The sequence below is a fragment of the Myotis daubentonii genome, chromosome 2 (genome assembly GCF_963259705.1).
Source record: "Myotis daubentonii chromosome 2, mMyoDau2.1, whole genome shotgun sequence".
Lineage (NCBI taxonomy): Eukaryota > Metazoa > Chordata > Mammalia > Chiroptera > Vespertilionidae > Myotis > Myotis daubentonii.
Genome location: NC_081841.1, coordinates 108,605,560 through 108,880,899, shown reverse-complemented (window position 1 = coordinate 108,880,899; position 275,340 = coordinate 108,605,560). Strand labels below are relative to the sequence as shown.

The following is a 275,340-nucleotide window of genomic DNA, read 5'->3' as shown; positions in this document are numbered from 1 at the left end:
CTTTGAATAAAGCACTTTTGATGTTTCTCTTGAAATTATCATGTTTTCTTTGATTACAAAATCTGCATTAGTAACCGGTACACTTGTTAATTTTACAGTATATTGTTTTCCAAAGAGGAATTGGTCAAGATATATAACGACTAAGTATTATCATGACTTTTAAAGAATGAAAAAGGCAAGCTGTTGGCCTCAAAGTAACTCAACTGAAAGGTACACATAAAAATAAAATCAATGACATTGGTTACGAAATCATGCATACGTGCTAGTCACACGCAGTCAGTACAAAGCATTCAATTGCTTTTCCCTCTAATTTCTCTTTTGAATCTTTTTTTTTTTTTTGGTCCTGGGTTATTCTTGCCACTTTAAATCAAGTTCTAAAATGCCACAATCATGCTCCTAACCTTATTACTACCAAAGATTCTTAATGTATACAACAAAGAAAAGCCTAATAATTGAATTGACTTATGCAAATGTCTAGAATTTACTCACATATGTATCATGACTCTTCAATTTTTTTAAATTTTCCATCCCAAATGATTGTTTTTTAGTAAAAAAACATGCCCCAGTTAACTGGGGATTTCAAAGGGATTTCTAATTATTATGTTGAGTTTACCACTTTCTAAGTATAAGCAAAATTTCAGTTTCTATTCTCATCAGTGTTGCCATGAATTTGCAAGCATTTACATAATCTGCATTCAAAGCTGTTCACATGTTGGATCTCATCTGCCATTCTAACTTTATTTTCTTCGGTTAAGGAGAAATAAGACCCTGAGAATAAAGATGAAGCACTGAGCAAAGGTTTACTCTCAAGCCAGGACCCTGATCCAGGTCAGGAATGAGATGCTGGAAACTTGAGTCTCTGTCAGGAAAGCAGAATCTCTGAATTTTGAGAGCTGTTGGGGCCAATGAACTGGCTAGGTGTTGTGTGAGTAAATTTCTGTCTTTTGTCAGAGGGCAGTTTTGTCAGAGGGAAGTGACAGGCTCATTTCAAGATAATGGTATCTCAATTGTCCTTGCTGCCTCCTCCTTCTTGGGGTAACATCATAGTCACTATCATCATCATCATCATCATCATCATCATCATCATCATCATCATATTAATAACATCACTATAAGCCTCTGGAGAAGGCCCATGCCTTATTTTTCTTCCTCCCCGATGGATATATAGAATATATCTTTATCCAGTCCTCTATCACAGGACACTTTGGTTATTTCCATGTCTTGGCCACCATGAATAATGCTGCAGTGAACAAAGGGGTGCATATGTCTTTGGGAACACACGTTTTCGAGTTTTTTGGATATATGCCCAGGAAAGGATTGCTGGGTTCTATGGTAGCTCTAGTCCTAATTTTTTGAGGAATCCCCAGACTATTTTCCATAGTGGCTGTATCAGTATACAGTCCCAGCAGTGAATGAGGCTTCCCTTTTCTCCACAACCTCTCCAACACTTGTTATTAATTGTCTTGTTGATAATAGCCATTCTAGCAGGTGTAAAGTGGTATCTCATTGTAGTTTTTATTTGCATTTCCCTAATTGCTAGTGAGGTTGAACATCTTTTCATATATTTATTGGCTGTTTGTATGTCTTCTTGGGAGAGGTATCTATCTGTTCAGGCCCTATGTCCATTTTTTTTTATTGAGTTGTTTGTTTGTTGTTGAGTTCTATGAATTCTTTATATAGTTTGGATATTAAACCTTTATCAGAGCTATTGTTTGCAAATATCATCTCCCAGCCCTGGCCAATTGCTCAGTGGTTAGAGTGTCAGCTGGCAGACCAAAGATCTTGGGTTTGATTCCTGGTCAAGAGCACATACCTGGGTTGCAGGTTCAATCCCTGGCCTTGGTTCAGGCGCATGCGGGAGGCAACCAATCAATGTTTCTCTTTCTCTCTCTTTCTCCCCTTTCACCTTCCCACTTTCTCTAAAAATCAATAGAAAAAATATCCTTGGGTGAAGATTTTTTTTAAAAAAAAATCTTCCATTTGGTTGGCTGCCTCTTTGTTTTGTTGTCAGTTTCTTTTATTGTGCAGAAGCTTTTTAGTTGATATAGTCCTATTCATTTATTTTTGCCTTTACTTCCCTTGCCTTTGGAGTCAAGCTCATAAAATGTTCTCTATGACCATCGTTCATAAGTTTGGTACCTGTATTTTCTTCTATGTAACTTATTGTTTTGAATCTTATATTTTTACTAGAGGCCCAGTGCATGAAAATTCATGCAGTGGAGGGGGGCGTCCCTCAGCCCGGCCTGCCCCCTCTCACAGTCCAGGAGCCCTCAGGGGCAGGAGGCGACCTGGAGATCAGGGGAAGGCGATGCCCCATCGCACCTCTCCTGCTGCCACTGCCAGCAGTGCAAGCCTCGGCCGGCCCTGGTTACCTGAGCCTCAGGTGGCACTGGGCAGCTGGGCAGCTGCCATCTGAGGCTTGCCTGTGCCTCTGGCCTGCCTCTGGAGTCCCACAGTCTCCTCAGCCCCTAGCCACCCAGGGCCGACATCTGAGGGTTGCCTCCGCCTCAGGCCAGCCCTGGGAGGCTGGGGGCCTGAGGGTACTGGGCGCTACCATCTTGTGGCTATGGGCTCTGCCATCTCTGAGGGAGGAGCAGTCAATTAGCATATTCCCTCATTGTCTGTGGGCGCCGCCATCTTTGTGACAGCATGAGGGTCAATTAGCATATTCCCTCTTTATTAGATAGGATTATACTAAGTGAAATAAGCCAGTCAGAAAAAGCTAAGAACCATATGATTTCACTCATATGTGGGATATAAAACTGAAACTCATGAACACAAACAGCAGAGTGGTGGTTGCCAGAGGGAAGGGGACAGGGGTGTGGGTGGTGAAGGGAACCTAATAAATGGTGACGGAAGATGATTTGACTTTGGGTGATGGGCACACAGTGCAATATATAGATCTTGTAAAATAGAAACCCACACCTGAAACCTATATGATCATATTAACCAATATCACCCCAATAAATTTAAAATAAATTAAGTAAAAATACATCTTTTTCGTGTATTTGCTCTTTCAACTATAAACAGAAAAATTGGAAGTTTTAAAACATATTTAAATTAAAAAATTTACTTATAAGGGAATTGTGGACAGCTTCACTAAGATTTTTGGACCTGTACATTCTTTTATCCAACAAATAAAGCTTACTTATCTGAGTCCAAACTACATTTAATAATTAAAGTTCACTTATGTTGAGTATAATCATTAGCAATAACCATGACATTACTAATTAATAATCATTATATAATAATATTTGACATATATATATACTAGTAGCCCTGTGCACGAATCTATGTGCCAGTAGCTCTCTGTGGGGCCTGGCCACTCCACGCCCACTGCCCAGAGGCTCTCCATGGTCCAGAGGCCCATCTGCAGCCGGGCGCGGAACACTGCCTCGTCGCCGGGGCAATGATGCAAGTGTTCCACGACTGGCCAGAGGCCCATTCGCGGCTGGGAAATGCAAATGACTTCCCTTCCTATTCTCAGGCTTCCTTCCTCTTTCTCAGCCGGCTTTCACCCCTGTGCTTCTGCCACCAGCCCCTCCTGTCACACTGTGGAAAACAATATGTTCGAACTCCCAGTCTCCTGAGGGGACACTTTGTATATTAGCCTTTTATATATATAGATTACATAACCACATAGGATAGTTATATAATTATAACTTTAACTAGAGGCCCAGTGCATGAATTCGTGCACGAGTGGGGTCCCTCAGCCTGGCTGGCGATCAGGGCCAACCGGGGCCGTGGGAGGTTAGCCAGCCAGGAGGAGGGGCCATGGGAGGTTGGCCGGCTGCAGGAGGTTGCCTGTGGGAATGCACTGACCAACAGAGGGCAGCTCCTGCATTGAGTGTCTGCCCCTTGGTGGTCAGTGCATGTCATAGCAATTGGTCGTGCAGTCCTTTGGTCGTTCAGTCACTTAGGCTGTTATGTATATAGACTAGAGGCCTGTGAATGAAAATTCATGCACTGGAAGGGGTGTCCCTCAGCCCGGCCTGCTCCCTCTCACAGTCCGGGAGCTCTCAGGTGTGAGAGGTGACCTGGTGATCAGGGGAAGGTGACACTCCATCACACTTCTGCTGCTGCTACTGCTGGCAGTGCAAGCCTCAGATGGCCCTGGTTACCTGAGCCCTGGGCTGGCCCTGAGAGGCTGGGCAGCCACTATCCAAGACTTGCCTGTGTTTTGGGCCAGTCCTGGGCAGCTGTGCAGCTGCCATCCGAGGCTTGCCGGTGCCTCGGGCCGGCCCTGGGTGGCTGGGATACTGAGGGGACTAGGGGATTCCGGAGGCAGGCACACGGAGCGGCCAGGCCCACCTGGGGGTGGGCCCGGCCTTGCTGCACACCTGCCACCCTGGCGGGGCTGAGGGTACTGGGTGCTACTATCTTGTGGCTATGGGAGCTGCCATCTTTGAGAGCGTGGTAGTCAATTAGCCTGTTCCCTCCTTATTGGCTGTGGGTGCTGCCATCTTTGCGATGATGTGAGGGTCAATTAGAATATTCCCTCTTTATTAGATAGGATGATTATCATATAATTCATTTTTTAAATTGTTGAAAGTACTACATATGTCTCCTTTTTTCCCCCTTGACTTCTCCCAGTCTACCCCCATCCCCCATTGCAACCCTTCACCATCCTATTGTCTGTGTCCATGGGTTATACATATATGCATACAAATTCATTGGTTGATAACTTCCCACCCACCCTCCCCCGCCTTCCCTCTGAGATTTGACAGTCTGTTTTATGCTTATATGTCTCTGGATGTATTTTTGTTCATCAGTTTATTTTGTTCATTAGATTCCATAAATGAGTGTGATCATGTGATACTTATCTTTCTTTCTTTTTTTTCTTTTTTTTTAAATTAAATCTTTATTTTTCAGATTATTACATTTGTTCCTCTTTTTTCCCCCCATAACTCCCCTCCTCCCAGTTCCCGCCCTACCATCTGCCCTCACTCCCCACCCACTGTCCTCATCCATAGGTGCACGATTTTTGTCCAGTCTCTTCCCGCATCTCCCACACCCCTTTCCCCCCCAAGAATAGTCAGTCCATTCCCTTTCTATGTCCCTGATTCTATTATGATCACCAGATTATTTGTTCACTTGATTCTTAGATTCACTTGTTGATAGATGCATGTTTGTTGTTCATAATTTGTATCTTTACCTTTTTCTTCTTCTTCCTCTTCTTAAAGGATACCTTTGAGCATTTCATATAATACTGGTTTGGTGGTGATGAACTCCTTTAGCTTTTCCTTATCTGTGAAGCTCTTTATCTGACCTTCAATTCTGAATGATAGCTTTGCTGGATAAAGTAATCTTGGTTGTAGGTTCTTGGTATTCATCACTTTGAATATTTCTTGCCATTCCCTTCTGGCCTGCAAAGTTTCTGTTGAGAAATCAGCTGACAGTCGTATGGGTATTCCCTTGTAGGTAACTGAGTTTCTTTCTCTTGCTGCTTTTAAGATTCTCTCTTTGTCTTTTGCTCTTGGCATTTTAATTATGATGTGTCTTGGTGTGGTCCTCTTTGGATTCCTTTTGTTTTGGGTTCTCTGTGCTTCCTGGACCTGTAGGTCTATTTCTTTCACCAGGTGGGGGAAGTTTTCTGTCATTATTTTTTCAAATAGGTTTTCAATATCTTGGTCTCTCTCATCTTCTGGCACCCCTATAATTCTGATGTTGGTACGCTTGAAGCTGTCCCAGAGGCTCCTTACACTATCTTCGTATTTTCGGATTCTTTTTTCATTTTGCCTTTCCATTTGGGTGTTTTTTGCTTCTTCGCATTTCGAATCTTTGACTTGATTCTTGCGCTCCTCTGGTCTGCTGTTGGGAGTCTGTATAGTATTCTTTATTTCAGTCAGTGTATGCTTAATTTCTAGTTGGTTCTTTATCATAACATCGAGGGTCTCATTAGATTTCTTGTAGATCTCATTAAGTTTATCGGCAGCTTCTAGGCAGTTCTTGAGAGACCTTAAAAGTGTGGTTCTGAACTCTGTATCTTCCATTGACAATTTTGTCCTGTTTCTTTGTCTCCGCATTTTTTTATGCTTTCTTGGTGCACCCCCTAGTGGTCTTTGTGCGCAGTCTTGTTGTAGTTAAGCCTTGATTGTTGTAGTTTATACTGGGGGGATTTGACCTCCAGGCCAACTGGCTGTGAGAGTCAGCTGTGTCTGCAGTGGGAAAACTTCTGTCCTCTGGGGAGGTGCTAATCTAGCCTTTGCCTGAGGCTATCTGGCAAATGGCTCTGTGCAGGACTTGGGCAGGGCAGGTCGCACGGGATCAAATGGGGGGGGGGCGGAGCGAGCAGTTATGGCTGCTCTCAGTTCTGTCCCTAGGGGCTCTGCCTCTCAGAGTCCCAGCAACCGCTGCAAACCTCAGAGAGAAAGCTGCCTTCGAGTTCCTACCAAAGCCAGACAGTCCAGCTTCTCCTGTTTGAGTCTGGGTCCCTAGAGACTCGCCCGGATCTGGAGCTCAGAGTCTGAAACTCCCTCCCGATTGAAAACAACAACCTCGCCCTCCGCCGCCAGACCACTCGCGCGCACTCCGCACCTCAGTATTTCACTTCAGCACTGCGCCTCCTCTGAGTCTGGGTATGATATTCTCTTTCCTCCTAGTTGTAGAATTTCCACTCAGCCAGCCTTCCTGTGGTTCTGGATGATGTCCGTTCCATCTTTTAGGTGTACCTGTGAATTGGTTGTTCGAGGCAGCAATCTCCGGCGTTAACCTATGCCGTCATCTTGGTTCTCCCTTATCTTTCAACAATTGGCTTATTTCACTTAACATAACACTCTTCAGGTCCATCCATGCTGTTGCAAATGGTAAGAGTTCTTTCTTTTTACAACTGTGTAATATTCCATTGTGTATATTTACCACTGTTTTCAATCCACTCATCTGTTGATGGGCATTTAGGCTGTTTTCAAATCTTAGATACTGTAAATTGTGCTACTATGAACATAGGGGTGCATATATTCTTTCTGACTGGTGTTTTGGGTTTCTTAGGATATATTCCTAGAAGTGGGATCACTAGGTCATATGGGAGTTCCATTTTTAGTTTTTTGAGGAAACTCCATATGGTTTTCCACAGTGGCTGCACCAATCTGCATTCCCACCAGCAGTATACTGGTGTTCCCTTTCTTCCACATCCTTGCCAACACTTAACATTTGTTGATTTGTGCCGGGGTCCAGCCCCAGTGGGCCAGGGGTTCCCAAAGGTGTGGACAGAGTCGGTGAAGAATGAAAGACACGGGGCTTCATTCAGATGGTCAGCATAGCATGGTTCTCTCTTTATTCTAGGTGGATCTTCCCATGCCTGGCTGAGGCCACAGAGAAAGATCCAGAGGCAAGCTGAGCCTTTATTTTATAGTCAGAGGTAAACAAAGTAGTGGTTACCATAGTTACACTGTTCTTGTGAGTTTCACTTGTTTTGGAAGCACTTGCTGTACCTCCCTCAGCCCATTAGCTTCCCAGATAAGATCTACGGAGCCTCATAAGGTCAAGCCTAATTATGCTAAGAGGACTGTGCCCTCTAAGCTGGGACTTGTTTGTGATTTTGCCAACAGGTCAGTCTGAGGCTTAACCCTATAGCCGCGCCCCACATTTCGCCCTTCTTTTATTTTTAAGCTACTATAATGAAAGTTTTTAAGCTACCATAATGAAAGTAAAACTTAAGCATCAAGAACAAAACTCTAGCTATTAAAACAATAACAAAACAATGCCAATGCAAAACCCAAACTACAGACATGTTAATATTTTAAAACTTAAACATAAAGCTCTGGCTATTAAAACAATACCAATGTGTTAACATTTTTAAAACTAGTAAGAATAACAAAAAATGCCAATGCAAAATAACAAGTGAGTTTCTGCTAAATTAAAGTTTCTTTTGCTGATTTATTCAGAGTCCTCGGACTTGGCTGTGCAGGACTTTGCAGAAGACTGGCTGCTAACCAATGCTAGCATAGCCAGAAACATGATTGAGGGAGTAGCTTCCACATCTTGTTTTTCTACCATCTGCTGGGCCTCAGTTGTTAACTTCTTCAGCTGGCCCCATGTTGGCACTTCAGTCCCTTGTGTAGCCTTCGTCATCTTCCTTTTCTGTATTGCTGTCATCGGGGCAACTCTCAGTCTTTTTGAGTGAAGGGACAAGAAGCTTCTCTGGGTCCATTGTGGTGACGCATGTAACGCTCTGGCACCCAAATTGGCTGCACTGCTCCTTCTGGAAAGATACAAACACAACCTCTTCCCCACATCATCACTAGATCTGATAAAACTCCTATCTGGTTTGTGCATCCTTCCATAGGCTAAGTCGGCAGAGGCTATTGCACAGGAGGCCTGATGCCTTTTGGCTGCTGTACAACCCTCTGCATTGTAATTTAAAAAAACTTAACACATAACATTCTTCTCCCCATTTTTTTGTTTTTATAGAAAAGGTTTATATTGATGGAATTCTGACCATTCATAAAAGGGTATACATTTTAGAGTTTGCTACTGCATTCCTCCTCATCCCTGGTAATGCTGTTAAGTGTTCCGAAATGTTAAATCAGAAGATATCACATGAAGCCTCAATAAAACAGCTTATTTCAACTCGGCTAAATGGGGTAAGAACTCATTAGAAGAATAGGCTAGTAAACATGGCATGATAAAACCTGAAGAAATAGCTCTGCTGGCTTCCTAGATACATATAAACATACATGCTCCTCTAGATTTATGACTTCCTACTTTAACTTAAAAAGTTGCAGCTTTACATTTTTATTGTGAATTGGTTCCACTTTTGAGCCTTAGCAGTTCAAAATAAAACCTTAACTTTGAGTCAAACTGTTAGTTTTTCTTTTTGTGTCAAGAGCTAACTTTGATGTGTCAAAACTAAGTAAAATCCATTTACTTAATCCAAAGTAGGCATTAAAAAGAAAAAACCCAAATGCTTTCTTGTATTCATTTTAAGAGTAGGATTGGCGCTTTCCGAAAACCATGTGCAGGTTTTACTTACAAAATCCAACAAATCGAAAAGCTGTTCATACCTCACAGAAAAGCCTGTGCTTAGAGCATAGCATTATGTATAAATTGTTTTCCTATGATCCTGAATATCCTAAATTTTACACCTAGTTATAACACTGAACTTCGCTCCTCATGTCTGACTGGGAGTAACCTTAACTCCTCTGCTAGCAAGCATATGTGTTCAATACAGAGTCTTTTTTTCTTTAGACTCAGTATGGCCCATTTTCTCAATCTAAGTTCTGTACTATCCACCTTTTTACCCTACTTATCCTCTTTAGGGTGGTCTGCAGCACCCTACGGTGGAGTTCTATCCGTTCCTGTTATGCCCAGAGTTCAGGGTCCCCAATAATCCACCACCAGGGAGCCTTTTCTGATGCAAAAGCAAAGAGTCTTTATTATTCAAACCCAGGTTTGGCTCCCAGCCTCTGTCCAATGCAGCGGTGAGACGAGAGACCGTGTCCCAGGAGAACAAAGGTTATATAGGGCAAGTTATTTGGGTGGGCTTTAGGGGTGATGTGAGTTACAGAGATTGGTCATTTAGGTCAGGGTTTTACAGCATAAGGGTCAGGAAGTGACCAACACATTCTGAAGGTTAGAGCTGTCCTCCACTATAGCCTTATTAGGACCTTAGCTACATTTCTGGAGCTTCATTGGTCCACTCAGGTGGTGGTTGGGGGAGTTAGGACAATACCAGCATTCTTGTGGTCACTCTCAGAAAAAGAGGGGGGGCTTGGGCTGAGGGCCAAGCCTTGCAAGACAAGATAGAGGAGAGGGAGGAGAGTGTGTCTCTGCTTTGTCCTTGAAAGGGAGGAGGGTGTGTTTCTGCTTTGTCCTTTCATTCTGAGTGTGTGTGGCGGGGCTTACCTAGGGGAATCCTGTTCGGCCTGTTCGGGCGCCAGTCCAGGGGTTCCCAAAGGTGTGGATGGAGTCGGTGAAGCCTATCCGTCCTGAGTGTGGGGGCTTACCTAGGAGAATCCTGTTTGGCCTGTTCGGGCACCAGTTGCCAGGGTCCAGCCCCAGCGGGCCAGGGGTTCCCAAAGGTGTGGACAGAGTCGGTGAAGAATGAAAGACACGGGGCTTCATTCAGATGGTCAGCATAGCATGGTTCTCTCTTTATTCTAGGTGGATCTTCCTGTGCCTGGCTGAGGCCACAGAGAAAGATCCAGAGGCAAGCTGAGCCTTTATTTTATAGTCAGAGGTAAACAAGGTAGTGGTTACCATAGTTACACTGTTCTTGTGAGTTTCACTTGTTTTGGCAGATTGGTTACCATAGTTACACTGTTCTTGTGAGTTTCACTTGTTTTGGCAGCACTTGCTGTTCCTCCCTCAGCCCATTAGCTTCCCAGATAAGATCTACGGAGCCTCATAAGGTCAAGCCTAATTATGCTAAGAGGACTGTGCCCTCTAAGCTGGGACTTGTTTGTGATTTTGCCAACAGGTCAGTCTGAGGCTTAACCCTATAGCCGCTCCCCACAGATTTTTTGATGATAGCCATTCTGACAGGGGTGAGGTGATTGATAGCTCATTGTCATTTTGATTTGCATCTCTTGGACAATTTGTGACTTTCAGCATTTTTTCATATGTCTTTTGGCCTTCTGTATGTCCACTTTGGAGAAGGATCCACTTAGGTCCTTTGCCCATTTTTAATTGGATTGTTTATATTCCTTTATTAAGTTGTATGACTTCCCTATACATTTTGGAGATTAACCCCTTATCAGATATATCATTAGCAAATATGTTCTTCCATGCAGTGGGCACTCTTGTTATTCTGTTGATGGTTCTTTTGCTGTGCAGAAACTTGTTATTCTGATGTAGTTCCATTTATTTATTTTCTTCTTAGTTTTCTTTGTCCTAGGAGATGTATTGGTAAACATAGTGCTATGAGACATGTCTGAGATTTTCCTGCCTATGATTTCTTCTAAGATTTTTATGGTTTCACGTCATTCATTTAAGTCTTTTATCCTTTTGAGTTTATTTTTGTGTATGGTGTAAATTGGTGGTCTAGATTCATTTTTTTTGCATGTATCTGTCCAATTTTCTCAACACCATTTATTGAAGAGACTATCTTAGCAGTTCAAAAGAACATTGTATGTTCTTGCCTCCTTTGTCAAAATTAATTGAGCATAATGGCTTGGGTCAATTTCTGGGTTTTCTATTCTGTTCCATTGGTCTATATGCCTGTTCTTGGGACAGTACCAAGCCGTTTTAAGTACAGCGGCTTTATAGTATAACTTGATATCTGGTATTGTGATCTCTCCTACTTTGTTATTCTTTCTCAACATTGGTGCAGCTATTCGGGATCTTTTTTAGTTCCATATAAATTTTTGGAGAGTTTGTTCTAAGTCTTTGAAATATGTTGTTGCTATTTTAATAGGGATTGCATTGAATCTATAGATTGCTTTGTGTGGTATGGACATTTTTTTCTTTATTAAGGTATTACATATGTCTCCTTACCCCCCCATTGCTCCCCCCCAACTCATGCCCTTACCCCCCTGGTGTCTGTGTCCATTGGTTAGGCTTATATGCATGCATACAAGTCCTTTGGTTGATCTCTTCCCCTTACCCCCACCCTCCCCTATCTTCCCTCTGAGTTTTGAGCATCTGATAGATGCTTCTCTGTCTCTAGATATGTTTTTGTTCATCGGTTTATGTTGTTCATTATAATCCACAAATGAGTGAGAGCATGTGATATTTATCTTTCTCTGACTGGCTTATTTCTCTAAGCATAATGCTCTCCAGCTCTATCCATGCTGTTGCAAATGGTAAGAATTCCTTTTTTTTTTTTTTTTTTTTTTTTTTACTGCAGGATAGTATTCCATTGTGTATATATACCACAGTTTTTTAATCCATTCATCTGCTGATGGGCACTTTGGATGTTTCCAAATCTTAGCTATAGTAGATTGTGCTGCTATGAACATAGGGGTACATATATTGTTTCTGATTGGTGTTTCATGTTTCTTGGAATATATTTTTTGTGTCTATGTAATTTATTTTCACTCTGATTTTTATTCTTCTCCTTCCTTCTGCTTACTCTGGGCTTTTCTTGTTGCTCTCTTTCTAATTCTTTAAGTTGTAGGATTAGATAATTAGATACCTTATGAAACGTTTTTCTCATTTTTTGAGGTAGGCCTGTAATGCTATGAACTTTCCTCTCAGGATTGCTTGCACTGTGTTCCATATATTTTGGATTGTTGTGTTTTCATTGTCATTTGTTTCCAGGATGTTTTTTTTAAAAATTTCTTCTTTTATGTCTTTGGTAACTCAATCCTTGTTTAATAGCTTGCTATTTAGCCTCCATGTGTTTGATTGTTTTTATTATAGTTAATTTCTAATTCTATGCCATTGTGATCTGAGAAGATGCTTGATATGATTTCAATCTTTTTGAATTTGTAGAGACCTAGCCTGTGTCCTAACATGTGGTCTATCTTTGAAAGTGTTCCACTTGAGAAGCAGGTATATTCTGTAGCTTTGGGGTGAAATGTTCTCAAGATGTCAATTAGTTCCATCTGATCTAGTGAGTCATTTAGGATTACTGTTTTCTTGTTTATTTTTTGTCTAGAAGATTTATCCAGTGATGTCAATGGGGTATTAAAGTCCCCTATTATTTATTATAATTCTCAGTTTTTTATGTATTTGGATGCTCCTGTGTTGGGTGCATATATGTTTACCAGAGTTATATCTTCTTGTTGTATTGCTCCCTTTAGTATTATGAAGTGACCTTCAGTATCTCTTCTTATGACCTTCACTTTGAGGTCTATTTTGTCAGATATAAGTATTTCTACCCCAGTTTTTTTTTCCATTGTCATTTGCCTGAAGAATTTTTTCCCATTGCTTCACTTTCAATCTGTGTGAATCCTTTGTTCTAAGGTGGGTCTCTTGTAGAGCATATATATATATGGGTCATGCTTTCTTATTCATTCAGCTACCCTATGTCTTTTGATGGAACATTTAATCCATTTATGTTTAATGTTATTATATTGATAGGTATTTGTTGCCATTTTATTCTTTATGCCTGTCTTCCTCCATCTCTTTCTATTTCTTCTTCTTACAGCAGTCCCTTTAGAATGTCTTGCATTGCTGGTTTGGTGGTAATCAACTCCTTTAGTCTTATTTTGTCTGTGAAGCTCCTAGTTTTACCATCAATTTTGAATGATAGCCTTGCTGGATAGAGTAGTCTTGGATTCAGTCCCTTGCTTTTCATTACTTTGTACACTTCATGCCACTCCCTTCTGTTCTGATGTGCCTCTGTTGAGAAATTAGCTGATAGTCTAATGGGATCTCCCTTGTAGGTAATTTTCTGCTTCTCTTGCAGCCTTTAAGATTCTCTCTTTGTCTATAACTTTTGCCATTTTAATTATAATGTGTCTTGGTATGGGTCTTTTTGGGTTCATCTTGTTTGGGACTATCTGTGCTTCCTAAACTTGTGTGACTTTTTTCTTCCCCAAGCCAGGGAAGTTTTCTTCAAACAGGTTTTTTATTCCTTGCTCAACCTCTTCTCCTTCTGGAACCCTTATTATCCAGATGCTGCCTTATTTCATGTTGTCCCAAAGCTCCCTTAAACTCTCATCCTGCTTTAAAATCTTTTTCCCAATTGCAGTTCTGATTGGGTGCTTTTTTCTACCCTGTCTTCTAACTAACTTATTCGGTCCACAGCTTCTTCTAGTCTATTGTTGAAACCTTCCAGGGTGTTTTTATTGCATCTATTTCATTCTTCATTTCCTCTTGATTCTTTTTTTTTATTTTATTGATTTTTTTACAGAGAGGAAGGGAGAGGGATAGAGAGTCAGAAACATCGATGAGAGAGAAACATCGATCAGCTGCCTCCTGCACACTCCCCACTGGGGATGCGCCTGCAACCAAGGTACATGCCCTTGACCAGAATCGAACCTGGGACCCCTGAGTCTGCAGGCTGACGCTCTATCCACTGAGCCAAACTGGTTAAGGCTCCTCTTGATTCTTATTCATGTTAGTGTATTTCTCATTCAGTTCCTTATAATTCTCATTGAGTTGCTTATAATTCTGTCAGATGTTTGAGCATCCTTATAACCATTACCCTAAATTCTTTCTCTGACAATTACTTGCCTCCATTTCATTTAGTTGTTTTTCTGGTGATGCTTCCTTTTCTTTCCTTGGGGGATTATTTCTTTGTCTCCCCATTTTTGCTGTCCCATTGTATATGTTCCTGTGTCTTAGATCAAACTGCTACGCCACCCAGATTTTTGGGGGGTGGTCCTATGTGGTAGGTGTTTTGTGGGACCCAGATCTCCTGAGCTGGCTGTTCTAGGAAAGCCCCCTACTTGAGTTATTTGGGTTCTCCTGATGTATTGGGTCTTGAATGTTATTTTCCCATTCACTGATGGAATTTCCTCACAGGTTGTCTTGACTATATGGCTCACCCCGACCTTATTGTGCAAGTTCTTGTGGATGTGCTTGTGGTCCCAGTTCCTGTGGTGAGGGGTCATCTGTGAGTTCCCACTGTTGGGCAGCTCACTGTGCAGTCTTAGAGACCGTAGCTGGGATGGTGTTGTGACTCTGCAACTTAATGCAGGGGTCCCAGAGCCCACTGTGTGGGTCCCTTGTGAAGTCTTGCTGTCATGTGGCTCACTGTGTGGGTCTGGGGTGGTGTATAGGGCCAATCTGGGTGGCAGTGAGGCTGCAGTCCGGCAGTGAGGCTGCAGTCCTACATGCTGCTCCTCCCTAAGGATGGCATGGTTTTTGTGCTAGAGCGGTGCCTGCCTAGGGAGTGCAGTGGTGGTAGCAGGGGCTCTTTGCCTAGGAGAGCTTGATCTGCCAGCCCCTGAGACTCCTACAAGATTTAAGTGTCCCTTACTCACACATACACACCACACACGTGCACATACTCCCTTCTTGCTCCGTTACTCATTCACACTCTTTCCCTCACTCTCATCCTGTAGGCTGTCATGTTGCATCTTCCTACATTCCAGTCAATATCATGTAATTCTTATGAAAATAACCAATTTAACTTAATAAATAAGCATATTTATGCTTAGTGCAAATTACACTTAATAATTCAACTTTTCTCTCCAAGTTCATCTTACCAAATTTACAAATCAAGGAATCTTTATAGAAGCATAGAGTTGTGTCCTCTATGCAAAAGATGACAATAAACAAAGACCATGACTTCATCCCATAAGCAAAATAACTATTTTTAAGTTTAATTTGAAAAGACACTATCAAGAAAAGGCAGTGATACTGCTACATTGTTTTTCAGCCTACTGCCTGATTTCTGCCAAGTTTTGTTGATGGCTGTACTTCTCAGATACACACAGAGGTTTGTGCCATTATGCCAGGAGTATGCAAGAAAATAGTAAATTTTTCTGAAGCACTCATCCCACTGGAATTTGTCTTGAGAGAAAATTTTAGATAATTGAAATTGGTAAATAATGTCAAATATTACTTTATATGAACACATTTTATATGAATATATTACAGAGTAGAATGTAAATTATTACACGTTTTTAATAAAACACTCTAAACTCCAATGCAATGTTGTTTGGAGGATTTAGGTGTCCTCTGTGACCAGAGGAAGGAAATGTGCTCACCCTCTTCTGCCATTGGAGTTTTTGTGGGAAAGAAATGAGACATGAAAAACATGGGTCCTGGAAAGCTGAGCTTCCTAAGAGTTCAGGGTTTAGGGTCCTCCCCGCAACACTACCTCTGAGTCATTGTGTGACTTTGGGAAAATCTCTTCCTTCTCTGGGACTGTGTCTTGTCACCTGTAAAAGGAGGGGTGGCCTGGGCCCCTTCCAGCTTTACCTACTTCTGAGGCTTAAATCTTATCCAAATTCTCATTTGTCAGAGGATGACTCTCCCACAGCTCCCATGGCTTGCCAGTTCTGACATTCACATGAAAGGAATTTTAACTATTGTTAAGTTTAAATTCGTGAGTATTAATGTGTATTAATGTTGAGGTTCCAAAGTAAGTTTCCCCTTTCCACACATCCCTCACTTGAAAAACCAGAAGAGTGCCCTAGATTTTAGGTAATAAATCTGTATTTAGTGTGGAAGGAGGTGGCTGATTAAAACTGGGGAGTGGGACAGAGGAAAGAAAGGAACGTGGAGGAACACTAATATATGTTCAAACGCCTTTTATGGATGGAAACTGGTAAAAAGCAGCCTGTGCTACATCGTAACTGCTGCCCTGGTGCTTGGAGCAGACCAGGACCATGTGAAAGGGTTTCTTGGAGAAACAGCACACTTTTGCCCTTTTATGAGCCTCACACACAGCACTACTGTTCCAGCCACAGCTTTTATGGTGCTCCAAAGCTGACTTTGAAAGGGATGTTTGTGCGGTTTACGTGCAAAGTAAACTTCATTGCTTTGGCTTTTATTTTCCTTGCTTATAAAAAGAGCTTGCTTATAAAAAGCCTTGTTCCCTAGTAAAACATGTCAGTTTTTTCTACTTGCCTGACTCTATAATTAAATCAGCTTCATAATAACAGATGTGAATTTAGCATTTGAACCTGAAAGGAGGATCAGTGAAGGCTGGAATGTGGTTTGGAAATAAACCCAGTAACTCTTTTCCCATCCAAAGTAAATGCCAACTCATGCATCATCTGAAATAAAAACAAACAAACAAAACAAGAATGCTCAAATAACTAAAACATTTAGGCTATTGTTCAAAGATATTTGATAACACAGTAGAATTAAATACACTATACTGTCAGCATTCAATATTTTTATTGATCTGTGTCAGCTATACATAGTGTCTAACAGAAACATATTCATTCATTTGTAGGAGTTTCACAAATAGATACCACATTCCTGGCAGAAAGAAGAGTATACATGTATAAGCTGCACTGTCTAAAGTGGTAACCATTAGCCACAGATAACTATTTGAAATGAAATTTAAATTAATTCAAATAAAAATCCAGTTCCTTAGTCTCATTAGAGACCTTCGAAGTGCTCCATAGCCACATGTGCCTGATAACTACTGTGGTGGAAAGGATACATATAGAACATTTCCATTACCACAGAAAGTTCTACTGGGCAGGGCCAGGAGAGTGGAGAGAATATTGAAATCATTTGACAGCACCATTAAAAACAACTTTGAATAAACTGCATTTGTTTGTAAGCCCCAAAGCATGGGTCAAAGAAACATTAGTGACTTTTTAGTATTTTTTAAAGATATGTGAGGTAAACTTTTCTGAATATCTATCCTATATAATAAAAGGCTAATATGCAAATTGTCCCCTCAGGAGTTTGACTGGAAGACTGGGAGTTCAATCGCTTGCTGTGATGTACGCTGACCACCAGGGGGCGACGTGGAATGAAAAAAAGGCCCCTGCTGGCAGCCAGCAGCTGGGGAAAGGAAGGCCCCAATCAGCCCTGATCGCCGAGCCAGGCCTAGGGGACCCTACCTCTGCATGAATTTCGTGCATCAGGTCTTTAGTGATAATATAATACAGAATGTTGCACCTGTTTCCATGTGCTTGTCAAAATTTTCCTTATGAAGAATCTGATGTCACTTCACTAAAACATTGTTAATCTTCCCTTTCATTTGGCTCCTGATTGGGGAAAGTGGAAGTGGTTTGGGAAGATGGGAGGTTTTTATCTTTTTGTGGTGGTTTGTATATAAAATTGTTGAGCTGTGCCAAAAGTCAAGGAGATTCTTTTTATTCCCCCCATCACAAATGTGTCTCTATCCAGTAATGACTTTGAAAGGCCATCTGAGTACTTCCTCTAAAACCCCAATAAAGTCAAGGGTCACTCAGGGTGAAGGTTTTAATTGACCTGTTTGCTGAAGTAAAAATACATGTCTGTTAATTTAGCCTCTCACTTTCTATCTTGGTTTTATAAATTGAGGCTCTCCAGCCATCACCTATTCTCTTTCTCATCCTCCTGCTACTCCCAGAATACTAAGCCTAGACAAAGATTAAATCCATAAGTGACATCTTCTCTAAATGAATTTAGAAATCACTGCGGAGGAAGCCATAGTAATTACAATGGTTATGAAATTCTAAGTTTCTGACAAGGAGCTACCATCTATCTGGACATAGTTATAGTCAAGCACATGAATTTTCCTAGACAATATTATACTCATCACAGCATCTATCACATATAGTTGAATAGATTGAGCACTGCACAAGGGGGACACATCTAAGGAAATGTTATGCACATGATAGATATCATAGATGTTATAGATCTGTATAATTATTTGAACATTCAAAACCATTGATTTCAAAAAACATCTTCCCCCACCATCATCCTCAATCTCCTTAGCCTGTTATTTCCTACATAGAACTTATCATGACCTGAATTTTCATTTCTTTATATATTGTGCCATTTTTGTCTTTTTGTTTATTTTCTGTCTTTCACTAGAATATAAATTCCATAAGACTAGAAGTCTTTATCTGACTTGTTCACCACTTTGTCCCAAATGTCTAGAACTGAGCTAATACAATAGCCACTAGATACATGTAGCTATCCTATCTAATAATAGATCAACTGAACCCTGCCTCTGTGTCCTTCCTTCTTCGCCGACTCCGTCCACGCCTTTGGGGACCCCTGGACCTGCTGGGGTTGGACCCCGGCATCATTTGCCGGGAGCTGGTCCATCCTTGCTGTTTCAAGGGACCTGGCATATATGGCATACGGTTCTTAATATGTTTGCTCACCTTCTTGGCGCTGTGTTTTAACCAAGGTCACCTCTCTGAGAAAGGTTGAATCCCCAGGTAGGGATTTTCCCCTGAAGTTAGGGAGGGAATAAAACCCCTCAACTAAGTGCCAGGCGGGTAATTAATCACTTTAACTATGAACAATCATGCTTAAGTTACATAATCTTTACTCCCTGGAATTGAGATAAGAAACACCCTAACCTTTGTAATAGAGATTGATAGGATTGAATCAACTGGTATAAATACAGATGTAACCAGACAGATAGACAGAACTTCAGAGACAGAATTCAGAAGACAGAACCTACGCGGAACCTGGAGATGGAGGAGCTTCGCTGGAGAGAACATGGCAAGGGATCCTGGACTGAACCTGACTGCAGAGGTTGGCAAGAGAGCCTGACTAGAACCTGGTGACTGAACCTGACTGGAGTACCTGGACAGAACCTGGCTGGAGAGCCTGGATGGAGCCTGGCTGGAGAGCCTAGCGAGGGAACATGGCTACAGAACCTGGCTGGAGATCCTAAGCAGAACCTCTCTGGAGATCCAGACCAGAACTTGGCTGGAGATCCTGGCTAGAGATCCTGGCTAGGCTGCTGATCAACTGAACGCTATCTCCGTGTCATTCCTTCTTCGCCGACTCCATCCACACCTTTGGGGACCCCTGGACCCGCTGGGGTTGGACCCCGGCATCTGGCGCCCGAACAGGGACATGGTGATTAACCGTAATTTCGCTACCTTTCCCATTGGCTAATCAGCGAGATGTGCAAATTAACTGCCAACCAAGATGGTGGCCGGCAGCCAGGCAGCTGAAGCGAACAGGAGGCTTGCTTGCTCCAGTGAAGGAGGAAGCCAAGGTTCCCTGCCTGCCACCGCCCAGCTCTGAGCTGCACTCTAAGAAACAATGTTGCAATTATAGAAGCTAAACAATCCCCAGAAACCTGCTTTCAGCTGTCATGGCTGGAGTGAGCAGGACAGCAACAGTGTTACAATTATAGAACCCAAACAAACCCAGATACCTGCTTTCAGCAGCCGAGGTCTCAGAGCTGGAGCCGAACCTCAGAGCTAAAGCCGGCTCTCAGCTCCAGTGACAGTCATAGAAGGTAAATAAATCCCAGAATTAAAAAAGAAAAAGAAAAAAAGGAGAGGTTGGGAGCTTCAGTCACCCGCCAGCCTGAAAACGGCCCTCAGCCCCTCACCCAGACTGGCCAGGCACCCCAGTGGGGACCCTCACCCTGAAAGGGGTGTGACCAACTGCAAACAGCCATAATCCCCTCATCCAGGCTGGCCAGGCACCCAAGCGGGACCCCCACCCTGATCCAGAACACCCTTCAGGGCAAGCCAGCCGGCCCCCACCCGTGCACCAGGACTCTATCCTATATAGTAAAAGGGTAATATGCCTCCCAGCACTGGGATCAGCGGAGCCGCGAGGCCTCCCTGCCCAGTGTCAAGTGGAGCCGCAAGGCCTCCCAGCACCAGGATCAGCTGAGCAGCGAGGCCTCCTGGCCCCTGGAGCAGCGTGACAGGGGCAGCACCCAAACCCCCTGATCACCCTGCGGCTCTGTGTGTGACAGGGGGCAGGGCCACAACCTCCCTATCCTCCCTGCTCTGTTCGTGACAGGGGAAGGCGCCCCAATCCCCTGATTGGCCCTGCTCTGTGTGTGAAGGTGCGACACTCCAACCTCCCCATCGGCCCTGCTCTGAGTGTGACAGAAGGGAGTGCCCCAACCCCTGATCGACCCTGCTCTGTGTGTGACAGGGGGTGGCACCGCAACCTCCCGATCCACCCTGCTCTGTGCATGACAGGGGGTGGCGCCCCAACTCCCCAATCGGCCCTGCTCTAAGCCCGACCAGGGGCTGCACCTAGGGATTGGGCCTGACCTCTACCACCAGGGAGCAGTCCTAAGCCAGCAGGTCGTTATCTCCCGAGTGGTCCCAGACTGTGAGAGGGCACAAGTGGGGCTGAGGGACAGCCCCCACCCCCCCGAGTGCACAAGTTTTTGTGCACCGGCCCTCTAGTTTAATATAAGTTAGTAATAACTAAAATGAAATATAATGAAAGTTGGTTTCATCAGCCACATTAGCTGTACTTCCAGTGTCAATAGCTACATGTAACTAGTGACTACCATAGTTGGTGCAGTTGGATGGTACAGATGGTGGTACTTTCTGTACCACCACAGAAAGTTCTGCTAGACAGTGCTGACTCAGAATAGTGGCTGGTGCATAAGCAAGTGCTTAGTAAATATTTAATGAACGAGGTTAAATCAATGTAAGTTGTTGGACTTGCCTCTTTGAGCCTCCTGTTTTCTTACCTGTAAGATGAGGGAAACAACAATTAAAAGATTGTGAGAATTAAATGAGATGACAAAGTGAAATAACCTCATACTAGAAGAATGTGAATGATCATTGTGGTAATTCAACTTACCCGGGCTTCCTGGAACCCTGGGTACAAATGTGATTATGAAAATAGGAAGAACTCACATTTCATGGGCTCTTGCCCTTCTGTAAATAATTCACAAGTTCCTGAGCCAGCAGAGTCCCTTACTGGCCACTTCTGCCAGGGACTAGCCTGATAATGTTCGTAATGGGGTCATGGATCTGTCTCCAGAAGTACTGAGATTCACAATTAAAAAGAAAAGTCTATAAGTGAAAACAAAACAAAACAGATTTGTGGACTAAATTTAACCAACATCAAAGTGTTTATGACTTTCTAGGAGCTGACAGAGACCTAAATCAATGCTTGATTATCCAGTTTTTTAAAAAATATATATTTTTATTGATTTCAGAGAGGAAGGGAGACAGACAGAGAGATAGAAATGTCAATGATGAGAATCATTGATCAGGTGCTTCCTGCGTGCCCACACTGGGGATCAAGCCTGCAACCCAGGCATGTGTGCGTAACTGGAATTGAACCCAGGACCCTTCAGTCCACAGGCCGACACTCTACCCAGTGAGCCAAACCTGCTAGGGCTGATTATCTAGTCTTCATGGAGACTTGCATCTTCCAAACCAACTGGAAGGCTAATCTCTCTTCTGAAGCCCTACTTTTTTCAACTTTGCCATGTAGGCACCAAAGCTTAGTAGTAGGTAACTCTGTGCTCTGTAAATTATTTAAGAGCACACTCTGTCGACTTCTGCCTGTAGCTTTTCTTGCCAAGACTTAGCCATATGGGGTGGGGGTGAGGGGTGGTGGTCATGGAAGGAGATTGGTCACCATGCTGAGTTCTTTGTGCCTCTGTCCTTACTGCAGGGACTGTCATACTAACCTCCTTGATGTCCTCTTTTACCTCTGCAAATTATTCACAGAAATAGATATTTACAGAGTACAGTACAGATCCAGTCAGTTCATCAGACACAGCCAGACCGTAGACTTCACTTATAGTTGATCTCTCCTGGACCTCCTCTGCACTGACTGGCTAGCTAGTCCCTTGGCCAAGGACCCCATCCTTACCTACAAACAGCTTCTTGGAAGGATAGAAGTGGACAGCTGTCCTGTATTCAGATCGTTGTCTTGGGCTCCACTCCCAGGTATATTGATTTATCGAGGTGGAGAGGCAGGCTGGATGCTGGTTCAAAGTTTTCACTTTGTCTACAAGGTCTTGACACTTTGATTTCAACCCTTCTGCCCAGCTCTGCTTCCTTTAGGCTGGCACTCTTTTTTCCTTCAAGCACCTATGAACAAGAAGGTTTGTGGCCATCTGTGTCAAAAGCAAGCCTCAGGACTTGAGGTCTTATCTTCTGCAGGCATTCTAGTTTTCCACCATTCATAGGAATTTTTGTTGATAGGTTGTTTTATTCCATAGAAAAAATAATTCAGGAATTTACATTTTATTTAAATGATTAAAATTCAATGTATTAAACTTACAATATTAGTCCTGGCTGGTGTGGCTCTGTTGTGTCATCCAGTGCACCAAAATGTTGCCAGTTCGATTCCCCATCAAGAGTATATGCCCGCCGAAGCCGGTTTGGCTCGGTGGATAGAGCATCGGCCTGCGGGCTGGGGGGTCCTGGGTTCGATTCCGGTCGGGGGCGTGTACCTGGGTTGCGGGCACATCCCCAGTGGGAGATGTGCAGGAGGCAGCTGAACGATGTTTCTCTTTCATCTATGTTTCTGGCTCTCTGTCTCTCTCCCTTCCTCTCTGTAGAAAATCAATAAAAACTAAAATATATATATATATAAAAAAAGAGCATATGCCTGAATTGTAGGCTCAATCCCTGGTAGGGGTGTGCAGGAGGCAGCCGAGCAATTTTAGCTCTCACGTTGATGTTTCTCTCTCTCTCTCCCTCTCCCTTCTTCTCTTTCTAAAAATCAATTAACTATTCTTTAAAAATATATAAAAAATAAACTTGCAATATTAGAATTCTTCCTTAGATTTTGAAGATCAGATTGCTTTTCTTTAAAAAAAATCACAAATTTTAGCAATCACTTTTAAGAGGCCTTTTATTTTACTAAGTTACTTAAATACCTTCCCTACATTTATACATTTACTGTAAAGCAGTCTTGGAATAATGTTGTTTGGCACTCGCCAGTGTGATTCAGTGGTTAGAGCATCAGCCGGCCTACCGAAGGGTCGCAGGTTCAATTCCCAGTCAAGAGCACTGGCCAGGGGGCTAACTGCGGGCAAACAATCGATGTGTCTCTCTTATATTGATGTTTCTCTCTCTCTCTTTTTTCTTTCTTTTTTATTGATTAAGGTATTACAAATGTGTCTTTATCCCCTCATCCCCCCAGTCCTGCCCTCACCCTCACCATTGTCTGGGTCCATCACTTATGCTTATATGCATGCATACAAGTCCTTTGGTTGATCTCTCCCCTTACCCCCACCCTCCCCTACTTTCCCTTTGAGGTTTGAGCATCTGATCGATGCTTCTCTGTCTCTAGATATGTTTTTGTTCATCGGTTTATGTTGTTCATTATAATCCACAAATGAGTGAGGTCATCTGATATTTATCTTTCTCTGACTGACTTATTTCACTTAGCACAATGCTCTCCAGCTCCATCCATGCTGTTACAAATGGTAGGAGTTCCTTCCTTTTTACAGCAGCATAGTATTCCATTGTGTAGATGTGACAATGTTTTTTGATCCACTCATCTGCTGATGGGCACTTAGGCTGATTGCAAATTGTAGCTATTGTAAATGGTGCTGCTATGAACATGGGGTGCATATATCCTTTCTGAATGGTGTTTCTAGTTTCTTGGAATATATTCCTAGAAGTGGGATCACTGGGTCAAATGGAAGTTCCATTTTTAGTTTTTTGAGGAAACTCCATACTGTTCTCCACAGTGGCTGCAATAGTCTGCATTCCCACCAGCAGTGCACAAGGATTCCTTTTTCTCCCCATCCTCGCCAGCACTTGTCCTTTGTTGATATGTTGATGATAGCCATTCTGACAGTTGTGAGATGGTACCTCATTGTCATTTTGATTTGCATTTCTCAGATGATTAGTGACTTTGAGCATGTTTTCATATGTCTCTTGGCCTTCCTTATGTCTTCTTCCAAAAAGTATCTATTTAAGTCCGTTGCCAATTTTTTTGATTGGGTTGTTTATCTTCCTTTTGTTAAGTTGTATGAGTGCCCTGTAAATGTTGGAGATTAAACCCTTTATCAGAGATTTCGTTGGCAAATATATTCTTCCATGCAGTAGGCTTTCTTGTTGTTTTGTTGATGGTTTCTTTTACTGTGCAGAAGCTTTTTATTTTGATGTAGTCCCATTTTTTTTTTCTCTTTAGTTTCCATACCCTAGGAGCTGTGTTGGTGAAGATATTGCTTCGGCATATATCTGAGATTTTGCTACTTGTGGATTCCTCTAATATTTTTATGGTTTCCGCTCTTACGTTTAAGTCCTTTGTCCATTTTGAGTTTATTTTAGTGTATAGTGTAAGTTGGTGGTCTAGTTTCATTTTTTTGCATGTGTCTGACCAAATTTCCCAGCACCATTTATTGAAGAGACTGTCTTGACTCCATTGTATGTTCTTGCTTCCTTTGTCGAATATTAATTGAGCATAGTGGTTTGGGTTGATTTCTGGGTTCTCTATTCTATTCCATTGGTCTATATGTCTGTTCTTGTGCCAGTACCAGACACTTTTGAGAACAATGGCTTTGTAATACATCTTGATATCTGGTATTGAGATCCCTCCTACTTTGTTCTTCTTTCTGAGGATCACTGCAACTATATGGTTTTTATTTATTTATTTTTTTTTAAGTTCCAGATTAATTTTTGGAGAGTTCTTTCTAGATCTGTGAAATATGGAGAGTGCATTGAATTTATAGATTGCTTTGGGCAGTATGGACATTTTAATGATGTTGATTCTACCAATCCACGGTATGTTCTTCCATCTGTTTATGTCTTCCTCTATCTCTTTTTTCAACGTCCTGTAGTTTTCTGAGTAGAGGTCTTTTAGTTTCTTAGTTAAGTTTATACCTAGGTATCTTAATTTTTTGTGTGCAATGGTAAATGGGATTTTTTAAAAAAATCTCTCTTTCTGTAAGTTCACTATTGGTGTATAAAAATGCCATAGATTTCTTGGCATTATTTTGTATCCTGCTACTTTGCCAAATTAATTTATTAAGCCTAATAATTTTTTGATGGAGTCTTTAGGGTTTTCTATGTACAGTATCATGTCATCTGCAAATAATGACAATTTTACTTCTTTTTTTCCAATTTGGATGCGTTTTATTTCTTCTTCTTGTCTGATCACTTTGACTAGCACTTCCAGTACTGTATTGAACAGGAGTGGTGAAAGCGGGCATCCCTGTCTTGTTCCTGTTCTTAAGGGAAATGGTTTTAGTTTTTGCCCATTGAATATGATGTTGGCTGTAGGTTTGTCATATAAGGTTTTGATTATGTTGAGGTATGATCCTTCTATTCCCACTTTGCTGAGCGTTTTTATCAGAAAAGGGTGTTGAACTTTGTCAATTGCCTTTTCTGCATCAATTGATATGATTATGTGATTTTTATCTCTCAATTTGTTTATGTGATGTATCATGTTTATTGATTTGTGGATATTGTTCCAGCCTTGCATCCCTGGAATAAATCCCACTTGGTCATGGTGTATGATCTTTCTAATGTAATGCTGGATCTGGTTTGCTGGAATTTTGTTGAGGATTTTAGCATCTATGTTCATGAGGGATATTGGCCTGTAATTAGCTTTCTTTGTAGCGCTTTTATCTGGTTTTGGGATTAGGGTAATGCTGGCTTCATAGAAAGAGCTTGGAAGTGTGCCTTCCTCTTGAATCTTTTGAAATAGTCTGAGGAGGATAGGTTTTAGTTCTTCTATGAATGTTCGGTGAAACTGCCCTGTGAAGCCATTATGCCAGGGCCTTTGTTTGCTGGAAGCTTTTTGATTACTGTTTCAATTTCTCAGTAGTTATCAACCTATTCAGGTTTTTTAATTCTTTGTGATTAAGTTTTGGAAGCTTGTATTTTTCTAGGAATGTGTCCATTTCATCGAGGTTATCCAGTTTTTTGGAGTAGAGTTATTTGTAATATATATATATTTTTTTACAATCCTTTGTATATCAGTGGGGTTAGTTGTTACTTCACCTCTTTCATTTCTGATTTTGTTTATCTGAGTCCTCTTTGTTTCTTGAAGAGCCTGGCTAGAGGTTCATCAATCTTGTTTATCCTTTCAAAGAACTAGCTGTTGGTTTCATTGATCTTTTGTATTTTTTTTTTGGTGTCTATGTCATTTATTTCTGCTTTGATCTTTATTATTTCCTTCCTTCTGGATCAGCGGTTCTCAACCTGTGGGTTGCGAACAATGAAAATACATCCTGCATATCAGATATTTACATTATGATTCATAACAGTAGCAAAATTACAGTTATGGAGTAGCAACGAAAATAATTTTATGGTTGGGGGTCACCACAACATAAGGAACTGTATTAAAGGGTTGCGGCATTAGGAAGGTTGAGAACCACTGTTCTGGATACTGTGGGCTTTTCTTGTTGCTCTCTTTCTAATTATTTAAGTTGCAGGGTTACATAATTTATTACCAGTTTTTCTTTCTTTTTTTTTTTTTTTTTTTTTTGAGGTAGGCTTGTAGAGCTATGAATTTCCCTCTCAGGACTGCTTTCATTGTGTCCCATAGATTTTGGATTGTTGTGTTTTCATTGTCATGTGTTTCCAGGATGCTTTTTATTTCTTCTTTGATCTCTTTGGTAACCCTCATTATTTAGTAGCATGCTATTTAGCCTCCAAGTGTTTGATTTTTTTTCATTGTTTTTATTGTAGCTAATTTCTAGTTTTATGCCATTGTGATCTGAGAAGATGCTTGTTATGATTTATATCCTCTTGAATTTGAAGAGACTTTGCCTGTGTCCTAATATGTGGTCTATCTTTGAAAATGTCCCATGTGCACTGGAGAGGAATGTATATTCTGTAGCTCTGTGGTGAAATATTCTGAAGATGTCAATTAAGTCCATCTGATATAATGAACAACATAAACTGATGAACAAAGACAGATCCAGAGACGGAGAGGCATTGATTGGACTGTCAGGCCTTGGAGGGAAGGTAGGGGAGGGTGGGGTTAAGGGAGAGAGGTCAACCAAATGACTTATATGCAAGCATATAGGCCTAACCAATGGACATGGACAACAGGGGGGTGAGGGCATGAGCGGGGGAATAGGGGGTAACATGGGAATAAGGACACATATATAATATCTTAATCAATTTTATATATATATATATATATATATATATATATATATATATATATATATATATATATATATAAAATTAAGTCCATCTGATCTAGTGAGTGATTTAGGATTTCTGTTTCTTTGCTGATTTTCTGTTTAGAGGATTTATCCAGTGGTGTCAGTGGGGTATTAAAGTTCCCTTCTATGACTGTATTGCTATCGACCTCTCCGTTTATATCTTCCAGAAGTTGTTTTTTGTATTTGGGTGCTCCGGTATTGGGTGCATATATGTTTACCAGAGTTATATCTTCTTGTTGAATTGCTCCCTTTAGTGTTATGTAGTGGCCTTCCTTATCTCTTGTTGTGGCCTTTACTTTGATGTCTATTTTGTCAGATATAAGTATCGCCACCCCAGCTTTTTTCTCATTTCCATTTGCCTGAAAATTCTTTTTTTCATCCCTTCACTCTCAGTCTGTGTGAATCCATTGTTCTGAAGTGGGTCTCTTGCAGGTAGCAAATATATGTGTCATGTTTTCTTATCCATTCAGCTACCCTATGTCTTTTGATTGGAGCACTTAATACATTTATGTTTAACGTTATTATTGATAAGTACTTGTTTGTTGTCATTTGTATTCTTAATGTTTGTGTTTCTTCTTGACCTTCTGTTTCTTCTTTTTACAGCAGTCCTTTTAGCATTTCTTGCATTTCTAGCTTGGTGGTAATAAACTCTCTTAGCCCTGTTTTTGTCTGTGAAGCTCCTGATTTGACCTTCAATTTTGAATCATAGCCTTGCTGGGTATAGTATTCTTGGATTCATTCCTTTGCTTTGCATCACTTTGTATAGTTCATTCCATTTCCTTCTTGCCTGGTGTGTTTCTGTTGAGAAATCAGTTGATATTCTAATAGGAGATCCCTTGTAGGTAACTTTCTGTCTCTTTATGGCAGCCTTTAAGATTCTTACTTTGTTGTTGGTGTTTGCCAATTTAATTATGATGTGTCTTGGTGTCGGTCTTTTGGGTTTCATCTTGTTTGGCACTGTTTTGCTTCTTGGACTTGCATAGTTTGTTTCTTGCCAATATCAGGGAAGTTTTCTGTCATTAATTCTTCAAACAGTGCTGGGGTCCAGCCCCAGCGGGTCCAGGGGTCCCCAAAGGTGTGGACGGAGTCGGCGAAGAAGGTACTCCTATTATGTGAATGTTGTTTCATTTTGTGTTGTCCCAAAGCTCCCTTAGGCTCTCCTCTTGCTTTTTAAATTTTCTTTCCAGTTGCTGCTGTGTTTGTGTGTTTTTTCCTACCTTGTCTTCGAATTCACTGATGTGGTCCTCAGCCTCTTTTAGTCTACTTTTTAAGCCTTCCATTGTGTTCTTTATTGCAACTATGTTGTTCTTCATTTCCTCTTGGTTCCTTTTCATGTTGGTGACATTCTCATTCAGCTCCTTATAATTCTCATTGAGTTGTGTGTATTTGTCATCCAGCCATTTGAGTATCCTTATAACCATTACTCTGAATCCTTTCTCTGACATGTTACTAGTCTCAATTTCATTTAACTCCCTTTCTGGTGATTCCTCTTTTTCCTTCCTTTGGGCATTGCTTCCCATGTTTTGCTGTAACATTTTAATTGTAGATCTGACTGCTTTGTCGGATGGTGCAGGTTTGGGGATGGTGCTACTGGTATGATCTCTCAGGTCTCCTGGGCTTGGTAATCTAGCGTAGCTCCCTACTTGAGCTATTTGGGTTTTCTTGATGTAGGCCTGTGAGTTGGAAAGGCGCAACTGAGGAATAACTGTATTTGATTTCCTTTTTGGGTATTTCAACTGTTGGACTTAAAAATTCCCCAAATGCCAAATTATTCTAAAGTCATTCTAATGTTCTCTCAGATGTTCCAAGACCATGCAAAAAGTAGGAAGAATTCATCTTAAAAATTGTTTAAATCAGTCCTAGCCAGTTTGGCTTAGTGGATAGAGTGTTAACGCATGAACTGAAGAGTCCCAGGCTCAATTGATAGTGCTGATCCTAGGCTATTTCAGGGAGCAGAGCTAGAAAAGACCTTTTTTTAAAAAATAAAAGAAACTGCCAAATTCTTTTCCCAAGTGACTCTTCCTTTTGCATTCTTACCAGAAATAATATGAGAATTCAATTGTTCCACATCCTTACCAACACAAGGTGATTTTAATATTAATCCTACCCGGTGTGTAGTGGTATCTCATTGTGATTTTAATTCACATTTTCTGATTACTAGTTATGTTTACCATCATTTCATTGCTTACTGACCATTAATATATCTTCTTTGGTGAACTGTCTCTTCAAATCTTTTGCCCACTTTTTAATCGGTCGTTTCTCCCTTTTTTGAGTTGCAAGACTTCTCTGTATGTCCTGAACACAAGCTTTTAACTACATATGTGTTTTGCCAATATTTTCTCCCAGTGTGTGGTTGGTATTTTTATTTTTCTTAACAGTGTCTTTTGAAGAGCATCTTGGGCACATGCAGAAATCCTCTGTACTATAATCCTCAAAACTGTTTCTTATTGATAGATATTCATCATGTTTTCAATATTTTTCTATTTAAAACTATGCTGAAATGAACAGCTTAGCCTATCTTGGTGTCTACTTGTGAGTATTTCTGTAGGACTGGAATCAGAAAGCCAAAGGGTACATACATTTAAAATTTTGATGTTTCAAGCACTGTGGGAAGGAGAGGATAGTAGGGGGTCACCTTATTGCAGACAAACAAGTTAATGGGTCATAGTTTTGTGGAAGTTGACAGAAGACATGAGACTCATGGGATAGAGGTAAACAACCTTATTACTAGTACTCACAGCAATAGTAATAGCCAGGATGTCTGCATATGTATATACATTTGGTTTTGGAGCCCCCAGTTCCCACAGGGTTAGTTACATAGAGGGCCATTTGCAATGGGCCAAGGACCAGCACGTTTTAAAGCAAAGAGCCACTGGGCCAGAATGGCTCAGTTGAGCATCGACCTATGAACCATGAGGTCACCATTCAATTTAGTCAAGGCACATGCCCTGGTTGTGGGCTCAATCCCCAGTGTGGGGTGTGCAGGAGGCAGCTTATCAATCAGTCTCTCTTATCATTGGTGTTTCTGTCTATCTCTCCTTCCCCCTTCTGCTCTGAAATCAATAAAAATATATTACAACAAATACATCCTATCTAATAAAAGAGAAACATGGTAATTAGCATATGACTGCTACCCTTCCCATTGGCTAATCAGGGCGATATGCAAATTAACTGCCAGCCAAGATGGCCGCTGGCAGCGAGGCAGCTTGAAACTAACATGAGGCTTGCTTGCTTCAGTGACAGAGGAAACCAACGTTCCCCGCCTGCCTTGCCGGCCTCTGAGCCTGCAGTTTGAAACATTGTAACAAATATAGAAGCTAAACAAAACCCCAGAAACCTGCTTACAGCGAGCCGGGATCTCAGAGCTGGAGTTATACATTGTTTCGATTATAGAACCCAAACAAACCAGATACCTGCTTTGAGCAGCAGAGGCCTCAGAGCTGGAGCCAAAGCTAAAGCTGGCCCAGAATAAAAAAAGAAAAAAAAAGAAAAAAAGGAGCAGTTGGGAGCTTCAGTAACCCGCCAGACTGAAAACAGCCCTCAGCCCCTCAGCCAGACTGGCCAGGCACCCCAGTGGGGACCCCCACCCTGAAGGGTGTGTGACCAGCTGCAAACAGCCATCATCCCCTCACCCAGGCTGGCCAGGCACCCCAGTGGGGACCCCCATCCTGATCCAGGACACGCTTCAGGGCAAACCAGCCAGCCCCACCCATGCACCAGGCCTCTATCCTATATAGTAAAAGGGTAATATGCCTCCCAGCACCAGGATCAGCAGAGCCGAGAGGCCTCCCAGGACTGGGATTAGCGTGACAGGGGGCAGCGCCCAAACCCCCTGATTGCCCTGTGGCTCTGTGTGTGACAGGGGGCGGGGCCACAACCTCCCTATCTGCCCTGCTCTGTTCGTGACAGGGGAAGGCACCCCAACCTCCAGATCAGCCCTGCTCTGTGCCTGATATGGGGGACTCCCCAACTCCCTGATCGCCCTGTGGCTCTGTGTGTGACAGGGTGCGGCGCCCCAACCCCCTGATTGGCCCTGCTGTGTGTGTGACAGGGTGAGGAGCCCCACTCCCTCTCCCCCCACAGGTCCTGCTCTGTGTGTGACAGGGTAGAGCCATAACCTCCCCATTGGCCCTGCCCTGAGTGTGACAGTGGCGGCGCCCCAACCCCCTGATCAGCCTTGCTCTGTGTGTGACAGGGTGCGGCGCCCCAACTCCCCCCCCCCCCGCCCCCACGGGCCCTGCTCTGTGTGTGATGGGGTAGAGCCATAATCTCCCCATCGGCCCTGCCCTGAGTGTGACAGTGGCGGCGCCCCAACCCCCTGATCCACCCTGCTCTGTGTGTGACAGGGGGCGGTGCCCCAACTCCCCCATTGGCCCTACTCTGTGAGTGACAGGGGGGAGCTCCCCAACCCCCTGATGGGCCTTGCTCTGTGCATGACAGGGTATGGAGCCCCAACCCCCTTGATGGGCCCTGCTCTGTGCGTGAGAGGGGGCAGCGCCCCAACCCCCCAATCGGCCCTACCCTGAGCGTGACTGAGGGTGGCATTGCAACCTCCCAATCCGCCCTGCTCTGTGCATGATAGGGGGCAGCGCCCCAACTCCCCAATCGGCCCTGCTCTGAGCCCGACCAGGGGCTGCACCTAGGGATTGGGCCTGCCCTCTGCCACCCGGGAGCAGGCCTAAGCCATCAGGGCGTTATCTCCCGAGGGGTCCCAGACTGCAAGAGGCATAGGCCAGGCTGAGGGCCCCCCCTTCCCCCCGAGTGCACAAATTTTTGTGCACTGGGCCTCTAGTTACAAAATAAAACAACAACAACAAAAGAGATTATCACTGATAATCTCTCATAAAAAAATTAAAGAGCCATCACTGTAGTGAGCAGCAAAAAAGCCAGTCTCTTTCCACCCCAAGAGTAGTCATAATCATCCTGCGGGTGCCTTGACCCCTTTAGCTGCCTGTGTGAATAGCTACAGAAATTACTCAGTATCAGTAGATGGATAAATCTTGGCATCTGACACTCAGCAGGAACGTGCAGGGATGCTCAGGCCTCATGGTGACAGCTCTTCCAACAATATACTGTAATATTTCTCTCCAGAAAGCCTATTGAAGTTTATGCCTGCCTTCAAGTGTGTAGAAAAGAGTCTTGGTTGCCAATATGGGAATATCATCAATCTTTGTAATTTTAACCAATTTGATGGGTGAAGGATAACTTACGTTTGTTGTGTACTTTTCGTTTATCTTTTCTTGAGTTGAGCACCTTTTCAAATGTTTATTGATAATTTGTGAAGTGGATCTTCAAAGCTCAGCCTCCCCTCTGACATCCCTCTTTCCATGTTTCTGCCTGGGGAAAACAAATAAAGGAAAAGCTCCATTTGTTATGAGTCTACTGGTGTTGGATGTGTTCCCACTAGAGCAATCGCCTTGAATGGGATGACCGCGGCACTTCCCAGAACTGTGTGCTGTGTAGACATACACTGCTGTCATGTGATGTGTGATGGATGCCCTTTATTTTTGGTCTGTTTGCTCCTGGGTTCCAAAAAGGGTCAGGCATACTGACTTTAGTGTGAGGGTGGAAAACTGAAAAAATAAACAATGAATTAGTGAACTCCGCGTGTCTGGTCCCCGTGCTTCCCACTGGCATTCCCTCCAGTGGGTTTTGGGTGGACAGCTCTGCCCACGCCCCTACGCACGGGACGGGGGGGGGGGGGGGTGGGGAGGAAGGGAGAAAAGGGGGAGAGGGGGCAAGGCTCCGTCCCCGGCCTCGCCCTGCCTCGCCCTTTGCGGGGGGCCTAGGCGCGCGTCAGCCCTGGCCCCGCCCTAGCCAATCCACAGCCAATCGGAACCAATCTGGGCTGCGCGACTCCGAGCGCAGCCAATAGGTGTGGGTCATCGCCCGTCTGGCGTGGGGCCCCGCTTAGCCGCGACCCCGAAGTCAGAGCCGGCTACTCCGACCCTCAGTGCCTCCAGGCCAGCCCGGCTCCGGCATGGCGACCTCGGCGGCCGGTCCCGTGCTCATCGTTGGCAGGTAAGCGGCGCCCGCGGGGCCCGCGGGGAAGTGCGGCGGAGCACGGCGCTGACGCATGGCGGGTCGGAAAGCTGACGGAGCAGGCTGCGCGCAGTAGGGGACTCGCCGGGTGTGCTGCCCGCCAGCGAGCGAGCTCCAGTGAATGTGCCAGTCGTTCCGTGGGGCAACACGAAGTCTGGCTGCAGAACTGAGTGGTTAACCACTCCCATTAACGGAAGAGAAAACCGAGCTTGAGCAGTTTAGGGACCCAGGGCCACAGCCAGTAAGGGACCGAGATGGGACGAGCCCAGTCGGGAGTGTCCAATGCTCGCGGGGCGTGGGAGCGGATTCTGGTCCCCACCGTGCCACTGGGTGGGAACACGTGCTTGGCGAACACATCTGGCATGCCTAATTCTTGGGGGAAATGAGCCCTTTTCAGTTTGCTAAGGTGAGTCAGCCTAACAGCCTAAATTCCATCCAAATTGTTACGGTTGGTGCTCCCATCCCTTTTATATTTCCTGTTACTATTATTTAAAAGTGCATTTATGTGTATCTTACCATTGATAAGCTCTCATAGTAGTCTACCCATATGTGGATACTATCCGCATGTGATACCTGCTATTGATAGTTAGAAGCACCTTTTTTGGGGTGGCTTTGTGAACCTCTATACCACTAAGGAGTTCGCCTACCCTAATCCCCCCCCGCCCTCCCATCAGTTTTACAGCCTATTAAAGGAAGGAGTCAGGATGCCTTTTGTCACCTTTCTTTTGCTCACAGATCAGTGGCATTAACTGTGCCCTTGTCCTTTCCAGGCACATGGGTATGTGTGGCTGCCTAGTAAAGGAATAATAATAATAATAAAAATGTATATAGGTGCACTTTGCACCAGGTAAAGTGACTCTGCTTGCCTTGCATTTTTGATGTCCAGGGCTGGAGTGTTGTATGTTTCCCACTCTGCCTTGGAGTAGTGTTCTGTCTGCACCTAATCAAGGGGGAAGGAGTACAGTTTGGAGTAGGAGCTGCGCTTGGGAAGTCAGAATAGGGGGCGGGGGTGGGGGATGGCAAACTATAATGACCACAGGACATAGCACAGGATAGAAATTCCTATCTATTCACACACTCTCAGCACCTCACAGACACTCATCTCTGCTTCTAGGGTAGCATTGCTTTCCTGCCCTTCATCCTTTTCTCTCCCCTCCCTTTCCTCACTCCCCCTTTCTTTCTCTTTCTCTCCCAGTCCCATAGGTAATTCCAAAAACATCCATTTAAATTCCCTAAAACCTGGTTGAGTTTCATTCTTGGATTTCAACAGACTGAAAACTAACATATTTCAATTTCAGAAACCTGTTGGGCCATTGTTTTTCCGTCAATACCTGACTCCCTCTTAAAAGTACTTGCTAGAAATAGAGTCTCTCTTTAATTCCTCTCCAGTGATCTTTTCATAAAAGCCACTCTTCCTTAGGGCCACTTAGCTTTTCTGTGAACCCCAAGGCAAGTCCCTTCAGAATGATGGGTTTGAGAGAGTAAGTGTGCATTTGAAAAAATAAGAAAGGAGTGTAGGTCTGTGGGAACATAAAAAGGGAAAATCTGATAATGGCAACTTTAAAAAATTGAAGTAGAAATGGATATCCTAAAGACAAATTTGCATTTGGGGGGCGTCCTCAGGCATTCGTTTCTGTTGGCTTATCACATCTACAGAGAAACTTATTCCTGTATATAACTGAATAACTGTGAAGTTTATTAAACAGAAACCTCATGTTGATTGGAGTTAGGAGGGACAGTAGGGGTTAATGGTTGCTTGTGGGTTCCCAGGAGTTGGCATTCTGCTATTGGTGGGCCCTGTAGGGGAATGTGGGCAATACAGGCCATAAAACCTATTACAGTAAAAATAAGTCAACTTTGCCTTTAATGCCTGTTGTATGGACTATAACTAATTTCTCCCCAATTTTTTATTATGAAAATTCTCAAACACACAGAAAAGTTGAAAGTATACAAAAAAGAATACCCGCACACCCATCTGTTTTCAAAAATTGTTAAAATTTTGTTATTTTGTTATATTTGCTTTATCTGTGCCCAATTTACTAACCAATTCTGAATATTAGATGGTTAGTTTTAAATTTTTTGCTAATATAAATTTTTTGCCAACATGAAGCATTGTCAGTCTTTTTAATCTCTGCCATTTTGAGCTATATCTTATTTGCTGTTATTAGACTAAAGCAGTAGAATCTATTTTCAAGTTAGTTTTCGCCTATTCATATAATTTTTTCAGGCTTTCCCCCTCTTGTGTTTGTTACATTTATTTTTTACTTCTGGGTTTTTATATATACACTAGGGGCCCGGTGCACGAAATTCATGCACTGGGACGGGGGGGGGGGAGTGTCCCTCAGCCCAGCCTGCCCCCTCTCACATACTGGGGGCCCTCAGGGGATGTCCTATTGACGGCTTAGGCCCTCTCCCTGCTCCCCTTGGGGAGCGGGCCTAAGCCGCAGTCTGGCCTCCCTTTGTGGGAGGTGACCAGGCTGATCAGGGGAAGGAACCAGCCCCATAACCCCGCTGCTGCAGCTACTGCCAGTCACCGCAGCCAGCAAGGTTTTTTCATCAACATGGACTCCAGTCCCGTCACCATGAAAAAATGACAACTTTTTTAAGGCATTTTCAAGATGTGTCTTTCATATAATAATAATTTCTTTATTATTTTTTTATCCTCATCTGAGGATATGTTTCCATTGAGTTTTAGAGAATGTGAAAGAGAAAGGGAAAGACAGAGAGAAACATCAAAATGAGAGGAACACTTTGATTGGTTGCCACCTGCATGAGCCCTGACCTGGGCCCCGGCCAGGGAGGAGCCTGCAACCTAGGTACATGCCCTTGGTCAGAATTGAACCCAGACCCTGCGGTCGGCAGGCCAAGGCATTATCCACTGAGCTGAACTGGCTAGGGCAGGATATGACATTTCTTAGCCCTCCAGCAGCGGACCTTTGTATTTTTTTGCCAGGAGTGTGGTGAAAAACCCTAGATCACCGTTTTGGATTCTTATTACCCAAGTTACTAAGAATAATACCAGTGGCATACAGGGAGCTTAACCAATGAGCGGTCAGAAAAGGTGCTTCCTCTGTAGTTCACACCAATCTGCGGCTTGGCACCCTACCCACCCCCACCCCAGGCTTGACGCCTCTGGCCCAGGCTTCAGGCCTGGGCAGGGGAATCCCATCTCCCCCGATCACGGGCTCCACCCTTGCCCAGGCCTGACTTGGCCAGAGGCGTCGACCCCCATCACCCTCCGATTGCCAGATTGGCCCCTTGCCCAGGCCTGAAGCCTCCGCCAGAGGTGTCAGGCTTGGACAGGGGACCCCCATCTCCCCCCATCACTGGCTCTGACCCCCGCCCAGGCATGATGCCTCTGGCCCAGGCATCAGGCCTGGTCAGGGGACCCCCAGCCCCCTCCGATTGCTGGCTCTGACCCCCGCCCAGGCCTGATGCCTCGGCCAGAAGAGTTGACCCCCATCACCCTCTGATCGCCTGATCGGCCCCTTGCCCAGGCCTGAGGCCTCCAGCAGAGGTGTCAGGCCTGGACAGAGGACCCCAAGCTCCCACCATCCCCGGCTCCACCCCTGCTACCCAGGATCTCTGGCATCGCCCCTGCCAAGACCTAAGGCCTCTGGTGGAGGCATTAATCCTGGGGAGGAGACCCCCAGCTCCCCGCATCTCCTGCTCTGCCCCTGCCTAGACCTAATGACTCTGACCAAGGGTTAGGCCTGGGCAGGGGACCCCCAGCTGCCCAGGATCGCTGACTCTGCCCTTGCTCCCTGCGATGGCTGGTTCCGCCCCTGCCCAGGCCTAATGCCTGTGGCCAAGGATTTAGGCCTGGGCAAGGGACCCCTAGCTCCCCAGACTGCCGGCTCCGCCCCTGCCCAGCTCCCAGTGCCGGCTCCACCCGTGCTTCCCACTATCACTGGCTGGGCGGCAAAGGCGCTGGGTTCTCTGATCACGGCAGGGCCGCCTTTGCCCTGCCCCCGGCTCTTAGCTCCACCCTGGGTTTCCAATCACCGTCAGTGGCCATGCCCTGCCCCCAGCCATGATCGGAGAATCAGGCGCCTTTGCCACCCTGGCCAGTGATAGCAGGAAGTAGGGGTGGAGCCAGCGATGGGAGCTGGACACGGTCGAAGCTGGCAGTCCCGGGAGCTAGGGGTCCCTTGCCTGGGCCTAAAGTGAAGCCCACAATCGCGGGGCCGCTGCAGCTGCGGGTCCCCGCTGCCCAAGCCGGACACCTCAGCCAGAGGCGTTAGGCCTGGGCAGGGGCGGAGCCTGCAACCGCGGGGAGCTGGGGGTCCCCTGCCCAGGCCTGACACCTCTGCCGGAGGCCTCAGGCCTGGTCAAGGGGCCGATCCGGTGATTGGTGATCGGAGGGTGATGAGGGTCAACTCCTCTGGCCAAGGCATCAGGCCTGGGGGGGGGGGGGGCTGAGCTGGGGATTGGGGGCATATGATGGTCCCCTTGCCCAAACCTGAGGCCTGGGTCAGAGGCGTCAGGCTTGGGTGGGGGGTGGAGCAAGCGATCAGAGGGAGATGGGGGTCCCCTGCCCAGGCATGATTCCTGGGCCAGAGGCCTCAGGCCTGGGCGGGGGCCAGAGCCAGTGATCGGGGGGAGATGGGGGTCCCCTGTCCAAGCCTGACACCTCTGGCGGAGGCGTCAGGCCTGGGCAAGGGGCCGATCAGGCGATCGGAGGGTGATGGGGGTCTACGCCTCTGGCTGAGGCATCAGGCCTGGGCAAGGGGCAGAGCCAGCAATCGGAGGGATCTGGGGGTCCCCTGCCCAGGCCTGATGCCTGGGCCAGAGGCATCAGGCCTGGGCTGGGGGCAGAACCAGTGATGGGGGGAAATGAGGGTTCCCTGCCCAGGCCTGACGCCTCTGTCAGAGGCGTCAGGCCTGGGCAAGGGGCCGATCCTGCGATTGGAGGGTGATGGGGGTCAATGCCTGAGGGCTCCCAGTATGTGAGAGAGGGCAGGCTGGGCTGAGGGACACTCCCCCCCCCCCCCCCCCACACACACCCAGTGCATGAATTTCATGCACCGGGTCCCTAGTATTATAAATATTATTTCCTCTTGGATATTTGTCTCATGTTGATTTTTTTTGCCATAAACAATGTTATTAAGATTAGTTTATTTGACAAACAGTATTCAAACATTAGGATCTTTGTGTCTTGGAGTATTGTAAAAAATATCTTTGATGGAAAGGTTGGAAACTAGTGTTTTAGTGTAAATATCCCCCTCCTCCCACTGCATTTATAGATGACTATAGGTCTCTTGGAGATGTGACTGACTTCTGTATGATTTTAGCATAGTAGAATAGCTGGGGGTGGAACTAGGCTTCCTGATATAAATTAACTATTGATTGAATTATAAGTGATTGAATTATAATACTAGATAATTGTTTAAGTGACCACTGCCCTTTAGAAATATGCAAGCCACATACATAATTAAATTTTCTCTTGTTATCTTAAAAAAGTAAAAAGAAAAGGTGAAATTAATTTTAATAATATATTTAATTAGCATAATATTTCCAAAGTATTATTTCAACATCTAATTTATATAAAATAATACTACTGAAATAGTTTACTTTTTTTCGGTATTGTCTTCAAAATCTAGTGTGTATTTTATACTTACAGTGCATATCACTTCAGACTGGTGTTGACTTTAAACAGACAGCTAAATATTTCTCCAACAAAATGGGTTTATTCAGGAATAACAAAGATTTGCACTTTGGGACCTGTGGTCTTCTGGCAAACCTCAGGCAAATCCTGAGAACAAAGGAGAAGAACCCTGTTTTATAGAGGAAGAGAAGTTTGGAGAGCTGTGATAAAGAGTTCTTCCTGTTGGATTCCACCATCTTGGAGCAAGAGAGCACCCCATCTGGCCTCCTGACTTCATTTTATTTATTTATTTATTTATTTATTTATTTATTTATTTATTTATTTAATTATTATGGTTAATCCTCACCCGAGGATATTTTTCCATTGATTTTCAGGGAGAGTGTGGAAGAGGGGAGGAAGAGAGAGAAACATTGAGTGAGAGAAAAACATTGATTGCCTCCTGCACGAGCCCTGACCAGGGCCTGGGCTGGAAAGGAGGCTGCAACCAAGGTACATGCCCTTGACCAGAATTGAACCTGGGACCCTTAGGCTGACATGCTATCCACTGAGCAAAACTGGCTAGGGACTGACTTCATTTTAAATGGGGTTTTTGTCTATGAATTATTTTATTAGCCACTTTCCAAGTGCTTAATAGCCCCATTTTGCTGGTGGCTACTGTTCTGGACATTCGGGTTTAAATAATGATGAAACCTTTGTTAATCAAGAAAGCAGATTTTGAGAAAGCTGCCTTCTCCTGTTTTTAGTGGCTCCCATTGTAATGCAGACTCATTTGAGAGGTGCTTAGACTTATTTTGAAAAACAAGTCAAGTAGTGGGAGGAGGTTTACCTCGAATCTGTTATGTTCTCCTTTATGGAAAGTCTTTTGTGTAAAAGCAGCTGTAGCACTTTGGGCTTTTATAAAAATACCAATTGAAGCACCTCTCCCTTCTACCATTGTTCAGCCTGCTAGCTCTTCCTGTTCCCCATGCCTGGCATTTGCAGTTCCCTTTTCCTCTACACCAGTTCTCAGTTTCACTGTGTGGTGGACACAGGATATCAGAGGACCCAATCAATTGAGGGTCTGTTGCTAAGGTTGCTTTAGAGCAGTGGTTCTCAACCTGTGGGTCACGACCCCTTTGGGGGTCGAACGACCCTTTCACAGGGGTCGCCTAAGACCATCGGAAAACACATATATAATTACATATTGTTTTTGTGATTAATCACTATGCTTTAATTATGTTCAATTTGTAACAATGAAAATACATCCTGCATATCAGATATTTACATTACGATTCATAACAGTAGCAAAATTACAGTTATGAAGTAGCAACGAAAATAATTTTATGGTTGGGGGTCACCACAACATGAGGAACTGTATTAAAGGGTCGAGGCATTAGGAAGGTGGAGAACCACTGCTTTAGAGGTTAAGTGGAGCTCTCATCCCTGAGGGAGTCAGGGTCAGGTGCCTCATCACTATGTGGGCGAAGGCTTTTACATGTATGGATGAGTCATTTTTTAAGGGTATGATATTTTCTTAAACAACAAAGTGGCAAAGAACGAATTATTTTTTTAAGAAATATGACCTGTCTTAATACAATAAAGTGCAGAAATCATATGCATACAGCTCAATGATTATCACAGAGTAAACACACCACTGTAAACCCCACTTTGAAATAATTCTTCTTTCTAGACTTAGGCTGCAGTAAGGGCTTCTTTTACAATTAAATAAGTCCCTGTATGTTTCAAACATTATGAGAAGGGCAATAGAAGGAATGTTTAAGGTCAATGGCTGGTCAGTTGGGATGACCAGCATGAATGTTAATTGGCCTTCTAACTGACCGCCTTGCAGCTCTAGAGTGAGTGAGCGTGTGTGTTTGAAGAAGGAAAAGCTGTCTCCATGCATGGACTATCTCTTTCAAACTCTGGATTTCTTTTTCTTCAAATGGTCAACCTTCCTAATGCCTTGACCCTTTAATACAGTTCCTCATGTCGTGGTGACCCCCAACCATAAAATTATTTTCGTTGCTACTTCATAACTGTAATTTTGCTACTGTTATGAATCGTAATGTAAATATCTGATATGCAGGATGTATTTTCATTGTTACAAATTGAACATAATTAAAGCATAGTGATTAATCACAAAAACAATATGTAATTATATATGTGTTTTTCCGATGGTCTTAGGCGACCCCTGTGAAAGGGTCGTTCGACCCCCAAAGGGGTCGCGACCCACAGGTTGAGAACCGCTGGTCTAGACAGATCTGTCTAATAGAACCGTCTGCAAAGACTGAGTGCTCTCATATACCCTTGCTGTCCAAGATGGTAGGCACTATCACCTGTGGCTGTTGAGTACTTTAAATGTGCTTAGTATTTTGGATAAATTGAATTTTAAAATGCACTTAATTTTAATTAATTTAAATACCTACATGTGGCTAGAGTCTACCATATTGGACAATGTAGGTCTAGAGCACAGAGCATTTCATAAAAAATTTATAGGAACTGATATATAAATTTTAATTGCAAAATATTTCAATATTGCAGAAGAATATGAAATAAAATCCACGGTATAATCCCGCTCCCTTCTCCAGAAGTTGAGTAGAGATTATTTCAGTTGCTTTCACTTTTTTCCCCTATATGGTTTCACATAAGATACCTTATAAGAAGACAGTAGCCCCTCTCAATGACCCTTTGTATGCATTAAAGGCTTAGCTCAAGTGAGCAATCTGTGAGAGCTTTGAAGCTTGGATAGCACTTCTGTGGCAATTGCAGGATTTTTCCTTAATGGGAGGTGTGCTAAGCTCTTTGCTTCAATCACTTGGGCCCGAAAGCTATGACAGAAGCTATAGGGATTGTAACTATCTTTAGTGTGAAGCCCTTTCTGTGCTCAGAACCTGAACTACAGATTAGCTGAATAAGCAGGAAGTGGGAGGAGATAGAGTGGGGAGAATGCTTCTTGGAGCCCGCCCTGTGACTGCTATTCTAGCCTCCCTTCCCCAAAGTGGCTCGTATAATTACTTCAGTGAAATAACACTATGACTGAGACAAGCTTGCCCTACTGTCTCTTCAGGCTACCTGCATACTAGTAAGTTAGCTGGTTACTGTTTCTTGAAAGCTGGCAAAGGATGTGAGACTGCAGGGTCAGAGACAAAGGACTTTATTAATCACAGCAGAGCAGGCCGCGTGAACATTTATACTTGGGATGGTTCCCTTCTCCCCGAGTCCTGTGGAGGTGAAGTGGAGGGGCTGGTGGACAGCTGCAGATTCTCTACATTTTGGCTGCTTCCCTGTGTTTGTTTCTATGTATTAGGTAGACCTGCTATGTCTCATGGAGTTGGTAGAGTGGCCTCGTGTAGTAGGTGTCCTGTAGGGCCCAGTGGCTCAGCCTCCTCAGTCACCTGAGCTGGGCACTCTAGGTGTACCCCTGTGTGGGCTGTGTGTACGGTCCTGTTGTAGTTGAGCCTTGATTGCTGTTGACATCACTGGGAGGAATCGACTTCCAGGCCAAGTGGCTGTGAGGACCTGCTTCAACTGCAGCAAAAGAATTGCTGTGCCAGAGATACCCCTATGGAGCAGGACTTGCTTCAGTGGGGCTTTGGTGCTCACTGAGTCTGCCCCTGAGTGCGTTGCTCTTGGATGTGGTAAAGTTATAACCTGGTGTTGTCTGAAGTTCTCCACTGGGTGTACTGGCTCTGGGGCCTCCTGGGAGGTACAAAGTCAGTCACTGCCTGTGCTCTGTTGGGGCCACCCAGCATGAGCTCCAGAGTGATCTCCAGATGGGTGCTATTTGTGTTGGGCTTGGAGGTGCTCAGGAGAGGCCAAGCTGTGAACCTTGGCAAACTACTGCTAGTGCCGGGCTGGAGCCACTTATTGAGAGGTACGGGGTACATTGAGTCCAGCTGCTGGTTCTTTGAGAGATCTTAGGAAAGTCTGAAGTTTGAGCAAGAATAGGTTATTCATATGGAAAAGACACTGTGTAGAGTTTGGGTGGGGCAGGATCTCAGGGAATCATCAGGGCAGGGTAAACAGCAGTGGTTCTCAACCTTCCTAATGCCGCGACCCTTTAATACAGTTCCTCATGTTGTGGTGACCCCCAACCATAAAATTATTTTCGTTGCTACTTAATAACTGTAATTTTGCTACTGTTATGAATCGTAATGTAAATATCTGATATGCAGGATGTATTTTCATTGTTACAAATTGAACATAATTAAAGCATAGTGATTAATCACAAAAACAATATGTAATTATATATGTGTTTTCCGATGGTCTTAGGCGACCCCTGTGAAAAGGTCGTTCGACCTCCAAAGGGGTTGCGACCCACAGGTTGAGAACCACTGGTAAACAGTGATAGAGACTCAGATATGGTGCCTGCTAGTCAGCTCTGTGCTGGGGAGGTCCTAGCACTTTTGTCTGTTTTGTCCTCATGACAGATAATTTAGTTCCTCCCATATGTCCCTGGATCCTTTCAAGCTGCTTCCCCAGCGCTGGAGCTCAGAGGGAGTGAGTCCGAGTAAGTTCATGCACAGGCCCTTTAAGAAGAACTGCCTGGGACTCTAGCAGCCTCTGTGTCACTCAGCCACAATCCTCGCTTGTTTTTATAGCCCAAAGTTATGGGCTCTTCTCTTCTTGGCACTGGAACCCTGAGGTGGGGTTCTGGTGTGGGGCTGGAACCCTTTGCTCCTCACAGGAGGCCTCCTTAGCCAAGATATCCCTACTGATTAAAAACAGGCCACATGCCCTAGCCGGTTTGGCTCAGTGGATAGAGTGTGTCAGCCTGTGGACTGAAGGGTCCCAAGTTTGATTCTGATTAAGGGTACATGCCTGGGTTCCGGGCTTGATCCCCAGTAGGGGGCATGCAGGAGGCAGCCAATCAATGATTCTCTCTTATCATTGATGTTTCTATCTCTCTCTCCCTCTCCCTTCCTCTCTGAAATCAATAAAAATATATTAAAAAAAATAAAATAAAAACAGCCACATGTGGGTGTTGGACCTGTTCCATGCTTCCACCCCTCCTACCAGTCAGTGCGCTTTCTTCTTTAATTCTCTAGTTGTAGGGCTTACATTCAGCCAGATTTCAGGCAGTTCTGAATGATGGTTCTGTATTTTAGTTGTAATTTTGATGTGGTTATGGGAGGATGTGAGTACTGGTATTTACCTACTTTAAAATGTGTAATTTCAAGATATTAAATATTTTAAGAATAGGATGCTTATAATTTGAAAAAATTATTCTGGGTTAGGAATAAAAAACTGTTCAATTACAAATTAACTGAGAGCCTCTCCTGATTTTCTATCCCTTTAGTGGCCTCATTGGGCGAAGCTGGGCTATGTTGTTTGCCAGTGGAGGCTTCAGGGTGAAACTGTTTGATATTGAGCAACAGCAGATAACAAACGCCCTGGAAAACATCAGGTGAGTCAGGTGGCACGTTGGTAGGAATATTGACTCTGTTGCTCTCAGTGGGTCTTATTTATCACACTCTTAAGGCTATCATCATCTGTGACTTCACTCTTTCACTTCAGTTATAGTGCCATTGAGCTGGTAAAGCCAGGCCTATAATGGTAGAATCGTCAACTACTAAGAGCAGAGGTCCTCAAACTTTTTAAACAGGGGGCCAGTTCATCGTCCCTCAGACATTCCACACATGTGCACCGCAGGCCCGGGACGAGTCGGCTGCTAAGCAGGACAGGCAGCGGCGGCAAAAACACCCGGCGGGCCGGATAAATGTTTTCGGCAGGCCGCATGCGGCCCGCGGGTCGTAGTTTGAGGACGCCTGAATAAGAGGTTCATATTGTGAGGAAAGGACTCTTAGGGTTGTAAAAATGTTTAATGGGAGTAAGGGAACTCAATGTGGATCTCAGGCTTCCAGCCTGAATAAACCTGTAAACTTTTGCTGTGTCCCACAGGGCTGCAGGCCTGGGTATCCTTCCTTCTCTCTGGGTCAGCGAGCTGGTTTATACCATGTGAGAGCCACAGCTGCATGGGCATTACATCTTAGGAACAGAGGTCCTGAGGTTGGTTTTGACCTATTGATCTAATGACTGCAGGACACAGTTTAACTGTGATAATTCTAGTAGTTAAAGTTGTGAGAGTAGATGAGCTTACCAGATGCTGAGAGGTGAATTTTAGGCATAACCATAGGGGGCAGAAGAAGAATAGGAGCCAACGAGAAAGGACGAGAATTAGGAGGTCCGAAATAGAAGAATCAAGCTAATGCAGTGTGCCAGATGGCAAGGCCCCACCTGAGATGATGGTCACTGAACACAATTCGACATCTCAGATGTTGTTTTATTCAGGTGATTATTATCTGTCTTTGGGGGCTATTAATGGATATGTAACTTGAATTTGCCTTTTTTTTTGGTAACAGAAATATTCTTTATCATTTACTTTCTGAAAAGAATAATATATAGGGTATGCTATTAGGCTATAGGCATCAAGAAAAATATAGGTATTGCCCTAACTGGTTTGGCTCAGTGGATAGAGCATCGGCCTGTGGACTGTAAGATACCAGGTTTGATTCTGGCCAAGGGCACCTGCCTGGATTGCAGGCTTGATCCCCAGTGGGGACCGTGAAGAAGGCAGCCAATCAATGATTATCTCTCATCATTGATGTTTCTATCTCTTCCTCCCTCTTCCTTCCTCTCTTAAATCAATAAAGATATATATTTAAAAAAAAAGAAAAAAAGAAAAAGAAAAATATAGGTATCAGATACAAATATTTGAGCCTAATTCTGTTGTATAACAGATTAAGAACCTGAAATCCAGAGAAGTCAGATTGCTTGTTACATATAGTGACATGTAGCCAATGTCAAGATAAAATGTCAATCTAAAAACCCCCAAAACCCCAAAATGAAACAACTACTATATAGCTACCCCCTGGCACCAGTGCTTTATTCTATACTGCTATGGAAGGAAGAGGAATTGACATAAATACCCACTACATTCCAGGCATGTGCTATTCACTAAGGATACACAGAGGAATAGAACAGATACAGTCTTTTCCACCATGAAGCTTATAGCCTAGTAATCTTACCGTATTAATTCTCATAGTAAACCCTGTGAATCAGATATTATTGCCATTATTTTATGAGAAAAGTTAGGTCTATAAATGGTCAGTAACCTGCTCACAGACCCAGTAAGACACAAGATTCTAGCCCTGGTCTATGTACATGTTAAGGGCGGGTCTGAGCTCTTCAGCATCCATTTATACTATTTGCTTTATAGAGATCCTACAAATACTACTTTTAATATAATATGTAATGTATGCAACCAAGTAGATCATTTATGCTAGTTTATGAAGAATATAATAAATTATCTAACTTGAGATCTAGAATATTATCAATACCCTGTGTGCTAATACCCTTTGTAATACTTTAAGCAATAAATAAAAAATAAAAAAAAAAGAAAGAAAAAGAAAACAGGAGACTCAAAAAAAAAAAATACCCTGTGTGCATCTCATGGGTTTGACTCCCCTGCCTTTTCACCAGAAGCAACAAATATCCTTTATTTTGTATTTACTATTAACTTGCCTTAAAAATAGTTATATATATAACCAAACAATATATGGTTTACTTTTGCTCATTTTTGTGCTTTATAAAAATACTTTTGAGATTCATCCATGTTATTGCTTATAGCTATAGTACATCTGTTTTCATCTTCTATAATAATAAAAGTGTAATATGCCAATTAGACCGAACAGCTGAATGACCTTCCAGACGTCATTCCGGACATCCTTCCGGATGAAGTTGTGGCGGCGGGGGCCGAGACAGAGGCGGTTAGGGGTGATCAGGTAGGCAGGCGAGCAGTTAGGGGCAATAAGGCAGGCAGGAGAGCGGTTAGGGGCAATCAGGCAGTCAGGCAGAGACGGTTAGGGGCAATCAGGCAGGCAGGCAGAGTGGTTAGGGGCGATCAGGCAGGCAGGCGAGCAGTTAGGGGTGATCATGTAGGTAGGTGAGTGGTTAGGGGCGATGACGCAGGCAGGCAGAGGGGTTAGGGGTGATGAGCAGGCAGGTGAGTGGTTAGGGGCGATGAGGCAGGCAAAGGGGTTAGGGGCGATCAGACAGGCAGGCAGGAGAGTGGTTAGTAGCCAGCGGTGCCAAATTGTGAGAGGGATGTCTGAATGCTGGTTTAGGCCTGATCCCTCAAGGGGTCCTGGATTGTGAGAGGGTGTAGGCTGGACCGAGGGACCCTCCTCCCCCCTGCATGAATTTCGTGCACTGGGCCTCTAGTTGCTATATAATACTCTACTGTGTGACTTTGCTATAATTTATTTATCCTTTTCCTTTTGATGAACATTAGAGTTGTTTTCAGTTTGGGGAGTATGTCCAGTGCATAAGTGCTTGAGTGTCTACAGGATACATATTGAAGAGTGAGATTGCTGGGGTATTTTTCCTTCTGGGATTATGATTATATGTATAATGAACCAACTCATTCATATCTTTTAACCTCTCTCTCGCTCTCTTTTTTTGTCTTTGTCTTATACTGACTCCCCCGCCCCTTTTTTATTGAATTTATTGAGGTGACATTAGTTTGGAATATTATACAGGTGCACAATTTCACAACACATGGTTTATACACTGTTTTAACCTCTCTTTTATATATTCTTTCTCCCTATCTCTTTGGAATATATTCTTGTTACACTTTTTTTTAATCTTTATTTTTTTGTTAATCCTTACCTGAGCATATTTTTCCATTGATTTTTAGAGAGAATGGAAGTGATGGGGAGGGACAGAGAGAGAAATATCAATGTGAGAGAGAACATCAATTGGTTGCTTCCCACACATGCCATGACCAGGGCTGGGGATCGAGCCTACCATCGAGGTATGTGCCCTTGACCAGAATCAAACCCAGGGTCCTTCAGTCTGCAGGCTGACACTCTATCCACTGAGCCAGACTGGCTAGGGGCATGGTTACAATTTTTAGATCTTTCTTCTAGTTTACTAATTCTAGTTTTATCTGTGTCTGATCTGCTGTGTAAACCATCAATTGAGTTATTTCAATAATTAACTTTTCATTTTAAAAGTTCTATTTGGTTCTTTTCCAAATATACCTATTCATTTTTAATAGTTTCTCATTGTTTGCTCATTCTTTATGGTGCTACTTTTTATTTTTATTTATTTACTTATTATTTTTTAATTGATTTCAGAGAGGAAGGGAGAGGGAGAGAGAGATGGAAACATCAATGATGAGAGAGAATCATTGATCAGCTGCCTCCTGCACACCCCCTACTGGGGATGGAGTCTGCAACCCAGGCATGTGCCTTGACCAGAATTGAGCCCTGACCTCCTGGTTCATAGGTCGATGCTCAACCACTGAGCCCTCTGGGCATGGTACCACTTGTAAATCTTTGAGTATTTAATATACATTGCTTTATATTATGTTAGCTTAGATCAGGAACCTCAGAATCAGGTCCTGAGATGAGAGTTCTTGGGCCCGGGTTGATTAAGGAAATGCTCCCAGGAGAAGCCAGTTTGGTAGTGAGGGGACATGATAAGGAAGACAAAGAAACCAACTGAGGGCATGATTTCAGAAATGCAGGCTCATCAAGATTCCAGGGAAGTTCTGGAGCATGAAGTTCTCTGTAAAGTCTGTCATCCCTGACAGCAAGAGAGGTTAACTTTCATATTCCCTTATCCATCATTGTCTAACAGCTGTCCTTGGTTGGTGTGAACTCCCAGGCACTTCCACTTCTCTGGTCTGGGTCCAATCTACTGAAAGGTTGCTGGTTTGATCCTGGTCAGGGCACATGCTGGGGTTGTGGGCTCCATCCCTGGCAGGGGGCCTGCAGGAAGTAGCCAATAGATGTTTGCTCTCATGTTGATGTTTTTCTCTCTCTATCCTCTCCTTTCCACTCTCCAAAAATTAATAAAAAAATCTTTAAACAGTCATTGGGGGAATTTTAAATAAAATAATATTTTCCCAATTGACATATTCCTACTTTCTTTTTATTTTATTTTAAAAAATCTTTTTTGTTGAAAGTATTACATATGTCCCTCTTTCCCCTGATTGACCTTTTCCAGCCCACCCCCCAACCTTGCCCCAGGCCTTTACCACCCTATTGTCTGTGTCCAGGGGTTATGCATATATGCATACAAGTTCTTTGGTTGATCTCTTCCCACCAATCCACCCTCCCCCACCTTCCTTCTGAAATTCGTCAATCTGTTCCATGCTTCTATGTCTCGGATCTATTTTGTTCATCAGTTTATTTTGTTTATTAGATTTTACATATGAGTGAGATCATGTGATACTTATCTTTCTCTGACTGGCTTATTTGGCTTAGCACAATATTCTCCAGGTCCATCCATGCTGTTGCAAATGGTAAGAGTTCTTTTTTTTTTTTTTTTTTTTACAGTTGTGTAGTATTCCATTGTGTAAATGTACCATAGCTTTTTTATCCACTCATCTGTTAGTGGGCATTTGGGCTGTTAACAAATCTTAGCTATTGTAAATTGCAGTGGTATGAACATAGGGGTGCATATATTTTTTTTCTGATTGGTGTTTTGGTTTTCTCAGGATATATTCCTAGAAGTGGGATTATTGGGTCAAATGGGAGTGCCATTTTTAATTTTTTTGAGGAAACTCCATACTGTTTTCAACAGTGGCTGCACCAATCTGCATTCCTACCAGCAGTGTACTAGGATTCACTTTTTTTCACATGATCACCAAAACTTGTCTTTTGTTGATTTTTTTATGATAGCCATTCTGACAGGTGTAAGGTGATACCTCATTGTCGTTTTGATTTACATCTCTTGGAAGATAAGTGACTTTGAGCATGTTTTCATATGTCTCTTGGCCTTCTGTATTTCCACTTTGGAGAAGTATCTATTTAGGTTCTTTGCCCTATTTTTAATTGGATTGTTTATCTCCCTTTTGTTAAGTGGTATGAGTTCCCTATAAATTTTGGAAATTAACCCCTTATTGGATGTACCATCATTGGCATGTTCTCCCATGCAATGGGCTCTTTTGTCATTTTGCTAGTGATTTCTTTTGCTGTGCAGAAGCTTTTTATTTTGATGTAGTTCCTTTGGTTTATTTTTTCTTATTTCCTTTGCCCAAGGAGATATATCTTATCTAATAAAGGGGGAATATACAAATTGCCTGTCATACCATAACAGTCAAGATGGCTGTGCCCACAGTGGAGGCAGGGATTCTGTAACATAAGATGGCTGCGCCCACAGCAGAGGCCAAGTTCCCGTAATGAGCTTTAACGAGCAATCAGCTCGGACCTGAGGCTGAGTGGCGCTGGGCTGGGGCAGGGTACCTGAGGCAGCGCACCCCGCCTGGCGGGGCTTGACAGGGGACCTCAGGCCATGTCCCCTGCCCACCGGGGCTTGACGGGGGACCTCAGGGCACACCCTCTGCCTGGCGGAGCTTGACGGAGGACCTCAGTCTGTGCCCCCTGCCTGGCAGGGCTTGACGGGGGACCTGAGGCCACAACCCCTGCTCTGGTGCCAGGCCGGGGGACCTGAGGCCACGCCCCCCCCACCTAGTGGGGCTTGATGGGCATGGGGCCAGCCAAGTCTGGATCTAGCCCAATGGGGATAGGGCTGGCCGGGTCTGGGTCTCGCATGATTTCGAGGCACACGTGGGTGGGCGGGCACTTGACTCTGGTTCCTGTGGCGCACCCCAGACTCTGATAGGAGGAAGATTTTTTATATACATTTTACTAATTTTCTGTCATCTCTGACACTTCTATTATAGAGAAAGGACAAATAGCAATATTAAAATATTTCCTCTAATTAATTCCCTTTTAATGTGCATGAATTTCATGCACTGGGTCACTAGTCTATAACATTGTTATGAGAAGTGTCTGAGATTTTGCTGCCTATGGTTTCTTCTAGGACTTTTATGGTTTAAGTCTTACCCATTTTGAGTTTATTCTTGTGTAAGTTAAGATATGTTCCTTCTATTCTTGTGTATGGTTGTCTAGTTTCATTTTTTTTGTATGTATCTGTCCAATTTTGCCAACACCATTACTAGTATTGAAGAGACTCTTGATTCCATTGTATGCTCTTGCCTCCTTTGTCAAATGTTAATTGATCATAATGGCTTGGGTTGATTTCTGGGTTCTCCGTTCAGTTCCATTGATCTATATGCCTGTTCTTGTGCCAGTACCAGGCTGTTTTGAGTACAGTGGCTTTGTAGTATAATTTGAACTCTGGTATTATGATTCCTCCAACTTTGTTCTTTCTCAGAATTGCTGCAGCTATTTGGGGTCTTTTTTGGTTCCATGTAAATTTTTGGAGTGTTCGTTCTAGATCTGTGAAATATGCTGTTGGTATTTTAATTGGGATTGCATTGAATCTATAAATTATCTTGGGTAGTATGGACATTTTAATGATGTTGATTCTACCAATCCATGAACACAGTATATTCTTCCACTTTATTATATCTTCCTCTCTCTCCTTTTTCAATGTCCGGTAGTTTTCGGAGTAGTAGTCTTTTACCTCCTTGGTTAAGTTTATTCCTAAGTATCTTAACTTTTTTGTTGCAATGGTAAATGGGATTGTTTTTTTAGTTTCTCTTTCTGTGAGTTCATTATTGGTGTATACATATGCCATCGATTTCTGGGTGTTAATTTTGTATCTTGCTACATTGCCAAATTCATTGGTCAGTATCATATCATCTGCGAATAATGAGTTTTATTTCCTTCTTTCCAATTTGAATGCCTTTTATTTCTTCTTGTCTGATCACTCTGGTGAGGGCTTTCTGTATTATTTTGAATAAGAGTGGTGAAAGTGGCCATCCCTGTCTTGTTCCTGTTCTTAAGGGAAATGGTTTTAGTTTTTGCCCATTGAGTATGATGTTGGCTGTAGGTTTGTCATGTATGGTTTTTATTGTTGAGATATCCTCCCTAGAGTTCCACTTTGCTCAGAGTTTTTATCAAAAAAAGGATGTTCTGCCCTAGCTGGTTTGGCTCAGTGGATAGAGCGTTGGCCTGCAGACTAAAGGGTCTCAGGCTCGATTCTGGTCAAGGGCACATGTGTGGGTTGTGGGCTCGATCCCCAGTAGGGGGCGTGCAAGAGGCAGCTGATCAATGATTCTCTCTCATCATTGATGTTTCTATCTTTTCCTCTCCCTCCCTCTCTGAATTCAATAAAATATATATTTTTAAAAAAAGGGTGTTGATTTTGTCAAATGCTTTTTCTGCATCCATTGATATGATGATGTGAATTTTATATTGCAGTCTGTTTATGTGATGTATCATGTTTATTGATTAGTGAATATTATACCAGCCTTGTATCCCTGGAATAAATCCCACTTGGTCATGGTGTATTATCTTTTTAATGTATTGCTGGATCCGATTTGCTAAAATTTTGTTGAGGATTTTAGCATCTATGTTCATCAGGGACATTGGCTTGTAATTCTATTTCTTAGTAGTGTCTTTATCTAGTTTTGGGATGAGGGTAATGCTGGCCTCATAATAAAGAGCTTGGAAGTGTTCCTTCCTCTTGAATTTTTTTGAAATAGTTTGAGGAGGATGGGTGTTAGTTTTATTTTGAATGTTTGGTAAAACTCCCCCGTGAAGCGGTCCAGACCAGGGCTTTTGTTTGCTGGAAGTTTTTTATTTTTTTAAATTATTTAAAATTTTTTTTTATTATTGCTTCAGTTTTATCAGTAGTTATCGGCCTTTTCAGGTTTTCTAATTCTTCCTGATTGAGTTTTGGAAGATTGTATTTTTTCTGGGAATATGTCCATTTCCTCCAGGTTGTCCAGTTTATTGGACTCTACCCATTCATAGTATTTCTTTATGATCCTTTGTATTTATGTTGGGTCAGTTGTTACTTCACCTGTTTCATTTCTGCTTTTGTTTATTTGGGTCCTCACTCTTTGTTTCTTGATGAGTCTGGCTGGAGAATCATCAATCTTGTTTATCCTTCAAAGAACCAGCTCTTGGTTTTATTGGTCTTTCATATATATATTTTTTGTCTTTTATGTAATTTATTTCTGCTCTGCTCTTTATTATTTCCTTCCTTCTACTTACTCTGGGCTTTTCTTGTTGTACTCTTTCTAATTCTTTAAGTGGTAGGGTTAGATACCTTATTAAAAGTTTTTCTTGGTTTTTGAGGTAGGTCTGCAGTACTATGAACTTCCCTCTCGGAATTGCTTTCACTGTGTCCCATAGCTTTTGGATTGTTGTGTGTTCATTGTAATTTGTTTCTAGGATGTTTTTGATTTCTTCTTTGATCTGTTTGGTAACCCAATCATTGTTTAATAGCATGCTAGTTAGCCTTCATGTGTTAGAATGTTTTTTGTTGTTTGTATTGTAGTTGATTTTAATTTCATGCCTTTGTGATCTGAGAAGATGCTTGATATGATTTCAATCTTCTTGAATTTGTAGAGATTTAGCCTGTGTCCTTAGATGTGAAAATGTCCCATATGCACTTGAGAAGAATGTATATTCTGTAGCTTTGGGGTGAAATGTTCTCAAGATGTCAGTTAATTCCATCTGATCTAGCGAGTCGTTTAGGATCACTATTTCCTTGTTGATCTTTTGTGTAGAAGATCTATCCAGTGATGGCAGTAGAGTATTAAATTTCTCTAATGTGATTGTGTCGCTATTGATCTTTCCCATGATATCCTCCAGAAATTTTTTATATATTTGAATGCTCCTGTATTGGATGCATATATGTTCAACAGAGTTATATCCTGTTGTTGTATCAGTCCCTTTAGCATTATGAAATGGCCTTCACTTTGAAGTCTATTTTGTCTTATATGAGTATTGCTACCCTAGCTTTCTTTTCATTTCCATTTGCCTGAAAAATTTTTTTTCCATCCCTTCACTTTCATTCTGTGTGAGTCCTTTGTTCTGAGGTGCATTTTTTTGTTTGTTTTGTTTTTTTGAGGTGGGTTTTTTGTAGACAGCATATATATGCCTCATGTTTTCTTATCCATTCAGCTACCCTATGTCTTTTGATTGGAGTATTTAAGCCATTTACATTTAAGGTACTCACATTGATAGGTACTTACGTGTTGCCATTTTTATTTATTATTTTTATATATTTTTATTGATTTCAAAGAGGAGGGGAGAGGAAGAGAGAGATAGAAACATCAATAATGAGAGAGAATCATTGATTAGCTGCCTACTGCATGCTCCCTACTGGGGATTAAGCCCTCAACCCAGGCATGTGCCCTTGACTGGGATCGAACCTGGGACCCTTCAGTCTGCAGGCTGATGCTCTATCCACTGAGCCAAACTGTCTAGGATGCCATTTTTATTTTTTATGACTGCGTTCTTTTCTTTTTTTCTATTTCTTCTTACAATAGTCCCTTAAGCATTTCTTGCAGTGCTGGTTTGGTGGTAATAAACTCGTTTAGCCATTTTTTACCTTTGATTTTGAATTATAGCCTTGTTGGATAGAGTAGTCTTGGGTTCAGTTCCTTCATTTTCATTACCTTGTGTACTTCAAGCCATTCCCTTCTGGCCTGAAGTGGTTTTATTGAGAAGTCAGCTGACAGTCTAATGGGAGCTCCCTTGTAGGTCTCTCTTGTAGCCTTTAAGATTCTTAAAGGCTCGGTGTGGGTCTTTTGTTGTTCACTTGGCTTGGACTCTCTGTGTTTACTGAACTTGAGTGAATTTTTCCTTCACCAGGTTAGGGAAATGTTCTACCATCATTTCTCCAAACAGGTTCTTTGTTCCTTGTTTGGATTCTTCTCCTTTTGTTACCTCTATGATGTGAATGTTGTTACAGTTCATGTTGTTCCGAAGCCCAATTATATTCTCCTTCTGCTTTTTAATTTTTTTTTTCCATTTGCTGCTCTGAATGGTGTTTTTTTTACCTTGTCTTCTGATTCACTGATTTGGTCCTCAGCTTCTTCCAGTCAACTCTTGAATCCTCCCAGGGTGTTTTGTTGTTGTTGTTTTTTCATTCTCAACTGAGGATATTTTTCCATTGATTTTTAGAGAGTGGAAGAGAGAGGGAACAATAGAAATATCGGCATGAGCGAAACACATCGATTGGTTGCCTCCTGCATGAGTCCCGACCAGGGCCCCTGGCTGGGGAAGAGCCTGCAACAGAGGTATGTGCCCTTGCCTGGAATGGAACCTGGCACCCTTTGGTCTACATGCTGACGCTCTATCTACTGAACAAAACTGGCTAGGGCCCAGGATGTTCTTTATTTCAGCTATATCTTTCCTTATTTCTGACTGATTATTATTTATTCTTTCAACATCTCTTTCCATGTTGGTGTAGCTCTCATTAATTCCCTTAATATTCTCATTAATTTTCTTATAATTGTTATTTAGTTGCTTGTAGTTCTCACTGAATTATTGGAGTACCCTTATTACCAATACTCTGAATTATTTACCTGAAAAATTGCTTGCCTTCATTTGATTTAGTTTCTTTCTGGAGATTCCTCCTTTTCTTTCATTTGGGGGTTGTTTCTCTGTCTGCCTATTTATCTGTCCCTTTGATTTGTTTCTGTGTATTAGCTCAAACTGCTCTGCCTTCCAGACTTTGCAGGGTCTTATATGGTAGGTGTTTTGTGGGTCCCAGTGGTGCATTCTCTTATATCTCCTGAGCTGGCTGCTCTAGGAAAGCCTCTTACTTGTGTTATCTGGGTCCTCCTGTTGTAGTTTGGTGTCTAATGTTATTGTCCCATTCGAAGATGGAGTCTCCTCTCAGCCTGGTTGACTATGTGGCTCATCCCAACCACGTTGTATGAGCTGTTGTGGAGGTACTGACTGAACAGAACAAAATATAAAAACAGGAAACAGAAGAAAATCAAAAACATACACAAGACTCCTGCAGCACCAACAAAAGCAACTACCAGAGAAGAGAGAATTATGAAAGAGAAAAGAGTGCAAGAATGATAGAAAAAAGAAAAGAAAGAGAAAATATGAAGGGAAGAAAAAACACAACACTCTAACAAAAGCACAAACAAAAAAACAAGAAAAGGGGTGGCAGAATATGTAGATGCAGAACTAAAATAAAGAAAATAAGAATGGAGAGTTAGAGGAATAGAGGAAGGAAAGGAGTTTAAAATAAAAGAGGGAGAAGAAAAGTGAAGAGACAAAAATAATTTGTAAAGGGAAATAGAGGAGAAAGCAGATAGATCTAAAATAAAAGAACAAAAAAGATGAAAAAGCAGGAGAAAAACAAAAGAGAAAGAAAAGAAAAAAAATTGAGTAGGAAAAGAGAAGAGGAAAGTTAGATATATGAATAAAACAACAGAGATTAGAATAATAACAAATCAATAAAGCAGTGTTAACGTAAAAACATTCAAACCCGTAAAGAATTTTTGTGAGTTTGAGCCAAACTGTCCACAATTGCCTGGAAGCGGTATCTCAACAGATTGGGATAGTGCTCCAGAGAATGGAGGTTTCTCATCTATTTTTATACATTGCAGTCAAAGGAAGGGATGTAGGTGGGTTCCATGAAACCCACTGGTGATAGATTAGAGAGGTGGGAGAAAGCAAAGTGGGGAAACCCCTGAGATTAGATAAAAAGGAAAATGATAAACACATACTTCAGTGGGTGCAGGATAGTTAACAGTTAACAATTAACATGATAACAATAACAATGAAGGAATTTGTGGTATCTGTCCTGGCACCTAGGCTGTACCCCAAGGGGTCCAGAAAAAGGGAAGTTACAAGTTACCCAGAGATTTCAAGGATATGTTATCATAGATGCAAAAAGACAGATAGGCTCAGTTAACGTAAAGGTTGACTTTGTCAGTGAAGATGCCAACCTAGGAGATAACTCTCCACCATAACTACTTTTATTTGTATTTTTTATTTTTTATTTTTTTTAGTAATATATATTACTTTATTACATTTACATATATATGAATACAATAAAGTATGGTATAACTTAATACATTATAAAATGCCAATATATCATCAGATAATAAAACTAAGGTTATGAAAAGTATGTACATAAATTATAAAAATAATTTAGGTTATTCTAGCTCAAATATGTAGAAAAGGCATTGCTGGGGTCCAACCCCAGCAGGTCCAGGGGTCCCCAAAGGTGTGGACGGAGTCGGCCAAGAAGGAATGACACAGAGACAGCGTTCAGTTGATCAGCAGCCTAGCCAGGATCTCCAGCGAAGTTCTGGTTAGGATCTCCAGCCAGGTTCTGTGTCCATGTTCTCTTGCTAGGTTCTCCAGCCAGGTTCTCTGTCCATGTTCTCTTGCTAGGTTCTCCAGCCAGGTTCTGTGTCCATGTTCTCTTGCTAGGTTCTCCAGCCAGGTTCTGTCCAGGTTCTCCAGCCAGGTTCAGTCACCAGGTTCTAGTCAGGTTCTCTTGCCAATTTCTGTAGTCAGGTTCAGTCCAGGATCTTTTGCCATGTTCTCTCGCTAGGTTCTGTCTCTAGGTTCTGAGGCCAGTTTCTGTCCAGGATCTTTTGCCATGTTCTCTCGCTAGGTTCTGTCTCTAGGTTCTGTGACCAGTTTCTGTCCAGGATCTTTTGCCATGTTCTCTCCAGCGAAGTTCTTCTGTCTCTAGGTTCTGTGTCCACAATAACTACTTTTAGTTAAAGTTTAATTTCAGACCATCCTTAGTGGTTACTTTAGGTCTTTGAGTTTGCAAGACCGCCATGCAGGCCTTCCCTGAGCTTGTTAGGTTAGCATGTGGCCCCTTTGGTCTATAGTAGATAAAGAAGATAAATTTTAAAAGGGGGGAAAAAAAGAAAGAAAAAAAACACCCCAAAAATAAAAGAAGTGCCCGGCTAGTGTGGCTCAGTGTTTGAGTTTCGACCTATACCAGGAGGTCCCGGTTCAATTCCCAGTCAGGGCACATGTCCTGGTTGCTGACTTGATCACCAGTAGGGGGCTTGCAGAAGGCAGCCAATTAATAATTCTCTCTCATCATTGATGTTTCTCCCCCTCTCCCTTCATGTCTGAAATCATTAAAAATATATTTTTTTAAAAAAAGGAGAAAAAAGGGAGGAAAAAAGAGAAAAAAAGAAAAAAAAGGGAGGAAAAAAAGTAACAAAATTGAAGAGCATTTGTTTCCGGCAAGTTTAGTGCCCCCTGGGAGCTCTCTTTGGATCCTGCTCTTCCGTTCTGTCTGCCAGTTCTGGGCTTCCTGTTAGGTACTTGGGTAGTAACCACTTGCAGGTACTATGTTTTGGCTTTCAGTAACCTGCTTGTAGCTACAAGTGATCCATTGATCCACCGTTTGTGTCTGCTTCCACAGGCCTTGGCTGCAAACAGGAGGGGCCAGTCTGCCCTCTAAAGTAGGTTTTTTAGCAGCATGGGGCCCAGGCCTGGGTCAGTAAATTTCCCCTGCTCTGCCTTTGTCCCCCTTTGCTTGCTAGCCAGGTGTCAATCTTAATCACACAAAAGTCTGTTTCTGAAAGGGCTTTAGGTGGGGGTAGATGTTATTTAGCTTTTAGAGAATATGGTGGGTGTGTTTCCCTGCCCCAGAGCTACTTCTCCACAAGTGGCTCAAAATATTACTCTGCCCTTGGCTGGACAGAGATCCTTGTATGGAGACCAACGGGATCCGCTTGAAACCTGGAGTTTTTTGTGTGTTTTTTGCAAGAAAAACAATTTTAAATAGAATATTGTTATATGCAATAAATATTAATATAATATTTCAAGAAAAATGATTTTAGGTATAATAATGTTACATGCAATAAAGGTTACTATTTCAGGAAAAATTATTTTACCCTATATAATAAGCTAATATGCAAATTGACCGATCAGCGGAACAAACGGTCACTATGATGCGCACTGATCACCAGAGGGCAGACTCTCAATGTAGGAGCTGCCCCCTGGTGGTCAATGTGCTCCCATAGTGGGAACACTGCTCAGCCAGAAGCCTGACTTATGGCTGGCAAGTGCAGTGGCGGTGGCAAGAGCCTCTCCTGTCTCCCTGGCAGCGCTAAGGATGTCCGACTGATTGCTTAGGTGGTGAGCAGGCCTAAGCTGTCAGTTGGACATCCCCTGAGGGCTCCCGGACTATAAAAGGGTGCAGGCTGGGCTGAGGGAACCCCCCTGCCCAAGTGCATGAATTTTGTGCACTGGGCCTCTAGTCTATAATAATATTACATACAGTAAAAATTAATATTTCAAGAATAAAGATTTTAAATGTAATATTACCAAAACTGTACTAACATAGTATAATATCACAAAAGTTGTAGGAAATATTAAAAATCTGCAAATACCAGGATTATTTCGATTATAATTAAAGTATTTGTTATCTCTGGTTGTATTTTGTTTCATCAGTTTAGATTGTTCATTATATTTCACAAATGAGTGAGATCATCTGATATTTATCTTTCTCTGACTGGCTTATTTCGCTTAGCATAATGCTTTCCAGGGCTATCCATGCTGTTGCAAATGGTAAGAGTTTCTCCTTTTTTTAAAATATTTTATTGATTTTTTACAGAGAGGAAGGGAGAGGGATAGAGAGTTAGAAACATCGATGAGAGAGAAACATCGATCAGCTGCCTCCTGCACACCCCTAACTGGGGATGTGCCTGCAACCAAGTACATGCCCTTGACCGGAATCGAACCTGGGACCCTTCAGTCCGCAGGCCGACGCTCTATCCACTGAGCCAAACCGGTTAGGGCAGTTTTTCCTTTTTAACAGCAGCATAGTATTCCATTGTATAGATGAACCACAGGTTTTTAATCCACTCATCTGCTGATGGGCACTTAGGCTGTTTCTAAATCTTAGTTATTGTGAATTGTGCTGCTATGAACATTGGGTGCATATATCCTTTCTGATTGGTGTTTCTGATTTCTTGGGATATATTCCTAGAAGTGGATTTACTGGGCCAAATGGGAGCTCCATTTTTAATTTTTTGAAGAAACTCCATACTGTTTTCCACAGTGGCTGCACCAGTCTGCATTCCCACCAGCAGTGCACGAGTGTTCCTTTTTCTCCACATCCTCACCAGCACATGCTGTTTGTTGATTTGTTCATGACAGCCATTCTGACAGGTTTGAGATGGTACCTCATTGTTGTTTTAATTTGCATCTCTCAGATGATTAGTGACTTTCAGCATGTTTTCATATGTCTCTTGGCCTTCTGTAGGTCCTCTTTCGAAAAGTGTGTATTGAGGTCCTTTGCCCATTTTTTGATTGGATTGTTTATCTTCCTTTTGTTAAATTGTATGAGTTCCCTGTAAATGTTGGAGATTAAGCCCTTATCGGAGATGTCGCTGGCAAATATGTTCTCCCATGCAGTGGGCTTTCTTGTTGTTTTGTTGATGGTTTCTTTTACTGTGCAGAAGCTTTTTATTTTGATGTAGTCCCATTTGTTTATTTTCTCTTTAATTTCCACTTCCCTAGGAGCTGTATCGGTAAAGATATTGCTACGACAAATGTCTGCTATTTTGCTGCCTATGGTTTTTTCTAAGGTTTTTATGGTTTCCCATTTTACATTTAAGTCCTTTATCCATTTTGAGTTTATTTTTGTGTATGGTGTATTTTGATGGTCTAGTTTCATTTTTTTGCAAGTATCTGTCCAATTTTCCCAACACCATTTATTGAAGAGACTGTCTTGACTCCACTGTATGCTCTTGCCTCCTTTGTCAAACATTAATTGAGCATAATGGCTTGTGTAGATTTCTAGGTTCTCTGGTCTGTTCCACTGGACTATATGTCTCTTCTTGTGCCAGTACTAGGCAGTTTTGAGAACAGTGGCTTTGTAGTATAGCTTGATATCTAGTATGGTGGTCCCTCTAACATTGTTCTTCTTTCTCAAGATTGCTGAAGCTATTCAGGGTACTTTTTTATTCCAGATTAATTTTTGGAGAGTTTGTTCTAGGTCTTTGAAGTATGCTGTTGGTATTTTAATGGGGATTGCATTGAATTTATAGATTGCTTTGGGTAGTATGGGCATTTTAATAATGTTGATTCTATCAATCCATGAACATGGTATATTCTTCCATTTGTTCATGTCTTCCTCTATCTCTTTTTCACCATCCTGAAATTTTCTGAGGAGAGGTCCTGTATCTCCTTGGTTAAGTTTATTCCTAAGTATCTTATTTTTTTTTGTTGCAATGGTAAATGGGATTTTTTAAAAAAATTTCTCTTTCTTTGAGTTCATTATTGGTGTATAGAAAAGCTATAGGCTTCTGGGTGTTCATTTTTTCTCTTGCTACATTGCTGAATTCATTTATTAAGTCTGGCAGTTTTTTGATGGAGTCTTTTGGGTTTTCTATGTACAATATCATGTCATCTGAGAATAATGACAGTTTTACTTCTTTTACAATTTGAATGCCTTTTATTTCTTCTTTTCTGATCACTATGGCTAGTATTCCCAGTACTTGGGTCATGTTTTCTTATCCATTAAGCCACCCTGTGTCTTTTGATTAGAGCATTTAATCCATTTATGTTTAAGGTTATTATTGATATGTATTTGTTTGTTGCCATTTTAATTCTTTATGCCTGCATTCCTTGTTTCCTTTCTATTTCTTCTTTTTACAACAGTCCTTTTAGCATTTCTTGAATTGCGGCTTGGTGGTAATAAATTCCCTTAGCCTAAGTTTTTGTCTGCGAAGCTTCTGATTTCACCATCAATTTTGAATGATGCCTTGCTGGGTAGAGTATTCTTGGGTTAGGTCCCTTGCTTTGCATCACTTTGTATACTTCATTCCATTCCCTTCTTGCTTGATGTGTTTCTGTTGAGAAATCAGTTGATAATCTAATGGGAGGTCACTTGTTGGTAATTCTCTGTCTCTCTCTTGAAGCCCTTAAGATTCTTTCTTTGTTTTTACCGTTTGCCATAGTAATTATGACATGTCTTGGTGTGGGTCTTTTGGGGTTCGTCGTGTTTGGGACTCTTTGTGCTTGTGTGACTTTTTTCTTCCTCAAGTCAGGGAAGTTTTCTGTCATTATTTCTTCAAATAGGTTTTGTATTTTTTGTTCTTCTTCTTGTCCTTCTGACATCCCTATTATGTATCTGTTGCCTCATTTCATGTTGTCCCAAAGCTCCCTTAAACTCTCCTCCTGCTTTTTAAATTTTTTTTCCAATTGCTGTTCAGGTTGGGGTTTTTTTCCACCCTGTCTTCTAACTCACTCATTTGAGCCTCTGCTTCTTCTAGTCTACTGTTGAAACCTTCTATTGTGTTCTTTATTACATCTATATTATTCTTCATTTCCTCTTGATTCTTACATATGTTGGTGAATTTCTCATCTGGATGGTTGAGCATCTTTATAACCATTACTCTGAATTCTTTCTCTGTCATATTGCTTGCCTCTATTTTGTTTAGTTTATTTTCTGTCAATTCCTCTTTTTCTTTCCTTTGGGGATTGTTTCTTTGTCTCCCCATTTTGCTGTCTCTTTCTGGCCCTGGGCACCCTGCTTGGGGTCTGAGAGGTAGAAGCCCCTAGTGGTCCAGTGATCTGGGACTTGTTAACCAGGAGGATGGGTCTGCATTTGGTCTCAAACATTTATTGACTCTGCTCTGAGTTGTATCCCCTTCTGTTTTCTGATTCACATGTTTGTGGTTGAGGGTGGGCAGGGGGTGAGGGGAGGGTGCATGCACACATCCTCTGATCCTCTGTGTGTGACTCCCTGTGAGTCCCCAGAGCTCTCTGGCCTGCAGTTCAGTTTGTGTCCCTGGATCCTGCAGCAGGGTGGCGCCCCAGAACCCTCTAGCAGTGAACTTGTTGCAGAGTTCTGTGACCCATGGGTGGGTGCACTGGGTTGCACTGACTGCTCTGTCCTAGGGCCAGTATTGGGACAGTCGCCTGGTGGCTCTGTGTCACTGTGGCATTCCTGACCTGAGCCTGGGATTGGTGTGTCACTGGGCAGCTCCTGGTTGCTATGGCACTGCTGACCTGGGGCTGGGTGTTGGGGCATCACTGGGCAGCTCTATGTCACTCTTGCACCACTGACCTGGGTCCAGGATTGGGGCTTCATTGGGCAGCTCTGTGTCACTACAGCAGCGCTGTCCTGGAACTGGGTTTGGATTGGTTGCTGGGCAGCTCTGAGTTGCTAGGGCAGCGCTGACCTGATTCCAGGGTTGGGGTGTCACTGGGGGCCCTGTCGCTACAGCAGCCCTGTTAGCATCGGATCCTAGAGTGCTGGGTCCTGGTGCAGGGGTGAAGAGGCGCATGCGGAGGTCGCTTTGGCAAGCACTCACTGCAGACATCTGGGAGCCTGCGGGGAGGTATTGCGCCACTCACTGCCAGGGCACAGTGGTGGTCCCACTTGGGTCATGGCTGGCAAGCTGCTCCCTGCACCTTCCGGGGTGATGTCTGAGGCCAGTCTGAGTGTTGGTGTGGCTGCACTTCTGGCCTCCACTGCTCCCCTCTATAAGATGGTATGGGTTCCATGACAAAGCCCCACTGGCCTGGGAGTGCCCGTGGCAATAGCAGGGGCTCCCCGTCTAGGAGAGCCCGATCTGCCGAGACTCCTGTGAGATCTAACTGTCCCTCACTCACCGACCCACACACCACACACATCCACATACGCCTCTCTTGCTCCTTTACTCACTCACACTCTTTTCCTCCCTGATGTCCTGCCGGCCACCATTTTGGAATCCTCTCATTTCATCTTTTATTTCATAGAGCCAATTCCAACTCAGTTGTGACCAAGAAAAAAACTGTAAAATATCTAACTGTAAAGTTCTTTGTTCTGTATCTTGGGGGGGTATTTATATTTTAGACCTTCTTTTTTAGGTATATCATTAAAGGTTTTGTGCTGGGGTCCAACCCCAGCGGGTCCAGGGGTCCCCAAAGGTGTGGACGGAGTCGGCGAAGAGGGAATGACACGGAGACAGTGTTCAGTTGATCAGCAGCCTGGCCAGGATCTCCAGCCAGGATCTCCAGCCAAGTTTTGATCAGGATCTCCAGAGAGGTTCTGCTTCGGATCTCCAGCCAGGTTCTGTGGCCATGTTCCCTCGCTAGGTTCTCCAGCCAGGTTCTGTCCAGGTTCTCCAGCCAGGTTCAGTCACCAGGTTCTAGTCAGGTTCTCTTGCCAGTTTCTGTAGTCAGGTTCAGTCCAGGATCTTTTGCCATGTTCTCTCCAGCGAAGTTCTTCTGTCTGTAGGTTCTGTGTAGGTTCTGTCTTCTTGGTTCTCTTCTAAGTTCTGTCTTCTGAATTCTGTGTTCTAAGTTCTGAGTGTTTCTGTCTTGTTACAACTGTATTAATACCAGTTGATTCAATCCTATCAATCTCTATTACAAAGGTTAGGGCGTTTCTTATCTCCATTCCAGGGAGAAAAGATTATGTAGTTTAAGCATGATTGTTCGTAGTTAAAGTGATTAATTACCCTCCTGGCACTTAGTTGAGGGGTTTTATTCCCTCCCTAACTTCAGGGGAAAATCCCTACCTGGGGATTCAACCTTTCTCGGAGAGGTGACCTTGGTTAAAACACAGCGCCAAGAAGGTGAGCAAACATATTAAGAACCGTATGCCATATATGCCAGGTCCCTTGAAACAGCAAGGATGGACCGGCTCCCGGCAGTTTTGGCCACTTTTGAAGTCCTTTCAGGCATTAGGAGTACATGGGGAAATTGTGGGTAGGTTTTTCCCCTCATTTTTTAAAGGCCAGATTAAAGATATTCTTGTTACTCTGCTACTTTGCTTGATGAAAAGCTAGTGTTTCTTTATTTTTTTTAAAATCCTTACCTGTGGATATGTTTTCACTGATTTTTAGAGAGAGAAGAAGGAGAGAGAGAAAAAAAATCGATGTGAGAGAGAAACATCAGTCGGTTGCCTCCCATATGCTCCCTGACCAGGGATTGAACCCGAAACCTAGATATGTGCCCTGACCAGGAATCAAACCCACAGGCTTTTGGTGCACAGGATGACACTCCAACCCATTTAGCCACCCAACCAGGGCTGAATACCTAGTGTTTCTTAATGTTATTGGTGCCAATTAGATTGAACTTTTAGATATCAGTTTGTAAGACTTTTAAACCAAAAATTCCAAAATAATTTTTTTTTAAACAGAGCATATTTAATATACAACTTCAGATAATTTCTTACTATTATCTGACTTATTATAGAAAAAGCAAATGTACTGAATTCTTATGTATCTAAGACTTAGAGTGCACACAGTTCTTTCCTCAATAGCAGAGACTGAATCTTTACAACTCATTCAGATTTAAGTTGAGTTAATGTAAATATGCAGAACTGGTTGTACCTCTTTGGCTGAAAGTAGGGAATCTCAGGGTATCTTATAACTGACTTCCTCTTTCTTCTCACGTTATTGTGTGCAAAGTGCTTCAGGAAAATTAGGTTGAGGAGTGTCATGTTGCCTTCCTAGGGAGTACTAAATTTTTGGTCTTGTGCCACCTGCTTGCTTTCCCTTTTTAAATCAAAAGATTTTCAAAGTGCCTTTCCTGTACAGAGAGACCGTTTAAGAGAATTGAGTTCAAGCCTTATTTTTGTAATTATTTTGATCAGTAAGGTGAAGTCTGAGTTTCAAAATTTTTTCAGCCAGGAAAGAATTATTGCTGCTGCTTTCAGTCAGTAAACTGTGTCAACCTCAGGTTAACAATAACATTAGCTCATGTCAACAGCAACACTGTATTGGCTACAGTCCTTACATGTTCAGGAACCAAAGATTAAAATGTTCCTGACCATATATTTGGCATAAGGTATAAGGAGAACCTTTTGTTAACAAATATAAACAGCCTGTCTTCCTGATTGGGTCCTTTTATGACACTCTTCATTCATTACACTAGGTTGTGAGCTTCATGAGGACTCTCAAGTACCCCTCGTTATTCAGATGTTATGTGATCTCTGTGAGAGCCATATGGGCACAGAGAGCCATGTGGGCACAGAAATAGCAAGGTGCAAGTTTCTTGTCCATAGAGGCTGGAACATCATGGGCACTAGCTCAGTAATTGTTTTAACTGAGTAATCGGAACCTTTTCTTGAATCTCAAAAGGCAGTTCTTCATAGTCTTTTTCCTGCCATCAGTTCCATCCTTGTAGTTTGGTTCACTTCCCATATTCAGATTCTCCTGAACATTCTGTAGTAGAAAATAAAATGTTGAAATTCATTACCTCTGCATGAAAATTCTGTGTAACAACTGTTAAACAAATCTTAAAGGAATAGAAATGGTGCATCTTGATTTTGAACTTGTAAAAATGAACTTAAACTGGATGAGGTTGATTTTTAAAAAATTAATAAAACATTAGAAGATTTAAGAAATTATTATCACAACTCATACCATGCCCAGAGATCTCAGTGAATTAAAAAATTAAAATTAAAAAGCTGTCATCCAAGACTGTTCTTTTCCTACCAGGGCTAGCAAAATGAGTAACTTAAAACTTAACATTTTTATCAATGGGAGAAAAAAAGGGGATATATGTAATACTTTCAACAATAAAGATTAAAAACATACACACACAAAAAAAACAACATATTTAATTTTTAAAAATCTTCACCTGAGGATTTTTTGTTTCTGTTTTTTTTTTTTTTTTTGTTAATCCTAATCTAAGGATATTTTTCCATTGGTTTTTAGAGAGTGGAAGGGATGGGGAGAGACAGAGAGAGAGAACATCAATGTGAAAGAGACACATTGATTGGTTGTCTCCCACATGCTCCCCTACCAACTGGGGCCAGGGATGGAGCCTGCAACTGAGGTACATGCCCTGGACCAGAATCGAACCTGTGACCCTTCAGTCCGAAGGCTGATGCTCTATCCACTGAGGGCAAGGATATGTTTTTTAACTGATTTTTTTTTTTTTTTTTTTTTTTTTTTTTTAGAGAGAGAGAAGAAGGGAGAGAGAGAGAGAGAGAGAGAAACATCTATGTGAGAGAGAAACATTGATAGGCCACCTTCTGTATGTATCCTGAGTGGGAATCAAACTTGCAACTTTTTTGTATATGGAACAAAGCTTCAAGTAACTGAGCCACCTGGCCAGGGCAAACTTAACATATTTAAATCTCAGAACAGAAAGGTAGTTGACCTTGGAAAAGCTCATTGGCAGATGCTTCACTACTTGGTTTTTGTTTTGCATTATGTTTGCTGGGCACATACTAGGTCTTAATTAAGAATTTGAGAGGATTGCCGAAACCGGTTTGGCTCAGTGGATAGAGCGTCGGCCTGCGGACTGAAGGGTCTCAGGTTCGATTCCGGCCAAGGGCGTGTGCCTGGGTTGCAGGCACATCCCCAGTGGGAGATGTGCAGGAGGCGGCTGATCGATGTTTCTCTCTCATCGATGTTTCTAACTCTCTATCTCTCTCCCTTCTTCTCTGTAAAAAATCAATAAAATATATTTAAAAAAAAAAAAAAAGAAGAATTTGAGAGGATGAATATATTTTAAGAAGAAAAAAATCAAGTAAGCAAAGTTTTATATGGACCCATAGATGAGGAGTGTTTTACTTCGTATGATTTAGATTCAGTCTCCTTGCCACATAGGGATGGGGCCACTCTTGCCCTCGAGGGACCAGGACTCCCTGGTGTGGGCCATGAACAAGCTGCCTTGTCTGGCTGGAGTCTGTATCAGAAATCACACTCTTGGTAAACCTACTCTCCTCAGTGTCTTTACTGCCACCTCTCTACCAGCTGAAGATTGTTGTTGTGGTACTCAATCCACCTAAAAATGAATCTGCTTTCTAAATAGATATGGGTTTAATAAATCACCAGAAGTGACCTCTGAAATGAGGTGGCTGCCCTGGACTCCATCTCCTGAGTAACTGAACTGCTTGTCCCTGAACTTGGTGTTCCCAGTAACGGCCTCGGGGCTTGTTTATAACTTGCTACCCTCATCTCTGCACACTTGCCGAAACTTCTTGATCTCAGCTTTGATCTGGATGCCCCTAGACTGATCTGTTCTGGTTTGAAACTGACTTTCAGTTTTCCCACATACCATGGACTGGAATAACTGAGGATAATAGATCACAAATGGCCACACACTGCTCCTATTCCTGTGCGTATCCCCCTTTGCCCTGTGATTTTGTTGCTCCCACTCCCTGACTCCAGGCTTGGCCAGGGACTTCGCTGCTCCCACTCCCGCCCTCCATCCTCCATCCTGTCAGTCAGCTCAGCCTAGCCAGTAGAGATAGGGGACCCAGCTGTCATCCAGCAGTAGCTAACTCCCACTGCTAGACAGATGAGTAAAGACATCTTAGACTACGCATGTCAAACTTGTGGCCCAAGGGCCGCATGTGGCCCACAATGAATATTTTTGCGGCCCAGCCAATATAACGTTATGCAAGAAACATTTTACTAAAAATTTTGTGACTTAATTTTTATATTATTTTGTTATACATAATTATTAATAACGAACTACAACGTTTGCTAATGACTGATTACTATAATCGTGTTGCATTCATTTCCCTTATGCGCCTTATGCACAGGCACATAAATTTCTCTCCACTAATACCAGCAGCAAATATCTTAGCAGCCGATTGTCACGCCATTAGTCTTGGACTGACTTGTTTGATATGCGCAACAGGAAATATTTTGCTTTCGGAGAATAAGAAAAATAAGTTTATTTGCGTTACGCTTATTAATTTGTGCAGTTATTTTTTGCATTATGCTTATTATGTGCAGTTAATCAGTGTCTGGTAAGTTAATGTTCAAGAAAAAATACTAATTTTTATTAAAACGTTCTATTATTTTATGGTAACAATTACTCATTTATTTCAGCCCTTTGTATTCAGCATATCTCTATAGAAATAAACCTACATTTCTATGAAAATTAAAGCTTTTGTTTTTTTTGCGGCCCACATAAACTTAAACCTTGCTTATTTGGCCCGTGTTAGCCTTTGAGTTTGACATGCTTGGCTTAGACCAGTAGCCCCCAACCAACTGACTGCAGCCCTCAACTTACTGCAGCCATGCAAGTGAGCCTATTTGAGCCTTGCCCCAAATTCTTAACCCCTAAGATTGTGATAATAGATGGTAGAGAACTGATATACTGGCCTTGGCCAGATTCCTGTGGTTAGGTTGCTATCTCTACTGACTCTAGGGTCTGGGGGTTTTTGGTTCTGTCTTGCTACAGCTGTCCTGTTACTGTGGGAATTCCACTTCTGTAGGAAGTGAGGCAGAACTGTCCATTCCAATCCTTGGCATGCCATAAATAAAGTTTTATTGGAACATAGCCATGCCCACTGTTTACATATTGTCTGTGGGTTGCTTTCACTCTGCAGGAGTAGTTGTGACAGAGACTGTATGACCCGCAAAACCTAAAATATTTACTATTTACCCCCATGCCCTGGGAGGGAAACAGATATGTGATGTATGAATAATAGGAGATTCCAGGAGAAGTTGAATAGTTCTAGCCAAGTTGACAGTGAACACTTTACTATTAGGTGAAATTTAAAAGGGTAAAATTTGAACATAGACTTTGTTGGTAAAATTTCAAGGCTGGGAATAATACATGTCAGGTGGAAAATAAATTGTTTCTATAAATTGACCATATGTGGTTAGAAAATAATTAAAAATTTGCTACAATTACCAAAAAATGTATGCAATCTAGGTAGAAATATAAGAAAAATGTATAAGACATTCAAGGGGACTTTTTTCAGTTTTATTGAAAGACAAAAAGCAAGACTCATCTAAATGATAACTATACCCTGTTCCTGGGCAGAAAACTTTTATTTTATTTTCACAGAGATAGTGAAAATAAAGTGGTAGAAGAAATGGGTCCAGGAAACAAGTTGCAGAGGCAAAAGGAGGGGCCCTTGGAGCTTAGGAGAGAGAAGGGTAAAGGTAATACCTGAGAGTGGAGGGAAGGAGGGGGAGAGGAAAGCATGAGCATGCTCCCAGGAGAGAGAGTGCAGAAAACTTTTAGTGGGTTAATCGAAGCACTCCTGGAAGTAGGGTGTAGGGAAGTGGCGTTGACTGAACCTACCGGACTGCAAAGTCAAGAAATCCTCTTGTTAAACGTTCACCCCATGGTCCAAGGGTTCAGCTGGGTCATTCAACCTGGCTTATCTGTGTGTTCACAGGTCATGCTGTCACTTGGCTATCATCAGGACAGTTCAAATGATGGCTTCATTTCCGTTATTTATTTTTCTCCAACAGAAATAGCTTTGTTTATCTGATTTGTGAAAGTTATATAGGTTAATTGCACATTAAAAATATTGGCACATCAGGATGCTTTGACTATCTTTGGATGGCAGAATAAAGAGTGACTGTTGAACATTTTGAGGGTACACACTTATATCATGATCCTATGTGCTTGGGCATGTAGACACATACACGTTAACAGTGAAGGTAGGCTGTGAAGCTTACTTGGTGTGAAGGGTGTGGACTCACAGTCATGTGGATTGTCTCCCTTTGAGGTTTCCAACAATGACAGATAGGAAATCAAAGTCCACTTTTATTAATTGGGCTAATGCCTGATTCTCCAGTGAAAACATTGCTGAAGTTGACTGATGTGAGGCCTAAGCAGGCCCTTTTGAGTTATCTCCCCCCCTCCCCAAATCCCAATGGTACCACCAACCTGAAGGGAAGAGAACATCTGAAAACCTCAGAAAGGAGAGGGGAGAAAGCAGGGACAGTGACTGCCTGGGAGTGGGGGTCTCTGGGTCCAGGCAGTCAGAGCCTCAGCCATCCTGGGGGACGAATGGAGGGAATTTTTTTTCTCTATGGCATGTTTAAATTTATATATAGGGTAGGACAAAAGTTGGTTTACAGTTGTAAGTATGAAAAACACAGAGTTTATTCTTATATTATTATATTATTTTTTATTGTATTTCCCTAAAACAACTATAAAACTACTTTTCCCATCCTGTACTTCACTGAGAGGTTTTCAGATTCAGATATTTGAGGGGCTCGGCTGGTAACCATGTGAATAGCCCTTGGGAAACTGGAAGCAGTCATGATTTAAAAAATATTGTGCTGTCATACAGAGTATGGGGCTCTTTTTTAAATAAAATTTTGGTGTTCTTTCCCCCCATTTCAAAAACATTAAAAAATGATAAAAATGAAATGAATGAATGAGAGAAAAGTGTTCACGTGATACTTCACAGCAGGAGGTGCGCTGCACTGTTGGATGTTTTTCTGAATTTTTTCACACTCCAGGGACTTTATTTGGGATTTTGTGGAGCATGAACTTAATCCATGCGTGTGTAGTGAGAGTGTGATTGGAGCTCTGGGGTACTCACACAGTCTGGGTGGGCTGGGTATCAGCGATAGAGCCAGGTCAGGGCACTGGGAACAGCAGTAGCATCACCGGCCAGATAGGTGACACACACGGGTCACCCCACCCACAAGATCCTGGCCTTCTGTTTTCCTAACTGGTTTCTGCTGAAGTGGGAAGAAATACAGGCACAGAGTACCACTCTGTCAGGGACTGGAAGAAGAGAGATTGCAACATTATAGATAGCACATTAATGCCACTCTGAAAAAGCTAAAGGCCTAGATAGTTATATTTTTTAAAATTCTCATTAAAGAAATACATACATAAAGACAATTATTACTACCAAGTTTATAACTCAGACCTTCCGACTCCTGTCCCACATCTTCCTACATGTAGACTTCATACCTGATCTGGAAACGTATCCTGTTTGGGATATATTTTTGTATTATTTCTTTGATTAAGTTCCTCCCTACCCCCCTACCCTACCTCCCCCTTTTTCCCCCATTCTCTCCTAGGCCAAGGGTTCAGCTGGGTCATTCAGCCTGACTTATCTGTGTGTTCACAGATCATGCTGTTACTTAGTTGTCATCAGGACAGTTCAAATGGCTTCACTTCAGTTATTTATTTTTCTTCCTAAGCAGAACTCTTACTAGGCAGATGTTGGACCACATAGAAAAGTCTTAATTTTTCTATCTTCTATTAGCCATCTCAGTCTTTTTGTTCTTCCTCAGATATTTCCACAGATTGACTTTCCAGCCCTTTCATTTAAATTTTCATTTGAACTACCATGTATTTCATTTGCGGTTTCTATCTTTGTATGTTTCTTTCTTTATCTTATTACTGAGTCCTAGATGTAATATATTAATATATTCTCCAATTTTTCTGGGGATATTACAGTTTTGTTTTTTTTTTACTCTCTTTCATTTCTTGCATTGTTATGGTTTCTTCATAGTTCCATACTGAATTTTGTTTTTGTGTTTGTCTCTACCTTTAACATTAGAGGCTGTCTAGTGATGGGTGATGGTATATTGTGCTTAAGAAAGAGACACTGACGAGCTCAATGGGATTTGTGTGCGTGATCAGGCTATCAGCCCCTGGGTATCTTTTCAGAATAGTGGGCAGGGGTCCAGCTTTCTCACGGAGATTCCTGTGTCTCTTCTTGACACACTGTCTCCAGAAGAGGACCTGCTGCTCTCCACCCACATTCTTGTTGCTCATCTAAGGAAAGTGCCTGAAGGGGTATGTATGCTTGTGGGGGTTCTCACCATTCAGTGTGTATACTTGATCTCAACTCCATGTTTCTGTAGGGTGTCATGCCTGCCCCTCATGTGTCTGGTGTGTTCTAGTTGAGTTTCTGCAGGAGTGGGGAGGGGAAGGACTCATGGGCTCCAGGCACCTCACTTGTGTCACATTTGGTGTCTGCAAACCCTCACCTTTGCCAGGTCCTTTGGGAGATACTTTGACTTCCTTCCCACAGGATTTTTCCTTTCTCCATCTACACTAATTAAAGAGAAACATGCAAATTGGTGTCACTCTGCTACACTTACCAGCCAATTGGATGAGTATGCAAATTAACCCAACAAAGATGGCAGTTAATTTGCATACATAGGCGCCCAGTGTCCTGGGTCCCGGGAACATCATCGGCACCCAGGTCACTCCAAGGTAGGCCCCGTGTGGGCCCTGAGCAGCGTAGGAAGGGCCTGAGCCAGGGGGCTCCTGGGCAGGGGCGGAGCCGGCCATCGGAGCTGCAGGGGCCCCTGCCCAAGCCTAAAGCCTTGGACAGAGGTTTCAGGCCTGGGCTGGGGGCGGAGCCTGCGATCAGAAGGAGATGGGGGTCCCCTGCCCAGGCCTGATGCCTGGGCCAGAGGCGTCAGGCCTGGGTGGGGGGCCGAGCCAGCAATCAGTGTGAACTACAGAGGAAACACCTTTTCTGACCACTCATTGGCTAAACTCCCTGTATGCCACTGGTAATATTCTTAGTAACTTGGGTAATAAGAATCCAAAAAGGTGATCTTGCCACACTCCTGGGAAAAAAAAACAAAGGTCCGCTGCTGGAGGGCTAAGAAATGTCATATCCTGCCCTAGCCAGTTCGGCTCAGTGGATAATGCCTTGGCCTGCCGACCACAGGGTCTGGGTTCAATTCTGACCAAGGGCATGTACCTAGGTTGCAGGCTCCTCCCTGGCCGGGGCCCAAGTCAGGGCTCATGCAGGGGGCAACCAAAGTGTTCCTCTCACTTTGGTGTTTCTCTCTGTCTTTCCCTTTCTCTTCCACATTCTCTAAAATTCAATGGGAACACATCCTCAGATGAGGATAAAAAAAATAATAAAGAAATGTCATATCCTATGAAAGACACATCTTGAAAATGCCTAAAGAAAGTTGTAATTTTTTCATGGTGAAGGGACTGGAGTCCGTGTTGATGAAAAAACCTTGCTGGCTGTGGTGACTGGCAGTGGCTGCAGCAGCGGGGTGATGGGGCTGGTGCCTTCCCCTGATCAGCTGGGTCACCTCCCATAAAGGGAGGCCAGACTGCAGCTTAGGCCTGCTCCACAAGGGGAGCAGGGAGCGGGCCTAAGCCGTCAGTAGGACATCCCCTGAGGGCTCCCAGTATGTGAGAGGGGGCAGGCTGGGCTGAGGGACCCCCCCCCCAGTGCACGAATTTCATGCACTGGGCCCCTAGTATGTAAATAATCAGCTTTGTTCACTCCACTGGTCATTCACCTTACCTCTCTTGCATTATTTCCCATCTTCCAAAAAAAAAATCAATCTTTATTTATTACTAGGGGCCCAGTGCATGAATTTGTGCACCTTGAAAGGAACTGTGGGCTGCGAGGCTGCTATGGGCACAGGGGCGGGTCTTGGCCCATCTTACATGACCCCACCTGGCCCCTCCTGCTATGGGGGTCTCCCCCATCCCCTATCTGCCTGCAGCCCCGCTCCTGCCACTGCCGCTCCCACGCGCTGACAGCACTGGCCCCACTTGCACCTGCTGATGGCATGGAGCGATTTGGGCCGGCGCCAGTGCCAGCAACAGGTGCAAGGGAGCCATCGCTGGCAGTGGGTGCGAGAGGCAGCTGTCGGCCTTGATCACCCCTCAGGAGCAGTGGGAGGTGGAGAAGCCCTGAGGGGCGATCGGGGCCGGTAGCCGCCGCTCACAGCTGCTGAGGGGGTCAAATGATCGGAACCAGCACCAGGCGTTGGCAGCAGGTGTGAGCGGCGGGTCTGGTGCCAGCAGCAGGTGCAAGCATCTGACGGGAGCAAAGAATTTTCAGTAACTGCCAGAGGCTTGTCCCAATGACAGCAACCGGCGCCCCACCTTGGTCTGGTGCCTCTGCTCACCTCCACCATCCCACCATGGCTGATGTCCGCCATATTCCGCGCGCACCCTCTGGTGGTCAGCACACATCATAGCAATTGGTTGTTCGGTTGTTCGATTGTTCCCCTGTTTGGTCTATTTGCATATTAGGTTTTTATATATATAGATGTATCTTGATATCTTTCACCTGTGGGCCCATATTTTTATTTTAAAAATTTTATTGAGATGTAATTGACATCTGGCATATTATTTTCAGGTGCACAATATGATGATTTGATATTTGTATATATTGTGAAATAATCACCACAGTAAGTCTAGTTAGGACGATTCCTTTAGTCTGGTTTTACTGAGATTTCTGGAGGGAGAAAAAATAAATATTGTGTTTTATTCACCATTTGTAATTGGAAGTCCAAGGACTATATTGTTACATAAATTAATTAAAACAAATCTAGCTAAAAAGATTTTCCCCCCCAAAAATCTACAAGCTGGTCCCTAAATCAAAATATTTCTGAATTGTAGTTCGTATGGAGTTTTGTCCTTGCTTGACTTCTACCCTCTCTCACCTACTAGAAGATTCAAGTTTAAACAAAATTTAATGCCAGTTGAAGTAGCCACTCCTTTAATAAAGAAAACATAAAAAGAAAAAAATATCTTTTTAATTTTTAATTGTGGTAAACAACATGTGACAAGTTTACCATCCTTGCCATTTTTAAGTGTATAGTTCAGTGATATCAAGTACATTCACATTGTTATGCAACCATCAGCACCATCCATTTCCAAAACTGTTCATTCACAATTAAAATGCCATACCCATAAACAACAAATCCCCATTCTCCCTACAACCTCCATTCTACTTTCTGTCTATGAATTTGACTCCTCTAGGGACCTCATAAAGTGGTATCACACACTACTTGTCTTTTTGTGACGGGCTTATTTCTCAGCATAATGTGTTCAAAGTTCATTCATGTTGTAGCATGTGTTAGGATTTCCGTTTAAAGGCTGAATAATATTCCATTGTATGTTTATACCACATTTTGTTTATCCATTCATCCACTGATGGACATTTAGGCTGCTTGGCTACTGTGAACAATGCTCCTATGAATCTGGATGTACAAATATCTCTTAAAGGCCCTGCTTTCATTTTTTTTATATATATCCCCAAAAGTGGGATTGCTGGATGATATGGTAATTCCATTTCTAATTTTTTGAGGAAGTACCGTACCATTTTCTACAGCAGCTACATCATTTTACAATCGCACTAATAGTGCACAAGGGTTCCACTTTATCTTTTTAACTTACTGAATGCTCCTTTTCAATAAAACTTCAAAAATAGAAATATAAAAAATCACCCATATCCTACCCAACACTAATCATTAACATTTTCTTTTCTCTAATTTTTTAAAAATAATTTTATTGATTTTTTACAGAGAGGAAGGGAGAGAGATAGAGAGTCAGAAACATCGATGAGAGAGAAACATCGATCAGCTGCCTCCTGCACATCCCCCAGTGGGAATGTGCCCGCAACCCAGGTACATGCCCCTGACCGGAATCGAACCTGGGACCTTTCAGTCCGCAGGCCGACGCTCTATCCACTGAGCCAAACCGGTTTTGGCTTTTCTCTAATTTTAAGTAAAAATTTAATTTTGCTGAAGGATGCAAGTACTATTTTGAGTTCTAATGCTAGGCTGACCTCTAGAGGTTGCACTGGTGTGCGACAGCCACTTAGCAACATGCTTTGAACTAGAAGGTTCTTCACTGTTAATAGTGTAGGGGGTTTGAGACAGCAAGGAGGGACCTGGAGAGTATTATGCTAAGTGAAATAAGCCAGTCAGAGAAAGACAAGTATCACATGATCTCACTTATATGTAGAATCTAATGAACAAAATATAAACTGTTGAACAAAAAAGATCCAGAGACATAGAAGCATGGAACAGACTGTCGAACCTCAGGGGGAAGGTGGGAGAAGGTTGGGTGGGTGGGAAGAAATCAACCAAAGAACTTGTATGCTTATATGCATAACCCATGGACACAGACAATACTGTGGTAAAGGACTGGGGCTGGGGACAAGGGTGGGCTAGAAGGGGCCAATGGGGGGAAAGGGGGACATATGTAATACTTTTAACAGTAAAGATTTTTAAAAAATGTTAATTAAACAATAACAACGAAAAACAGTGTAAGGCTGAACACTGTGACATACATGAAGCTACTGAAAGCTGGTTGGGAGTCATATCATTTTTCTAGATTATTCCGTCTTCTGTAAACCTTGAGGCAGAAGTTCTTTCAGAATACTCCAGGAAAAATATTGCAACTAGTCTAACTGGGACAAAACATTGCCAAATGGCTGGGTTTGATTGTGGCATATAGCTTTGCGGAACTTGAAGGGAACTTGAGGAGTTTGTTTGAGTGTGTCTGAAAGCTCTTCCCAGCCTTTATTCCCCTCAGGACCTGGTGTGCAGCCGTCCAGTGGGTTAAAGTACGCCACATCTGTCACCTCTGCCTGTTTCCACCCCGGAGGGAAAAGGGCCTCGAGGTCCAATCACTTAGGTAGATTCTTCAGATGAGTCTAATTTTGGGGAGGCCATTGGTTGTGGCTGTTGCAGTGCTGGCTTTCTGTCCCCACATGGCCTCCTCCTTCTCTGCTGCAAAGGGATGTCCCAAGGAAGGTCTAAAAACAGTAGGTCATCAAAGGAACAAGAGGCTCCTTTGTCCTGGCATTGGTTTGATCTCATGTGACTCAGGACATTTGGAAGAAAGTCCAAAAGTTTGCTTTGGCCTGTTGAAGCTTAAAGAAGTTGCCTTTGAGCACATGAGCTACTCAGGGCAAAATGGTTAATGATTATGTTATTGGGCTTTGGCATTAAAAACCCTATTGAGTTCAGCAGAAAAGTTTTGTGAGGTTGGAGGCCAAAGGAACTTTAATGTTTTTTTATTATTTATTTTTAAAACTTTTACATTTAACAAATGACCAGAAGCAAATATGTCAGGATTGGTTGTTGTTAAATCTTGATTGTAGAAATATGGGGATGTTTATTATTCTTTCTCTAATTTTTTAATTTCTCAAAATAAGTTTTGAAAAGAAAATAGTCCTAGAAAAGAAACAGGGTACTCCGTTAAATTTATTTCCTGTTCCTCTGTGATAGCAAATACTTATCAATTTAATTGAAGTGATTTTTTTTGTGTGTGTGGATGTTTGTTTGGTGGCCACAAACAGTCTGGCCACTTGTATTCTGGTTATATTTATGGGAAATGTAGTTAACTTATACCAATGCCATTGATTTCCAGGCTTAGCCATTGCTTCAGGTCTAATTTACATAAATCATATAGTTCAAAACTGAGCAGTATAGATGTGTTGACATTTCCTTTAGCGCAAAGGTCCATTGACTCTCCAAGCGAAGTAGGTGCTAGGCGCTTTCAGGTTGTCAAGGATGAAAGTACTCAGATTATATCTGTCGATGAGGATCATTTGTGAGACTGAGGGAGTAAGGAATACAGGAAGCCATCACTGCCACAGAAGTGGGACATGGTTCAGGAACACCTGAGCCTCTGATTGCCATATAGCAGCTTTGGTAACTCACAGCAATTCTAGGGCAGGAAAGTTGTTTCATAGTAGGTCCTTGTCTCAGGACTTGCATTTCTAAGGTCCACCATTGTGACTCTACCACTGGCTATTCATCTGTTGCTTATCCTGCCCTTGACCAGTCTACTTTCTAGGTCTTCATTTCAAATTGTCCAAGGATGAACCAATTGGTTGGCCACATGCCATTAGCACAGGATCCCACTGGGCTGCCCTCTGGAGCCAGACTGCAGGTTCACCTGTGCACAGCTGCCTTCGGTTCAGCTTCCCATCTTGGCCCAGTCCAGAAAGTCACAGTATTGGTTCACATGGGACACAGCCTGTTGGTAATGAAATCCTGAAAGGAGATGGCATGTTTGTTAGGTACACTGGGGCTCCCTGAAGGGAACACACGAGCCTGTAGTCTAAGTTCAAGCTCATCAGGTTGGAACTCAGGTGTTAGCAGCATTCATGAGGGAGGAAGCGCATACAAGCTCTTCTCTTTCTAGTCTCTTCAATATTGAGTACCTAGAATCTTCAGATTTTAAGACAATAAATTGTGCCAAATAGTACTATAAATAAATTCTACCAAACAGGATTTTCTTTTTTAAATGAGAGAGCCATCATAGTTTTGGAGGAAGATTCAGGAAGAGGAAGAGGTTCCTATTAATATGTTTAACAGAAAGAGTCTGAAGATGGTTTTCATCCCATCCTGCTTCCTGCAGCTTGATGTCCATGGGCAAATCTGTAACTAACTTGGGCCTTGATTTCTGTGTTACCAAAGTGAACAAGTTAGGCTAAATAAAAAAAGAAACATTATTTGTGTTTTGATGCATTTCATTGAAATATCTATAGCTGTTTTTAAGGCTAAGTTTATTGGATTCAGGTAATATATACATTGAGTGTCCAGATTATTATGACCACCTGACGTTTGTAGGCAAATTAGCTATAATTTCGCGCTGAAGTTGCTAGAGGGCCAGACCATTATAAATAGGGAAACAGGTTGTTTACCACAACAGAAGTGATTTTTTTCTGAATATATAGGTAAACAATGTGATTTAAGCCTTTGAATGTGGGATATATTTGCACGTGAGTGGCCAGATTATTATGACCACCCCATCAGTACTTTGTTGGGCCACCTTTTGCCTTCAATACTGCGGCGATTCTTCTTGGCCTTGACTCCATGAAATGTTGAAAGGTGATGTGAGGAATCTGACACCGTGCCTGATGAATAACACTGTCTAGTTCTGTGAGGTTTGATGGTTGTGGAACCAGCTGCCTGATGGCTCTTTTAACTTCGTCCCACAAATGCTCAATTGGATTGAGATCTGGTGATTGTGGGTGCCACCTAAGCAAGGTAAAGTCTCCCTCATGTTCTTGAAACCACTCCTGCACAATACGAGCACCGTGGCATGGCGCATTGTCTTGTTGGAAGAAGCCATCTCCATTGGGATACACCATCAACATGATAGGATGAACTTGAACAGCAATGATGCTTAGGTATGTTGTGCTATTCAGACGTTGTTCCACATGATTAAAGGGCCCAAATCATGCCAGGAAAACATGCCCCAAACCATAACACTGCCCCCACCAGCTTGAAGGGTTGTACTCATGCATGTGGGGTGCATGCTTTCATGCTGTTTCTGCCAAATTCTCACTCTGCTACTTGCATGATGCAACTGGAAACATGATTCATCGGACCACATGACTTTTTCCCAATGCTCGACTGTCCAATCCTTGTGTTCCCGTGCGAATTGGAGACGTTTTATCTTGGTAACTGTAGACAGCAAAGGTGTTCGAACAGGCCTTCGGCTTCCATATCCCATACGATGCAGTATACGGCTAATCTGCCTACAAACGTCAGGTGGTCATAATAATCTGGCAACTCATAATAATATATATCCCACATTCAAAGGCTGTTAAATCGCATTGTTTACCCATATCTTCAGAAAAAAATCACTTCTACTGTCGTGGTAAACAACCTGTTTCCCTATTTATAATGGTCTGGCCCTCTAGCAACTTCAGTGCGAAATTATAGCTAATTTGCCTACAAACGTTAGGTGGTCATAATAATCTGGCCACTCAGTGTATATATTTCCAAATGGGCAAAACTGGGAAACAAAAGAGCAGGCATTAGCAGTAATAATCCTAATACCAGTAATGTTTTTGTTCCTCTAAATGTGAGTAAGAACTGTAACGAAATCACTTAATAATTATATGAATTTATTTGTATAGTAGAGCTCGTATTCACATTGAATAACATTATCATTACAAAATTGAAGGCAGTGAGTATTTTCCTTTTCTCATGAAATATAAAATATTCCAAGTATCTAGGAATATTATACTTTAAAGAAACAGTCTAGAGATTAGTTTCTGGCAATATGGCAAAGCAAATATCCTGAAAATCCTTTCAGCTTGAAATACTTAAAAATATGGAGTAGATGTATATAGTTCATAGTTTCTTTATAATGCATAGCTGAACTGGTAAGAAAGTAACATAAATTCTGAGAGACCAGTCAGACGGCAGGAGTCCCAAGGGATGTGTGAAAACTACAACTGCTCTAAGAGTATTTTCCTATCTTGCTAATCTAGACCTTTTGTTCTACTAGCAAACCTTAGTCTGTAGATGATGGGGGATCAAATTGGAGATCTTAAATGAAGCTAGTATTCAAAGGGCTACATTGTTAGTGAAATGGAGAACTAGGAAGAATATAACTCACTTATAAGTGGAGGCTCTGACTTTGACTCTGGGTGGAGAGGAGAAAGAGTTTCTCTGAGAGTTTATACATAAACTAGTGGCCTGGTGCATGGATTTGTGCACTGATGAGGTCCCTCGGCCTGGCCTGCGGGGATTGGACTGAAACTGGCTCTCTGACATCCCCTGAGGGATCCTGGATTGCGAGAGGGCTGTTCTTGGGTGACACACTCTGGAATCAGGCTCCCTCCTCTCTGGTTCCAGGTGTGTCACCCGAGAACTGCAGCTGCCCAGTCACTGCAGCTCGGCAGCTCCTGTGTTGAGCATCTGCCCCCTGGTGGTCAGTGCACGTCATAGCTACCAGTTGGCCAGTCACTTGGGCTTTTATATATATAGATCAGCCCTCTTAGAGTTTTGAAACCCAAATTCATACTACCTGTGTGGTCTTAAAAACTCCATGCCAAGAATTCAGATTGGTCCCTTGGTTATTAGTGTCTCCAAGTGCTTGTTAGAAGCAAAATACATTCTGTCTCCAGAATAATGTACCTTTAACCCAAGACTAAAAGAATTCCCACAGATAGAGTTCAGCTCACAATCAAAAATCACAAAACACAGGAGAGACCAGGTATTATGAGCATAGTGAATTGACCTGAAGTCAGATTTGAAGATACTATTTAGCATGTAATTCAGGAGTTGAAGTGATGGAACATGTAAAGTAGCTCACTAGAGGTCTGAAAGATTTAGAGAGACTAGGGAAAGGAGCAATTTATGAGGACATAACGATTGAGAGTTTATGTCAGCTACAGACATGGATCCTCATTTTGGAAGAAACAAGTGTTCCAAGGAGCATAAATACAAAGGGTGTCTATCCCTAGATGAGTCATACTGAAATTATAAAAACACTAAGGAACCCAAGAAAAGTCTGAAAAGCAGCCAGAGAGAGAAAAGACAAACTGCCTATAAAGGAACTACAGATTGACAACAGCCAGTGGAATTCAGAACATGACAGAATAATAACTGCCAAGCACAGAGCCAGTCATATAAGCAGATTCTTTCTGTTCTGTAAGCATAATTTTAGATAGTAATTTTACAGGAAATTTATATATATTTCATATTATATTTCTTTTATACTTTAAAAAAAAACAGGTATGGTAGGCAGAATAATGGCTCCCCAAAGATGTCCAGGTCCTAATCCTGGAACCTGTGAATATGTCACCTTACATGAAAAGAGGCTTTGCAAATATAATAAAATTAAGAATATCAAAATAGGGAGATTATCTGGGTGGCCCAATGTGATCACAAAGATCCTTGTGGGAGAAAGAGGGAGGCAGGAGACTCAAAGAAGGAGGTCTGATGATAGATGTAGAGGTTGGAATGAAGGTAGAAGAGGGCCATGAAGCCAAGGAAAGCAGGTGGCTTGTAGGCTCTGGAAAAGGCAAGGAATAGATGCACCTCCAGAGCCTTCCAGAGGAACACAGCCCCACCAACACTTTGATATTTGTTTACCTGAGATTTCTGACCTCCAAAATGTAAGATGATAAGTGTGTGTTGTTGAAGCCACTGAGTTGTGGTAATTCGTTACAGGAGTGATGGGAAACAAATACAACAGCTTTATTGAGATATCATTTATCAACTTGTTTAAAGTGTACTATTAAACATTTATTTGTTTTAAAATAGACTTTTTATAGAGAGGGAGGGAAAGAGAGAGAGAGAGAGAGAGAGAGAGAGAGAGAGAGAGAGAGAGAGGAAGGAAGGAAAAGAAAAACATTGATGTGAGAGAGACACATGGATCGCACCCCGATCGGGTATTGAACCTGCAACCCAGGTATGTGCCCTGACCAGGAATTGAATCTGCAGCCTTCTGTTGTACCGGACAACTCTCCAACCAACTGAGCCACACCAACTAGGGCTTACATGGTTTTTAGTATATGTATAATTGTAAAAAATTTTGAAAGATGCATCAAAAAACATGAAATTGAAAAGAAATGATCTTTGAATCATATGGAGCTCTCCTCACTGTGGTAATTTGAATAAAAAATGCAGCTGTGTTCTGGGGTTTGCTAGATGATACTGATGTGTGATCCCAGAAACCCTAGGACAGTGATGGCGAACCTATGACACAAGTGTTAGAGGTGACACGCGAACTCATTTTTTTGGTTGATTTTTCTTTGTTAAATGGCATTTAAATATATAAAATAAATATAAAAAATATACATCTTTGTTTTACTATGGTTTCAAATATAAAAAAAATTTCTATATGTGACATGGCACCAGAGTTAAGATAGGGTTTTTCAAAATGCTGACATGCCGAGCTCAAAAGGTTCGCCATCACTGCCCTAGGACTTGGAAACCCGTGCTTTCCCTTTGTATCTCAGTAGGGTAACCTTTTCTTATGACTCTTTTTGCTGCATTTCCCTTGATGGTGTATAAAATATGTATTTGCTGGCACTTAAACCAGTTCTTTTTTGTTGTTGTTAATCCTCACCTGAAGATATTTTGAGAGAGGGAGGGAGAGAAGGGAGAGAGAGAGAGAGAGAGAGAGAGAGAGAGAGAGAGAGAGAGAGAGATGTAAGAGACACATCAATCGACTGGTTGCCCCCTGAATGTAACCTGACCAGGGGTGGGGAATGAACCCACAACCCAGGAATGTGCCCTTGATTGGAAATTGAACCTGAGACCCTTTGGTGCTCGGGCCAACATTCTAATCACTGAGCAACACCGTCCAGGGTGGCTCTTCCTTGATTTTAGGTATCAAACTGATAAATCTTAAATTTTGAATCTGTCACCATGACACCGTACAATACTCTGTACAACTAATACCAGTATAAACTGCTTGAATTGGCTCAATAGCCACAACTGAAAAAATGACAACACACATGCACACAGAGAGCTGATCTGAAGTCAAATCTGAAGACACTATTTTGCATGTAATTCAGGAGATGAAGTGATGTGTTCTTGGGCTGAAGGACTTTGACAGCTTTAAGGTAAAAAGCATGACATGAAATCATGTAAAAATTATTTGACTCACTGCCAGAAAAATTCCCAAGATTCTTTGGAAAGCATGAATGGTGCTCCTTAAGCAACTGTGTGTGTGCGCTTGTGTCTGTGTCTGTTTGTGTATGCACTCTACCTTGTTTATTTAACCCATCATGAATTTTCAGCAGGACTGACTACATAATTTGTGAGGCCAAGTGCAAATGTGGGCCTTTGGCTCAATATTTATTAAGAGTTTTATGGTGCTGACAGCAGAGCATTATATCCAGCACAGGGCCCTTCTGAGCACAGTTCCTACACCAGGAAGACAGATGGTCCTGATAAGAACATACCTTCTTTCAAACCTTCTCCCCAGGGACTGAGGGTAAGGATGAAGAACTCCTGCTTTCCAGTTTCACCTCCTGTCAGCCTTGTTTCATCCTTCCTGAAAAAAATTTTTAATTGTAAAATACTGGAAATTTACTAGCATAATAATTTTAAGTGTGCAGTACAGTGATATTAAATACATTCATATTATTGTGCATCTCCATAACTCTTTTCATCTTGCAAAACTGAAACTCTACCCATTAAACAATAATTCTCCCCCCCCCCAGCACTAGCAACTACCCTTCTACTTTGTGTCTCTATGGGACCTCAAATAAGTGGAATAATACAGTATTTGTCTTTTTGTGACTGGCTTATTTCATTTAACATAATATCCTAGAGGTTCATCCATGTTGTGGCATGTGACAGGATTTCCTTCCTTTTGAAAGTTCAATAATGTTCCATTGTATGGATGCACCACACTTAGTTTATTTATTCATCTGTCTATGGATATTTGGGTTGTTTCTATCTTTTTAAAATTAATTTTTAGAGAGAGGAAAGGGTGGGGGTGAGGAGAGGGGGGAGAGAGAGAGAGAGAAAGAAAGAAAAAGAGAGACATTGATTTGTTGTTCCACTTATTTATACATTCACTGGTTGCTTCTTGTATGTGTCCTGACCAGGAATCAAACCCATAACCTTGGCATATGGGGACAATCCTCTAACCAACTGAGCTACCCGTCCAGGGCCTTGTTTCTAACTTTTTACTATTGCAAACAGTGCCTTTATGAACATGAGTGCACAAATATCTGTTGAGTCCCTGCTTTCAATTTTTTTGGTTATGTACCAAGAAATGGAATGCTGGATCATGTGCTAGCTGTATTTTTAACTTTTTGAATAACCACCAAACTGCTTGCCACATGTTTTACATTCCTACCAATAGTGCACCTGGTTCCAATTTGTCCACATCCTCACTAACGCTTGGTTTATTTTCTCTTCTTTTGTTAGTAGCCATACTAATGGGTGTGAAGTGACCTATCCTTGTGGTTTTGATTGGTATTTCCCTACTGATGAGGGATGTTGACCTTTTTGTTTTAAAATTTGTTTTTGAATACTCACAGTGAATACACTTTCCTTTTTTTTAAGGAAAGACATGAAGTTGCTGGAGCAGTCAAGTTCTCTGAAAGGTTCACTGAGTGCAGAACAGCAGCTGTTCCTCATCACTGGTTGCTCAAATATTCAAGAAGCAGTAGAGGGCGCCATACACATTCAGGTGAGTTAAGGGCCTGTGCTCAATTCCATAAGGGCTTCCTACCTCCTTGGAGGAACAGGGGAGGATACAAGGCAGTTACAAGTATGGACCTCTTGTCCTGGTGGGATGGCTCAGCTGGTTGGAGTGTCATCCCATACACCAAAAGGTTATGGGTTAGATTCCCAGTCAGGGCACAGACCTAAGTTGCCAGTTTGATCCCTGGGAGTCAGCTGATGGATTGTTTTTCTATCTCTGCATTTCTCTCTTTATCAAATTAATTAAAATACCATATCCTTGTGTGAGAATTAAAAAAAAGTGTGGACCTCTTGTAACATGAAGGTCAGAATTATGATGACTTTTTTGTTGTTGTTAATCTTCATCCAAGGATACTTTTTCCATTGAGATTTTAGAGAAAGTGGAAGGGCGGGAGGTGGGGAAGGAGGAGAGAGAGAGAGAGAGAGAGAGAGAGAGAGAGAGAGAGAGAGAGAGAGAGAGAGAGAGAGGTATTGGTTGCCTCCCACACATACCCTGACTGGGGCTGTGGATTGAACCTGCAACCCAGGTATAAGTCCTTGACTGGGAATCGAACCCACGACCCTTGGGTGCGCAGACAGATGCTCTAGCCATCCTCCCATACTGGCCAGGGCAAAATTATGATTTTTGTGATAGGAAATGTTATCATCAGAACATCTTACGGGCTTTAAACTACTGGGATGATGATCTTTCAGAGGTGTTAGGATTTTGAGCAAAAATAGATTTTCTGGACAGTTTTATCTTTCTATTGAATGAGAGAGTATATTCCATTTTTTAAAATAATTTTTTTCAATTACAGTTTACATTCAATATTATATTGTATTCGTTTTAGGTATATAACATAGCTGAGAATTTGGGAACAAACCCAGCAGTTTGAGCACACGTGTTTTATGGTCAGCTGCTGCCTTGAGATTCAGGTCAAATACACGAAATCTTAGAATCTCGACTTTGTGGCTCTAAAATTTCTCTGGTTCATTTAACAAGTGTGTATCAGTCAGAACATAAGCAGGGGCCTATTTTTCAATTCTTTACCTTTTTCTATTATTTTCATCTCTATTTTATGTGGTGAAAGTTGTGTAGCATTGAAGAGGGATCAGATAGATGCTTCTTTAATTAGCCTTCACATGCCACCTGTTTCACCCTTACTGAGGTGGTGGCAGGCCTGTACAAGGATTTGCTTCTAGAGAGAGCATGGAAGCTTTCTAGCATGGTCAGCACAGAGGCTCTTCACACATGCTTAAGGAAGTGTGTGCTTTTTATGCTGATGTTGCTGGAGGAGGAGACACAATTTATGTCCACAATCCTCCCCAAACACAGACATGTGGGAGCTGCCTGCATGGAGGCAGTGGTTGAGAACACACACTTTAAGTCAGGCAACTTTGTACTGAACAGCTGTGTGACTTTGGCAAGTTTCTTAATGAGCCCACTTCCTCACCTGTGAAATGGGCATCATACCCCATGCACTGGGTGATTGTGAAGGAACCACAATGTCTAAGGGGACCCCTATGTAAGGCAAGGTTCTGTTTTTCCAATGAGAAGTTTAAAACAATCCTTTTTGGGGTCCATTTGATATGTAATATTTACATGGTGGAAATAAATACTATAATTACCCATGTATGTGATATGAAATATAAACATGTGAACATGTTTTCCAGAGCACATCTTTGCTTTCCTCTGAGATGCTTTAAAAAATCCATATATGATGATGGCACTGGAAGTTTTATTTTCACTCAACTACGAATTTTCAGACCTATAGGTGTTTTTTTCTCCCTGCGGTAGTATGCTTGAGATTTGTGGTCCCACAACGTAACAACTTGCTGTGTTCCTTTTTTTAAAAAGTGATCTTTATAAAGCTTACTTACAAATTTTGCAGCCCAAGAAATAGTAAAGTCATGTCCCAGGAGTCATTAATACACTGATGTTAAATTTCTTTGTTTTCTGGTCTGATTTTAAAAACTAGATTCTGTCAGATGGTTTCTACACTACCATGTTGAATTAGTTTAGGTTAATGCTTCTTCCCCAAACAGTATATTATTTTTCAAAAAATGGAGAACCTCCACAATATAACTTTAAAATGACTTGAATATAAAGCTGGTACTTTTATGGAAAAGTTTTAAGGAAATATTCCAACTTATGCATGTAAAGTGCTTAGCACAGTACTTGGCACATAGAAAATGCTTAATAAATTTATAAAATAAACTATCTTATAATGTAGCCATTTGTGTACAACTTTGGCAATAAACAAATGATATGGGATAATGTATGTTGCTCTATGTGTAGTAGGTACTGAAAACTGCTCTTCAAGGCCAGTCTGTGTTGTATGGATTAAATGGATGTATTTACATGGCATTTACTTGTTGAGCAGGATCTATTGTGCACAATTCTTGAGTCAGGCAGTGTAGGGAGAGGATACTAGAGAAAGATGATGTAAGCTGTACTAGGTTTAATTCCTGTAAGAGATTGTGTTCTTCATAAATTGTTTAAAATTTTTTTGAAATTATATTTTTAACTTTGTGAAAGAACAAAAGAAATGGTTTGTACTTCTAGTACCACAAAGAATAATGGGAAGGAAGCAGTTTGGACCATGAGGATTGGGAAGGGTTAATGAAGGTGGTGTTGGAGCCCACCTTGGCCTTTGACAGTGGATTTTTGGGGTTGAGGCCAGGACAGAGGTGGGGACAGTGTCTCAGAGAGCGGTGAGGAGAGGACTTGAGGTACCTGTGGGTGTGGTCCAGTACGTGAGTAGAATGGCAGCTGATAAGGTGAGGAAAGGCTAGAGGTTAAGTGTAGCTAGCCTGCTGGGGAATACTAAGTGCCAACCTGAAGAGTTACTGAGATGTTATAAGTTAATATATGTAAAGTGCTTGCCATATAACAGCAGTATTTAAGTGTTCTCTTCAAGAAATGAGGAATTAGTTTTTAAATTTTAATTTTAAATTAAATCTTTATTGTTGAAAGTATTACATATGTCCCCTATTTCCCCCCATTAGCCCATTCTAACCTGCCCCTATTCCCCGTCCTAGGCTTTCACCACCCTATTGTCTGTGTCCATGGGTGATGCAAATATGCATACCAGTTCTTTGGTTGATTACTTCCCACCTTTCCCCACTTTCCCTCTGAGATGCCCCAATCTATTCTATGCTTCTGTGTCTCTGGATCTATTTTTTGTTCATCAGTTTATTTTGTTCGTTAGATTCCACATATGAGTGAGATCATGTGAAACTTGACTGACTTATTTCACTTAGCATATATTCTCCAGGCCCCTCCATGCTGTCTCAAACGGTAAGAGATCCTTCTTTTTTTTTTACAGCTGCATAGTATTCCATGGTATAAATGTACCACAGCTTTTTTATCCACTCGTCTACTGATGGGCACTTAGGCTGTTTCCAAATCTTAGCTATTGTAAATTGTGCTGCTATGAACATAGGGGTGCATACATTCTTTCTGATTGGTGTTTGTGATTTCTTAGGATATATTCCTAGAATTGGGATCACTGGATCAAATGGCAGTTCCATGTTTAATTTTTTCATGAAACTCCTTACTGCTTTTTATAATGGCTGCACCAGTCTGCATTCCCACCAGCAGTGTGCTAGGGTTCCCTTTTCTCCACATCCTCACCAGCACTTGTCATTTGTTGATTTGTTGATGGTAGCCATTATGATAGGTGTGAGGTGATACCTCATTGTCATTTTAATTTCCATCTCTCTGATGATCAGTGACTTTGAGGATTTTTTCATATGTCTCTTGCCCTTCTGTATGTCTGCTTTGAGAAGTGTCTATGTAGGTCCTTTGCCCTTTTTTTAACTGGATTGTTTGTCATCCTTTTGTTAAGTTGTATGAGTTCTGTATGTATTTTGGAAATTAACACCATATTGGATGTATCTTTGGCAACTATGTTCTCCCATACAGTGGGCTTTCTTGTCATTTTGCTGATGATTTCTTTTGCTGTGCAGAAGCTTTTTATTTTTACGTAGTCCCCTTTGTTTATTTTCTCCTTAGTTTCCTTTGCCCTAGGAGATGTATCTGTAGCATGGTTTCTTCTAGGATTCTTATGGTTTCATGACTTACATTTAGGTCTTTTATCCATTTTGAGTTTATTCTTGTGTATGGTGTAAGTTGGTGGGCTAGTTTCATTTTTTTAAATGTATCTGTCCAATTTTCCTAATACTATTTATTGAAGAGACTATCTTGACTTCATTGTATGCTCTTGCCTCCTTTATCAAATAATTGAGCATAATGGCTTGGGTCGATTTCTTGGTTCTCTGTTCTATTCTATTCATCTATATGCCTTTCTTGCACCAGTACCAGGCTGTTTTGATTACAGTGGCATTCTGGTATAACTTGAACTCTGGTATTGTGATTCCTCCAACTTTATTCTTCTTTCTTAAGAGTGCTGTGGCTATTTAGGGTCTTTGTTGGTTCCATATAAATTTTTGGAGTAATTGTTCTAGGTCTGTGAAATATGGCATCGGTATTTTAATAGGAATTGCATTGAATCTATAGATTGCTTTGGGTAGTATGATGTTGATTTTACCAATCCATGAACATGGTATATTCTTCTACTTGATTATATCTTCCTCTATCTCTTTCTTTGATGTCCTGTAGTTTTTGGAGTACTAGTCTTTTACCTCCTTGGTTTATTCATAGGTATCTTAATTTTTTGTTGTAATGGTAAATGAGATTGTTTAGTTTCTTTTTCTGAGAATTCATTATTGGTGTATAAAAAAGCCATTGATTTCTGGGTGTTAATTTTGTATCCTGCTACATTGCCAAATTCATTTATTAAATCTAGTAGTTTTTTGGTGGAATCTTTAGGGTTTTCTATGTACAATATCATGTCATCTGCGAATAATGACAGTTTTACTTCCTCCTTTCCAATTTGGATGCTTTTTATTTCTTCTTCTTGTCTGATCACTATGATAAGACATGGGAAAGCAGACATCCCGGTCTTGTTCCTGTTCTTAGATGAAATGGTTTTAGTTTTTGCCCATTGAGTATGATGTTGGTTGTAGGTTTGTCATATATGGTCCTTATTATGTTGAGATATCAGGGAAGGAGTTTAAAAGGAGAGTGAAAATAATCAGAATAAAAAATGGGTAAGGGAAAAAAAATTGAGATTTCATTTTTGTCTGATGCCTTGACTGATTTTCTTGGGCATGTTTACACATTTCTTTATATGACATGCAGCAAATTTGATTTTCCAAATTTTGCGACTAATGCATATTAATGTCACCTTGCTTACCAAACAAATAAGCAAATAAAATTCCCAAATCAAAGCCTGCTTAATGCTATAGCATGTGTTTGTTAAATTTTATTAGGTTTCTAACAATTCAGGAATGTTAAAAATACATTTTAACGAAAAATAAAGTTTAGGAAAATACTGATTAGGTCCACTATTCAAAAAATGTTTTAATAGTTTTGTGTGTTCGTACTTCTTTCCATTGCTTCTATTTATTTTCTGTTTTTCTCTAACATAGTTGACATTTTACTGTTTAAGTAGTATTTTGTATCAAGGTTTTTATTTAAAACTTAGAATATTTCTGCCCTAACCGGTTTGGCTCAGTGGATAGAGCACCGGCCTGCAGACTCAAGGGTCCCAGGTTCGATTCTGGTCAAGGGCATGTACCTTGGTTGCGAGCACATTCCCAGTAGGGGAGTGTGCAGGAGGCAGCTGATCGATGTTTCTCTCTCATCGATGTTTCTAACTCTCTATCCCTCTCCCTTCCTCTCTGTAAAAAAATCAATAAAATATATTTTAAAAAAATAAATAAAACTTAAAATATTTCTTATAGCATGATTTGCCCAAGACTTTGTCAGATAGAAGAAGTATAATTTTTAGATAAAAAACAATCGTTATGTATATCATGTGATGTTTAACCTAAGAATGATATTAAAGCTGAAGGATCAAAAGGCCATGGTCACCTGTCTTGCATCTACTCACCAGGCCTTGTTAAGCTTCCTCATCTTAGTGTCCAGAGACTTCTTCGTAGCTGTACCTTCTTGTCAACTCTTGGAACTCCTTTTTACGATTTATAAATTAATATAGGCTCTATGGACATATTTTTTAAAGGCAAATAAAAGTATCATTACTTTAGGGAATTGTTCAAAAGCAGGAGGCAGAGCTTGCGAGTTAACAAGTGAATAAAACCACATTGTTGCCACTGTTCTCTAATGACAAACAACCCAATTATAGATGTTGCTGTGTCCCCAAGGGTGAAAGTCCCAGAAATGTGAGTGTAAATCTCTATGGTGGATTTTTTTTCTACCCAAACCCCAGTGGGCAGGAGCATGGGTCAGAGTTTCCTAATTCTGTGCTGAACGGTGGGAGTGTGCAAGAATGAAACCTGAATTGCTAGAACTTAGTGCAATTTAGAGATCAAATCTTGCCTGGCAAGAAAAGCTACTATTCTGGAAAAAATAACTTTATCCTGAAAAGCCTTTCTAAAGCATTGACTCTTAAAGAGCATTAAGGCTCATTAGCTATGGTACAAAGGTTTTATCTAATCTCTGGAATTTAAGACTTGAGACTGAGGTAGCTCGTAGGAACCTTGGAATGAGTTATAGAATTATGAAGTTTAACTGGAATTTCCTAACACAAAAATCAAGACAATAGCTGAACTCTAGGAGTAAAAATTATATTATCCATGCAGATTATCAGAATTTGCATTTGCACTTTATCTTTAAAATTTTGAAAATGCTAGTCATTTTGATAAGGACTTTCAGACTCTGTTAGTAATTACAAGAAACAGTGTTTATTAATATTTATTTATTTATTATTATTTTTATTTCAGAGAGGAAGGGAGAGGGGGAGAGAGAGAGATCAAAACATCAACGATGAGAGAGAATTATTGATTGGCTACCTCCTGCACACACCCCCATTGAGGATCCAGCCCACAACCTAGGCATATGCCCTGACTGGGAATTTTGACCTCCTGGTTCATGGGAATACTAATGTTTTTAGATTTTACGTTTTATTTATTTATTTATTTATTTATTTATTTATTTATTTATTTATTTATTTATTTATTTATTTTTAATCCTCACCTGAGGATATTTTTCATTTATTTTTTTGTTTGTTTTAGAGAGAGTGGAAGGGAGAGGAAGAGACACAGAAAGAGAAACATTGGTGTGAGAGAGACACATTGGTTGCCTCCTGTACAGGCCCGGATAGAGCCTGCAACCGAGGTAGGTATGTGCCCTCGACTGTAATCAAAGCTGTGACCCTTCAGTCCGCAGGCCAAGGCTGAGCAACTGGCTAGGGCTAGACTTTACATTTTAGTCTTTATATTTCCTTGAAGGATGGGAGTTTTGTGGAATTTTGTTTTGGTTCACTGAGGCTCAGAGTAATCCTTTTGGTAGGATGTAGGTATGGGTGGAGTTGAGGGATGTAGTAGCAAAGGGCATGTGGGATGCCAGCCTTGAGAATATATAGGAGTGTGCATTGAAAATTGAATTTCAGTTTTCCTGTTTTATGTGTTTAAAAAAAATTCTAAAATCAAATTTGCTAAGGTATAATTTACATACAATAAAATTCACCAATTTTAGTGTTTAGTTCTAAGTGTTTTGACAAATACATACAATCCAGGCACCACCGTGATCCCTTTCAAGCTTTACAACATTCCCATTATCCTCTGTGTGCCCTCAGTCCCCCTTGCAATTAATGTCCTCTCCTGCTTCCCCAGGCCCTGACTACTCCCAGTCTGTTTTTGTCCCCATAGTTTTTCCTTTTTTGTAATGTTACCTAATATGGAATTATGCCATATGCAGTCTTTGAGTTTGACTTCTTTCACAGAGTAAAATGAATTTTAGGTGCATATATGTTGTGGTTATCAGTAATTTGTTTCTTTTTTAATGAGGAGTATTCCACAGTTTGTCTTATCCATTCACCAGTTGAAGAACATTTGGGTTGTTCCCAATTTTTAGCAATTATGAATAAAGCTGGTGTAAACATTTGTGTTCACATATTTATAAATGAACATTTATTTTTATTTCTTTTGGGTAAATGCCTAGGAGTGGAATTGCTCAGCATATAATAAGCATATGTTTATCTTTGTAAGAAATTAGAGCCACTGTTTTCCAAAGTGGCTCTAGCATTTGCATTCTCGTTTGCAATGTATGAGAGTGTCAGTTGTTGTGCATACTGGTATTATTAGGGTGGTTTTTTCCCCTCATTCTCATATATACTTATCGGCATCTTATTGTGGCTTTCAGTTGCATTTCAATAATGACACTGATATATTTTCCCCTTTTTTTGCCATTCATATAATCTTCGTTGGTGTAGTGTCTGTTTAAAACTTTTGCTTATTAAAAAAAATTGGGTGGTTGTGTTTCTTATTGAATTTTGAGTTTCCTTATGTATATATTCTGGACAAAAACCATTTATCAGTTATGTGTTTTGTAAACATTTTCTCCCAATATTTTTGTTTTCTTCTAAGAATATGTCTATTTTGTCTAGGTTGTCCTTTTTGTTGGAATAGAGTTGTTCATAGTATTTTTTCATAATTGTTTGTATTTCTGTGGGATCGATTGTTATTTCACCTCTTTCATTTCTGATTTTGTTTATTTGAGTCCTCTCTCTTTGCTTTTTGGTGAGCCTGGCTAGAGGTTCATCAATCTTGTTTATTTTTTCCACCACTAGCTTTCCAAAACCAGCTCTTGGTTTTGTTGGTCATTTGTATTGTTTTTTAGTCTCTATTTCGTTTATCTCTGCTCTTATCTTTATTATTCCCTTACTTCTGCTTACACTGGGCTTTTCTTGTTGCTCTCTTTCTAACTCTTTGAGTTGTAGGGTAGGTAATTTGTTACCATTGTTTCTTGTTTTTTTGTGGTAGGCTTGTAGAGCTATGAATTTCCTTCTCAAGACTGCTTTCACTGTGTCCCATAGATTTTGGATTGTTGTATTTTCATTGTCATTTGTTGCCATGATGCTTTTTATTTCTTCTTTGATCTCTCTGGTAACCCAGTCATTGTTTAATAGCATGCTATTTAGCCTCCAGGTGTTTGATTTTTTTTTTTAATTGTAGTTGATTTCCAGTTTTATGCCATTGTGATCTGAGAAGATGCTTGATATGATTTCTATCTTGTTGAATTGAAGAGACTTTGCATGTGACCCAATATATGGTCTATCTTTGAAAATGACCCATGTGCACTTGAGAAGAATGTATATTCTGTTGCTTTGGGGTGAAATGTTCTGAAGATGTCAATTAATTCCATCTGATTTAGTGAGTCATTTAGGATTGATGTTTCTTTGCTGAGTTTTTGTTTAGAGGATTTGTCCAATGGTGATAGTGGGGTATTAAAGTCCCCTACTATGACTGTATTGCTGTCAATCTCTCCCTTGATATCCTCCAGAAGTTTTTTTATGTATTTGGTTGCTCCTGTATTGGGTGCACATATGTTTACCAGAGTCATTTCTTCTTGTTGGATTGCTCCCTTTATTATTATGAAGTGGCCTTCCTTATCTCTTGTTATGTCCTTCACTTTGAGATCTAATTTGTCAGATGTAAGTATCGCTACCCCAGCATTTTTTTTTAATTTCCATTCACCTGAAAAACCTTTTCCCATCCCTTCACCATCAGTCTGTGTGAGTCCTTTTTTCTGAGGTGGGTTTCCTGTAGACAGCAGATATGTGGGTCATGTTTTCTTATCCACTCAGCTACCCTATGTCTTTTGATTGGGGCATTTAATCCATTTACATTTAAAGTTATTATTGATAAGTACTTATTTGTCGCCATTTTTATTCTTTACGCCTGTGTTCCTTCTTCGTTTCCTATTTCTTCTTTTTACAGCAGACCCTTTTAGCATTTCTTGCTTTGCTGGTTTGGTGATAATAAACTCCCTTAGTCCTTTTTTGTCCATGAAGCTCCTGTTTCACCCTCAATTTTGATTGATAGCCTTGCTAGGTACAGTATTCTTGGATTCAGACCCTTGCTTTGCATGACTTTGTATATTTCATTCCATTCCATTCTTGCCTGATGTGTTTCTGTTGAGAAATCAGTTGCCAGTCTGATGGGGGATCCTTTGTAGGTAACTTTCTGTCTCTCTCTGGCCGCTTTTAAGATTCTTACTTTGTCGTTGGTGTTTGCCAACTTAATTATAATGTGCCTTGGCATCGGTCTTTTGGAGTTCATTTTGTTTGGGACTCTGTGAGCTTCTTGGATTTGTGTGAGTTTTTTCTTCCCTATAGCAGGGAAGTTTTCTGTCATTATTTCTTCAAACAGGTTTGCTATTCCTTGCTCAGTTTCCTCTCTTTCTGGCACCCCTATTATGCGGATGTTGTTTCATGTCATGTTGTCTCAAAGTTCCCATAGGCTCTCCTCCTGTTTTTTAAGTTTTTTTTTTCTAGATGCTGCTCTGCTTGGGTATTTTTTCCTACCTTGTCTTCTAGCTCACTGATGCGGTCCTCTGCTTCTTCTAGTCTAATGTTGATGCTTTCTTTTGAGTTCCTTATAGCAGCAATGTCATTTTTCATTTCTTCTTGGTTCTTCCTCATTTCCTCTTGGTTTTTACACATATTGTTGAATTTGTCTTCCATTCTTTTCAGCGACCTTATGACCATTTCTCTGAATTCTTTCTCTGAAAGGTTGCTTGCCTCCATTTTGTTTACTTCCTTTTCTGGTGATGCCTCCTTTTCTTTCATATGTGGGCTGTTTCTTTGTCTCCCCAGGATCTCTCTTCTCTGGCTGTCTGGTTTTGTAGCTCTCTCCAACCTTTTTGTAGCCGAAATCTGACCTTTCCGTGAGGAGTGCAGAGCTCATCCAAGTCTGCGTATTCACGCTGCTAGAGATCCGGTGTTTCTGGGTTCGCAGCTGTTCCCTGGGTGGTGTTGTTGTAGATTCCCAAGATGTATAGTTTTCCAATAATAGCCACTCTCCCCTTCAAGATGGCACGGTTTCCGCGGCAGAGCTGATCTCTCCGGGAGAGATTTCAGCAGCAGTGGATGTTTCCTGGTCAGGGGAGCCCAGTTCGGCAGTCCCCAACAGTCCCTTGGAGTATAGCTGTCCTTCACGCACAAATATACACTCCCCGTATGTCCACATGCTCTCCTTTCGTTCTCTCCTTCTCACACTATCTTGCAGTCTGCCTTCCCGTCGGCAGCCATCTTCCGTCCTATTTTTGTTTTCTTGATAGTGACTTTTGAAAAGCAGCAGTTTTTAATTTTCATAGAGTCCATTTGGATTATGCTTTTTTCTGTTCTGTCTTTGGAATCTTTATTTAACCTAAGGTCACAAAGATTTTTCTAGGGGCTTTCTTTGTTTTATATTTTACATGTATATCTATGATCAATTTTGAATTGCTTTTAGTACAGGGTAAAAGGTCATTCAGTTGTTTTTATGTCAATTTTTGGAAAAGACTATCATTTTTCTATTGAATTGCCTTTGAACTTTGTTTAAAAGTCAGTTGACTATATATATGAGAGATTATTTCTGAACTCTGTTCTATTCCACTGATGTATAGGTATGTGACACTTTGCCAGTGTGAATTCTTCAAATTTGTTCTTTTTCAAATTATTTTGGCTAGTCTTAGTCACTTTGCTTTACATTTTAGAATTAGCTTGTCAATTTCTAAAAAACAATAATCCTGCAGAGATCATAGGATTGTATAAATATATACACCAACTTGGAAGAGAATTGACATCTTGACAAAATTGAATTTTCCAATCCATGAACACAGTGCATCTCTACACTTATTTAGTCTTTAAAAAAATCTGTCTCATTGTGTTTTGTGGTTTTCAGCAAATAGGTCTTACACATGTTTTGTTAGATTTATACATAAATAGACATGGTACTTTAACTAACAATTTTTCAACTTCCAATTATTCATTGCTAGTATGTAGTAATATAGTTAATTTTTGTATAATGATCTTATATCATGTTACCTTGCTAAACTTACTCATTAGTTCTAGTAGCTCTTTTGTAGATTCTTCAGGATTTTCTGTGTAGACAGTTGTATTTGTGAGTAGAGTTTTATTTTTTCTTTATATTTTACTGATATCTGTTGTTAGCCTTATTTCTTTCCTTCTGCTTACAGTGGATTTAATTTATACTTCTCTTTCTAGTTAAGATATAACCTTAGATAACTGGTCTGAAACCTATATTTTCTAATGTAAGCATTTAATGCACTACATTTCTTCTGCTTTAGTTGTATGCCAATTTGTTATTTTCTGTATGACTTAAAGTTATTTGTTTCTGTTCTTCCTTGCTGTCTTCATCTGTGTTTCATTGATTTTTTTGTTTTTGTAGTGACATGCTTTGATTTTTTTTTCTTATTTTCTTATATGCATCTTCTTTATAGGTATTTGCTTTGTGGGATTACATAAAATATCTTATAGAAATCTATTTTAAAGTGCAACAACTTTGCCCTGGCTGGTGTGACTCAGTTGGTTGGGCATCGCCCCATGCACCTGGCAGTTGCTGGTTTGATTCCTGGTCAGGGCACATGCCTGGGTTGTAGGCTGGACCCCCAAAATAGGGGTGTGCAGGAGGCAACTGATCAATGTTATGTTCTCATGTCGATGTTTCTCTTTCTCTTTCCCTTACCCTTCCTCTCTCTCTAAAAGTCAATTTAAAAAACTCTTTAATAAAAAAAGAAAAACAAAAACTATAGCAACAACTTACTTTAACTGCATAGAACAACTTTATTCCTGTACACTTCCCTTTATGTTATCAATGTCCCAAATTATATGAGCAGTTATAATTATATTTTATGCTTTCATCTTATAAATTGTACACCAGAATTAAAAATGATGTAGGCACCCCCAGTTGCAGTAATAGGTTTCTGAATTTGTATATTTACCTTTACCAGAAAGCTATATATTTTTATATGCATTCCAGTTGCTATCTGGCATTTCAACTTGAAGGACTTTCTTTAGCAGTTCTTGTAAGGGAGGTCAATTGGTGATGAAGTCCCTCAGCTTTTGTTTATCTGGAAAGTTCTTTATTTCTCCATTTTTATAGGATAGCTTTTCCAGTTATAGTATTTTTGGTTGGCAGCTTTTTCTTTTAGCACTTTGAATATTTCTTCCCTCTGTTTTCTAGCCGGTATGCTGAGAAATCTGTTCTTTTTTTTTTTTTTTTAAATATATTTTATTGATTCTTCACAGAGAGGAAGGGAGAGAGATAGAGAGTTAGAAACATCGATGAGAGAGAAACATTGATTAGCTGCCTCCTGCACATCTCCCACTGGGGATATGCCCGCAACCCAGGTACATGCCCTTGACCGGAATCGAACCCGGGACCCTTCAGTCCGCAGGCCGACGCTCTATCCACTGAGCCAAACCGGTTTCGGCGAGAAATCTGTTCTTGATCTTATAGAAGCTCCCTTTCACATGATCGGTACTTTTCTCTCGCTGCTTTCAAGTTCTTCCTTTGTCTTTGACTTTTGACAGTTTGATTATAATGTGTGTAGGCCTCTTTGGGTTAATGCTAGTTGTAGTCTTTTAAGCTTCTTGAATTTGAATGTACATTACCAGATTTATGAAGTTTCTGGTCACTCCTTCTTTACATAAGCTTTTTGTCCCATTCTCTCTTCTCCTTCTAAAATATTCCATAATGCATATATTGATTCACATATGGTGTCCCATAATTCCTTTAACTTTCTTTACTTTTATTTGTTCTTTTTTCTTTTTATTCCTCTGACTTAATAATTTCAAATGACTTGTCTTCAAGTTTGCTGACTTTTTCTCCTGCTTGGTCAAGCCTGTTGATCCTCTCTAGTGAATTTTTCAATTCAGTTATTGTATTCATCAGCTCCTGAATTTGTTTCTGTCTCTTCATTGATATTCTCATTTTGTTCATGCATTGTTTCCCTGATTTTGTTCAGTTGTCTGTGTTTTCTTATATCACATTGAGCTTACTGAGATGATAATTTTGAATTCATAGCTTTTCATTTCTTTAAGGGCCAATTTCTGGAAATTAATTTTATTTCTTTAATTGGTCCATGTCTCCTTGTTTTTTTATGTGCCTTGCTATTTTTGATTGTTATTTGTGCATTAAAAATAAAACCAGACTCCTCTCCCAGTCCTTATGGACTGGCTTCAGATAGGGGAAAACTTTCTCTGATCAGCCTAGGTAGTGATTCTTAGGGTTGTTATTGGTAGTATTGGTCCTTTTATGGGGACGTGTCTTCCCTGGTCCTATGCATGTAATTTCACAGTTAGAGAGGTTTGTTGATTTCATTTTCAGGAGACTGTCATCTCTTGTTCATCTAGTGGGTGTCTGTTAGTACTGCAGGTTCTCTGACACCAAGTAAGCTGCTGAACTCCTTTTATTCTCAGTAGTCCCTAAGCATTCAAAATATGCCAGTTCCTCATCAATGCTGAGTCAGGTAAGACAGGAACCAGTTCCTTAGGCAGTCCCCCAAAAGCTGGGATATTGGATATGAATTCTATTTTTCTCTTTCTCTCCTAGGGGAGAAGCCATGAGTTGGATGTGTTTTCCTGATTAACTGAGCTTTACTGGCTTAGGGGAAGGGCTATTGCAGATGAAATACAGTAGCTTTTCTTACTCATTTCGGGGTACTTGTTCTTGGCTTTGTGTTCACCCGGGGTACTTACTCACCTGGGGTTATTGTGAATTCCTCGCTGGTTTCTGGATTTGTCATAAAGGCTTTTTGGACTGTATATTGTTAAGTTTTTGTCTCTGTTGGGGATTAAGGTCTGGGGCTTCCTATTTTATTATCTTGGTGATATCCCTTTATAAGCTTTATAACAAAAGAATCAGATATTGGTATCAGAAGGCACCATATTCTATAGCTCTAAATGAATTCATTTGTCTACATCCAGCTGCCATGCTCTTTCTCTGCAGAGATTCCTGAGCCAGTGGAATGCAGTCAATGAAAATCAAGTATCATTTAGAAAACAATGATCTTTGCTATTAAAAATGAAACTTGGTTGATAAGTCCCTCTATATAAGTGGTTCTCAACCTGTGGGTTGCGACCCCTTTGCGGGTCGAATGACCCTTTCACAGGGGTCGCCTAAGACCATTGGAAAACACACATATAATTACATATTGTTTTTGTGATTAATCACTATGCTTTAATTATGTTCAATTTGTAACAATGAAAATACACCCTGCATATCAGATATTTACATTACGATTCATAACAGTAGCAAAATTACAGTTATGAAGTAGCAATGAAAATAATTTTATGGTTGGGGGTCACCACAACATGAGGAACTGTACTAAAGGGTTGCAGCATTAGGAAGATTGAGAATCACTGCTTTATATCATATTTTGAGTTACCTTTTCAATGGAAGGTTCATTAAAATTGGAATTAAAATTATCAGCCTCTTGGTGATGTATTACTAGGTGACATTGTAAATCCCTATGGCAACCTATGAAGACAATTTGATTCTAAGCCTGCTAGTATTTGGTATATAGATCTTTAAAATGTTTATTAAATTGATAAGTGAAAAAAGATACTTCATTATCCAAATTTGTAACAACAAACATGTCATTGTCCAACATTGACATTCTTAATTTGGTTTCTAAAATCACTGTAAAACTGAATTAGTGACCATACTTTCTCTTAAGCTTAAAGAAAGTAGAAGCTCAAATCTCTGTTTAAAAGGACACTGCACAGCTCTTTGGAAAGATGGGATGATATAATAAAAAATGGAGAATTGACATAATATTTATTATATGTACTATAGATAGAAACAGAAACATAAATATCTGTCTACCTATCTATTCATCTATATCTAAACCTATCTTTTCATAGATAGAAATGTAATTGTCCCTTTGCTTTAGAAGTTGTAGGCTGTTAAATTAATGCCCAAAGTCAAAATAAGCAAATGTCTAATATAAACATTTATATTGTATGGAGTACAATAAATGGAATATAAAATACCAACTAAAGAAATAATTTTTTGATGTTATCATTCCGTTAAAAACATAAGTCCATTTAAAAGTAGCCATGGCATGCATATCTAGTGCTTTGAAAATATTAAATACTTTAGCAATTAAAATACTAGCCTCTAGTTATTTTCCCCAAAGTGTTTTCACTTTTTGCTTTGGTGGTGGGTGGCCATTATTTATTAAGAACATCAGCTACCACATGTGATGCAGAACACGTCATAGAGGCCTCCTTTTGTAAGAGATATAATAAAACACATATGAGGGAATATGTCAGGGAGCTTATATTAATAAAAATAAGGAATACCTGGGGCAGAACTCCATGGGTAAAAGTCCATGGACCCCAGCATTCAGGACTTAGTGCTATGGAAAGCATTCCATGGTTGTTTTTGTCTTGTAGCTCTCGGCCCTCCTACTACTGGCCCAGTGACACAGGCACCCTGGGATTCATATCTGCTGACTCTAAACCTCCATGGTTATGTTTATTTTCATTTGAAAGTCAATATTCAGAGACTTGTTGCCCAGTATATCTGTTTGAACACGGGGGTGGGGAGGAGCAGTGGGAGAAATCAAAAGCTTCTTTGAAGCTGGTGACTTTCACCTTTTAGGAGTTGGGTTGTTTAGGAGTTGCTGTGTCAGTCCCTGTTGCCTGGGGAGAGCTTCCTATCGCTCAGAAGCCCTGGGTATTAGCCAGCATCAGATTGCACATTGTGTGAAGGAATGCATCTTGGACTCTTGAGTGGCTGTTCCTGTTGTTTTGGCCGAGGAGGCAGCTACTGTCTGTTCCTTCTGTCTAATGATAAATGTTGTAAGTGAGGGTGGAAGGAATGATGTGCTCGCTTGTGTTAGCATTTGCAAAGTGTGTGCTTGGACCAGGATGAGGTTCTGATGGCCTTCCTGGACAATGCCTGTTAGCCTTACATCTTTCACACTTACTGAGAAAGTTTACACAAGCCTTTACTTAATAGGGTCTCTTCCTGCTATTTACTAATACCTTACATGGACTTGTCCTGGGCTTTTTACATTTTCTTCCTTTGTTTACAAGTTTAAATGAATAACTACCTACCTGTTGTGCCACATAAGTTGGTAGGTGATGGGTGGGACTCTTACCCCTCCAAGGGTCCTGGGTTTTCCCTCTCGACTCTACGCATTGCCCCGAGCAAGCCCTAGAACACCTGGGGACTCCAAGGCCAGCATGGATCTTCTTTCCTCTTTGCCAGCGATCACTGCTAATGGTAAGTGCTGTGTGCCAACCCCTTACCATTTACTAGATCCTGTGCCCTGTACTTTATCCATAATGGTCCGGTTCATACCCAGAATGACTCTGAGAGGTGGGTACTATTATCTGTTATTTATTCTTACCTTGTTCCTCTCATTCTCCCCCGTACCCCCATCATTGTAATCTCCCCACCTCCAGGTAGTTGGGGTTGTTTTATTTACTGGTGTCCCCAGCACCTAAGCAGTGTCTGGCACATAGCATGAACTTGGTGTTAACATTTGCTGAGGACTGAGTGGAAGATGTGCTTACAGATGAGATATTAATGACCTTGCTGAAGACTCCACAGGCAGTAAGTGGTAAAGATAGCACTTGATTCAGGTCCTTTGTAACCTTCATGCTCTACAACCCTTCCACGGGAAGGAGGGACACAAGGGAGTGCAGGGGGGCTGGCATATGGGGAGAGCCTCTTCCTGGTACCCCATGCCATTCATTTTGGCCTCTGCCTTCTCCTTGTCTGGATCTTTGCCCTTCCCCATTCCCTTAGCCCACTGTAGGCCATTCTGTCAGCTAGACAGAAATTTCTACTTTGCTATATTGGAAGTAGGTGCAGTGAGAGGACTTAGCTGCCTCCTGCCTCTTTTATTGTGGACCTGGGAGAAGGGACACTGAGCTTTGGCCTGAAGGAGGAGGCTTAATATCTGTCTCATTGCACAAAGACCCAGGTTGTGAGAAGCTGGAGAAGACAGGTGTAGTAAGCTGGCTTGGCCCCAATGCAAGGTGGCCTTATCCTTGATCTTTCAGGAGCTGAATAAGAAAACTGCCCCAAAATTGAGAGGATTAAGATTGCCAACCCACCCCTTCCTTTTACTGAGAGTAAAGGAGGTTAGGGCAAGACTAGGCAGGAACCTGCTGGATGAGGGGAAAGGCAGGAGAGGATTCCTCCAGATCTTTTGGGGCTGGGGTGTTGGCTGTGAGGAACTTGGGAGGGGAGAGGAGGGTTTTTGTGTTTCCTGTGGGCACCTCAGAGCAGCAGCTCCTCATGGTCTAAACAAGGGGGTCAAGAATGCTACTTATTTCTTCCCAAGTGTCTCCCTCATTCTTTCCTCTAGATAACCCTTGAAAGTTGGTTTGGCTGTGGGAAAATATTGTGAATGATAATCACTTTACATGCATGGCATTCCATGCAGGGATTTTTTCATACTGTCAAATATGGACAGGGCTAGCTTTGGGTAAGTGTTTTGATTGCAGCGCAAGACTTTTCATGTTTTTAGCTTTATTAATTCGTCACTTGGGGAACATGGCTCTCTCTTCATAACTCAGAAATTAGAAGAAAGATTACATCCCATTTCCTGAGCACAACCTGGGGAGGGAGCAGGGCAGGCTGCCCTGTGAGGCTACTTGCTGTCAAGACCAATGTGGGACTTGAAATATGCTCCAAGATAACTAGTGAGAAACCTTAAAGTTACTATTATGGCTGAAAGTGTAATAATATATGGAAAATATACCTTAAAACTCCCACTGTTGTGTGCACTTCAATGGAGCAGTTTTCAGTACTTGTAGTTGAGGTCTAACTGCTGTTCTTTATAGAATTCCTGACCGTATATCCACACTTCTCTGCTTGTACCTAGGTGTTTTTATTAAATGCCTGCTATCTCTCTAATCATAAGTAGGGAATCCCTGTCTTTAGAGATTAAGAAATGGAAGCTGATGCCCAACGAGTGTGGCTCAGTGGTTGAGTGTCAACGTATGAACCAGGAGGTCATAGTTCGATTTCCGGTCAGGGAACATGCCTGGGTTGTGGGCTCGATCCCCAGTGGGGGGCATGTAAGAGGCAGCCATACAAACCAATGGAACAGAACAGAGAACCCAGGAATCGACCCAAGCCATTATGCTCAATTAATATTTGACAAAGGAGGCAAGAGCATACAATGGAATCAAGACAGTCTCTTCGCCGAAACCGGTTTGGCTCAGTGGATAGAGCGTCGGCTTGCGGACTGAAAGGTCTCGGGTTCAATTCCGGTCAAGGGCATGTACCTGGGTTGCGGGCACATCCCCAGTGGGGAGTGTGCAGGAGGCAGCTGATCGATGTTTCTCTCTCATCGATGTTTCTAACTCTCTATCTCTCTCCCTTCCTCTCTGTAAAAAATCAATAAAATATATTTTAAAAAAAATACAGTCTCTTCAATAAATGGTGCTGGGAAAATTGGACAGACACATGCAAAAAAAAAAAAAAAATGAAAGTAGACCACCAACTTACACCATACACAAAAATAAGCTCAAAATGGGAAAGGACTTAAACATAAGATGGGAAACCATTAACATCTTAGAACAGGGGTCCTCAAACTACGGCCCGTGGGCCACATGCAAATACAAATATTGTATTTGTTCCCGTTTTGTTTTTTTACTTCAAAATAAGATATGTGCAGTGTGCATAGGAATTTGTTCATAGTGTTTTTTTTTTAAACTATAGTCCGGCCCTCCAACGGTCTGAGGGACAGTGAACTGGCCCCCTGTTTAAAAACTTTGAGGACCCCTGTCTTAGAAGAATCCATACGCAGCAAAATATCAGACTTATGTTGCAGCAATATCTTTACCGGTAGAACTCCTAGGGCAATGGAAACTAAGGAGAAAATAAATAAATGCGACTACATCAAAATAAAAAGCTTCTGTACAGCAAAAGAAACCATCAACAAAACAACGAGAAAACCCACTGTGTGGGAAAACATATTTGCCAATGTCATATCTGATAAGGGCCTAATCTCCAAAATTTATAGGGAACTCATACAACTTAACAAAAGGAAGATAAACGTTCCAATCAAAAAATGGGCAAAGGACCTAAATAGACACCTTTCAAAAGAGGACATCCAGAAAGCCAAGAGACATATGAAAACATGCTCAAAGTCACTAATCATCGGAGAGATGCAAATCAAAACAGCAATGAGGTACCATCTCACACCTGTCAGACTGGCTATCATCAACAAATCAACAAACGACAAGTGCTGGAGAGGATGTGGAGAAAAAGGAACACTTGTGCACTGCTGGTGGGAATGCAGACTGGTGCAGCCACTATGGAAGACAGTATGGAGTTTCCTTAAAAAACTGAAAATGGAACTCCCATTTGACCCTGTGATCCCACTTCTAGGAATATATCCCAAGAAACCAGAAACACCAATCAGAAAGGATATATGCACCCCTATGTTCATAGCAGCACAATTCACCATAGCTAAGATCTGGAAACAGCCTAAGTGCCCATCAGTAGATGAATGGATTAGAAAACTCTGGTACATCTACACGATGGAATACTATGCTGCTCTAAAAAGGAAGGAACTCTTACCATTTGCAACGTCATGGATGGAACTGGAGAGCATTATGCTAAGTGAAATAAGCCAGTCAATGAAGGAAAAATACCACATGATCTCACTCATTCATGGACAGTAGAGACCATTATAAACTTTTGAACAATAATAGATACAGAGGCAGAGCTGCCTCAAACAGATTGTCAAACTGCAGCAGGAAGGCCGGGGAGGGTTGGGGGGCAGGAGGTAGGGGGGTAAGAGATCAACTAAAGGACTTGTATGCATGCATATAAGCATAACCAATGGACATAAGACACTGGGGGATAGGGGAGGCTAGGGGACTGTCTAGGGCGGGGGGATAAAATGGACACATATGTAATACCCTTTGTAATACTTTAAGCAATAAATTAAAAAAAAAGAAAATAAGCATGCCTCTTTTTTCCCAAAGATAACTCTATGGCTGTGAACACATTTAACATGTCCCCCCTTTGGTTAGGTCACTTCAATAAAGATTACATTAATCCTTAAAAAAATAAAAAATAAAAAATAAAAGAGAAACATGCAAATTAACTGTCCCTCTGCTATTCTCAAGCCACGCCCACAATCCACACCCACAAGCCAATCAGGAGCAAGTATGCAAATTGACCCAACTAAGATGGCAGCGGCTACGGAGCTGGAGTGAGCAGGAGGCTTGGGTTTCCCCCAGTGATGGAGGAAGCCAAGCTTCCTGCCTGCCCTGGCCAGACCTGGACTCCGCTCAAGGCTACAAAGTTTCAATTATAGGAGATAAATAAATCCCAGGAAAAAAAAAGAGAGAAAAAGGAGAGGCTGGGAGCTTGGGTCGCTGGAGGACGTGGCCAGCCTGAAAACAGCCATTAGCCCCTCACCCAGACTAGCCAGGCACCCGATAGGGACCCCCACCCTGAAGGGGGTGTGGCCAGCCTGAAAACAGCCATCAGCCCCTCACCCAGGCTGGCCAGGCACCCCCACCCTGATCCAGGACACCCTTCAGGGCAAACCAGTCAGCCCCCACCCGTGCACCAGGCCTCTGTTCTATATAATAAAAGGGTAATATGCAAATCGACCCTAACAGCAGAAAGACTGGGAATGACTGGTCACTATGACACACACTGACCACCAGGAGGCAGATGCTCAATGCAGGTGCTGCCCCCTGGTGGTCAGTGCGCTCCCACAGGGGGAGCTCTGCTCAGCTACAAGCCAGGCTGACAGCTGCCAGCACAACGGTGGTGGTGGGAGCCTCTCCCGCTTCCTCAGCAGTGCTAAGGATGTCCGACTGCAGCTTAGGCCTGCTCCCTGCCGGCAAGTGGACATCCCCTGAGGGCTCCCAGGCTGCCAGAGAGATGTTTGACTGCCAGCTTAGGCCCACTCCCCCGGGGAGTGGGCCTAAGCCAGCAGGTGGACATCCCCCGAGGGGTCCCAGACTGCGAGAGGGCACAGGCCGGGCTGAGGGACCCCCTCAAGTGCACAAATTTTTGTGGACTGGGCCTCTAGTGCTGTTATAAAATAGAAGGAACTCTTATCATTCGCAACAGCATGGATATCCCTGGAGAGCATTATGCTAAGTGAAATAAGCCAGCAGGAGAAAGATAAATATCACATGATCTCATTCATATGTGGAATATAATGAACAATGTAAACTGATGAACAAAAACAGATCCAGAGATAGAGAAGCATTGAAAAGACTGTTAAACTTCAGAGGGAAGGGAGAGGGTAAGAAATCAACCAAAGGACTTGTATGCATGCATATAAGCATAACCAATGGACACAGACACTAGGGGGTGAGGGCATGTGCGGGGAGTGGGGGTGGGGATGATGGGGAGAGGTCAATGGGGAAAAAGGAGACATATGTAATACTATATGTAACTCTTGAAACAATAAAGAATTCAAAAAAATTACCCTGTTACTTATATCTAATTAGCTTGATATGTTTTGGGTACTTTCCTGAGATGTTGGAATAAGTGAGAGTCATTGTCTTATTATATAAACCAGGGGTGGGCAAACTTTTTGACTCGAGGGCCACAATGGGTTCTTAAACTGGACCGGAGGGCCGGAACAAAAGCATGGATGGAGTGTTTGTGTGAACTAATATAAATTCAAAGTAAACATCATTACATAAAAGGGTACGGTCTTTTTTTTTTTTTTAGTTTTATTCATTTCACACGGGCCGGATCTGGCCCGCGGGCCGTAGTTTGCCCACGGCTGATATAAACAGTGATAAAAATGAGAAATGCAAAGCGAGTTATCTTGAGTCCTGCTACCCTCACCAATTACACATCTTTATCTTTTCTGTTGTCTTCTGATACTTACAGAATTTTATGTATAATTTTATATTGTGCTTCCCCACCCCCACCTTACTCTCAAGGGTTTTATTCTACATTATGTTTGTATTTCTGTAATAGAAACCCAGGGTACATCCTTGGACTTAGGCTTGGTCCCTATCCTGTGTGGTCTCCCACCCCGCCTTCTCAGGCTGGGTCCTGGGAAGTTCTGCCCACCTGACAGAATGGCCTGCACTGGCTAAGGGAATGGGGAAGGGCAGAGCTCCAGACACGGCCTCCCCAGTGCTCCTCGCGCTTAGGTCAGTTCAGAGGCCTCAGTTTGTGATCCAAGGGCTGAATCTGGCCACATACAGTTTAAAAATTTTTATGTGTGTGTTTGAATGACTCACTGATGTTTTTAAACATTTTTACATAAAATGTAAATTTCTAGCAGCTCTTTAGAATCAGATTTCCCAGCCACAGTGAGCTGGTCTGGCAACGGTGACTCTGCCTGGGTTACCATCACTCCCTTATGTTTTCTTAATATTGAGGCCAAAAAGCTATTGCCTCATGTCATGGTTCTTACATGGTTGGTCTTAGAATGGAGAGGATAGTGAAATATTTCTTGTGTTTGTATCTCAATTAAAAATTGGAAAACAGAAATCAGACTGAAAACTGAATTCTATATCACCTCGCTTATCTCCCTTGTTACTTCAGCCGGGGAAGCCCTTGACTTTGCTCCCCTGCCCCTCCTGTCCAGGCCTACATCTTGACTCCGAAAGTCCTAACATTCTGCCAGCAAGAAGAGGCACAGAAGTGAGTGAGTCCAAAGAAGGGTCTGTCTCCCAGATGCTGAGAGCTCAGCTGGCTTCCACTCCTTGCCCACTTCCCTCTGTCACCTCCTCCGCTCTCTGCCCCACCCCATCAATGTCCCAGATGCCATGGGATGCGTCCTTTCCCCTAGGCAACCCAAGATCCACTCGAGTACTAACTGAGAACTGGGAGCATTGCATAGAGCCCAGCCCCATGGCAGAGCTCAGCTTCTCCTCACCTAGGGCCACCCACGTGACCCTGTGCCTTGCCTTGGAGGCCCCACCCTGTCCCTAGCCTCCTCAGAATTCCCTTTTTAGAGGGGAAGGCAGTGGTAGGAGAAGCTTTGACCCTAACTAGTTACCCCTTGCCCCCACTAATGGCCAGCAGTTTTGGGGATAATGATAGGAACTACCTGATAAGGGTCTACTGAGTAAATGGCTAACGCAGGCAACCAGTGGTGTGATGTTAGCTGTGATTGTCCTTGTTATGGTAGGGCAGTGGGAAGGACTGCTGTAAACTTAGCTTCCTAATATAAGCAAATACTGCCAGTGTTGGGTTTTCTTTCTCTTCTCATGTGTATTTTTTGTTTGTTTGGTGCACGGCTGTCACTAAAAGAAACAATTATTTCATATGTGTTCCATGTGTATTTAAGTGAAAATATCATCGTTCTAGCACTGCTAAACATTTGTTTTGATATTTCTTACTCTTTTTTTTTCTTCTTTTTTGAGAGAGAGAGAGAGAGAGAGAGAAACATCAATGTGAGAGGGAAACATTGACTGGCTGCCTCCTGCACAGCTCCTACAGGGGATGGAGCCCCAACCTGGGCATGTGCCCTGATTGGGGATCGAATCCACTATTGAACCAGCAACCTTTCTGTGCATAGAATGACGCCCAGCCAACTGAGCCACACCTGCAGCGCTGGTTTGATATTTCAACACAAGGACCTCTTTGATACCTGAAACAGCTTCCGTATGGAAGGCAATTTTGTTTAGGATATTTCCTTAAAGAGGGACTGTTGCGCTAGAAGCTATGTACTCTTATTTTTAAAAATGGCTTTAGATCTTGTTGACTTTCCAGAGGGTGTGTATGTAATGGTTTCATGGTCGGTGTTTTGAGACTCTGGAAGAAATGAAGTTTGGGGTTCAGTGTAGCTGTTCTCTTCTTGTCTATTATTATGGGAACAATGAGTTGGTTTTTGGTGTCTCCCTGGAGAAAGAGAAAATCCCCAGCGCCCTGATGATGTCACTGTTCTTGTGTCGAGCACCCTGGAGGCCGGTGCATCCCACCCCAGGCTGAGTGATCCTGGCTGTCCCCTACCTTGGCTCGTCATCGCTCACAGTGGCTGCCTGTGTGCTGTCGGGGGGGACACTGCTGCTCACTTGGAACAGGTTGGTGCTCCAGACTCTGCTCGACTTGCTGCCAGGGCCGAGCCTGTGGTGTTCTGGGCATGGTCAAGTTTTCCAGGGCCAGGAGGGGTCCTCATGTTTCTCCTGAAGCTGCTCTATTCTCGTGTGCTGCTTCTGTGACGTGGAGACATGGGCTGCCTAATGGGAATGCTTGATGCTCTCAAGATATTTGTGAGAGGAGAGATCCTGTTATGTAGGGAAGATAGATTTAGCTCTAACCTTCTCCAGGTACCATGCTGTTGATAGCCTTCTTGAGAACCATTAGGTGTAAAAGATTGAATTCAGTCTTAAACTTCTATAATCTGTACGTATTGTGACTGTCCCCTCAAAACCCATTCCACCTCTGTTATGAGATAGCATTTGGCATAAAGGAGTGGTCTCAGATGTAGGAGTGGCCTTAACTGTCTAATCAACCAGGGGAGTCCCACTACCTTGCCAGCAAGGGAGTCAGGCATCAGGCCCAGCTGACAAGAGCACAGCTCTCCAGCAGGTGATGGTGCCAGATTGAGGGAGTGGCTCCAGTAAGACTGAAAAGTGCCCTGGGATGGGGCTCTTTTTCCTGAGAAACCCACAGGAAGAAGTTAAACACTGTCATACTTGGCTGTGAGGACAAGGGATACACAGCCATCTTGCCACCAGCCTGAGGCTGAAACAGATACGAGAAGGAATGTATAGCTAAGAGGTTTCAGCCATGTTAATTGAACCCTGTTCCTCCTTTGGATTTTCTGTGATGTGAGACAATCTGTTTCTTTATTGTTCAGGGCATTTCAAATTATTATTATCACTATTTTTAATCCTCACCTGAGGATATGTTTATTGATTTTGGAGAGAGGAAAAGAGTGAGAGGGAGGGGTAAGGGGAGGAAAGGGGAGGGGAGGGAAGGGGAGGGGAGAGAAAAACATTGATGTGAGGAGAAATATCAATTGGTTGCTTCCAGTATGCACCCAGACCAGGGATTGAACCCACACCTAGGTATGTGCCCTGACCAGGAATTGAACCTGCAACCTTTTGGTGTATGGGGTGATGCTCCAACTAACTGAGCCACCTGGCTAGGGCTTGAATTATTTTTGATTACTCGTAGCTGAAAGCATTCTGACTGGTAAATATAATAATTACTTGCTGACCCCGACTTGAACTTCTGAAAGGCTTCCTGGTAGTTGTACACTCTTACTGTAGGTTTAGCTGTGAGAAACTGCTTGTTTGTCTGCAGATTCATATACGGAACTTCAGAGTAAATTTGTATTTACAAAGGACTGCAGGGCTCGATTTTGAATTATAGGAATTAAGAAATTGAAAAGAAAGCACCTAAATTTAAACCTTTTTTCCCCCTGGATACCTTTATGCACAGCTAATGTCCTGAAGGAAGTGCATATACATTTTAAGACCCCCACAAGTTATTTTAGGTATGAGACCCGAAAAAGCTTCAGAAAGTAAGTTAGTGTCAGACACTGAACACTTCTTGAGGAAATTCTGACAGGAGTGGAATTACAAAAGTGAAGCTTATAATAAGCACTCTCTCATTTTCTTATTTCATATTCTAGAAACTGGGGGTAGAGTTCTCTGACTCATAGCACTACAGACTATGTAGACTGGAAAATAAGGTAAAAGGAGAAGATAGTGTTCGTGTCTCTAAAAAGAAACCTGATGAGCCAGTTCCTCATTTGTCCAGTTGATCAGCCAGTGGAGTGATTCTTAAAGTGGTCACTGATTTATGCTGGTGACTATTGAAGGCACAACTGCAACACAAGTGTGTTTGGAGGGGATAGCTGAACCAGAGTGTTCACTGCTTAAAAAACTGGAAATTTCCAGACATCTTTAACACCTTTTCAAATTCAAATGTTATATATTCCATTGTAGGAAACTTCAGAATAAAAGAGAGCTCCTGTAAAGGTATTAGTGTTTATCTTTCTAAGTATTTTTAAATGTAGACCTTTAGCATTTTAAGTAAAGTATTGTAGTCATACAAAAAGATATTCAGAATAGTATAATGAAGACCCACTTATACCCATACAGTTTAAGGGCATAACTACAAGTACAGCTCCCTTGTGTAGCTGTCCTTTGCCCACAAGGTATCAGTATATGAAATTTGTCACTTATATTTTCTAAGTGTGTCTTCTACATGTATACGTTAGCTGTACACATATGTAGTATTTGCACTGTCTGGTTTATACCATGTAGTTTTTAACTTTAAAATGTTATCATACTATAAGAGTTCTCTTGCTTTTTTACATTTATGTTTTTGAGGTTAATCTGTTTTGATACATATGTAACTCTAGTTCTTTCATTTTTATTGCCCGTGGTTAATATAAATATTCCACAATTTGTGTAGCCATGCCCCTGCCAGTGGCTGTGTAAATATTGTAAGTAATGTTGAATTATAAAGAATGTTATATTGAATATTCTTGTACCTCTCTTCTTATATTGATATTATAATTAGGGTATGCAGTTAATCATAGATCTTCTGCCTTGTATAGCAGGTGCAACATCAATTTCACACACACATACACACACACACACTTTGCCGAAGTACAGTCATGCACTGCTTAATGATGGGAATATGTTCTGAGAAATGTGTGGTTAGGTGATTTCACCTTTGTGTGAACATCATAGAGTGCACTTACACAAAACCGAATGGTGCAGCCCTACTACACACCTAGGCTGTATGGTACAGCCTATTGCTCCTGTGGTACAAGCCTGTACAGCATGTTACTGTACTGAGTACTGTAGGCAATCGTAACACAATGGTAAGTATTTATATATGTAAACATTTAAACCTAGAAATGGTACAGTAAAATACGACATACTGTACTTTTACATGGCTGGCAGCACAGTAGGTCTGTTTACACCAGCATCATCACAAACATGTGAGTAATGTGTTGTACTACGATGTTAAGATAGTTATGATGTCTCTAGGTCAGTGATTTTCAGCTTCTGTGCTGCAAGAATTTTTAAAACATGCAATACCTGACTGTTTAGTCAGGGGCACTGACCTATTTTCCCTTATATTGTCAAAGAAAAAAATGACAATGGCCAACACAACAATAGCTGTCTAGTGTGAATAAATCAAAATTATACCTTTTTTTGTCATTTTGGCAAAAAATATAATATGTTTTTTGGTATGCCACAGAATTTCAATAATTAGTTTATGTGCACCATAAGATGAAAAAGGTTGAAAATTGCTGCTCTAGGTGATAGGAATTTTTCAGCTCCATTATAATCTTAAGGGACCACTGTTATACATGCGGTCTGTTGTTGATGGGAACATCATTATGTGGAGAACAGTTATATACTAGTTTATTTTCTCATCAGAAATACTTGAGAGATATTTAACTTTTTGCCAGTCTGATTCGTGTGCAGTGTTTTAATTTCCACTTCCCTGATTATTTGAGAGGTTGGATATCTGAGCATCTATCCTTTCCTCCTCTTCCTCATTTTTGTGGGAAGTGCCTGTCATACACTTTTTCCATTTAAACAAAATCCTTTAACTTTACTGATTTGCAGCAATTATTTTAAAATTTTAGGAACCAAATCTTTTGTTTTAATATTTACTCACAATTTGCAACTGTCTTGCTTTGTTTTATGGTGTCTTTTTATGCACTTATATTTTGAAAAATTTTTCAGTGCAAATTTACCATTCTCTCCCTTAAGAAATCTTACGCTTTTTAGGTCTTGTTTAAGAAGCCTCCTTCCACCGACCCCCGCTCCTGTTTGTAGATTGGGGCATCTGGAGGGCTGCTTGGCGATGCCTGTAAGAAGGCATGTCATTTCATTTCTGTCAGCATAGAACTCTTCTCCCAGATCCAAAAGTGATGCTTTCTTCCTTGCTTAGGACTTTTACTTTCATAAGGGAGGAAACAAAGCCTAACTCCACATTTCTCCTGAGAGGTTCTATGCCCAACCCTAGAAAACCTTTGACATCACTGTGTTTTGGTTCATTGCTTGAATAACTCCATGCTTGTTTATTCAGAGAAACATCAAATGACTTGCCCAGAAACATGCAGCTGGTCACTGGGGGGTAGGGAGTAGCTACGGGTTGCAGTGACTCCAGTTTAGTTTTTTGTTTAGTCCTAAGCTGTTTCCTGCTGTAAAACTGTGTTTATCTGGCCTTTAGGTCACTTCTGGATATGCTTAGTGAACAGTTGGGCTATTTAAAAGTTTGATCTCCCTTAAGACATAGGTATTGTCCAGCCTTAAAATGTGCACAAAAGACGGCTAAAGAAATTTTTCTGCTCTGCATGAACTATGTGTTGTTGATGTATCTTTTCAAAAGTAACAGCAAATTGAATGTTTTGTAAACATTTAAAAATTTTTAATTGATTAAGGGTTTTCTATAAAGGGAATTCCTGGTCAGAAAACATGATCAAAGTTGCTTAGAAAAAGGTAAGGAGGTTTTCTTTCAGGGCTACCTTGAAGGCAGCTATGAGGAGGACATTTTGTTCTGAAGAATTGTTTTTATATTCTTGACAGTCATAAAGGCTTTATAAGCCTGAAGTGGAATCTGAAGCCAAAGTGACAAATTAACATTAAATTAAAACACTTCTGTGAGGCCAATAAATGAACAAAACCTGAAAGCACATGGCAGATTGGGAGAACATCCATAGTAGTAAAAACAAAATTTTTTTAAAAAAATATATTTTATTGATTTTTTACAGAGAGGAAGGGAGAGAGATAGAGAGTTAGAAACATCGATGAGAGAGAAACATTGATCAGCTGCCTCCTGCACATCTCCCACTGGGGATGTGCCCGCAACCCAGGTACATGCCCTTGCCTGGAATCGAACCTGGGACCCTTCAGTCCGCAGGCCGACGCTCTATCCACTGAGCCAAACCGGTTTCGGCAACAAAAATGTTTTAAAAAGGTGAATATATAAACTACCAGGAATCAAGAAAGATATAAGAAATCCTGTGTTAAAATGGTCAGATATTATGAATTGCTGAATCACACACAAAAATATATACAAAGCCCAGCCAGTGTATCTCAATGGTTGAGTGTCAACCCATGAACCAGGAGGTCATAGTTTGATTCCCAGTCAGGGCACATGCCTGAGTTGCGGGCTCGATCCCCAGTAGGAGGCGTGCAGGAGGCAGCTGATCCATGATATTTCTCTCTCATTGAAACTTCTCCCTTCCTCTTTTTCTAAAAATCAATAAAAACATTATATATATATATATATATATATGCAAAGGCAAAGTAAAATGTGAAAGTCTAAGTCTCTTTTCCCTATCAAATTGGAAATTCAGATTGATAAAGCAGTATGGTGAGTATATGTTTATTCACTCTGGGTGGATTTGGGGGGTTAGCAATAATTTCTTAGGGCTGTCATAACAATTCACCCCAAACTTAGTGACTTAAAACAACAGATTTATTCACTCACAGTTCTGGAGACTAGAAGTCTGACCTCAGGTGTCAGTAGGGCCACTCTGCCTCTGAAGGCCACCGCACTACCTCTTCCAGCTTCTAGTGGTGGCTGCCACCCTGAGGCTGCATCCCTGCACTCTCTGCCTTCGTCAGCATGTGCCCTTCTTCCCTGTGTGTCTCCTCTGTCTCTGTCCAAATACCCCTTTCCTTTCCATTATAAGAACACTGGCTGTTGGATTTAGAGTCCACACTTATTGTGTCACCTCATCTTAAGTTGGTTACAACTGCAAAGATCCCATTTCCAAATAGGGTCACATCCATAGGTACCAGAGATAAGGATTTCAGCGTATCTTTTTCAGGGGCACAGTTCAACCCACAGCACCCCATTTGTTTTATTTATGCAACCATTGACGTCCTCCACCCTGTTCCCACACCCTCCCCCGGCCTTTATCGCACTATTGTCTGGGTCCATGGGTTATGCATCTTACCTAATAATAGACAAACATGCAAATTGACCGTACTTTTGCTATGCCTTAAGCCACACCCACCAGCCAATCAGAGCAACTATATGCAAATTAACCCAACCAAGATGGCAGCCGGCAGCCACAGAGCTGGAGCAAGCAGGAGGCTTGCTTGCTCCAGTGATGGAGGAAGACAGCCTGCCGCAGCCTGCTCTGAGCTACATTCAAAGAAACCAAGTTTCAATTATAGAAGGTAAATAAACCCCAGATACCTGCTTTCAGCTGGCTGTGGCCATGGAGCTGGAGCTAGCAGGAGGCTTGCTTGCTCCAGTGATGGAGGAAGCCAGCCTGCCGCTGGCTCTGAGCTCCACTCAAAAGCAACAAAGTTTCAATTATAGAAGGTAAATAAACCTCAGATACCTGCTTTCAGCAGGCAATGGCCACGGAGCTGGAGCGAGCAGGAGGCTTGCTTGCCTCTGCGATGGAAGAAGCCAAGCTTTCCTGCGGCTGCTGCCTCCTCTCAAGGCAACAAAGTTTCAATTATAGAAGGTAAATAAACCCCAGATACCTGCTTCCAGTCGCCATGGCCACGGAGCTGGAGCAAATAAAAAAAAAAAAGAAAAGGCTGGGAGCTTCAGATGCCAGGGGGCTTGGTCAGTCTGAAAACAGCCATCAGCCCCTCACCCAGGCTGGCCAGGCACCCCAGTGGGGACCCCCACCATTAAGGGGGATGGGGAGCCTGCAAACAGCCATCAGCCCCTCACCCAGGCTGGCCAGGCACCCCAGCGGGACCCCCACCCTGATCCAGGACACCCTGCAGGGCAAACCAGTCAGCCCCCACCCATGCACCAGGCCTCTATTCTATATAATAAAAAGGGTAATATGCAAATTGACCCTAACAGCAGAAAGACTGGGAATGACTGGTCACTATGACACACACTGACCACCAGGGGGCAGACGCTCAATGCAGGAGCTGCCCCCTGGTGGTCAGTGCGCTCCCACAGTGGGAGCTCTTCTCAGCCACAAGCCAGGCTGATGGCTGCCAGCACAGCAGTGGTGGTGGGAGCCTCCCCCGCCTCCTCAGCAGCACTAAGGATGTCCGACTGCAGCTTAGGTCTGCTCCCTGCTGGCAAGTGGACATTCCCCGAGAGCTGCCGGGCTTCCAGAGGGATATCTGACTGCCAGCTTGTGAACATCCTCTGAGGGTCCCAGACTGCAAGAGGGCATAGGCTAGGCTGAGGGACCCCCCCCAAGTGCACAAATTTTTGTGCACTGGGCCTCTAGTATATGCATATAAGGTAATCTCTTGGTTAATCTCTTCCTAACCTCCCTGCCCCGCCCCCCCCCCCCCCCCCCCGTTTGCTCTGACATTCATGTCTGTTGCATGCTTCAATGTCTCTGGATCTATTTTGTTTGTCAGTTTATTTTGTTTATTAGATTTCGCATATCAGTGAGATCATGTGATACTTGTCTTTCTCTGACTGGCTTATTTCACTTATCATAATACTCTCCAGCTCCCTCTATGCGTGTCTCAAAGGGTAAGAGATCCTTCTTTTTTACAGTTGCATAGTATTCCATTGTGTAAATACCACAGCTTTTTTATCCACTTGTCTACTGATGGGCACTTGGGCTGTTTCCAGATATTTGTTACTATAAACAGCACTGCTATGAACATAGGGGCCCATATATTCTTTCTGATGAGTGTTTCAGCCATCTTAAGATATATTCCTAGAAGTGGGATCACTAGGTCAAATGGGAGTTCCATTTTTAATATTTAGGGAACTCCACACTTTCTATAGTGGTTGTACCATTCTGCATTTCCACAAACTGGGTACAGGGGTACCTTTTTCTCCACATCCTCACCAGCACTTGTTGTTTGATTTATTGATGATAGCCATTCTGACAGGTGTGAGGTGGTATCACATTGTTGTTTTTTAATTTGCACCTCTCTGATGATTAGTGACATTGAGCATTTTTTCATATGTCTCTTAGCCATTTGAATGTTCTCTTTGGAGAAGAGTCTATTCAGGTCTTTTGCCCATTTCTTAATTGGATTGTTTGTCTTCCTGTTGTTGAGTTGTATGAGTACTTTACATATTTTGGAAATCAAACCCTTATTTTATCATTGGCAAATATGTTCTCCCATGCAGTGGGCTCTCTTGTCATTTTGTTGATGGTTTCTTTTGCTGTGCAGAAGCTTTTTATTTTGATGTGGTACCATTTGTTTATTTTCTCCTTAGTTTCCTTTGCCCTAGGACAGTGATGGCAAATCTTTTGAGCTCGGCGTGTCAGCATTTTGAAAAACCCTAACTTAACTCTGGTGCCGTGTCACATATAGAAATTTTTTGATATTTGCAACCATAGTAAAACAAAGACTTATATTTTTGATATTTATTTTATATATTTAAATGCCATTTAACAAAGAAAAATCAACCAAAAAAATGAGTTCGCATGTCACCTCTGACACATGTGTCATAGGTTCGCCATCACTGCCCTAGGAGATGTATCGGTAAACATATTGCTATGAGAGATGTCTGAGATTTTGCTGCCTATGGTTTCTTTGAAGATTTTTATGGTTTCACTACTTACATTTAAATCTTTTATACATTTTGAGTTTATTCTTGTGTATGGTGTAAGTTAGTAGTCTAGTTTCATTTTTTTGCATGAACCTGACCAGTTTTCCCAACACCAGTTTGTGAAGAGACTGTCTTTACTCTATTGTATGCTCTTGCCTCCAATGTCAAGTATTAATTGAGCATAATGGCCTGGGTCAATTTCTGGATTTTCTGTTCTGTTTCATTGATCTATATGCCTGTTCTTATGCCAATACCAGGCTTCTTTGAGTACAGTGGTTTTGTAATATAACTTGTTACCTGGTATTGTAATTCCTCCTGCTTTGTTCCTTCTCAAGATTGTTGCAGCTATTTGTGGTCTTTTTTGGTTCCATATAAATTTTTGGAGTATTTTTTCTAGATCTGTGAAATATGTCATTGGTATTTTAATTGGGATTGCATTGAATCTATAGATTGCTTTGGGTAGTATGGACATTTTAATGATGTTAATTCTACCAATCCATGAACATGGTATATTCTTCCCCTTGTTTATATCTTCCTCTATTCCTTTTTTCAAAATCCTAGTTTTCCAAGTACAGGTGTTTTACCTCCTTGGTTAAGTTTATTCCTAAGTATCTTAATTTTGTTCGTTGCACTGGTAAATGGGATTGGTCTTTTTTGTTGTTGTGGTTAGTTTGTTGGTTTTGATTTTTTTAGTTTCTCTTTCTGAGAGATCATTTTTGGTATATAAAATGCCATTGATGTCTGGGTATTATTTTTGTATCCTGCTATATTGCCAAATTAATTTATTAAATCTAATAGTTTTTTGGTGGGGTCCTTAGGGTTTTCTATATACAATATTATGCCATCTGCAAATAATGATAATTTTACTTCTTCCTTTCCAATTTGGATGTCTTTTATTTTTTCTCTTGTGTGATCGCTGTGGCTAAGTTTTCCAATACTGTGTTGAATAATACTGGTGAAAGTGGACATCCCTATCTTGTTCCTGTTTGTAGGGGGAATGCATTTTGCCATTGAGTATGATGTTGGCTCTAGGTTTGCCATATATTGACTTTATTATAGTTAGGTGTGTTCCCTGTATTCCTACTTTGCTGAGAGTTTTTTATCAAAAATGGGTGTTGGATTTTGTTGAATGCTTTTTTCAGCTTCCATTGATATGATCATGTGATTTTTGTCTTTTCATTCGTTTATGTGATGTATCACATTTATTGATTTGCGGATAATGTACCAGCCTAGCATCCTTGGAATAAATACCCACTTGGTCATGGTGTATGATATTTCTAATATTGCTGGATTTCATTTGCTAATTTTTGTTGAGGATTTTAGCATCTGTGTTCATCAGGGATATTGGTCTGTGATAATCTTTCTTTGTAGTGTCTTTATCTGATTTTGGGGATTAAGTAATGCTGGCTCCATAGCAAGAGCTTAGAAGTGTTCCTTCCTCTTGAATTTTTTGGATAGTCTGAGGAAGATAGATTGTAATTCTTTGAATCTTTGGTAAAACTCCCCTGGGAAGCCATCTGGAACAGGGCTTTTGTTTGCTGGAAGTTTTTTGATTACTTCTTTAATTTCATTGATAATTATAGGCCTATTCAGGTTTTTTGACTCTTCCTGAGTGAGTTTTGGAAGATGGTATTTTTCTAGGAATATGTCCATTTCGTCTAGGTTGTCCGGTTTGTTGGCATAGAGTTGTTCGTAGTATTCTTTTTTTACAATCCTTTGTATGTCTGTGGGGTTGCCTGTTACTTCACCTCTTCCATTTCTGATTTTGTTAATTTGGGTCCTCTGTCTTAGTTTTTTGGTGAGCCTGGCTAGAGGTTCATCAATCTTGTTTATTCTTTCAAAGAACCAGCTCTTGGTTTTATTGAACTTTTGTATTTTTTTTTTTGGACTCTATGTCATTTATTTTTGCTTTAATCTTTATTATTTCCTTCCTTCTACTTACTCTGGGCTTCTCTTGTTGCTCTCTTTCTAATTCTTTAAATTGCAGGGTTAGATAATTTATTACCATTTTTTTCTTGTTTTCTGAGGTAGGCCTGTAGAGCTATGAACTTTCCTCATAACTGCTTTCACTGTGACCCATAGATTTTGGGTTGTTGTGTTTTCATTGTCATGTGTTTCCAGGATGCTTTTTCTTCCTTGATCTCTTTGGTAACCCAATCATTGTTTAATAGCATGCTATTTAGTCTCCAAATGCTTGATTTTTTCCATTGTTTTTATTGTATTTGATTTCTAATTCTATGCCATTGTGATCTGAGAAGAAGCTTGGTATGATTTCTATCTTCTCAAATTTTAAGAGACTTTGTCCCAATATGTGGTCTATCTTTTAAAATATCCCGTGGGCACTTGAGAAGAATATGTAATCTGTTGCTTTCGGATGAAATGTTCTAAAGATGTCAATTAATTCTATCTGATCTAGTGAGTCATTTAGCACTGCTGTTTCTTTGCTGATTATTATATTTTTTTTGTATTATTGCTTAAAGTATTACAAAGAGTAGTACATATGTCTCCTTTTTTCCCCTCCTTGACCTTCCCCCGGCCTCCCTTACCCACCAGTGTCTTGTGTCCATTGGTTATGCTTATATGCATGCACACAAGTCCTTCGGTTGATCTCTTACCCACCCCCCCCAACCCTCCCCAGCCTTCATGCTGTAGTTTGACAGTCTGTTCGATGCTGCTCTGCCTCTGTATCTATTTTTGCTCATCAGTTTATAATGGTCTTTATTATCCATAAATGAGTGAGATCATGTGGTATTTTTCTTTCATTGACTGGCTTAATTCACTTAGCATAATGCTCTCCAGTTCTATCCATGCTGTTGCAAATGGTAAGAATTCCTTCTTTTTTACAGCAGCATAGTATTCCATTGTGTAGATGTACCACAGTTTCCTAACCCATTCATCTGTTGATGGGCAATTAGGCTGTTTCCAAATCTTAGCTATGGTAAATTGTGCTGCTATGAACATAGGGATGCATATATCCTTTCTGATTGGTGTTTCTGGTTTCTTGGGATATATTCCTAGAAGTGGGATCACTGGGTCAAATGGGAGTTCCATTTTTAACGTTTTGAGGAACCTCCATACTGTCTTCCATAGTGGCTGCACCAGTCTGCATTCCCACCAGCAGTGCACGAGTGTTCCTTTTTCTCCACATCCTCTCCAGCACTTATTTGTTGATTTGTTGATGATAGCCATTCTGACAGGTATGAGATGGTACCTCATTGTTGTTTTGATTTGCATCTCTCAGATGATTAGTGACTTTGAGCATGTTTTCATATATCTCTTGGCTTTCTGAATGTCCTCTTTTGAAAAGTGTCTATTTAGGTCCTTTGCCCATTTTTTGATTGGATTGTTTATCTTTTGTTAAGTTGTATGAGTTCCCTATAAGTTTTGGAGATTTAACCCTTATTGGAGATAACATTGGCAAATATGTTCTCCCATGCAGTGGGCTTTCTTGCTGTTTTGTTGATGGTTTCTTTTGCTGTGCAGACGCTTTTTATTTTGATGTAGTCGCATTTGTTTATTTTCTCTTTAGTTTCCAATACCCTAGGAGATGTATCGGTGAAGAAATTGCTACGGCATATGTCGGAGATTTTGTTGCCATTGGTTTCCTCTAGTATTTTTATGGTTTCCCATCTTACATTTAAGTCCTTTATCCATTTTGAGTTTATTTTTGTGTATGGTGTAAGTTGGTGGTCTAGTTGTTTTTTTTTTTGCATCTATCAGTCCAATTTTCCCAACACCATTTATTGAAGAGACTGTTTTGACTCCATTGTATGTTCTTGCCTTCTTTGTCAAATATTAATTGAGCATATTGGTTCGGGTCGATTTCTGGGTTCTCTGTTCTATTCCATTGATCTATATGTCTGTTCTTGTGCCAGTACCAGGCAGTTTTGAGAACAGTGGCTTTGTAATACATCTTGATATCTGGTATTGAGATCCCACCTACTTTGTTCTTCTTTATCAGGATTGCTGCAGCTATTTGGGGTCTCTTTTTATTCCAGATGAATTTTTGGAGAGTTCATTCTAGGTCTGTGAAATATGCCATTGTTATTTTAATGGGGAGTGTGTTGAATTTATAGATTGCTTTGGGTAGTATGGACATTTTAATGATGTTGATTCTACCAATCCATGAACATGGTATGTTCTTCCATCTGTTTATATCTTCCTCTATCTCTTTTTTCAACGTCCTGGAGTTTTCTGAGTAGAGGTCTTTTACCTCTTTAGTTAAGTTCATTCCTAGGTATCTTAATTTTTTTGGTGTGATGGTAAATAGGATTGCTTTTTTAGTCTGTCTTTCTGTAAGTTTAATATTGGTGTTTAGAAATGCCATAGATTTCTTGGCGTTAATTTTGTATCTTGCTACATTGCCAAATTCATTTATTAAGTCTAATAGTTTTTTGATAGAGTCTTTCGGGTTTTTATGTACAATATCGTTTCATCTGCTAATGAGGAGAGTTTTACATCTTCTTTTCCAATTTGGATGCCTTTTATTTCTTCGTCTTGTCTAATCACAATGGCTAATACTTCCAGTACTATGTTGAACAGGAGTGGTGAGAGTGGGCATCCCTGTCTTGTTCCTGTTCTTAGGGGAAATGGTTTTAGTTTTTGCCCATTGCGTATGATGTTGGCTGTGGGTTTGTCGTATATGGCTTTTATGATGTTGAGGTATGATCCTTCTATTCCCACCTTGCTGAGAGTTTTTATCAAAAATGGGTGTTGGATTTTGTCAAATGCTTTTTCTGCATCAATTGATATGACTATGTGGTTTTTATCTCTCAATTTGTTTATGTGATGTATCACGTTTATTGATTTGCAGATATTGCACCATTCTTGCATCCCTGGGATAAATCCTACTTGGTCATGGTGTATGATCTTTCTTATGTACTGCTGGATCTGATTTGCTAGGATTTTGTTGAGGATTGGCATCTATGTTCATGAGGGATATTGGCCTGCAATTCTCTTTCATTGTGTTGTCTTTATCTGGTTTTGGTATTAGGGTGATTCTGGCTTCATAGAATGAACTTGGAAGTGTTGCTTCCTCTTGAATTTTTTGGAATAGTCTGAGGAGGATAGGTTTTAGTTCTTCCTTGAATGTTTGGTAAAACTCCCCTGTGAAGACGTCTAGTCCTGGGCTTTTGTTTGCTGGAAGCTTTTTGATGATTGCTTCAATTTCTTCCATAGTTATTGGCCTATTGAGAGTTTTAGAATCTTCCTGATTGAGTTTTGGAAGGTTGTATTTTTCTAGGAATATGTCCATTTCCTCCAGGTTGTCCAGTTTGTTGGAGTAGAGTTGTTCATAGTATTTTTTAACAATCCTTTGTATTTCTGTGTGGTGTATTGTTATTTCTCCTCTTTCTGATTTTGTTTATTGGGTTCCTTCTTGCTGAGCCTGGCTAGAGGTTCATCAATCTTGTTTATCCTTTCAAAGAACCAGCTCTTGGTTTTGTTGATCATTTGTATTGTTTTTTTGGCCTCTATGTCATTTATCTCTGCTCTGATCAGTATTATTTCCTTCCTTCTGTTTACACTGGGCTTTTCTTATTGCTCTCTTTCTAACTCTTTGAGTTGTAGGGTTAGGTAATTTACTACCATTGTTTCTTTTTTTTTTTTTTTTGCAGTAGGCTTGTAGAGCTATGAACTTCCCTCTCAAGACTGCTTTCTCTGCGTCCCATAGGCTTTGGATTGTTGTGTTTTCATTGTCGTTTGTTGCCATTATATTTTTTATTTCTTCTTTGATCTCTCTGGTAACCCAGTCATTGTTTAATAGCATGCTATTTAGCCTCCAGGTGTTTGATTTTTTTTAAATTGTAGTTGATTTCCAGTTTTATGCCATTGTGATCTGAGAAGATGCTTGATATGATTTCTATCTTGTTGAATTGAAGAGACTTTGTGTGTGACCCAATATATGGTCTGTCTTTGAAAATGACCCATGTGCACTTGAAAAGAATGTATATTCTGTTGCTTTGGGGTGAAATGTTCTGAAGATGTCAATTAGTTCTATTTGATCTAGTGAGTCATTTAGGATTGATGTTTCTTTGCTGAGTTTTTGTTTAGAGGATTTGTCCATTGGTGATAGTGGGATATTAAAGTCCCCTACTATGACTGTATTGCTGTCAATCTCTCCCTTGATATCCTCCAGAAGGTTTTTTTATGTATTTGGTTGCTCCTGTATTGGGTGTATATATGTTTACCAGATTCATTTTTTCTTGTTTGATTGCTCCCTTTATTATTATGAAGTGGCCTTCCTTATCTCTTGTTATGTCCTTCACTTTGAGATCTAATTTGTCAGATGTAAGTATGGCTACCCCAGCTTTTTTTTTTTTTTTTCATTTCCATTCACCTGAAAAACCTTGTTCCATTCCTTCACCATCAGTCTGTGTGCTTCGTTTTTTCTGAGGTGGGTTTCTTGTAGACAGCAGATATACGGTTCATGTTTTCTTATCCACTCAGTTACCCTATGTCTTTTGATTGGGGCATTTAACCCATTTACATTTAAATTATTATTGATAGGTACTTGTTTGTCGCCATTTTTATTCTTTACGCCTGTGTTCCTTCTTCGTTTCCTATTTCTTCTTTTTACAGCAGACCCTTTTAGCATTTCTTGCATTGCTGGTTTGGTGATAATAAACTCACTTAGTCCTTTTTTCTCTGTGAAGCTCCTGTTTCACCCTCAATTTTGATTGATAGCCTTGCTAGGTACAGTATTCTTGGATTCAGACCCTTGCTTTGCATGACTTTGTATATTTCATTCCATTCCATTCTTGCCTGATGTGTTTCTGTTGAGAAATCAGTCGCCAGTCTGATGGGGGATCCTTTGTAGGTAACTTTCTGTCTCTCTCTGGCTGCTTTTAAGATTCTTACTTTGTCGTTGGTGTTTGCCAATTTAATTATAATGTGCCTTGGCATCGGTCTTTTGGGGTTCATTTTGTTTGGGACTCTGTGAGCTTCTTGGATTTGTGTGAGTTTTTTCTTCCCTATAGCAGGGAAGTTTTCTGTCATTATTTCTTCAAACAGGTTTGCTATTCCTTGCTCAGTTTCCTCTCTTTCTGGCACCCCTATTATGTGGATGTTGTTTCATGTCATGTTGTCTCAAAGTTCCCTTAGGCTCTCCTCCTGTTTTTTAAGTTTTTTTTTCTAGATGCTGCTCTGCTTGGGTATTTTTTCCTACCTTGTCTTCTAGCTCACTGATGCGGTCCTCTGCTTCTTCTAGTCTAATGTTGATGCTTTCTATTGAGTTCCTTATAGCAGCAATGTCATTTTTCATTTCTTCTTGGTTCTTCCTCATTTCCTCTTGGTTTTTACACATATTGTTGAATTTGTCTTCCATTCTTTTCAGCGACCTTATGACCATTTCTCTGAATTCTTTCTCTGACAGGTTGCTTGCCTCCATTTTGTTTACTTCCTTTTCTGGTGATGCCCGTTTTTCTTTTACATGTGGGCTGTTTCTTTGTCTCCCCATGATCTCTCTTTTCCGGGTGTCTGGTTATGTAGTTCTCTCTCTCCTTATCCCAGGCAAAATCTGACCTTTCCGTGTGTGAGTGCAAAGCTCCTTCCAATTCGCGTGCTTGCGCTACTTGGGCACTGTTGTTCCTGGGTTCGCAGTTGTTCGCTGGGTGCCGTTGTTGTAGATTCCCGGGATTTTCAGGCTTCCAACAACATCCACTCCCCCCTTCAAGTTTTCTGATTATTTGTTTAGAGGGTTTATCCAGTGGTGTTAAATGGGGTAGTAAGGTCCCCTACTATGATTGTATTACTGTTGATTTCTCCCTTGATATCATCCAAATTTTTTTTTTTATGTATTTGGGCACTCCTGTATTGGATGCATATATGTTTACCAGAGTTATTTCCTCTTGTTGAATTGCTCCCTTTACTGTTATGAAGTGGCCTTCCTTATCTCTTGTTATGGCCTTCACTTTGAGGTCTATTTTGTCAGATATAAGTATTGCTACCCCAGCTTTTTTTTCATTTCCATTTGCCTGAAAAAATTTTTTCCATCCTGTCACTATCAGTCTGTGTGCCTCCTTTGTTCTGAGGTGGGTCTCTTTAGACAGCAAATATATGGTTCATGCTTTCTTATCCATTTAGCTACCTATTGTTTTTGATTGGAGCATTTAGTCCATTTACATATATGGTTATTATTGATAGGCACTAGTTTGTAGCCATTTTTATTCTTTATGCCCATGTTCCTTCTTTTCTTTCTGTTTCTTCTTTTTACAGTAGTCCCTTTAGCATTTCTTGGATTGCTGGCTTGGTGGTAATAAACTCCCTTAGTGTTTTTTTGTCTGTGAAACTCCTGATTTCACCTTCAGTTTTGAATGATAGCCTTGCTGGGTATAGTATTCTTGGATTTAGTCCCTTGCTTTGCATCACTTTGTATATTTCATTCCCTTCCCTTCTGGCCTGATGTGTTTCTGTTGAGAAATCAGTTGATAGTCTAATGGGAGATCCCTTATAGGTAACTTTCTGTCTCTTCTCTGGCAGCCTTTAAGAATCTTACTTTGTTGTTGGTGTTTGCCAATTTAATTATGATGTACTTGATGTGGGTCTTTTTGGGTTCATCTTGTTTGGAACTTTGTGAGCTTCTTCTACTTGTGTGAGTTTTTTCTTCCCAATATCAGGGTAGTTTTCTGTCATTATTTCTTCAAACAGGTTTTCTATTCTTTGCTCATCTTCCTCTCATTCTTACACCTCTATTATGCAGATGTTTTGTTTCCTGTTGTCACATAGCTCCCTTAAGCTCTCCTCCTGTTTTTTAAGTTTATTTTCCAGTTGCTGCTCTCCTGGGGTGTTTCTTCCTACCTTTTCTTCTTGCTCACTGATGTGATCCTCAGCTTCTTCTAGTCTACTATTGATGCTTTCTATTGTGTTCTTTATAGCAGCTATGTCATCCTTCCTTTCTCCTTGATGATATATATATATAATTGATTTTTTACAGAGAGGAAGGGAGAGGGACAGAGAGTTAGAAACATCGATGAGGGAGAAACATCGATCAGCTGCCTCCTGCACACCTCCCACTGGGGATGTGCCAGCAACCAAGGTACATGCCCTCGACTGGAATCAAACCTGGGAACTTTCAGTCCACAAGCCGACGCTCTATCCACTGAGCCAAACCGGTCAGGGCTCTCCTTGGTTCTTCTTTATTTACTCTTGATTCTTACACATGTTGTTGAATTTGTCTTCCATCCTTTTCAGTGTCCTTATGACCATTGTTCTGAATTCTTTCTCTGACAAATTGCTTGCCTCCATTTCATTTACTTTGCATTGCTTCACAGCTGGGCCTCATATGAGCACCTCCAAACCCCAAACAAGGAAGAGTAATCTGCAGATCTCTCCATAGCTCCTGCTGGGTAGCCTCAGGCAGAGGCTAAATTAGCACCTCCTTAGAGATCCAAGAGCCCGGGACTATCCAGATTACAAATCCTCAGGTCCATAAGGGACACACCCAGGGAGCAGACTCTGTGAGCACCAAAGCACCACTGAATTAAGTTTTGCCCCAGAAGGGTGTCTTCAGCACAGAAGTTCTCCCACTGTAAACACAGCTGATTCTCACAGCCAATTGGCCTGGAGGTCAATTCCTCTCAGTGATCCTACAAAAATCAAGGCTTAACTACAACAAGACTGTGTACACAGCCCACAAAGGGGTGCACCAAGAGTGTCCACCTCAGGTAACTGGGGAGGCTGAGCCACTGGGCCCTATAGGACACCTAGCACACAAAGCCACTCTATCAACACAGGGAAGCAGCCAAAATGTGGAGACAAAGAAACAGATCACAAATGACAGCAATAGAGGAAAGCAAATGACTGGATATAGAGTTCAAAACCACGGTTATAAGGTTTTTCAAGAATTTTCTAGAAACTGCCGATAAGTTTAGTGAGACCCTCGAGGATATGAAAAAGGACCAACTAGAAATTAAGCATACACTGACTGAAATAAAGAATAATTTACAGAGATCCAACAGCAGACAAGAGGATCCCAAGAATCAAGTCAAAGATTTGAAATATGAAGAAGCAAAAAACACCCAACCAGAAAAGCAAAAAGAAAAAAGAATCCAAAAATATGAAAGATAGTGTAAGGAGCCTTTGGGACAACTTCATGCATACCAACATCCGAATTATAGGGGTGCCAGAAGAAGAGAGAGAGAGCAAGATATTGAAAACCTATTTGAAGAAATAATGACAGAAAACTTCCCCTACCTGCTGAAAGAAATAGACTTACAAGTCCAGGAAGCACAAAGAACCCCAAACAAAAGAAATCCAAAGAGGACCACACCAAGACACATCATAATTAAAATGCCAAGGGCAAAAGACAAAGAGAGAATCTTAAAAGCAGCGAGAGAAAAAAAGTCAGTTACCTACAAGGGAGTACCCATACGATTGTCAGCTGATTTCTCAACAGAAACTTTGCAGGCCAGAAGGGAGTGGCAAGAAATATTCAAAGTGATGAATGCCAAGAACCTGCGACCAAGATTTCTTTATCCAGCAAAGCTATCATTCAGAATTGAAGGTCAGATAAAGAGCTTCACTGATAAGAAAAAGCTAAAGGAGTTCATCACCACCAAACCAGCATTATATGAAATGCTGAAAGGTATTCTTTAAGAAGAGGAAGAAGAAAAAGGTAAAGAGAAAAATTATGAACAACAGATACATATCTATCAACAAGTGAATCTACAAATCAAGTGAATAAAATATCTGATGAACAGAGTAAACTGGTGAATATAATAGAATCAGGGGCATAGAAAGGGAGTGGACTGACAATTCTAAGGGGGTAAAGGGGTGTGGGGTGTGTGGGAAGAGACTGAACAAAAATTGTACACCTATGGATGAGGACAGTGGGGGGAGGGGTATGGGCAGAGGGTGGGGTGGGAACCGGGTGGAGGGGAGCTATGTTGGGAAAAAAGAGGAACAACTGTAATAATCTGAACAATAAAGATTTATTTTTTTAAAAAAAAGTTGACCACCAGAGAAAAGTGAGTTATGGGAGAGAATAGAGTGCAAAAATAATATTGACAAAAGAAAAAAGGTAAGAGAGAAAGAAACAGAAGAAAAAAGAAGGGGAAAAAATACACGTATTTTGGGAGAAAACTCCACAAAACCAACAACTAAACCAAAAAATGCAAACAACAAACACCCAGAAAAAAACAAGGGGAGCTGAATCAGAAGAGGCAGAGCTTATTTCCATAAGGTAAGGTAAAGGAATTGAATGAATGGGGGAATGGCCACGATTCAGCATAGAGAAGGTAGAAAGAGAATGAGTGTATAAGAAGAAAAGTAAACAAAATACTCAATTAAAAATAATAATTAAAAATATATATGTATTAAGAAATATATATATAACACACACATATATATAAAAGAATAAAAAATTTCCCCCTTTAATCTATCTATATATTCATCTATTTTTGCAAAAGGAGAATAGAGTAGAGAGCAGATAGGCCTGAGTTTGATGAGTGAAACTAATTAAGCTATTAGTAGAAGAACAGAACAAGCAAGGAGAGGAAAAACAGCATAAAATAAAAATCAAAAACACACAAAAAAACTAAAAGACAATCAAACAAAAAAGAACAACAAGAAAAAATATTGGCTGATGAAGAAAAAGAAAAGAGAAAGGTGCATGGACTTAGAGCAGGGAAGAGGAAATTCGATATATGAGTAAGCCAACAGAGACTACTATCATAGTAATGCATCAATAAAGCAGATAAAGATCAATTTTTAATAAGGAGTAAAAGGAACGGAGAGGCAAAACCTAAAAAGGAACAGGAGAAGAGAAACAGGATGAAAAAGGGGGAGGTGAGGAAGAAAGTGTTGGCATAAAGGAAAAAATGAGATAGAGTAATATAATGATAAAAAAAAAAAAAGTAAAACAAGAATGTAGAACACTTTCCGTCCATGGATTGTCTCACCAGCTGTGGTTAATTCTCCAATTCTGGGTGGATGTTATTCAATTCAGCTGTTTCTTTCCTTCTATCTGCTCTGTGGTGAGAAGGCGCCAGACCTGTCCGCCTTTTCAGCCGCCATTTTTTACGTATTGTTTTTTTCTTTTAGGCATTTTCTTTTCTATTTTAGGAGAGGGAAAATAGGAATTACTCACCCAGCATGTAGTCATCTGTTTCTGTTTCTCAGAGTCTCAGTTACAGTGAAAAAGTACATGACAGTTTTTTAAATTGAGGTATAATTGATATATAAGTATTATAGATATTATGTTAGTGTTAGGTGTACAACATAATGATTTGGTATTTGTGTATATTGTGAAATGATCATCACAGAATGTCTAGTTAACATCCATCACCACACATAGTTACAAAATTTTTTTTTGCAATCAGTACTTATGCTTTTTCACACTTAAGGTCAATTTAACCGACCTTGGCTGTATTTCTTATTATGAAGGTTTTGTGAATGCACATTTCCTGCAACTATTAGAAAAACATTATTTGCCTGTTGCTGTAGGAAGGAAGAAACTCAGTACGCTCTCTACCAGAATTAGGTGAATTGCCAAACTTGAGGTTCCGTCTGGCCTTCCCTCGAAACGAGAGACCTGGCTTACAGGCCTACATACGGCCAAGTGGGTGTAACTTGTGGTCTCTTTTTGAAAATATGGTCAAGAGTGAAACAACTACTTAGTTTTTGCTTTAAATGTAGGCTGAAAATGGCTTATATTGGTATGTAATGGCACCCAAGTAATTGAGGCTGCTCAGAAAATATTCATTTTGGCAAGTCAATGAAAATAGCACTCTTCATTAACAGGCCTGGCTGGATTCCAGAACCCTCTTTTGGGCAATGGTCAAACCTGTCATAGTTTATTTTGTTGCTCTGTTTTCATGCAACAGATTTGGCCTTTGCTTTTACTGTACGAGTGCTGAAAGTGTGTCCTAAAATCCACCTACTCAAGAGAATCTGTGTCATGATTCTTGAGAGATTTCCACTGGCACCACCATATACTTGTTTACCCAAGCCAGAAGCCCGGGATCCATTCTCTTATGGACTGCCTACTCCCAGATCCCCCACGTCAAATAAATGATTTCACTTTTTGGAATAGTCATGGAATTCATCTGTTCTTCTTTTTCTCTTTTGCCATTGCTTTAGATTCTTTCTAAATGGCCATTACTGATCAGTATTCCTCCATTTCAAACCCTCATTCATTTCTTACCATCGACAAGATATAATCTTTGCCCCTTGACATGGTCCCCAAGACCTCTGTGTTGTGTCCCCTACTTATCTCTTGCCTCATCTCTTCCACTTACTATCTCACCAAATTGAGCTCTTCGAAGGCCCACAGGCACAACTGTGCTCTGGGAAAGATCCTGTTCTGATTATATGATAGATGTGAAGCCTTTCTCTGAGGTCTTCTTAAATGATTCCTTTCTTTCCTCTCTCTCCTCCCCTGCTCCAAGCAGAATCTATCAGATTTTATCCTATTGCTGAACCACTTACATGATCTTATTATGGAATAAATTATGCTACATTGTGGTGATTTGTTTATTTGGGTATTTCTCTACTTAGTTGTGAGCTGTTTGAAGTCAGGACCATGTCAGCTTGATGTCATGTCAACATTTGCCCTAATGCTCAAACCTATTGTCTAAAGAAGGATTGGTATCTGGAGCCACCATTTTATTAAGAAAGATAATAAAAATTTACTATGTGCTATGTATAAAAATAAACACAAAATAAATATTGGATGAATTAAATAAACATTTTTAAAATTCTAAAATGTTCGAGAAGATAGTATAGGTCCTGTAACATTGAGAAAGGAGGGCCTTCATGGACCCAGAGGAACAAATGCTGGATTTGTAAAAATTAAATCTCTGTAGGACAAGAGAGTCTGTGAACAAAATCAAAAGATAAGTAGCAGACCCGGAAGAAAAATATTTGCAATGTCCAAATCATATTGAAAGAAATGTAACTCAGTAAGAAAGACAAAGAGTCTTGTCTGTGGGCCTCTCATAGTGGACCCATGCCAGAGGAAGTTGCAGCCTCAAACCATTGCCCAGCCTCCTTACCCTTGGGCTGTGAGCACTGAAGGGGGGTACAGTAAAAAAAAAAAAAAAAAAAAAAAAAAGACAAAGAATCAATCAATAAAAAAATGGGCAAAGACAATTCATAGAAGCAAACCAAATAGTCAATACATATATAAAAGATGATAAAGCTTATTAGAATTCAGAGAAATAAAACGATAAAACAATAGCTGACTCTGGAATCAAGGCAGTGACTACCCTTGGGAAGGCACCCTTGCAGTGAGGAGGGGGCTTCTGGACTGCCAGAAAGGATTTGTATGCTGGTTACACAGTGTGTTCACTTTGTGAAAACTCATATGGCTGCACACTTACCATGTGTACAATTTCCTGTACATATGCTACTCTTCAATAGATTACTGAACTCTTGAGAAAAGACCAACTGCTTATTATTTTTGCCTCTGAGATTGGCAGTGATGAAAAAGATAGCATCCAATGCTGCTAAGTTCTACATTGTCTAGCTCCTTTCTTACCCACTCATCTGAGTGTGGTTATGTAATTCAGTTGTCACAGCCTGGAGTTCATTTTAGGCTCCCCCACATCCTGGTTGATTTTTTTTAAAGTTGCATAATATAACATGTAGACTGGTTTCTTTCCTTTAGCAAAAGGTGTTTAAGTTTTATTCTCATTATTATGTGAATCAGCAGCTTGTTTCTTTTTTTTATTATTAATACTCACCTGAGGATATTTTTTTCCATTGATTTTTTAGAGAGAGTAGAAGGAAAGAAAGGAGGTGGGTGGGGGAGGGAAGGAGAAAGGAAGGTGGGGGGAGAGAGAGAAACATGGATGTGAGAGAGACACATCAATTGGTTGCCTCCCGCATTCACCCCGATCAGGCCAGGGATCGAACCTGCAACCCAGATACATGCCCTTGACTAGGAATGGAACCCGTGACCCTTTGGTGCCCGGGATGTCACTCTAACCATTGAGAAACACTGGCCAGGGCTATATTTGGATGACTTTTAATAAAGAGGCTGTAAGCACTGACCATATAGGTTTTTGTATGCACATACATTTTTATTTCTATTAGCTATGGAGTAAGATTTTGCCTATATGTTTAACTTTATAAGAAACTGCAGAACTGTTTCCCAAAGTGACTATGCCACTTTCTATTCCCACCAGCCCTGTCAGAGTTCCTGTTGTTCTGCCTCCTGGTCAGAAGTTGCTGTTGTCTTTTTTCTTTTCCATTCTAATCAGAATGCAGTGGTGTATCATTGAGGTTTTAATTTGCACTTGTCTGATTACTGACAGTGTTGAGGATCTTTTCACATGATTGTCTACCATCCATAACTCTTTTGATGAAGTATCTATTTAAATCTTTAGCGTATTTTTTTAAGAAACAGGGATGTAGGTTGCTTGTCTCATTGTTTGGCATTGAGAGTTCTTTATGTATTCTGGATATGTTCTTTGTCAGAAATATGATTTGCAAATATTTTAGTGGACTGGACACAGCTGAGGAAAGAATCTCTGATCTAGAGGCTATATCAATAGAATCTTTGAAAACTGAACAGCAAAGAGAACAAAGACTAAAAGGAAAAATATAGAACAAAATACCCAAGGACTGTTGGACAACTACAAAGGTGTAACATACATCTAATGGGAACACCAGGACAGGAGAGAAAGTAGAAATCCTTGACTGATAATTCTCCCAAATTAACCTAGACACCAATCCACAGACCCAGGAAGACCAGAGGACACTAAGCAGAATAAATGAGAAAAATAAAAATAAATAAATAAAACCCACAACCCCCCGCCCCCTGCACCTTGGCATACCATTTATAGAAAATCAAAGATAAAGAAACAATCCTGGAAGAAGCCAGCGTGACCCCCCTTGCCGCCCCCCCAATAAAACTTACCCATAGAGCAGCAAAGATAAGAATTATATCTTATCTCTCAGAAGCCATGGAAGCAGGAAGAGAGTGGAGTGAAATATGTAAACAACAACAACAACAACAACACACACATGCACACACACACACACACACACACACACACAACCCCAAACCCCACCAACTTAAAATTCTATACCTTCCAAAACTATCCTTCAAAAAATGAAGGAGGAAAAAAAATGAAGGAGAAATAAACTCAGATAAAAAAAAATTGAGGAACTTTGTTGCTAGTAGACCTGTCTTATAAGAAATGTTAAAAGATATTCTTTAGAGAGAGAGGTCAGAAACTCAGATCTACATAAAGAAAGGCAGCAAGAAAGAAAGCCTAAAGAAAAATGAACCTGTGAAGATAAATAAAAAACTTTATTTTTCTTATTCTTAATTGATATAACAGATGACAGTTCAAAATAATAGCAACAACGTATCTACACTAATAAAAGAGAAAAATGGTAATTGGCGTACGACGATACCCTTTTCATTGGCTAATCAGGGCTATATGCAAATTAACTGCCAACTATGATTGGCAGTTAACTGCCAACAAGATGGCGGTTAATTTGCATATGTAGGCACAATGCAGGGAGGCGAAAGGGAAAGCAGGAAGAAGCCCCCTGCCACTGACAGTGATCGGAAACTCAGGGGGGAGCTAAGAGCTGGGGGGCAGGGCAAAGGCGGCCCTGGGGCCGCCTTTGCCCTGCCCCCCAGCCATGATCGGAGAATCAGGCGCCTTTGCCGCCCTGGCCAGTGAGAGCAGGAAGTAGGGGTGGAGCCAGCGATGGGAGCTGGACACTGTCGAAGCTGGCAGTCCCGGGAGCTAGGGGTCCCTTGCCTGGGCCTAAAGCGGAGCCCACGATCGCGGGGCTGCTGCAGCTGAGGGTCCCCACTGCCCGAGCCAGACGCCTCAGCCAGAGGCGTTAGGCCTGGGCAGGGGCAGAGCCTGCAACCGCGGGGAGCTGGGGGTCCCCTGCCCAGGCCTGACACCTCTGCCGGAGGCCTCAGGCCTGGTCAAGGGGCCGATCCAGTGATTGGTGATCGGAGGGTGATGAGGGTCAACTCCTCTGGCCGAGGCATCAGGCCTGGGCGGGGGGCTGAGCTGGGGATTGGGGGGATATGATGGTCCCGTTGCCCAGGCCTGAAGCCTGGGTCAGAGGCGTCAGGCTTGGGCAGGGGGTGGAGCAAGCGATCAGAGGGAGATGGGGGTCCCCTGCCCAGGCATGATTCCTGGGCCAGAGGCCTCAGGCCTGGGCGGGGGCCAGAGCCAGTGATCAGGGGGAGATGGGGGTCCCCTGTCCAAGCCTGACACCTCTGGCGGAGGCGTCAGGCCTGGGCAATGGGCCGATCAGGTGATCAGAGGGTGATGGAGGTCTACGCCTCTGGCTGAGGCATCATGCCTGGGCAAGGGGCAGAGCCAGCAATCGGAGGGGTCTGGGGGTCCCCTGCCCAGGCCTGATGCCTGGGCCAGAGGCATCAGGCCTGGGCTGGGGGCAGAACCAGTGATGGGGGGAAATGAGGGTTCTCTGCTCAGGCCTGACGCCTCTGTCAGAGACGTCAGGCCTGGGCAAGGGGCCGATCCTGTGATTGGAGGGTGATGGGGGTCAACGCCTAAGGGCTCCCAGTATGTGAGAGGGGGCAGGCTGGGCTGAGGGACACTCCCCGCCCCCCCCCCCACACCCAGTTCACGAATTTCGTGCACCGGGCCCCTAGTTTGATTATATATGCTTATGCATATGTCATATATATTGGGTGTGTATCCTTATATATAAATGAAATTAATGGCTGTAATGATGCAAGGGACAGGAAGAAAGAATTGGGATTATTTTGTTATTATAGGTACTAACACTACCTATAAATTAGTATCCTGTTACTTGAAAGTGGACTTCAAGTAGTTGTAAATTTATATAGCAAACTCTAGGGACAACTATTGAAAAAAATTTAGAAAGTATAACTGATATGCTAAGAAAGGAGAGAAAATGGAATCATATAAAATGCTCAATTAAAATCACAAAGGCAGAAAAAAGGGGAACACAAAAATAGGGACAAGGGCAACAAATAGAAAATAGTAATTAATGTGGGAGATATTAATCCAAATTATATTAATACTTCCTTTTCATGTTAATGATCTAAATGCACCAATTAAAAGACATATTGTCAGAGTGGATCACAAAACAAGATTACAGTATATTGTATATAAGAAACCCACTTTAAATATAAAGGCACATATAGATGAAAAATAAATGGATGTAGGAAAATGCTAACACTAATAAAAGGAAAACAGGAGAGCTATATTTAATTTCAGATAGTAGGCTTCACAGCAAGGAACGTCATCAAGGATAAAGAAGGGCATTACATAATGATAAAGAAGAGATAATGATAAAGAAAACATACCAGCTCTTAGTATGTATACACTTAACAACAGAAAGTCAAACTATATGGGGCAAAAAATGATAGAATTGCAAGGAGAAATAGATGAATCTACAATCATAGTTAGAAACTTCACACCCCTTTATCAGAAATGGAGACATCCAGCAGCCAGAAAATTAATAAAGACACAATTGAATTTAACAGCACTATCAACCAACTGAATATATTTGACAACTGTATAATTCTTCATCCAACAACAGTAGAATATACTTTTTCAAGCTCAGATAGAACACATTTATCAAGGTAGATCATATTCTGGGCCATAAAACACACTTTAACAAATGTAAAAGAATAGAAATTATGCATTGTCTGCTCTCAGATCACAATGAAATTAAACTAGAAATCAGTAACATAAAGCTAACTGGGAAATTCCCACATATGTGAAGAATAAGCAACACTCTTCTGAATAACACATGGATCCAAGAAGAAATCTCAGAGAAATGTAAAAATATTCTGAATTAAATAAAAATGAAGACACAACTTATTGAAATTTATGGGATGCAGTGCTTAGAGCAGCCATGGGCAAACTACGGCCCGTGGGCCGGATCCGGCCCGTTTGAAATGAATAAAACTAAAAAAAAGAAAAGACCGTACCCTTTTATGTAATGATGTTTACTTTGAATTTATATTAGTTCACACAAACACTCCATCCATGCTTTTGTTCTGGCCCTCCAGTCCAGTTTAAGAACCCATTGTGGCCCTCGAGTCAAAAAGTTTGCCCACCCCTGGCTTAGAGGGAAATTCATAGCCTTGAATGCATATATGAGAAAAGAAGAAAGATCTAAAATCAATAATGTAAGTTTCTACTTTAGGAAACTAGCAAAGGAAGACCAAGTTAAATCCAAAGTAAGCAGAAGAAAAGAAGTAATAAGAATTAGTGCATAAATCAATGAAATTGAAAACAGGAAATCCATATGCTAATATGAGAGCTCAGCTATTCATTTAGATGGATGATTTGTTTTATACAGAATTACCCCGTATTTGTGGAGGGAAGACTTTTAAGTTTTCCAGTCCATCATATTTCCACAAGTGTCTATCAGTTTTATGGGAGAAATTTTTATTAGCATACACACCATATTCTTTTAACTGAAAAAAACAAAAAAAGCTGCCCAATCACCTTTTTTTTTTCAGGGTTATATATGTTTACTTTTTAAAAAATAGCTGTTGTGGTACCTATTGGGGAAATCTGATGAGGAGCTATTTTTAGCTGAATTCTATTGAAGGCCAAAGGTCACTTTTTAATAAACAAACACGAGACAAACCGATAAACAAGCAAACAAATATATGTGTGTGTGTGTGTGTGTGTGTTTGTGTGTGTATCTGGTATATATTTATATTAACTACTAGAGGCCCAGTGTACGAAATTTGTGCACTCTGGGGAGGGGGGGGCGCGGTGGTGGTGTCCCTCAGCCAGGCCTGTGCCCTCTCACAATCTGGGAGCCCTTGGGGGATGTCTGACTGATGGCTTAGGCCCGCTCCCCTTGGGGAGAAGGCCTAAGCCGTCAGTCACACATCCTTAGAGCTGCCACAGAGGTGGAAGAGACTCCCTCACTGCTGCTGCACTCTCCAGCCATGAGCCCAGCTTCTGGTTGAGCGGTGCTCCCTTTGTGGGAGTGCACTGACCACCAGGGGGCAGCTCCTGCATTGAGCGTCTGCCCCCTGGCGGTCAGTGCACATCATAGCGACCAGTTATTCCACTGTTCAATCAATTAGCATATTAGCCTTTTATTACATAGGATCTTTCTAAATTTACCCTTTTTTCTGAATGAGAGGTAAAATATCAGAACTGCTATTCAACAGAGCTGTTTCTGAGCATCTCTCTACCAGTTTTACATGGCCTGATAATGCAGGTCACTGAAGTAGGTATCTCACCACACCTTACCTTGACTTTGATACTTCCTAGGAAACTTAATGTTTGTGGGGTGGAGAGGACTCATTTAAGGACCGAGGGGTGACAGAACATGCCTTTTTATATAGTGTCTGGCAAGGAGCACACTGCGTGGTGACTTTTTGAAAGTTTAATAGAATAAGAAGAGGCAGGCATAATACTCCCAATAATTTATATATGACCCCATGAGTGTACTCATATTAGCACAGGCCAGAGTTACATGAGAAGCTGAGGATTAGGTTATTCAAGTGTTTGTATTAAGCAAATATTGATACAGAAAAGATCACATAAGGACCATTATAGAAAAAGCAACTTGATTCTATTTTTAAAAAGAAAACAAATTTAAAATAAAATAAAAATGAATGTTTATTATTATAAACTAGAGGCCCGGTGCACAAAATTTGTGCATTGGGGGGGTGGGGGGGAGGTCCCTCAGCCCGGCCTGTGCCCTCTCGCAGTCTGGGACCCCTCGGGAGATAACGCCCTGCTGGCTTAGGCCTGCTCCCGGGTGGCAGAGGGCAGGCCCAATCCCTAGGTGCAGCCCCTGGTCGGGCTCAGAGCAGGGCCAATTGGGGAGTTGGGGCACCGCCCCCTGTCATGCACAGAGCAGAGCGGATTGGGAGGTTGCGATACCACCCTCAGTCACGCTCAGGGTAGGGCCAATTGGGGGGTTGGGGCACCGCCCCCTGTCACACTCAAGGCAGGGTCTATAGGGAGGTTGTGGCGCCACCCCCTGTCATGCACAGAGCAGGGCCAATCAGGGGGTTGTGGTGCTGCCCCCTGTCATGCACAGAGCAAGGCCCATCAGGGGGTTGGGGAGCTCCCCCCTATCACGCACAGAGCAGGGCCCATCAGGGGGTTGAGGAGTTCCCCCCTGTCACTCACAGAGTAGGGCCGATAGGGGAGTTGGGGCACCGCCCCCTGTCACACACAGAGCAGGGCCGATCAGGGGGTTGGGGCGCTGCCACTCTCACACTCAGGGCAGGGCCAATGGGGAGGTTATGGCTCTATCCCGTCACACACAGAGCAGGGCCCGTGGGGGAGGGGGGTTGGGGCGCTGCACCCTGTCACACACAGAGCAGGGCCGATCAGGGGGTTTGGGCGCTGCCCCCTGTCATGCTGATCCCAGTGCTGGGAGGCATATTACCCTTTTACTATATAGCATAGAGACCTGGTGCACGGGTAGGGGCCGGCTGGTTTGCCCTGAAGGGTGTCCTGGATCAGGGTGGAGGTCCCCACTGGGGTGCCTGGCCAGCCTGGGTGAGGGGATGATGGCTGTTTGCAGCTGGTCACACACCCTTCAGGGTGCGGGTCCCCACTGGGCCTGGCCAGTCTGGGTGAGGGGCTGAGGGCTGTTTTCAGGCTGTCGGGTGACTGAAGCTCCCAACCGCTCCTTTTTTTCTTTTCTTTTTTTTTTTTTATTCTGGGCCAGCTTTAGCTCTGGCTCCAGCTCTGCGGCCTCTGCTGCTGGGAAAGTGGAAACCCTTGGGCCCAGACTTGTTTGTGTTCTATAATCGAAACTCTGTATCAACTCCAGCTCTGAGATTCCAGCTCGCTGAAAGCAGGTTTCTGGGGTTTTGTTTAGCTTCTATATTTGTAACTATGTTTCAGACTGCCCGCTCAGAGGCCGGCAAGGCAGGCGGGGAACATTGGAGTCCGCCATCACTGAAGCAAGCAAGCCTCATTCATGTTCGCTTTAAGCTGCCTGGCTGGCAGTTAATTTGCATATCTTGCTGATTAGCCAATGGGAAGGGTAGCGGTCGTATGCCAATTACCATGTTTCTCTTTTATTAGATAGGACTAGGGGCCCGGTGCACGAAATTCGTGCACTGGGTGTGTGTGTGTGTGGGGGGGGAGTGTCCCTCAGCCCAGCCTGCCCCCTCTCACATACTGGGAGCCCTCAGGCGTTGACCCCCATCACCCTCCAATCGCCTGATCGGCCCCTTGCCCAGGCCTGACGCCTCCGCCAGAGGTGTCAGGCTTGGACAGGGGACCCCCATCTCCCCCTGATCACTGGCTCTGGCCCCCGCCCAGGCCTGAGGCCTCTGGCCCAGGAATCATGCCTGGGCAGGGGACCCCCATCTCCCTCTGATCGCTTGCTCCACCCCCCGCCCAAGCCTGACGCCTCTGACCCAGGCTTCAGGCCTGGGCGAGGGGACCATCATATCCCCCCAATCCCCGGCTCCGCCCCCCGCCCAGGCCTGATGCTTCGGCCAGAGGAGTTGACCCTCATCACCCTCCGATCACCAGTCACCGGATCGGCCCCTTGACCAGGCCTGAGGCCTCCGGCAGAGGTGTCAGGCCTGGGCAGGGGACCCCCAGCTCCCCGCGGTTGCAGGTTCTGCCCCTGCCCCTGCAGGATGCCTCTGGCCTAGGCGTCCGGCCCGGGCAGCAGGGACCTGCGGCTGCAGCGGCCCCGCGATCGTGGGCTCCGCTTTAGGCCCAGGCAAGGGACCCCTAGCTCCTGGGACTGCCAGCTTCGACCATGCCCAGCTCCCATTGCGGGCTCCACCCCTACTTCCTGCTCTCACTGGCCAGGGCGGAAAAGGCACCTGATTCTCTGATCATGGCCCTGCCCCCCAGCTCTTAGCTCCCCCCTGGGTTTCCGATCACAGTCAGTGGCAGGGGGCTTCCTGCTTTCCCTTTCGCCTCCCTGCATTGTGCCTACATATGCAAATTAACCGCCATCTTGTTGGCAGTTAACTGCCAATCTTAGTTGGCAGTTAATTTGCATATAGCCCTGATTAGCCAATGAAAAGGGTATCGTCGTACGCCAATTACCATTTTTTCTCTTTTATTAGATAGGATAGTAATTATAAAAGATTGTGATTCTTTCTTGGCTGGGTAGATCAGTTGGTTAGGTGATCGTCCTGATACTCCAAGGTTGCAGGTTCAATCTCTGGTCAAGGCATATACAAGAAGCAGCCAGTGGATGTATAAACAAGTGGAACAACAAGTCAGTCTCTCTCTCTCTCTCTCTCTCTCTCTCTCTCTCTCTCTCTCTCTCTCTCTCTTTAAAATCAGTACAAAATAATTTTAAAGATAGCAATTCTCCTCAGCAACATAGGTAAGGAAGAGATGAGTGGATAAGAAGGAATCGGGAAGAGGCAAACATAACGTCTGATGTCAAAACTAAATGAAACAAATGTTGTATTTAAAAGATTATCATTTATATTTTTAGATAATAAAAATGGCCTAATTTCTTCTAAAAAAGTTATGAACTTCCTATCCGAAGTTTGTAAGTCCAGCTGTATTGAAAACCTCTGTTCTTAAATAAAATAATTTTCTTTACTGTAAACATCTTGTACCAGCAACTAGAAAGAGTGTATCACCTTAAAGTGAGAAAAACTGCCTTTTAGAAGACTAACACAAACTTTTTAAAATTATGTTGTACTTATGCAACTGTGCACATAAATGGTTTAACTTTTTGGTTTCTCTGTGGACAGATGGAGTCAAAATACAGGTAGGTATCGCTTTATTGATCCTATTCCTCTTCAAAATGCTATATAATTATTTTATAGTCCAACATACATACATGGTTGCAAGCTAAACTAGTTTTAGGATACTATTAAACAAATGTAAATTTTCAAAATTTAAAACATTTTCATAAAACTGATTCTTATGCAACAAAATATATTGAATGCAAATTGTTTTACTCATAGCAATAACAAAGTGTTTTGGCTAAAAATATTCAGTTAAATTATTCTCAACAAGAGGAATATATTTTAATTTCCATGTTTTTTTCCACTTGAACTTCACTAATGGACTCTCTCTCCCCCAGTTATCTGCTGCTTTGAGAATTACTGTATTATAAACAGAGAGGTCACAGATAGAAATGCATTCCACTTGTATCCAATATAAAGCCAAAAAATTATATAAAAAATAACTTATGGAGTTCTCTCAGTGATATTCCTTACCAATAATAAGTGCTCTTAGTGATTAATGTAATGTGATGTGATGTCTTTCACATCAACATTTATTTTAAGTTTTTCTTCTAAAAAATTCATTCCTTGTGGCTTACTTAAATTTTGTTTCAAGCTATTCCCAGCACTTTGTTTTTTAAAAAATATTTAGAAATCAGTTGCATTTAAAAATATATATTTTATTGATTTTTTTACACAGAGGAAGGGAGAAGGATAGAGAGTTAGAAACATCGATGAGAGAGAAACATCGATTAGCTGCCTCCTGCACACCCCCTACTGGGGATGTACCTGCAACCGAGGTACAGGCCCTTGACTGAAATCGAACCTGGGACCATTCAGTCCGCAGGCCGACGCTCTATGCACTGAGCCAAACCGGTTAGGGCTCCCAGCACTTTGTTAAATAAAATACTTTGTATTTAAAAATCTTACTTTTTTCTTATGAGAAATATTATTTGGATATGCCATAAAATTATATGCTATTTGCAGGTGTAACTGTAGTATTTTTAATTGTATAATTTTTTTCACATCAAGTATTGTAACCTTATTCTAAATAAGTGATTTTATAAAAAGTACAAATAAAAATCATTGGAATGAAGATGGAATAGGAACCTCATTAGGACAGCAGTTGATGTGTGTGGTTACCCTGAGAAAAGACTGCTATTTAATGCAAACCACAACAATCCCGCTAGCTTTAACACCTCAGCCCCAGGAAGTAATGTCTCTATTCTGGTCTATACTGATTTTTACTTTGGCAAATTCTCTCTTGATTGGGTATAACTTGTTCTGTATTGTTGTAGAACTCTGTTTAGAATTATTACATGAGGGTGTTTTTTTTTTTTTTAAAAAAAACACACACACCCTTAATTTTGATATTTAAGGGGGAAAAATGAGCCTCAGGTCAGGGCATAGAGTAGTTTATTGCCTGTGATATTGAAACCTTATTTATACTTGTTTTCCTTTCTTTTTCCTTAACAAATACTATTTCTTCTAGAGCAAGATTTTCCTCTTTTTTTGTAGTTATGATGTTCACCTCTTGAGAAGTATAATCATAGTAGTCTTATTAATCTGATAGATTTTAAAGATTGTGCTCTTGGAAGAAATAGTGATGAGGGACTGCTGGTGATGATGAGCCAGATTGAAGCCAGAGGGTTAATTAGTGCTACCAGACAGACTGTATTATGTGGAGCACTTCCATCTTCAACTTGAGAAAGCATTGCCTTCTGCCATGATTACAACAGGATTTGAGTTCATCTTTTTTTCCTTGCCATGTCTTTCTCCCTAAAATCGGCTAATAGAATTTCTTTGCATGTAAAATACCTTTGGTACTAACATCTTCCAATTTAAGTTTTTTCTTTTTCTTTCTGGGAAGCACACTGAAGATTGTTTCCAGATATATTGCATGAGCAAATGTAGATTTTTCTAGCAACAGGATGCCTATCTAAAATTCCTGAGTGGATTTAAAAAAAATCAATGAAATTTCATTTTCCCCATGAAAATATTTGTTTTGGAAAACACATATTGTTGCACAGCAAGTGGGTAAAGCTCAGACCTGAGTTCTCATGCAGCACTTCCTTTCTGGGAGTGATCCAGGGCTGATTTGCTGTGGCCCTGCTCCTTCCCTAAAACAGCCCTAATGAGTTGAGTGCTGTCATAAGTAAGCTTTATTACTAATAAAACAAGGATCTTTATAAAACACTAGGGGCCTAGTGCGTGATGACCGGTGCCATCAGGGTATGCGAGCGGCGGCTGCTGCCCCAATTGCCCCTCAGGAGCAGGGGTGGGGGGAGTGGAGAAGCCCCCAGGGGTGATCAGGGCCTGCAGCCACTGCTCGCACCCGCTGATGGCACTGAGTGATCGGGACTGGCAGTGGGTGTGAGCGCTGGGCAGGACCACGGTGCAGGAGCAAAGAATTTTCAGTAACCACCAGAAGCTCACCCCAATGATAGCAACCGGCGTCCCACCTTGGTCTTGCACCCGCCTCCCCCACCCCCCACTCACCTGCTCCTCCATCCCACCATGGCCAACACCCGCCATATTCCACACACGCCCCCTGGTGGTCAGCATACGTCATAGTGACTGGTTGTTTGGTTGTTCGGTTGTTCCACTGTTCGGTCTATTCGCATATTAGCCTTTTATTATATAGGATTTACTTTTAGAAATATAAGTAAGTTAGAGAGAATTAATGTTATACCTATAATACCATCATTCAGTTTCTTCCTTTCAAGATGGAAAGGGAAAAAGGAGTATTTAAACTCAACCCCACCTTTTAACCATCTGATGCTGCCTGACTTGAATGACCGCCTTTGGATGTACCAGCAATAGTTGTGATACTTGTCACACTGTGTTTTTCTCACTGTGACCTCATCCCTAAAGTTTTGTTTTGTTTTGTTTGTCAAAATTAGAGCACCAGAGTGGTTTTGCGTGAGAATATCATCTCCCTGCACCTCAAAACAAACAAAACACAAACAAATAATAGTCATTGCTTTGAAAGTGCTGTTAGAGTTTAATTAAGCAAACTCTAGCTAATTACTTTCCGTAATGATGGAGCTTTTGCTAACACTTCACATTTGGTGGCTTTCTCTAGAAAAGACCTTGAAAGACATCATAGAGTTGAGAATGCATAGGGATGGGGTGGGGTGTTTTTACCCCATTGCATTGCTGAGGTTTAGAGAGAACACTTGGCTACTTGGCTGCTAGGCTGTCAGCCGCCTCATTGTTTGATATTGTCCCTGCCTTTCCTTTCAGCCCACTTAGGAAAGAGAGAATGCCTGTAGCCTCGCTTGCTTAGCTTTGTAATCTGCCGCAAGTGATGAAAGTCCTGATTAACGGTGTGTCAGACTCCCTTTCTCAGACAAGGTGGGGGTCCCCATTAAAGATCGGAAATGAACTCCAGACTTGACATGGATGAGGGAGGTATCATAACCCTGGCTTAGCAAATTGAGCACAATTGGGATACTATTAAAAACAACAACAACTACAACAACAACAAAGCTTCAAGCCAGAGTGCCTGGAAAAAAAAAAAAAAAGAAAGAAAGAAAAACGCCTTACATAACTCACTGCAGCAGGTTTGGGTTTCCTCTGGTTCAAGTTTTCTTGCCTCTTTGATAATCAAATGATCTGAAGAAAGGCATAGAGTTTCAAGGGAGAAGCTGTATGACAGGCTCACAATAGAGCCATTCACAAGGGCTCTTTTATTAACTTACACAGTATCGCCATCATTCTTAGTCTCTGGCTTTACTACAAGGCTCCATTTAAACTTAACCCAACTTGCAGACATAACTGATCCAGGAATTACTCAATACAACCAGCCAGATACTGTAGCCTTTTTTCCCATTTGATAAAGGGATTTAACACAATGGGCTTTACAGTTCTTAAATGACTCCATTTTCTCCGTCTTTCCGATGTGGTGCTGGTATGACCTTTTGTTCTCAAAAAAATTTCACATGGTTTGATTATATTTTTTAAAAGTATAAACAAACGCAATATTCATGCCCTACCTTTCAAGTTAAACTTTAAAATGTTGCGATGATACAGAAATAGAATTTATGTTATAATATTTACACAGCTGATTTCAAAACATTAGATATTATTGTTAACTATTAGATATTAAATTAGGCCTGAAAATATGTTCTTTATTTTTGAGGAAGGTTTTGATACAATACCTAGTAATACTTCAGCATTGCACTTCCACTTTTGCACACTTCTGGTTGTCTGCTGGTTTTTATGCTACTACTTCTATTACAGTGCTACTACACTAATCAGGGCACACTTGGTTAGTCTCTGCATGGAGAAGAGAGGACAGAGCCCCGAGGATATATTTGGTAGCATACCACATTTTGGATCCATACCTCAGAATAGTGGCTCTCAGACTTTATTAGGAACGAAAATCGACAGAATGTTTGATTAAAATGCAGATGCCTGGGTCCCACTCCCAGAGACTGATTCAGTAGGTCTGGCAGGAGCCTGAGAATCTGCATTTTAATGAGCACCGCATTGATTCTGATGCTGATACTGAGAACTACAATCCTAAACTCACCAGAGGATGTTGGGAATAGTGATATTCCTCCTGTCGGGCCTGTTGCCTCCAGGTACTCAGGGACCACCTTGGATGAAGTGGCCTCTGGTGTGATTTCCCAGAGCTGTTGGTGGCAGGCAGAGAAAGATGCCTCTAGTACTTGCAGGGTTGAAGCAGCAAGCAACCTTTTCCTGTTCTGCTTGCTTCTGAGGCAGGGATCCACCATAGGCACCCCATTCCAGGAACACGCCTCACTGGGGGCTGGTTCTGGGTATTTGACAGTGTCATCTCACTTCTACCCCATCTTTGCATGATGAGAATTTCAGCATGGTTGTTATCTGCAGTATTTAATCCCAATTTACATCTCCTCTTCAACCCCTATTCAAGAAATTTTAGTTTTTAGAAACAAAGCTATATTTCCAAAGGATTTCCAATGATCTATGGGTGCTTAAAAGCCTTTGGAGAATTATGGTTGTAACACACTTGTTCATTTCATGAAGATGACAGATCGGGGAAAATGTGGTGATGACACCACTAATGTTCACAGCACTTTGCCTGAGATACTGCTGAGTGTGTTCTGCTTGTAGACTCTCCCTTCCCATGTGGTTGGAGGACTTCTTTATTATGAGAATTTTAATTTTTTAAATTTATTTTTCAATTACAGTTGACATACAGTATTATATTAGTTTCAGGTGCACAACATAGTGATTAGACATTTATATAATTTACGTGGTGATCCCCCCAATAATATAGTACCCATCTGGCACCATACATAGTTATTATAATATTATTAACTATATTCCTAATGCTATACTTTACATCTCCATGACTAATCTGTAACTACCAATTTGTACTTCTTAATCCCTTCATCTTTTTACCCAGCCCCCCAACCACCCTTCCATCTGGCAACCATCAGTTTGTTCTCTGTATCTATGAGTCTGTTTCTGTTTTGCTTGTTTATTTATTTTGGTTATTACATTCCACATATAATTGAAATCATATGGTGTTTGTCTTTTTCTGTCTGATTGCTTTCACTTAGCTTAATACCCTTATGTCCTTCTGTATTGTCACAAATGGCAAGATTTCATTCTTTTTTATTGTTGCATAATATTCCATGGTATATATGTATTATATCTTCTTTATCATTTATTGATGGTCACCTAGGTTACTTCCATATCTTTGCTATCATAAATAATGTTTCTACATATATCTTTTTGAATTCGTATTTTATATTTCTTTGGATAAATAGCCAGACATAGAATTGGTGGGTCACAAAACTAGAGAATATAGCTTCCTGGTAGGCATCACCCAGTTTCCAGAGTTATCAAGATTTATCATATTGTTGGGTAGCTTTTTGTTTTTTCTTAAATGTTGCTTGTGGTTTTCTAATTGGTTCTGTTTTGGAATGAATAGAACTTGAGATGTTTTGCTCAGGGCCTGAGTGCAGTGGTCATGAGTAGTGATTTGCATATGTGCTCCTCAGGAATGTGTTCCAGAAGACCTGGAACTGAAGAAGAAGGTTTTTGCTCAGTTAGATGGAATCATCGGTGACGACGTTGTCCTCAGCAGCTCCACCTCATGCCTCTTGCCTTCCCAGCTGTTTGCTGGGTTAGTGCATGTGAAGCAGTGCATTGTGGCTCATCCTGTGAGTATGTCAAACCTGGATGTTGATCACATCTCCTTCTGGTTTTGGGGAGTATTACATTTTGTTTAATCCACTAGTATTTTTTAATTGCTTTGTTGACATGTAATTCACATACCACACAATTCAAATTGTACAATTTAATGGTTTTTAGCATATTTAGAGAGTTGTGCAAGACCAGCATTTCTAAAAGAATTTTATCCAAAAATTTTTTGGATTGTATCTATGTACCTAGTGCATAGTGGGACAGAATAAGCAATCCTTACAGACTTTCACCCTCAAGTAACTCACTGTCCAACCAAGGAGAGAGAATACTAAACTAATAATTTTCCTACTGAAGAAAAAGTCTAATTAAAATAATGTGTACACTGAGTAGGATTTTATAGATCTGTCACTTGTACTGTGTGGGGTAAGTTTTGCTAAAATGCAGATTTTTGAGTCTCACTTGAGATTTCAGTTCAGTACAAACCCGTCCTTCTTGGTGGTCCCGTCCACCCATCTGTTGTAATTACCTGGGCATACTTACTCACTAGGAGTACAGTAGGAGGCTAGTAGGCAATGGGTTTAAAGTTGGTATCAGGCACTCAATGCGTCTTCTTGAGATTAATGTGTTAATGTGAGGATCAGAGAGAGGAGTCACGGATCACTTGGTGGATGTTCGAGTCCCAACTGTGAGCTCAGCATGACCTTGGAGAACCCGGATGATCTGTTAGGACAGAAAAGCTAGCTTAGCTCAAGTCATCAGAAGTATGACAGTATAGGATGATGATCACATCTTTAGCACCACCAGGCCTTTGGAGGTGAAGGCTCGGGAGAAGCTACACTAAGAGGCTGGGAAGATCAGATAGAATCTAGTTGGGCTGATGAGAAGAGTGTATGAGTTTGGGAAAGAGTATAAGAAAGACCCTAGGCTAAGAACTACAATCGAGTATGCAGAATTATGAGGGGACAAGTTGAACTGGAAGAGCATATGCACTTGGGAGTCAGAGGAGAAAGTGAGAAGGCTTGGGAAGAGTTGTGTTGTGGAGAAACAGAATTGCTCTGAGGAATTGGACTGGTTCAGGTACAGAGCAGTGTGGTGATGCAGTAGAGACACCGTCTTTAGAGGGTCGACTGAAGGTGACTCAGAGAGGGGGAAGCCAGTTCACAGAACCTGGGACAGCATTCCATGTGTGAATGGCCCCAGGAGTGGTTAGAACCTCTAGAACTGAGAGCAGGGATGTTCTTCCTTCTGAGCAAGAGTAGTTTAAAGTGAGGAGGTCTGAGGTTGACACAGGGAGGTGAAGGAAAAGAGCAAGTCACAGATGCTGGCTAGATTTTATATGGGCAAAGAGGGATGACTTGAACCACTTGCACGGCTGTGTGGTTCAGGATGTCTAGATATCCTTGTACTGAAGTATAATGGAAAGTGTGAAGAATGATTATGGAATAAGGAGACTTAGGCCCATAGGACATAGAATAAAACCAGTCAAATACAGTTACCATTCAAATACAGGTGAATTAGCACCACGAAAACCTTAACCAAAGCACCTAAAGGCCACGTTCTATGAAGCTTGTCAGTTTTTGCTTCTGTGACATTTGCATGCCCATAAAATCCCTTAAAAACCATAAACCACTTATTACATTGTTACTCGATTGCTTCATTGCTTGAAAGCTTGCAATGTTTGACCAATGTTTTTACTTCTGAGGCAGTTTAGAAAAACAACAACTAAATCAAATTGTTCAGAAAATACCTCCTAAATCCTTTGATAAGACTTGCTCAGTGTCACTAATCATCAGGGAACTGCAAATCAAAACCAAACCACAATGACATATCACCTCACACCTGTCAGAATGGCTATCATCAAAAAGTCAACAAACCAACAAACAAGTAAAAAACAAAACAAAGAATTGAATCTATGAATAAAACATATGAAAAGTCAATAAACAAGTGCTAGTGAGGATGAAAAGAAAAGTGAATCCTCATGCATTGTTGGTGAGATTACAAATTGGTGCAACCACTGTGGAAAAGAGTATGGAGGTTCTTAAGAAAATTAAAAATAGATCTAACTTATGATCCAACAATCCCACTTTGGGGTATTTACCCGAAGAAATCCAAAATGCTAATTCAAAAAGATACATGCACCCCTATATTCATTGCAGCATTATTATTACAATAGCCAAGATATGGAAGCAACCCAAGTGTCCATTAATAGATGAATGGATAAAGAAAATGTATGGAAGACAGTATGGAGTTTCCCCAAAAAGTTAAAAATGGAACTCCCATTTGACCCAGTGATCCCACTTCTAGGAATATATCCTAAGAAACCAGAAACACTAATCAGAAAGGATATATGCACCCCTATGTTCATAGCAGCACAATTTACCATAGCTAAGATTTGGAAACAGCCTAAGTGCCCATTAACAGATGAATGGATTAGGAAACTGTGGTACATCTACACAATGGAATACTATGCTGCTGTAAAAAAGAAGGAATTCTTACCATTTGCAACAGCATGGATAGAACTGGAGAGCATTATGCTAAGTAAAATAAGCCCATCATGCCGAACCGGTTTGGCTCAGTGGATAGAGCGTTGGCCTGCAGACTCAAGGGTCCTGGGTTCGATTCCGGTCAAGGGCATGTACCTTGGTTGCGGGCACGTCCCCACTGGGGGGCGTGCAGGAGGCAGCTGATTGATCTCTCTCATCGATGTTTCTGACTTTCTATCCCTCTCCCTTCTTCTCTGTGGAAAATCAATAAAATATATTAAAAAAACACACACAACACTTTTAAAAAAAAATAAGCTAGTCAATGAAAGAAAAATACCACATGATCTCACTCATTTATAGTTAATAAAGACCATTATAAACTGATGAACAAAAATAGATACAGAGGCAGAGCAGCATCGAAAAGACTGTCAAACTACAGCATGAAGGCCAGGGAGGGATGGAGGAGGGCAGGTAAGAGATCAACCGAAGGACCTGTATGCATGCATATAAGCATAACCAATGGACACAAGACATGGGGGGGTAAGGGAGGCCGGGGGAATGTCAAGGGGGGAAAAAAGGAGACATATATAATACTCTTTGCAATACTTTAAGCAATAAAACAAAATAAAAAAAAAGAAAATGTGGTACATATATACAATGCAATATTACTCAGCCATAAAAAAGTAAAATTTTGCCATTTACAACAATGTGGATGGAAATAGAAGGTATTATGTTAAGTAAAATATGTCTGACAAATGAGAAAGACAGTATCATTTGATTCCAAAACAAATGAACAAACAAAACAGAAATAGAATTCATAGAAACTGATACTAAAGGGATGGCTGCCAGAAGGTTCGGTGTGAGGGTCTAGGTGAAAAGGGGAAGGGGAATGTAGTTCATAATATTGTGATAAGTTACATGGTGACAGATGACTACCAGAATTAGTGGAGTGATCACATTGTAAGGCCTGAAAATGTTGAATCACTATATTGGACACGTGAAATTAATATAACCAGTATACCAACTATATTTAAATAAAAAATAATTGAAAAAAGACTTCTACTACATTCCATTTTAAATTACCAATGGGTGAGACCACACCTTACTCATTTTCTTCTGTCCCACCAGCCCAGTGCCTCTGACCAGGTGCTCGATCAGTGACTGTTGAATCATGACATTTCTCTCCTTCATACCATCCCAGTATTGCTGAGTTTTACTTATTTAATGACATACAAACTGCAGAGTCAAAGTCAGTCAAACCTCAGTTTAAAAATTAACCTGTCATTACTTTTATAAATTATTTTAAACCCAAATGACATTAACTAAAGCAAATCAAATCACCCAGGTTAACTACCTTTGGAATTTTATCCCTTTTTCCTTCTGTGCTCGTGTCATTCACCTTTTGATCATACCAATGACCTCTGCAAAGGACAAAAAGCATCTTGGACAATTCAATCTTAGCTGGACCGGCAGTACCTACGGAACCCAGAACCTTTTTTGTTTTGTTAATCCTCACTTGAGGATATTTTTTCCATTAATTTTTAGAGAGAGCAGAAGGGGCGGGGGGTAGGGAGGGAGAGAGAGAAAGAGAGAGAGAAACATCGATGTGAGAGAGACACATCAATTGGTTCCCTCCTGAACATGCCCCTACTAGTGCCTGGGATTGAATCTACAACCTAAGTACGTGCTGTTGACTGAGATTCAAACGTGCGACCCTTTGGTGTGCGGGCTGATGCTCTGACCAGGGCCCGTCGGTAACCTTTGAGGAGCCGCAGTTTCCTGTTACCGCTGTCCAGGCAGGAGCAGCTCAGGGTGTCAGCTTACATGCCGCTGCCCTCAGCTCGGTGCCCATCGGTGGGATCCTCTGTCTGGACAGGAAACAGGATAAAGGAAGAGGAAGCTTGTTCATGCCCTGAAAGACTGCTGTCTCCACCTTGCACAGAAGGGCCATCTGCCAGGGAGTTTTGACATCACACATGTTCTCTTGGTGGGCACCCTCCCAGTGGGCCCTCAGCACTGGTTGTGCGCTCTCAGCATCCAGGTAGTTGAAGTGGGATTTAGAGGGGAAAAGTAACAGGTGAAGCAAGAGGGAAGATACAACCATTCTCCATGATCTGACATTCTTTCTATCTGATATTTTTTTGCGGCCTTTCCCTGTCTGTCTGTCTTCCCTGTAGAGGTATAGAGGCCATTTGGGGCAATTTTTGCCAATGACTGACTGAAGGCCGAGTTTGGTGCATTCTCTCTTGGTACTTAGATTCTATGTCAGCAGCCCATCAAGACACCCCAGGTTTCCACCAATAGTTTTAGCTGCACTTTATAATTAAGTTTGCCCGTTTTCCTTCCTTATTTCAGCTGGGATGTGATGGTCCTGTGGAGCTTATGGGGCCTCATTAGTGCATCCAGTGCTCTTGGTGTTCCTCTGTGTGTTACAGATGCTCCATAGATGGAACTGCCTTGGATTGACACATGTCAGCCCACAGGATTTCTGCCCTGGATGGGAGCAGCTCCCAAAGGCACAGCTCTAGCCTAGGTACCAGTCAGGCCGGAACTGGGCTGCTGCTGGGATTCAATCAGGCTGGCCTGCACAGGTGCCTAGGGTGCTCCCGCCCAGCACTCCCTACCATGCATGCACCTTCTCTGCTGCGCCTCTGAACCCACTTGTCTACATGCAGGTGGTCATTGGAACGGTCCGTTTCTGGGTTTGCTGTGTATGGAGAGTGCATGTGTCTCTGTGTCCTGCACATTGCACAGTGCTGCCTGCTCCAGCTTGCCAGCTCCCTGGTCACATGGGCTACTTTTGCTTTTTATCTCTGTGGAGGACAAACATAAATTATCAAAATACTGAGAGATGAAATCCTCTGAACCAGCTGTGAACAAGGACCCCTTCGTTTTTGTATCATGTTGTAAGAAGAAGAGGAGTTTACCTGGACAGGAGTGTCCCCGCTGTGTGGGTATGAGTGGATCTTTTGGAGAAGGGACAGCCTGCCTTTCATCTGTGAGGTTAACTTCTTTATTTGGCTGCAGAGAGAATAAATGGACTCTGTGTCTGGGCTGTGCTATCATCTGATCACATGCCTCCGGCTCTGTTCCAGATTCGGGCAAGGCTTTTCACAAGGTGAATGGAGAAAGGCTCCCTGTGCTGCTCAGCTCAACCTGAGCTCTCAGACAGCCTTGGGCCACAATCTCCTCTTGTGCCTCCAACAGGACTCAGCCCAGGAACCAGTGAGCTTAACCTTTAAAGCAGCAGTCGCCAACCGGTGGTCCGTGGACCACTGGTGGCCCATGGGGCCCGAAAGGTTGGCGACCACTGTTTTAAAGAAATCATCTCTTTTTCTTCTTTGTTTTCCCCATTTCTTGAGGGCCTACTTCTCTATCTTCCTCATAGACCAACAGCGAAGGCCTGTCCTATGTCCCTGTCAGAAAGGGAAGAACATTTCAGGAAGTAGCTATTCTTTCCTTTTTAGTGGAATCACTTATATTGTTTTTCTTTCCTCTCCCTTCCTCTCCTCACATGTGTACCATGTTAAATTTAAAGGGCACCTGCCATGATTGTCACATCCTTCTCTGAGCATGGAATAGGGATTAATTTCCTTATCATAGAAGGAGGCGCTCTGGCAAGAATGACCCCATCCAAGCCCTCAGGCACCTGAAGGTCCTTTTCCAGCAGCCTATCAACTTGAGCTTGGGGACACAGCAGAGGGCCAATCCCTATAGCTATGACTTTTATTGTGGGTGCTAGGGAATAGCTGCAGGACTCTGAACTGGAGGTGGAGTGATCAGGCTCCTGCTTTTAATTTTGTTGTTTTGTTATTTTTGTTAATCCTCACCGGAGGATATATTTTCCATTGATTTTTAGAGAGAGAGAAAGAGAGAAAGAGAGAGAGAAATATTGGTGTGAGAGAGACACATCAATTGGTTGCCTCCCACAGGTGTCCCTACCAGGGCCAGGGATTGAACCTACGCCCGCCCTTGACTGGGAATCGAACCCACAATCCTTCTATGCATGGAGTGATGCTCTAACCACTTAGCAAACTGGCCAGAGTCCTGCTTTTAATTTTTAAAAAATACTTAATTGTCATAAAATACACATAACATTTACCACCTTAATTATTTTAAGTGTTTATTTCAGTGACATTAAGTACATTCACACTGTTGTGCAACCATCACTACCATCCATCTCAAGAACTCTTTTCATCTTGCAAAACTGAAACTCTGTCTCCATTAAACAACTTCCAGTTTCCCTCCCAAAGCCCTGGGCAGGCACCATTTTCTTTTCTGTACTTTCTGTCTCTATGGATTTGACAGCTCCACCTTACAAAGGGTCACCTGGCAATGACAGTTGAGCCTGCAGGAGGCCAGTGAAGAGAGGAGTGTCAGAACCCAAATTGGAAGTGATGGCCTGAGCTAAGTGTATAGCAGAGGGAATAGGTTTTTTGAGAGATGTAAATATAACTGAGAGGACTTTTGCCACTGATGGAAAATGGGTGAGGTAAGGGACAGGCAGGGACCAAGGATGCTTCTGGTTGTACTAGTTGAGTGTCCTTGTCAAGACGGGGAGCTAGGAAGAGGAGAGGTGTTGGGGTGGAGAGCCATGAGTTTAATTTATGGCAGGATGTGATATGTCTGAGGGAAAGTATCCAGTGCACAATTTAAATGTGTGTCTGGTGTGGGAGGTGCGCTCTGGTGAGGTCTCAGCATCTTTTTTTTTAAAAAAATAAATTTTATTGATTTTTTACAGAGAGGAAGGGAGAGAGATAGAGAGTTAGAAACATCGATGAGAGAGAAACATCGACCAGCTGCCTCCTGCACACCTCCTACTGGGGATGTGCCTGCAACCCAGGTACATGCCCTTGACCAGAATCGAACCCGGGACCTTTCAGTCCGCAGGCCGACGCTCTATCCACTGAGCCAAACCGGTTCCGGCAGTCTCAGCATCTTGATGGCACTAATGCCCTAGGAGCTGACAAGCCCTCCGGGAGAGTCTGGACACAGAGGGAGTCTAAGGGTGCAGCCTGGAACACCGTCACTCAGAGAGAGCACTGGCAGGAGCAGAGCCTGCGAGGGGGACAGAGACAGGGAACTAGCAAGTTTTCGTGAAGATGCTTATTAACTGTTCGTCTCCATCTGTGTTTGCTACATGAAGCTTAGAACACCGAAGAGACCCTGAGCCCAGCATCCCTGCTATACAGTGAGATAAATTTCATCTGATACAGACACTGTTCCAGTTGCTATAATTCTGATTTTTAAAAAGGCCAGAGGTGAAATGTTTTTTATAAGAATTCAATGATTGAGGCAGGAGATAGTGATTCAAGTGAGGCATTGATTTATAATTTATTTTGAAAACAGGTGCCATCATCTCATACTTTTTAAGAGGGCTGAGCAAGTGTGACCAGGGCAGGCTGGGAGCAGAAACCAAGGAAGTACAGCTGTATTTGCTCTAGCCACCTCTTCTATGCAGTGTCCTAGGAGAAATACATTTTCTTTTCCTTTTCTGTTGGAGTCATTTTAAAATGGATACTTCTTGTAGTTATTTGGTAACATGAGGTCCTACCAATTTTCACCTATGTATAAAAGAAAAACCACCTACAAGCAGCACCTGGGAAAGTTTACTGCAGCACGTGAGGTGTCGGGTTGTGTTAAGTGGTGCTGTCTGTGGACATCTGATAATTTTCTCTGGGAATCTTCAAGAATGGTTCCTCAAAGTCAACCAAGAAAATCAGAGCCAAATATTTCAGCGTTGGGCTGGACAAGCATTTCCATCAGGACCTGCTCCTGATGACCGGCCCTCCTGTCCTAGACTTTGAACCCAGGTCAAGGCTGCAGGGGGAAGGGGGGCGGAGGGGATGGTTCTGGGGCTGTGCAATTTAAAGGTGAGGTTCGACTGGGGAGATTGGTGTCTGAGACTCAACATGGGCAAGTTAAGGAAACGCCAAGTTTTGGGAAGATGCTGTCAGTCATTTCTAATGGACACAGAATTGGAGGACCAACGGTGACTGTCCTGGGAAGAGGTGGCTGGGGTCGGTGTGAAGTCCGCACACCTGGTAGCAGTAAAATCCCCTAGAGGTCAGGGGTTTGGGAATAGCTGTAATGTATAGGATGGTGGTATGAACCTCCAAATTTTAACTCTTATGTTGGACATGATTCTTTAGACAAAACCATGTAATCCGGTGCTGGAGTTCCTTCTTTTTCTCTCTCCTTTGTGAATTAATACTCTGTTTTTTGAGTTAGCTGTCATTGGGAGCTGAATCCAGGGTTCCTTTCCAGAGAGGAATCTGCCCATCTGACCATCCGACAAAGGCAGCGAACAGGGTCTGCAGAATGATGCCCAAACTCTGGAGCTGCCTGTTGACTGTCTTCACTCCTGTCTCATAAGGTGAATCCCCCGTATTATGTCCCTCTGGTGGAGCTGGTCCCCCACCCGGAAACAGCCCCTGCGACAGTGGACAGGACCCACACCCTGATGCAGAAGATCGGACAGTCCCCGGTCAGGGTCCTGAGGGAGGTCGATGGATTTGTCCTGAATCGCCTGCAGTATGCGGTCATCAGCGAGGCCTGGAGGCTGGTGCAGGTACGCAGGCTGCAGTGGCCAGTGGGGACAATAGTAGGGACAGTCTGAGGGAGGGTGGTGGAGGGGATGAGCGAGAGGGGAATTGGGGGTGGTTGCTAGCCAAGAGGGGAAGCAGAGTGGAAACAGCTTCTTGGGGGAAGTGGCTGCAGGGAGTCAGCGTTCAGGGCTTCTCGCTGTTTCTGGAGCCTGTCAGCTGTTTTCTCAGGTGCAGTGAAAAGGCAACAAGGATAAACCTTCATTGTGTCAAAGATGCTGTTACATGGAGTCATTTGACGTAGGACAGGATGATAGACTGCTGCTCCTACGTGTCATTGCCGCATAATTGTCTCCGGGTGACATGCTGCATTTCCCATGGACTCAGGCTACTCGCCCCCAGTGTTATCTTTTAGGAGGAAAAAAATTGCATTTTGAGTACAGTCCACATGTGTCCTCTAAACAAACCCAATTTATTTCAAGAGCTTGAGAAGAAGCAATTATAATCTTTACACTTGTTAGTAACAGGCTTGTCTTATGTAGAAAAAGAACATTATTTTTTCACAATTAACCTCATCCTCTAATGAAAGGATTTTGCATGTCACCTAAGAAGTGGCCTCCCTGCACACACTCCCAACCACATTTGTATGGGGACATGGTGCCCCAGGACTCAAAGTGCAGGATGGGTTTGTGCTCAGGTGGGTGACAGCGCTGCCACCTGCACTGGGCCCACAGCTCCTGTCTGAGCCTTCTGCAGGCCTGTGGGTCCCAGCCTGGGACAGGGACAAAGACTCCACTCCCGCAGGTCCCAATGCAGGATGCAGTGGCCCTTCTGCCTCCCTGTTTGTTATTTGGGCACAGCTCTGGAAGTTCCTCATTGACCTCACTGCCCAGTGCATTTGCCACACAACAACTGCAACTCTGTGTTCTCACTGCTTGAATCTACTTAGTGGTCTTATATCTGCAAGACAGTGCTGTGGTTCCCACCATCAAGTTTGCAGTTTTAATTTCTTAGCAATTGCAGAATGTCTTTGAATTTCATTTTGTGGTAAGATATTTGAAAGAAACACTGAACTAAAAACACCCCTTTGGAGAGCTATTTAAAATATTTCCACTTGTCTAAAGTAGGGGAACAATATAATAGATACAAGAAAAACTCAACATGACAGTAAAACATGGCAAGAGCCACAGAGGATTCTGTTGTCCCCTTCACTGGTTGGAGAATTGGGACGGTGGACTTATTTGTCTGCTTTGTCTGTTTTTTGTTTTTGTTTTTTTATTTATTTTCTTTATTGATTAAGGTATTACATATGTGTCCTAAACTCCCCCTTACCTTCCCCCACCCCCAACTCATGCCCTCACCCCCCTGGTATCTGTATCCATTGGTCAGGCTTATATGCATGCATACAAGTCCTTTGGTTGATCTCTCCCCTTTACCGCCACCCTTCCCCACCTTCCCTCTGAGGTTTGACGGTCTGATAGATGCTTCTCTGTCTCTGGATCTGTTTTTGTTCATCAGTTTATGTTGTTCATTATATTCCACAAATGAGTGAGATCATGTGATATTTATCTTTCTCTGACTGGCTTATTTCACTTAGCATAATGCTCTCCAGGTCCATCCATGCTTTTACAAATGGTAGGAATTCCTTCCTTTTTACAGCAGCATAGAATTCCATTTTGTAGATGTACCACAGTGTGTGTGTTTTTTTTAATTTTTATTGTTCAGATTATTACAGATGTTCCTCTTTTTCCCCCCCATAGCTCCCCTCCACCTGGTTCCCACCCCACCTTAGGCCCTCGCCCTCCCACTATGGTCTGATCTCTTCCCTTACTTCCCACACCCACTTTCCCCTGAGAATTGTCAGTCTGCTCCATTTCCATTCCCTGATTCTATTCCATTCACCAATTTGTTCTGTTCATCAGATTTTTTATTCATTTGATTTTTAGATTCACTTGATAGATATGTATTTGTTGCCACCTTGTTGTTCATAATTTTTTATCTTTACCTTTTTCTTCTTCCTCTTCTTAAAGTATGCTCTTCAGCATTTCATATACTACTGGTTTGGTGGTGATGAACTCCTTTAGCTTTTTCCTATCTGTGAAGCTCTTTATCTGACCTTCAATTCTAAATGATAGCTTTGCTGGGTAGAGTAATCTTGGTTATAGGTTTTTGCTTTTCATCACTGAATCTTTCTTGCCACTCCATTCTGGCCTGCATAGTTTCTGTTGAGAAATCAGCTGACAGTCATATGGGCACTCCCTTGTAGGTAACTAACTGTTTTTCTGTTGCTGCTTTTAAGAGTCTCTCTTTGTCTTTTGCCCTTGGCATTTTAATTATGATGTGTCTTGGTGTGGTCCTCTTTGGATTCCTCTTGTTTGGGGTTCTCTGCGCTTCCTGGACTTGTAAGTCTATTTCTTTCACCAGGTGGGGGAAGTTTTCTGTCATTATTTCTTCAAATAGGTTTTCAATATCTTGCCCTCTCTCTTCTTCTGGCACCCCCATAATTCTGATGTTGGTATGCTTGAAGTTGTCCCAGAGGCTCCTTACACTATCTTCATATTTTTGGATTCTTTTTTCTTTTTGCTTTTCTGGTTGGGAATTTTTTGCTTCCTTGTACTTCAAATCTTTGACTTGATTCTTGGGATCCTCTAGTCTACTGTTGAATCTCTGTATATTATTCTTTATTTCAGTCAGTGTATGCTTAATTTCTGACTGGTCCTTTTCCATTATTTTATTTATTTATTTTTTTTTTGGCATTCTCACTAAGATCCTTGAAGTTCTCACTAAGTTCCTCGGAGGTTTCTAGAAGATTCTTGAGTAACCTTATAACTGTGGTTTTGAACTCTATAGCTAGTATTTTGCTTTCATCCATTTCTTTCATTTGTGACATGTTTCTTTGTCTCTGCATTTTGGCTGCTTCCCTGTGTTTGTTTCTATGTATTGGGTAGCTGCTAAATCTCCTTGAGTTAATAGAGTGGCCTCTGTGGTAGGTGTCCTATAGGGCCCAGTGGCTCAGCCTCCCTGATCACCTGCAGTGGACACTCTTGGTGCACCCCTTTGTGGGCTGTGTGCACAGTCTTGTTGTAGTTAAGACTTGATTGCTGTTGGAATCACTGGGAGGAATTGACCTCCAGGCCAATTGGCTGTGAGGCCCAGCTGTGTCTACAATGGAAGAGCTGCTGTGAAGGAGACACCCTTCTGGGGCAAGACTTGCTTCAATGGGGCTTTGGTGAATCACTGTGTCTGCCCCTTGAGTGTGTCTCTTATGGATGTGAAGAGTTGTAATCCGGTATGGTCTCACACTGACCACTGGGTCCACTGGCTCTTGAATCTCCAAGGAGGTGCAAAGTTAGCCACTGCCTGGGGCCACCCAGCAGGAGCTATAGAGAGATCTGCAGATTCCTCCTCTTTTTACGGGGTTTGGAAGTGCCCAGAGGAGGCCCAGCTGTGTATCAAGGCAGGCTTCTGCTGCTGCTGTTTCCTGTTTGACAGGTTTTAGGCTGAGAAAGGACAGCCATTCATATGCAAAAGCTGCTGTGCACAGCTTGGGTGGGGTTGTTAATGGGGTGGGGTGGGGTCTCAGGGAATCTCCTGGGTGGAGCAAACAGCATTGGCTGCCAGTCAGCCCTGCACCTGAGAGGTCCCAGTACAGGAAAAATGACAGCTGCGAGCACCTCCGTCTGAAAGAAAGCCGCCCTCCCGTTCCTGTCCTAATGTCAGACAGTCCAGTTTCTCCCCCTATGTGTCTGGGTCCCCCAGAGTCTCGTCTGGAACTGGAGTTCAGAGCAAGCGGGTGCTTATATCTCCCTCTCGATTAAAAAAGCAGTGCACCCGGCCCGTTCCACGCCTCCGCACCTCCTACCAGTCTCAGTGTGCCTTCTTCTTTACCTCTCGTTGTAGAACTTCCACTCAGCTTTCCTGTGGTTCTAGATGATAGTTGTCTGTTTTTTAGTTGTAATTTTGATGTGGTTTTGAGAGGCAGCAAGTACAGGTGTTTACCTATGCCACCATCTTGAAATCTCCTCCTATCACAGTTTTTTAATCCACTCATCTGCTGATGGGCATTTAGGCTGTTTCCAAATCTTAGGTATTGTAAATTGTGCTGCTGTGAACTTAGGGGTGCATATATCCTTTCTGATTGGTGTTTCTAGTTTCTTGGGATATATTCCTAGAAGTGGGATCACTGGCTCAAATAGTTCCATTTTAGTTTTTTGAGGAAACTCCATACTGTTCTCCACAGTGGCTGCACCAGTCTGCATTCCCACCGGCAGTGCACAAGGGTTCCTTTTTCCCCGCATCCTCGCCAGCACTTGTCATTTGTTGATTTGTTCTTCTTGCCTCATTTTACCCACCTTTCTTTCAACTGTCCTGTCTCCAGGGGCTAATGGCAGACAGAGTGTGGTCTGCTGGGTTTTGGGGATGATATACCTTCTGAGAAAGGGAATCCTGCATGTGTCTCTACAATGGCTGCTGTGAAATTCACATGCCTAGAGTCCCCATAGGAACCGAGTACTGAGATCCAGCAGGATACAGTGTGAATGTGACAAAATGAGAAGCTATAGAAATGAGATTAAGAAAGTGTAAATAGAACTCAAAGAATTGCCTTCAGTGGAAGTCTCAGAGGTAATTTACTTAAAAAAATTAAATTGAGCCCTAGCTGGGTAGCTCAGTTGGTGGGAATGTCCTCCCATACACCAAAAGGTTGCGGGTTTGATTCCTGATTTGGGGTGCATACAGGAGGCAACCTGATGTTTCTCTCTCTCCCTCTCCCTCCCTTCCTCCCTTCCTTCCTCTCTCTCTAAAATCAAGCAAAAATCCTCGGGTGAGGATTAAAATAAATTTTTTAAAAATAAAGTTGATTGCCTGGCCAGTGTGGCTCAGTGGTTGAGTGTTGACCTATGAACCAGGAGGCCACGGTTCAATTCCATGTGAGGGCACATGCCCGAGCTGTGGGCTCGATTCCCAGTGGGCGTGCTCTCTCTCTCTCTCCCTTCCGCTCTGAAATCATATTTTAAAAAAATAAAGTTGATCTATAGACAGTGAGAATGAAGGCAGGTGTAGAAACAGCAGGTCTCTCTGTCCAGGTTGGGGTGAGGGTGGAACCGAAGAGATGTGGGCCATCCCTAAGCTCTGCCGGGAAGACTTATTAGTACACTGATAGTGAAGTGTCTCTCTTGTGGCAGTCAGGGCTCCAGGGGAAGGAGTATGGAGGGAGGGTGGGGCTTCCTGCGTTGTGCCTGCTTTTACTATCACTGCTTAAGGGCAGTTGCTTCTTTGGCTTCCCAGATATGGAAGGGCCACTAGCACAGGGGCGTGCACCTGTTCCCAAAGTAGTTGCTTCCAAGGGCAAAGAAGCTGTAGGTCTCACTCCATCAGAGCAGGACTCCTCCTTTTGAGCATGTGGGCACCTCTGGGTTCTGTACCCCAGAAGAGATATCACCCCCACCTCACTCTCCCTGGGAAGAGTGGATCAGTATTTCTGCTTATTAGGGAGGCTGGTTTAAGGATTCTTGACTTTATTGCATGAATTTCTTGGAAGAAAACCATTGCTTCTTGGGGGTCTGTTTCCACTTCAGGTACTGAGAGTCAGGAAAGGTAAGAATGCCTCCTTAGAGCTGCCCCTTCATCTTTTTTTTTTTTTTAATATATTTTATTGATTTTTTACAGAGAGGATGGGAGAGGGATAGAGAGTTAGAAACATTGATGAGAGAGGAACATCGATCAGCTGCCTCCTGCACACTCCCTACTGGGTATGTGCCCGCAACCAAGGTATATGCCCTTACTGGAATCGAACCTGGGACCCTTGAGTCTGCAGGCCGACGCTCTATCCACTGAGCCAAACTGGTTAGGGCTGCCCCTTCATCTTTGTATATCTGTACATGTGCATCGAGTCAGCCAGGGCTGGGCTTAGATGACACTCCTTTGACTCACAATTTCAGAGCCAGTTAAACTTGATTAGATTTAGGATGTTCCAAGTTAATCTCAAAACATTTAAGGTCAGCTTTATTGTACAAAGGAGCTGAATCTGGGAAGTTTTACAGTAAAAACTGAAGATTTAAAAATATATTTTAAGTTAAAAAGATCAAAAGACCTTGCAGAGTTTATCTTTCCATGACATGCTCTTTCTGGGGTGAGTTTCATGTGTGGATACAAGACCCTGAGGCTCAGCCTGGATGTGGTAAGCAGAGTGAGCTGAGATGAGCAGGAGTTGCCCTATTGAAAGACTCACATAGGTGCTTCTGGTTCATGACTTTCTGGATTCACAAAGCATGTTGAAATTTGGCAGAACCATTTCTTTGACCCCAGACAGGGCTGGTGGAAGTCTCAGAGATAATTCACTTAAATAAATTAAATTATCTTATTATCCTAATTCCACAGCCTGGGTGGAAAGGTACAATGTGACTTGATTCTAGAGCTCAAAGAGGTCTTGTGTGGATAGGGGTCTGTGTGCTTCTGTCCTGACTTTTCAGGTGATGGTCAGCAATGGATCAAGGAATGCCGTTCCATTGGCTGTGTAAATAGTTCTGCACAAACCTAATCCAACCATGGATTTCCAAGGGCCCCACCCCCACATGGGGGTATGAGCTGGAGTGGGACAGCCAGGGGCCTGGCCCAAATGATGGCCTACATTCCCACCCAGCCCTGGTAGTGTCCTGATATGGGTGGCAGAGGATCAAGGAAGCTGCTTTGCCACTTGCTAACTCTGTTGATGTGGAGGACACTTTTGAAACTGGACAATCAATGGGTCCACACTGCCTCTCACTACTTGAGCCAATTAAGCAGAGACAGGGTTGAATCATATATGAGCATTTATTCCAATACTGCCGGCAATATGGGAGAACAGTAGGTCATCCACAAAAATCTGCTCTCTACCCCACCATAAGCCAGCTGCTTATATTGGGTAGAAGGACACAGATTACATGGGAAATAGGCAAAAGGGTGTGCCAAATGGGCAGTTTACAGGTAATGCAGGCTGGAGATTTGCAGAGGCCTTTGGATATGCAAAGGCCAGTGGGCGGGGGGGAGCGGGGAGGGGGTGTCAAAGGGTGGCCAGGCTTCAAAGGATTGGCGATATGCAAAGGGCTGGCAGCTCTGGTTTCTGGGACAAGGCTATTAATCTTTCCATGATAATAGGCAGCTCCTGGATGGGGAGGATGGGCTGCATTTCCAGGTGAGCTCCCAGGTCCCACATGCAACTGCCAGCCAAGTTAGAATGTGCCTTCTTTAATCAGAAAAAATAATCATGGTTAACAGAGCATGATTAATATTTCTTACCATTATAGCTGGTCCCCAATGTTCTATTTCTGCCGCTATCACTTTGATTGACATTCCCATGTTGGACAGCCTTGTGTGCCTGGAATAAATCTCACTTGGTTTTGGTGTGTCATTCTTTTTAGACTTTGCTGGATTTAATTTGCTTATGTTGAGAATTTTTTGCATCCAAGTTCAGAAGAGATACTGGTCTATAGTTTTCTTTCTTTTTTTACTATCTTTGTTTTACTTTGATATCAAGGTAACACTATGCAGAAACACAGAGGTATGTTTCTGTGCCTGCATTTGTAAGTGGAGATAACAATGGACCTAGGTAGGATATGATGAGGATTGGGCAAGGATATATATATATGTTTAAGTATGAGAACATGCCTGGTATATTGTACAGTTTAGTAAATATTATGGATTATCATGATAATATCAATAATGACAATGTGTTCTGAGTCCTTAAAAATAATTTTTGTGTGAAACAGCTGTCACCTGTGAGTTAGCGCTGAGCTGAAATGCTCATATCCTAGCTATACCCGTGAGGTCTGGGACTTGTGGGTGGCAGCGTGGGCCTGGGAGCTTTTTGGAAATGCAGCATCTCAAGTCCCACCCTGGACCGGCAGAATCATAGTCTGCACCTTAACAAGCTCCCCAGGAGGTTCGTGTGCACATTAAAGTTGGAGAAGTCCTGGCTCACTGCCCAGGAAGACCTTGGCCTCAAAATCTCCATGTATTATATTTCATCTGTTCTAAGATAAAACTTTTTTTTTTTTTTTACATTTCAACATCTTTATTGGCAGCATTTTTCCTCCTTAATGGAACATTAAATACTAATTTAACTTTCAACTAATGGAGTCTTAATTTCAATGAGGTACCGTATATTCTACCATCTTTTATTTGTCTTTTCTTCTTCCATGTTTTTCTGTTTCTGTATGTCTCTTGTTTCTGACTCCCTTTATCTCTGACTCAGGCCTATAATAGATAAACCTGCAGTGCTAACCAGCTTTTTTCTGTTCTGTGGAAAGGTTCTCACAGTGGCAACATCTCTGTACTTGCAAGAAGAGTCATGTAGATGGTGGGCTGGAATGTAAAGGGGAGTTAAGCCAGGGGAGTGGTCACTTTAGAGCAATGATTTTCAGTCCTAGTTTTATGACACTGAATACCTCTGGTTATTCCCAAAAGACGTGAACATTGATTTTAAAAAAAGATCTTATTCACTTTTGAATAAAACAAACACATCAGAACAAATGAATGTGAGTCTGTCACAGTCCAGAGGATATAAGTTTCTGGTCCAAACCTGAGCTGGCCTCCCCACACACTCAACACCAGCCACCCTCATCTAGCCTTTTGTTTCCGGAACAGGGATGCAAATTGTGGTCAGGTTTCCTCTTAGTCATGGGCCTGTGTGAACAAAAGTAGGTCCCTTCTGGGTATGAGGAAAAAGGGCAGTCTCCTTGTAATGAGAGGCTCCTCCTCCTGCTGCAGGGCGGGGGTGGGGGGGTGAGTGGGGGTGGGGTCAAGTGCACTAGTATCTTGTGTTTTTTGGCTAGGGAACGAGCAGCCTGCACATTAGGAATTGTTACCATTAAGTTAAAATGTGCAGCGAGCTCCCTTATGGAGAGGTGGTGACACAGGGGGCTTGATTGATTGGTGAACATATTTTAGGGGGGGAAGATGACCTAAAATTGTAAATTTACCACCATCCCTACCTCTTACACATGCAGAGGTCATGCAGAGGTAGGTGGTCTTTGGTTCTTCTCTCCTTTCATAAACCAGGATTAGCCTCGGTCCATTTCTCCAATTTTCATTAATCCCCAGGATGTTTCCTTCTCACATATCTCCGACAATATACTGCCGCTATGGCCTGACCTTTCCTGACAGTCGGGGGAGGCCCTATTATTCCCTGATGTCATTTTTCCTTAAATATCACCCTGAGCAGGTGCCCTGTGACCCAGTAAATACATTACCTGCGAATTACTCGGACTTCTACTCTTGAAAGAAAAACAGTTCAAAATGGGACAATGAGGATGAAAAGAAGAAAATAGAGCAGCTCAGTGACTTATTTCACAGATTTTGGGACTAAGGAGGCAGCAGTTGTCCTGTGACTTCAGAGTCTCAACAAGAGAAAGCATGTTCAAGCAGTCTGTTACTAACAGGCAGCTGGAAGGTGGGGCTGTGGTAGTTTTTCTTTGGAGAGAGATGTTAGAGACACTATGCACTGCTTCAGGGTATGGCTATCCCGGAATGTGTCCAGGAGGAAAAAGCTGAGGCTTGAGTAGAATATTACCATACAGAGAGTGGCAACGTCTCTGTACTTGCAAGAAGAGTCATGTAGATGGTGGGCTGGAATGTAAAGGGGAGTTAAAGAAGCCAAGAGAGAAGCAAGCTCTTTCCCTCCACACCACACCCTTAGCTGTAGGAGTTTCTACATGTTATGGATTTTAAAATTTAAATGTAAGAGTTTAGGATTTTAATTCTATTAAAGAAATAATGTACATAGTGTCAGAGTGAATCACCTGTGGTTATAAAAGACTAGCTTGCAGCAGCCTTGCCCACTGAGCTCTGGGAATCTCTGAGCACCTTCCCTTACTCTGCCCTGAGCCTCACATCCTAGAAATGAGCCACCTCTGTTTCCCTGTTGCATTCTGGGCTTGGGCCTCCCTTCGGGATCAACCTGGGCAGCTCTCCCTGCTTCACACAGGGCTCTGCAGGAAGGCAGTTGGTTCCTCTCACTTCTGGTCCCACAGCAGGTCCTAATGTGGTCTCAACTTGGGTCCTGCTGCACCCTTGCCTGCCCCGTGGTCTGTGGCTCCTTCTATTTTTGTCTCTTTTTATTTTTTGTTTCTTTGTTTTTCTTTTATTAATTTTGTTGCTATTTGTTTTTGTGTGGTTCCTTCTTTTGTGTTCTTCTGCTCAAGTTCAGATACAGTGGATAAGGAGTCTTGCAACTCCCAATCTCCACTTGCCCTTTCTCACATCCAGGACACAGCTCCGACCACTGGACAAGGGTCAGTTAAGTAGAGGCCAACCATAGGCAATGTAGAGTCAGCCATCTGGTTGGGAAAACCCAATAAATGGGACTCCAGGTATGAGACCATGCATGGGATGTGGGGCTAAGGAAGAGCAGGACTCTTTCAAGAAGGATGGTGGCTTAAGGAGGTGCACACAGCATACTGACTTCCCTCCAGGACAGTCAGTGAGGATGTGGACACTGCAGAAACCTTCTCTCTGGAAACTTGTTTTCTGCCTGGGAATCATCCATTAATTAGAACTCCTTCTAGTTCTAATAGCTAGTGTCTTTAAGAAGTAGACCATTTTTATAATTGTATTTATTAGTTTATGGGAGGTAACTTTCTGAGTAGCCCAATTGGCGAGCAACATAACCCTATTGATAGGAGAGATCTTGCTGACTTATTATTTTAGAGACATCTCTAGCCCCATTAATAGACAAGCATAATGAAAACATCAAACACATACTTAATTAAAAATAAAACAAGGATTCGAGAAAAATGGCGGCCAAATAGGCAGATGTGTATGCATGTTGTCCCGGAGCCAGACTGGAAATACAACTAAATCGGAGAACATCCACCTGGAATTAACAAATTAGGCACAGCTGAGGAGACAACCTACAACAAGGAAGGGCAGAAAATGCCTGGAGACCAGTAGGAAGGGTGGCAAGGGCACGGAAGGGGTGGCCAGCCAGCAGGCAGAGAGGGAGAGGAGGAAGCTGTGTTACTGGAGCAGCAGTTCCCTCAGGAAAATTGAAGCCTGGCCCAGGCTGAGCACCAAAATTGCATCCTTTGGCGGCAGGCATAACATCCAACTGTGAAAAGGAAAAGCTGCAGAGCTGCTAGCTGCCAGGGACTCTAGACCCAAGACCACAGCCTTGAAAGGCTGTGCCATGATGGGAAAGTAGTGCGGTGCTGGTGGAAGAGAAAGCTGCGGTTTTGTTGTTGTTTTTGTTTTGTCTTTGTTTTTATTCTCTAAACCCAGAACATAGGACTTTTCCATTGCAATCACTCACCCGAGGCTTTGGTCCAGGGTGGGAGGCACGGACTTGAATGTCTGAGGAGGGGAAGCAGGGCAGGGGGGTGTGGCCAGGGGTCCTGCATTGGGGCGTTCGTAGGCTTCCATACCTAAGCGGCATTTCTTCCCAGAGGAGCCTTCCCCACCCAGTAGCCTCAGCCTGCCACACCCTGCATTTTGAGCTTTACAGAGTAAACAAAGGCAGAGACCAAGCTTACGTGTCTGAATATTCTCAGGAGCCCTCAGTGACTGGATTGGAAAAAGGGCTGTCTACCCTGATATTCTGGGAACCAGACTGATAAAAACTCCAGGTTTCCAACTAACCCCATTGGTCTCCATACAAGGATCTCTGTCCAACCAAGGGCAGAGTAATATTTTGGGCCATTCACGGAGGAGTAGCTCTGGGTCAGGGAAAAACACCCATCTTGTTCCCTCAAAGTGAAACAGCACCAACTCCACCTAAAGCCCTGTCAGAAACAAACTCTTGAGTGATTAAGATTGACAGCTGGCAGACAGGCAAAGAGGGCAGATTAGCCCCGCCTGCTTGCAGCCAAGGCCTGTGGAGACAGACAAGCACAGGACCAGGTTGATCTCTTGGAGCTTCAAGCAGGGTGCTAAAAGCCAAAAGGCAGTGTACGAGAATGATGAGCACCCAAGCACCTAACAGGAAGCCCAGAATTAGCAGACAGAACAGAAGAGTGGGGTCCTAAACCAGATCCCATGGGGCATTAAAATTTCATTGAAGTGAACACTACTTCACTTTTTATTTCTTTATATTTATTTTATAAAAAATTTTTATTTATATATTTTGTAATTTTTTGCACCTTTTTCTTCCTTTCTTCTTCTTCTTTTTTTATCCTTCCATTTAGTGTTTCTCTTTACTTTCTTTTTCTCCCCTTTTAAAAATTGATCTTCTTTATCTGCTGTATTGATGTGTTATTATTCATCTCTGTTGGTTTATTTATATACCTAATTCCCTATTCCCTGCTCCTACTCCATTTCCCTTTCTCTTATTACTCATTTTCTCTCTTCTCTTGCTCTTTTCTTCTCCTAATTTTTTTAACTTCTTTCATTTCCTAAATTTAGACCTATCTGCTCTTTCCTCTATTCGCCTCTTCAAAATAAATATTTTCTTATTTAATTATTTTTTTCTTCTTGTCTTCTCATTTCTTCTCTCCCTCTTCTATCCTAAACTGTGGTCCTTCCCCTATGCCTACAATTCCTTAACCTTATTTTCTTTAAGCTCTGCATCCATAGATTCTGCCCTGCCCACTTTTTCTGTGTGTGTGCTTTTTGTTTTATTTGTTTTCTTATTGTGTTTTCTCCCCATGTTCTTTTTCCCCTCACTGTCATTCTTGCTTTTCTTTATCTTTTCTAATTCTCTTTTCTCCTGTGGTCACTTTTGTTGAGATTATAGGTGTCTGTGTACATTTGTGTTCTGTTCCTTCTGTGTCATGTCTCATTGTGTTGTATTCTGTGCTATTTAGTCAGCACCTCCACAGCGGTTGACTTGGCTAGGTAGGTAGTGAGCCACATAATCAGACACACTGAGAGGAGACTCCATCCACGAATGAGACAATAACATTCAAGACCCACCTACATCAGAAGAACCCAAATATCTCAGATAGGGGGCCTCCCTGGAACACCCAGCCCAGGAGACCTGCACCACTGGGTCCCACAAAACATCTACCCATCTTGTTCCCTCAAAGTGAAACAGCACCAACTCCACCTAAAGCCCTGTCAGAAACAAACTCTTGAGTGATTAAGATTGACAGCTGGCAGACAGGCAAAGAGGGCAGATTGGCCCCGCCTGCTTGCAGCCAATGCCTGTGGAGACAGACAAGCACAGGACCAGGTTGATCTCTTGGAGCTTCAAGCAGGGTGCTAAAAGCCAAAAGACAGTGACCAATTTAAAAAATCGGGGTGGCATAGCAGTTTGATCTAATACATAGAAACAATTACTAAAGAACAGCAAAAATAGGGAGACAAAACAACAATCCCAAAGTGAAAGAAAAGGAGGAATCACCAGAAAAAGAACTAAGTGAAATGGAGGCAAGCAGTTTGTCAGAGAAAGAATTCAAAGTAATGGTTATTCTCAAATGTCTGGATGAGAAATTCACCAACATATGTAAGAATCAAGAGGCAATGAAGAATGACATAACTGTAATAAAGAACACATGGAAGGTTTCAACTAGAAGAAGCTGAATCAGCAAGTTAGAAGACAAGGCAGAAAAAAAACACCCAAGCAGAATAGTAACTGGAAAAACATTAAAAAGCAGAAGAGTACAAGGGAGCTTTGGGACAACATGAAATGAAACAACATTGCATAATAGGGGTGCCAAAAGGAGAGGAAGCTGAGCAAGAAATAGAAAACTTGTTTGAAGAAGTAATGGCAGAAAACTTCCCTGATTAGGGGAAGAAAAAAGTCACACAAGTCCAAGAAGCACAGAGAGTCTCAAACAAGATGAACCCAAAAAGAACGACACCAAGAGACATTTTAATTAATTGACAAACGTCAACAACAAAGTAAAAATCTTAAAGGCTGCCAGAAAGAGACAGAAAGTTACCTATAAGGGACCTCCCATTAGACTATCAACTGATTTCCCAACAGGAACACATCAGGCCAGAAGGGAATGGAGTGAAGTATACAAAATGATCAAAGCAAGGGACTGAATCCAAAAATACCCTATCGAGCAAGGCTATATCACAGACAAAAAAAAAAAAAAATGGCTAAGGGAGTTTATTACTAATAAGCCAGCAATGCAAGAAATGCTAACAGAACTGTTATAAAAAGAAGAAATAGAAAGGAAAAAAGGAACACAGGCATAAAGAATTAAAATGGCAACAAACAAGAACCTATCTGTAATAACCTTAAACATAAATGGGTTAAATGCTCCAATCAAAAGACATAGGGCAGCCAAATGGATAAGAAAACATGACCCATATGTATGTGCCATCTACAAGAGACCCACCTCAGAACAAAGGACTCACACAGACAGAAATTGAAGGGATGGGAAAAAATTTTTCAGGCAAATGAAAATGAAAAAAACAAACAACTGGGGTAGCAATACTTATATCTGACAAAATAGATCTCAAATTGAAGGTCATAACAAGAGATAATAAAGGCCACTTCATAATACTACAAGGATTGATACAACAAGAGGATATAACTCTGATGAACATATATGCACCCAATACAGGAGCACCAAATATATAAAAGACTTCCAGAGGATAGCAAGAGAGAGATCGACAAAAATACAGTCATACTAGGGGACTTTAATACCCTGTGGAGATCACTGGATAAATCTTCTAGACAAAAAAACAACAAAGAAACAGCAAGCCTAAACGATTCACTAGATCAGATGGAACTAATTGACATCTTCAGAACATTTCATCCCAAAGCTACAGAATATACGTTCTTCTCAAGTGCACATGGGACATTTTCAAAGATAGACTACATGTTAGGACACAGATTAAGTCTCTTCAAATTCCAGAAGATTGAAATCATGTCAATCATCTTCTCAGATTACAATGACATAAAATTAGAAATAACTACAATAAAAACAATAAAAAATTGGAAGCTAAATAGATGCTGTTAAATAATGATTGGGTTACCAAAGAGATCAAAGAAGAAATAAAAACATTCTGGAAACAAATTACAATGAAGACACAACAATCAAAATCTATGAATCACAGTGAAAGCAGCCCTGATAGGGAAGTTCATAGCACTACAGGTCTACCTCAAAAAACAAGAAAAACTGGTCGTGAGTTATCTAACCCTACAACTTACAGAATTAGAAAGAGAACAACAAGAAAAGTCCAGAACAAGTAGAACAGCGGTTCTCAACATGTGGGTCACAACCCCTTTGGGGGTTGAATGACCCTTTCACAGGGGTTGCCTAAGACCATCAGAAAACACATATATAATTACATATTGTTTACAGTAGCAAAATTACAGTTATGAAGTAGCAACAAAAATAATTTTATGGTTGGAGGTCACCACAACATGAGGAACTGTATTAAAGGGTCGCAGCATTAGGAAGGTTGAGAACCACTGGAGTAGAAGAAAGGAAATAATAAAGATCAGAGCAGAAATAAATGACATAGAGACAAAAAGAAATTCAAAATATCAATAAAACCAAGAGCTGATTCTTCAAAAGGAAAACCAAGATTGATGAACCTCTAGTGAGGCTCACCAGGAAACAGTAAGAGAGGAACCAAATAAACAAAATCAGAAATGAAATAGGTGAAGTAACAACTGACCCCACAGAAATACAAAGGATTGTAATAAAATACTATGAACCACTTTACTCCAACAAACAGGATGACCTGGACATTTTTCTAGAAAAATACAACCAGTTTCCTTTCAAAACTCAATCAGGAAGAATCAGAAAACATGAATAGGCTGATAAGTACTGATGAAATTGAAATAATAATAATAATAATAATAATAATAATAATAATAATAAATAATAAACTCCTAGCAAACAAAAGACCTGATCCAGATGATTCACAGGGGAGTTTTACCAATTATTCAAAGAAAAACTAACACTTCTACTCAAACTATTCCAAAAAATTTAAGAGGAAGGAACACTTCCTGCCAGGGTCTTTTCCACATCTAGAAGGGTCCCGGAATCTGGAGAAGCCTGCGACGCAAATTAAATAAACGATATGAAATATAAATTTGGGAGGCATTTTGGGGGAACCAGGGGAGGCTTAACTTTAGTAACTAAATTCCCTGAATCTCCAGTCCCAGGGTTTTTTTATTAACACATTTTGCCCTATAGCAAAGCAGATGTACATATCAAAGGTAAGGTTTGGTAAACAGTAAAAGATGATCAGGTTTGGGGAACTGCCTTCAGCTGTCGGGCAGCAGTCAATAATATATGCAGATCTTCTTTTTAAATTGCTGCCTGGCATCTACGGAATCAGTCTGCAGCAAGCTTCTTTCTGGGCCAACAGTTCTTTGAGTCCCCTTTCCAATTACTGTCCCTTGTGACATGACAGCAATGATATTCCAGTTCCGGATGGTGGATAAATGGTGAGCAAATGCAGGTCTGACCTTCTTTGGCTTGTCCTGGGCAACCTGTAGCGACGCACAGCTGCTGACTGCTAGCATGACAAGGCATCTTCACCATCCCCCATCTCTGGACTGTTTCTCCTCTCTGATGAGCATGTTGCTTGGGGCCACTGCTATCTGTGGCTGGAGTAGTCTGGTCAGTTCCTCTCTTAGATCCATTGTTGCAGGAATTCACATGGGCTTCGAGGAGTTTTCTAGAAATATACAAGCATATTCTTGACCAAAGGTTAATAAAGGGACCTTTCTATAAACTAGACTTGGGATCTTTTCATTTTTTCAAACCATTTCCCTTTGGCTTATTCTGACACCGTGTGTGTCTTGCAATCAGCATTACAAGTGAAGAAATTTTAAAGTAAAAAATTTAAGTAATTAAGACTAACAGGAGATTACTCCACTATCCTCCCTTTTTTGTTTTAAATATTATTAAGAGGCTTTTGGAAATCTTGCAGTGCAGTCTTTAAAGCTTTTAATTTAATTCTTTGCATAGAAATATGACTGCTCTGGATTCATTGCATGTTAAGCAGCTTTATTATGAGATGAACCATCAGTAAAAAATTAGTTAATGCTCCAGGAATAGTTTCCTGACCAGTACAACTAAGTTCTCTTGAATACTCACTTATTTCAATTTGCCAATTTAAATTAGTCTGAAAAAAGGCTTATTCTTCAACTTAATTTGTCCTTGGCTGTGGACAGTAAATAACACTATCTGAATTTCTGTTACCAGTCTTTGAGTAAATTCACATAAGCTTTGTTTAAGGAGGCAAAGTTCAAATTATTTACTTTTCTTTTTGAGGCCTAATACATTGACTTTAAATTACAGTTTTCTAGACATTTAAAGGAAACCACCCATTATTTACTCCCAGAGTAATTTCTAGGCCACATTTAGAGAGTTTCTTTTAAAAAACTTTTCTTCTTTTTTTTTTTTTACACCAGCATAACCTACATGGTTGCTTTTTAGTTGCTGACTGGTACCCTCATGCCTATACATTAAGTGACTCTCTACTTATGGTGACTATATTAGTGATCAGATTTAATGCTTGAATTATAACCTTCAGTTTACCCTGTAAATATTAGTGGAAGAGATTCTAAAATTTTTACATTTCTTCTTTTTATTAAGCTGAAATTTACTTTAAAACAGCATTCTTTTTTGCCAGTGCTCATTTGCATACACAGAGGGATTATGGGAAGTCTCAGGAACTATTTCAGAGGACTGTATTAGAATCCATTGTTTATTATTTTGGCTTCTCATATAACTGAAATCATATGAGACCTTGATTATATTTTAAAAAGCTAATTTATTAAGTAGTTAAAGTAGGCATCTTTATTGAAAAAGCAAAGTAAGCAAATATATATATTTGATTTATGAGGTATAGATGATGTCTCATCTCCCCCACCTATCTGAAGTGCAGGCTGCCAGGGCTTTTTGTCTTTTAAAATTCCGCTGTTGAATGATCTGGCTTTACTTAAGAAATATTTAGCAACTTTGCCTTGCCCTCCCTTAGAGGTAGAAATCTTTATAACATTTAACATCTATGTATATAAATAAAATATATTTATTAATTTATATTTGAAAAAGCTTTCCACGTGATTTCAAGTATATTAAATTGGCTTAATTCAAAAATATTTTCTTTAAGAAGAGAAAATAAATTCTTGAATCACTCCAGGGCCCTTGGAGTGTTCTAACATTATCTCTCAATTAAAGTCTTGAAATTTAACTTGGAAAGTTATATAAGACTAGTGGTCCAGTGCACAAAATTCGTGCATTAGGCGGGGTGTCCCTCTGCTCGCCCTGCACCCTTTCCAATCTGGGACCCCTCAGGAGATGTCTGACTGCCGGTTTAGGCCCGATCCCTGTCTAAACCGGCAGTCGGACATCCCTCTCACAATCAGGGACCGCTGGCTCCTAACCACTCACCTGCCTGCCTGCCTGATCACCCCTAACCACTCTGCTTGCCAGCCTGCTCACCCCCAACTGCCCCCCCTGCCGGCCTGATTGCCCCCAACTACCCCCCGCTTGCCAACCTCATGGCCCCCAACTGCCGCCCCCTGCCGGACTCATGGCCCCAAACTGCCCCCCCCTGCTGGCCTCATGGCCCCCAACTGCCCTCTCCTGCCAGCCTCATGGCCCCCAACTGTCCTCCCCTGCCAGCCTCATGGCCCCCAACTTCTCTCCCCTGCCAGCCTCATGGCCCCCAACTGTCCTCCCTGGCTGGCCTCATGGCCCCCAACTGCCCTCACTGGCTGGTCTCCCGGAAGGTCTCCTGGTTAATTAGCATATTACCCTTTTATTAGTATAGATAATCTTTGGGATATACATATATATATCCCAACGATTATATTATATACCTTTTATAATTATTCTAAAAGATATCAATGAAATTTAAACTAGTTTTTATATTAAAAATTTGATAGTGGCCACAGAATTAATCCTCTTTATTAATTAGACCAATAAATAACATATTTTGAACTACTAATTTCTCTTGAGAAAATACAAAAATTATTTTCTCAAAAATAAATTTCTATACTTTATGCATTTTGTTACCACAACTATATAATTTGTCCCAACTTAATTTGAACTTTAACTCTTAGAAGCCTTAAATTTTAGCTGGCTAGTTAAATACTTAGTATTTCTCAGATTAATAATAACTTCACATTTTTTAAAATGCAAGACTTTGATAGATTCAATTCTGTCTTCTAGATTTTTCATACAAGGCAAACTCAGATTAATATTTCAGCATTTTGTTATTTCAAAATACCTAGATATTTAATAAATTTTATTATTTAATTCAGTAAATTTGAAAGTTTTAAGTTGCCAATGGCTTTGGAAGCAAGCCTGGTCTATTTAGATGTAAAATAGCCACATTTTTCCTTAGAAGTTGCTGCCATGGGACAAGTTCCCTCCTTAAACAAGGAGTGAAACTAGTTTTTCCCCGGGCTACTTAGACCTTTATAATTAATATATTATCCTATATAATAAAGAGGTAATATGCAAATTAACCCTCACGCCCTTACAAGATGGCTGCCTATGACCAGGCCCGACCAAATGACTGAACAAGCAGGCTGTGTGGGGTTACCAGGCCAGCAGGGGGTTAGTGAGGGACGACCAAACGACTGAATAGCAGGCTGTGTGGCACAACCAGGCCAGCAGGGGAGGGGGAAGGGGGCAGTTGGGTGCGACCAGACCAGTAGGGGGGTCAGTGAAGGGTGACCAGGCCAGCAGGGGTGGCAGTTAAGGGTGACCAGGCCAGCAGAGGGGGTAGTTGGGGGTGACCAGGAGGGGGGGAAGTTAGGGGTGAGTAGGCCGGCGAGGGGATTGTAGTTGGAGGCGACCAGGCCGGCGGGGGGGGGGGGGGGTGGCAGTTGGGAGCAATTAGGCTGGTAGGGGGGCAGTGAGGAGCGACCAGGCCAGCAGGGGCGGGCAGTTAGGGGTGACCAGGCCAGTGGGCGGGGCAGTTAGGGATGATCAGGCAGCACGCAGAGGTAGTGAGGGATGATCAGGCAGGCAGGCAAGTGAGCAATTAGGAGCCAGCGGTCCAGGATTGTGAGAGGGATGTCTGACTGCTGGTTTCATTCAGTTGATTAAAAAATATCTAATCTTGTTTTAAGGTAGCTTCAAGTTTTCCACCATGATGATGCTTCAGCGAGCCCCTTTACATGCACAGTCTCTTCTTCTGGAATAATTCCTGGCAGCAGCTCTCCCCGTCACATTTCTACAACTTGATAGGTCTACCCAAAATGCCTCCAGAGGGTTCGACCCACACCCCTGGCCATCAGTGCAATGCATGGGATGGTGTCCCACACCCTGACCACATGTCTACTTCGTACTTCCATCTTCTCCCCCTTAGTGGCCTCTCCCAGGGCTCTGGACAGTGGGTATTTCATGGCTCTGTTGCATCAGTTAAGTGTGGTGTTCAGTCAGCTATTCTCATGCCCCATATCCAAGAAAACTTATTGGCATTGGCACAAGGCCAACCAGCTCTTCAACCCTACCACACCCTTTGAGCAACAGTGCGCAGCACTTAGCAGTCTTTTCTTTTCTGCTTATTAAAATCTTGTATTTGCCTCACCTTTCCCTGGAAGGTAGTGCAGGTGGGTTGGTCAGATTAGATATTTTTGCTCTTGCTTGGAGCAAGTTTAAGTCTATATAAATTGGGAGAGAGGACTCACAATTGTGGTTAATTTCTCATGAGAAGAAGCATGAATCATCAAGATAGTTTTAATTTAACTTCAAGATGTGTAACTATAAGAGAACTGTTGAAGATGGCGGCATAGGTAAACACCGGGAAATTGCTGCCTCCCACAACAACTTCAAAAATACAATGAAAAGACAAAACGGACATCATCCAGAACTACAGGAAGGCTGGCTGAGGGGAAATTCTACAACTAGAAGGAAAGAGAAAAGCACACAAACCCAGAGGAGCTGCGGAAGTAAAGTGCAGAGGTACCGAGGCTCGCGTGCAGAAAGGGGCTAGCGCTAGCACCTGAGGACGCGGCTGTCTTTTTGAATCAGGAGGGAGTCACAAGCTCCTGATTGCTCTGAACTCCGGTTCCGGGAAGTCTCTGGGGACCCAGGACTCATACAGGGAGAAACTGGACTGTCTGGCAGCAGGCAGAACTCTGAACTTGAGGGTGGCTTTCCCTCAGAGGTGCTTGCAGCAATTATCGGGACACTGAGACGCACAGCCCCTTGGGGCAGGGCTGAGGACCAGCCATAGCTGCTTGCTCCGCCCTTTGATTCCCTGAGACCCCGCCCCACCCAGGCTGCAGCAGAGGCTTTTGCATATGAATGCCCTGGCCCTTTGAAACCTGAAAATTACCTAACAAATTGCAGCTGGGCCAGACAGACCCAGAACTTCCAAGTGAAGGCCCAAGGCCCCACAGCAGCTTGCATTGCTTCACAGCTGGGCCTCATCAGGGCACCTCCAAACTCCAAAAAAGGAAGGGGAATCTGCAGTTCTCTTTGTAGCTCCTGCTGTGTAACCTCAGGCCGAGGCTAAATTAGCACCTCCTTAGATCCAAGAGCCAGTGTACCCAGTGGTCAGCGGGGGACCATCCGGATTACAAATCCTCAGATCCATAAGGGACACACTCAGGGCACAGACTCAGTGAGCACCAAAGCCCCACTGAAGCAAGTCTTGCCCCAGAAGGATGTCTTCAGCACAGAAGTTCTCCCACTGCAGACACAGCTGATTCTCACTGCCAATTGGCCTGGAGGTCAATTCCTCCCAGTGATCCTACAACAATCAAGGCATAACTACAACAAGACTGTGCACAAAGCCCACCAGGGGGTGCACCAAGAGTGTCCACCTCAGGTAACTGGAGAGGCTGAGCCACTGGGCCCTACAGGACACCTAGCACACAAAACCACTCTACCAACACAGGGAAGCATAAAAAATGCAGAGACAAAGAAACAGGTCACAAATGACAGAAATGGAGGAAAGCAAACAACTGGATATAGAGTTCAAAACCACGGTTATAAGGTTTTTCAAGAATTTTATGGAAACCGCTGATAAATTTAGTGAGACCCTGGAGGATATGAAAAAAGACCAACTAGAAATTAAGCATACACTGACTGAAATAAAGAATAATATACAGAGATTCAACAGCAGACAAGAGGATCCCAAGAATCAAGTCAAAGATTTGAAATATGAAGAAACAAAAAAGACCCAACCGAAAAGAAAAAAGATTCCAAAAATATGAAGATAGTGTAAGGAGCCTCTGGGACAACTTCAAGCGTACCAACATCAGAATTAGAGGGGTACCAGAAGAAGAGAGAGGACAAGATATTGAAAACCTATTTGAAGAAATAATGACAGAAAACTTCCCCTACCTGGTGAAAGAAATAGACTTACAAGTCCAGGAAGCGCAGAGAACCCCAAACAAAAGGAACCCAAAGAGGACCACACCAAGACACATCATAATTAAAATGCCAAGAGCAAAAGACAAAGAGAGAATCTTAAAAGCAGCAAGAGAAAGACAGTCAGTTATCTACAAGGGAGTACCCATACGACTATCAGCTGATTTCTCACCATGGAGAAACCATGGAGGCCAGAAGAGAGTGGCAAGAAATATTGAAAGTGATGAATGCCGAGAAGCTACAACCAAGATTACTTTATCCAGCAAAGCTATCATTCAGAATTGAAGGTCAGATAAAGAGCTTCACAGATAAGAAAAAGCTAAAGGAGTTCATTACCACCAAACCAGCATTATATGAAATGGTGAAAGGTATTCTTTAAGAAGAGGAAGAAAAAAAAGGAATTCTTACCATTTGCCACAGCATGGATGGAACTGGAGAGCGGATAAATACCACATGATCTCACTCATTTGTGGAATATAATGAACAACATAAACTGATGAACAAGGAATGATCCAGAGACGGAGAGGCATTGATTGGACTGTCGGGCCTTGGAGGGAAGGTAGGGGAGGGTGGGGGTAAGGGGGAAAGATCAACCAAAGGACTTATATGCAAGCATATAGGCCTAACCAATGGACACGGACAATGGGGGGGTGAGGGCATGAGTGGGGGGGAGGGTAGGGAGTAACGTGGGGATAAGGACACATATGTAATATCTTAATCAATTAAAAAATATATTAAAAAATAAAGATGATGATTGAAAAATAATTGGACTATACAATTATGCAAACTGAATAAAAATGTGAAAATAATGCAATAACAATAATAATATAATAATGGGATTTATTTTGCTGGACAGTCAGAGATTTCTGGCAAATTTCTGTTCTCTACCATCCTATTGGCTGCCAAATATTCCAAATGAATTCTTCCTCCCATAATTGTACTTTACTGGAAAAATTTGTGAAGTATTGGAGTTAGTTCTTACTTCTTTTTTAAAAACAGAACTTGTTTGTGTATCTAAAAAAAAAAAAATGTGTAACTATAGTATCTCAGTGTTATTCAGAAGGATTCTAGGGCTGGGTGTTTTCCAAAAAAGAAAGTCCAGCACCCCTCACTCATACATGAGTTATTTCTATACTAGTGATTATTCTTGTCCAGCCCATCTTTAAAACCTCTTTGGAGATGGGGCACTCACTCAAGGTTAAGTTTGTTCTGTCCTTGCTCTAACTAGAAATTGAGTTGGGCTCTCTTCCTGTGTAGCCCCTTCTCCTTGGCTTCTGGTTGCAGTGACACTGAACAAGTCCACTGCCTGCTTCATGCCTTTTAATGCTTCATTGCATTATCTAACATTTACCTAAGATACAACTTTGTCTGGCTTCCGTTTCCCAGTTAAGACAGTGGATTGACTCCCTACAGCTTTGGTTGGGGAGGGGTGGAAGGACTTGTACATGACCTAGGTAGCAAGGTCCTGGGGTAGCAGTTCTGTGTTTGTGGTAGTGATGGCAGTGGCGAAGTTACAGTAGTATTTTCACAGAAAAACTTGAAAATTCAGGGCCAAATGTGGCAAAAAGTAGAGTGAAACAAAATAGGAGATCAAAAGCTAAGGATGAGTAAAAAAAAGAACTGGACACAGAAAGATGGAATGAAGAAACATCAGAACAGTAAATGAAAATGAGGGAATGCAAAATATGTGAATTGAGTAAGAAAACTTAATATGAGAATGGGGTTATTAGAGAGAAGGAAAAAGAATTCTATATAGCTTATAATCAATACAGGAAATATGGGAGATTCATTCATCAAATGTCTCACCCTTAAACTCTGCAAGACTCCCCTGTCTCCCCCTTTCTCCGTGTCTATCCAAAAGATCAAGAACCACTGCACCCATCAACTTTTTGCCAGTTGTTAATCATTAGATGTGTCTTCTGTCCTTTCACCACCAACTTCTCTATCTCCTGTGACGATCGGCTTGTCTAGGCCAGATACTCATCAAACACAAGTCTGAATGTTGTTGTAGAGGTATTTTGTGGATATGATTAGTATCTATAATCTGTTTAATTAAAGAGGATTATTCACAATCATCTGGGAAAGCTTTATCCCATCAGTTGAAAGGCCTGAAGAGCAGAACCAAGGTTTCCACCATCAGCGAGTGCCTGCCCCACATTTCAGACTTGCCAGTGCCTGCAATTGCAAAAGCCAATTCCTTTTTCCACATATATAACCTACTGGTTCTGTCTTTCTGGTAGGACCCTGACAGTTAATTATACTTAAGGTTTGTATCACAGTAATTTAGTACTTTATTAACCATGTTGTATTTGCTCTTTACTGGTCGGTGGTAGTCTTGTGCCATGTCCCTCCATACCTTTTCCAAAGCATGCCAGGTGCAGTGTGTGCCCCGGCCATGAGTTTGTGTTGGTTGATTGTGGTAAGTCTTAGATTTTAATTAAAGGAAGTAGAAGCTAGAAGTTTTTTCAATAAAGGGGATTCCTTACCACTTGGGCTGGGCTCTCCTGGCCTTTTGATTTTTTAAGATGTGATGCAACCAGATTTTGAACTAATAGTGATCTAAGTCACTCTGTATAAGTTTTAGGAACCTTTTAACCACATGGGGCTTTCCTTTGTGTGACTTGAGAATTTTACCATGAAATGGAGGAATTATTGATAGCTATATAGACAAATGTTGGTTGAACCGTAGACACCATGGAGTGGGGTAGGGTTTCAAACTTTAAACAGTGTGTAGGGTACTGTTTCCAATGAATTGTTTATCAGATCCATGGGTTCCACTCAAGCACTTACTTCTGCCCTTTATACCATCACTAGGCCCGGTCCACGAGATTCGTGCACTCTGTGAACCTGGCTTCTGGCTGAGTGGCGCTCTGGCTGTGGGAGTGCTCTTACCACCAGGGGGCAGCTCCTGCATTGAGCATCTGCCCCCTGGTGGTCAGTGTGTGTCATAGCGACTGGCCATTCCACTGTTCGGTCAATTTGCTTATTAGCTTTTTATTATATAAGATGATTATTTATTGTAATTAATCCTAGATAATATTAACACTTAGGCCACAAATAACACGAAGGCTCTGGGTATGCTGGAGTGGAAAAGTAATTTTCCTCCCACCTTTCTAAATTCTTCTGGCTAACTTAGTAATCAAATTAACATGAGACAGGTTAATAGGAGAAAAATGACCAAATTTATTATGGATGTACATTACATGGGTTCCACAGAATATGGGGCTTGAGGACACACTGGGCAGTTAGGCTTATATGCCATTCTGGACCGAGGAGCGGGAGGCAGGGCTCTGGGACTCCAAAGGAGAAGCAGGCAACTCACAAGTAGATGAGAAAGAGCAAAGTTGTGGTCAACAAATTCTTGCTGGGCCACCCAGAAACCATGGGACACAGGAGGGAAGTCCAATTAACAGGGTTTTGCTTGTATCCTCTCTGTCTGCCACTTATTTCACATATGCTGAGGTGAATATGCTAGGTTCCCGTCTTAAAGCAGGTTTTCCTATCTGAATTCCTTTTGGCAGGTAAAGTAGGAGGATCAAAGTTTCTGAGTCTCCTGTTTCTTAAAAATAACCAACTTGAAATAATCAATATCCCAAAAGGCATATTTTGGGGTGGCAAACTCTGCTCTGCCTCAGAGGAATAACACAATTAAGCAACTTGAGCTTCAAAACGTGCTAACCAGCCTGGCCAGAGTCGCTCAGTTGGTTGAGCATAGTCTGTGCACCGAAAGGTGGCTGGTTCGATTGCCAGTCAGGGCACGTACCTAGGTTGTGGTTTTGATCCCCAATCACGGGAGCATGCAGAAGGCAATTGATGTTTCTCTCTCACATCAATGCTCCTCTCTCTCTCTTTCTCCCATCCTCTCTCTAAGCATGTCCTTGTGTGAAGATTAACACCCCCCCCCAAAAAAAAATATCCTAACTATGAACCTTTTATTCAGTGCTGAGTACAGCAGGGATGAACTTGTTTGTCTCAGTGAGGTGAAATCCTAATGAGTGAGCATCTCAGCTGAATCACTTCTGACTCTTTTTTCCTCTGGATTTAATTTCTGGATAAAAATGGAAACTTAGAGAAATCTACTTAAGTAATGCAAATGTGGCTGGTATCTTCCCTGACAAAAGTCAATCTTTACCTTAACTAAAAATTATATGACTGCTCTTATGTAACTGCGTTTAGTACTTTGGAATGTCAGACAGACCCCATGGGCATAACCAATGGGAGACCACAAATCCTCTCTCTTTTTACAATATGTTTTTATTTATTTTTTATAGAGAGGAAGGGAGAGAGATAGAGAATTTGAACCATCAATGAGAAACATCGATCAGCTGTCTCCTACATTCCCCCTATTGGGGATCGAGCCTGCAACCAAGGTACATGCCTGTGACTGGAATCGAACCCAGGATCCTTCAGTCCTCACTCAATGCTCTATCCACTGAGCCAAACCAGTTAGGGCCATAAATTCTCTTTGTTATTGTTATCATGTTAATTGTTGACTGTTAACTATCCTGTACCCACCTATGTAAAAGATATATGTGTCTATCATTTTACTTTTTATCCAATCCCAGAGGGCCCCTACCACCTTTTCCTTTCTCCTGCCTTCCTAATCTATCACCAATGGATTTAATGTAACCCACTTGCATCTCTTATTTTTATAATGTATTAAATAAGGTGCAAAACTTCCATCCTCTGGAGCATTATCCCAATCCACTGAGATTTTGCTTCCTGGCAATTGTCGACAGTTTGGCTCAAATAAACTCACAAAAATTCTCTATAGATTTGAATGTTTTTTACATTGATATCACAAAAGAATGCACAGTATGATTCTGTTTTGAAGAAGATGAAAATAGATAAAAAGCACACTTTATTTTTATGAATATAAACATAGATGGCAAATTTTAAAAGAAATGATTATTACAAAAGTCAGATATTTATTATTGGGAAGGATATGATCAGGAAGATGGGCGCGGTGGTGGTTAGAGGGGTTGCTTTGTAATTAATTATTCTTTGAACAGTATATTCATGGTTTGTGCATGTCTTTGTTTATCTCTCACACACAAAACTAGATGGAGAATGGTTCACACAAACAAAGTTTCTCCTCACACTAAACCGCGCTTGCCCCTTGTGGGTGGTTCTGTCTTCTTGGTTCTTCAGCTCCAGCTCTCCCCACCCCTCCCCAGGGAGGTCCAGACACCCACATAGACCTGAGACTGCTGGTATTTCTCTCTCAGCAGCTGGGCTGCAGGTCATAGAGGTTGAAGGTACAAACTCCCTTTCTACCTCTTGGGTGACTTTGAAGTCTGGGACTTGAGAAGTCACCTGGTTCGGAGGAGGAGGGGCAGCAGTTCCTGAGCATGGAGGGCCTGGCCCAGACTCCCCAAAGCCATCTGGAGGGAAAAGGGCTCCTCCCTATTGGCCATGAAGCCATGGTGAACCTGTGATTAAACCCCTGCCTCTCCCCAGGCACCCTCTCCAACCAGACAGCTGGCAGCCCTTCAAGGAGAGGTAAAGGCTTTGCGCTGTAACCCAGAGTAACAGGCCACGTAGGGGAGGCCACATGTCTGAGCCTGTTCTCAGGAGCTGGATGGACACTTTGAGTGGGTGTACCCTGGAGGTAGGGGCAGAACTGACTTTCCTGCCACCGAGCGCTTCATCCTCCTTCCCCTGGGACCTCGCTGCACTGGGGACCACCAGCTAAGGGTTGCCTGTGGAAGAGGTATCAGCACTACAGCACAGTGAGTGGCCTCTTACAGAGGCAGGAGCTATGTCTGTGCCCGCAGTACTCTATTTGTGAAAGAAACCACCCAGGAGATAGGGGCTGGAGGTTTCAGAGTCATTCTTCTGTTCTGACCAGTGAAGATTCAGGGAACACATGACAGCCTCCCCCATGTCTGTCTTCCTGACAGCTGAAATGGCCAAGGTGAAAATATCTTCAGATGGAGACTGAGCTGTCAGTGAAGGGCCTAATGATATAGATATTTCTAATGCATCCCTGTTCCTCACCGGTGAGGAACAGATCAGGTCACACCGCTGGGCAATTTGACATACAACCTAAAAGCCTAACAAAGTGCCTCTTGCTTTGCAATTCACATTTGTAAAAGATTCTAGGGCTCCACCTTTGCAAATAAACACCCTGTTCTGAGCTGCATTTCATCAAAGAATATCATTCTTTACAAACTCGTTAAAAACTAAACAAGGCCAGGCTTGCAGGCAGGCACAGTCTGGAGAGCAACTTCACAGTTCTTTTGATGGCTCCAGTCTTACAGCCCCAGTTCTTAACAAACGTGCAGAAAATCCTTCTTGCCCTTTTCCCAGTACCCCCTTCACTTTTTCCCTTTCCCTTCTTCCTCTCCCCGTTTGACAGAGCTGCAAGTGAGACATGGGTTATGGGTGGAGAAGAGAAGACAGTGGAATTGGGCACAGTATGAGAGAAGGTTGATTATAGCTGTGGAAAAAGTGAATTGGTATTTGACATTTCACAGATAGTCTCTTTTCAGAATCTGTTCCGACATCTTAGTTTCATCATGAAAAATTTCATGAAAACACTTACAGTGCTAGGAGAGTATTTTGGGATCCTGCCCCAGTTAGGATGAAAATGATGGTAAGAGAATGGTCTTTCCAGAGGACTCATCCATATGCCACCCCCTTTCTTCATTTAGGAAGGAATAGTGTCTCCGAGCGACTTGGACCTCGTCATGTCTCACGGCCTAGGCCTCCGGTATGCATTCATTGGACCCCTGGAAACCATGCATCTCAATGCAGAAGGTAGGGGCTCAGATGGGAATTTTATGCAGTGTAGTGTTTTCATGGGTTTTGTAAACAATCAAAGGTTGTCTTTTCTTACAACTGAATAGAACTGGTATTGTGTACAGGAGACAATGGCCAGCCCTGCTCATTCACAGGTAGGGGTAGGGCAGTGGCTGTGTCCCAGGATGTAAGTGGCTGTGTCCCATGGACCTCAGGGCTCTGTGTAGAGCAGCACTCAGGTGAGGCCTGGAAGGAGAGGTGAGCAATGTTATGGAAACTTTGCCGCATGTCATCCAGCCTGATAGAAGATAAAGTGGTATTTTCCTGAGGAAGATAATGAAATTATTTAGTAGCAAGAAAAAAAAAAGTAGGAAATAACCACATGGACCTCTGCTGGACTTACCTTCTGCCTAAACATGGGCAGCTTGCAATTGTGACTTGCTCATCTGTGGGCTTCTTTCCAAAAGCTGGGGTGTCACGAGGGAGGGGCTTCTACAGGAAAAGGGGCTGGTGTTCTTGGTTCGTGGCCGGGCTAGGCCATCAGTTACCCTGGAGCCACCTCAAAGGGACTGGTAACTCTAAAAGCAAGGTCACTTGAGATGGGTGAGAAGCTTCCAAGAATGAAACTGTCCACCAGATTTTAAGCCATTTAAAAAGAAGACATCATTTGAAAAACAAATAATAAAACCTACACCAAATTAAAACAATGAATCAGAAAATCTGGGGAAATGTCAACTAAATAATATGATAGCTGTCTCTTGGTGTTGTAATTATAAATAACTTGTATTACCTTTTTACTTTTCTATGTTGTAATAAATTTCTATAATTATTGTATGTTGTTTTTAAAATTTATATTATTAACTTGTAAAACATATGCAGAAAAAGAAAAAGAATATTGTATTCAGTTCCATGGTCTACATTTAACAAAAATATCGAGAAATGGAAGCTGATCCAGTGTGTGTGTGTGTGTGTGCCGCATGTGCCTGTATTTGTCCATGACTTTTGTGGGGGTGGAATCAGAATGAAAGACTGGAAATGGCACGAAGACAGGTTTGCAGTCAGGACATGGCAGGGAGAACTTTCTGTTAAGTGGAACTGATGTAGAAGGAGAGGCCATGCCGTGGGTGGGGGAGCCTTGCTGCTGGAGGCTGGTCCTCACATGTGCGGATGTTTGAATGTTGACAGGAGTCTCACAGTGAGGTTGGAAGTTGGAGCAGATGACCTCTGGGGAGTCTGCCATAGACTTTATAATTCCACGAGGGTTTGGTAATACATCAGTTAATTTTCACAACAGTAATTAATTAAATACAATTTCCAGTGGATAATCCCAGGCAGTTTTACCAGATGTATTGCACACAGCAGGTGCACACCTGGTTCCTTGGATGGGTTAATAGGGTGTCATGCAAATGTGGTTCAATAGGTGACTTGATTCTTCCTTAACACCCAGCTGAGAGCAACTGAAGAGGGGGGACTCTCACCTAGCACCCACATGTTACTTGTGTGGTAGAATAACAGTTGAACATAGGAGGGTAATGTAAAGACACAGGCTTTATTAAAGTGAAACCAGAGTTTTGAAGTATCATTAAAATAAAGTCTTGCATAATTTTGAATGTTTTTTTGTAAACCAGAACCTTAAACTTGATGCACATATTGAAGCATTTGAAATGTATACAGACACTGCTGGATGACCGCTGTGTTTTTATTTTTCTTGAGAAAAATAAGATAATTCAGGTATCAGGAGAAACTGATAGGAGAGACCTGAGAACCACTTTGACTCTCAAACAAGTAGAAACTGAAGCCAGTGAAACCAGAAACTCGGGAGCCAAACAGTGTGGCAGATAGGACGGAGCCCATAACAATTTTTCATACAAAGCAGATTTGATAAGAAAACCTAATTGGTTTAATATGATAATGGTGGACGGATGTAGTTTTCAACTTCAGAGCATTCTAAGGACCAGAGTTAGACAGTTATAAGATCAGGCTCAGAACCAGTGGAAATGATCATGATTCCTCAGTGTCACCCAGGATATATCAAGATTGGAATTAGGAGAGTTCTTTTTTCTGATGTTGATCTCATAAAGCCAGTATCTCAGGTTAAGGCTAGTTATTAGTCTTTAAAGCTACAGTTTATCTAGAAGGGGTAAAAATATTTGATGATTTGTTTTTAATCTTATAAAATAGCAGCTGAAAAACAGGAGGCCAGCATGCTTGCTTCGCCTTTTGGCTACTTTTAAAAAGTGACACCCACGAAAGACAAGCTCTCAGGAGAGTGGATCTGGTCTGTGGAGCCAGTCAGCCTGGATCTTTAGTTGACCTATAAGCTAAATAGCCCTGTGTACTCAGTATCCCCATCTGTAGAATGGGGCAACAACAGTAACAGCCTTATAAGGGTGGTGTGAGAATGAAACCAGATGGAGACAGCTAGCTGGATGGCTGACATGAAGTCCATAATAAATGTTATATTCACACAAAGTTTTGTTTCATTCCCTATTCCAGTTTTTTTTTTTAAAATAATTCCCCCAAAGATTCACAAGTGCATTAGAGAAATACAGAACACATACAGATTAGGACATTTTTGCTGTGGAATACGAACTCTCAAGACTTTGGTTTCTTTCTATGCTAAGCTTTTAGACTAGCAGGTCAGCAAAGGCTGGTCCCTTGTACACCTACCAGCCTTTTGGGTGCCTGGGAACCTGGCAGCCCCTGGACATCACCTTCAGTTGAGATGAATGTTCACCATCTTGCCTCTCAAAATTTCCCTTGTTTAGATGCTGTCCTTGTTTGTTTGTTTGTTTATCTTAAATTGAGATGTCTGCTTGGAGGGTCTGGTTCATTTGAGGGGAGCTGTGATTTGCAGTGAAACAGGTGAGCTGACAGAGCTGTTCCTGGCAGTTTCTGTCCACCTGCTCCAGCAAGGCCTCCCTCAGGCGGGAATTACATAATGTCCTGGGCTTTGGGGTCTTTTTGGTCTTCTCTGATTAAGTTTTGTCTCTTAAAGGCAGGGAATTCATGTGAGTGTGGGTTCATAGGCTGTGGGAAAAGCACACTTCTCTGGTGTGGGTAGCAATTAGGGCTCTCCAAGAATCAACACCGAGGGCGTGTCCCAGCAGCTGCCTCCACCGTGACAGAGGCCACACAGACAGGTGCCTGCTCTGTAAATGCAGACAGAAGGGATGGCTCTCCACTGCTCCATCACTTTGGGTTGTGTCTCACCTTCAGGGCTCACAGCCAAGGAATAACAAGTCCGAAAGCAGCAAGAGAAGCTAAATCCAAACTCATGACAATCAGTTCTTTCTCCCACTTCTTAAGAAATTAGGTTCAAAGTCTTCTAAAAAGCTAAGCTCTCTGAGAGCTGTTGGAAGTACTTGGTTGACTAGAGGGCATGGAAGTATAGCAGGAAAAACATAGGGAGGCTCACTTCATAGTAATACAGAGGAGGGACGGGCTGTGGGATAGAAGTTGAAGTGGCTTTTTATTTTCATTTCCATTGAAATTGGTATTCTGGAACATTCCCGCTCATACTGCTCTATTGGAAGGGAAGATGTTGCAAAGAAGAGTAAGGTAGTGAATTTGCTGGGACACTGTAAACAATTTTGACACTAAATCACCATAAACTTGTACTTTGAGCTAGTGGGAGAGCTATCCTGCGGTGTCAGATGCTCTATCTATGAAATGGAGGTCTGCACATGCTGGCTGTGTGGCCTCTTACCGTCTCCACAGACTCGGGGCTGCTCACCCCATGAGCCTGAGTGCATGCTATAGAAAGAGTTTTTATGTTTGTAAGACTGAAGTTTTATATTGGTATCCTAGAAAAGTTGGGGGGGGGGGGAATTATTAATTGTATTATAAAGAGTTACTGTATTTTCTATCTTAAATAAATAAATGCCCCTTTAAAGCCACAAGTTTTATAAAAGGCAGGGAAAAAGAGTTCTCAAAAGCCCCTGGGAGATTCAGATAACTTCACAGGGACACAGAAAGATGAACGCTTGTTCAGAAAATGTGAAGTAATCCAGAGTGAAATACAGTCCTTGAATTGCATCTGTGGCTTTTCACTGCTCAGGGAGGACAGGGAGATAGAACTGGTTCACAGGAGGGTACTGTTGGGCTTGTTTCCCTGCACGTGGGTGAATCTCAGCTGCAGCCAGGCCTCCCATTTTCTTCTCATTTAATATCTTTCCAACTTTTTTGATTCTTCTGCCCCCCAAAAAGAGTAATTGTATTTGTGTCTAGATTTTACCACCTTTGGTTTGAATAAATAAACACTTAAAGTGAAGAAAATATTTAACTTCAAAGGAAATAAATGTAATGGTGGTTTTCTGTGTTCTGGAAATGCTGAGTCCTCTAAGATAGCTAGCTAGTGCCGGAACCTTTGTAGGGGCGGGGAACCTTTTTTCTGCCAAGGACCATTTGCATATTTATAATATCATTCTCAGACCATACAAAATTAACAACTTAAAAATTAGCTTGCTATATTTGGTCAAACATTTAATTAACACACTCCTAATGAGTTGGCAGGGCCAGACCAAATGATTTCACAGGTCCTGCCTGAGGGCCAGATGTTCCCCACCCCTGCTTTAGGAAGTCTTCTGGAATCCTTAATTGTCAGGTTATACTTGTGTTAAATGAAATGAAACCCTTATTTTAAAAAGGAGTGTCCACCACTTAATTGTAGGTGCTAATGTTAGAAAAGTTGTTATATTTGAATATTTTACCCTTCAAAACAATTTCTTTTTTTAAATTTTTTTTAATATATTTTATTGATTTTTTACAGAGAGGAAGGGAGAGAGATAGAGAGTTAGAAACATCGATGAGAGAGAAACATCGATCAGCTGCCTCCTGCACATCTCCCACTGGGGATATGCCCGCAACCAAGGTACATGCCCCTGACCGGAATCGAACCTGGGACCTTTCAGTCCGCAGGCCGACGCTCTATCCACTGAGCTAAACTGGTTAGGGCCAAAAGAATTTCTAAGAGCTAGTTTGATCTGATTTTAGCACACTGAAAGAGAAGGAAAGCTATTTGAGGCAAATAAAATTGAAATTCAGTGAATTCAGGCTTTCACAATAGTGTGGGTCTACCAAAACTAAACCCCAAAGAAGTTGGTCTTTTTTTTTTTTTAAAGAATATTGTGTGGTGATGATCTTTATTTAAAACTAGAGGCCCAGTGCACAAATTCATGCACCAATGGGGTCCCTCTGCCTGGCCTGCAGGATCAGGCCAAAACTGGCTCTCTGGCATCCCCTGAGGGATCCCGGATTGCGAGAGGGTGCAGGCCAGGCCGAGGGATCCAACCGGTGCACGATTGGGGCCAGGGAGGGACACGGAAGGTTGGCCAGCCAGGGAGGGACCATGGTAGGGCTCCAGGGCGTGTCCAGCTCACCTCGCTCCGTCCAGATTGGCCGGACCCCAGCAGCAAGCTAACCAACCGGTCAAAGTGTCTTCCCCCTGGTGGTTAGTGCACATCACAGTGAATGGTTGAGCGGCCTTAGCATATCATTAGCATATTAGGCTTTAATTGATTTAATGGACTACTGGCCACTTAGCATATTAAGCTTTTATTATATAGGATTAATTTAAAACTTTTTCTAGGGTGGATAAGAACCAAGCTCGGGCATCTTTGCAAATTCTGCTATTCATTTTAAATTCTGTATTACCTTTTAGCCTGATTGACCAAGCTCTGAGTGTTTCTAGTTGTGAAAGATGTTAGAATTGGGCCAAGGGTGGCACAGTGGGTGGTTCAGCCATGTCCCAAGTGGGCCCAGAACTCAGAGACGCCTCTTCTATGCATACCCAGGGGTGGCCTCAGATTGGACTTGACCCCCCTTTCCCCACACATGCCTGCACTGGCCAAGCCCTGCTGCCTCCCAGGCAGTGGGAGGGGAGGATGCCAGGCACAGATGGGTCCCAGCAGGCCAGTTCCACATGCTGGGAAGCGAGGCCGCTGGACTCTGCTTTCCTCTCTGTGCATATCTGACGCTTACTAAAGAGCTTAGTTTCAGCCACACACAGCCCAGAACTGCTTCTAGGTTACTGTGCTTCTTCCTCCTCTCTCCCATGCGGATGAGCCTCTTCATGGGTTTCTTCGTCAAAATCCCAGGGCCTTTAGGCCACAGGCTGGGGAGGGGCCTGGATGGCACGCCAAACAGGAGGTGAGCCTCCTGTCAGGGACAGCAGTAAGGGAGGTCAGCAAGGTGCCGGAAGGGCAATGGGACCCTGTGCATAGGAGGTGCAGCAGTCACCCCACAGTATCTGGCTCCATCCTTCCTTGTCTTTAAAGGGGTTGGGCACTGTCTAGGGCACATCCGGGTTGTACCCTCCATGATGCGGCACATGTGTCAGGGTTGATCAGTGACCCTGGGAAGACTGCTGGTGATAACAAGGACCAAGCATATAATGTGGGCAGGGCCACTGAAACCTCCCAAGCCAATGTTTCCTCCATCTATTGGTGTCAATTTGTCATATTCAATACTAGAATTGTGCCCCTGGCATGGCTCAGTGGTTGAGCATCAAGCTATGATCCAGGAGGCCACAGTTCGAATCCCGGTCAGGGCACATGCCTGGGTTGCAGGCTCAATCCCCAGTGAGGGGCATGCAGGAAGCAGCCGATCAAGGATTCTCTCTCATCATTGATATTTCTATCTCTCTCTCTCGCCCTTCTTCTCTGAAATCAATAAAAATATATTTAAAAAAAAAATCCCAGGGCCTTTATCTCAGCATCTGAGAAAGCGGTTGGGGTCCCAGGGCCAGTAAGCTGCAGAAGCAGTTGGAGAGCAGTGCAGCCAGGGTACAGAGGCAGCCTGGGCTTGGGGGACAGGGCTGTTATCCACTGGCCACACTCTGAGCCTCCATTAAAGAATCTGCTGCCTTGTAGACACCCAACCAAGTGGTAACTAGAAGTCAGGGAACAAGTGTGAAATGGGAAACAGATTAAAGTGAGCTGTGACCTCTGTGGTTCTTAGAAAATGCATTCAAGCCATTTACACAAGTAACCTCATAACATTTTTGGTGAAAATAGGACTTAATAGGTTAATCAATAAGTCAATGCAGGAACACTGAGGGAGGTAGAATGGCAGGCCCCAGGGGCCCCTTGCTTTTCAGGATTTTGAGATCAGAGGGAAAGCTTGACAAGTGACTGACTTGTGGTGAGGACCCTTGGTCCCCAGCGCCAGCTAACCAGGTGCACTGACCACCTCCTCCTTTTCTTAACTCACCAGAAGAAAGGAATGTTGTTATTCCGACCCAAGGCTAGACTCTCTGAATTGATGACTTAGTTGGGAGTTCTCTAATGTTCTGGTTTTGTGTATTCTTGTGTTCATATGGATTCAGGCATGTTAAGCTACTGTGACAGATACGGCGAAAGCATGAAACATGTCCTCAAGACTTTCGGACCTATTCCAGAGTTTTCTGGGGCCACAGTTGAGAAGGTTCACCAGGTACGTGGACTGCCTGCAGAGAGTTGTGCATGCTGAGTGGGAGGGAGCTCTGTGGACAGGGACATTTATTGTGCAGCTAGTATCTTTGTTTCTGGTTTTCACAGTCCCTCATCTCTAACTTCTGTCATGGTCCTTGGAGACCTTCAGAGCAGTGTGGCCAATGAACTTGGAGGTCACTGTGACTTATCTCTGAGGAGCTGGAGTCTCTGGGTTCAGGAAACTCATGTTCATGGAGTGTTTACTCTGCTCCCTTTGTCCTTGAGAGCAAATTCAGTTTGCACAGTAGGACCAACAATTATGCTCCTGGTAAATTACCTCCTCTTCATGCATTTTTGTTCTTTTTTATTTTAAAAAAATTTTCATTTACAGTTGATTTCAGTATTATTTTATATTAGTTTTAGGTATAGAGTAGTGATGGCGAACCTATGACACTCGTGTCAGAGGTGACACGTGAACTCATTTTTTTGGTTGATTTTTCTTTGTTAAATGGCATTTTAAATATATAAAATAAATGTCAAAAATATAAGTCTTTGTTTTACTATGGTTGCAAATATCAAAAAAATTTCTATATGTGACACGGCACCAGAGTTAAGTTAGGGTTTTTCAAAATGCTGACACGCCGAGCTCAAAAGGTTCGCCATCACTGGTCTAGAGCATAGTGGTTAGACCAGTGGTTCCCAACATGGGGCACATGTCCCACAGGGGGGCAATTTGATTTTTAAGGAGGGCATTTTGAGAATGAGTTATTAACAGTGAATTTTTTGCATTTCTAGGGACCTCATATACAGTATACAAATATATATTGTGACATATTTATGCATTTCAGTTCTCTATTATATGTTTTGAAACTTTACTTGCTATTTTTTCATATCACTTCAAATTATTATTATTATTTTTTTATTATTATTTTAACAATTTCTTAGTGATTTCTTCCTCAGTACTTCAGCTGTCCTTTCGTTCTTTTATTTTTCTCTTTCATGGATGCCATGTTCTTTGGAAGCTTGTTTAGACCAAGTGAATGGCCTTTTAGGCTTCCTCCACGTGAATAGGAGTTCATTTTTTGAATAATAAGAATTATATGTCACAGGATTTTAGAGATGCTTAGGTTGGGCATGGCCAAAAAAAGGTTGGGAACCACTGGGGTTAGACATATAATTTGCAAAGTGATCCCCCTGATAAGTCTAGTAGCCACCTGACACCATACATAGTTATTATATCATTGACTATATCCTCTATGCGGTACTTCATATCCCTGTGACTATTTTGTAACTGCCAATTTGTACTTTTAAAAAAAATCATACCCAGTGAGATGTTTACTGATTTTACAGAGAGAGGAAGGGTCAGGGGAGAGAGAGAGAGAGAGAGAGAGAGAGAGAGAGAGAGAGAGAGAGAGAGAGAGAAACAGTGTTAAAGAAACATTGATCAGTTACCTCTTGTACCTGAAACCTAGGTATGTGCCCTGGCTAGGAATTGAACCTGAGATCTTCTGGTGTATGGGATAACACTCCAACTGGCCAGGGCATGTGCTTCCTTTTTTAAAAAAAGCATATTTTTATTGATTTCAGAAAAAGAAGGGAAAGGGAGAGATAGAAACATCAACAATGAGAGAGAATCATTGATTGGCTGCCTCCTGCATGCCCCACACTGGGGATTGAGCCCACAACCCGAGTATGTGCCCTGATAGGGAATCGAACCGTGTCCTCTTGGTTCATAGGTCGACGCTCAACCACTGAGGCATGCTAGCTGGGCCAGGCATGAACTTCTTATCCCTTAATGATTTTCACCCATCCTCCCAAGTCCCCCTCCCATCTGGCAACCATCAGTTTGTTCTCTGTATCTGTGAGTTTGTTTTTATTTTCTTTGCTTATTTTGTTTTATAGATTCCACATGTAAGTGAAATCATATAGCATTTATCTTTCTCTGTCTGACTTATTTCACTTAGCATAATAACCTCTAGATCAGGGGTGGGCAACCTTTTTGAGAGTGTGTGCCAAAACCAGCAAAATCTCTGACTCAAAATTCTTCTGCGTGCCAACCCTAATTTTTTGAGAACATGTTACGCCTACTTGATATCTCTTAAGGTGTACGTATGTGAAGAACCTTGAAGAAATAATAAAATTAATTCAAGCGACAAAAACACAGTATATGATGATGAAAAATACATTTATTTTTTAATGTATACATGTACACTGATAGTCCGACAGAAAACTTTATGACTCCATTTGATATTATCAGTGGGACTTTTGCTGCTGCATCACTGATGACAGAGATTTTACATCAGGTTTATATTTCATGATCTTCAGAGATATGCACAAGCTACTACTTTCATCCATCAGGCTACTCCTATTACGAGACTTAACAAAATTCATCACTGAGAACAAAGATTCACAAGAGTATGTGGATGAAACCAAAACACTGGTCGGATCTAGGAAGGCAGGGAGAGTTAAGGCAAAGGCATAGAAATTGCTCTTCCCCTCTCTCGTCAATCCATGTCTATGGTCTTTAAGATAACTTGTTATGTAAAATTATTTATTTATCTAAGATGCACCTACACTGAATTTATCTGAAAAATAAAAAAGTCGATATTAAGAAAAAAATTGTAAATGGAAGATTATAAGAGAGGGTTTCGCGTGCCAGCAAAAGTTACTGGCGTGCCATGTTTGGCACGCATGCCAGGGGTGGCCCACCCCTGCTCTAGATCCATCCACATTGTCTCAAATGGTAAGATTTCATTCTTTTTTATGGTTGAGTAGTATTCTATTGTGTATACACACACACACACACACACACACACACACATACATACCATCTCTTCTTTATCCTTTTGTCATTGATGGGCACTTAGGTTGCTTCCATACTTGACTATTTTAATAATACTTCAATGAACATAAGAATGTTTTTTTGAATTAGTGTTTTGATTTCTCCAGATAAATACCCAGAAGTGGAATTGCTGGGTCATATAGTAGTTCCCTTTTTAATTTTTTGAGGAGCCTCTGTACTGATTTCCAGAGTGACTGCACCAATTTACAGTCCCACCAATAGTGCACAAGGGTTCCTTTTTCTCCAAGTCCTTGCCAACACATGTTTGTTGATTTATTGATAACCATTCTGACAGGTGTGGTTTTAATTTGCATTTCACTAATGTTGAACAGTGATGTTGAACAGCTTTTCATATGTCAATTGGTCATCTGTATGTCTTCTCTGGAGAAATTTCTATTCAGGTCCTCTGTCCATTTTTTAATTTGATTGTTTTTTGGTGTTAAGTTGTATGAGTTCTTTATATATTTGGATACTAACCTCTTATTAGATGTGTCACTGGCGAATATATTCTTTTATTCAGTAGGTTGTCTTTTTGTTTTATTGATGGTTTCTTTTGTTGTGCAAAAATGTTTTAGTTTGATGTAGTCCCATTCATTTCTTTTTTTCTTTTCTTTTTTCCTTGTTGTCTTTTCTCTTCTTTCCCTGTTCCCAGGCCATGTGTGTGAAAGTCCCAGATGATCCTGAGCACTTAGCTGCCAGAAGGCACTGGAGGGACCAATGCCTCATGAGACTTGCCAAACTGAAAAGTCAGATGCCCTCCCAGTGAAGGTTTTTCTTTGTGTGTTTTTTTAAGATTTTAAAATAGATTTTTAGAAAGAGAGGAAGGTAGAGGGATATAGAAAGAGAAACAACCATGTGAGAGCAAAACATCAATCAGCTGCCTCTTGCACATCCCCTACCGGGGATCAAGCCCACAACTCAGACATGTTCCCTGACCGGGAGTAGAACCAGCAACCTTTCGGTGCATGATATGATGCCCAGCTAACAGAGCCACACTGGCCAGGGCCCATTAAGTTTTTTATAATGCCGTCACTCCCCTCACTGAAAGTCCTAGTTGGTGGAATTATAAAGACTTAATCATATTGTTTGAAACAGTAGCAACTACAGAGGAACCATACTTAGCATGCAAGCCCTGGGCCTGGTCTCTGTTAGCAGTAATCTAGTCATTTCCGATGTGGGTGTCCAAGCAGCACTTGGGTTCTGAGGGCTGTCGATTTCCTGCCACCTGGGCAAGCCAGTCATCTCAAGATTTTCACTTTTTAGTTTTAAGTGTGATTATGCATCCTACATTTTATAGCCAATGATTGTAGTTTCAAGTCATTTTAATCTGTAGCAAAAATTTTTGTAATTATTTCTAATCGCTTTCTGAGTACTCTGTGGCCCTTCATTTTTGAGACAACTAACTACCTTCATTTTGCCAATGATTATTCTGAATAAAAGTTTTTGATTCCATATAGGTGTCTTTTCTTCTGATCTTTCTGAGAAAGACAGTGTTTGATCCTGTGATTGACATGTTTTAGAGTGACCATGATGAATAAGAGGCAAATACTTCATTCTGAGTTCTTTGTCTTTTAGTCAATAAAAATTCACCTATTTGGACCAGTGTTTCCAAAACATGTTCCACAGTGCCCTGTGGCTCTGTAGTTATCTGTATTTGGGAAACTCCATGGACTGCCTGCCCTTGGACACTCACATCTATAGGAAATTAGGGACTCCAAGTTCTATAGTAAAGATACCTGTTTAACTTCACCCAGCATCCCATCATCTTCATTGACTTGGAGTCTGTTCCTAGCACTAGCTCTCCAAATACTCTGGGAAACAAACAGCACAAAAATTCCTCCCGCCCATAGGGCCAGCACATCGTAATAACTTTGATCACTGGATGCCTCTGTGGGGCCCCTGACAGCTCCCAGCCCAAATGATCCTGTACATTTCGATGACCAGCTTCCCAGCTTCACCCAATAGGAGATGTGTCCCTTGGAGCCAAGGCTGTGGGGGTGCTGGAACCAGCGTCCCCGATTGGGAACCATGTGGAAGTAATATTTCCAGCTAAGTGTACATATCACTCACCCATCACATGCATTTACTTACTTAATTTTATTTTATTCGTATAAAGGTTAATTACAGTTGACATACAGTATTATTAATTTCAGGTGTACAACATAGTGATTAGACATTTATATAACTTTTTTTTTAATATTTTTTATTGATTAAGATATTACATATGTGTACCCTCTACCCCCCCCCCCCCCGCTCATCCCCTCACCCCCCCGTTGTCCATGTCCATTGGTTAGGCCTATATGCTTGCATATAAGTCCTTTGGTTGATCTTTCCCCCTTGCCCCCACCCTCCCCTACCTTCCCTCCAAGGCCCGACAGTCCAATCAATGCCTCTCCGTCTCTGGATCAGTCCTTGTTCATCAGTTTATGTTGTTCATTATATTCCACAAATGAGTGAGATCCTGTGGTATTTATCCGCTCTCCAGTTCCATCCATGCTGTGGCAAATGGTAAGAGTTCCTTTTTCTTCTTCCTCTTCTTAAAGAATATCTTTCAGCATTTCATATAATGCTGGTTTGGTGGTGATGAACTCCTTTAGCTTTTTCTTATCCGTGAAGCTCTTTATCTGACCTTCCATTCTGAATGATAGCTTTGCTGGGTAAAGTAATCTTGGTTGTAGGTTCTTGCTGTTCATCACTTTGAATATTTCTTGCCACTCTCTTCTGGCCTGCATGGTTTCTGTTGAGAAATCAGCTGACAGTCGAATGGGTACTCCCTTGTAGGTAACTGACTGTCTTTCTCTTGCTGCTTTTAAGATTCTCTCTTTATCTTTTGCTCTTGGCATTTTAATTATGATGTGTCTTGGTGTGGTCCTCTTTGGATTCCTTTTGTTTGGGGTTCTCTGCGCTTCCTGGACTTGTAAGTCTATTTCTTTCACCAGGTAGGGGAAGTTTTCTGTCATTATTTCTTCAAATAGGTTTTCAATATCTTGCCCTCTCTCTCTTTCTGGTACCCCTATAATTCTGATGTTGGTACGCTTGAAGTTGTCCCAGAGGTTCCTTACACTATCTTCATATTTTTTGAATCTCTTTTCTTTTTTCTTTTTCGGTTGGGTATTTTTTGTTTCTTTGTATTTCAAATCTTTGACTTGATTCTTGGGATCCTCTTGTCTGCTGTTGGATCTCTGTAAATTATTCTTTATTTCAGTCAGTGTATGCTTAATTTCTAGTTGGTCCTTTTTCATGTCCTCCATGGTCTCACTATACTCCTTGAGGGATTCATTAAATTTATCGGCGGTTTCCATAAAATTCTTGAAAAACCTTATAAACGTGGCCTTGAACTCTATATCCAGTCGTTTGCTTTCCTCCGTTTCTGCCATTTGTGACCTTTTTCTTTGTCTCCGCATTTTGGCTGCTTCCCTGTGTTGATAGAGTGGCCCTGCGCACCAGGTGTCCTGTAGGGCCCAGTGGCTCAGCCTCCCCAGTTACCTGGGGTAGACACTCTTGGTGCACTCTTGGTGCCTTGGTTGTTGTAGGATCACTGGGAGGAATTGACCTCCAGGCCAATTGGCTGTGGGAATCAGCTGTGTCTGAAGTGGGAGAATGGTCCCCTTCTGACCACTGGGTAGAGTGGCTCCTGGATCTAAGGAGGTGTTAATTCAGCCTCTGCCTGAGGCCACACAGCAGGAGCCACGAAGAGGCTCAGCTGTGAAGCAATGCAAGCCGCTGCGGGGCCTTGGGCCTTCTCTTGGAAGTTCCGGGTCTGCCTGGCTGGGCTGTAGTTAGGTACATTCACATGCAAAAGCCTCTGCCGCAGCCTGGGTGGGGCGGGGTCTCAGGGAGTCAAAGGGCGGTGAAAGCAGCTATGGTGATTCTCCGCGCCCGGAGTCGCGCGTCTCAGTGTCCCGGTAACGGCTGCAAGCACCTCTGAGGGAAAGCCGCCCTCAAGTTCGCCCGCTGCCGCCTGACAGACCAGCCTCTCCCCGTATGAGCCCTGGGTCCCCAGAGACCCGCTGGAACCGGAGTTCAGAGCAGTCGGGAGCTTGTGATTCAAAAAGACAGCCGCGTCCTCAGGCGCCACCCCCTTTCCGCGCGCACGAGCCGCCGCCGTACCTCTGCACTTCACCTCCGCAGCTCCGCTGGCTCTCAGCGTGCCCCTGTTTTCTTCTAGTTGTAGAAATTACACTCAGCCAGCCTTCCTGTTGTTCTGGACGATGTTTGCTCTGACCCTTGCGGCATTCTTCAATTGTTCCATTTATATAACTTTTGAAGCAGTCCTTCTGATAAGTCTAGTACCCACCTGGCACCATACATAGTTATTGCAATATTATTGACTGTATTCCCTCTGCTGTATTTTACATCCCTGTAACTATTTTTATAATTGGCAACTTGTACTTCTTATTAATCCCTTCCCCTTTTCACCCATTCTCCCCACACACACGTTTATTTATGCAACAACATCCACTGAGCAGCTGTGATGTACCAGGCATCTCACACATGGTCATTGCCTTTCAGAAGTTTACTGTAAGAAAACCAAATGTTACAGAAAAATAGGACAGTGCTCCAGAGGGTCATATACACAGGAAATCACAACTGCCTGCCCCTGGGTGTGCCCTGGAAGGCCCCAGTGGGCAACTTTAGAGTTGGGTCTAAGTAACGAGACAGCCTTCCTGGCTGAGGAAGCAGAGCAGGAAAGAGTGCTGGGCACCCTGGAAAAGGGGAGTGGTTCTCTGGGGCCTGAAAAAGGGAAGGCTGGAGCGGGGCCAGACCCAGATAATGGTGAAGAGCCCTGGGGGCCACATTAATAGTCAGACCTTATGTAAAGCAATGGAGAGTCTAAATGGAGTGGAGTGGTCATCAGGATTTCAGAAAGTTCCTTATGACAATGGAAGGGACTGATCTGGAGGCAGAGCCCGTTGTGGTCCACATGGGGGCTGGTGAGTGACTGTGGAAATCATCCCGGTGGTAGGATCGAGTCATCGGGTGACCTGGGAAAGTGACATCGGAGCCTAGAGTATCGGCTCTAGCAACTGTGCAGAGTCTATGCCCGTTACAAGATGAGGACGTTAGGAGGAGGGCTAATGTGAGTGTCCCAGATACTAAACTTCCCAGAAGGGATAATGTGGCAAGTCACAAAGGAGGATGTCAGCCCTGAAAGGATTTATCTGATTAAGTTGTAGATTCTCCTTAAACTCTGACTCAGTCCTTCCCTCTGTGATCTGTTGAGGGGCCATGTGTCTGGGCCACAGGCAAGCCCTTGCTTTTCCCAATAGCTTCTGGTTCCTGCTTCTCTCCCTTCAACATACTTGATTTCTCAAAGTCTCTGTACTATGCTCAGTGCTTTTAGGAGCATGTGAAGGCTACCCACAGCCCCTGGACCGAGGTTTGGGATCACTGATATGCAGATGAACTAGCCAGGAGACATGGGGTGTTGGCAGGTGTCACACAGACTTGACCTGGTGGTTTGACAGCATTGATGAGCCACTTGGGGTTCCAGAAGGAGTGGCCAAATGAGGCTATCATGTCTAATGCTCAGGCCAGTAGGAGAGCAAGGCAGACACATCCTGGTGTCCCCTATGGTGGTATGCACTGGGAAGACAGAGTATGAACATTCATTTATATGTTTACATCCTGTTTCCCTACTTTTGCTCTAAAGTATTTTTGTGTAGGCATCGGGTCTGTTCTGAGATACATCCATTGAAGTGCTTCTCAGTTTTGCTTGCAGCCATCACAATGTGTAATGCGGCAGTTACTAAAAGGATTGGGCTGAGAGAATACCAGAGAGCCAGTGATTTGATTTTCATCTAAGGGCTGAAAAAATTGGACTTTCCAAGCAAGAACAGCAGAGAGCATACTTGTGGCTCTGGGCAGGAGGACAGTTATGGAAATTGCTGGATAGAGTGAAGAGTGGGTCCAACAGGGAGCTAAAGGGTGGGCTAGGTATGTGAGCATGGCTTCCCGCAGGCCCCATGCAATCCAGTCTTAGAGATAAATTGCAAGACAAAGGAGGCCCTTCTGCTCTTCAGTTTGTCATCCCTGGGGCCTCCTTGCTTCGATGAGTTTAGCAACTGTGTAAGGTCATGTACCAGTTTTCCCATTAATGTCCTTTTTCTGTCACAGGATCCCATCCAAGACACCACACTGCATTACATTACCAAATCTCCTTCTCTCTGGCCTGTGACAGCTTCTTAGTCTTGCTTTGTTTTTCATGACCCTTAGAGTTGCAGGAGTCCCAGCCAGGTAGTTTGTAGAATATTGCCAGTGTGGGATTGTTTGGTGTTTCCTTATGGTTAGTTACACTGGGATTATGTTTTGGAAAGAATACCCCAGAAGTAAAGTGACTTCTCATTCCATCCTATGAGGGGCTACATGACTTAGCTGGGGCTGTGAGAAGGACCAAGCCTAGTTGAATGTCACACTGACTGGCTCCTGAGTCCTTTTCTCAGAACTTAAAAGCTATCTATCTCCACCCCCTGTGTAATGCACACGCAGTTTCTCTCACATTGGTCTCTGCTTCCAAATGTCTTCCCCAAAGCGCTGGTCCACATCCATATGTACAGGACCCCTGGTTTCCCTTTCTGCATGCTTCAGCTTAGCCTCTTAGAGCTCCTTCAGGACTGGAGGTGGTGCCAGCTCCAAAAAAACAGATTGTATATTATTTCTGTGGGAGTCACAGAAAGATGTCCAAGATGGGGTTAGGGGTGGGGTCCCTGTTGTTCATGTCTGCTTCTTGCTTGGTTTGGAGGTGCATGTTTAGCTGATGAAGTACAAGGTGCTTTTCACAGGCTAATCAAACATGCAAGACTGAAATAAAAAACAAAATGGCAGTTTTATTCATTTTCAATTGACCCATCAATCAAACATTTACAGAGCATCTACTATGTGCTGGGCACTGTTCCAAGTGCTGGGGAGACACTAATAAACAGGCAAAAACTACCTGCCCCTATGAAGCTTATTCTGTAGTTCTAGTGGGAGACAGCAAAACATAAAGCAATCAATAGGCAAAGTATAGAAAATGTCAGAAGGCTATCAGTTATGTGGCTAAAAAGGTGTACAAAAGTTTTAATTTCTCCATAACTTTACCAGTACTTATCTTTTTTTTTTTTAATAACAGCTATTCTAACAGGTGTAAGGTGATACCTCACTTGTTTTGATTTGCATTTCCCTGATGATGAATGAAGCTGAACATCTTTTCATGTACCTGTTGCTCTTTTGTTTTTGGAGACATTCTATTCAGTTTCTCTATCCACTTTTTAATCAGATTGTTGTGTTGTGTTTTGTTTTGTTTTGTTTTGCTATCAAGTTGTATGAGTTCCTTATATATTTTGGATAATAATTCCTTATTAGATAGATGGTTGCAAATACTTCCTCCCATTTCACAGGATTCCTTTTCGCTCTGTTGATTATTTCCTTTGCTGCGCAGAACTTTTTAGTTTGACATAGTCTCACTTGTTTATTTTTTGTTTTGTTGCCTGTGCTTTTAATGTCTTTATTCATGAAATCATTGTGAGGGCCTATGTTATGAAGCCATTTTAGGCATTTTACAGTCTTACATTTAAGTCCTTAATCCATTTAGAGTGGAGTTTTATGTTTATGGTGTAAGAAAAGAGTCCAATTTTATTCTTTTGCATGTGGATATCCAGTTTTCCCAATACTATTTGTTGAAGAGACTGTCATTTCCTTGTTGTATTATCTCAGCATCCTTATTGAATATCAATAAGAATGGGTATATTTCTGGGTTCTTTATTCTGTTACATTGATCTGTATGGCTTTTTGACAGTACCATACTGTTTTAAATATAAGCTTTATAATAAGTTTTGAAATCAGGAAGTATAGTACCTCCAGCTTTTTTCTTCTTTCTCAAGATTATTTTGGTCATTCAGGGTGGGTTCTTTGTGGTTTTATATCAATTTTATGATTGTTTTTCTATTTCTGTGTAAAATTATTTTGATATTTTGTTAGGGATTACATTGAATTTGTATATCACTTTGGGTAGAATGGACATTTTAACAGCAATAAATCTTCCAATCAATAAACATAGGCTGTCTTTTCTTTCACTTGTGTCTTTAAATTTCTTTCATCAATGTTTTATAGTTTTCAGTATGCAGGTCTTTCACTTTCTTGATTAAGTTTATTCCTAAGTGTGTATATATATATATATATATATATATATATATATATATATATATATATATATATATATATATATTATGCTATTGTTAACAAGATTGTTATCTTAATATCCTTTTTGGGTAGTTTATTGTTAGTGCGTGAAAACATAACTGATTTTTACATGTTGATTTTATATTCTGCAACTTTACTGAATTTTTTTATTAGTTCTGATAGCTTTTGTGTGGAATCTTTAGGGTTTCCTACATATAAGATCATGTCATCTGTAAAGCTTATAAGATGCAGTAAGAGCAGTACTAAATATCAAGTTTATAACAATAAATGCTTCTATTAAAAAGGAAGAAATAGTTTAAACAACCTAACTTTACACCTTGAGGAGCTCAAAAAAAAAGAAGAAACTAACTCCAAGTTAGCAGATGTAAGGAAATAGATAAGAGCAGAAATAAGTGAAATTGAGAATTGAAAGACAATAGGGAAAAAAATCAATAAGATTTAGAGTAGGTTTTCTTAAAAAATTAAGTAAATTGCAACCCTTCAGCTTGATTGAAAAAAAAATGAAACAAAATCAGAAATGAAAGAGAGACATTAAAACTGATATGTTATATAAGTGAATTGAAGTTATACTCATTCTGCAATGCTTGTAGAGAAGTGTTTAAGAACATTTGTAATAAAGGTGCTAAGAAAAAACAATACAAAAAAATACACTGATGTCATAGAAATACAAAGGATCATAAGAGACTACTGTGAACAAATTATATGCCAACTAACTGTATAACCTACAATGAATGGATAAATTCTTGGAAACCATTGCCATCACCTACACTTCAACAGCTTTAGAACCTGTGGTCCCAGCTCCTGGGGATACAATATAAAACAAGACCATATCACTACCTTCATGGAGTTTGTGTTCTAAATGAGGCTGGCTGTGAAAAAGAATAGATAAACAAGGAACATACCAGAAAATGATAAGTGCTGATTAGAGGATGAAATTGAGTGATGGAATAGTATGTGCCCAATTTCTGCCTCATGCGGATTGTTGGGAAGGCTTTCTGAGACCTGAGTGACAAGAAGGAGACAGCCCTGTTCACTCTAGGAGGGAGCATGGGTGCAAAAAGCACAGCAGGAGTCCATGCCAGAGGGGAGGGTTCAGCAGGAGCAGGAGCAGTGGGATTGAGAGGGCGGTGGGCTGGACACAGACTTCCTAAGGTTAGGTCAGGATTTCACTTAACTGCAGTGGGAAGGCCTGGGAGTGGTGTGATCTAATTGCTTTTTATTTTGAAAAGAAGCAAAATAGTGGAGAGAGCTGCTGCCCCTCTAGCCCTTGTCCAAAAGCACACAATTCAGCCCCTCCCTGAATGTTCTTTTTTGAACTGCATTCACCCTTTGCTGGAGCTTAGGGTGAGTGTAAGTGAGTGAGTCTGTGTGTGGAGCCCTTTAAGAAAATGCTTGGGTCTACAGCAGCCTTCCATCTCACCTGGACAGAGTCCCAACTGGTTTTCACAGCCAGCTATTGGAGGGCGGGGGCAGGGGGGCACTCTTCTTCCTGGCACTGGTGCTGGAGGCTGGGGAGCCTGGTGTGGGGCTAGGACTCCTTGCTCCTTGTGGAATGGGGAGACTTCTGAAGCTGAGATATACTCCCAATCTCAATTGCTATATCAATTCTCAATTGCTATATGTGGTGTAGGACAACCCCATTTGGTGTCTCCATCCCTCCTACTAATCTTGATGTGGCTTCTTCTTTATATCCTAATTGATAGGAGTTCCATTTAGCTACTGTTCAGATGGTTCTTAATGATCTTTGTTCTATAATGTAGTTATAATTTTGATGTGGTTGTGGGAGGAGATGAGCACAGGAGTTTACCTATTCCACCATCCTAACGAGAAGTCTCATGGAATTTTCATGTATTACAAAATGTTCTTTTGATTCCTCCCATTCCCCCTGCCCCAGCCTCGACCCTGGAGGACTGAGAGAAGCAGCATGGCCCAAGGTGGAGGGTGGAGGTTGGAGGCTGCAGTAATACAGGCCAGGCCAGCCAGCTGGTATGGGGAACAGGGAGGGCCTGGTGCTCCTATGCAGGCAGAGTCATGGTTTGGATGCTGGCATGGGGAAAGGAGGGTAAAATACCCATAGCACCTTTGCATCTAAGTTGCAGGTCAGACCTGTTTGCACTTGGAGAGGCTGAAGGTTTTGGAGGGGTCTTTTGGACTTGTAAAACAATTTCAGTTTTTATTCAAAATATATGAGATATCATTAGCCTTTATCTTACACTTGGAAAAATTGAGAGAATTATACAGTAAAGAAGGGAAATGAAAGCTATTAGATTTGAAGCTCAAATTTCAAAAATATTCAGATAAGACAGGTACACTCCAGATATTTTTCCCTTTGTCCAACATTTTCAAACATTAATTTTCATACACCTCCTTACTTTATAACATAAATATTATCACTATTAGGAATAATAGTATATTTTAGATTTTTTCCTAAATATCAGAAGGATCCCCAGTAGTGCCACCTATTTTATAAACTGACCTGCAGCTTTTTCTTTTTGTAAAAAATTCCAATCTATTTGAATTAAAAGAATAAATATCACATATCCAGGGCAAATGATTTTAACCCCACCAAATATAAGTGATCAGTGTTTTACAATAAAGAAACTCATAGTATTAACAGCATGTTGCTGTATTATGATCAGACTGACCAAAATATGGACCTTTGTATACAAATTCTGATTAGAAAGACACTTGAAAAATAGAGCAAATGCTAACAATTAGTTGTTGGGTCCTGCCTAAACTTGTTATCCATTGGAAGGGTTTGGTAATCCAGTTCCTGCTCTAGAGAAAGCTAGAGCTATGGCCTCCGAGATTATAGAAAGAGAATGAAAAAAGTTACTGGAAATCCTCCAGCAAGATCTAGACTCGATCCTAGATTCATTAACCTCTCAGAGGCTAATTTCTGAGGATGAGTATGAGGCACTGGAGGACATTCCAAACCCTCTGAAGAAAAGTCGGAAGCTGTTGATTTTGGTGCAGAAAAAGGGAGAAGACGATTGTCAGCATTTCCTCAAATGTTTATTTAGTACTTTTTCAGAGCCAGCGACCACTTGGAGCTTAAGGCATGAATTTTTAAAACATGAAAATACAGAATCTCCTCAATCTACAGGGGTAAGCAAGAATTCGGAAGATCTATTTTCCCCAGGAAAGAAACAGCCTGAGAGTTCTGAGAGCACAGTGTCCTTAAAAGAGAAAGAACACTTGGATGTGGAAACCTCTGAGATGTTCATGGACAAGAAAAGTAGTTATGGCAAGATGGCGTGGTCCTTAAGGGAAAACGAGAAGGCATACAACCCACCAACAACCACAAACCACATTCAGTAGAGAATGTTGAACCTGAAGTTTCAGGAACTATTGATTATTCACAGGACCAACAAAGATACGATGAGCCTGATGATTCTTTATACTTAGGAGAAGAGGGATGTCTAGGATCGGCTGTATTCGCCGAAGATGTAGAAAGCACTGTGGAAGGAGAAGATCATAGCGACCTAGAGACCTTGTCTATGGTGGGGAAGAGGACCTGTGTATTCAGAAACCGCAGAGTTCTCCGGTGACGAGCACAGTTATGGTGATTCAGAACCCGGCATGCCATTGGAGGAAGAAGAGGAGGAAAGTATGGAAGAAAGAAAAAAGGTGTTTAAAGATGTCTTGTCCTGATCGAACTAGGATAGGAGCAGAAAGCTTCTGCCTGATTTTGTTAAATAGTTCTAATCGAGGATCTAAGTGGACACCCGAGACTCCAGGAGACCTAGCCTGGAATTTCCTGATGAAAGTTCAAGCACTGAATGTGACGGCTAGAGATTCAATCCTTAGACACAAGGTTCTGTGTGAGGATAGCAAAGGGGAGTTGCCAACCGGAGTAGAGAATCTGGAAATGAGGGACACACCAGCCATGAATCCCCTGGATGTGCTTTGTGCCTCTCTGCTGTGTTCAGACAGCTCTTTGCAGCATGCGGTCATGTCAAGCATGTATTGATGCTGGTTTGCTCTTCCTTTGTTCCTGCCAGATGCAGAGAACAACAAAAGCATCTTAATGCTGGGGGCTGTGAAAGGCATTGTGAAGAAGCAGCCAGCACTGTCTTCAGAAGGGCTGGCAGGGGAAACCGAAAGGCCTCTGACTCGTGCAAAGATGCCCTCCATCTCTTTTGTGCGTCTAGGAGACTGTAGCTTCTCCAAATCCAAAATCCTCAACACACTGCTCAGCCCTGCCCAACCCAAACTACACAAAATCTTCCTCCATCATGATTTGCCTGTTCTGGTGCTTCCCCGGCAGATCTCGGATGGCCTGGTGGAAATAGCATGGTGCTTTCTGGACAGCGACAGTCTAAGGCAGTGGTTCTCAACCTGTGGGTCGCGACTCCTTTGGGGGTCGAACGACCCTTTCACAGGGGTCGCCTATTGTTTTTGTGATTAATCACTATGCTTTAATTATGTTCAATTTGTAACAATGAAAATACATCCTGCATATCAGATATTTACATTATGATTCATAACAGTAGCAAAATTACAGTTATGAAATAGCAACGAAAATAATTTTGTGGTTGGGGGTCACCACAACATGAGGAACCGTATTAAAGGGTTGCGGCATTAGGAAGGTGGAGAACCACTGGTCTAAGGGAAAACCCTCCCTTTTCCCAAGAGCCTGTTGCTGTGGCCAGCCTGCATGAAGATCTGGAATGTTTTTGGACACAATTTGGTTTCTTGATGGAGGTTTCCTCACATGTGTTTTTTTCTTCACTGACTGCCTAGGTCCGTGGTTGGCAAACTGTGGCTCGCGAGCCACATGTGGCTCTTTGGCCCCTTGAGTGTGGCTCTTCCACAAAATACCACGTGCAGGCGCGCACGTACAGTGCGATTGAAACTTCGTGGCCCATGCGCGGGTCGGTATTTTGTGGAAGAGCCGGTACAGTGGGGCCTTGACTTATGAGTGTCCCAACTAACGAGTTTTTTGAGATACCAGCTGTCTCTTGGCTGATTTTTTGCATTGAGTTGACAGAGTAATTTGAGTTAATGAGCTCCTTAACGAGCTCCTTAACAAGCTCGGTCTCAGAACGAATTAAACTTGTAAGTCAAGGCCCCACTGTATTTTGTGGAAGAGCCACACTCAAGGGGCCAAAGAGCCGCATGTGGCTCGCAAGCCGCGGTTTGCAGGCCGACCACTGGCCTAGGTGAAAAGGAATGGGACCTGCTCATGTTTTTAGGAGAAGATGCCATGGAAAGATGCTACTTTATCCTCAGTCCCTAGGCCAAGGAGAGTGAAGGGGCTCAGATTTTCCAGAGGATTCTGAAGTTGAAGCCATCACAGCTACTGTTTTGGGAGGAGGAGGAAGCTGGGGAGAAAGGGAGGAACTTGAAGGGCCTCCGAGCTGCCCTCCAAGAAGTGATGTCCTCATCACTCAGATGTGTGTCTGTGGAGGACATGGCCTTCCTGGCCAGGGAGTTGGGGATCCAGATAGACCAAGACTTTGAGAACGTTCAAGGAATTCAAGTTTCACCTGGTGAAAACTTGGCTGGAACAGTTGAAGATGAGGGGCAACAGAGACACAGTTAGCCAGAAAGCTCATCTGAAATCCCCATTGAGATGCCTATGGAAGAGCCTGGAGCTGAAGGCGAGGCCACCCAGGCTCTTCAGAATTTCCACCTCACCCCAGGATTCATGCCTTATATGCAAAACCTCTGTTCGTTCCCAGCCAGAATTGGAGGCCACTTTAACTGTGTTTCTGTGAAAGCCCCTAGGGTCAGAGCAAAAGTCTAAGTGGTTCTATCCTCCACCCTTTCAGATTTCAAGTGTCCATAGTCAAGATAGAAGTTTTGGGGTTTAGTACTTCAAGAGATTTTGTTCTGTTGAAAATTTTATGAAATTTTCGAGACCTGCTCAGGGACATCACATGGATAGACCATTTGGGAGACCACCAAGACCCATTTAGCTTGGCAGACCACAGACAATGGGAACTTGTGCAAGGTCTGCCATATTGGTCTCCCTGGTAGGTCACTTCCACTCACAGCCAGCAGGACCGGTTGGGAAGCCACCGCCTAGGCAAGCCCACGCCCGGGGAACACAGCCACCTGAGGCAACTGAAAAACTGATGAGAACATTATCCCACACTGTGACTCCTCACTCTAGAAACTCTCAGCCAGCAGGAGTCATACACAGACCCCTAAGGCCTGCTTTTCAGCAGGGATTCAAGCTAAAGACAAGGTGGGCCTTCAAATCCAGCTGGCCAAATGGGATCCCATCCTATGTCCAACAACAGATTTCTACCCAACTCTCTGTTCCGTCAGCCCACACCACCCCAGGGCAAGCATTCCCAGCCCCAAACCCTTCTAACCAATGGCCTCTCAACCCAAACCTACCAAAATAAAACCCACTCATCCCCAGCCCTCCCAAGCTAGATGCTCTCCATCCAAACCCACTCATCCCCAGCCCTCCCAAGCTAGATGCTCTCCATCCAAACCCACTCATCCCCAGCCCTCCCAAGCTAGATGCTCTCCATCCAAACCCACTCATCCCCAGTCCTCCCAAGCTAGATGCTCTCCATCCAAACCCACTCATCCCCAGCCCTCTCAAGCTAGATGCTCTTTTGCTGGGAGCCGGTCCATGCTTGCTGTTTCAAGGGACCTGGCATATATGGCATACGGTTCTTAATATGTTTGCTCCCCTTAGCACTGTGTGTTTTAACCAAGGTCACCTCTCTGAGAAAGGTTGTTTCCCCAGGTAGGAATTTTTCCCTGAAGTCAGGGAGGGGATGAAACTCCTTAACTAAGTGCCAGGCGGGTAGTTAATCACTACAAACAATCATGCTTAAGCTACATAATCTTTACTCCCTGGAATGGAGATAAGAAACGCCCTAACCTTTGTAATAGAGATTGATAGGATTGAATCAACTGGTATAAATACAGATGTAACAAGACAGAACTTCAGAGACAGAACTTAGGAGACAGGGCTTGGAGGACAGGACCAAGAGAGAGAGAGCCTAGGCACAAAACCTACACAGAACGTTCTCTGGAGACAGAAGAACTTCGCTGGAGAGAGCATGCCGGAGGATCCTGGACAGGGACTGGCCTCGGAGCCTGGAGGCAGAGCCTGGCGAGAGAGCATGGCAGGGGATACTGGACTGAACCTGACTGCGGAGATTGGCAGGAGAGCCTGACTAGAACCTGGTGACTGAACCTGGCTGGAGATCCTAAGCAGAACCTCTCTGGAGATGCAGAACCTCTCTGGAGATCCAGACCAGAACTTGGCTGGAGATCCGGGCTAGAGATCCTGGCTAGGCTGCTGATCAACTGAACGCTGTCTCTGTGTCCTTCCTTCTTCGCCGACTCCGTCCACACCTTTGGGGACCCCTGGACCCGATGGGGTTGGACCCCGGCACTCTTTATCCAAACCCACTTAACCTAAGCCCTCCCAATCTAGGCCCTAGCCCAGACCTACTCAACCCAAGTCATCAGGAATCAGTGCTTCACAGGCTAAGGCATCCTACTTGAGAGCAGGGCCCAAGAGGGGAGGGAAGCATTAAAGTACTTACTTCAGAGACCTATGAAATGTATCCTTTACGCAGGCCATTCTGATCAAGAATAGTAACCTAAAGAAGAGTAGCAGTGATGGTAAGAGACCACTACCATTAGCATTACACAGAAAAGGAGATATGCACAGCCTAATTGTTTTCATTAAACTGTAAGAATTGTGTCCCTAAGAAAGAGGGAAAATATGAAAAGAATTAAGAATAGAATAAAGCGGTAAATAAATTAATTGAATCCAGTCTTGAGTTTTAGGTAATATATAACCTGAATCCAGGGAATGGGCTTATGAGGCAGCCTCACTTGGGGAAGAATGGGGTTGGAGTCCCCAATTGCAAAAGAGATAATAAATTAGGGCTTGGGTTGCCTCAGTGTTGCAAATAAAATTGCCTTAGATGTTGGCTGCTCCAGGGGTGTCTTGGTCAAAATTTTTGGTTTAATATCAGGCATTAACCAGATAACCCTGTTTGTTTAGGATAATCAGTTTGCTTGTGGTAACAGCCCCAATTTGCTTAGATGATAAAATTCTCTCATTTGACCCTTATTTATAGAAATAATGAACTATCAACCAATAAAATTATTTTTCATTAACTTAAAAAAAAAAAAAAGAAACAATGAGAGAAAACTTTCCTGACTTGGGGAAGAAAAAAGTCATACCAGTTCAAGAAGCACAGAGAATCTCAAACAAGATGAACCCAAAAAGACTGACACCAAGACACTTCATAATTAAATTAGCAAACGTTAAAGAAAGAATCTTAAAGGCTGCAAGAGAGAGACAGAAAGTTACCTACAGGGGATCTCCCATTATACTATCAAATGATTTCTCAACAGAAACACATCAGGCCAGAGGGAATGGATTGAAGTATACAAAGTGATTCAAAGCAAGGGACTGGATCCAAGAATACTCTATCCAGCAAGGCTATCATTCAAAATCAGAAGCTTCACAGACGAAAACAAAAGGCTAAGGGGCTTTATTACCACCAAGCCAACAATGCAATAAATGCTAAAGGGACTGTTGTAAGAAGAAGAAAATAGGAAGGGAAGAAGGAACACAGGTATAAAGAATAAAAATGGCACCAAACAAGTACCTACCAATAATAATGCTCCAATCAAAAGACATAGGTTGGATGAATGGATAAGAAAACATGACCCATGTATATGTGCTATCTATAAGAGATCCAAAGCAATCCTGAGAGGGAAGTTCATAGCACTACAGGTTTACCTCAAAAATAAGAAAAACTTGTAATAAGTTATCTAACCCTACAACTTAAAGAATTAGAATGAGAGCAACAAGAAAAGCCCAGAGGAAGTAGACAGAAGGAAATAATAAAGATGAGAGCAGAAATAAATTACATAGAGACTTGAAAAAAAATACAAAAGACCAATTCAAAAACAATACAAAAAAACAACAGCTGTTTCTTTGCACGGATAAACAAGATTGATGAACCTCTTGCCAGACTCACGAAGAAACAAAGAGAGAGGACCCAAATAAACAAAATCAGATGTGAAACAGGTGAAGTAACAACTGACCCCACAAAAACACAAAGGATCATTAAAAAAAATACTATGAACAACTCTATTCCAACAAATTTGACAAACTTGACCAAATGGGCATATTCCTAGAAAGATGCAATCTTCTAAAATTCAATCAGGAAGAATCAGAAAGCCTGAATAGACTGATAACTACTGATGAATAGAAGGAGTAATAAAAAAAACTTCTAGCAAGCAAAAGCCTTGGTCTGGATGGCTTCACAGGGGAGTTTTACCAAACATTAAAAGAAGAATTAACACCTACCCTTCTCAGACTCTTCCAAAAAATTCAAGAGGAAGGAATATTTCCAAGCTCTTTCTATGAAGCCAGCATTACCCTAATTACAAAACCAGATAAAGACACTACAAAGAAAGAGAATTACAAACCAATATCTCTGATGAAAATAGATGCTAAAATCTCCACCAAATTCTGGCAAATCAGATCCAGCATTACATTAGAAAGATCATACACCGTGACCAAGTGGGATTTATTCCAGGGATGCAAGGCTGCTACAACATCCACAAATCAAGAAATGTGATACATCGAATAAACAAACTTAAAGATAAAAACCACATGATCATATCAATTGATGTAGAAAAAGCATTCAACAAAATCGAACACCCATTTTTGATAAAAACTCTCAGCAATGTGGGAATAGAGGGAAAATACATCAAGATAATAAAAGCCTTATCTGACAAATCTATAAACAACATCTTCCTCAATGGACAAAAACCAAAACCATTTCCACTAAGAATAGGAACAAGACAGGGATGCCCACTTTCACCACTTGCATTCAAAATGGTATTGCAAGTCTTAGCCACAGCAGTCATACAAAAAGAAGATATAAAAGGCATCCAAGTTGGAAAGGAGAAAGTAAAACTGTCATTATTTGCAAATGACATGATATTGTACATAGAAAACCCTAAACACTCCACCAAAAAAACTAGATTTAATAAATGAATTCGACAACATAGCAGGATATAAAATTAACACCCAGAAATACATGGCATTTTTTAAAAATTATATTTTATTGATTTTTTTATAGAGAGGAAGGGAGAGGGATAGAGAGTTAGAAACATCAATGGGAGAGAAACATCGATCAGCTGCCTCCTGTACACCTCCTACTGGGGGTGTGCCTGCAACCAAGGTACATGCCCTTGACCGGAATCGAACCTGGGACCCTTCAGTCCTCAGGCCGACGCTATGCACTGAGCCAAACTGGTTAGGGCAATACATGGCATTTTTATACACCAATAATGAACCCTCAGAAAAAGAAACTAAAAATATATATGTAATAATCGCATGTACCATTACGACAAAAAAATTAAGATACTTAGGAATAAACTTAACCAAGGAGGTAAAAGACCTTACTCAGAAAACTACAGGACATTGAAAAAAGAGATAGACGAAGTTATACACAAGTGGAATATACTGTGTCCGTGGATTGGTAGAATCAACATCATTAAAATGGTCATACTACCCAAAGCAATCTATATATTCAATGCAATCCCTATTAAAATACCAATGGTATATTTCACAGACCTAGAACAAATATTCAAAAAATTTATATGGAATCAAAAAAGACCTTGAATAGCCACAGCAATCTTGAGAAAGAAGAACAAATTTGGAGGGATCACAATACCAGAGTTCAAGTTACAGTACATAGCCACTGTACTCAAAACAGCCTGGTGCTGTCCCAAGAGCAGGCATATAGATCAATGGAACAGAACAGAGAACCCAGAAATTGACCCAAGCCATTATCCTCAATTAATATTTGACAAAGGAGACAAGAGTACACATTGGAGTTAAGACAGTCTCTTCAATAAATGGTGTTGGGGAAATTGAACAGATACATAAAAAGGTGGAGGAGGAGGAGGAGAAAGGAGAAGAAGGAAGAAGAAGAAGATGAAGAAGAAGAAGAAGAAGGAGGAGGAGGAGGAGGAGGAGGAGGAGGAGGAGGAGGAGGAGGAGGAGGAGGAGGAGGAGGAGGAAGAAGAAGAAGAAGAAGAAGAAGAAGAAGAAGAAGAAGAAGAAGAAGAAGAAGAAGAAGAAGAAGAAGAAGAAGAAAGAAACTAGACCACCAACTTACACCATACACAAAAATAAACTCAAAATGGATAAAAGACTTAAATGTAAGATATGAAACCATAAAAATCCTAGAAGAAACCATTGGCAGCAAAATCTCTCATAGCAATATGTTTATGGATACATCTTCTGGACAATGGAAACTAAGGAGAAAATAAACAAATGGGACTACATCAAAATAAATCGCTTCTGCACAGCAAAAGAATCCATCAGCAAAATAAAAAGAGAGCCCACTGCATGGGAGAACATGTTTGCCAATGATACATCCGATAAAGGGTTAACCTCCAAAATTTATAGGGAACTCATACAATTTAAGAAAAGGAAGATAAACAATCCAATTGAAAAATGGGCAAAGGACCTAAATGGACAGTTCTCCAAAGTGGACGTACAGAAGGCCAAAAGGCATATGAAAAAATGCCCCCAAAGTCACTAATCATCTGAGAGATGCAAATCAAAATGACAATGAGGTACCACCTCACACCTGTCAGAATGACTATCATCAACAAACCAATAAATGACAAGTGCTGGCAAGGATGTAGAGAAAAGGGAACCCTACTACATACACTGCTGGTGGGAATGCAGATTGGTGCAACCTCTGTGGAAACAATATCGGGGTGTGGGGTGTGTGGGGGGGAAGGGGTCATATGTAATACTTTCAACAATAAAGATTTATAAAAAGTCAATTGTACTTACGTATACAACCACAAATGGAAAATTAAGCAGGAGATGTATTATTTGTCATAGCATCAAAAATGTAAAGTTTCTTTTTTAAAAAAATCTTTATTTTTGAGAGTATTACAGATGTCCCCCATAGAGCTTTCCTATCCTGCCCCTGTACCCCTCCCCAGTCTTCACTACCATATTGTCTGTGTTATGCAGATATGCATATGTTCTTTGGTTAATCTCTTTCCACCATCCCCCCTTCCCCCTGAGATTGGTCAGTCTATTCCATGTTTCCATGCTTCTGGTTCTATTTTATTCATTAGATTTCTTGTTCATTTATTTTGATTTTTAGATTCAATTGTTGATCGATATGTATTTATTTCCACTGTATTGTTGTTGTTCTTCTTGTTGTTGTTGTTTTAGAGAGAGAGAGTAGAAGGGAGGAGGAGAGATAGAGAGAGAAATGTTGATGTGAGAGAGGCACATTGATTGGTTGCCTCCCACACGTGCCCCAACCAGGACAGGGGATTGAGCCTGCAACCAAAATACATGCCCTTGACCAGAATCAAACCCAGCACCCTTCAGTCCATGGGCCTACACTCTATTCACTGAACCCAACCGGCTTGGGCAGATTGTTCATATATTTGCCTTCCTTCCTTCCTTCCTCCCTTCCTTCCTTCCTTCCTTCCTTCCTTCCTTCCTTCCTTCCTTCCTTCCTTCCTTCCTTCCTTCCTTCCTTCCTTCCTTCCTTCCTTCCTTCCTTCTTTCCTTCTTTCTCTTCAAGAAGACCCTTCAACATTTCATGTAGTACTGGTTTGGTGATGATGAACTCCTTTAGCTTTTCTTGTCTATGAAGCTCTTTATCTGACCTTCAATTCTAAATGATAACTTTGCTGGATAGAGTAATTCTAAATGATAACTTTGCTGGGTAGATCCTTGCTATTCATCACTTTGAATACTTCTAGCCACTCCTTCTGGCCTGCAAAATTTCTTCTGAGAAACCAGCTGACAGTTGTATGGGTGCTTTCCTATAAGTAACTAACTGCTATTCTCTTGCTGTTTTTAAGATTCTCTCTTTACCTTCAACCTTTGGCACTTTAATTATGATGTGTCTTTGTGTGGGCATCTTTGGATTCATCTTGTTTGGGACTCTGCACTTCCTGGACTTCTAAGCCTATTTCTTTCTTTTTTAAAAAAAAAAAAATATTTTATGCCCTGACTGGTTTGGCTCAGTGGATAGAGCATCGGCCTGCAGACTGAAGGGTCCCGGGTTTGATTCCAGTCAAGGGCATGTACCTTGGTTGTGGGCACATCCCCAGTAGGGAATGTGCAGGAGGAAGCTGATCAATGTTTCTCTCTCATCTGTGTTTCTAACTCTCTATCCCTCTCCCTTCTTCTCTGTAAAAAATCAATAAAAATATTTTAAAAATTATTTTAAAAAATATTTTATTTATTTTTTTACAGAGAAGAAGGGAGAGGGATAGAGAGTTAGAAACATCAATCAGCTGCCTCCTGCACACCTCCTACTGGGGATGTCCCCACAACCAAGGTACATGCCCTTGACTGGAATTGAACCTGGGACCCTTTGGTCTATCCACTCTATCCACTGAGCCAAACCGGTTAGGGCTAAGCCTATTTCTTTCACTGGGTAGGGGAAGTTTTCTGTAATTATTTCTTCAAATAGGTTTTCAATTTCTTGCTTCTTCTCTTCTCTGACACCCCTCTGATGTGAATGTTGGCACACTTGAAGTTGTCCCAGAAGCTCCCTACACTATCTTCATATTTTTTTATCCTTTTTGCTTTTTTCTCTTCTGATTGGATGTTTTTTGCTTCCTCATATTTCAAATTTATATGATTCTTGGCATCTTCTGCTCTACTGTTGATTCTCTGTAAACTATATTTCATTTCAATTAGTGTATCCTTCATTTCTGACTGGTCTTTTTCTTGTCTTTGATGTTCTCACTGATTTCATTGAAATTCTCTCTAAGATACTTGAAATTCTCACTAAGTTCCTTGAAGCTCTCATTAAGATCCTTGAGCATCCTTATAACCATTGTTGTTGGTTTTTAAATATATTTTTATTGATTTCAGAGAGGAGGGGAGAGGGAGAGAGAGATAGAAACATAAATGATGAGAAACAGCATACCTCCTGCATGCCCCCCCACTGAGGATTGAGCCTGCAACCTGGGCATGTGCCCTTGACTGGAATTGAACCCGGGACCCTTCAGTCCGCAGGCCAATGTTCTATCCACAGAGCCAAACCAGCCAGGGCTATAACCATTGTTTTGAACTCTGTATCTAGTACTAGGAGTTTACTTGCTTCCATTTCATTTAGTTCTTTTTCTGGAGATTTCTTTTGTTATTTTATTTGTGACATGTTTCTTTGTCTCCACATTTTTGCTCTCTCCCTGTGTTTGTTGCTATGTATTAGGTAGAGCTGCTATGTATCCTGGAATTGTTAGAGTGGCCTTGTGTAGTAGGTGTCCTGTAGGGTACAATGGCTCAGCCTCTCCAGTCACCTGTGCTGGGCACTCTAGGTGTGCCCCTGTGTGGGCTGTGTGCACAGTCTTGTAGTTGAGCCTTGATTGCTGTTGGAGTCACTGGGAGGAATTGACCCCCAGGCCAATTGGATGTGAGGACCAGCTATGACTATAGTGGAAGAGCTGCTGTGCAGAAGACACCTCTATGGAGCAGGACGTGCTTCAGTGGGGCTTTGGTGGTCACAGCGTCTCCCCATTACATGTGTCACTCATGGATGTATGGTGTTATAATCTGGCATGGTCTGAAGCTGTTCACTGGGTTCACTGGCTCTGGGGCCCCTCTAGAGATGCAAAGTCAGTCACTGCCTATGCTCTCTCTGGGGCCATCAGTCAGGAGCGACAGAGTGATCTGCAGATGGCTGCTACTTGTGTTGGGCTTGGAAGTGTCCAGGAGAGGCCAAACTGTGAAATAAGTCCAGCTGGTGCTAGTGCCAGGTCTGGGGCCTCTTCTTGATAGGTTTTGGACACGCTGATGCCAGCTGCTGCTTGTTTGAGAGATTTTAGGAAAGTCTGAAGCCTGAGGCCATTCATATAGAAAAGCTGCTACAAACAGCTTGGGTGGGGCTGCAAATTGGGTGGGGCAGGATCTCAAGGAATCACCAGGGCAGAGTGAACAGTGTGAGCCAGTCTGATGGAAACTCAGATATGGCACCTGCCAGTCTGCTCTGTGACAAGGGAGGTCTCAGCATAGGGACAATGACCTCTGTCAGCACTTATGTCTGGGAGAAAGCTGCCCCTGAGTTATTTCCTCATTGCCAGACAATCCAGTTCCTTCTGATATATCCCTGAATCTCACAAAGTCACTCTCCTAGTGCTAGAGCTCAAAGGGAGTGAGACCAAGTAAATCTGTGTGCCAGCCCTTTAAGAGGAATTGCCTGGGACTCCCCCAGCCTCTGTGTCACTGGGCCACAATCACCACTGGTTTTTAAAGCCTGAAGTTATGGGGGCTTCTCTTAACAGCACTGGAACCTTGAGCTGAGGGGTCTAGTCTGGGGCTAGGACCCCTTGCTCCTCATGGGAGACCTCCACAGCCTATATATCCTTCCTGGTTAAAAAGAACGCCACACATGGGTGTCAGACCAGCCCATTCCATGCCTCTGCCCCATCTACAAGTCTCGGTGTGCTTTCTTCTTTACTTCTCTTGTTATAGGATTTTCATTCAACCAGATTCCAGGCTGTTCTGAATGATGGTTGTTCTGTATTTTAATTGTAATTTTAATGTGGTTGTCGGAGGTGGCGAGTACCGGTCTTGGTTCTCAAAAAGACTGAAGTTTCTAGGAAAAGGCAAGCAAAAGGTATTAAAGACCTCTGTTGTTACAATTATAGAACATTATTGACAGCTATTAAAGAGGATTTTAGTGGCATATGGAGACATGTACCATGTTTATGTATAGAAAACTCAAGATTCTCATAATGTCAATTCTTACCAGATTGGTCTTACAGATTTGATGTCATTTCAATATTTGTGTGTGTCATGATGTGGTATGTGTAACATGATAAGTTCTTTCAAGTGTTACTGCTAAAAAGCCAAGTCACTCTCAAAAAAATGAGGCAGGATTTGACATTTATTATAAAACTTTATTGATTAAGGTGATATAGTTTTGGCATAAAGATAGCTTACTGCAATATGATAAGGGCCCAGAACCAGAGTCAAGCAGACATACACTTGATTTATGGCATGAAAGAATAACAGGAAATGAGAGAATTGGCAACCCTACGAAAAAAAAGGACATTGGACCCCTACTCCTATCATACACAAAACTGGCTAAAGGTGGGTAATACAAGTAAATGTGAAAGCAAAACAATAGTGCATTAAGAAGGTAATACAGAGTATTCTTATATCCATGATCTTGAGGGTAGAAGTGTTTCTTAAACAAGACACCAAAAATGTTAACAATAATGAAAAAGATTTAAAGATTCAAATCTTGCTTGGCCAGTGTGGCTCATGGTTGAGCATCAACCTATAATCCAGGAGGACACAATTTGATTCCTGGTCAGGGCATATGTCAAGTTTGTGGCTCAATCACCAGTGTGGGGCATGCAGGAGGGGACTAATCAATGATTCTCTCTCATCATTAATGTTTCTCTCTCTCCCTCCCCTTTCCTCTCTGAAATCAATACAAATATATTTTAAAGATTCAAATTTTGATTACATTAACATCCCAAAATTCTATTCATCAAAAGACACTGAAAGAGAGTGAAAAATCAAGTTCCATAATGGGAGAAGAGGTTTGCAAAATCAAGCAGTTGACAGAGGACTTACGCTCAGAATTATGTAACTTCTGTGAGTCATTAAAAAAGAGAATGGGGTGTGTTTCAAGATGACGGAGCAGTAAGTGGATCTTTCTCACACCTCCTCCCAGAACCAAACTGGAAATAAAACTAAATTGGGGAACATTTACCCTGAATTACCAACTTAAGAGTAGTTGAGGAGGAGACCTTTAAATAAGGAAGGGCAAATACAACCTCAAGTCTGGTAGGAAGGGTGGGGTTGTGAGAGGGACTGGCCAAATTCCCACAAGGGGCAAGACAAAGGTAAGGAGGGACCTTTTAGCTTGGGGTGAGGGGTTGATTCTCCCTGAGAGGAATGAGGCCTGGACCCCAGGCTGGGCTCCCCAGCCCAGAGCACTAGAGCCAGGAACAGACATTCACACAACGACCAGAACTTCTAATCACCAGGGAGTGATGGAGACTGCTGGAGACAAAGCCACTTTTTTTTTAAAGGGCCAGGGCTCAGGATATTTGTTCACAACCACTCACCCTGGGCTTTGGCAGAGGAAAGGAAGTGTGGATTGGAGTTGCTTGAGAAGAATCTGGGGTGGGAGGCATTGGGCAGAGATGTGGGAGAGTGACTACCAGGATACCTATGCTCAGTCATCCTCCCCCATACTGCAGCAGCCATTTTTCCTGAGGAGCAAGCTCTTCCCAGCAGAGGCAGTGTGGGGAAAGGTAATTACCCCACCCTCTGGGATATAGCTCATCCCACGAGAATCTTGCTTGCCCACCCTGTATCTTGACCACTGCTGAGGAGGCAGCAGCAGAGTTTAAGCCTATAGCTCATCACATGGAGTTACAGCAGACTGACCAGGCTGTCTACAAGGGGCTCGGCACTGCTGAGGTCAGGAAAATACTCTGAGACAGACACAGACATTTGGCTCTAGGACAGGGAAACACACCATCTTCCCTGAAATCTGAACAGCACCTCCCCCTCATGGGAGATCCAGAGGTCCTATCCTCCCAATTCTGCCAAAAGCCCTTTCAGTGACAGTCGGGGAGCAGGCTGGCAGATGGAAGCAGGTGGAGGTGGATCCCAAGGTGTCTTGGCACATTTGCTGACCCTCCCCTCAGCCCCATGCTGTTAAAAAGCCAACCTTGGAACGCAGATTGGCCCTCCTGTGCACAAGCCCAGCAGAGGCAGCCACAAACCATGGATCACTTGAAGCTTTGAGCAGGCTGCTGAGAGCCAAACGTGGACAGCTTCTGACATGGGCTAGCACCAAGGTACCTCCTAAAAGTCCCAAAACCGGCATACAAAGCAGCCTCAGACAAGAGCAGAATCCAAAGGGAGATACCAGCAGGCACTAAACTCTGGCGAGACAAACTTCACATTTTTTTCTTCATTATTTCCCTTTTTATTGTGTAATTATTTTCCTCTTTTTCTTTCATAATTTTATTTTTCTCTTTCCTTTTCTTGCTCATTTTTCGTTTTCTTTCTATCTTATTTTTTCCTTCTATAAATTTTTTCTTTTCATTTCTTTTTTTACCATTTTTCTTTTCTTATTCTTTATTATTACTTTATTCTTTCCCCTTTTTCCTTTCATATTATTTTCTCCCCCCTTTTCTTCTCATATTTTTTTTCTTGTATTATTCTTCTCTTTCCTAATTCTATTTTCTTTTGTGTTTGTTTTAGCTGTTGTTGTTGGGTTCCTTTGTATGTTTTTTTCTTCTTTTGTTTTGTTTTGTTTTGCTCTGTCAGCACCTGTATATACACACACACAATAAGGACAGAGTTGAGCTTCACAGTTAGCCAGCCTGAGGGGAGATACCACCCACGAACAGGACAACAATCAAGACCAAATTACAACAGGAGAGCCCAAATAACCCACACAAGGGACATTCCTAGAGCACCCTGCTAAGGAGATCAAGGAGACTGCACCACTGGGCCCCACATGGCACTTACTACATAAGGCCACCGCACGAAGACTGGGAGTCATAGCAGTTCTATATAATACATAGAACAAACACAAGGAGACAGCTAAAATTGAGAGACAAACAACCCCCAAATGAAAGAAAAGGAAGAATCTCCAGAAAAAGAGCTAAATGAAATGGAGGCAAGCAATTTAGAGTTCGAAGTAATAGTTATAAGAATGCTCAAGAAGCGTAGTGAGAACTACAAAGAACTTAGTGGGAAATACATCATCATAAAAAGAAATGTATAAACCATGAATGAGAACCAATTGGAAATGAAGAATACCATATCTGACATAATACACTTGAAGGAATTAAAAGTAGGCTGGATGAAATAGAGGATTGAATCAGTGATTTGGAAGACAAGGTAGGAAAAGACACCCAATCAGAACAATAAGAAGAAAAAAGAATTAAAATAAAAATGAGGATACTTTAAGAGAACTTTGGGAAACATGACACATAACAATATCCAACGGAATAAAAAACCCATTATAAGAAATAATGACAACAAACTTCCCTAACCCTGTGAAGGGAAAAGTCACACAAGTTCAGGAAGCACAGGGAGTCCAAATCAGGATGAATACAAAGAGATCCACACCAAGACACATCATAATTAAAATGGCAAAGGTTAAAGACAGAATCTTAAAGTCAGCAACTGAAAGATAGTTAACTGGGAGTTTCCATAAGGCTGTCAGCTGATTTTTCCAACAGAAACACTTTAGGCTGGAAGGGTTTGGCATGACATATACAAAGTAAAATTAAAGGCAAAATAAAGACATTGTAAGACCAAAAAAAAAAAAAAAAGGCTAAAAGAATTAATTTCCACAAAATCAGCATTGCAATAAATATAAAAGGGACTGCTTTAAGAAGAAGAAAGAGAGAGAGGAGAACATAGGTGTAAAGAAAAAAATGGCAATAAATAAGTACCTACAAATAGTAGCCTTAAATGTAAATGGATTAAATGCTCCAATCAAAAGACATAGGGTAACTGGATGGATAGGAAACCAGACCCATATCTACAAGAGACCCACCTTGGAACAAAAGATTCCCACAGACTGAAATTAGAGAATGGAAAAGAATATTCTATGTAAATGGAAACATAAAATAAAGCTAAAGTAGCAATACACATATCTCACAAAATAGACTTCAAAACAAAGGCCATAAAAGAGACAAAGGTCACTAAATAATACTAAAGGGATCAATTCAACAAAAGGACATAAGCCTTGTAAACATATATGCACCCAATATAGGAGTGCCTAAATATCCTATATAATAAATAGGTAATATGCAAACTGACCCTCACACCCTCACCAGATAGGTGCTTATGACCAGGCCAGCAGGGGGGTTAGTGAGGGACGATCAAACGACTGAATAAGCAGGCTGCGTGGGGCGACCAGGCTGGCAGGGGGGTTAGTGAGGGATGACCAAATGACTGAACAGCAGTTCGTGAGGGGCGACCAGGCCCAGCAGGGGGTGGCAGTTATGGGTGACCAGGCCAGGAGAGGGGGCAGTAAGAGGTGACCAGGCCAGTGGGGGGGTGCAGTTGGGGGCAACCAGGCTGGCAGGGGGGGCAGTAAGAGGTAACCAGGCCAGCATGGGGGGCAGTTAGGAGCAACCAGGCCGGCAGGAAGGGGGCACTTAGGGGCGACCATGCTGGCAGGAGGGCCAATAAGGGGCGATCAGGCCGGCAGGCAGGTGAGCAATTAGGAGCCAGCAGTCCTGGATTGTGAGAGGGATGTCTGACTGCTGGTTTGGGGCAGATCCCTGGGCCTAAACTGGCAGTTGGACATTCCCCAAGGGGTCCTGAATTGGAGAGTGCAGGCTGGGCTGAGGGGACCCCCCGCCCCATGCACGAATTTTGTGCACTAGGCCTCTAGTATATATAAAAAACTCTTGGTGGAGTTTAAGGTAGAGATGTGCAGCAATACAGTCATAGTAGAGCACTTAACATCCCACTATCACTGCTGGGTAGATCTTCCAGACAAAAAATGAACACAAAAACAACAACTTTAAATCACACACAAGATTAGATGGATTTAATTGATATTTACAGAACATTTTATCCCCAAATTGCAGAACATACATTCTTCTTAAGTGCACATGGAACATTCTCAAGGGTAGACCTCATGTTAGGACACAAAATAAGTCTTAATATATTCAAGAAGATTAAAATCATACTAAGCAACCTCTCAGATCACAGTGGCATGAAACTAGAAATCAACTACAATAAAAAACCTTAAAAATGGCCCTAACCGGTTTTGCTCAGTGGATAGAGCATCAACTTTTGGACTGAAGGGTCCCAGGTTCGATTCCGGTCAAGGGCATGTACCTTGGTTGCGGGTAGATCCCCAGTGGGGAGTGTGCAGGAGGCAGCTGATTGATGTTTCTCTCTCATCGATGTTTCTAACTCTCTATCCCTCTCCTTTCCTCTCTGTAAAAAATTAATAAAATATATATTAAAAAATGCTCAAACACATGCAGCTAAATAACGTATTACTGGACAATGAATGGGTTACCAATGAGATCAAGGGAGAAATCAGAAATTACCTAGAAATAAATGAAAATGAACACACAACAACCTCAAATCTATGGGATACAGTGAAAGCAGTCTTGAGAGGGAAATTTATTGCATTACAGGCCCACCTCAGGAAGCCAGAAAAATCTGAAATAAACAATCTAACCCTACACCTAAAAGAATTAGGAAAAGAAGAACAAGAAAAGCCCAGAGTAAGCAGAAGGAAGGAAATAATAAAGATCAGAGTATAAATAAATGACATAGAGTCTAAAAAAGCAATAAAAAAGATAAATAAAACCAAGAGTTGGATTTTTGAAAAGATAAACAAGATTGATGAATCTTTAGCTAGACTCACCAAGAAACAAAGAGGACCCAAATAAATAAAATCAGAAATTAAAGAAAAGTAACAACTGACATCACAGGAATACAAAGGATTGTAAGAAAATACTATGCACAACTATATGCCAACAAATTCACCAATATGGATGAAATGGACAAATTTCTAGAAGCATACAGTGTTCCAAAACTCAATCAGGAAGAATCAGAAAACCTGAGTAGGGTGATAATAGCTAATGAAATTGAAACAGTAATAAAACAAAAAAAACCTCCCAGCAAACAAATATCCTGGACCAGATGGCTTCACAGGGGAATTTTACCAAACATTCAAAGAAAAACTAACACCTATCCCTCTCAAACTATTCAAAAATTGAAGAGGAGGGAAGACTTTCAAACTCTTATTACAAGACCAGTAAAATCCTAACTCCAAAACCAGGAAAAGACACTACAAAGAAAAAAAATTATAGGTCATTATCCTTATCTAATAAAAGAGAAACATGGTAATTAGCCGTACGTCTGCTACCCTTCCCATTGGCTAATCAGGGCGATATGCAAATTAACTGCCAGCCAAGATGGCAGCCGGCAGCCAGGCAGCTTGAAGCTAACATGAGGCTTGCTTGCTTCAGTGAGGGAGGACTCCAACGTTCCCCACCTGCCTTGCCGGCCTCTGAGCTTGCAGTTTGAAACATTGTTACAAATATAGAAGCTAAACAAAACCCCAAAACCTGCTTTCAGCCAGCCGGGATCTCAGAGCTGGAGTTGAAACAGTGTTTCGATTATAGAACCCAAACAAACCAGATACGGGCTTTCAGCAGCAGAGGCCTCAGAGCTGGAGCCAGAGCTAAAGCTGGCCCAGAATAAAAGAAAAAAGAAAAAAAGGAGCAGTTGGGAGCTTCAGTCACCTGCCAGCCTGACAACAGCCCTCAGCCCCTCACCCAGACTGGCCAGGCACCCCAGTGGGGACCCCCGCCCTGAAGGGTGTGTGACCAGCTGCAAACAGCCATCTTCCCCTCACCCAGGCTGGCCAGGCACCCCAGTGGGGACCCCCACCCTGATCCAGGACACCTTTCAGGGCAAACCAGCCGGCCCCCACCCATGCACCAGGCCTCTATCCCATATAGTAAATGGGTAATATGCCTCCCAGCACTGGGATCAGCATGACAGCGGGCAGCGCCCAAACCCCCTGATCGCCCTGCGGCTGTGTGTGTGACAGGGTGCAGCGCCCCAACCCCCTGATTGGCCCTGCTCTATGTGTTATGGGGTAGAGCCATAACCTCCCCATCAGCCCTGCCCTGAGTATGACAGTGGTGGCACCCCAACCCCCTGATCTTCCCTGCTCTGTGTGTGACAGGGGGCGGTGCCCAAACTCCCCTATCGGCCCTACTCTGTGAGTGACAGTGGGGAGCTCCTAAACCCCCTGATCAGCCCTGCTCTGTGCGTGACAGGGTGGAGCTCCCCAACCCCCTGATGGGCCCTTCTCTGTGCGTGACAGGGGGGAGCTCCCCAACCCCCTGATTGACCCTGCTCTGTGTGTGACAGGGTACAGAGCCCCAACCCCCCTGATGGGCCCTGCTCTGTGAGTGACAGGGGGCAGCACCCCAACCCCCTGATTGGCCTTGCTCTGTGCATGATGGGGTGGCGCCACAACCTCCCCATCGACTCTGCTTTGAGTGTAACAGGGGGCGGTGCCCCAACCCCCCAATCGGCCCTACCCTGAGCATGACTGAGGGTGGCATGGCAACCTCCCAATCCGCCCTGCTCTGTGCATGACAGGGGGCGGTGTCCCAACTCCCCAATCAGCCCTGCTCTGAGCCCGACCAGGGGCTGCACCTAGGGATTGGGCCTGCCCTCTCCCATCCGGGAGCAGGCCTAAGCCAGCAGGTCATTATCTCCCAAGGGGTCCCAGACTGCGAGAGGGCACAGGCCAGGCTGAGGGACCCCCCCTCTCCTCCCCAAGTGCACAAATTTTTGTGCACCGGGCCTCTAGTTTCTGATAAACATAGATGCTAAAATTCTCAACAAAATATTAACAAATCAGATCCAGCAGTACATTAAAAAGATCATACACCATGATCAAGTGGGATTTATTTTGAGATGCAAGGTTGGTACTATATCCACAAATCAATAAGTGTGATACATCACATAAAAATGAAAGATAAAAATCATATAATCATATCAATAGATACAGAAAAAGTATTTGCTAAACCAGCACCCATCTACAGTAATAAAAGAGAAAAATGGTAATTGGCGTACGATGCTACCCTTTTCATTGGCTAATCAGGGCTATATGCAAATTAACTGCCAACTAAGATTGGCAGTTAACTGCCAACAAAGATGGCGGTTAATTTGCATATGTAGGCACAATGCAGGGAGGCGAAAGGGAAAGCAGGAAGAAGCCCCCTGCCACTGACAGTGATCGGAAACCCAGGGGGGAGCTAAGAGCTGGGGGGCAGGGCAAAGGCGGCCCTGGGGCCGCCTTTGCCCTGCCCCCCAGCCATGATTGGAGAATCAGGCGCCTTTGCCGCCCTGGCCAGTGATAGCAGGAAGTAGGGGTGGAGCCAGCGATGGGAGCTGGGCACGGTCGAAGCTGGCAGTCCCAGGAGCTAGGGGTCCCTTGCCTGGGCCTAAAGCGGAGCCCACGATCGTGGGGCCACTGCAGCTGCAGGTCCCTGCTGCCCGGGCCGGACGCCTAGGCCAGAGGCGTCCTGCAGGGGCAGGGGCGGAGCCCGCGCAATCGCGGCGCCCCCCACTGCCACTGCGGGTCCCTGCTGCCCAGGCTGGATGCCTAGGCCAGAGGCGTTAGGTCTGGGCAGGGACAGAGTCTGCAACCGCGGGGAGCTGGGGGTCCCCTGCCCAGGCCTAATGCTTTGGCCAGAGGCGTTAGGCCTGGGCAGGTGCAGAGCGGGTGATCACAGGGAGCTGGGAGTCCCCTGCCCAGGACTAATGTCTTGGCCAGAAGCGTTAGGCCTGTGCAGGGGCGGAGCCTGCAACCGCAGGGAGCTGGGGATCCCCTGCCCAGGCCTGACACCTCTGCCGGAGGCCTCAGGCCTGGTCAAGGGGCCAATCCGGTGATTGGTGATCGGAGGGTGATGAGGTTCAACTCCTCTGGCCGAGGCATCAGGCCTGGGCGGGGGGTGGAACCGGGGATTGGGGGGATATGATGGTCCCCTTGCCCAGGCCTGAAGCCTGGGTCAGAGGCGTCAGGCTTGGGCGGGGGGTGGAGCAAGCGATCAGAGGGAGATGGGGGTCCCCTGCCCAGGCATGATTCCTGGGCCAGAGGCCTCAGGCCTGGACGGGGGTCAGAGCCAGTGATCGGGGGGAGATGGGGGTCCCCTGTCCAAGCCTGACACCTCTGGCAGAGGCGTCAGGCCTGGGCAAGGGGCCGATCAGGCGATCGGAGGGTGATGGGGGTCTACGCCTCTGGCTGAGGCGTCAGGCCTGGGCAAGGGGCCGATCCTGCGATTGGAGGGTGATGGGGGTCAACGCCTGAGGGCTCCCAGTATGCGAGAGGGGGCAGGCTGGGCTGAGGGACACTCCCCCCCCCACACACACACCCAGTGCACGAATTTTGTGCACTGGGCCCCTAGCTTATAGTAAAAACTCTCAGTAAGGTGGGAATAGAGGGATCATACCTGAACATAATAAAGGCCATATGTGAAAAACCTATAGCCAATATCATACTCAATGGGGAAAACACTGAAAAAGTTTCCCTTAAGATCAGTAACAAGACAGGGATTTCTGCTTTCACCACTCTTATTCAACAAAGTAATAAAGATCCTACCCACAGTAATCAGACAAGAAGAAATAAAAGGCATCCAAATTAGAAAGGAGGAAGTAAAACTGTCATTATTCTCAGATGACATGATATTGTACATTGAAAACTCAAAAGAATCTACCAAAAAAAATCTACTAGATTTAATAAACAATGTTGGCCAAGTAGCAGGATATAAAATTAATATCCAGAAATTGGTGGCATCTTTATACATCAGCAAAATGACAAGAGAGTCCACTGTATGGGAGAACATATTCACCAAGGATACATCTGATAAGAGGTTAATTTCCAAAATATATAAAGAATTTATACAACTCAACACCAGGAAGACAAACAATCCAATTAAAAAATGAGTAAAGGAACTGAATAGACACTTCTCCAAAGAGCACATACAGAAGGCCAATAGACATGAAAAAATGCTCAAGGTTACTAATCATCAGAGAGATGCAAATTAAAACAACAATGAGGTATCAACTCACACCTGTCAGAATGGCTATCATCAATAAATCAATAAACAACAACTGCTGGTGAGGATGTGGAGAAAAAGGAACCCTTGTACACTGTTGGTGGGAATGCAGACTGGTGCAGCCATGTGGAAACAGTATGGAATTTCCTCAATAAATTAAATACTTCTGGGTATACTAGGGGTCCAGTGCACAAATTGGTGCACCTTGAAAGGAACTGTGGGCTGTGAGGCTGCAGTGGGCACAGGGCAAGTCTCGGCTCATCTTCTGCACCCCTGCCTGGCCCCTCCCACTGTAGCCCCTGGTACCCCCCATGCTGTGGCCCCTGGCCACCTGTCTGCTGGCAGCCTTGCTCCTGCAGCCGCTGCTCCCATGCGCTGATGGCGCTGGTCCTGCTCGCACCCTCTGACGGCCCAGAGTGATTGGGGCTGGTGCCAGCAGCGGGTGTGAGTGGCTGCTGCCCTGATCACCCCTCAGGAGCAGGGGGAGGTGGAGAAGCCCTCACTCAGGGTGATCGGGGCCTGTAGCCACCACTTGCATCCACTGATGGCGCTAAGCGATTGGGACCAGCACTGGGAGCCAACAGTGGGTGCAAGTGGTGGCTCCGGCGCCAGCTGTGGGTGCAAGTGGGACTAGCACTGGCAGCAGGTGTGAGCACCAGGCGGGACTGCGGCATGGGAGCAAAGAATTTTCAGTAACCACCAGAGGCTCAACCCGATGACAGCAACTGGCACCCTGCCTTGGTCTCGTGCCCCCACTCACCTGCCCACCATCCCACTGCAGCCGACGACCATCATGTTCTGCACACACACACACACACACACACACACACACACACACACTGGTGGTCAGCACACATCATAGCAACCGGTTGTTCCACCGTCCTGTCTATTTGCATATTAGGGTTTTATATATATAGATAGCCTAATAATCTCCAAACACCAATCAGAAAGAATATATGCACCCCTATGTTCACAGCAGTTTTATTTACAATAGCTAAACTCTGGAAACAACCCAAGTGTTCATCAGTAGATGAGTGTATCAAAGAGCTGTGGTACATTTACACCATGGAATACTATGCAGCTGTTACCTTTTGTGACAGTAAGGATGGACCTGGAGATTATTATGCTAAGTGAAATAAGCCAGTCAGAGCAAGAAAAATACCGTAGGATCTCACTAATGTGTGGAATCTAATGAACAAAATAAACTGAAGAATATAATAGAACCAGAGGCATGGATACATAGAACAGACTGACAAATGTCAGAGGGGAAAAGAGTGGCACCGACAGGTTAAACTAAGGTGAAGGATTTAGCTAAAAAACATATATGCAAAGCTCATGGACACTGGTAACAGTGAGATGAGGTTCAAGGGATGGGGGATCAGGGGCTGGGGCAGAGATAGGCAAAGTTGGGGGGAAATGGGGAACATCGGCAGTAGTGTCAACAATAAAAAATTAAAAAAGAATGGGGCAAGTTCTTCTAGTGCTATCAGTGTTCTATTTCTTGACTTGGGTGTTTACTATATAGGTATGTTTACTTTTTAGTTATTTATTAAATATGCACCTATGTTTGATGAAATGTTCTGTATGTAGGTTATATTTCACCAAAATAACAGGTTTTAAGAGTATGTCTATGGGATTGAAACACTTTTTACTATGGAAAATTTTAAATATACACAAACATAGAAATAATGTGATGAACTATGTGTGCTCTCATTCTGTGTGCACCTAACTTCAACACTTATCAATACCTGGACATGTCCTCAATCCAGTCTCACTAATTCTTCTCTCTGTGTGTCTCTGGTATAATTGGCCATCTGGACCCACTTGTTCAGATTTGCCCCTCTCTTCTCTTCCCCCCACTACTTAGATTTGGTCGCATCAATCATCTCTGCCTCTTCGTTGCTTTTTTACTTTGAGACTTCTCAGATCTCTCTTCCATCCTGAAAGAAAAATTCTTTGTCTTCACCTTTTCTGTCCACATCCCTACCTTCAACTGAATTTCAAGTTTTGTATTCTAGAGTGTGGATAATCCATGCCCATTGCACTTGAACACACAAATGGACCATGAGCCCACCCTTAGACCTGGGGTGCTCCAAGTGGAGGAGCCCTGAACTCACAGCTCTTAGCTCTCTTCTCAATACCCTTTCCTAGATGAATGGTGGATTCAAGGACTCTCCCACTGACCCCTGGGTGGCTATGTTGGCTCAGTTGTGGGCCGGAGCTGCCTCATTTTGGGCCATGCGGACCAGTTGTGGGCATCTCTTTCCAGTTCTATGTTCAATAATGTCAAATTGATAGCTTGAAATTGGCCATACACTACAACGTATTACATGTATGAATATCCAAAATTTGGCAAGGCTAAAAAATTAGGTGGGTTTTTGCTTTTTGTTTTTGGTGATTGTATTGGTACTAAACCTGCACCAGCACTCCACAGGCTGATTCCAGCCTGGAAGTCATGCTCTGCTTCCTAGTCTCATTGCTGAGCAGGGCTCTCAGATGACACCACACCTTTCAGACTGGCCTGTGTTGTTCATTCCTCCCCAACCTCCCACCCATTACCAGCCACCCACTTCAATCTTTGACACCCTCCAACCCTTCCAGAAGAAATGTATAACACCCAGAGTTAATTGGATTCACTAGGGCACTATTATTAAAAATAGTTTTTTTCATATCTTAGACCGTCTAAATCAGAATCTCTGGGACAGGGCCCAGGAATTTGTATTTTAAACAGGAATCCCAGGTAACTTTGGTGAGCAGCCAGTGATCACTCTAGTCTAACCAGCCATCTGATCTCTCTCTCTCAAATCTCTACAGAGACAAGTTCTTACACCTCCCAGGTGCTTATTTGATGTGTGGGTAATCTTGACCCAGGAGGTTCTTTCTCGTGTAGAGTCAAGTCTGTGTCCTGGAGCCTCTGCCTTGGTTCACAGTCAGTCTTGTAAACCCACCTGTGTCTGGCACAGTGCTTCTTGTCTGACAGACCTGAGAGTTTCCCTCCAGCAGGATTTTTTAATTTCCCAAATGCAATAGAAAGAGCAACTATGTTTCAAGAAAACAGTACTTGCTATCCAGAAGAAAAGAGAATTCTCCACAGCTGTGAGATGCCAGGACATGGAGCTCCTTTGAAACCTTGAGACATGTCATGTTAAACTTACCACAAAAGACTTATCCAACTGGATCCAATTCAGATTTTGATAGTTACAGGGTTCAGAAACCTGCCAATCAGGCCATATGATCTTAGAAGGAAACAATGTATTTCTTTCTGAGTCTAGGATCTGGAAACCAGTGTCCAGGTGCCATGTTAAGAAACCGGTCTTGACGAAGTGAGAAAGTCCACCTTTCACAAGAAAGGCTTCCATAGTTTACTAGTTAACCTTTGAAAACTGAACAATTCTTCTATACTAGGAATTGGGAAAACTGTCTCTGACATGATGTAGAAAGATATAAGCCCCCCAAACTAGGCATCCTTCCAGGGATTGGGACCACTATTTTTTTGTTTAATCCAAAAAGTACTTTAGAAAAAGGTTTATGCCACCCACATAGTCTCTACAGCTAAGCAAACTACTTCTTGCTGAGCACGTTGGAAAGATGCTTAGCTCTTTCAGACAGATGGTGAAATTTAATTCAATTTTACCAATAGTTGAAGATCTTCTCATGATATACATATTCTCTCTCTGTAATATATATACATGTATATAAGTAGACATAAAATTATCTATACTAATAAAAGGGTAATATGCTAATTAGACTGGATAGACCAGATGTCCTTTGACATCCTTCCTGACAAAGCCAGGGCCCTGGCGAAGCCACTCAGGATCCCGAGTGCCTGCAGCCAGCCAGAAGGAGGGAAGCCCGGGTCCCCGGTGTGGGGGCCGAGGCAGATGCAGTTAGGAGCAATCAGGCAGGCAGGTGAGCAGTTAGGGGAGATCAGGCAGGCAGGCAATTGGTTAGGGCAGTGATGGCGAACCTATGACACGCGTGTCAGGTGACATGCAAACTCATTTTTTTGGTTGATTTTTCTTTGTTAAATGGCATTTAAATATCTATATATATAAAAGCTTAAGCGACCAAACGACCAAAGGACCAAAAAAACAGTTGACTGGTCACTATGATGCGCACTGACCACCAGGGGGCACATGCTCAGCGCAGGAGCTGCCCCCTGGTAGCCAGTGCGCTCCCACAGCGGGAGTGCAGCTCAGCTGACCAATGGGCACCAGATGCCAGGCTCATGGCTGGTAAGCGCAACTGCGGTGGCATGAGCCTCTCCTGCCTCCACAGCAGGGCTATTATTGAGCAGCGGCAGTGGCGGCAGTCACAGCGGCCTGGGGTGAGCTGAGGATCAGGCCGAAACTGGCAGTTTGATATCCCCAAAGGGGTCCCGGATTGATAGAGGGTGCAGGCCAGGCTGAGGGACCCACTGGTGCATGAATCCATGCTCCAGGCCTCTAGTATAAAGTAAATATCAAAAATATAAGTCTTTGTTTTACTATGGTTGCAAATATCAAAACATTTCTATATGTGACACGGCACCAGAGTTAAGTTAGGATTTTTCAAAATGCTGACACGCCGAGCTCAAAAGGTTCGCCATCACTGGGTTAGGAGCTACCAGGCAGGTAGGCAGGTGAGCGGTTAGGAGCCAGCGGTCCCAGATTGTGAGTAAGTCAGACATCCCCCAAGAGGCTTCCAATTGGAAAGGGTGCAGACTGGGCTGAGGGAACCCCCGCTCAGTGCAAGAATTTTGTGAACTAGGCCACTAGTCTATACGAATAATAGCCTAGGGCCATCACGACCTAAATGACCAGACGAACAACCGGTCACCATGAGGGGACCCCGCCTGGATTGGGGGCATGGCCAGCCTTCAAACTGCTGGTGGCCTCTAGCCCAGGCCGGCCCAGCACCCCAGAGGGGACCCCCACCATGATTGGGGGCACAGCTGGCCTGCAAACCACTGGCAGCCCCTCACCCAGGCGGGGGCAGCGCTGGGGCCCGGCGTGTGCAGTGCAGTCTTTTAAAAATAAAGAAAGGGAAGCTTCTCGAAGTGCAGTCACCGAAGCGCAGCTCTGCGCAGGCAGACTGGGCCCACCTTCAGGCACCGGGAAAGTGGAGCCCGGGCGGGAGCAGTCCAAGCACGTGTGGCCAGGCGGCCTCAGGGGCCCTTCAGATGGACGGACCACGCTGGATGGCACCAGTGGGCTGCACAGAGGGCCGCAGAGGTATGGAGCTGATAAGGCAGTGGCCCGCAGGGTCAGAGAGGCTGGGGTGCCAGGTAGACCCCAGGTCCTTGGGTATCGCCGGGGGAGAATGGCCGTCCGGAGTGGGAGAAAAAGCCCTTCTTTCCGGAAGACCGCCGATGGTTTAAATGTGCATAAACTGTGGCAGTACTGACATGGCTATGTCAGTTCCCCGAGCTGCCTGTCGGTGCCCAACCGCAGGCTTCACTATGGGGCGTAGGCCCGGACGTGGGCCAGGACGTGGCCGTGGCAGCCGAACTCACCCCGGGCGTCGCCTCAGCATCATGACTTCACAACGTCACCCAGAAGTGGCCATCGCTGCTGGTCCGTGGGCCCGTGAGCCAGCACCGTGCGTGCTTGGGGCAGCGCTCTCTGTGTTTCTGTTGAAAGGACACCGTACGTGATGGGTGCTGTTGATTCCTTAAGGTTGAAATGGGGCAACCTGAACTGGCTTTCGATGCAATCTTTTCTCCATATTTTACTGCATTCTTGGGCTCAGGGAACCGGCAGCCACTGGAGAACTAGCTTGGCCATCCCACACAGCCTTACACCACCAGGAAGCACAGAAATGCCAAAGCCCCAACGGAACCTGCTGCGAAACAGACCCCAGTTCACATTATGCCCAAATGTACTGTGAATCAAACATATGGTGATATTTATCGTCTGGTGGGTGTGTTTGAAAGGTTTGGTCAATCAGTTCTCATTTCACAAAAATAAAATGTAACTAAGTGATTATTAAGTATATACTTCGAAGGCAAACTAGTTTACCCACTTTGTGTACTTTTTGCACGTCTGTAGCACATCAAGGCTGTTCATAAAGTATAACTTGGATGATGTGACAATATGGTTGAGGAAGGGGGTGTGGCCGGTTGTTTTTAAAAGTTAGGCACCTCACAGTTTTTAAGACAAACGTGTTAACCTAAAAGCTTCAGAAGGCAGGGTCAGGGGTCTTTTAAGACCTTTGTATAGGCCTAAGACATAAAAAAGCAGCTACCTTTTAAGGATGTGGCCTGAAAGAAACCTGTTATTTTCAGTTATTACTGTCTTCAAAGTAAAATTACATTTTTGCAGCCTTTTTATGTGAGGGTTTCTTTTTCATAGTTTCATTACAATATTTGAAATAGGTGTTGTCATTATTTTAAAGCAATAGTTTTTTCCTCTCAATATCAGAGACCTAAATTTTCACACACACCCCAAAAATGTTTATTTGAAGTAACTTATGCATCTGGACTACAAATGGCCTAATTTAACATTACACACTTAGCTGAAGTAGCTGTGCTTCCACTTAAGAAACTCTCAGGGTGCTGGTAGGGGAGGGCAGCTGGGGGTGTACAGGCTGGCAGGGGAGCAGTTAGGGGGCAATCAGGTTGGCAAGCAGAAGAGGTTAGGGGCAATCAGGCAGGCAGGTGAGCGGTTAGGAGCCAGTGGTCCTGGATTGTGAGAGAAAAGTCCAACTCGGACATCCCTTGAGAAGTCTCAAATTGGGGAGGGTGCAGGCTGGGCTGAGGGACACCCCCCCTCCCCCACATGCACGAGTTTCATGCACCAGGCCACTAGCATCTACACTAATAAAAGACAAACATGCAAATTGACCATACCTTCGCTATGTCTTAAGCCACGCCCACCACCCAATCAGAGTGACTATATGCATATTAATCCAACCAAGATGGCAGCCAGCAGCCACAGAGCTGGAGCAAGCAGGAGGCTTGGTTGCCCCAATGATGGAGGAAGCCAAGCTTCCCAGCCTGCCACGGTGGCTCTGAGCTCCACTCAAAGCAACAAAGTTTCAATTATAGAAGGTAAATAAACCCCAGATACCTGCTTTCAGCTGGCCGAGGCCACGGAGCTGGAGCGAGCAGGAGGCTTCCCTTCCACCCGCCCTGGCCAGCTCTGAGCTCTACTCAAAGCAACAAAGTTTCAATTATAGAAGGTAAATAAATTCCAGAATAAAAAAAAAGAAAAAAAGGAGCTGCTGGGAGCTTCCATTGCCAGAGGGCTTGGCCAGCCTGAAAACAGCCCTCAGCCCCTCACCCAGGCTGTCCAGGCACTCCAGTGGGGACCCCAACCCTGAAGGGGGTGTGACCAGCCTGAAAACACCCATCAGCCCCTCACCCAGGCTGGCCAGGCACCCCAGTGGGGACCCCCACCCTGAAGGGAGTGTGGCCAGCCTGAAAACAGCCCTCAGCCCCTCACCCAGGTTGGCCAGGCACTCCAGTGGGGACCCCAACCCTGAAGGGGGTGTGACCAGCCTGAAAACACCCATCAGCCCCTCACCCAGGCTGGCCAGGCACCCCAGTGGGACCCCCACCCTGATCCGGGACACCCTACAGGGCAAACCAGCCGGCTCCCACCCATGCACCAGGCCTCTATCATATATAATAAATGGGTAATATGCAAACTGACCCTAACAGCAGAATGACTGGGAATGACTGGTTACTATGACACACACTGACCATTAGGGGGCAGATGCTCAATGCAGGAGCTTCCCCCTAGTGGTCAGTGCACTTCCACAGGGGGAGCTCTGCTCAGCCATAAGCCAGGCTGATGGCTGCCAGTACAGCAGTGGTGGTGGGAACCTCTCCCGCCTCCTCAGCAGCACTAAGGATGTCCAACTGCAGCTTAGTCCTGCTCCGGAGGGCTGCTGGGCTGCCAGAAGGATGTCTGACTGCCAGCTTGGGCCCAATCCCCCAGGGAGCGGGCCTAAGCCAGCAGGTGGACATCCTCCGAGGGGTCCCAGACTGCAAGAGGGCATAGGCCGGACTGAGGGACCCCCCCACCCCCAGTGCACAAATTTTTGTGCACTGGGCCTCTAGTATAACATATTCTCTGTGTGTTTGTGTGTCTGTATCATATCTCCTATCTCTTCAACAGTTTTAGAAGTAGGTCAATAGAATCAGTTTAGCCGAAACCGGTTTGGCTCAGTGGATAGAGCTTCTGCCTGCAGACTGAAAGGTCCCAGGTTCGATTCCGGTCAAGGGCATGTACCTGGGTTGTGGGCACATCCCCAGTAGGAGATGTGCAGGAGGCAGCTGATCGATGTTTCTCTCTCATCGATGTTTCTGACTCTCTCTCTCTCTCTCTCCCTTCTTCTCTGTGAAAAATCAATAAAATATATTTTAAAAAAAATAGAATCAGTTTAACTTTTGTTTTACTTTAAATAATTTTTATTTTTCAATTACAGATGACATACAATATTATATTAGTTTCAGGTGTACAATCCAGAGATTAGACATTTATATAGCTTACTAGAGGCCTGGTACACGAAATTTGTGCACAGGCGGGGGTGGGGGTCCCCTCAGCCCAGCCTGCACCCTCTCCAATCCTGGACCCCTCGGGGGATGTCTGACTGCCGGTTTAGGCCCGATCCCGGCAATCGGACATCCCTCTCACAATCCAGGACTGCTGGCTCCTAACTGCTCATCTGCCTGCCAGACTGATCACCCCTAACTGCCTCTGCCTGCCAGCCTGATAGCTCCTTACTGGCCTCCCCTGCTGGCCTGGTCACCCCTAACTGCCTCCCCTACCGGCATGGTTGCCCCTTACTGCCCCCCCACCCAGCCTGGTCGCCCCTCACTTGCCTCCCTGCTGGCCTGGTTGCCTCCAACTCCCCCCCCCCCCCCCCGCCAGCCTGGTTGCCCTCAACTGCCCCTCTGATGGCCTGGTCGCCCCAACTGCCTCCCCTGCTGGCCTGTTCACCCCACGCAGCCTGCTGTTCAGTCATTTGGTTGTCCCTCACTAACCCCGCCTGCCGGCTTTATTGCTCCATGCAGCTTGCTGTTCGGTCATTACTGTGATGGCATCCAAGACAATTTGCATATTCCTCTATTATTAGTATAGATGAACTTATCCACTGATAATTATAGTACCTACCTGGCACCATAAATAGTTATTACAGCATTATTGATTATATTCCCTATTCTATACTCTACATCCCTGTGAATATTCTGTAACTACAAATTTGCACTTCTTAATCCCTTCACCTGTTTTGCCTATCCCCTCTACCCACTCCCACCTAGCAACCATCAAAATGTTCTCTGTATCTATGAGTCTGTTTCTGTTCTACTTCTTTGTTTATTTTGGTTTTTTTTTAGATTACACATATAAGTTAAATCATATGGTGTTTGTCTTCATCTGTCTGATTTATTTCTATACTACTCTCTAGGTCCATCCATGTTGTTGCAGACAGCAAGATTTCATTCTTTTTGTGGCTGGGTCATATTCCATTGTATACCTATATGCACACTTCTTCTTTATCCATTCATCTATTCAGAGACACTTAGGTCACTTCCATATCTTAGCTTTTGTAAATAATGCTGCAGTGAACACATGAATGTATACATCTTTCTGATTTAGTGTTTTGGGTTTCTTCAGATAACTACCCAGAAGTGGAATTGCTGGGTCCTTCTTTGTCTCTTGTATAGCCTTTGTTTTAAAGTCTATTTTGTCTGGTATAAGTATAGCTACCCTAGCTTTTTGCTTGTTTGTTTGTTTTCATTTTCATGAAATATCTTTTCTATCCCTTTACTTTCAGTCTATCTGTATCTTTTGATCTGAATTGAGTCTCTTGTAGACAGCATATGTAAGACCTTGTTTTGTTATCCATTTAGCCTCCACATGTCTTTTTCTTTTAAATTTTAAAATTGATTTTAGAGAGACAGAGAGAGAGAGAGAAATATCTATGTGAGAGAGAAACATGGGTCAGCTGCCTCCCGCATGCGCCACAACTGGGGATCAAACCCACAACCTGGGTAAGTACCCAGCCTGGAATCAACACTTGGTGTACGGGACAACACTTCAACCAACTGAGCCACACTGGCCAGGGCCCTCCATATGTTTTTTGATTGGAGCATTTAATCCAATTGCATTTAAAATAATTATTGATAGATAATGTATATATTGCCATTTTATTATATTTTTTATTGTTTTCTTCTTCTTAAGGAAGACCCTCTAACATTTCTTGTAATACTGGTTTGGTAGTGATGAAATTTTAGCTTTTTCTTGTCTGGGAAGCTCTATATCTATCTTTTGATTCTAAATGATAGCTTTACTGGGTAGAGTTATCTTGGTTGTAGGTCCTTGTTTTTCATCATGTTGAATATGTTGTGCCAAACTCTTCTGGTGTGCAAAGTTTTTGTTGAGAAATCAGCTAATGGTCTTATGGGAACTCCCTTGTAGGTTACTGACTGCTTTTCTCTTGCTGCTTTTAAGATTCTCTCTTTAACCTTTGGCATTTTAATTATTCTGTATCTTGGTGTGGGCCTCTTTGAGTTCATCTTGTTTGGGATTCTCTTCACTTCATGAGCTTGTATGTCTGTTTCCTTCATTAGGTTAGGAAAGTTTTCTGTAAATATTTTTTCACATAGGTTTTCAAAATCTTGCTTCCTCTCTTCTTTTTCTGGCACCTCCATAATGCAAATGTTGGTATGCTTGAATTTGTCCCAAAGACTCCTTATATTATCCTAAATTTTTTTGCTTCTTTCTTGTTTTTGCTTGGGTGTTTTCTGCTTTCATATTTTCCAAATCTCTGATTTAATCATCTGCTTCATCTGCTGTACTGTTGATTCCTTGTAATGTATTCTTCATTTTAGTTATTATATCTTTTATTTCTGACCAGTTCTTTTTTATTCTTTCTATCTGTGTTTTTGTGTTTCTTATCTCTTTTTTAAGTTCTCACTAAATCCATTTACTCTTCCACTAAGTTCCCTGAGCATCGTTATATCTAGTGTTTTGAACTCTGCATCTAGTAGATTGCTTGTCTCCATTTTGTTTAGTTCTTTTTCTGGAGTTTTGTTCCGTTCTTCCATTGTGACCTATTTCTTTGTCTCCTCATTTTGGCTGCCTCCCTGTGTTTGCTTATATGTATTTGGTAGAGCTGCTATCTCACCCGGGCTTGGTAGAGTGGCCTTATTTAGTAGGTGTCCTGTAGAGTCCAGTAGCACAGCTTCCCCATTCTCTCTAGTTAAGCACTCCAGTTGTGCTTCCTCATGTGGGCTATGTACACCCACCTGTTGTAGTTGAGCCTTGATTATTGTTGGTAACTCGATGGGAGGAATTTACTCCCAGACCAATTGGCTGTGAGAACTGGCTGTGACCACAGTGGAGGATTCACAGTGCAGGGGCCGACCCCATGAAGCAGGACTTACTTCAGCAGGGTTCTGGTGCCTGCTGAATCTTTCCCTTGTAGAGGAGTTTGAGTGGTGCTTTGACATGATCTAAAACTCTCATGAACTGAAACCAGGTGTATTGGCCAAAGTCAGCTGCTACCTATACCCTGTCTAGGGCCACCTGCATGAGCTACAAAGTGATCTTCAGGTGGCTGCTACTTGTGCTGGGCATGGAGGTGCCCACAAGAAGCCAACCTGTGAACCAAGGCTAGCTGTCACTGTTGCTGGGTCTGGGGCCACTTAATGAGAGGTATGGGGCATGCTGTGGCCAGATGCTGCTTGTTTGAGAGATTTTAGGAAAATTTGAAGCATGAGCCAAGACAGGCTCTTTGTATGAAAAAGCCACTGGAAATGGCTTGGGTTGGGTCTGCAAATTGGGTGGGATAGGGTCTCAGGGAATTACTAGGACAGGGTGAATAGTGTTGGCCAGATTGATGGAGACTCATGCAGCACCTGCCAGCGGGCTGTGTGTGGGGAGTGCCCAGAAGAGGAACAATGGCCTCTACTAGCACTTCTGTCTGGGAGGAAGCTGCCCCTCCAGCTCTTGCCCAGTGGTAGATAACTCAGTTTCTTTGACTTATGTCCCTGATGTCCCAGCACTGGAGCTCAGAGCAAGTGAGTCCAAGTTAAGTCTGTGCATGGGTCCTTAAAGAGGAACTCTGTCTCACTTAACCACAAACTGAGCTGGTTTTCAGAGGTGGAAGTTGTGGGGGCTTTTCTTCTTGGCATTGGAACCCCTGTGCTGGGAGGCCTTGTGTGGGATAGGTACCCTTGCTTCTCATGTGGGACCTCTGCATCCCTTCTGATTTTAAACCACCACATGAGGATATGGGACCAGCCCATTCCACATCTCAGTGCTTCCTGCCAGTCTTGATATGGCGTCTTTATATTTTTAGTTATAGGACTTGTATTCAGCTAGATTTCAGGTGGTTCTGAAGGATGGTTGTTCTGTAGATTAGCTGTAAATTTGATGTGGTGGTGGGAGGTTCCAAGTACCATGTTTACCTACACCTCCCTCTTGACTGGAACTCCTTCCTCTTTATTCTACTTTACTGTGTTTTTAATTCATAATGGAAAAAGGTTGCTGGTCTATAATAAGAGGGTGTTTGTCAAGTTGAAAAACACAATATTCTGATGGTGCCTACCATTTTCTACAAGAGAATTTGGGATTTTCAAAGCACGCAAGTCAGGAATCTTTACATTGTATTTCTATAAGCACTAGTTTTTATAGCTTAACAGAGAGCATTAGTTCCACTGTAAGGCTAGTTTTGATCCTAAACTATAGCTTTATCTCATAAGTCTTTTTCTACAATTGAAAACCCACTGGGTTATGGAAGATAATATGCATCAACATTAATAATCTTACTTCAAAAATAATATCAGAATTGCTGTGGCAACTGAGCTCTTATTTGTTGTAAACCTCATCTGGTTCTATACTACAGTATCTTTAAGGACACCCTTTATCAGATCATAGATTATAGACTGCAAAGGTCAGAATAACACCCTGTGAGGTCCAGTGCTTTAGTTTTATTACCTGTGATATAATTCATCTTTGCCATTATTATTTCTACTTTTTCAATAGAACTAAGATCTTGCACCCAGAGCTGGTATGTGGTAGAGCTGGCTGCCCCAAATAATAACATATACCATTTGATTGAGCACCTACTATGTTCCTGACACTGATGGGCACTTTATGTACATTATCTTTGATCCAGAAAACCCTAGAAGAAAGTACTTTCATTATCAATTTTGTAAAGGAGATCAGAACCCAGACCTGTCCAGCTTCATAGCCTGTTCTTTCCCCTCTGTCATTTCCTGGATTTTCCTTCACTTTTAGGAAAAGTGTAAATGTGTTTCCATTATGCAGTCTGGAGAAGAGTTAACAGCAAAGAGTTGGGGGACCTCTGAAACAGTGTCCAGTATCTCCAAGTTGTCTTTCATTTACAAATGTGTTTAACTAACTATAAGCTGGCTACTTTCTATCAGTTGAGGCCTGTCTTTTGTAAGGAATTCTTCTCTAGGAACAGATAACTCTGTAGCCTAATTCCCAGGAATCACTCTCAGGAATTCAATATCTCTTTTGCTGTAGGTGCAACTTTCTTGCCTACGTTCCTAAAATCAAGCCTTGTCAAATAAAAAAAATAGCGAGGAAGGGAAAGACTGCGGTAGTGCAAGAATTTGTCCTAATGTAGCTACTTCAAAGGTTACTTTTTATTGATGTGAGTCTTTGCTGTATATTTTTTAAAAATCACTGTTAAGGATAAACATTTGTGGAATTCATGTTCTTGTTCTGGGAGTTGCCCTTGTTTTATTAGGACCCTGCACTTTAGTTCCTATTGATGCAAAGATAAATTTAAAAGGCAACACTTTCAACATCATGGGGAATACTATTTGGAAGGATGAAAATTCAATCACAGAATGGAAAGCACTGTTTGTCATGAGGTTACTAGGATCACAGCTTTCTTAGGGACTGGGCATCACTGTGACTATAAGTATGAACAGTGTGACTTGATGAGCAACGCTGCAAAGCAGATGACTCCCACAGGTGGTATCCTACGCCTTTCACTGCAGGCAAAGTGTTCCCAAAAGGTACTGGGTTTTACACGGTCCTGGGTTTACTTACATATAATTGGCACTCAACCAAATGAAAGTTTGGTATGAACTGAGCTTGATATGACCATTCACTCTTCAAAGTTCAGTATTCCAGGGAGAAATGCATGACACCAGGGCTATGAAGAAGGAGAAGATAGTTTTTTATTACGGGGAAGTATGAAAAGCACAAAGGAAAGTGTAAATGAAAAAATAATCACAAAGTCTCACTACCCCAAATAACCAGTGTTTATATGATATGTTTCTTTCTGGTCTTGTGTGTGTGTGTGTGTGTGTGTGTGTGTGTGTGTGTGTGATTTTTATGTTCTTTTTGTAGCTTAGAATGTATTTGAGCATATTCTTCTGTTTGCTCACGCATTCAATCCTTCATTTATTTATCCAGATAGATATGACAAGGCTCTTCTTGCTTCTTGGACAGAGACTTAGAGGAGGGTGACACCAGAAGTGCTTGAGAGGAGGCCCTATTTGGTTGGGAGACCACGAGGTGAGTGTAAAACAATGGCCCATAATTTTATCAACCTCAGACATTAGGAGGCTTGCCACAGAACACACTAGGATGGGTCAAGGCAGCCATATTCAGGGCAGCACACAAGGCTGAATCCCTCTCCCTACAAGGACACAGGTTTGTTAACCACGTGACATTACCTGGACACAAACCCAACCGATGATCCACTTCCCTGAGTCATCCAAGCAGAGACTGACTTATCTAAGGAGATAGTTTAAATTATGGGCTTGCGGTAAAGTTACCAGATGGACTAGAATAAAGACCTCTTTCCAAAAGACCTTATAGTTATCTAGCAGGCAGGGCTTGTTATATGATTTGTCCAGTTTTCTCACTGTTCATGCCAGCATGGCGAGATGGCCGCACACAAATGTTCAGATCATTCCCATTAAGTATAATGAGAGACAGGGTTGAAGTTCAGTCTACCTTCCTTCTGTTTGTCTTCTATTTGTCCTGATCCTATTTGTTTTTTCTCCCTTCTTTTGATTTACTTGAAAATAGTTGTTAGTATTCTATTTTATCTCCATAATTGAATTTAAAGTTGAAGATCTTTGTTTTACGTATTTTAGTGGTTGCTCTAGAGATTGTGCTATATATTCTCAATTTATCAATCAAACTTTAATATTTATATCCAATGCAAGAACCTTATCACATTATAATTTCATTCACACCCCTAGCCCTTTACTTTATTGTCATACATTTTACTTCTACTTACATATAAATTGTACAATAAACACATTTTTATTATTTCTGCATTTTTTATAGACAATATACTTTTAAAGAACTTAAGAAAGATAGCCTTTTATATGTACCCATAGATTTACCATTATGGTATTTTTCATTCTTTCTTGCAGATTCAGGTTTACATCTGGATCTTTCTTTTGAACCTGAAGACATTCCTTAAGCCCTGCATGTAATGAAGATTTCCTAGCCATTAATTGTCTTGGTGTTTGTCTCATAATGTCATTATTTTGCCTACATTTTCAAAGGAGATTTTTGCTCTGCATAGATTTCTAGGTTGCCATTTCACCCACCCCAGCACTTTGAAGATATTTTTTAATTGTCTTATAACTTCTATTCCTCCTGTTGAGATATTAGCCATCATTATTTTTTGTCATTTCCCTGAATGTAATGGGTCTTTTTTTTTTTTTTAAGGGGGGGGGGGATTAGTATTTTTTCAAAGATTTTTCCCTTTATTTTTACTTTTTAAGAGTTTAACTCTGATATGTTCTTTTGTATTTATTATCCTTGGAGTTTGCTGAGCTTCTTGCATCTTGGGTTGTCTTATATCAATTTTGGAAATAAAATGGCCATCACCTCATTAAATATGTTCTTTGCCCATCTCTCTGTCCTGTCCTTCTGGGTTCTAATTGCATCTGTGCTTCAGAAATTGGATAATTTCTAGTGACTTATTTTTAAGTTCATGGTACTTTCTTCAGCTACGTAAAGTCTTTAGTGAAGGCTATCTGGTGGAATTTTAATTTTATCACTGTACTTTTTAATTCTATAATTTTCATCTTAAAGTTTCCATTTCTCTGCGGAGATTCTCTACCTCTGCCCCTTCTTTCCATCTTTCTTGCAAATCCTTAAGCATATCTATACTAATAAAAGAGAAAAATGGTAATTGGCATACGATGATACCCTTTTCATTGGCTAATCAGGGCTATATGCAAATTAACTGCCAACTAAGATTGGCAGTTAACTGCCAACAAGATGGCGATTAATTTGCATATGTAGGCACAATGCAGGGAGGCGAAAGGGAAAGCAGGAAGAAGCCCCCTGCCACTGACTGTGATCGGAAACCCAGGGGGGAGCTAAGAGCTGGGGGGCAGGGCAAAGGCGGCCCCCAGCCATGATTGGAGAATCAGGTGCCTTTGCCGCCCTGGCCAGTGATAGCAGGAAGTAGGGGTGGAGCCAGCGATGGGAGCTGGGCACGGTCGAAGCTGGCAGTCCCAGGAGCTAGGGGTCCCTTGCCTGGGTCTAAAGTGAAGCCCACGATCGCGGGGCCGCTGCAGCTGCGGGTCCCCGCTGCCCGGGCCGGACGCCTAGGCCAGAGGCGTCAGGCCTGGGCAAGGGGCCGATCCTGCAATTGGAGGGTGATGGGGGTCAATGCCTGAGGGCTTCCCAATATGTGAGAGGGGGCAGGCTGGGCTGAGGGACACCCCCCCCCCACCCAGTGCACGAATTTCGTGCACTGGGCCCCTAGTTTATAATATAAAAGCATATTTAATTCTTAAGGCAATTTATAAATTGCTCATCTGCTAAAGTCAACATGTAAGTTATCTACTTAATTATCTTCATTATGAACCACATTTTCTGCATGTCTTTTTTCTTTTCTTCTTTTTTTTATATTTTATTGAATTTTTACAGAGAGGAAGGGAGAAAGATAGTTAGAAACATCGATGAAAGGGAAACATTGATCAGCTGCCTCCTGCACATTTCCCTGCTGGGTATGTGCCTGCAACCAAGGTACATGCCCGCAACCAAGGTACATGCCCTTGACCAGAATTGAACCAGGGACCCCTGAGTCTGCAGGCTGATGCTCTATCCGCTGAGCCAAACTGGTTAGGGTGCGTGTCTTTTTTCATTGTCTAGTGTTCTTTAAAAAAAAATCTTGCTTTGGGAATTGTGAATAGTATGTTTTAGAGACTGAATTATATTATCTTCCTCTGAAATGTGTTGAGTTTTGTTCTGGAAGGCACCGAAATTACTGGTGGATCACCTCGATCCCGTGAAAGCTGGCTTTTGGCTTTTTCACTGTCCTTAGACTTAGCCTTTAGACTTGGGATGCAGTTCATACTCTTAATATGTGGTCCATCTAGTTTTTCAGGGTTTTACTGAGCCCTGTCTAACAAGTTGGACTTGAACTCAGAACACTAAGCACTTAGTACCTGTTTAGATGCAGCTCTTTGACCCCCAAGTTGCTACTTTCTGCTGGGCTCCTGGGTATGTGCTGTTTATAAGTTACCAAGGATCTGAGGGCATTCTATATCAATTTTCTGGTTCCCCCTCTATTCATACAGTGTTCTGGGACTTTTCAATTTCTAGCTGCCATGGCAGCTCCACGCTTCAACTTCTGTCTCTTCAGCCACTTTCTAAACAACCGCCTATTTTGCTTTGTTTTTAGGCAGCTGGAGAGTCTCCTCAAGGGACCAGCTGGTTAGATGTAGAGCTCCCTGGTGTGCCTCTCTTCTTTCTGGGAAGAAGTTTCTGCCCCTTATGGTGGGCTCCTGGTACCTTCAAACTGTTGGTGTTTACATTCTGACCAGAGTTTGTAATTGTTAGCAGGATGGTTAATCCAATATGAGCTATCCTCCCATGACTGAATCAGAACCCACCTGAAGAGCTCCAAAAAATCTGGACATTGAATCTTCATCTCTGACCAATCACATCAGAACTTCAGGATGTGGAATCCAAGCACCACTCCTTTTTAAAAAAATCTATATTTTTTTTATTGACTTCAGAGAGAAAGGGAGAAAAACAGAGAGATAGAAACATCAATGAGGAGAGAGAGGGTCATTGATCAGCTGCCTCTGCATGCCCCCTACTGGGAATCAAGCCTGCAACCCAGGCATATGTCCTGACCGGGAATTGAACCGTGACCCCCTGGTTCATAGGCCAATGCTCAACCCCTGAGTCATGCCAGCCGGACCAAGCATCACAACTTTTACTAGTAAAGGACTCCAGGTGACTTCTGTATGTAACTAACATTACCAAAGTATGTACCAAGTTAACCTTTGAAATATTTATCAAGCTCTTTTAGCACTTTTCATTAGTTACTTTTATGTATTCTGTGGTAGCCTTATTATTTACATACAAGAAAACTGAGGCTTAGGTCATTAAGTGTTTCTTGGTCACACAGAATGTTCCAGAACCAAGATTTGAATGTAGCCAGTCTGCCTTCAGACCTAAAATGTAAACACCGTGCTTTACCATGGTGCACTGGGAAGGACAAGCTTAGAGGAGAAGACTCAAAAGTTTAGTTTTGAATGAATATTATTATACCATATTGTCATAATTTATTTTAGAATTTCCCCTATTATAGGATAGTCAGAATGTTGTCAATATTTTTACCATTATAAATTACTCTGCCTAGAATATTTTGTTCATAAAGCTAAGTAAGTCTCTATTTAGAATACATTATTAGAAGAGGGATTAGGTAGTCAATGGGAACTTTTACAAATCTTGGTATATATTGCCAAAGACCTCCAGTAAGTACATATAAGTACGTGATACATAGCTGAAGGTAATTTTTTCACTGAGAAATAATGGAATTGTTTAAAAATTTATCTGTATTGTTGAAAGTATTACAGATGTCCGCCCTTTCTTCCCCCCTCTTCCCAACTCCTGTCCCCTCCCAAGGCTTTCACCTCACTATTGTCTGTATTATGCACGGGTTATGCATATATGCATATTAATTCTTTGGTCAATCTCTTCCCCTGCCCACCCCTTTCCTTCTGAGGATCCTCAGTCTGTTGTGTGCATCCATGTCTCTGCATATCTTGGCCATCTGAACTTGGAAATTTGATTTTTATTATGTCTGCCTTATCAATGACATTACATTTATTGATCCTCACACCTGCCTATTGGAATATGTATGGTCCATTTGCCTGGTGGGCTTCCTGGTAGGATGACCATGGCTGGAAAAAAATGGAAGGGCGATGTCCCTGTCCACAGTGCACAAACATGTCTGTCCTGGAGGCAAGCAGGTTCTTCTGCAACTAAGGCTGAGTCACAGCTAGTTGTCTCTTAAACCACCTAAGAATTTCCTTGCCAAGTTACCTTTTCATAATTGTCTTTCCATAATTCCTAGCCATGTTTATGTGGCAGTTTGTGAGGCCTGGTGAAATAATAAGATGAGATTTAAAAATGTTACACCCTTTCTGGATTGACTAATAATGGTAAAAGGATAGAAAAAGGCAGGTGAACTGGCGGCAGGATGTGCTTCAGTCTAATTTGACTGGGGCATAATCAAGAGAGTTGTTTGATATTCTTAGTTCTTTTTTAAAAATATGTTTATGAAAGACTGATAATATGACATTTTCAAAGCGTTGTTTCAGATAGAAAATACAATTTAATTAAGACAAAAATTTCAACACATACAAGTCTATAACGCAACACAGTGTGTGGTTTTGTATCTTCTTTCATTATGTGCAGGTTAGGGAAGTAACTCCTTTCACACTAAGGCAGCTGAAAATTGTATCAAATCCTTGCTTTAGGGCTTGTGTCTTATCTTTAACTGCTATGAAAGTACCAACGATAACATGTGCACAGACTCCTTGTCGGGGTGAGGGTTCAACTGGGAAAGTAAAGAAGGATATGACCTGGATGAAAAATGAAAGTGCACTCCAACGGAAAGCCATCAACTTTCTCCTTTGTACCAAATTCTTGAGCAGGTAGAGAGGGCTGAGGTTGCCACATGGTAGCCTAGGACTCAGTCAAACACCGAGTTGGACACTGTGTGTCCTGAAGTTCCATCATCATCCACAGGCCTATGTTTTGGTACAAAACACTTTTTTAAGACCACAAAACCCCATATGTACTCCAGGATCACGCGTATATCTCAAACCCCAGAACTGCGTGTGTCGTCAAGCCTTAATACTTCTTTTAAAAAGTACCATCTCCTGAGTAATTTCTTGGAATGGACATCCAAAAATTGTTGACAACCACTTTCTGGTCACTGCCTGCCCTTTAGATTTAATATTCAGAGCCATAGTGTTTTGCTGTGATTATCATATGTGGGGCCTGGAAATAGCAGTGATATTTACCACAATTGAGAATTTGCCTAGAAAAGACAGGGATGATCAATAAATAGAAACAAATTTTAAAAAGTTGGCTGTTCTGGTTAAAATTCATGATGAATCTCAGTTTTGTACTAGTAAATACATATCAGTGAGGAGAGGGATGGAGAAAGGGCTCATGGACCTGGTTTTGCACTTGTGTGTGGCATCTGCACCGAGAATCCAGACCTCAGGACAGATTATCTCAAACTCCAGCCATCATGTCAAATGTGCTCTCAATGGGTCTGTGAACTTTATTTGTTTGATTTTGTTTGTTTGTTTGTTAATCCTCACTCGAGGATATTTTTCCATTGATTTTGGGGGAGAGTGGAAGGGAAGGGAAAGACAGAGAGAAACATTGATGTGAAACTCCTGCACGAGCCCCGATCTGGGCCTGGGCCAGGGAGGAGCCTGCAGCCAAGGTACATGCCCTTGACCAGAATCGAACCCGGGACCCTTTGGTCCACAAGCCAATGCTCTATGCACTGAGCTAAACCAGCTAGAACTGAATCGGTGAATTTTTATCCTGTGTTTCAGCATGTTTCTTAAGTAACCCCACATCAGCACTTCTGGGGAAGCAGATTTAAGGGATGTTGAGTTAATTTGGGTTTATGTTGGAGATAGGTGCATAAAACTCATCAAAAACCAGTTTGCCTTCTTTTTCTTTTCTTGGTGGGAGAGAATGTCTTCTCTGCTCTCCTTTCTGAACCCACCATTCACCTTCTAATGTGTGGCTGACCTGTCTACATCACACATGTCTAACTCACGGCCCGCAGGCCGCATGAGGCTCACAATGAATATTTTTGCGGCCCAGCCAATAAAAATTTCATAACTTAATTTTTACAATATCCTGTTATATATAATTATTAATAACGTACTACAATGTTCACTAATGACTGATTACTATAATCGTGTTGCATTCGTTTCCCTTATGTGCCTTACACGCAGGCACACCATTTCTCTCCACTAATAGTAGCAGGGAAGATTTTAGCAGCTGATTGCCACGTCATTAGTCTTATTCTGATTTGTTTGGTGTGCACAATAAGAAATATTTCGCTTTCGGAGAACAAGGAAAATAGGTTCATTTGCGTTATGCTTATTAAATTGTGCAGTTACTCCGTGTCTGGTAAGTTAATGTTCAAGAAAAAATGTTAATTTTTATTAAAAATGTTCTATTATTTTATGGTAATGATTACTCATTTATTTCAGCCCTTTGTATTCAGCATGTCTCTATCGAAATAAACCTGTTTCTATGAAAATTGAAGCTTTGGGGGTTTTTTTGCGGCCCACATAAACTTAAACCTGGTTTATTTGGCCCTTGTTAGCCTTTGATTTTGACATGCTTGGTCTACATGGTTGTCTTGGAGCATAAAATGAAAGGACTAGTGCCCATCAGGCCCTTTGCTTTTGTGGCTGCTGTTGGGACCTCCCGAGAGAGGCGGGACAGGAGGACTCAGCTTCCAAGTCTTGAGGGCGGGCTCACTTACCCAATTCTGTTTGTTTTGGAGAAGGCGTTGTAGTTGGGCCAACTGTTATTAATTTCTACAGTGAAGCCCAGACAATACATCAGGTGTCTCGTCTCTGTCTCCTGCCTTCATGTGCCACTTGAGCTGCTCACTGACTCAGGCACATGTCCTGTCTTCATAGGGTCTGGGAGCCTGAAAAGTGATTCAAGACCCAAGTTCCTGGTCAAGTGCTCAGGTTCATTTCAGTGTGGTTAGGATTAAAAGCAGATCTGGGCAGTGGCTGTTACAGTAAAGACCACAGTGCCTTTCCTGTATGTTAGCTTTTTCTATCTTGAGTCCAACCCCACACACAGAGGAGCAGGGCTGCAGGATTATCCCTTTGTATGATGTATGAACAGAATTTCTGAGGATAGAATTTGAGTGACTTTTCTGTTTTCGGTGCTCAGGTGTTAGGAATCTGAAATCCTTCCCCAGGAGTTCTCACTCTAACCGGAGATTCACAGTTACCATGCAGGCAGCAACTGTAGGGCCATCAGCGACCTCACCACTGAGAGGACATACACGCTGAATGGTTTGGAGGGGACTGGAGGGCGTAGTACCTGGTGAGAGGGACCTCACAAGCACAGAGCAGCCTCAGAGGCTTCAGCTGTACTTTGAAGGTTGGGTGGAACAAAATGGCAGAGAAGCGGGAGGTGATCCAGGCTGGCATGTGACAGCGGCGGATACAGATGTTGTACGTTGTACAGAGTGTGTGACAGAAGGAGAGAAGGCTGCCTGCCAGACCAAGGGTTGGAGAAGGAGTCATGGCAATACAGGATGTCCTGGTTCTAGAGTCTGGGGCCGGTCTGAGTGTCCCCAACCTTTCCCAGCTCCCAGGGGCCTGTGCGGAGATGCAGCCTGGTGTTGGGCATTCTTTCACTGTCCTTGCCTAGTGGGAACTGAATGTGAGACCCTCATTTGCAGCCTTGTTGCAGTTCAGGATCTGTGTTCGGTTGATTTGACATCCTCAGTGGCTCTGGTACCCAAGCAGGTGTGGCCCCCCTCTGCGGCGGCAGTGGGCTGCTTGCTCAGAACAGCCCGGGGCCAGCCAGTGGCCGCGAGGAGGTGGTGAGCTGGGCTGTGAGCGCCCACAGCTGCTGCAAGTCCCCACGGTGTGACCCCAGGGCTGGGCCTTCCATATTCCAGTAGGGGCAGCTACCTCTTCTGTGCCTGGTTCTGAGCTGTGGCCTTAGGACTCATTTATAAGCCATGACTCTGTTTCTTCAAGCCTTGCTCAATACTGTAAGCTGTTGGATATGCCTAGAATAAACCTCTTCCTGCTGAAACTAGGCTGTGGTGGATTTGTTGTCTGCAGCTGAGCCCGTACCTTACCCTTTCTGGGCGGCTGTGCATGTCTTCAACAGTGGAGGACACACGAGGTCAGACATCGAGCACATTGATCCCCTGGAAAAGAGAAGTGGTTTCATTATGATTGCTTCCAACTGAATTTATGACAGAGCCGGGATTTCACAATGCTTAGGCACAATTGCAGCTGCCTAGATGGCCTCTTAGCCGTGCAGCCAGGAACTTGTGTAGAACTATTGAAATAAGCCCCCACTCTAGTTTCTCATGGTTGGTTTGAGGCCAACACAATGATATGCTTCCCAGAAGGCAACCGCCTAAGAGAGAGGGGAAACCTCTCCATCTAATAATTAACCATATCTTTGGCATCTGAATCACCAAAGAAATAAAGCTATCCCACTGTTTGATGATCAAAGCATAGGCTAATCTGTCTGGGACTCTGGGGTACAGTTGGATTCTGAACATGGTCTGGGTGGGGGGCGGGGGGAAGTGCATCTGGCCTCCTTCCTCTGTGTGGCCCCAGAAATGAACCCCCACCCTGAGCAGGAGAAGAGAAACATACACATACACAGGTCCTGGCACATGGCCTTACTAATGTGGGAGCAATGGGCCTCACAGGATTAACTTTCTACCCCTCTGCTTCACAGCTCCCTGTTCCCACCTCCCAGGTGGTGTAGAACTGATCATGGTGGTGGTGTGTCTCTACGCTTAGCCTGGAAGCTCCCTGGAGTCAAGGACCACGTTTTCCTTCCTGTGTTCCACAAAATGGAAGTGTTGATAGAAGAAAAGTGAGCTGTCACACAGCTCAGATAGCAGGAAGGAGCAAGGAAAGGAAACAGGGGGCAAATTTCATCTTAATTTTTAAAAACTCACCTTTCCCCCCTGTTTTTGTTTGTTTGCTTGCTTTTCAAACAGTGAAGTTCCATAATGGAAAAATCTACCTCACCACCGAACAGTAATTTCTCTGTTTAAGGGTTTGCGCAGTGATGCCACCCATCTCTTCTGGATGTTATGGCAGGAGCCCTCCACACCCATCCAGTGAGGTCACAGTTGCTGGTGCTCTTTGTGACCCACACATCCAGAGGAGGGCAACCTCTGGAGATGCTCTTTGCTCTGTGAGCTTAGCAACTGGGTTCCTAATCTCTGCTAAGCACTGCTAAAAAAAAAAAAAAAAAAAACAACTCCCTGGGAAGCGCCAAAGCCCCTGAAGGCCCTGAGATGGGAGCATCAGTCTTTTTTAAGACCTCGGGGTGATTCCATTGTGCAGGAAAGCTTGAGAACTCAGTCTGATGGCAAAGACTTTGCTGAGGACACCAGGATGAAATCAGAAGCTGGACCAGGACCCAGGTTCCCTCCTCTTGGGAACTACAGGTTGAAGAGGTCAGTTGGTCTCACAGAGGCCCTGGCACCTGTCATCACAGGGGACAAGCAGGCCTGTGTGCACTTTGAGTGCAGGGAGGAGTTTGAGGGCTCATTCGGGGAGAGGAGGCCACCATGAAAAGAGACCCCTTTATGGAGGCAGGTGCCAAATGTCACCACCAAGGTGTTGGAGTGTGGCCCACCTGTCAGTCACTCAGGTTTCTTCTCTGTGCATTGGGATCAGCCTACTTGCTACCAGGAAAGCATCATGCTATCCAGTGCAGTGTGACTCCCAGATCTTCCTCTTAGGGGTAATTAAAATAATCCATGGAAGGAAAACCAATGAATTATTTTCAAGTAATGTACTGGAATGAGGGATTCCAGAGTTAATCATAATAAATAGTTACTGCCCTCCAGAATCAATTAGATTAGTACAAACAAACAGTAATACAATGTGATGATTCCATTGGAAAAGTTAGCACTATGTTACATGCTCAAGTAGTGGTAAAAGTGAGGGCTGGCTTAATACAGGCTTCCTGAGGTGCCACAGCACTGTGCCACACCTTGTCCTGTGTCATCTCTACCATGCCCCGTGCCCCTTGCACATCTGCAGCTGAGGAAGTTGCCACTCAAAGGTTACGTTAACTTGCTGAAGCTTCAGTTAATGAGGTCAGGTGGGGTTTGACCCCAGCTCCATCTCCTGCTCTCCTGCAATGGCCCCGTGTGAAGGAGAAAATAAGTTGAGGGTTCATGGAAGGATCCAGAAGGGAGGTGAGACTGGATGGATAAATAGGAGACACTGGGAGGAGGAGGATCTCAGGAAGAAAGGCAGAGGGATATGGGTGGATGTCCTGTTGACTGTGGAATCCCAGCATCTGGCCTATGGTGGGTATTCGATGTACAATGGGTGATTAAGTGGGAAGGACTCCGCTGAGCTTGGAACAGTGAGGACTTGTAAGAAGTCCTGTAAGGTGGGGTTAAGCTCAGGGGGTGCCAGGCTCCAGATACAGCTGGAGAAGCAGGTAAGTAAGGGTCACATCATCACTGACCTGCGAGGGCCTCAGTGTGCTAGCTTTATCCTAGAGGTGACCAACTCCTCGAAGGGTTTAAAGCAGAGGGCTGACAGGGCCAAATTAGTTGGCTTTATAAGTAGATCACCCTGCAGCGGTTCTCAACCTGTGGGTCGCGAACAATGAAAATACATCCTGCATATCAGATATTTACATTATGATTCATAACAGTAGCAACGTTACAGTTATGAAGTAGCAATGAAAATAATTTTATGGTTTGGGGTCACCACAACCTGAGGAACTGTATTAAAGGGTCGCGGCATTAGGAAGGTTGAGAACTACTGGATGGTCTTAAGAGAAGCAAAATGGTAGACAGGTGCCTACATAGAAGATGCCTGGGACATTATGGGCCTGAACCGAGGCAGGGACAGGGGGATGGACCAGGGAGAACATAGAGTGGGAGTTAAACAGGGAAGGGGCTTTGTCTCATCGCCAATATGTCCCTACTTAGTGCACAGCCTGTCGCTCCATTCAGAGCATGGAAGAGATGGGGCACATTTTCAGAATATGTGGCTCTAACTACACATGTGACAAGAAGATGATAGATCCATAGCAGTGCTCCATTCATTTAAAAAGTTAACCTGCAATTCTACACCTCAGTACATGTAAGAGAACTGAAAACATGCAAAAACTTGTAGACAAATGTTCATCGCAGCATTATTCATAATAGACAAAAATCAGAAACAACCCAAATGTCCATGTAATGGTGGGTACATGTCATTATATATTTGTCAGCTCCACAGAATGTACACCACCAAGAGTAATACTAATTTAAACTACAGATTTCAGCAAATAATAAGGTATCAATATTGACTCATCAATTATAACAAAGTCACCGCCCTAATGCAAGATGTCGAGGGGAAAAGTGCAGAAGGAAAGGGCATAGAGGGCTCATTGCATTTTCTGTTTAGTTTTAGAGTAAACCTGAAAGTGCTCAAACAAAGTCTATAATTAAAAAAAAAATACTCCCTGACAAGTTATAGCCATTTAATATTTTTAGAAACAATTTGCTGCATAGAGTGGAATCTTTGTGTAAACAAAGATGCTGAGAGAAGAGCCCTGACGCCCACTATTTAGACAAAGCCAATCTTTCCATAGGAGTTTTTTTTAATTTTTATTGCTGAGAGTATTACAGATGTCTGCCCCCCCCCCAGTTGCCTCCCTCCACCAAGTCCCCACCCCGACCCCAGGCCTTCACCACCCTATTTATTATCTGTGTCCATAGGTAATGCATATATGCATACAAGATCTTTCCACCTCCCTCCCCACTTCCCTCTGAGATTTGTCAGTCTGTTCCATTTTTCCACACCTCTGGTTCTATTTTATTCATCAGTTTATTTTGTTCATTTGATTCCTTGTTCATTTATCTTGATTTTTAGATTCAATTGTTGATAGATATGTATTTATTGCCATTTTATTATTCATATTTTTTATCCCTCCTCCTCCTCCTCCTCATCCTCCTCTTCCTCCTCCTTCTGTTTCTTCTTCAGTACCCTTCAACATTTCATGTAATACTGGTTTGGTAGTGATGAACTCCTTTAGCTTTTTCTTGTCTGTGAAGCTCTTTATCTGACCTTCAGTACTAAATGATAGTTTTTCTGGGTAGAGTAATCTCAGTTGTAGGTCCTTGCTATTCATCACTGAATCTTTCTTGCCACTCCATTCTGGCCTGCATAGTTTCTGTTGAGAAATCAGCTGACAGTTGTATGGGTGCTACCTTGTAGGTAATTAACTGCTTTTCTCTTGCTGCTTTTAAGATTCTCTCTTTGTCTTTAAGCCTTGGCAATTTAATTATGATTTGTCTTGGTGTAGGGACTCTGAGTTCCTCTTGTTTGGGACTCTCGAGGCTTCCTGAACTTGCATGTCTACTTCTTTCACCAGGTAGGGGAAGTTTTATTTCTTTCTTTTTTTTTAAGAAGTTTTCAATTTTTTGCTCTCTTTCTTCTCCTTCTGGCACCCCTATGATGCAAATGTTGGTATGCTTGAAGTTGTCCTAGACCAGGGGTGGGCAAACTTTTTGACTCGAGGGCCACAATGGGTTCTTAAACTGGACCGGAGGGCCGGAACAAAAGCATGGATGGAGTGTTTGTGTGAACTAATATAAATTCAAAGTAAACATCATTACATAAAAGGGTACGGTCTTTTTTTTTATTTTTAGTTTTATTCATTTCAAACAGGCCGGATCCAGCCCGCGGGCTGTAGTTTGCCCACGGCTGTCCTAGAGACTCCTTACACTATCTTCATATTTTTGGATTCTTTTTTCTTTTTGCTGTTCTGATTGTTTTATTATTCCTTATATTTTAAATTGCTGATTTGATTCAAATTACAACTTCTCAATTCACTGTTCCAGTGGGAAAAAGCATGCAGACTCACCTTGGTTAAAACCTGGTTCACAGTGCCCAGCCAGCATGGCTCAGTGATGGTAGAGCATCAATCTATGAACTAGGCAGTCACAGTTCAATTCCAGTCAGGGTACATGCATGGGTTTTGGACTCAATCCCCAGTAGGGGGCATGCAGGATGTAGCCAATTAATAATTCTCTCTTATCATTGATGTTTCTATCTCTCCCTCTCCCTTCCTCTCTGAAATCAATAAAAAAATATTTTTAAAAAATAATAAAAGATTTAAAAAACTGGTTCATGGTTAGTGCTGACAGGTGCTGGCCATGTCTGCTTCTCCCTGTAACCTCATGCCACAGCAATGCCAAATCAAAAGGAATAAAATTCAATTAAGACTATATACTGAATTGAATGGGAGCCTAACTTTTCTTGACATACTCTACAATTTGGCTTTAAAACTTACCCTGGGGCCCTGGCCAGTGTGGTTCAGTTGGTTGAGCATTGTCCCATGCACCAAAGGGTCGCAGGTTCGATTTCCAGTCAGGGAAGATGCCTGGGGTTGTGGCTTGATCCCCAGTAGGGGGCATGTCCCCAGTAGGGGGTGTATAGGAGGTGACCAATTGATGATTCTGTCTCACACTGATGTTTATCTATCTATCCCTCTCCCTTCCTCTCTCTCTAAAATATCAATAAAAACATATTTAAAATAAAAACAAACAAACAAAAACTTACTCTGGGAAAATGACAAATCTGACAGCCACTATGGCTGGGTGGCTCAGTTGGTTGTCCTGCACACCAAAAGGTTGCTCATTTGATTCCCAGTCAGGGTACATACCTGGGTTGCCAGTTTGATCCCCAGTTGGGGCAGGTATGAAAGATAACTGATCGATGCTTCTCACTATGATGTTTATCGCTCTCTCTCCCGTCCTGTCTCCCTTCCTCTCTTTAAGCATGTCCTTGTGTGAGGAATAAAAAGAAAAAATAGCCATGACTCAATGTTGCCCCATTATGCAACATTTTTCTAATTTAATAAATTGATCTTCCTTGTATGATCAGATAGTAACATAAAAAATATTGATTTTGGTTATAGATTATAGTTGGATCTTGGAACCTCCTTAGTACCATGTGCAGGAGTTAACACTTGTTTGTTTAACATCAGTTTAGGGCCAGTTTCCCTCACAGACTTGATGAAGTTCATCAGTTTTACTGGCTCCTGTGGACCCTCACAATGTTCTCTTTGTGTCTGTGGTTTATCACCTGCTGTTGGGGCCCAAGGAGAGAAGATCACTGGAAAGAAGTTGTTGCCCAAAGATCAGCAGGCATAAGCCCTGACTTAGCAAACTCTGGGCAATGTGAAGATAAAGTTGTGGCTTCAATCCATTGGAAGAAGAAAGGCAGATGCGATTGTGTTCTCTGGAAGGCAAGGCTCTGAGTACACAGTGTCTCATGTTTTCAAAGTGGGAAAGTTTCCACAGCTAATATTTGGATGGGCCCACAGTGGTATCTTTATCCCTGAAGCTTGGACCTGCCCCGTGAGAGATAAAGGGCCCTTGCTGTGCACCTGCCGAGAGGAAGGCAGGGCTAGCCTATTCTATGCTCTTCTTGTTTTAAGCATAGTTTTGCAAAGAGAGTTCTGGAAGAAAGTGGAACATGGGTGTCTGAGTTGGGTTGTTTTGAAATATACATCTGCTCTAGAAATCCCCTGTCACCAAATCTTCACCAAGGACTGTTGACACTTCCATGCTCTGCCAAGGACAACACTGGCCAGTGGAAATAAAGTGTTTGCTGAGCCACGAACCTGAGCCACCTGGAACTTTCACTGGTAGAGAAGGTGGAGGAAATAAAAAGAAAGCACTGAGTATGTAGCCTCCTTGCAAGTAGAGCCTCAAGCCCAGGACAACAAATACTTGTAAAGGCCTCAGGACTGGGCTAAGCACTGGTACCTCTCAGGGAGCTCCCCCACAATAGTGGGGGGCCAGAACACATGGAAATGTGGCTGGGATCCAAGATGCATGCTGTGGTGGAAGCGCAATGGACAGAGATAGAACTGAGCAGGGGGTCTTGAACTGGATGCTGGGAAATGAGAGAAGCACCAAAGTGATGATCCAGTAGGACAAGAAATCACTGTATAGACAACACAGGGGCAATCAAGAGGATTGGGGATGGGGACAACATACCAAGTCAAGGAACTAGGATAGGCAAGTGCAGGTACCACGTGACGTGTGAGCATATGCATGTTTAAGCATGAATGAGTACACTTAATGATGGATTTGTGATCATACAGTGACCTGGTGATTTGATTTGCAAAGTCTTATGAAGATTTTAACATTTCCCCCTATCAATAGTCATCACATTTTGCTAAAATAACTTTTTAATTGTCAATCTTATTAGATTACTAGAGGTCCGGTGCATGAAATTTATGCACTTTTGGGGGGGATGTCCCTCAGCCCAGTCTGTGCCCTTTCACAGTCCAGGAGCTCTACGGGGAGTGGGCCTAAGCCATCAGTCAGACATCCCTAGTGCTGCCGCAGAGGTGGGAGAGGCTCCCACCACTGCCACTGTGCTCGCCAACCTTGAGCCGGGCTTCTGGCTGAGCGGCGCTCCCCCTGTGAGAGTGCACTGACCACCGGGGGCAGCTCCTGCGTTGAGCATCTGCCCCCAGTGGTTATTATGCATCATAGTGACCGGTCATTCTGCTGTTTGGTCGATTTGCATATTAGCCTTTTATTATCCTAATATATAAAAACCATGGGTCCTTCACGACCAGAGGCTTGACCAACCAGAAGTCAGTCCTGCAGTCAGTGCTGGGTTGCCATGGTGACCCAGCACTGACTGTGGCTGTAGGTGCAGTGACCCAGCACTGACTGCTGAGGGGGCTGCGAATCAGGCCCGGAGAGAGGCCTGATGAGAGAAGCAGGGTCTGATCTATAGCCTGTGTAGCAGCTGTTGATCAGCACTTGCCTCTCTCTCTCCTGGCGGGGCCAGGAACTGCGCCTCCATTTCTCTCCAGGCCTCCACGAGGACTGCTGATCAGCCCTGCATTTCTGATCAGGCCCTGTTGATAGGCCCAGAGATGCTGACTGGCATAGAAACTGACCAATCAGAACCAAATCTGGGTGAAGTGTGAGGAGCCAATGGCTGCCAGGCCAGCAGGGGAGGGCAGTTGGGGGCGATCAGGCTGGCAGGGGAGAGCAGTTGGGGGCGAGATCAGGTCAGCAGGGGAGGGCTGTTGGGGGCAACCAGACCTGCAGTGGAGGGCAGTTGGGGGTCAGATCAGGCTGGCAAGGGAGGGCAGTTGGGGGTGAGATCAGGCCGGCAGGGGAGGGCAGTTAGGGGTGATCAGGCTGGCAGGGGAGGGCAGTAAGGGGTGATCAGGCAGGCAGGCAGAGAGGTTAGGGGAGATCAGGCAGAGGGTTTGGGCAATCAGGAAGGCAGACAGAGGCAGTTAGGGGCAATCAGGCAGGCAGGCAGGTGAGCAGTTAGGAGCCAGCAGTCCCAGATTGTGAGAGGGATGCCCAACTGCCAGCAGTCGGACATCCCCCAAGGGGTCCTCGATTGGAGAAGGTGCAGGCTGGGCTGACGGAACACCCCCCCCCCATGCACGAATTTCGAGCACCGGGCCACTAGTATAGGATAAAAGTCATGCCTATCTTGGTCAACTTTAAGACTTGACTAAGTGGAGAGCCATATGCCATGTTCCTAGATGAAAAAAATTTATTTTTGTAAAATATAAATAACCCATACATTTTTAATGTGATCCCAATCAAAATCCCAATGTGATGCTTTTGTAATGTGGTTCTAGATTAAAATTCTACCTGTACAAGTAAATGTAAGAATATTCACGCCGAAGTTTTAAATGAAGAATAATATTTTAGTCACTTTATAAAACTGCAATAATGAAACAGATGGTGGCCATGTAGGACTAGCTAGATAAACAGTCCAAAGTAGAAAATTTAGACACAAAATTTGGGATATATGTTAATTCAGTTATTATAATGGATTAGACCAGCAATTTTCAACATGCAATACCTGACTATTTAGTCAGGGACACTGACCTATTTTCCCTATTGTCAAACAATAGCCAACATAGCAATAGCCGTCGGGTTATCCGTCCGGAATGAATCAAAATTATACCTATTTTTTGTCAGATTGGCAAAAAACATAATATATTTTTTTGTGTGCCACAGAATTTTAGTAATTAGTTTAGGTGTGCCATCAGATGAAAAAGGTTGAGCATCATTGGAGTAGACAGTTAATGGTGTTGAAATAACTGATTTGTCATTTGGAAGACAGTTCTCAGCACACACAGCAAGTCCATCTGTGAGTCTATCCACGAGCACGGTGGTCTTGCACGGCCAGTGGATGTTGCTGTGCAAAAGGCAGTGTAATGTGTCTTCTAGGTATGGCTGTCCAGCCGCCCACTGAATGTTCGGGGAACCTATATTTTGTCAAGGAAGTCCTGTGTTGTCTATGTGGGAGTTGTGTTATCTGAGTCTCTTTTTTGAGCACATGGGGCCCACCCTCCAATGGCTGAATTTACATTTGGTGACACTCTGGTCCTTCTCCCAGGTGAGAAAAAAAGCCAAACAAGAACCAGTTGCAAATGAAGAGTAATTTACAATGAATTTACTGGTGGGATTTCAATGGAAGATTTTGAAATGAAGGATTGCAAAGAATTTTATTCAGTACATTTAAAGATATTTTGAACAAATTCTAGTACAATTAGTTGAGTGCCTAGCAAGGAGAAAGAAAAAGACAGGAAGATCTTTTTAAAAGAAGCTGATTAAAAAATTCTTGAAGTGGAGATTGGCAATAGTTGCACAATAATGTGAGCATACCAGTAGTGCCACTGAACTTTACCCTTAAAATGGTAAGTTTTATGTTATGGATCTTTTACCACACTGGAAAATAAAAATGAGCCCTGGATAGGTGGCTCAGTTGGTTGGAGCATTGCCCTGTACACCAAATGGTTGTGGGTTTGTTTCCTGGTCAGGGCACATACCTAGGTCACAGGTTTGATCCCCAGTTGGAGCGAGTAAGAGAGGCAGCTGATCAATATTTCTCTTTCACATCTATGTTTCTCTCTCTCTCTCTCTCTCTCTCTCTCTCTCTCTCTCTCTCTCTCTCCCTCCCTCCCTCCCTCAAATCAATTTTAAAAATGTCCTCAGATTAGGATTAAAAAGGGAAGGAAGGAAGGAAGGAAGGAAGGAAGGAAGGAAGGAAGGAAGGAAGGAAGGAAGGAAGGAAGGAAGGTGCCAGGAGGGAAAACATGGAGGCAAACGTAGATTGTGGGGAGGGGCCTACTTCACTCTGCCAGGACTCCCCCCACCTCCTGTGACTGCCTGGGCTGTCCAGGGCTCCTGGTCACCATTCACAGTGTCCCTGATCCTGGGCTGGCCCATGTGCTGGGAACTCAGCTTACTAGTAGTAAACACTGTTTTCTTCTTTCTCTCCTAGGTTGCTACGCCCAAGGACTTGTTTGGGTCTCTGGAAAAGCATTCTTAGACATGGGACATATCATTTGACAAAGAGACTTCTGTCTTGATGTTTACGCAATGGCATTAGTTGTCATATCTACACTTGTTGGTTAGTGGAAGTGTAGGGTCCTCAGACGCCTAAGCAGTCACCATTGCCCTTGGATAGCATGAGCTAATGCCTCTCCTGTCCCCATTCTCTGGGCACCTTCAAATTGTCCCTGCTCTCCTGCACCGTCACAGTGTGTATCACAGGCATGAAAGTGCCTGAGTTGTGACTCTCTCCGACTAAACGTGAAGCTCTGTGAGAGGAGAGACCAAATTGTACCATCTTCAATACCCACATCTCCAAAATGCCCCTCACAGAGAGTGCCTCAGGCTCTTGCTCAGAGAGTACGTGAAGCCTGAGCCTCTCCATTGTCCTGCCTCTGAGGCTGAGCCTTTACGTCGTACACCCAGGTCACAGGTGAGCAGTGATGGACACACACCTGTTGACACACTGGTGTACACTGGAAAACAGTACAACTGCACTGAGCCCTTTCTGTTGAATCTTTGTGTCAAAAGTCCTATTACTTCCTATGACAGCGTCAGATCGTAGAATCACGGAGTCAAAAGCAGGAGGCTGTTATGGCTCCAGATGCACATCGCACATTGCTTTCCAGAGAACACCCACCTAATCCCCACCACAAGCTGTGGAAGCACCTGCCCACAGCACCCTGGCAGGCATGTTGCTCGTTGCGGCCTTTCTGAAACAAAGGTCATTATGTCTATTCACCTACTGAGCTTCATTTCTTTCAGTTACAAGGTCAGCTTTTACTGAGAAACCCTCTCAGTGCAAAACACATGGAATCAGGACTTAAGGATTCTGAGTCCCGGTTGCTTTGTCTTCAAAAGGGGCTAAGACCAGGACACCTGCAGCTATAAGCTGGGCCACTCGGCAGGTGGGGTTTGTGAAAATGCACAGAACCTTTATGCAGAAGGGTCTTCGCCTCCGTTTAGTCCAAGCTCCCTTTTCAGATGAGGAAACACTTCAGAAAGATGAGGTGACCGTAAGCCAGGGCAGCAGCTTCTCTCCATCCATCCTCACAGAGCTCGGCCTCAGCCCCAGACCCAGTGTTCAGGAGCTCAGACAGAGGCCTGGGGTCACATGCTCACCCCTCACACTCTTGGAGATGCACTGGGACAGCTAGCCCTGGTCCCAAGGACAGGATAGACAGGCCCACACCAGGAAAGCAGCCTGACTCCACCAGAACTATTGCATTGCTGGCTCAGGTGGCTGCCCCACCTCAGAGCTCCGTCCTGCCTTTCTGGTTAAAAAAGCCCTGGTTTCCTCTAATGACATCTCAGTGGAGTGGTTAAGCAATTAAAGGAGTTTCTTGCAGCATTCCTGGCCTACATGTTTACCTCCTGTTTAGAATACTGGTTTATATTTAGGGTGATTCATTTACAATGGTTTCCTCTTTGCCAGCTTTCCCTATGCCCTCCCACCAAGTTTCTTGGCCAGTTCCAACCTCTGGAAGCTTCTGGCTAGGATCAGTATGGATGGAACTGCTAAACAACAACATACACAATGGTGAGTCCTCCAAGTGTTTGTAACTTTGAGACATTTTGGTGGGTGACATTTTGAAGTTATTGTGTAACATAATTTTCTTTCTTTAACAGCAGAAGAAACAAGCACTATTTGATCCACTGAAGCTCCTGAGCAGAAGTGTTGATGGAATGAGAGTCCCGGGGGTGCGAGGGATACGCACGGCTTTTCCTGGGGCAGCAGCGAGCCCATCCCTGCAGCCAGGACAAGTGATGAGAATGAATGCTGTGAGGCGCTGAGGTGGGCTTGTGTCCTGAATGACCTACAACTCGGTTCACTAGGAAAGAAAGCATGAATGCGTGACATGACCTAAATATGTGCCCAGACCTACAGATGACCCAAGGCAGATAATTCTACCTTTTGTGCTAAGATCCCCTCTATAAATTGGGAGAGATAAGTGATATGAGTATGCACTGCCTTCCCTTCTAGAGGTGCTGGGAGAACTTGCAGAGAGCTCTCTTTGCCGTGAATCTGATTATGTCCCAACGTAGTTCTTTAATTACTTCATGCAACCCAGAATCCTAGGAGAAGCTTTTAACATAAAACATAGAACTACGCAGAACTACCTGAGTTCCTTCTAAACTTCAGTTTCCACCAAAACCAGGACCCTCATGGTTGTAGATTCATAAAACTATAAGGCACTGGAGGTGACAGCCCAGTGATGACAGGTGCCTGCATCCGTTCCTGCCCTTCATCCCTTCCCCAGATGGGCCCCTCGTCCCAGCCGGCCCCCTTCCCCTCCGCCTGGTCACAGCCTCAGAATCCTCAACCAGCATCCCCATCAGCTTCCACCCACAGACTGCAAGTGGCATTTTGAATGGAAACCTTTTGCCATCCTGATCTTATCCAGCCCTCACCACTTATAGAAGAGCCAGAGCCCAAAGACACTGATAAAACCAGGAAGAAACCTGGACTCACCACTACCAAGTGGCAGAGCCAGGAATGGACCCAGGGCTCTGACTTCCAGCTCCACATCCACATCCTTTTTATTCCTTTAAGGCTAACAAGACCCAGCTTTACTGAATTTATTCAACACATAGTTGTAGAGAGCCTACTAGATACCAGGAAGGCATTATACTCAGATAAACCACTGATCCCTCTTGGTCGGGCTAGAGTGGTTTCATAAACCATAGGCCTTTTTTCTTTCACTCAGCATGGGCTGGATCAAAATTTAGATGATAGATAGATTATAGATAGATAGATAGATAGATAGATAGATAGATAGATAGATGATAGATAGATGATAGATAGATAGATAGATGATAGATAGATAGATAGATAGATAGATAGATAGATAGATAGATAGATAGATGATTTGTGGCATTCTTGTCCCCAGGACTTTAGAAATATCTCTCAAAAAGAAGTTTACAAAGTTAATAATAATAAGATAATTAGTTACTACTACCCACTACCAGTTGTCTTGGATTATCTGGGGGTGTCTGTGCTCTTTCCCCAGGTGTTGTGCTGTAAGATTTTCTTTGTAGAATAAGACCATATATAGTTTTGATGGAAAAACTACTATGGGAGGAAAGTGAGCACATTGCTCTGAGTCTTACATCAACGTTTAGGAGAGAAAAAAAGTCTAATCATCATATCTCTTAGTTACATTTAAATTATCAACCAGAAACAAAATGTCAGTTGAGGGTCAGCTATACTAGTATGTCTTCCCCTGGTTATATTATAGGAAGAATAGCATTGAACCAGGTATTAGGACACCTGAGTTCTCGTTATCTTCCTCCCTGAGGCAGCTTGTGACACCAGGTGAATCACTTTAAGATTGATGAGCCTCTCTCCTCCTTTATAACCTGCCTGCCTGGCAATGATAATCCTGTTATTAGGATTAGTAATAATAATAACTCCCACTGGCATTATGACTTGCCCTGTGGAGCACTCTTTCACAACAGCCCAAGAGGTGGGCAGGGCAGTTGTAACTACCACCAATTAAAGGTGAGAAACCCAAGACTCAGGGAAGTGAAGTAACTCACACAAGGCCACCCAGATGGAAACTGGTGGCTGTGGGAGTGAGCATCCTGCTCTCTGCAGAATGCGTTCCCATAGCTTCTTTAGGGCAGCAGGGTTGAGACTGGAAACCTCTTCACCCCCAGAGTCCTGGATGCACAGGGGTTGCTAGTTCTCCAGGCAGCTCTCAAGACCTTGGAAATATTAGGGCAGCTCTTGGCAGGTTTTCTGGTACAGAGATTAGGACAGGATGTTTTCAGTGAGCAGCTTCTCTGCTGTGTGCACAGACTTCTATGTATTTGCTGCAGTCGGCTCCACCTCTCTGCCATGCTGTCCTTAGCTGTTTTCCTGTAAAAGGCACAACACACACACACACACACAAACACACACACACACACACACACAAATTTTAGTAGAATGGCCTTCCATCAAAATCCTTAGACTTGTAAACAACAGCCTCTTTAAGAATTTGGTAGGTCATGTCCTGCAGACAGATTCTTGCAGCACATTGCCCAGGAGAAGACCAGAGGAAGAAACAGAAAACGCACACCATGTTGATTCGCAGTCTCTTGTGGGGCTGGCTCTGAGGGGCAGGCAGTCATGTGAGATGAGGCAAGGTGGCAGCAGGGACCACCACTGCCATCCCCGGATCCTTCCGGAGTCTGTTCTCTGAGTGAACCTGCCCCCAGTGCAGACACTCTCATTCATGTGATTACAGATGTCACTGGGAGGTCACCCCCACCACCCCCAGGGCCTAGGGGCTGCTAACATCCCCAGCATATGATGAGTTCTCCGCTCCTGTCCACTCTAAAGTAGAGGCTGCAGACCTTAAAAAATAGCTGGTGAGAAGACAATCATCCATTTTAGCCTCAATAATATTTTTAAACTGAATATTGATGAAATAATATGGATAAAATAAACACTGATGAAACACTGGACTGGGTGAGAAGATACCCATCCACACTTCCCCTGGATTTCTCCTGGGGGCAGCTGGATGACTCTAAAGGCATGTTTCACGTAAGTTCTCCTGGGAGACGGAGCTCCAGGAGAGGATGATGGACAGAGGGTTATTGAAACTTGCAAGGGTTTGTGCAGATATGACATGTCCGGTGTGACACTCCCATTTTTTAAATCAGGCATTTCCACTACAGTGTAATTATGTTTACAAGGAGGTTGGGGAGGCTTCGTGCCCTACAGTACCCAGAGCATCCAACTCAGGCAACACTTACTTCTAGCAAGATTGCTCCTTTTCACCACACATTTATTAACCCTCCTTTAAAAAATTATTATTTATTTGTTTGTTTGTTTTGTTAATCCTCACCTGAGGATATTTTCCCATTGGTTTTTAGAGATAGTGGAAGGAAGGGGGAGAGACAGAAAAAGAGAAACATCGATATGAGAGAGACACATCGATTGGTTGCCTCTAGCATGTGCCCCGACCATGGCCAGGGAGTAAGCCTGCAACCCAAAGTACATGCCCTTGACCTGAGTCAAATCCAGGACCCTTCAGTCTGTGGGCCAATGCTCTATCCACTGAGCCAAACTGGCTAGAGCTAATTAACCATACTTTTAAAAAATGATGGAGAAATATCATTTCAGAAAGAGTGTACAACAGGGCCTGGAAAAGGTGTGGTGCACATGAGAAAATGTCCCTCTTTAAAGAGGAGGTCAGGCACAAGGTGGGAGGATGGGTAAGACACAAGACAGGACCTCAGTAAGAAAGCTCACAAGTGGGCCGTGTTCCTTGGGGCAGGCACCCCGCTGGGCAGTTCTGTGTCCAGCCCTGATGTGGTATCTAGAGAACCTGATCCAAGAGGAGGGGACTGGACTAAACCCTTTGTCATGCTGTCAAAAGAATGTAAGACCATCCCAGGGCTGGGCATTAAGGAAGGGTAATGCCTTTTTGTTTAAAATATTCCTGAACCACAGGTCAGAGTTTGGAAATTACTTTCTCAAGGCAGCTGTCCTGGGTGTAGGAGAGGCCTGGCAGGAGACAGAGGATGGTCTAAGCTGAGGCTGGAGATGTTTCAGGCCCAAGGTCAGGTCAAGAGCACAGGGGAACTTCGGCCCCTCAAATTGTTGCAATTAGAGCAGGTCAGCAACCAGAAGTCATCCAGCAGACACAAGACATCTGGGAGAGGAAGGGCATTACCGCCAGGGCTCGTTATGGCAGGTTTGTGCTTCTAGTGGGGACTGGTGATGTCACTGTAGAGTCTATCACGAGCCTTTCAACCTCTTAGTGTAGATGAAAAGCAAAAACACTCACACTTGTGGTTCTCATATCTGCCTAAAATCAGAGGGGCGCTGGTTAGAAATGCAGACTCCTGATGTCACCCCAGAATTACAGGCATGCCAGGGAGCTCTGCTGCAGATGGTATGGAAACCTCATTCTGGTAAAGGGAAAACTCTTGAGACCAGGGCGTGGATACATCCCCAAACCCATGTGAGAGTGGCATTGACTTCCACACCAACACCTGGAAGGTAAAGTCTCTTGGCCGTGGAGAAAGTTGCTTTTCTTTTGGGCATCTTAAACACTTGTTTTATGGAAGAGGAGGTAATACAGGAACTCCATTCCTTTATATTTTTTAAAAAATTGAAAACTAATTTTGTTTTGCTTTGGGGTGAAATGAAGAGTAGTAATTGGACCTTTTGTTTTCTTGGTTTTGATGGTCCATTTTTGTAAGAAAGTGAATACCAAGCAAAATACAAATGGATGTAGAAAATTCTGCCGAACTCAGCAGTATCCGTAAAAGCAAATACAACTCTAGAAACAGGAAAGCCCCCAGGGACACACGCCAGGCCTGCCCCAACCTCAAACACCCTTCAGGTAAAAAAAAGTCCCACATCACAGAACTCAGCAAGAGCCAGCCATTATTTTGCCCAATCTCTGCTTTTACATCTTTCTCTAAAAACAGTTTTATTGAAATACAATTTACCTACCAAACAATTCACCCATTTAAAGTGCACAATTCAGTGGTTTTTGGAATATTATGTTAGTAACTAAATTGTGGTAAATACATATTTAACATAAAATTTGCTATTTTAACTAGTTTTATGTATACAATATCAAAGAGAAGAGCACAATTGCTGGAGCCTATGGTAAGACTATGTTCAGTTTTGTAAGAAACTATCAAACTGTCTTCCAAAGTGGCTGAACCATTTTGCATTCCTGCTAGTAATGAATGAAGTTCCTATTGCTCCACGTCCTCCCCAGCATTTGGTGTCAGTGTTCCAGATTTTGGCCATTCTAATAGTATGTAGTGGTATCTCATTTTTTTTAAATATATATTTTTTATTGATTTTTAACAGAGAGGAAGGGAGAGGGATAGAGAGTTAGAAACATCGATGAGAGAGAAACATCGATCAGCTGCCTCCTGCACATCCCCAACTGGGGATGTGCCCGCAACCAAGGTACATGCCCTTGACTGGAATCGAACCTGGGACCCTTAATTCCGCAGGCCAATGCTCTATCCACTGAGCCAAACCGGGTAGGGCGGTATCTCATTTTTGTTTTGATTTACATTTCCTGGATGGCATCTGATGAGGAGCATCTTTCATGTGCTTATTTGCATCTGTATATCTTCTTTGGTGAGGTGTCTCATAAGGTCTTTAGCTGCTGTGGGGTACAAACCCTCTGCTCCTTAGGAAGAAGATCTGTTTATATACTCTTTCCTTTGTTTTTGAGGTCCCTCCCAATGGTGGGTCACCACGCTGGGGGTGAGGTTTTGGCAAGATCAGTCTCTGCCTGCCCTACCCAGCTCTACAGGCCCTTTTGTTCTTTATTGTGGAGCAAGTGTTCAGCTAGTTCTCAGGTTCATTTCAGGGAATTTTTCCTTATGTAGTTGTTTTTGTTGTGTCTTGTGTGTTTTTTGTGTTGTAGGAAAAGGTGAGTTCCAGTTCTTTCTATGTTGCCATCTTGAATTGCCTCTTATTGTTAAATTTTAAGAGTTTTTGTATAATTTGGGTAGCAGTCCTTAATCGTATTTTCTCCCAGTCTATGGCCTTTCTTTTTATTCTCCTGACAATGTTTTTCACAGAGTAAAATTTTTTATTTTAATAAAATCCAGCTTATTAGTTATTTCTTTCATAGATTGTGCCTTTAGTGTTGTATCTAAAAAGACTTCACCAAATTCTAGGTTATCTAGATTTTCTCCTATGTCATCTTCTAGGCATTTTATAGTTTAGCATTATACATTTAGGTCTGTGGTCCATTTTGAGATAGTTTTTGTGAAGGGTATAAAGTCTGTGTTTAGATTTCTTTTTTTGCATATGGATGTTTAGTTGTTCCAATACCATTTGTTGAAAAGATTGTCATTTCTACATTGTATTGCCTTTGCTTCTTTTTCAAAGATCAGTTGACTATATTTACATTGGTCTATTTCTGGGCTCTCTAGTCTGCCCACTGATTTTTTATCTATTCTTTTGCAAATATCACACTGTCTTGATTACTATCTATAATAATAAAAACATAATATTCTAATTAGACTGGACGTCCTTCTGGATGTCCTTCCAGGCAAAGCTGAGGCTGTGAGGGAAGCCCGGGTCCCGGGTGCTGGCAGCCGGGGGAAGGAAGGCCTACTCGTGCATGAATTTCGTGCATCAGGCCTCCAGTAACTTTACTTTCTTGGGATTGCATAGCATCAGTCCTCTGACTTTTAATTACCTGTAAACACTGTGTTTAGGTCTTTTGTCTCTCCATTTAAACTTTAGAATCAGTTTGTCGATGTCCACAAAATAACTTGCTGTGATTTTGTTTGGGATTGCATTCATTGATTGAGATAAGTAGAACTGACATTTTGATAATATTGAGTCTTTTATCCATAAACATGGAACTTCTCTTCATTTATTTAGTTCTCCTTTGATTTCTTTCATCAGCATTTTGTAGTTTTCCTCACACAGATTTTGTGGATATTTCATTAGATTCATACTTAACATATCATTTTTGCTACTATATATGGCATTTTGAAAAATTTTTAATCCCACTTGTTCATTGCTGGTATTTAGGAAAGAAATTCTTTTGTATCCTGCAAAATTTAACTTTGTATCCTGCAATCTTGCTAAATTAGTTCCAGGAATTTTTTGTCCATTCAGATTTCCTACATGGATGATCATGTCATCTCTAATCAAAGACAATTTTATTTATCCCTTCCCTATCTGTTCAACACATTTTCTTATTGCATTAGTTGGGACTTTCATATGATGATGAAAAGCAGTGGTGAGAGGGGACATTCTTGCCTTGTTCCTGATGTTAGTGAGAAAGCTTCAAGTTTCTCATTAATAAGTCTGATGTTAGCTGTAAGTTTTTTTGTAGCTGTTTTTATCAAGTTAAGGAACTTCTCTATTTTTAGTTTGCTGAGGGCTTTAAATCATGAATGGGTGTGGGATTTTGGCAAATGCTTTTTCTGCATCTATTGATATGATCGTATTATTTTATTTCTTTTTAGTCTATTGATATAATGAAATTACATTAACTGATTTCATATGCTGAACTAGCCTTGAATACCTAGGATAAATCCAAATTGGTTGTGGTGTATTTTTCTTTTTATACATTGTTGGATTTGATTTGCTAATACTTGTTTAAGATGTTTATATTTGTATTCATGAGAGATATTGGTCTGTAGTTTTTTCTTTTAGTGTCTATTTGATTTTGTTATTATGGTGATGTTGGCCTCATAGAATAAGTTAGGAATTATGTCCTCTGCTTCTGTATTTGGGAAGAGATAGTAGAGAATTTGTATAATTTCTATCCTAAATGTTTGATAGAAATCATCAGTGAGCCCTCCTGGGCCTCCTGGTTCTTTATTAAATATTGAATCAATTTTGTTAATAGATATAGGCCTATTCAGATTGACTGTTTCTTCTTGTGTAAATTCTGACAGATTGTGTTTTTCAAAGAATTGGTCCATTTCATGTAGACTATCAAATTTGTGGGCATAGAGTTATTTATAGTATTCTTTTATTGCCGGGGTCCAACCCCAGCAGGTCCAGGGGTTCCCAAAGGCGTAGACGGAGTCGGCGAAGAAGGAAGGACACGGAGACAGTGTTCAGTTGATCAGCAGCCTAGCCAGGATCTCTAGCCAAGTTCTGGTCTCGATCTCCAGAGAGGTTCTGCTTCGGATTTCCAGCGAGGTTCTGTAGCCATGTTCCCTCGCTAGGTTCTCCAGCCAGGTTCTGTCCAGGCTCTCCAGTCAGGTTCTCCTGCCAATCTCTGTAGTCAGGTTCAGTCCAGGATCCCTTGCCATGTTCTCCCGCTAGGCTCTGTCTCTAGGCTCCGAGGCCAGTCCCTCTCCAGGATCCTCCGGCATGCTCTCTCCAGCGAAGTTCTTCTGTCTCTAGGTTCCGTGTAGGTTCTGTTTTCTTGATTCTGTTCTAAGTTCTGAGTGTTTCTGCCTTGTTACAACTGTATTTATACCAGTTGATTCAATCCTATCAATCTCTATTACAAAGGTTAGGGCGTTTCTTATCTCCATTCCAGGGAGAAAAGATTATGTAGTTTAAGCATGATTGTTCGTAGTTAAAGGGATTAATTACCCGCCTGGCACTTAGTTGAGGGGTTTTATTCCCTCCCTAACTTCAGGGGAAAATCCCTACCTGGGGATTCAACCTTTCTCGGAGAGGTGACTTTGGTTAAAACACAGCGCCAAGAAGGTGAGCAAACATATTAAGAACCGTATGCCATATATGCCAGGTCCCTTGAAACAGCAAGGATGGACCGGCTCCCAGCATTTTATTATCTTTTGGATGCCCTTGAGATCTTTAGTTATGTCTCGTCTTTCATTTCTGATTGTTATTATTTATGATTTTAAGCAATATTGCTTATATCTAATTATTATTTTATTTTTTTAATATATTTTATTGATTTTTTACAGAGAAGAAGGGAAAGGGATAGAGAGTTAGAAACATCAATGAGAGAGATCGATCAGCTGCCTCCTGCACTCCCCCCAGTGGAGATGTGCCTGCAACCAAGGTACATGCCCTTGACCGGAATCAAACCTGGAATCCCTCAGTCCGCAGGCGGATGCTCTATCCACTGAGCCAAACCGGTTTGGCTAATTATTATTTTATTTTAATTATTAGTAATTTTTGTGTCCTCTTCTTTTTTTCTTAGTTAGCCTGGCCAAAGGCTAAATTATTTTATTGATCTTTTCAAAGAACCAGCTTTTTGTTTTATTGATTTTCTCTTCTGATTTCTTGCTTTCAATTTCATTGCTTTATGCTCAAATTTGTATTTCTTTTCTTCTGCTTACTTTGGATTTAATTGCTTTCCTTTTTCTAGATTCCTGAGAAGGAAGCTCAGGTGATTGATTTTAGGTCTTTCTTCTTTTATAACATATGCATTCAAAGCTATAAATTTTCCTCAAAGCACTGCTTTTGCAGCATTCCACAGATCTCGGTAGGTTGTGTTTATAGAATCTGTAATGATTTCCCATCTATCTTTTCTGTTATTGGTAGTTGCCTCACAAGCTGACCTCCTCTACTCCACTGACTTTCACCTCACCCATCAGCCTCCTACCAGCAGTGTTACATCTTGGATCTTGTCATCCCTTAGACCTGTTCCACCTCTGGAATCTTCCTGTTGGCCTCTCCTGACCAGAACTTATTTAACTTCTACCTCTCCCACATGCTACACCCATTGAACTTGCTCTTCTTCCTGTTAGGAGTTCCTGTTTCTTTACCCCTCCCAATTCTCCCAGTCCCTTGTCACCCTCCTTTAAAGGTAATTACATGACTCCCTTCCCACTCAGAATTAGACACTGTAAATTAAAGACACTATGAGTTGATCATAATTACATTTAAATTATAATGAGTTAAACTTGACTGTGGAATCCAAGTAGTACTGCTTCTGTTTTTTTTACAAGTCTCATAATTTTATGCTATACCATGAATACTATAAATAAGTAAAAATGAACAGTATAAATGAAAGGACTATTGATTGCTAACACAATTACTCATTGAGAAGGATTTTCACTGCCAAGAACTCTGAATGGAAGTGGTTAAGTGCCTGTTGGTTGGTGAAGGAGTTTCAGGCTGAAGACCATATTGCCATGACAAACCACCAGAGAACTGTCAAAACTAATGGTAGTTTACAGAACATGGCAGGAATTCATGAAAGCAGGACAGGAGTGGATTCTATGAACAGGATCAAATGCCAAAGAAAATGATCTGATTAAAGAATATGCTAAAGGAGAGAACCAGGATGGCGACGTAAGGTATAGACCTGTGCGTGCTGCCTCCCACAACAACATTGAAACTACCAACTATAAGACAAACAGCTATCATTCAGAACCATGGGAAAGCTGGCCCAGTGGAAGTTCTACAACTGGAAGGGAAGAAA

General features: G+C 42.5%; 1 protein-coding gene and 1 pseudogene across 2 annotated transcripts; both read left to right on the top strand.

The window, feature by feature from the left end:
• The first annotated feature begins 33,193 nt into the window (after positions 1 to 33,193).
• CRYL1 (crystallin lambda 1) lies at positions 33,194 to 197,782 on the top strand. Of its 2 annotated transcripts, XM_059684182.1 has the most exons (8): positions 33,194 to 33,352; positions 44,260 to 44,367; positions 84,916 to 85,042; positions 147,937 to 148,098; positions 156,941 to 157,135; positions 185,989 to 186,094; positions 193,404 to 193,510; positions 196,983 to 197,782. In XM_059684182.1, exons 1-8 carry the CDS (start codon positions 33,312 to 33,314, stop codon positions 197,094 to 197,096), a joined length of 960 nt encoding a protein of 319 aa, XP_059540165.1. In that variant the 5' UTR covers positions 33,194 to 33,311; the 3' UTR covers positions 197,097 to 197,782. The 2 variants fall into 2 exon arrangements, with proteins under 2 accessions (XP_059540165.1, XP_059540166.1); XM_059684183.1 differs by lacking the exon at positions 44,260 to 44,367 and having other exon boundaries at positions 33,200 to 33,352.
• Positions 197,783 to 207,307: 9,525 nt separating this feature from the next.
• On the top strand, positions 207,308 to 211,083 carry LOC132226647 (caspase recruitment domain-containing protein 6-like; annotated as a pseudogene).
• Positions 211,084 to 275,340: the final 64,257 nt, after the last annotated feature.

What these genes read in the sequence shown, in the direction of transcription:
- CRYL1 (XM_059684182.1), top strand. Translation starts at nt 33,312, where the DNA reads ATGGCGACCTCGGCGGCCGGTCCCGTGCTCATCGTTGGCAG. An exon ending in CCCGTGCTCATCGTTGGCAG is followed by an intron (nt 33,353 to 44,259) that starts GTAAGCGGCGCC and finishes CTATCCCTTTAG; the next exon opens with TGGCCTCATTGGGCGAAGCT. An exon ending in AGGGCGCCATACACATTCAG is followed by an intron (nt 85,043 to 147,936) that starts GTGAGTTAAGGG and finishes TGTGCTCCTCAG; the next exon opens with GAATGTGTTCCAGAAGACCT.